Source organism: Chironomus tepperi, unplaced genomic scaffold (genome assembly GCF_022539635.2).
Source record: "Chironomus tepperi strain 1889 unplaced genomic scaffold, CSIRO-AGI_Ctep_v1 contig_309, whole genome shotgun sequence".
In the NCBI taxonomy this organism is placed as follows: Eukaryota; Metazoa; Arthropoda; class Insecta; order Diptera; family Chironomidae; genus Chironomus; species Chironomus tepperi.
Window position 1 is genome coordinate 1717329 of NW_027226431.1, and position 211943 is coordinate 1929271.

General features: G+C 31.6%; 8 protein-coding genes and 1 long non-coding RNA gene across 9 annotated transcripts; 5 read left to right on the top strand and 4 right to left on the bottom strand.

The window, feature by feature from the left end:
- Positions 1–26514: 26514 nt before the first annotated feature.
- Positions 26515–110337, bottom strand: dally (division abnormally delayed protein). Its single transcript, XM_070643154.1, has 9 exons — positions 109423–110337; positions 63120–63263; positions 48591–48714; positions 46970–47485; positions 46660–46846; positions 30798–31018; positions 29417–29627; positions 29046–29187; positions 26515–28497 (listed from the first exon to the last, which is right to left on the bottom strand). Exons 1-9 carry the CDS (start codon positions 109601–109603, stop codon positions 28328–28330), a joined length of 1896 nt encoding a protein of 631 aa, XP_070499255.1. The 5' UTR covers positions 109604–110337; the 3' UTR covers positions 26515–28327.
- Positions 109075–109596, top strand: LOC139092650 (uncharacterized). The gene is made up of 2 exons (XR_011544612.1): positions 109075–109233; positions 109435–109596. It is a non-coding gene; the product is annotated as an uncharacterized lncRNA (long non-coding RNA).
- A 955-nt stretch (positions 110338–111292) lies between the features above and the next one.
- On the bottom strand, positions 111293–112163 carry LOC139092772 (zip homologous protein 3-like). Its single transcript, XM_070643306.1, has 2 exons — positions 112030–112163; positions 111293–111974 (listed from the first exon to the last, which is right to left on the bottom strand). The coding sequence occupies exons 1-2, from the start codon at positions 112161–112163 to the stop codon at positions 111293–111295; spliced, it is 816 nt and encodes a 271-aa protein (XP_070499407.1).
- A 411-nt stretch (positions 112164–112574) lies between these two features.
- On the top strand, positions 112575–113818 carry Chmp1 (charged multivesicular body protein 1). The gene is made up of 4 exons (XM_070643065.1): positions 112575–112744; positions 112815–112867; positions 112928–113088; positions 113163–113818. Exons 1-4 carry the CDS (start codon positions 112723–112725, stop codon positions 113533–113535), a joined length of 609 nt encoding a protein of 202 aa, XP_070499166.1. The 5' UTR covers positions 112575–112722; the 3' UTR covers positions 113536–113818.
- Positions 113819–114235: 417 nt separating this feature from the next.
- On the bottom strand, positions 114236–133017 carry Baldspot (elongation of very long chain fatty acids protein baldspot). The gene is made up of 5 exons (XM_070643064.1): positions 132876–133017; positions 132064–132284; positions 131921–131983; positions 126253–126390; positions 114236–117335 (listed from the first exon to the last, which is right to left on the bottom strand). The coding sequence occupies exons 2-5, from the start codon at positions 132198–132200 to the stop codon at positions 116768–116770; spliced, it is 906 nt and encodes a 301-aa protein (XP_070499165.1). The 5' UTR covers positions 132201–132284; positions 132876–133017; the 3' UTR covers positions 114236–116767.
- A 596-nt stretch (positions 133018–133613) lies between these two features.
- Positions 133614–135101, top strand: LOC139092773 (uncharacterized). Its single transcript, XM_070643307.1, has one exon. It carries the CDS (start codon positions 133614–133616, stop codon positions 135099–135101), a length of 1488 nt encoding a protein of 495 aa, XP_070499408.1.
- Positions 135102–135451: 350 nt separating this feature from the next.
- On the bottom strand, positions 135452–136821 carry LOC139092779 (E3 ubiquitin-protein ligase trul-1-like). The gene is made up of 4 exons (XM_070643312.1): positions 136649–136821; positions 136446–136473; positions 136093–136355; positions 135452–135971 (listed from the first exon to the last, which is right to left on the bottom strand). The coding sequence occupies exons 1-4, from the start codon at positions 136728–136730 to the stop codon at positions 135685–135687; spliced, it is 660 nt and encodes a 219-aa protein (XP_070499413.1). The 5' UTR covers positions 136731–136821; the 3' UTR covers positions 135452–135684.
- A 721-nt stretch (positions 136822–137542) lies between these two features.
- On the top strand, positions 137543–138093 carry LOC139092774 (kxDL motif-containing protein CG10681). The gene is made up of 2 exons (XM_070643308.1): positions 137543–137691; positions 137754–138093. Exons 1-2 carry the CDS (start codon positions 137543–137545, stop codon positions 138091–138093), a joined length of 489 nt encoding a protein of 162 aa, XP_070499409.1.
- A 699-nt stretch (positions 138094–138792) lies between these two features.
- On the top strand, positions 138793–210306 carry fwd (phosphatidylinositol 4-kinase beta fwd). The gene is made up of 12 exons (XM_070643006.1): positions 138793–139280; positions 180431–181726; positions 203422–203533; positions 203932–204115; positions 205503–205679; positions 205748–207865; positions 207955–208073; positions 208149–208286; positions 208703–208977; positions 209085–209173; positions 209321–209485; positions 209622–210306. Exons 2-12 carry the CDS (start codon positions 180879–180881, stop codon positions 209807–209809), a joined length of 4413 nt encoding a protein of 1470 aa, XP_070499107.1. The 5' UTR covers positions 138793–139280; positions 180431–180878; the 3' UTR covers positions 209810–210306.
- The last annotated feature ends 1637 nt before the right edge of the window (positions 210307–211943 follow it).

Here is a 211943-nt window from a genome sequence, read left to right on the forward strand (position 1 = left end):
ATATAAATTATGGACTGACTTAAAACTTTTTCTTTTTCTTCTTTCGCAGCTTTTCTTAATAATATCTATCTTTATATGTTGGGTATGAGAGGGGAGACACATAGCAAATATACAAAATTCTCAAACGATGTCTTTATTAGTCAAAATAAACATATGCGAATAACGCGTGCCGATGATGAAACAAATGAATTCTAACTTTATAAATCTTAATTTATATGCAATTATGTCTGTTGAGCCGGAACATGGCTGAGATTCTTTTTGATATTCACACCACTAATCATGTCAAAATGAGGAAGGGAAATCGTCAATTGATGTGGTTGATGAGTTTGAATGGAGAGAATGAGATGAAAGAAAATTTTGTATTCAGAGTGAAACTGATCAGAAATTTTGTTTGAAGTCAAAGTGGCCGAAAAATTTGAGTTGATTTGAACTGGCCGAAAATATAGTTTTCAAATTAACTTAAGGTAATTCAAGCAACTAGCAGAAAATAAAGTTTTGAGCTCATTACACCGAAAATTTTTAACTTTTCTTGCAAACTGCCCGAAAATTTTGCATTGAATTCAACTGGTCGAAATTAAAAATTTGTAGCAAACTGACCGAAAACTTAATTTTATTAAAAACTGTGTAAAAAGTTTGATTTGAGCTAAAAATTTAGAATTGAATAAAACTGTCCGAAATTTGGGTTCAAAACAAAAATGTAAAATTTTTTGGACTTGCCGAAACTCACCGAAAGCTTCATAATTCATAGTTTCATAATAAAATGCTAGAAAATTTGGTTTAATCCGAAAAATTTAGGAATCTAAGAAATTGGCCTAAAACATATTGTCGGACTAGCCGAAAATTTTGATCTAAACTAAACTGGCCGAAAATTAAATTTCACTCAAACTGACCGAAACTTTATTTTTCATTACAATTTGTCCGAAAATTTGATTTTGAGCTGAAAAATTGGGGTTGAACCCAAAGTTCCTGTTCTCAAATTTGAACTGGCCGAAAACATGAGTATGAGCAGAATTGGTCAAATACTTGAGCTTGAATCGAATGTCATGTTCATGTAATGTTGTACATGAAACCCGATTGACTTAATTTTTCATGGCAGCCAGATGACATCCTAGTGGCAATTCTTATGGCAAATAATTTCATGTTAGATCTTCATGTTTTTGATTGAATGCTATGAATAATTTATGGAGAAATTTATTTTAAGTAAATTAAGTCAATTTTCTTCTAGAAATCAAACTACCCGAAACGATATTATCCATGCCTAACAAGCCTAAACACGAATAACTTCCATGCATCTATTTAATTTAAATAATTTTAAAGATAACAAAAATTTCAAAATAGAATTTTAATAAACATACAAAAGTGCGGTCTGACTATGCTAAATATAATTAACATCTCACACAAAATTCTACTTTTCCCGATTTGAGAAAGAAATTACATCTAAGCATTCTATTTCTGTTGCTATAAATAAAGTCAAATCGACTTCGTACTCGTATATGAAGTTGAAAGATTTTCTCAGATTTTTCATTATATTTCAGGTGTGTTGTTAAATCAAGAATGAGTATATGAGAGTGTTTACATGCTGAATGCATGTGGATTAACTAATTTTCTTACTAACGATCTGCTCTTTTCCTTTCTGTTCAAACTCGATTTCTTGTGTTGTTTGAGAAATGTGTGGAATGATGTAAACATTATTTAACGCTTTCCTCTGTAATGCGATGCTGGGATTAAAACCTTCAAACACAAGTAAAGCAGGATGAGTGAAACAGAAAAAAAAAAATTGTTTCTTGTTCTTCTTTCAGCAAAGCACCATCTGGATTCAATTGAACATGCTTGTACATTGCATTACTCATTCATTTACGGTATTTCTTCTTTTTTATTTTGTATTATTTTGTACATTTCATCGAATCAGGACTTGTAAGTAGAAAACAGAGTGCAGATAAGTAAAACAATTTGATTATTTTTACAAAATTCTTGTATTATAAAATGTTCACGTTTATATCATTGGCTGTAACAGTTAAAAAAATCAAATTACTATCTATAGAAGCAGGAGCAGAGTGGTGTTTAGGGGATCGATATTTAATAGGAATAGGAAGATTTCTTTGTAGATGGTCATGGTCGATTGTAAGTCCTTTCACAAAACACTGTAAAGATCAGATTTCGGTCAAGCGGCGGCTTGGGATACCAGAAGATTTATTAACTTTTCTAGTCATGCCTTCTGCTTATTCCCCAGGGGCTTATGGAATACTCTCTTTAGGGATTTGTAAGGCCCTCATTAACTTACACGTTGACTCAGCTTTGAAGTAAGAACTTTATGTTCTGTTTTGCGGGCATACACTAGTCTCCAGAGTTGATAGGACTTCAAAGTAGAAGCACTTCCATTTGAGTCCGGACTCACAGTCCTGCTGACTCTCCTAATCTCATAGTTTCTAGAATAACTTGGTTGCACTCAAAAAACTAGATTTTGATGTCAAAAATCAACATATGGTTCAACTTGCTGTTAGCATGCTGGTCAAACTGACTTGGGTCTCCGACTTGGGAGCCACATACTACTGCTATTCTAAGGAGATCTCGAAGTAGGTTCAAATTTTGCAGGGAAAACTTCATTTAAAATTCTAGTTGACTTCGAGCTCTAAGAACAAGAGGGCTTGTCTCTCGGTGAACAGCTATCTTTGCACATTCCCTTGGTGCATATGAAGCATAGGCAGTTGCCCAAGACGTATGCAACTATTTCGCAATAGCAGAATTGGATCATTTGCCAGAGCACCCTATTTGCGTTCGTCTTGGGCAAATGCCTATGCAGCACATACTCTTAGAGTAGATGTTAAGTAGATGCATACCAAGAAACCAGACCATTCCCCTGATTCTAAGTATACAATTCACTTGATCATCGTGTGAACAGCATTTCAACATATGCCGATGCTATTCTCGTATCAAAGAATTTATGAATCAAACCAAGCCAGCTACACCTCTGATGCAAAACATATAATAAAACAGCTAAACGAACCGGAGAAAATAAGGATGCAATCAACAGACCACACTAAGAGTGAGAGCATTTGTGAATTGTTTTGTTTTTTTTTACGTTTTTGGCTCTTTTGTTATTGATGCACTAAATTACTTTATGACTCAACCAAAATATATATAAATGTAGAAGATGGAAGTTAACGAAAATATAAATATAAATAAAAATAAAAAAGGTTTTTTTATTGTTTTTTTATTTTTAAGTTTTTCAGGAAGACATAAAGCAGACAAAGAAGTTACTCCAAAAATATCGATTAACTTTTCTTTACCAAAATATGTGATTAGTGTGTAAAATATTTGACCTTTTAGAATATTTTTTAGGATTTCCTTTGATCAATTTGTGGAGGAAATGATGAATATTTTTTTGGTGTGTGGGAGATGTGAGTTCCATTCATAAGTTTTTCAGATTTTTGAGAGCAATTTCAGATTTAGAATGGAAATCTATTTTGATTTTTGAATTGAGATTGATTGAAATTGGAACTGGACTGCTGCACTGCTTTTAGAATCGACCTAGAGTAGCTGATTTCAAAATTTTTCAGATAATGCAGGATTCTCATTAAGGCAGGAGACAGGCAGCTAGCAGGGCCTTTTGGTAAGGCAGGAGGTTGGAAATATAATAGGGTCTTTGCGATAATGGAGGAGGTTAGCAGGGAACTTGTGGTAAATCAGGAGGTTGGCAGGGTCTTTTGATAAAGCAAGAGGTTGTTAAGGTGCTTGTGGTAAGATAGGAAGCTGACTGGGTCCTTATGGCATACCAAGAGGATCACAGAACACTTGTGGTAATTCAGGAGAGTTAGGTTCTTGAAGTTAAGCATGAGATTGACAGAGTCCTTGTGGTAAGGCAAGAGGTTGACAGGGTCTTTGTGGATGGTCAGAATATTGTTATATAAGATCGATACTTGCACTTGACATCGTGTCGGATTCAAATTCGAATCCATCACTAAGTCAGAACCACTTAGGCCTGTAGATGAACGGATTAGTTAGCAATCTGGTCAGGTACCATAGGCCAAACACCTAGAATTTCAAGCTAAATTGTGATCATTTGAATAAATTAGAGTCAAATATGTTCCCTAATGTAGTCAACAATCCCTACAATGTACCAGATTCTCAATACAAACATTTCAACTTCACACAACATCACGATTCCTCTACCTGATAATAGCAACGTAATATATATAAGAAAAACGATAACAAGTCTTTCTTGTTCTTATTTCAAAAAGTCACCTTTGCATAATCCAAATGTTATTTACACTCCCTTCAGCATCCATTAAGCATTAGACTTGCAGAAACTATTGCATTATCTTCGAATAAATATCTTTCGTAAGTATTGAATATATCCAAAGATTACTAATGGAATATTTATTCTGTTTAAATTTTTGCATCATCATCTTTTGTTTGAGAACTTTAAGATCTAAGCATATTTAAGCTTACAACGACGTAAGTTGCATTACTTAATCGGATTTAAAAAACTTTGTATTCAGTAAATATATTTATTTTTTTTTGCAAATATTTATAAATAATTAATGACTTGAAGTTCCTCTTCATTGATGCTCATGTCCAATATCATTCATGCATGCATTGTGAAACACAATAAAGCAACTTTGTTCTTCATCTTCTTGAACTTTTTTATTTTTTATTTGTGTTTCTGTCCATTCATCCGATAAGTCATTTAATTTGAAGACGTATTGAAAGTATGTGATAAATTAGTGGCTGAGGTGAGAATTGATGATGAATAATGAATTGGAATTCGTAATACTATTAAAATTTAACCGAATGGAGTGTTGGGAAATTTAAATTTTAATAATTTAAATCTTATTTGTTTTTGAAAGGTCAAATTTAGTGGTTTTCAAAAATTGAAAACTTGAAACAAAATCAACAATTCTCAAAAATTCAAAATTTGAATGTTTTCAAAAATTCAAATTTCAAGGTTTTCGAAAATTCAAAATGTAAGTTTTCAAAATTTCAAAATTTCAAATTTGAAGATTTTGAAAAATTCAAAATTAACAAGTTTTCCGAAATTCAAAATTCAAAATTTATTTAACATTTTTCAAAAAATAAAAAAATTTAACAGTTTTCAAAAATTCAAAATTTAACAATTTTCAAAAATTCAAATCAACTGTTTAAAAAAATTCAAAATAAATTTTTCGAAAATTCAAATTTCGATGGTTTTCAAAAATTCAAAGTTTGCTTTGACGGTTTTTAATTTTGTTATTCTGTAACATTTTAAGTGAATGGTTCCTTAAATGATCTAATTTTTTATGGGACTTAGAAAACAAAGTTTTTATACAAAATTATGTCCATAAATAACTGCTTATACTCATGCATAATTTTCATGTGAAACTTTGTCAAGGAATGTGAAAAATTCTCCAAACATAACATTATTTTTTCCATAGAACAGATAACATAACATTTAAAAAATGCAACAAAATTGCAGAATACAATTTATTAAAAATCGTCAAAGCAACAACAAGACTCAAATGAAATTCAATAACCTAAGCAGTAAATTTTTGTTACTCTATTTTTCCTGGGAGTTCCTCAAAACATAAAAAAGCAATTTCTGACTAATGTCTTGTATTAAATTTTTATAGCACAAAGTAATTCTCAGGTTTTTCATGATTTCAAATTTCATTTTCTTATTAATGCGCTATGTGAGGAGGTTTCGCATGAAAAACGTAATGAAAATATTCTGTTCATAAAAAAACATAACGCCACTTCTATTAATGCAATCATCAGCACAAAAAAATTAAAAAAAAAATTCGATGAAAATGAGCAAAACTTGTAAATTGAATCGTCAATTAATCAATTCGGCTGTGAAGATTAAGAAGTTCTTAAATAAAATTCTTTTACTGTTTTCCTATTCCACGCCATTCGCGAAATTCAGCACAAAAAATAAGTGAATAAGAAAAGAAATCTTGAAAGTTATCGTGTTATCGATCGATGGATTTCAGCGCATTTTGGTTAATGATCTGTAACGGTGAACTTGAATTTGAATATTAACGGTTAAATATTTTTCAAAATATTTACTGTGAAGTAGTTTTTGAACATCAACGGTCAAATTATTTTCAATTTTCAATAGAAAAAATTCCACGTGTTTTTGCGTATTTAATTTAAAAATCAAAAATAATTGCATTTTTGCATGGTTTTAAGCTGCAAAACTAATCAATAAGCCAAAAACTAGATGGCACAGAGTTAATTCTTCAAATCCGAGCTCTTTACGATGTCTAGTTGCTGAGATTTTGCGCTTCAAAGTTCCACCGATCAAAGTGAATTGCTAAACTTCATTACTTTTTCAAAAATGCGCATAAAGGAACACAGAAACTAAAAGTGAGACTAAAATGTACACATAATAAATTTTTTATATTTTCTTATGCTTGGCTTTAAATGGATTCATGTAAACTTCTCATACAAAAATATCAAATTTCGATTACAATACGTTTGTATATTGCTGTTTCTGAATGTCAATTGGCACTTTCGGTTATGATTCAATGAATATTCAATTTTTTAAATGCACAATTGAACATTAATAACAATTTGTCAGATAATTTTCTTTAATTAATTTATTACCTAATGAATTATTCAGTTAATCATTTTATTGTTGATTTTTTGTATTAAAATTATGAATATGAAAATTAATTAAAAATTCTAAACTTGATTTTAGTCGTAATTTTTTTGCATGAATTCAACCGAAACTTTTAATAATATTCAGGAAAACAAAAGGCAATACCAAAAAAAATATATAATTTATTTGAATGTAAGAATAAAGAATTATCGATTGTTGTAGAGCTGATAAAAATCTCTGTTGAAGTTTTGTTGAATATAATAAGATAAATGTTATTTGAAATACATACTGTGCTGTATGTGAGCACAAAGGAATGATATTAAATTCTTTTAGAATTTTTTTGTTTCTTCTTATCGATGCTCATGCGAGGCTCGTTATTTTTGAATTATTTGAATTTAATGTCGATGATTAATATTTGAGAAAGGGGTTTGTTCGTTGGGTCTTGTGGAATTTCGGCATTACAATGTAGCTTAACAAGGTTTATGGAACTTGCAAAAATTATTCGAAAGTTTCAGTTTCTAAGGAATTTCGCGAGTTTAATGCCATATGTAGACGAATTTGCTAATGGGACATAAGACTTCTGTGATTGGGCGACTAGAAAACTGGACATTTGTGGAGAGCGTGGGTTCAATTCTCACCAGAAGCTCTTTAGATACTGAATCTATCTTGGGTTATTGATTGACAGTTATTAATATCTATCCTGTTCAGAGCGACACAATCTCTCCGAAGGGATCGGGAAGTCTATCAATAACTTTCTTGTCATTCAATTAAGATTGTGTAGTTAGTGACTAGAGTCTAATTAGTGACAAGTTATTTTCAGTTGATATCCAGTTCTAAATCTTGTCCTTAATCATAAAAAGCCTAGCTCCGGCTATGACTCCCTTAATTTACGAGTGTCATTACACTTTGTGTCAATTCCTTCTCATTTCTCTTTCGATATCTTCTTTAATCTATTCTTACAATCAAAAATCTCATCAATATACCTAGAAGGACTAGACATTCATCATTTCAAGAAATATCAAATCATATCCCAAAAGAAACTTGATTGAATTGTAAAAAATTTTTATTAGTCAAGCTCCCATAACAGTTCCACACATCAATTTTAAAAGAAATAATAATAATTATGAAGATGAATAAGATATGAAATGGAATAAGAATGATGAAAACATGCCATGGAGAGGATGCAATTATGAATATAGACCTAGCAAAATAATAGAAAAAATAAAGCCTAGTGAGAGAGTTATTTGTTGATGGAGCATCTCATAGAGAGCAATTGAAAGGTTTCGCTTTTGTTCTATCGGCTCAATTTTTATTGATTTATTGTATCGAGAACACATATACATGCTCATATGTAGTAACAACAATGCCTGTCTGTAACATAACATTCATAAGAAAATATTTCTCATTCTCACCGGAGATCATCAGGCTCTTTTATTGTACACCGAAAACATTTCACGAAAATCTTTATGAAATGAGAAAAAGAAGAACAAAAAAACATAAAAATTTTATAATGAATGAGTCAGTCCGAATATCCAATACAGAAAAATATTTAAGAATTTTGTTCTTCTCACTGTGCATTAGGAGGCGTTTGGGAATTACGTCAAGTTGCGATTTCTTCATATCCCAATAATGCACCGTTATTTATGTTTTCTCTTTTATACCTGCATCAGACTAATTTTTCTGTTTACAAAAGAGATGAATGCTCATTTGCTACATTCATGCGAATTCTTTTGTAAACGTATTTGTGCACTTATGGATGGACACCTTTGTTGTCCAGTCTGCTTAAGTGTCTAATAGTAAATCTCTTCTTTTTTTTGCAGATCGGTTTGAACAAAAACAAAATTTTTTATTGTGTAAACTTCTTCTTGTCCACATACTTGTGTGTCTTTGAGGGCATTTTTGGAAGGTCAGATTATTTTTGGGGATACTGTTTGCACTTCTGGATGAGTTGTAGACGAGATTGATTTGATGAAATTATTTTCTTGATTTTGAAGGTGATTTTTCTGCATTTTTTATTGATTTGTCTAAATTTCTATGATTATGGCCTCTATTATCACAATATTTAGGATGTAACTATCTGTTATTCATGCCTAATACTATTTAAATCACTTTAATTCACTAATTATTTTCAAAACAACACATTTTAGTTTCACAATTTGACTAAAAACCTTACAAATCCTTTGCATCTTTGTCAGAACCCTACAAAATTTTCGCATCATTGATTTTCAAATCAAAATTAAACGTTAGAAAAATCAAACTCAATTATTGTCAAATAATAGCAGAATATAGCACATAAAATGCAGACATTACAAAGTAAGCATGAAGTGAGCAATTTTTCACGGTCATCAGACATTTAAATGCCATAAAATCATATCTGATTACAATAAATAAGAATGCACCTTATGCATCGATCTAACGATAACTCTTCAACATAATTCATTCTTCGTTTCCTTCTCAGTTCCCTTCACATTTCATGAATTTTAAAGTCAAGAGAGAGAGAAGTAAAAAAGTACGAAAAACCAAAAAGGAGACTTAAAGTTAAAGTCAAAAAAAAGAAGAAGAATTTCGTTCTCAAACTGTTAATGAAAATTCCTTTTGAACTTCTTGGAAACGCATAAGATTAATACATGTTTTCATTCCTTGTGACTTCTCTTACTTTTGGCCCTTCTTCTCCATTCCTTGCCAATGCTCTCTTTGTGTGTATATTAATATATAAAAAAAAATCTTAAATTCTTAAATAATTTTTTTTTTATTTATTTATTTCTCGTTTTCTCGTTCGTGTTATTTTGGACTTTGATGTATACCTTACTTGCTGTGTGGGAATACTCAAAACATGAAAAAAAGTAAGACTAAAGAAGAAGGAAAATATGCAATTGCACTACATGCAAAAAAGTGCTTGCTATCGACTGCATGTCTGCGATATTATGTACATAAAAATTCACAAGTCGACAAATTTTAAAATCACGCAATCGGTATTTAAGTTTAGTGCTGTTGATTCGTCTGAAATGGTAGCAATTCCAATGTCTACAGCATGTGAATGAATGAAAAAAGAGAGAAGGTTTTTTGAAAAGAATAAAGTCATGATATGACTTGTTAGAACTTGTCTTACTTCGCCCGAGTGATTCAAATGATGAAGGCATTGACAGGGAGATTTACCTTATGCTGCTTAACGATCACTTATTACGGTACAAAATAATGAATTTTTTTTCAAATTCTAATCATTTTGAATTTTTGAAAGCTTAAATTTTTAAATTTATTTATTTCTCGTTTTCTCGTTCGTGTTATTATTTTGAATTTTTGAAAAACGTTGATTATGAATTTTGCAAAAACTGATGATTTTGAATTTTTGAAAACCGTTAATTTTTTAAATTTTTGAAAGCTGATAAATTTTGAAAAAAGAGAGAATTTTTGAAAACTGATAATTTTGAATTTTTGAAAACCGTTAAATTGAATTTTGAAAACTGAAACTGAATTTTTGTTTTTAAAATTTTGAAAACTGTTGATTTTGAATTTTTGAAATCCGCTAATTCGTAAATTGAACCTTTTGTCATTTGTGTCACCCGGGAGCACATATTCATCATTACAGTGTGTAGTGGGAATTTTTATTGAAATTCTATTGGATTTCGATACAATTTCATAGGAAAAAAAATTGAGAAACATTCAAAAGAAATTATGACGATTGATTCATGGCATATCCATTTAAAGTTCCTACCTTAAAATTTATTATTTTTTATTTTGTTTTCTCTTTAAATTCAATATTGGAGGTGTCAATAATTTTAATACACCCAAATTAAAAAATATATTTATAAATTTTTATGTATCTCAGCATTACTTTAAAGGCAGTTTGATTGAATAAAACGTCTTGAATAAATTACTGTCGATTATTATCGATTTTCATTGAATTTAAGTTACAACATTTTTTGAATTCTTCACGAGAATTTCAATGCAACCGGAATTTTTGAGGAGTTGGGGAAGGCATAAATTATGTTGATGAGTCAGAAGTCGAGCATTTATGTTGGTTGTAGGAAATTATTTTGGATTTAAGTTGAGTTTTGACTCACGGTTTTGGTATTTTGACGCTTTTTGGTTTGGTTTATTTGAATTTTAAATTAACTGAATTGCAGAATCATCAGGTAGGACTGCAAAATGAAGGAATTGGCCTGCAGATTGTAAAGATTAAATTGCCAACAATTGGATTGAATTGCAAATTTAAAGAATTATTGTTGAGAAAATGTCAACGGTTATTTAATATTCAAATTATCTACACAACTGCCTTTAGTTGAGTTCCCCTTTTTGTCGTTGTTAGTCCCCTTCATAGAAAACTTCAGTTTGTTTACAATCTTCAAACAATAAAGATCATAATTTAATATATTTTCGCTCAGTTATTACATATTTACATGATAATAACATGTAAGTTCCTTCATTTACAAGTTACAGCTGTGTATTTCATCAATTGTATTGCAAATTGAAAGGATTGTAATGCAATAAATTGGATTAGATTCCAGACTGATTGATTGGATAACAAATTACTGGATAGGAATGAATTAGATAGCCAATTGCTTACATTGAGCAAATAAACATTAAAATGTGTGATGTAAGATCCAGAAACAAAACAAATTTAGATAAACAACATCAATTTGAGGTTAGTTCTAGTAAATTTAAATCCCATCCTATCATCTTGAAAGTTATAAAACCACAAAAAGCTCCATTAATTCCATTTTAATCCAACTTTAATTCAATTTTCTCTAAAAATTTTTCCAAATGCCATTTGCCTTAGCCACAATAACAATAAAATATTCACCACAAAAAACTACAAAATCGCAATAAAATCTAATCTTGAAAGGTGTTATAAAAAAAAATATTTGAAAATGCAAGAAGTTTTGGCTGAGTGCAATTTTATAGCCATTATAAATTATAATTTTATTATCTGCAGTTTTAATTCACAGTTGGAAATGTGAATGAAAATTATACCTCAATATTTGCTCATTGAGGAATCGAAAAATGACTTGAGACATAATATCTTTTAACTATTTTATTGCCTTTTTGACTAATAAGGTAACGGCTATAAACTTAATTGAATTTATGTTTGCCTTATTCCATGCCTTATTCTTTCTGTGGAATTTATGACATTTTTCAATATGGTGATTTTTAGTGCAAACTTTTTAATTGATTTTCGAGGATTAAGTTTAGTTTTTTGGATTAAGATATTGGGAATCGTACCGTCGAACTGGCTAATTAGTCTATGACTTACAAAATGTCATCTGTACATCTAAATTAATCTAAAATTCAATTTAAATTTCCAAAAAACTCGTTAAAAAATTGAAAAATCTCAAATTTCACTATCGGCACTCAGCCTTTCTTATTCACTTGCTCATAATTTTCATGTATCCGTTCATTCATTAAATGCCTTTCATATCTTTTAATTTTGCACGTTTTACTGATTAAGTAATTTAATAATCGTCGATTCAATTAATTCTCTCTCGTTATTTTGTGCAAAAAAATATAAGCTGAATTAAGTTGTAACTGTAAATGGTGCGCACGCAAAGTCAACATCATGTCGATGATAATAGGAGTGAGAAGAAAAATGTAATGTGATGTACCAGATGTACGTTTAATTAGGATGAAGAGATTTAACGGTTTTATGAAAATTTTATTATCGCTTTTTAATTAAAAAAATATACTTGGAAGTCTATTCAATAGGCTACGCATTCATATTGATCTATTTATAAATACAGTAGCGAACGAAATCACAGCGTTGATTTAATAATCACAGAAGGGAAGCTATAGTGAAACTTCATTAGTGGCAACAGCAGGTGTGTTGTTAGAGGGATTATTAAAAGTAGTGTCATGGATCATAGTGTGAGAAGCACTGCTCTTTTTGTGGTCATTTTATTTACATGAACTTGATGAATCTAGGTACTAGGTACCAAAACTACAAGATGTACTCTGGCATCACAAGCAAATAACCATAGACAAGTAGTAGGCAACCATTTTTACGTGCCGTTGCACGCAGGTTGCCAACAATTCCTTTGGATAAGTGTTGGGCAACCTCTGTGTCGCGGCACACCAGTGTGACGTTAAAAATATTAAAAAAATACGATGAACCGTATGCCGTGTGCGGTTTTGGTTGCGGTTTACTATCAAGATGTGCCGTGGCACACAGGTTAACCTCAACTGATCTCTACATATCATCCCAACTTTTCCACCGCTACTGTACGAAACAACATAATAAAAATTTTAAGTTCATTATAATTCAGAATATTTCTCACAACTCCATATAATCTATTACATGAAAATTGTTTTAAATTCAGATAAAACATAAATAATATTCATAATAATAACGAAACACAATGTAATCAAATTAAATTGATAGCCATTTTCGGTAGTCGAGTGAATGAATATAAACATTTTTTTTGAGAAATGTTGCATCCAAAAATGTTGCTTTTTACGATCGATGAGACATCGAAAATGATTCATAGATCATCAATTAAGAAGAGATGAAGTATTTTTTTGGATTCTCTTTTTTATGAGAAATGAATGATGATGTTGATGCATTTTGTGAGTTCTGTCTGATGTTGTTGGAAATTTGGAGATCATTTGTATGGAATGTAGATTGGGGTCTTTTTGTGTGTATTTAGCGTGCTAGTGTCTAGGCAGCGAAAAAGCAGCAGTGGCGCAGTGGTTAGAGTGTCGGCTTACCGACCCTAAAGTCCCAGGTTCGATTCCAGGTAGGGTCTAATCGAATTCTGGTGTTGTTTTATTTCTAGTCACATACTCTAGACCCTTGTAATTTGATGAAGCCGTAACCTTCTATACCAGTGTTGGCCGAACTTTCATGTGCCACGACACAACTTGATGACAAGACACACGAATTGCGGTCTTTCATTTGACTCTGTTGTTGGAACTGTCTTCTAATTTGAACAAATTCTCTGTCCGTACGTTAAGGTGACATTCTTTTATCACTATTCTGTGGTACATGCGGTTCATGGCACTTCCAAAAAACATCAGCGACACACTAGCACAATTCGAAGTCAACTCAAGTTTTGTTCCGAGTTGAGTCGATTTTTCGATTCAAAATCTGTACACTAGTGTGCCGCAGCACACAGTTTGAACAACACTGATCCATACAATGTTGCAACCCAATCCAGATTAATGCAACGTTTTAAGATAAAAGAATCGCTAATCAAAGCAAAATCCAAAAATTCCATCAATATCCATAAACAAAATTCCATTCAATTTTTTTTTTGCCGACAATTAAATGTTGTCCAGCTGCATATGCCGCAAGTAAATTAAATTCAATTATTTATGCACATTTTTTCTGTACTCAAATTTCCAATACAGCCAGCAAATTCCAATTCAGATTCAATTACACTTCAAAGCAATAAATTTAATGATATATACAGCTGCATATAAATGCACTTTAGTCATCTATCATAAAGTGACTTTTTTTTGTTCTATCAAAGAATTTTTTTTTTATTTTCGGTCCACTTATTTTTCTACGTGGGATTTGAGTGCAGCACATAAAATATATTTTTATGTGCTATGTTGGGGAAACTCCAAAAAAAAAGTAGTAAAATAAAACGGTAGAAGATTGTAAGGCATGAAAAAAATATAAAAAAATCCTCACAAATACACACATAAATTATGATTAATTATCATTTTTATATCTTCAAAGGCGCATGAAGAATTCATCTCTCTTTTTTTGTGTGCCTTACAAGAAGAAATTCAACAATAAAAAAAAATTGTAGAGCATCGATGAGAAGCACAGAATAGCAAAATAACAATAGAATGGAATTCATGATCAATACCTGATCTGATTCATCTTTTTCTGGTTCTTTTGCTTTTTTTCTCCTTTCCTTTCCTCACTTACTTCACATTCTTTCTTCTTTTGGAGTCATTTTCCAATCGTTAAAGTCATTCTTAAGTTCTATTTTTTAAAAAATTTTAATTTTTTTTTTCATTCTTCATTGTGTCGATTGCTCTTTAATGCTATTTTTTTCGTTTATAAATACATAATATGGAATATATATTGTGTCTTCCTTCATTACTTTGTATTTATGGTGATCTGTTTTTTGTAGGAAATGTGTGGGATTGTTGCAAATTTGGTATGCTGTCTTTGTGAGATTTTTTGAGGACATCTTTTAAGTTAACTAGTATTTTGCAATGCTCAGAGCTTGTCTAAGTGAACTAAAAATACGTTAAAAATAGTCAACAACTTACACTTACATCTTGCACTTTAATTGCCGCGCATAGGGTTTTTGTCTTTAGACAGCTTTATGCACACTTCGGAATTGCTAATAGTTTGTCCTTTTCACACATCTAATACAAGAATTCGGTCTTCTACGATCTCTTTCCATCCACTCTATCTAACAATTCTAGCTAGGAAATATGTAAATCTTCAATTGATGCAGCAAACTAATAGTGGAAACTGAGTAGTGGTAGATCTTCACCGTCACCGATCTTGGTTTGATACTAGAGAAATTTTATTCAAATTAGGGTTCGAAACTTTACTACATTTAAGGTTCTAGAGAAAATAGTAGGGTTCAGTCAAGAACCGTAGATCTGCCATTTTTGATGCGTAGGCATGCAATTTTCGGATGTACTTTATAGCTTGTCCAAGATTGCAGGATCTGTGTTTTTTGTTTGCAGACCTGCAAATTTTGAACGAGCCTTGAAAAAGTACACTTACGGTAATTTAACTCCGAGTGAGATTCGAACCCATTCTCTCTCAACTGCATGTCAAGATTTCTTACCTATTGAACTACTGGGGGTTGACATGGAGCATGACACAAAACTCATTTAAATTATTTCTCTAAAGAGTGCTTAGTTTTTATCGTTGTATTGAACCAAGCCATAAATCCAACAAGATTTGCGGGAAACGAGACGGAAGAGAGCTGAAAAGTTTGAGAAAAGTCAACAGATATTATTGACAAAAATTATAAAACAGCTTCTGTTTGAATAAAAGCAATATAATGTACAGTAACTAGATGAATAAATGCTAAACTACATCGCAGTCGAGTCATTTTAGCTCTTTTCAACTTCAGTTATCTTGTATGCACAGTTGTTTCTAAATATACATCCACAATAACAACTGTTTCTACATCTAGAAACATTAAACTGTTGATGACATCCTGCAATAATCATCTGCATGCATCAGTTCAAAAAAATAAAATGACTATAATTACTTACTAAACACAAAAATGCGCTAAAGTCATTGATTTTAATCTCTCATCCTTCCTAAACACTCTAACCATATTATTACTTCTGCTGATCGAGATCTAGCGATTATCAAAATACATTTTTATTTCTTCTGTGCCTTGTCCATTGTGTGTCTTCTTAACTTTTATTATTATTATTTATTTCTTCATTGGGTAAAGTGAAATGAGAAGGAGAAGGAGTTTAGGTATTTAAGGCAGTGGTGGGCAACCTTTTATTCTTCACTGCACACCTTGGTGGTAAGCCTCGAGAGAATCTGCACACGGCATACTGTTCATGACATTTCTAAGGGAATCTAGCAGCACACTAATGTGACAAGGTAGTGTGACAAGGCTAGTGTGACTCGCTAGTGTGACACATCTGTGTGACAAGCTAGTGTGACAAGCTCTTGTGTCACACTAATGTGACAAGCTGTTGTGACAAGCTAGTGTAACAAGCTATTGTGACAAACTAGTATGACACACTAGTTTGACACATTATTGTGGCACGCTAGTGTGCCGCCCAACACAGGTTGCCAACCACTGCTTTAAGGATTCACCTCATCCAATTAAGCGTCAACAATGGTATTCAATTACCACCAAAAAATAAGAAGAACTTTTTACAATAAAGGAATTTAAAGAAAAGAAGAAGAAAAAAATTTCTAAATTGAATGATAATGGCCTTATTGTCTGTGACTTCCTAATGTCTTTTCATTCAATAAATAATAAATATGAATATACTTTTTTTAATTTCCTTTAGAATAGTTTTTATTGTAAAAAAAAGTTTAAATGCTTAAATGACCTTTGGATTTATATGATTATGGTCAATTGTTATTTCTGAGTCATTTTTTATCTCGATCAGCTTTTTATGGAAATTATTTAAATTTGAATATCGAGTTTGATAAAGTTCAAATGAGGCATAGAGTATTTTATGATTTTGTGTCGCGAGACACCTGCATTAGGATGCTAATTGGATTGATATTTTCATTAGAAATGGAAGCAAATGTTTTCGGGTTCAATTCTTGGGAATTTTTAGTCAGATAAGGACATGTATGCTGAGTGAAAAAAATATGTCAGAACTAGACATGAACTTGATTTTGACTATTTATAACGTATTTTTGTCCACTCGGGTATTGTCTATTCTAGTTATCAAAATCAGGTTGTGTCAGCAACAAAGCAACAGTGGCGTAGTGGTTAGAGTGTCGGCCTACCAACCTTAACGACCTGGGTTCGATCCCAGGGAAAGTCAAGTCGGATTCAGGTGCTTTTTCGCTGTTTCTAGTCATATAAATTCGGTTTGTGCATTTGCGGCACACAGTTTGTGGCCATGTTCATAATATTGGTACACTCTGTGTCAGAAACTGTATAACAACCTTCATTAATAGCAAATTCAATTGATATGCATCTGGAGTGCAATAAAGTCATAAATTGCATTTTAAATTCTACATATCTAGGTCACTTTTGGCATGAACAGACAAAAATACGTTGAAACTAGGCATCAACTGGACATTAACTGGTCTCAATTTATTTTTGAGGTCAAAAATCCTCTGGAAGCTTAGAACTTATTTAAATATTCATAAAACATTCAAAAAATTCATCACTTCCAAAAATTCATATCAGTCAGAACGCGCCACATTTTCTTAATAATCTCCACAAGCCGTACAAATTGTGGCAATCAAAAGGCTCATAAGCTGTTCATCTTCCATTATCTCAAAAGGATAAAAAAGCTCATAACAACAATAAACCACAAGTTTCACCATTAATAACGAAGAATAGACGAAAAGGATGCTCGTAATCAGCATAAAAAAATAGCAATAGACATGTGCTGAAACTTTCATCAACTCTTAATATCTGAAATAAATACTTATACGGATGTTTATGTGGCTGTGGGATAGGCATAAAATGAACGAGGGGGTTGTTGGTCAATGATGTCAAATGGTAAAGGTGGTATTTAGGAATGGACTTGGGAGAAGGACTGGTGGTTTTTGGGCTGATTTTTGGAAATTGTCTTAAAGTTTGAATAACAGTGATCTAAAGTTTACTTGGATTCACATTAGAGTTAGCACGTAGGTAAATTCAGTCTACAAAAGGAAAACGAGTAACAGCTTCCGTAGGTTGCCCAAGTCTATCACATTCACCCTGAAGTCTGGGTTATTTCTTGTTTTCATGAAGCTGAATGTGATTTGAATGCAACTTTAAGCTGCTTGAATTTGAAGGTTTGGTGAAATTGCACTGGTAAAACTCATACTAGCTTTAAAACGAATGTAATGCTTAGCAACGGATTTAAGGAATTGAACACTAGAGACTAGCCCCAGAAGCCTTGTTATTACCGAAAGAACTCTATTTAACAGTGCTGAAAGACCAATAAAATTCAATAAATTAATGAATCAATAAACATCATTCACTAATGACTCCTAAAAAGCCCTAAAACTAGACCAGATCGGCTGAAAAGCAATAAAAGCAAATTAATAAAACACTTTTGTGTCATATAAATTTTTTTTTAAATAATTTTTATTATTGTTTACTATTTTTTGAGGGTTTTTTTATGCAATTTTTATAACTCACATTTTTCATTTTTTTATGTATTCACAATATCCACTTTGCTTCGCTTTTTTTTTTATTGTGTATATATATTATAATATATCTCATGAACATTAATTGATTTCCGATAGATCACGAAAATATTCATGCTTATATTCCTTCATTCTACATAACATTCTTTTCATATTATTTTTATTTATTTATTTTGTTATGAATTATTATTATTACTTTTTTTTTAAATGTTGCACATTCCAACATTGTTTCCTTCGCGCTATGATTTATGGACTTTATACAGTTTAACAGATTTTATTTCATATTTTTTCACGTGTTAGACAAAAAAATTTTTACAATTATATAAAAAAAAGTTCATTTCGGATATAAGAAAAGTTGAAATCAAAATTAAGTCTTGCAGAAGTGCCTCAACTTGAGCCTCAACCACGAAAAAAAGAAAAGAATTTAAAATTCAATTAAGCTGAGGTCATGCTGGGGCATTTAATAATCTTCACAAAAGGTTAGAGTTTACATTTCATCTTTAAATCCTTGAGAAAACCACATTTTATGCTCTAATTATGTTCCATTTGTGTCTCATTAATTTTGGTCTCTTTGCTTGCCTAGCGGGATGCTCACTTTAAATTTGTTTAACTTGATTTTGATTTCAATTTTCTCTCATTTCATAATTTATTATTTATTTTTTTTTTTTTTTGTGTATTTCATCATTTTGTTTTATTAGTAAATTCAATCATCGACTTATGACTCGCTTGTTACAGTGGTGTTCTAATTGGGTGGTCGGGGTTGTTGCTTTATTAATAACTTAATATTGTGTGGTCTAGAAATTATTGGGTTTTGATGAATTTTTTCTTTTTGGATCATTTTTTAAAGATTCTTTGAGATTTTTAGTTTCAATTTATCAGAGGGAATCCATATGATAGAAGTAAGTAGCTTTCACCTTACTTTTTTAAGTAGCAACAGAAACTTGATTTTTCCGATTCAAAGTGAATCAATAGAAACTAATCATCAATCATCATTAAGGTGAAAAGTGGTTGTCAAGTTATAGATCGAATATTATAAGGTTAACGGTTCTTAGGCATGACCTAGGACAGCCTAATCCACACTTCTTATTGTTATTAGGATGCCGATGCGGTTTTAGTAGTGATTTATCACCTTTATGTACCCTGGTACAAAATACTTTGGGAAACATTGACCTAGGGTATGACTTGGGGTATGATCTAGAGTATAGACAATTGAACTGTCAATCCGCACCCCAAATAGTACAATATAGCCGCCAAGTTGGTGCATTGACGGCAAAACTGGAGATACCCTGACGGCTAGGGAAATGGGTCATTTCGGGTCAGAAATATGAAATTGGCCGCATTGTGCTATTCGGACTTATTATTAGATAATGCCTGGTATAACTTGTGTATAATCCCTAAATTGCATACAACCCTAACAGACAAGGAACATACTCTTGAGTATGCTCACAAAACTGAGCATGTTTAATAATATTGATTGATTTTACTAATGAACATGCTCATTTAGGTGAGTTTGATCATTGTCGGCTAGTGTAGACCATCCCATAGGCTATACTGCTTAAAATACGTAATATTCAATCAAAAAACCAGACCTCTCTAATCTCAACAACAATCCCTGTTACCTCAATTACAACACCTCTGCCAGCTTCCATAAATGATTCCATTTATATATTTGACTTTTTTTGTTTGTTTGAAATTTATGATGTTGGAACAAATCATTAAATCAAATAAAAATTACAATAATTGTAATAATGATACAATAATCATTGTAATAATAATAATCATCATAATATAATAATTAAAAAAATCTTTGATATTAATTTTATATTTTTCAGTATAAAATAATTTTTTAATTCTTTTCCATACTTCAATTAATTTACATATTTTTTTTTAAAAAAAAGATAATCACAATCACAGATATTTCACAAATTTTTTTTTATATTCTCCAAAAGAAAACAAATATTAAAAAAGATAATCATTATGCATATTTGTATAGTTTAAAAAAAATTATTTGACGACAAAATATGATAAAAAAAAACCTTCATGAATGCGAAGAAAAATCATAAAAAAAAACTGATAAATTACAACGAAAAATTTAAATTGCGACGCCCTCATTTCTTGACATAATCTGCTTATAGAAATTCATCAAGTTATGGTGAATAACAAAGGTATAAAGAGACAGAGTCATAAAGGCAAAAAAAAGATGGAGATGAATATTTATGGAGGTGTTTTGAAGGAATGACAGAAAATGAGTCGTTTAAGGAGAATAAAGGTGAGATTAAATGTGTTTGAATGCTAATTGAAGATGAATTTTAAACGCATTTTTAATGACGAAATTGAAAAATTAATTAACGGTTTTGTAAAATTTGAATTCAAACTACCAATTTTGTAAAATTTGAATTAAAGATTGATTTTGTAAAATTCAAATTAACGGTTTTTGTAGAATTCAAATTGAAAATTTAATAAAATTCAAATTAACGGTTTTGTAAAATTCAAATTAACCGTTTTTCAAAATTCAAATTCAATCATCCAAACCAAAATTCTCAAACTCATTTTTCTCATCCAAAATTGCTCCAAAAACTATTCACATAAGCATCCCAACCTCATTGTCATCAATTCCTTCTCAACAAAAATTCTCCGAATGTCAACAATTACCTAATGACTCAATAACTGTCACTCCCATGTAGGTAAATCTATGTATTTAGAGAAATAAAGGCATTGTAATGACTCAAATGGGCACGAAATAAAAATATATAAAGTAGATTTTACTGTTTTTATTTACTTCTTTTTTGTATTGTAAATGATGAAATTTTAATGAAAGGAAAATGATAATCCCTTCCTCTTCATTATATAGCAACGATTCCTGTTTCCTTTTGAATAATTGAACAAAAAAAATTTGCTCTCATTCTTCTTAATTTCTTCTTTTTTTCTCAAACATTCTACTACTCTATCACAAACAAATACTAAATTGGAGGAAAATGAATCGAGTAGTTTTACGGGGAGGGGGACCGGTTGGAGTTGGTTTTGTATGGTGTAGAATCTACACAGAGTTGCAAAACAGACATCTGTCACAGGCAAAAACCGTACAATTTCTTGATAATTTGTATGGTTTTTCTTACAAAACCGTACAATTTCTTAATAATTTGTATGGTTTTTCAAGAAACACCATACAATTATTAAGAAATTGTACGGTTTTTGACTGTCACAGATAATTTGTATGGTTTTATAAGAAAAGTCATACAAATTATTAAGAAATTGTATGGTTTTTGCCTGTGACAGGTGCCTGTTTTGCAACTCTGGTGTAGATCAGTGGTGGGAACCTGTGTACCAGGACACACTAAATTTTGGGAGATGCCATGAACCGTATATCATGTAGGGTTCTGATCGAGGCATACCACCAAGTGTGCCGTGAAATACCTTTCAAAGGTTGCCCACCTCTGGTGTTAATGGGTTGATATAGGTCGACCACAGAGCACACACACAGCACACGCATACTCTCCAACATAAAATTGTGTATATCTATCTATAAAATTAAAAATAGATTCATTTCCTCCCACATCCTAGCACATAATAATGTAATTTCTTTTTTTTATTAACATTTAGGTTGTGACTAAATTAAATAATAATAATAATAATTTTTATAATCATCGTCATAATTTTCTTTCATTATAATATATTATGAAAAACTATCAACTAAAATTATATTGACTCGATTTCTATTTAACTCTCTTAATTTATACATACTCATTAAAATAATTCATATTTATTTATATATTCTCTATTCTATATCATTAACTGACCAAAATGCTTCTTTCATATTTTTTTACGTTTGAAATTCTTCAATCAATCCTTATCTCACAAAATTGCTTCAAAAAACTATCTCTTCTCAAATTTCCACATATATAGAAGAAATGCTTTAATTAAAAACATATTTAACATCGTTTAGAAAGTTTTTCTTTTATTATTTTTATGTATTTTTTTTTTTGTTTAATAAACCAGAAGGCAATTTAATTTGGACGAAATTATTAAAAAATTCAATATTTAAAGGTTATGACAAGTACGACAAATTACATAAATTCATTTATGGAATTTTCCTAAACTATTAACAGAATGAATGTTTATGTGATAGATAAATATTGAGGTTAGATAAGATTTTGAGATGACTTTAATTTTTGATGGGAGAAATGATGCTGAGGTTACTGAATTCAACTAAGTTCAGTTTGCTGAATTCAACTTTACTAACTTAGCTTACTGAATTCAGCTGATCTAGCTGAGTTTCCTGAATATAGTTGAATTAATTCAGACAAATTCAGCTGATGTGATTGAATTTGCTGAATTCAATTGAATTAGCTGAATTCAACTGATTTTACTGAATTATGCTGAATTTGTTAAATTCAGTTAAACTAGATGAGCTTATTAAATTCAACTAAACTAGCTGAATTTGCTGAATTGAATTTAATTATCTGAGTTTGAAGAATTTAGCTGATTTAATTTAAATCTGCTGAATTCAGTTGAATTAACTAAATTGCTGAATTCGATTCGTTTTGCTGAATTTCGCTAATCCTGCCACATTCAGGTGGATTAGTTAAATTTAGCTGAACTAGTTAAGTTGACTGAATTCAGCTGAACTTGATGAGTTTATTAAATTTAGCTAAATTTGCTGAATTTGACTGTACTGTCAGAATATGCTTGATTTAGCTGAACTATCTTAATTTTGCTAAATTCAGCTGACTTATCCAAGTTTACTAAATTCAACTGAACTAGCTGAGATTACTGAATTCACTTGAACTGATTAAATTCAATAAGTGTAACCAATTCAACCGAATTTAATTGAACTTCCTAACCTCATCTCTCCAAGAATCTTCTCAAAATCCAATTAACATCTTTAGAATAAACTGGATAATTTAATAAAAATAATAAAATTACATAATTAGAGAATTTACTTTTTTAAGGGCTTTAATCTATTACAGATGCACACCCCATTTTATGTAGATAAAAATAAGTTTAAGGATAGTACTTATGGGATCGGATTAGGATGGACTTGATTATGTACATTAATTAAATTACTAGAACTTTTTTTTTATACATCATTTTAACACACATCCTGCATAGTAATTAGTAAGTAGTAGTAATTGCAGATATTTTTCACATATCTTATCGGAGATGAAGTAATAAAGTTATAAAAAATGACGAAAATGAGAAGATTTGAACGTCACGGAAATTATATACATTAAAAATCATGGCAAAACTTTATCGTTATCTTTAAAAGTAAAGAAAAAAAAAATTCAAAATTGCCTTTTAAATGTTGAACAAACGAGAGATGATGTTGAACTTTTTTATGTCTATATATATGAATGTATAAATGTATAAATATATATAAGTATGGATGTATATCTAATGTACGAAATGGAAAAAGTTTTTCTTCTTTTTTTGAGCATTTTTTTCTTCATATTGAGTTCATTTTTTATGATAATTACCGGAGCTTTAAATCGATTTCGCCTAAACACTCGCAGCAATAGCGTATGGGGATGGTTCATATGTTATGTAACGTATTGACATTTTGCACCAATCATCTCCTGTTCTGATGGGATGATGGCTCCCAATTGGCTGACGCAATCTCGTTGTTAGAGGTTTCTTGGAAGGAGGCTGTTGATAGAGACAGTGTAGCACTTGGTATTGGCAATTGGCAAAGGGTAACCAGCAATTAGAGTCAGTTTAAGACGTCAACTATGAGAATCCATGAATCACACCTGATCTGAATTGCCAGAGAAGTAAGTAAGGTGTAACAAAGTCTCAACTTCCAGGTGGGGGAAGGGATTACCGTCTTAAGAACGTTACATAACAACTGAACGGCCCCCAATAAGATTCCAAAGATGAAAGTCCTCCATCATCCTCACAGCAATTTTAAGATTTAAATTATTTTTTTTACTTTCTTGATGTCTGCTAATTGGATTAAATTCAATTAAATGTGAAACAGATTTTACTTCATTATGTAGTCAATTAACCAATTACCTAATTAATCAAATAATTGGATTGCTTAAAACTTTTAATATGAATAACGGATGGGGTGTGGGGAGTGGGGAGGCCATATGACTTATTCATCTTATAAACTCATAAGCGCATTTCCATTACTATTACATCTATTATTTAAATGTAGTTTATTCATCGTTGAAATCTCAAATTTTATATAAATTTATTATTAATGAATGTTATTATTTGTTGCACTATTATCATTAATATTATTATTATTATTTCTGTACAGTTTCCTACTTATACTTATGATTCTTTCGCAATTTTTTTTTCTTTTATATTATGCATGAATTAATGTCGAACGTACATAATCATCATCATCATTCATTTCTTTCATTCTTTGTTGATTTTCCATTTCATTTCATTTCTTTTTATTCTACTTTGTAGATAGACTGAAATCAGCATCGTTGCTCTATTATCATTATTATGGTGTATGGAACTATTTTAATTGAAGATTTTCCTCCCGCTAATGTCGATTGTTTGAGGTTGAAGTGACAGTTAATGTGTTGTAATTAGACTGATTATTGAGATTTTGCGTTTTTATGGAATATTCATAGAATAAGTGATAATTGAGGATTTGTGGAGGAACCTGACTGTTCCGCTAAATGGTTCTAATTGTTTATAACTCTTGAATAGACCTAGAAGTCGAGTCATTGACCAGAATTAGTAAATTGACTTTAATCAGTTATTGAGTTGACTCAGTCATCTTCGAGCTCTGCTCATACAATCATGGTTACTGAGCTAATCTTATCAAATTTTAGACTTGACACAGGCTTGTCCAGCCCGTGAGATTTGTGAGAAACACAAAGATTTCATCAAGATGTCAAATGACAGCTTTTGCTTAATCTGTGGCGCAATTGCTCAACATTTTACCAAACATATTCAATTGAATTAATACTCCTTATAGAGATTACTTATAATTTGTATTAATCACAGTCTTTAACCAATTTTCTTGAATGATGACTGGTAGAAATTGGTACAAATCATTGATTTGAATATTATTAATTACAAGGAACTTGTTCAAATGTTTACTGGGATTTTTCTTTGTGTCTTAGAATGCAATTGACGTAAATTACGAGTACCATGTCAGCCAAACCTTAATATTAAGCATTTTTTGAGCAGAAATTCTGCTTAAATTGTTGTTGAAGATACTACTTGAAATTCAATATAGTTCCAATAAAGGAATGTTGAATTGTTCTTAGAATTTATTAATATGATGTAATTGCGTCGCAAGTATCTTCGATTTTGACATGTATTGTGTGCTGTTTCTATGTTATGTAAGTTTTTAGCAATATTTCTAGGAATTTTCAATGATTCTGAATTAGAACCTTCAAATAACCCCACCCTAACCTAAGTGCCTACTCAAAATACCACAATTTCCTGTCAATTCAACATAAAAACTCAATCCACATCACCACATTAACTGCCATCACTTCTAATATAGCTCAGAAAGAAGAAAACAAGAAAAAGAAATTCAAGGCATTATGAGTAGCTGAAGAAAATCTTTGTCATAATTAGAAAAAGATTTAATTCGCATCTCTCTTAATTAAATTATTCATCACTCTTACATTAATTTATTCGAGATGAAAATTCTTCCTTCAACAACATTAAAAACTTTTTATTTTTTGCTTCTCATATTTTTTTCTCATTTTCTTCATTCTTTTTAATGTGTAGAAAATCTGACTGAGAGGAAAACTTCATCATTTAACTGCTTGTGTATGTGCTTTTCTTTTGTGTAAATTTTAACTTCCACGAGATATTTGTTTGTTTCTTCTTACATGATGAACAACATTAGAAATAAAATGTGAAAAAGAAATGAAATCATCAAAACAATTTCAACAATTCATAATGTGTAATTCATCTTTTTTTTCTTCTATATCTTAAGGCAAAATTTTGTTTTCTTAATGCTGAGTCAAGGTTGTTCAATTTCAAATGAGGAGCTTATGCTTAGTAAGCTAGCTGAATTCAGAAAAATTGAACTGACTAAGCTGAATTCAGCGATTTATCTTGATTCATCATTTTAAGCTGAATTCAGTGAATTATTGTAATTCAGCAAATCAAGCTGAATTCAGTGAACTAGCTTGATTCATCAAATTAAGCTGAATTCAGTAAATTTAAGAAGAATTAAGCAACTCAAGCTGAATTCAGTGAAGGAGCTGGATTTAGCAAATTGAGCTGAATTCAGAGAATTGACGTGATTGACAACCTGAATCTAGTAGAGTGCCTAAACTAACTGAATTAGTTGAATTCAGGTATACGAGCAAAACTAACTTAATTCAGCAAAATTAAGCTGTCTCAGTTGAATTAAGCTAAATTCACTAAATTCAGTCAAATGATCTGAACTAGTTGAGTTCATCAAAATAAAGACAAACTAACTGAATTCAGCAATATTAAGCTGTACTTGCTGAATTCAGCAATATTAAGCTGAACTAGCAGTACTCAGCAATATTAAGCTGAACTGGCTGATTCAGCAAGTCAACAACATCATCCAGTATCACTTGATTCATCTGATTTAACCATCACAAATGTTCAACATATGATCATTTAACAAAAATGAAATATATCCCACGATTTTCATGCTCATTTTTTGCAAATGTTATTTTTTTCGAAATTGACACACCTCGATTTCAACATTGTATTTTAAATCGCTCGTGGATTCTCTAATAACATTTATACACTTCCATCATTATTTATAAACAACATTCAGTACATTATTAAGATTGAAGATCTATGTATGCTGAATCTAAATGGGATTGATGTTCTGCAAGATGGACACGAAAACGAGGGAAAAAAATTTAATTTAATTTAAAAAAACTTGAATTAATGAAATTGAAGTTCTTCATACAAAATCAAATGAAAACATTTGTCAAAAGTGGAAGTAATTTTTATTTTTTTGTTTGAAGAATAATATCCTGAAGTAATGAGACAATGAGTCGTCATTACGCACGTCTTCAGATGCCCCGCGGAGTAGAAAAAGTGTAGAAAAACAAAAAAAAAATGATCTGCTTTTTCATGATTTACTTAACTTGACGGTACCTTCTTCTTTTCGTATAAATTGTAAAATTTATAAGATTTACTGACTTAAATTACTTGTAATTAGCGGTTCATGGATTTCCATTAAGCAGTAGCAATTCTCTTTATATGGTAAATTAGTATTGATTTTAATTAATCTATTGATTGTTGAGCTATTAATTATTATGGCGATTTTATAATTTTTTTTTCTTTTCATTCATGATCGTAAATTAATTTAATTATTTAATTAGTTTCGTATAAAATACATTCGAATGACTTTTTGCTTAATTTTTTGTGTGTGTGTGTCGCACCTTTAAATAAAATTTCTTCTTCCTAGTTTTTTTGTACATGAAAGTAAAAATGAACAGATTTCGTTTGATGCTGACTTGCGTATTTCAATATATAATTTTTTTTTTTCGTTAATGATAAATAATCCTCTTTTATATCTCTCTATCTTTCTCTCGTACGACTTACTTTTTCAATTTCATAAAGCATTTTGGCAGGTAATTAAGAAAGTAATCAGTTTTTAAACATTTTTCATGTTTCATCATCACTTGAGTGAAAGAAGAAATTGCTCGTTTATGATATAAAACAATAATCAGTTTACCTCCTTCATTTTCATCCTTCTTTTTTTTTGTAAAGCTCTCATAACCTTTCTCGCTGTCTTACACCCAACCATTCACTCAGTCCAAAGGAAATTTTATTTCATTTAGCAACAGCAACATCAGCAATAGAAAATAAAATAAAAAAAAGTTAAGGAGAAGAAAATTAATTCGTAAGGCTTCACTCGATCCGTTCCTTCTTTGATTTCATTTCACTTCATAATTATCTCATCAATTATCATAGTATATTTAATCTGTAGCAACGTTCAACAACATAATTTTGCGTTTTTTTAAAAATTTTCTTCTTCCATTTCACTTCTTCTTTTTTTCATTCTTTTTTTCTTAATATTTGTTAAACAAAATCACAATGAATGAGGATAAAACTAGATTTGATAACATAAACGAGATTCTCAGCCTGCTTGCACTGCTGCCGGCTGGAGTAGTCTTTGGATTTGTTGCTGGTATAGTTGCATCGTCGATGAGGACTTTTGGTGTTTGTGGATTTGGATCTTCTATATTGGGAGAAATGAAAGAAATTTATTAAGTAAAATTAAATTATGAATAGTTTGTTATTCAACATTTGGCATTTGCTAATGTCAATAATCACTGAACTCTTTTAACGGATTTTTGAAATTTGAATTTAATTTTATGTACAATTTTTTCAGCAAATTCATTTTTATGAAATTTTCAATCAATTACACAATATTTAATGTAAATTCCATATTATTAAGCTAGTTTAAAGCCTTAATTATCCATCCAGACTTGAAATAAACCCGAATTGCACTTAAAAACCACTAAAATTATTAAATTACAAAAAAATCAACTTTCACTGATTATTTCCCGCTAAAACTCAATTCAAATTTTATCAGAAATCCGTTATCGCCAAAAAGATTGTTTTAAAATAAAGAAATAACAATAATCGAGAAAATTATAATAGATTTGTGATATTAAGATGCCAAATGTGTCATTCGAGATTAAAATAATAAAATTACTAATTTATTACAAACAGATATAACGAAACAAGAAAACATTTGATGCTTAAGCGGGCATTGATACTTACGATAATCTCCAGATCCGGACATTTCTTCGTAGTCTTCATCGTCATCATATTGGTGCTGATGATATTCATCGTCATCTGCCGATCCATGCTCGGCCATGTCAGAGAACATCTTATCAGTGTCTGATCTTGACAAATGAGTCATCTAAATGTGGTAAAACGACGCAATACGAACAGTTTTTTTGTGAGAGAGAGAAAAGGAGAAGATTAGCATTAAAATTAATTGGTCCATTTGCAAAAAGCTGAATTTTTTGTTTTGTGATTGTATCGAATTCGACTATCAAGATTCATGCATGCCATCACCATCATCATATATAAATATCCATTGTAAATGTGATGTGGCAAAATGAAAAAAAAGGAACCGAAAAACTTACCTGCTTATTCACAATATTTTTCATCGTGATTAGCTGATCATTAATTTTATGAAGTCTGCTGTGGTTGTTCTCGATATCGCTTTGCAGCGTTGGCACTTCTGGATTGTACTTTTGTGAATGCATATCCATAACTTTGTGGGTATAATCGCCTAAATTATCACCAATCCAACAATTTTTATCTTGTTTTTGATAACGATCATCCTCGCAATAGCTGTGAAGGCACAAAAAATGTAAAAAATTGATAATTTGTCACTGGCACGCGTTGTGAAAGTTTCGTTTGGGATTTTAAAGGCATGAAATATTGACTCATGTGATTGTCTATCTAAGCTTTTTTGTAGTCATTAATATCCATGCATAAAAAAATATTAATAAACAATAAAAAACATCAAGTCATTCTTTCCAGCTGTTTTTTTCACAGTTTTTTTTTTATCTCATTAACAAATTTGCATTTGCATTACGTAATTCAAGACTGTCATCGGAAGTTATTAAAATTCCTGTTCTTTTGTATTCTTTAACAATATAAAATGTCTTTGATTTTTTTAATTTTCGCGAATTCTTCGTAATGACTCTTAATGTATCATCAAACGGGCATTTACATATATTTCTTTGTTTATCGAACATGTATCGAGAGTGGTGTCATTAATAATAAATAAAAAATAACAACATCCAATCTTGAATCAGCTAATGTCAATGTTTGTTTTAAAACTAGTTGCTGGTAGAGTATTAATCAGGGGAGAATAGAGCGCATTTTAAAGATTGATTTGAAAATTAAGTTAAGATTGCAACGGTATTTCAAAATTTGAAATTAAAAGATATTATATTCTTAGTTTCACACCCTTTTTAAGCAATCGTTATGCATCTTTAAATTTAATTGTGTTTAAAAACTCCAAAATTTGCTTTAATTCTTAGTTTAAAGCCTCTTTGGCTTAAAATTCATAATTCTAAACCCATTTAACCTATAAATATTATAGTTTCAAGCCCCTTTAACTTAAAATATTGTAGTTTCAAGCCACTTAAATTTGAAAATCATAGTTTCAAACCCCTTCAATCTTGAATTCATAGTTCTAAATCCCTACAATCTTAAATATTATAGTTTCAAGCCCCTTTCATATTGAAATTTATAATATTCATTATGAAAATCATAATTTCAAACCCCTGCAACTTAAAATTCATCATTTCAATCTTTTTAACCTATAAATCATACTTTCAGCCCCCTTAACATTACATTTATCACTTTCTACACATTAAACAAGACAGTCACCCACTCTACCCACCCAAAATGATTATATATCACTTCAAACTGCTCTACTAACTACCATCAATGTCCATTAACAACTTGCTTAGCTCACTTAATCCAATAACGGCAATAAAATCAACTTACCTGTTTGCAATTTGCAAAGAAAATGACTTTGATCGATCTAAAAGTGCTAAAAATTGCAGCATTTCTGTATCTGGTGGTGGTGACCATTTATTTCCATTTCCGCTATGATGACCTTGTTTTCCCTCTAACGATGGTGCTCGTTCACTGTCATCTAGTCGCTCTTGTGACGATGTCATTTTGTCAGTGTGACGTATAGATGGTTGTCCACATGATTTATGAACCTATTAATAATATAATGGAGAAATTTAGTCTCATTTTATCGCTTTAAATTAAAAAATATGTTTTAAGATGAGATAAAAATGAAAATTTTTTTCGTTTTAATAATGCCGCACTATTATTATCATCATCATCATCGTTATTGTCATATTGTGAATAATTAATACAGAAAAAAATATTTTAATACGTAGTGACAAAAACAAATAACATTGAAAAATGTGTTTAAATATATAAAGCATGAGAGCAGCAGCGGTTGACGACCGTATGGATTAATAAACAATTTTTAAAGTGAAGTGAGAGAATTTTGTTGGTAAATGGGTCGAGGATGTTAATTTATTCGTCAGTTGCTGTAGGATTTTTATGCGGTTTTATGCTTCAATTTGTAGGATTTCATGCAATTTTGAGCTTTTGACGGTTGAAGATGACTTTTTAAAATTTAACGGTCTTTTGAGATTTGAATTTGATTTAATTTCGAACTTTTTTCGAAAATAATTTCGAAAAGTCCTTGAAATTTTAAATTAATATTGATTTTTTGACCGTTAAAGATGACTTTCTAAAAAATAACGGCTTTTTGAGATTTGAATTTTAATTTCGAATTTTTCGAACATGATTTCGAAAAGTTCTTAAAGATCATTCATTCAATCCCAAATTAATTCCGACTTTTCTCATCCAACACCATGAAAAATTTCATAAAATGAAGTGAGAAAATTATTCATTAATTCCACTTAATCACAAATATTTTTTTATTGAAACGAGAAAACTGAAGAAGAGGAAGGAGAAATGAGTGGAAAATAAATTATTTACACGCAAAATAATCAAACAAGAGACAACTGAATAAAACAACATCAATAAAGACGGCTTAAATTGATAGACGGGCACAAGCAGGCAGGCAGGCAGAGGCAGTAGCAAGAGTGAACAAAAGAGATGAAAAATAAAAAAAAAAATATTAATATTTACAGTAGCACATCAAAATGTGGCATTCATTCATTCATATATCGCCATCGTATCAATTTACCAATCTATTGAAAGATTTGGACGACGACAAATAACGACTGCTGTTGATGTTGACGATGAACGGATGAACAGAGAATAAAAAAAATGTGTTTTTTTGAATTTGTGGCTTTGACGCATTTCGATCGATATCGAATGACATCGGGATTGAAATTTGCAGCTAGATTAGAACCAATAATACCACTTGTTGATGGATTTAAGGCTTAATGTTCAGTTTAAAGATGATTTTTGTCATATGTGTAGTTTATTTAGTTGAAATAGATTCAATATTTGAAATTTAAGATCCAGCTGCAAAGGAATAGTTATGCAGTATTGGCATAAGCCTAGGTTCGAGTCCTTGAATGCCAAATTCCAGAGTTTGGAGTTTGCCCAACGACAATCGACGAAATCCCGCCGAATATCATCTACCATTGACAGTAAACGGTGAACGACAACCTACCGGTGATAAGTGTCAAGGTCCGCGGACCGGCTGCCGATGGTAGAAGACGAAAAATGGCCGACCACAGCAGATTGTCAACTCTAGAGCCTAGACCAAATTGACATACATGTTAGCATCAAACTCCAAAGATCCAATAACTCAACAGCTATCAAGAAGCATCCCTAGACAAAACAACGACAATCATCATCATCATCCCATAAATTCCCAGCATCCAAAAAAGCCTTAAATCAACAGAAATAACAGAATGGGTTAATAGCAAAATTTATTCAAGAAATTTTACCCGCAATCATAAATAAATTTTAAATGCATTTTCATAGATCCTGCATATTATGTAGACGTGTGCTGAAAAATGAGTTGAAAATTGAGACTTTTTTTGTCAGCACATCAACCCGGGGATATGACAAGGAGATGGAGATGGTGAAAATGCATAAATAAATATAAATGATCTCAATGTCATGCACAATTGACAACCGAACATTTCTCTCCATATGTAAATTTATGTCTATAGATTTGTGTATAATTCGTCTATAAAACTTATATGAATATGGAATGGAATGGAAAATGGCAACAACAACAACAACACCGCAGAACTGATGGTAAATTGCCACATTAATCACTATCAAAATGTTAACTTTAAGCAATTGATTAGAAGATGTGGCGATTTGTGAAATAATTTGTAAGCTTGCTTGAAAATGCCATTATAATAAAGCCATAAAGTCATAATTGTTTCTCTCAACATTTTATCCATATAAGCTAATATTGGACATTTCCATGTTCTCTTTAACAATCCTCAAATAGCAGCAATAAAAAAAGCAAACTTTTTGTTGATTTTTTAGCCACCAAAAATAAGATTTTTTTGTTAAGCACTCATCAATTCATCCATTTATTCTACTCTATGGTCAAGTCATGCGATCATCATGATTATAATGATGAAGACAGAAAAGAACACAAATCTACAAAAATTTCAAGATTTTTTTTTTAATCTGATTATCTTTTCTTTTCTCATTATAGCTCTTTTCTCCATCTCGCTTCTTACTGGTTTGATTTTAGTCTTCTTTTTTTGCTACTTGCTGATTCTGTATTAAGCCACTCTACGGTCAACAGCAAATAGCTTTGTGTGAATTTTTTGGTTCTTATTCTTTCTCTCCACTTTTTTGTGTCTAATTTCAACGAACTTTAATTGAATCAAATTGCCTTTTTGTCTTCTTTTTTTGTGAGAAATTTCTACTTAATCAGACTTTCTTGATGATGAAGAAAAAAGTTTTGAGCTGTAATCAAATTCTTAATTCAAATTGTGTTTCTATTTGATTGGAGATGCTGGGTGTTGGTCGATTTACTCAAGGAATGTTTAGTTTCTTCTGAGACTCTGGACACTAGACATTAAGTCACTTAACCCTGAGGCACTGAACACGTTCGTTTTGCTCGGAGAATGTCCAAATTCTCCTGAGACTCAGCTGTTGAGAATACTTTAGAACTTATTGATAGCAATTGGATTAACTTGAGCTTGAAAGCAATAAGATGAAGGATGTCTAGGAAAGTTACCCTAGCAAGCATAAAGCGTTCTTTTAAGAGCAGAGCAACCTAAAAGTAACGCTTGTGAGCATGATCAGCTAGCATTTTCAAGTAGAGCAAGCTGCTGAAACCATGCTCTTTGTCTGTTAGGGATAGTGACACATTCTTTAAACTGGTGACTCAAATTGGCTCAATTAGCTTGTTTTGTAGGCTACAGAGTCAGTACAGACAGTAATGTCAATTCTCATATCACTATAAGCTATAACCAAAGCGGCACAAGGCAGTAAATCGCATTATTTGCCTTAAAAATGGATCGAAATCAATCGTTATGGTGCAACTTCGCAGATACGAATTCGTAGTTTTACCTTAGAGGACACAGTGTGCTGTTCGGGGAACAACTGAGATCATTGCTCTTCGAAACCCTCACTTGTTCAACAGTTATTAGCCACGAAACGCAAAAGACCAACTCTGAACCTCAATGCTAAATAGCCAAAACTAGATCTAATACCAGTTTATTTGACGGAAATTCCAGAAGGTCTAATCATTCAATTTTAAAAATGCGTTATAATTTCTTATCTACATCAATCTTCACACTCTGATTCATTCGAGAACTTTCCATGTCTTACCATAAAAAAATCTGACTAACTCAATAATGTAAAGTTCTTAATTTATATCACATTCAATATGATACGTCTAGACATCTCAATAAAATAACATTATAATTTCTCAGCTTAATTCTTAAAAATATTTTTGCAGCATCTTAATGTGTTGAAAAAATTCGAAATATAGTTTTTACTCTTGACATGTTAAAGTCAATATATTTAATTTAATGATATCTCAATCTCGAATCTATATTGATTATATGACGAGAAATTTTTGGTTTTTGTGTTAAGTTTATGATGATACCCATATCCATATACTCATTGGATTTTTTCACAAAGAAATCTTATTAATTTTATATTTTTCTGCTTTAATTTAATATTTGGCCATAAAAAATCGAAGTGAGTCGTTCCCTCACTCAGTCAGTTTACCAAAAAAATTAACATATCTCATTGCATTCTTTATTGTCGAATATAAAGATGGACTATCCTTCTACTCACGACGTTTGGTGATGATGGCTGTCATAGACATTTACTTAATGATGCTGTCACCGCCCCGAATCTGTCAGAACTGGTTCCAACAGAATCAATTAAAAAATGTTTTTTGCGATCATATTTGCATTTTTATTATTTGTTGTATTAGGAATGATGATGGGTTAGGTTTGGAGGTATTGAAGGTCTTTTGAAAGTTACTTGGTAGTTACTAAGTCTCTCCGATCAGACTGATTAGATGCGGTTAGATTACTGTCAATCTAATTAGTATCTAACACAATTTGAGTGTTGTGAATCATACAATCCGAATTGTTGAAGCTGACTAGAAATAGCGAAGAAGCACCTCAAATCCAACTAGATCGAAGCACAATTTGTTGTTAAGTCCAATTGGAGGAATAGAAGTTAAAACTGAAACTCTAGCTTATTGAAACCGATTCTAATTCTGCCGCAACTAATCCGGTAAATAAGCAACCTACTATTTTTCTCTAAGAAACCTTGATTGTAAGCTTCGAACGAAATCATATACGAATGTGCCGCGGCACACATGTTGTCCACCACTGTATAATCACTGTTAAGCATTAGAATCAGAATCAAACCTCTACTGTCCCACCAACCTGCAAGGTGAAGTGGAAAGGATTCTTGTCCGAGAGTGTACCCCTTGAAAATAACCTCAAAATGATATCATGACAATTAATGCACACAGCATGACAAACAAATGACAAAAATTATATGAAAATCACACATTCATTTGTGCAAAAGTCGAAAATAAAAAGATGAGATGAAAAGACGAAATAAAAATAAGAATTGATATCGGAGCAAAAACACCATGAGTAGTGGAACAAGAAGATGAATTAAAATGAATTTAAGATAGAAGATGCGCGTTGTCAATTTGCATATTGTTGCTGCTGATGATGTTTTCTTTGCAGGAGGGGGAAAATAAAATATACCGGGACGATGGCATTTTGTTTGTGCATATACATCGTATAATATCAAGAAATCTTCCAATTTATTTTTCATGAATCGCTGGGTTTTCTCTTCATCGTCCATGATTTGCCCATCAATTTAAAATCACAAATTTTTTTTTTACTGCTGGCAAATGACTTCCACTTCTTCACCATCATAATGTCCGTAGACTTTTTTGTTATTCTAATTCTTTTATTTTATACATTTTTATGAGTATCTAGACTGCTTGTATCATCTCGATTCTGTTTGGATATGCCATAAATATGGCACTTGCGCTCACTCATAAATTTGCATTTAAACAACGCGGGGCAAAAGAAAAAATTTAAATTTAATGAATTAATTAAATTAAAGCGCGTCGAACATAAAAATATATACACGAAAACTAATATAAAAGTCGTTGTTGTAAAATTCAAATTTTTTGGACAAGGGGTGTCAAAATATGCAAACATGTGTTTCACTTTCATATCTCCGTGCCCCTTATTTGGAGAAAAGTTTTTTTTTGCTTGTTTTGGAATTAATTTTTGACAAATTTATTGAAATTTGAGTTTATTTTTGGATATACAAAATACGTAAATTTGTGCAGCAGAGATTGGATCAATTTGCATTAATTAGCAGGTAATTAAAAACTGAAGTTTATTCTTGTCAAAATGCAAATTATATTTTATAGTCCAATTTTTTTTCCAGGATTTCAAGTTTTAACAAATCAAAAACAGCGGTAATGGATATTCATCTGTCGATAGTCCAAACTGAATGACAAATCACAGTTCTTCAACGCAAAAAATGATGATATTCTACCAAAAAGCATTCATCACATAAAAATGGTCTTTGGCGCTGACACCACTTAGTTTTGTATTCAAGCATAAATGAATAACATTGAGGAATCAAGCACAACAAATAACAAAAGAATTTTATACAAAGCATTTTAATTCATTGCTGTTAAGAATATTAGAATTGTTTCATGTATATTAACACCTTTTTTAGTGTTAAAAACTACAAGTTTATAGTTTGTCATTTCTTCCATCCGCAGAATAACCAGCACAAACATTTGGCATGCGACATTCTCATCCAAAACACAAAAAAAGTTCTCTGCGGGTGTGGACAATCGACAAATCGAGCAGACACTTGAATAAACAAATGAAAAAAAAAGTGAAATGAAATTGAAATTTCTCACTTTTTCGGAGCGGAAAAAAGCGCAGTCACATGTTGTGAGAATGGGATATACTTTAAATGGCAAATCACCAGTGTGTCTGGCTGAATTCACTTGGCAAAATGAACAGAAATAAAAAATTAAATTCTCATTTTTTTGCAGCAAAAAAAAACTTTAACTTTGTATTATATCATCATACACATTTGGCTGGAAAGACCGGCTGACTGTACAGTACATAGCTGGTATGGTGTGTTGAATATAAATTTTTGATAGAATTGTTTTTTTTTATGATTTTCTGATTGCAATGCACTTGAGTATACGAAAAAGAAGGAGAAAAGTTTTTAATATATATCATGTACATATGTGTGTACATCCAGCTGAGCAAAAAAAAAGTTTTTCCATCCTCTTGAACACAAGCAATTCAATGAATTTTTTATAATGAAAAAATTATTAATTTTCGAAGTGGTTTTTCCTAATTTGTGGAAAAATCTTTTGTAAAGCACAATTTATTCATAATTGTGGGGTGGCTTTCTTACTGGATATTGAAATGGTAATTTATTTTATATTTCAAAAAAAAAGTTTACATTTATATTTTTTGTACGGATTTCTAAATTTAGTACCACAATGACGTTATAACGAATTTACCAGATCTCACTGATAGAGGATGAAGAAGAAAATTTTTAATATAAACTTTTTTTTTTTGAATCTTGTGATTCATTGTCTCTACTGTTTGATATTAGCATTGAAAATTTGCATAAACTCTGCGATTCAATTAAGTTTTTTTGGAAAATGACTCAGAGATATTTTATTAAGCGAATAATTTTGCCATAAAATGAGAATTGTTTTGTTAAATATTTTTAGGATTCGTGGAATCGCACCTACTGCCGACATTTTACATTCCTTTCCATTTTCCCGAGCGACACATGTAAAGACGTCTCTTGTATAGAACTTTTTAGACTCAACTAAACCTCTTTTATTAACACGAAATTTAAACAGTGTTGATTTGGTGAGTCAAAATGGCTCGGTGGCCAAATGGCTTAGTACTTCGGGATCTAATTATTGTGATACCGACCAATAGGTCATGGGTTCGAGACTAGGAAGTAGAAACTTTTTCAATTGTCCTTTTTCGAAACATATTAGTGGAAACGATGCTAACAGTCTCTACTTGCAGGGTACAGGCAATAAGCTGACAAATGCATCCTCAAATGAGTTCTGTTCGCATTTTAATCTTTTCTGCAAAGAGCATGCATTTCATCGTAAAGAAAAGCCACCACGGTACCTAAAAGCGGTATCTTTCCCTGTTTGGGTGTAGGTCTACCCAGTGGTGTGGTCTGACGCATCCTAACTCGTTAAAAAATCATTTGCCGCGAAACGCCCGAGCACAGTTTCGAATTTCAATGATTTTAATAGCTAATGGGTTTTTTAGACATCTAAATATGCATCGCTCGGGTCTATAGAGTACTTCGACTGTTTAAATTCAAATAATACCTAGAAATTGAATCAAATGTTAGTCGTAGGTGGAATAGCTTCTAGAAAGTTGAACTAATGCTCATTAGAATTCAAACGACAATAACATATAAAGAAATTCAATAAATCAAGATTACGTTAATCCAGACCAATCCGACCATCAAACTACCAACATTTACATGATCATTTTTTTTTATTTCCATCATCATGAGTCAGTAGTCAAGTGCCATTTCTCAATTTATTATATTTACATTCATACATGTTAAAATCCAATAACAACATTTCATATTTCCATCCAAATATTGCTAGACAACAAGTTTATGTAGATGAGAAAAGAGCAAAAAAAAAATAAAAAAAGAGATCACATAATTCCAGTTCAAGCCAATAAACCAACAACGCCATCCAAGCCCACACAGATGAAAGGATTATAATCAACGAACGGCACCAGAAATGACATTAAAAAAGTTTTTATATGAATACATTTTTTTAAAAAATCATCATTTGTTAATGCTTGATGAACAACAGCAACAAACAATCATTTTCAATCCCAATTTAAAGCCACTACTTGCTTGTAAGTGTCTTGTGTTATTCTTGAGGCTATTTTCATCTCGCTTTAATTTTTTTTATAGAAAATTGCTCATAAAACAAAGCGAAAAATTGCTTCAAGGATTCACACATCTTATGGAATTTATCATACACTTCTTAATGTCTTCTTTCGTATTCACATACTTGAATACATGATGATGATGATAGTTATTTCTTAAACTTCTTTTATCTCATCTTTTTGCAAGTGTTCTTTCCTCTTTTTCTTCCACTGGATTCATTTATTTATTTTTAAGAATGCTTTATTCTTTATTCTATTGCATCTTGAGTCGTTTTCTCTGCATGCATCAAACAAACGACGACGATGTGACAAGCGAGCAAAAAAGTCAAACAGCAGTTGCGGAATTGTATTTTTTTGGTCTTATGCAGTCTTATCCAGCTCTTTTGGATTGAAATTAATTTGTAATTTGTAGTTAATGTGAGAAATTTTTAATTGGATGTCTTTTTGGAAGAATCAAATGTCATTGATGGTTTGGTTTTTAAATGCTGGAGTTGAACATTTAGCGTGTTCTTTGGGGAACCACTACGTCATCGTATCAATGGTAAGCCGCGAAGTGGCTCTAACGCAGTGTTGTTCAAACTGTGTGGCGACACATTAGTGCCGTGGCTTGTCACCAAAAGGCTGTGGCATGAACAAGTTTGAACAGCATTGCTCTAACGAGACCATGGCAGCTGATTTTGACTCAATTTTACCACGAAAGATGCAATTCGGCGCATTGTGTCACTTGAGGAAGCTTTTGGATTGAAGAATTCAGTCTTGTTATCTTCCGTCTTTTAGTTTTGGACTAGTTTTACTTTATTTTGAGTTTTCACTATACTCCTTGACAACATACTACATTTCCTAACTCTAAGCATACTCAATCGCCCTAAATAAAGTACTCATTGTATTTTAAGAACTCTATCTGAACGTATTGCACAGAATTATCCGAAAAACAATCACAATATTGTTAAAAAGTAAATTTAAAACTTAGTGCTAATATTGATTTTGTATAATATTGGATTATTTTCATTTATGCCTACGGAATTCAAGCTATAAAGTAACTTGGTAAATAAATTGTGTAATTTTTTCATCGAATTTATGTTTTTTGTCCTAAAGGAAAAAGTAATTGTATAAATTCCCATGAAATTAGCTTTAAAATTGATTTAATTTGTAGTATTAAGAGAAAATAGATCTTTAACTTTTGGTTTCTATGCGGAATTGTTGCTTAACTTACTTGGAATGTGGGAAATTATTGAAATTTTTTACTTTGTTGACATTTTGTACTAATTGAAATTTTGAACTAATTGAACTAATTTGTACTAAAACTAAATTGAGAAATTGTGTACTAAAATCAAAAATCCACAAAAATTTCAAACCTCAAAAATACGTTACTCAATAGCAACTATTTCCCATTGTTATGCATTTTTATTTGGACACAAAACCAAGCAACTTCATGATCTTCACCATATTACACTTCCACTGCCAAGTGTCTGTTATGCACTTGAATTTTAATGAACTTTTTTTTTGTGCTGTGCTTTGTACAAACTTCTCGTGTATTTTTTTGTTGTGGTCAAAAAAGAAAAAAGGATTATAAATAAATAAATATTTATCATAAAGATGAATAGCATAAAAGAATGAAAATAAATTGCATTTTCTGGTTTATATGGTGAGAATGGAGCAGCATCAGTGACAAACGACAAATATTTATCTCAAATAAAACTTTTCGTTCCTTCCTTTTTTTAAATTATGTTGTTGAAAAGTTCAACTTGATGGAAAAATGATCAATTTTAGAAGTGCTCGAAACTTTGTTTTTCTTACCTTCCGCTTTTCATTCCGTGTACATCAAACAGTAAAGGAGCAACTTTCACTTGGAAAATTGGAAAAAAATACAAGCACAGGTACGGGCAGGGAACTTTTTTACTTCTTTTAAATTTGTTATCGTTAAATCGAAATGGAAAAACGAGATGAATTTTTTATTTCATACGAAATTGAATAAGAAAAAGGAATGTTTGATGAAGCAAACAGCAAAAGCAGCGGCACAAGAATTCCTTTTTTCTTCTTCATATTCCTTTTCAAAAGTTTAAGAAATAGAAAAAAAAGTCGTATCGAATTTCTTTACGGTGACATAATGGGGCGCATTTTGCATATTTTATATAAAACTGTTGGATATGCCAAAAACCAGATATTTTATTCTTGAATGAATTACTGATAAGGTTCGATGAATCTTATTTTGTTTGACCTTTTAAAGAGTCGTAGTTGTAGACATTATGTCTCAGAACATGAATCTAAAGAACTGGATATTACTTGAGATGATGTTATCTTGTGAATTATGCTAAATGTTTGGAATTGTTATTGGTAAAATGTCGATCTTTGAGTTTAAATTGGTCAGTGATGCAATGGTCTAGTAATGATGTTATTGAATTTTGTAAACTCAAGATTAGGGACGAAGGTAATTAAAGATTAAATTTGATGTGATAACTCAAGGTCGTCAGTTCGAATCCAGTCGTTGTGAATTTTCACAAAGTTCGAGACTTCAACTGCTTAATGTACAACGTCAAGACGAAATTGGACCCCTGGAGCACATTGGATTAGGAAACTAGTCAGAAGCATGAAGTATAGCATGAAATTTGGAACGAAAGCAACTGGATTGCCTTACGAATGGAAGGCTGATCCTACAACAATAATCAATTAATTATGCATATATGTACTCAATGATTTATTGCGTCCAATGATAATGTCGACCAAAAATACAATGCAATCTCGTAAGACATGATCCAAACCAATTCATGCCACTCAAAACTATCCAAACCCACAAAATCTTGTCCAAAATCCCCACAAACCAAACCAAATTGACCCAATAAACGTGTAATGTACATCCAAAATATCCTTTTATCACGAGAACTTAAGTTCATGAAATTAATAGACAGTCAAAGCGTGTCCATAACCATACATCTTAAGCATCTTATAAAAAAAAGTGTGATAAAAAAAAAATAAGAAGGGCAATAAACAACACAGAAGAAAAGAGCAACAAAAAGGAAGAAGAATTTTCTTTATGAAAGAAAGAGATGAAAAAGTTGCAAAAAATATAAAAAAAAGTTATTTTCTTTTTATTACATATTTTTCTTTTTTTTCTCTCTTTTCACCGCACATCTCTCAAAAAAAAAAAATCTCGCGGACTATGTGTGTGGATTGCTCTGCAAAAGGGAATGAAATTAAATAAAAGAAACAAAAATCTTCATTCTTAAAAAAAAAGAAGTGAAAAAAGAATCTTTCACAAAGGAACGAGCAGAAATTGAAATTGGATTGTATTCAGCATTTAACTCAATATGTAAAAGCAGCAAGTAAGTAAGCAAGTATATAAATATATCTCTTTATATGCGGCGGAGGAGAACCGAGCAAACAACTAGAAGTGGGGGTCGTTTAGTTGTTTTGTAGCGCCCTGGGGTAAGAGGGGGACGAGGTTGAGATTTTGTTACGTGCCCATCAATTTAATGAATTTTTGGTACGGAAGGGTGTCAAAAAAGTAATTTTTTGAGTCGCATGGGCAGGCACACATGTCACATGTCACTCGACACATTGTGACTATGGTTCATGCAATTTCAAGAATTTTGGGCACACATGTCATGTCACATGTCACTCGACACATTATGACTTAGTTGTGGCTAAGGTTCATGCAATTTCAAGAAGTTTTGGCTACACATAGGTTGCCCAACACTGCACATGTCACATGTCACTCGACACATTGTGACTATGGTTCATGCAATTTCAAGAAGTTTTGGCTACACACAGGTTGCCCAACACTGCAACATGTCACATGTCACTCGACACATTGTGACTAAGTTGTGGCTAAGGTTCATGCAATTTCAAGAAGTTTTGGCTACACACAGGTTGCCCAACACTGCCACATGTCGCATGTCACATATCACTTGTCACTCGACACATTGTGGCTAAGTTGTGGCTAAGGTTCATGCAATTTCAAGAAGTTTTGGTTGCCCAATACCACGTTACGTAACAAGCGAACAGCCCCACAAACGAGAGAGCTGAGAAATTGGAAGGAAGAAGAATGGTGAAAAGAATTTAACTGATGAAATATAAAGAAAGAAAAAAAAAAAGTTATATGCACAGTGCTAGTCGAAACCTGTTTTCACTCAATGTGTGCGCTTTCGCCTGATGATGTTTAATGCCGTCGCTGTTCATGTTAGCTATAAGGTAGAAGGAGAACTGAATTCTGAGGTGGATATAAGAAGAACAAAAAATGCTCTTCGTTTTTAAATAAGAAAAGAGATTCTTGTTTTTGGGTGGCAAATGTGGCATGTCTTAAGATTGTGGTATGAGTGAGTGTCTTTATACATAGTTTTACTATACAAAAAGGAATCACATTCCATTCGCTTCTAACCATTGCATATCTCGTGGATGACCTGCAATTGTTCTTTCTTTCTCTTGCCATACATATAACATTTATAAGGTATTGTATGTATTGCATATATTTAAATAAATATTTTATGGGTGTGCAAAAACACTGAAATTCCAATTTAATACATGAAGGAGACGTATGAAGGAGGTAGAAGTCGCAATTTCACATTGCATTTTAATCTTCTTTCCTTCTCTCATGTTTATTTTATTTCTTATTTTTTTTTGCGATGTTCAGTCCATTGCACAGTCGCTTTTATTATATCAATCCGGTTTGAGATTAAGTGTATTCATTTAAGCAGGCACATACATTCACACACAATATGCAAAAAAAAGACCATCTCATGATCTGATCTGCAAAAAAAAAAGTATTTTCACATAAAGTGCCATGTGAAATAACCGTTATGCAAATTATACCGATAGATAGATTAATTGATTTTTCCTTTATTCATTCCTTTACGCTTTGCTGTTGCTGCTATTCTTTCACGTAAATTTTTTGTACGTTTTTCGAGAGAAAGTCCATTGTATATGTCTCACTATTAGAATGACACCAGACAACATCTATCGACATAATTTGCATTTAGTGTACTTGTTGTACATGCATGAATGCATAGCGAAAGAAAAGCTGATGATGGTTGAGGGATCAGTCAGGTGTGATGATTGAATGGAGAGCATTTTTGATGGGAGTTGTCAAATTGATAACGGAAATTTTAAATTCAAATTTTTTTTTGAAAATTTGAAATTTTTTTGACGGTTGAAAGTTTTATTTGAATTTTGCTAACTTTATGCTTACCCCGAGTAGACATTAGAACTAGACATAGACCAGACATCAACTAGCTGCAACGCATGTTGGTCCATTCCGGTATAACATTAAGGAATCCAATCATTACATGCAAATTCACGCTTATCTCTCCACTCAACCCAAATCATACAAGCACAACCCATGCAAAGTGTCTGAAAAAACAGCACTTTCTCCCATAAAAACATGCAAAAAAAAAGTACGAGAAACGAGAGCAATTTCAATTTGCGAACACCTTTTAACTGCATTTTAATCATGTTCTTTTATTCATTTCACTTGGTGTTTTGTGTCGTATGCTGTCAACCAATCTTAATGGCACGATGTACAAGAAGAATGAAAAAAATATACAGACGAGATAATGCCTTTTTATCTTATCCAGCCAACAGCAATTTGATGTGATAAAATTCATGTTCATGTCTCGTTTTTTTTTGTGTAAAATGCCATCATAGTACCCATCATCATCATCAAAATGATGGCAAAATGAAACAACATAATTCTCATTCTCATCTTAAATTGATTAGCAGGCACAGAAAAATATCTCAAACAAATTGCTGCTGTTGCCGCTGTTTTAAAGGAGAATTCTTAACAAAAAAAAAAAAATTCTTTCACGGCAATTTAATGCTCATGATACATGGCAATAATGATATTGACCGTATTAAATATCTCAACAACAATTCATTCATTCATTCATACATCCATTCTACCTATCTATCATATATATTTCGTTAAATTATAAAAAAAACATGTGTATTACAATGATGGTGTATATACTTATATGTGAAGGAGGCACTTTAGACATTTGGTCGCTTAGGTCTCACTCACTCATAAAAAAATCATTACACATATGGAGCAACTCTACACAGATACAAGCATATATATGAGTAAATAATGTGAGAAAAAGGCAGCGCACAGCATTAGCCATTTCGTCTCGGTCAATTTGTAAGTGCTTTTTGATTTCTTTTAATGATTCTTATTTATGATCGGTCGGGTATAGAGTGAATATTTCTCTCTCGGTATGTACATACTGTATATGAAAATTGCTGACATAGGTTATGTCCATATATCATAAATATATTTCTGTTATTAAATTATTTAATAGTCAGCAATATAAAATCAAATACACAAAAAAAAGGTCAATGATTCGTTCTGTTTTTATTGTTTGTTTTATGAATTTATCAATAAGAGGAACTCATAATTCATTCATTCGCAATCTTTTTTATTGATTCTTGAATTGATGAGCAGCATTTGAATTGAGAATTCAGAGCAGACTCTTTTATTTTTTAATTTTGACGAGAAAAATATTTGCTTTTGTGAAATACCCAAAGCATGTAAAAAGTACTTTAATTTGATTTTTTGGTGCTTGTTTTGTGAACATCTGTTGAGGGATAATGAGATCGTTTTGACTATGGTTATTATGTCATTATTAAGGTAGATTTTTTGGATGTAATTGGCGTTAAATCTTGTTTTAAAGAGCAAATATTTATGAAATTGTTTTGGAAATTTAAAGAGTTTTTGCGTCAAAAGAAGCAGAAGATTGAGAATCTTTAAAATTTGAATTATTTTACAAGAATTTATCAAATTTTTTATAGATTTTAATTTTTGACATGTATATTCGGTAAAGAAATTTTGCATCTCAAGTGCATTCAGTGAAAAAATTATTCGCATCCTAAATGCATTCAGTGAAAAAACTGATGCGAAAATATTTTTAATTCGATTTAGAGAAAATTGAAGAAAATCTGAATATTTGTTTTCGCATCTCAAGTGCATTCAGTGAAAAAACTATTTGCATCCTAAGTGCATTCAGTGAAAAAATTGATGCGAAAATATTTTTAATTTTTCTAAAAGAAAAATAAGAAAAAATCTGAATTTTAATTTTCGCATCTCAAGTGTATTCAGTGAAAAAATTTATTCGCATCCTAAGTGCGTTCAGTTCAATAATTGATGCGAAAATCTTTTTTAATTTGGGTCGAAAATGCGCAATTCCAATCCAAGATACCCAACAAAGATAATTGAATTTTTAATTCATCAATAAGTAATCTCTCCCGAAAAAAAAAATAAGAAGCAAGACAAAATTCTTTCGTAATGGAATGTAGTAGACTGAGGATAACCAATAAATAATGATGATAATAATAAACGTCGATGATGATGTAAGTAAAAGCGAGAGCGAACAAGGAGAAGATAAAATTCAAAAAAAAAGCAATAAAATATTCTCAACATGACTCACCTTTTTCTCCAAATCCGGTCCGTTGGTCATCGCATGCATAATGGCCTCTGATAGTTTTCCATCAAGATTCTTAATAACTGACTCGATGCCATCCTTATTTCTGACCAATGTCATTAAGCGTTCAATGGCTTCCGAAAAAGATGCCCAATCAGTATCTATGCCACCCATGAGTTGTGTTAGACAACCTCTGTAAAATGCGATATAGAGATAAATAAGAATATGTATTCATGTACATGAACGTAGAGAGAATGGTACAATTTATGACCATGAGTATCATTGAATTATTATATATATATGCACACACACATACCTCATAACATTGGAGCAATAACCGTAGCATGGTTTTAAATGATGATAGTTGTGTCCCTTACAGGCAGAACAATAGTTCATCTTTAATAATGCATGCTGACATTTCATACTCAATGATGATTCAATTGGTAAGTTTTCAATTTCATTCAGCACTTCAGTGCCTCGTTGAAGTGCTCTCAACAATACACTTGCTGAGCTAACACTTTGTACTAATGATCTACTTATACTGTAAGGAATATCGCCAAACGGCTGAAGAATCTCATAAGAACTTGTTAAACAATTTTTATAATCTATATGAAAGTCTCGTGATGACATATCGGCAGATGTTACTGTTGATGATATTGCTGCTGCTTCCTCCTCGCCACCACTTCCCGCTATTGATGGTACGACATTTTGTGAGTGAACAGCATGATGATATGCAAGTGGAAAAAGATTTCGAAAGAATTTGTCGATAACAGCTTCGAGTTCATCATTACCGCCGCTATCGTGGCTCAATGGCTTATGTGATGAAATGTAGCTGAAATTGAGGAAAATAAGATGAGATGAGAAAATTTTCTTTTTTTGTGGATTTTTTAATTTAAAATCAATATTTTTTCTCATTCCAGCCGAAATTTATGTTATTCTTTATGGGAACCGACAATGGTTGAGATGCTGCGTTTCACTGTCGATACGTATTACACTCAGTAATTAGTTTGTTATTTGAGATTTTGCGAATTTGGAAAAAATAATTAAGTTACACAACATTGCACAGTGTGTAATTTTAGATGAATATCATACAATTATTCATTTTTACGCAGCTTTGATGATTGTTATTATAGGAATTGTGTTGATTATCAGCTTTTTAGTAATTGCTAATGACTAATTTAATGTTTTACCTTTAATTTATGAAATAATTCAGATTTATGACTAAAAACTTTTGTAAAGGGTTTAAAACTACGAATTTTTTATTTCCAAAGGACTTTAAACTACTCACGTTAGTAAATTCAAATTAAAAAAAGTCGTTAAAATTTTTCTTTCAATTTTCATTTGCATATACTTAAATATTCAAGCTTAAGGTGTGGAAGACATATTCACATCCCTCAAAATTGATTAATTTTACATTTTCACGAACATACGGAGCATTTTTTTCTTGCCAGAAACATTTCGCGTGTGGAAACGTATACAGAAAAGATAGATAACGTATGAATATATTTTGTAATAAAAAATTATAACAAGTTGATTATGAAAATTGTGGTGATGTACATAAAATATGAAATTTTAGTATCTATAGGTAGCTACTTTATGATATACACATCTAGCTGCTGCGTGAAATATTTTTTTCATTCAATACTCACATCCTGTATGTCAAAATGAACAGTCTTCCATAATCTACAGACGTTCTCGAGGAGGAAAATATGTATTATGAATAATAATTTGGAAAGTATGCAAATATCTGTTTTATTGCAGCACAACTTTTTTTATATAGGTATAAATAAAATCATGACGTAATGCTCGTACAATTCCCATGTAGATAAAAAAAATATACATGTATGTATTTTTTATTATGATAGTAATCGACTACTGTATGTAAATTCGCATTCATGTTGAACAATTTTATGTCTTTTTGAATGAGTCTGACTTACCTTCGTATACTTTTGTACAGCTCCAATATTGGTGTACGCGAAAGTGGCGACATTCGCCTATAAACTGTCGAAAATAAAATAAGCGTTTTGTTTTCTGACTGACGTGACAAGTCCAACACATGATCTGTAAAGATTTAAGACAAAAAAAAATTAAAATAAATTATTATATTTCGCATAAAATGATTTAATGGACATGTTTTAAATAACAATGCATTATAAGCGTTTGTCATACACTTATATAGCCAGTCAATTAATTTCAATCACTTAATTGGCTCTTTGTTCTCTTATTCAATCGCATTTGTTCTTGGCTGTTTTAAATCTTTTGAGAGGAGAATTTTTTAATGTCAATTTTTACAGAGTTGGAAGGATTGGATTTTTTGGCTGCGATTCTTGGTCGAACCCTAAGATATTGAGAGCTCTAGTCTCACTAAGTCAAAGTCACGCCGACCTGGGCCGGATTTTTGATCAATTAACCGATTGTTGCTATTCGGGTCCTAATCATGATCCTGAATGTCATTAAAAGCTACAACTAGCTTTTAACCTCAATATTCTTAAGAACCATCTGCTTTTGGTACCAAAAATAAGCAAAAGTTGTCAAAAACCTTCACGACAACATTAAAATCATTAGCAAAACTGTTTTATTCCTTAATATTCCTCAGATGTTCATCATGAACACTAAATTATAACGATAACAGTGCAATAGACACCAAACAGCTGTAAATAAGAACTGTTTCCATGTCCTCGGAAGCAAATTACACTCAATAAACTAGAATCATCAAAATCCAACTGATAAAGAACTTTACCAACTCAATTGAGCTATTAAAGCAACTGAACAGCACTAAAATGCTAAACACTCCAATAAAAACATGTCTATTCACATAAAGACAAGTTGTATATACTTCGATCCCACTCAACTATGAGTTGATCATCAAAAGCAATTAAGTCACCACAACTCTGTGAAATAGTAAGTCGACAGTCTTTCCTCATACTTTACTGACATGTAAATAATTTATAAGAAATAAAGAATTCTCTCAATGAACTTTAAAAGTAGTATGGATGTGGTCACTCGTGAACGGCGGAAGCGCATTTTTGCTTGATCTGGGATTGAACCAGTGGATAGATCTGGCAGAGTTACGCTACAGTCTCTGGACGGACGGACAAAGTGTGGACAGTTGTAAACTGTTAGAAAAATGCGCTAAAAATATACATATTACATTTTAATCTTGTACGAAGGTCATTAATGTCAAGATACGGACGGAGGCAGTGGCAAATAAGAGTAGTAGCACTTAAACAAATAGCTCATTTAACTTGTTTCTTGAATAAAATGTCATTTTTCTCTTGTTATGACTATATTGTATGCATATTGCGTATATGCATGAAAAATTCCTATTCATTAAAAAACTGAAACTCTTTTTTCAACCCATTTTTACAGCCTTAACAAGATCAACTCTCTCATGACTCGCGCACTTTATGTATTTAAATAAATTAATTTTATTTATTCAGTATTTAATGATATCATTACAAAACAAATTATTTATTTTTTCCTCATATAACACAAGCCATGGCTTAAGAATGTTGCCTTTTGTGAATTGCTTCATGTTGATTTAAGAATTCAATTATTTTCACCATGAGAGATAAAATTTTATATTCCAATTCTCAGTTTGTTTTCTTTTTCAATTTCGCTTACGTTTTTTTCCCCCATACTATCTTGTATATCTCACCGCTTTTCAGCCTTTAGCAAATGAAAGCAAAATGAGTTTAAAAAAAAGGGAAAATGATTTTGCCTTTTTGTGCGTTTTTCATCCATCTTCTTAGCTCACTTCTCGGTTTGCTTGTTACTGTGTTACCATTATCGACAATGTCGTTTTTGTCGTTTTACGAGATGAGATGTTGATGATGATGCTGTTCATTAGCAATTCAGTAATGTAAAGAAGAGATTGTCATTTTGCGTGCATATCATCATAAATGAGCAGAGTACTCGCTTATAAGTGAAAATTTCTTCTTTTTTCCTTAGAAAAAACTTGCTTAATATATATGTAGATTTCAATCAAATTATTTTCTCTTTTCTGTTGTGGATGTGGATGGATGTAGGGGTATGGAAGGCATGGGAAATCTATGGTGTTGCTGATTTATGAGTTTTCTGAGTTATAATTGTCAAGGATTCTTGCCTGAACAGCATAATATGTTTGCTAGGACACAAATTCGTCGCCGTATTAACGGTAAGACGCAAAGTTACTTAGACGACATCGTGAACAGCTGATTTCGAACATATTGTCCCCTCTCAGGTTGTCAAATTAATGTAATCGAGATGTCAACTTTTGGTGAGAATTGAACTCACGTCCTCATAAAGTAGACAATGCTCTTGATTGCCGATCTATCACTTAACCACTAGACCACCGATACCTTACTCTCACATTGACAGATCAGCCTACCTATGGATCAATACCATAAATCACTCTGGGAAAAAATGAAAGTTGACGATCTTAGACTCCCCATCATACAAGTAACCATGGAACCTCTACCATCATCTATTTATATATTTTCATTTGAATTTATTTACTCAATTTGGAGCAAATTATCATCCATCTCAATTCCTTTCCCTTTCGTTTTTTAAACTCTTCTTCCTATTTTTTTTTTCGCTACTCTTGTTTACATCTTTCAACTATTTTGATTTTAAACTTCTTATTTTCATTTCTTCATGTAAATAAATGGAAGCGTTGCTCTGAGCCATTTTTTTTGCCTATCTTACATTTTTTAAGTACTTGTTCATTTATACTTTCGTTTGAGTTTTTCTTCGTGCATTATAAACTTCTTCTTTATAAATATATATATTCAGATTCAGTTAAAGAAACTTCTTGTTGTTTGTGTGAGCTTGCCAACATTCACTTTTGCTTTGATGAATGATAAATCTTTTTAGAATTTCTTTCGCTTTTAAATTTTCTCTGTCAATTCACATCATCATTCACTTTCGATACTTGAATATCGGATAAGGTAATCACATCGCTTTAATCTGGTACTGTGTGTTTTTGAATTTGATACTTCTTTTGGAAATAAAGATGCGGAAGGAAAAGTTTGTTTATTTATTTATTTTGCAAGGTGTGGGGACTTGCGGGGAAGATTGATGGATTTTTTAAGTGGTATGACATGATGTTGAATTGGAGAATTGTGTGAGTTACTCCTAAGATTCTGTTAAGTTAGCTCAATTCATCATTTTCGGTTCATTGACCATAGGTTAGATTATTTAACATAATTCAACTTATTTACCATAATTCAGCAAAATATTCAAATTTCAACTTAATCACCACAGTTCAGTGAACTATTTGCAATTCAGCTTGCTTAATACAGTTATATTAATTCATTTGAGCTCAGGTTATACAGCACATTTGAGCTTATTCTCCACATTTCTGCTTATTCACCACAATTCAGCTTATTCATCACAATTCAGTCAAGTCATCTTAATTCAGCTTATTCACTTCAATTAAGCCAGTCACCACAATTCAGCTTATTCACCTCAATTAAGCTCAGTCACCACAATTCAGCTTGTTGACAACAATTCAGCTCATTCGTCACAATTCAACCCAGTTACCATAATTCGGATCGTTTACCACAATTCAGTCTGTTTATCATAATTCAGCTCATTCACCACAATTCAGTTTATTCATCACAATTCAGCCAATTTTCCACAATTTCAACACAATTTAAGCGTTTTCAATATAAATCAATTTATTTCCAAATTCAATAAAATTCAGTTAATTCAATTAATCAAGAACTTCCACAAGGGACAATTCAAATCATGATTTTTCGCATCACATGTTCCATAATCTCAAAAATCCCAGCATAATTTCCTATCAGAAACCTGTCAAATCATCCAATATAAAAACACCTGCCTTACTCCAAGGAAACGAGATTCTCACAGACATCAACAAAAGAAGAAAGAATAAAAAAAAAAAAACAATCATGATAAGCAAATGTGAAGAAATGTCACAACATATGATATGCTAAATATTTCATATTAACGTAAATCACGAAAATCAACATATTTCACAAGGCAGTAATTGAGATGAATTTAGAGCATTTTTATTTTATCATTCATTCTCACGTGTATACATGTCACATGAAAATATTTTTTTTTTCCTTCATCCATTTGATATGTCTGAATTTTTATGAAAAAATGGGACTGTTTAGTTATGATGTGTTGCTGAGTGACACTAATGGAAGTTGCTGCAGAATAATATTCGTCCTCATAAGTGACATAAATGGAAAATGCACGGCAACGTTGTTGGTTCTGTTTGGGACATGGACGGAGTTCAGATAGAACACGTGGTGGAGTCTTAAGGAAGACGTAATGGAGTCTTAATGGATGGAGACTTGGTGGAGCTTTTAAGGAGACGTGGTGGAGCCTTAAAAGAGACATGGTAAAGTCTAAAAGAAGACCTTGTGGAGCCTTAAAGCAGACGTGATGGAGCCTTGAAGAAGACTCAAAGGAGAAGTCGTGCAGTCTTTTCCATTTATGCTGATCAGAACGGAGGTGTTGCATCTGGACAATGGTAGTGAGGAGCTTCCTAAGCTGCATGAATAAAAGCTTCGGATCAAGACACCAAATAAGTAGAAGGATGTCTATCAATTCCACACTTCAACTGACGTCACCTGTGCACGTCACCCAAAGATGATTCGCCTTTTCATAATGCATCAGTGTAAAACAGAATTTAATAATAACGCAGATAGCTTGACGTGTTTGTTACAGCAAATCATGCGATAAAAATTTTTATTGAGCGATCGCTTAACACATTTGGCTGATTTCAAGTTGTTGCAAGAAATTTTTGTGTTTAACAGTCGCAAAAATATATTTCGTTTTTTTGGTTGTTACCACTGCTCCATCTTCTCCTTATTTCGCATTTATCTGTTGCTTCTTCCATACATATTCGTATGATTAAATTAAAAAAGATGTGATGGAATTTACACGAATACATATTTTAGCTGTTTACTTTTTTTTTCGCATTTATTTCTCTTTTTGTGAAGCTTGCGGTTAAACTACAAAGGATCCGCAAGAATGTCGATTTCTTTCCTTCTGCTTCTTTTCGTTATATTTTATGGGCATTTGTATGCATATTTTTTTCTCTCCTTCTTCATTTATTATATATTTTTTTAAAACTTTATTCTTGAAGATGAAGAACAAAATGTTAAAAGTCCATCGTGGCTGCTGCTTGAAGAATTAAACGCATATTTTCCTAACAATCAATAAATAACGATCAAATTGGTTTTGGAAATTAACGGGCAAAGATATTTCAAAATTTAAAGTTTTGCAAATTCCACGTGTTTTTCCATATTTAATTTAAAAATCAATAATTAAAGCATTTAATCACTGTTTTAAGCTATAAAACCAATTGATAAGCAATCTACTCGATGGCAACGAACTAATGCTTCAAATTTGACCTCTCTACGATGTCTAATCACTGAAATATCACACCTCATCCAACCACCTAACCAGTCAATTGATCAAAATTAAATTACAAGCTCAACATCTCCAAAAACGGGTTAAAAAAATTGAAAACCAGAATGAATTTAAATTCTCCACTTCGTTATGCAGAAGAGAACGGATGGATAATGGAGAGCGAGAGCAAAAGAGACAATAAAAAATGAAGCAAATTTAAAGAACAAAATAAAGTTGTTGCTACACAAAAAAAAAAGAAAATTTAATTTTAATTATGTTTTCAATACGTGCATCATATCTTATCAGTTAATAAAGTATTTTTTAAATAACTTTTGAGATTTTTTTTTTCTTTTGCCATCAGCTTGTCTTAAATCTCACAATTTTATCTTGTTTGTAATAAAATATGAATATTCTGTTTTCATTCTGTACTTAAGATGCATTTTTTATTGGCAAATGTGGATTCTCACTCGCTGTTTTTTTATTTTTGTGTGGAGGATTCATAAAAAAAAGCAAATCTCTAAGCGACATAAAATGCTGAATGTAGAGTGAGAATAAATTGCATTGAAACATGTTCACATATTGCTAGTTAGGAACTCTATAGAGGGATTTGAGCGCATCTTAGAATGAATCTGGATGAAATTATGTTGTACAATTTTAGGATCGCACTAGATGCATACATCCCAATTACTCGGTTAATCAAACAAAAATTCAGCTCCAAGCCGATGTGACTCTAACTTGGTTTTGGATTTTAGATCGATTAGCAGACTTTTGCAATTCGGATTTGTACCATGAGTAACGTCTGTACCCAAATAGTTATTTTTCAGACTTTTGCGGTGTAGCTTTTGGAAGCGATCACTTGGATCACTTGGATCACTTGTAACTGGAACCGAGAATCCACAAACGATAGTCAATGATAGATCAGATTTTAATCAACATCCATGAATCACAATTGATCTGTACGGCCAGCAAAGTAAACAAACTTTATTAGAATTTAGAATTTAGAAAAACCCTGCTTAAAAGTTATTGACCTTTTCATACAAATCTTCACTAAAACAGGAATACTAATCTCTTGATTAGTTGCCAATTCTCCATCAGTCCAATAAAAAAATTCCAAATCAAAGCAACAGAATCAAACAAAAAATCTCCAAAGAGAATCAATCCTTAAACAAAAATTCAGACACAACATTCAGTCAGCCAATCTAAACATTTACTCAAAGGAAAGAAATCATTGCATTATTTCAACAGGAAGCAGTGCTTAAAAAAGAACTTTCATCCAAGGCGCCAAATGTGAATTTTTTTTTCTACATCTTTCCTGGATTAACGAAAAAAATAAAAAAAAAAGAAACTCTGTACATCGTTTTCTTACTCCAGCACTTCCACATTTATTCTCATCTGCTTCAGTAATGGGAGATACCATCTTATGGCACAAGTGTGAGTGTTCAAAAAAACAGCAACAAAAAAACATCTCAAGCCACCAGTGGAAGTACAAAATACATAAAGAATGAAGAAAAGAAAAGATGAAGATGCTTTTTTGCACTTAATCCTCATTTCAGTGTTATGTTTTATGTTTGTGAGCATAAATAAAGACAAAAGGTAAAGGAAGAATGTGACAAGAAACAAAAGAAATAAGAAAATGACTTTTTTGTGATATTTTTTTTATTATTATTGTTATAGTTGGAATCATTCAGAGCTCGTTCTTCATGTTAATGAGGCTCTTACTTCCATCTTATTGCCATCCACAACCTCACTCACAGCCGCTGATGATGATGGCGCCATAATCTTTGTAATCCTTAACACAGATCTTGATATATTTTCAGTTTTTATTTTGCATATATGGTTAATCTTTTTTGAGGATGATGATGATGATGATGCCTCCGACTAAGGCACAACATTGTTGAACGGAGGGAAAAATTATTATTCAAATCTAATTCTTCGTTTATTAATTTTATTATTATTGCTATTATTATTTATGCATAAAATGTTTATAACTTTGTAGTTTCTTAATAAGCATACCGCAAGGCGTGCTTCAATGTGAGTCACCTTAGCGATGATAATGCTGCTGTCGACTGAATCGTGTGTGTTCGCTCCTCTATTTAATTTTCTTCTGTTGTTTTCTTGTTATTCCTTTTCTTCACTTTTTTCGTAGTATCGCGTGAATAATGTCTTATATTATGTTTAAATATGTGAAGTCAAAACATTGATAATGATATAGATGGAAGGAATTCCTTGATTGAAAATGGGGAATTTTTTGAGATTGGGGATTTTTAAATGCCGGGATATTCTTGAATATTTATGATTTTGAGAATTTTGTAGTTCTACATTCTACTTTACATGTTCTGATGGTGTTTGAGTATCCAATAGTGAGCAGTGTATGAATCCTCGTCATATAAGGAACAGTCTATGTCAATATAACGAGATTGACGGTTCTTAGGTGAGAATTGAGCTCAGAAAACAGAATTTGAATGATCAACGAGGGTTTTGACACTATTAATGCTTACTTCGCTGGTCCTACAGATCAACTGTGATCCATGACCTTCCTTAGATACCTAAAGATGGCTTTATCGCTGGCTTCTGTCTGTCAATTACCGATAAACCCCAAACAGACAAGAATCTTGTTCACAAAATCAAGCAAGCTCAATGATATTGATTACCATCAGAACTGACTCATGAGCACACTCATATACGTCAGTATGCTCATTGTCTGTCAGGAAAAGTCATGTCTCTCGCACTTCCAACTTCACCCACATGCAACTCAATACCCCCAGACTACACTTAACTATTATGCAACCATGAAGAAGAGTCATCAAAGACTTATTGAATTAAACAGTCAAGCTGATCATAAAGTTGTCAAAAAAGCCCCACACAAGGTGCAGTAGACTACGATTGATGCGATTTGTGGGAAAACTATAGGACAGTGCAGATCATAAATTAAAGGCTATTACAAGCCAGCATATGTTAAAGAGTTTACACCTTTTTAGATGAAATTTAAAGCTCTCTGGTGCTGCATTTTAAAGCAATCTATAAGAGGTGAGGCCATAGATTTCCCCAGTACAAATTTATTTCCATCCAGCACGAAGAAACCTAAAAATTTCTTCAATTTTAAACTTTAATTAGAATTATTCAAGAAACCCTAAAGTTACAGAACGAAAATGCTCAGAGTATATCCAATTAAGAGAAGAATAGACAGCATAAAGCATTGATAATTAGAAAATATTAATCACGAAATGAACCGATTAATTGAAGAAATTTGATTATCAAATATTAACGTCACATTATATGATAAATATCATCATCAAAAGAGCATAATGTCGGCATCAGCAACAGCAACAGCATGATACAGTAATCGTAATCAATTTGATACACATAACAACCCGAAGATAAAGGCACGCATGCATGCGAATGTATTGTTATTTCTAATCTATTATGTAAAATGAATGAATTAGTATAAAATAATAAAGCCAATATCAGCATCGGAATGGATAATTGACAGAAATATAGACTTGAACCTCATTCTCGCCAAACTAGACAATGAAATTTGAGCAATTTTAAATGCTTAATTGAACAGATTAGCAAGATCATAATAAATTTTATTGGCCTCGTTATTATTAGCGTTGCTTCATATTTCACTCAATTTTAACCGCAACAATTTTTGGGTATGGAATGTGGTCTTATTGTTGGAGCCAGAAGTTATTTGTTTAACAGTATGGAAGTCGTTCACTTGTTACGTAACGCGCAAAAATGACTTTTTCACAAATCTAGCTGCTTCCTTAAAAGCGTTACGTTAGGCCGAGCGTTACGTACGGCCGAGCGTTACGTAGAGCAGAGCGTTACGTAAAGCAGAGCGTTACGTAGAGCAGAGCGTTACGTAGAGCAGAGCGTTACGTAGAGCAGAGCGTTACGTAGTGCAGAGCGTTACGTAGAGCAGAGCGTTACGTAGAGCAGAGCGTTACGTAGTGCAGAAGGTTTTTTGAATTTTAAGGTTAAAATTCCCATTCTATGATTGACATCATAAGTGAACAAACCCTATTTCCTGCGCTATTTTATATTCTTTTGAAGAAGCGTGTCAAGAAGCTTTTTTTGATAGTTTTTTTTTCTGCATGTTTATTTAATTTATTATTAAACATCTCTCGACTATATTGGAAATTAATTCAAGTGACTTTTTAATCATCAATAAATTTAAAATTGATGTGAAAATGGGAATGGCTTATTGGGCGACGACGACTGAAAGCTGGTGTCATGATATTGTCTCGTAAAATGATAAAAATAGATGGCTTATTTGAGTTAGTTTATATCTGTGAAATACATCCAGTTATGATGATGAAGTTTTTTTGGCTTCTTTCAAAATGACTAGAAAGCTGGCGTGTGTCATAAAGTTATTGACATGGACAAACCGGAGTGGACAAATTTATAGTAGTGTTGAATTTTTTGGAGGAGATTTTAATGATGTTTAGATGAGGATCCGTTTTTGGAGTAATATGGGCTTGGCTAAAAATTATGGCTGTTGCTATTTTAATTAATTTTCTTGGTGAACAAGATTGGTTTTGATGTGGCAACGTTAAGCAGCTGATTGAGATCCGTAATGTTGAGGTGATTCAGCTGAATAAACTGAATTGGATGAGTTTTGTGCAAAACTACTTAAAGCGCTGAATATTACTGAATGTGCTGAATTGAGCTGAATAGACTAAATTGAGTTGTATGTTGCTTGATAAGCTGAATTAGCTGATTTGAATACGAATACGATAAATTGAGCTGAATAAGCTGAATTGTGCCTGAATTCAGCCAGCTTTAACCACAGTCTAGGAGAAGCCATGGATCATAATTGATCTGTATTCCCACCAAAGTAAGAAGCTAATATCTTAAAAAACTAAAAAGTGCTGAATAATGCTACATAAGTTTAAAAGGTTGACTTCCTTATCCATAATTAATTCATTTTCATTGTCTTTCCACTTAAAGAATTGATAATATTCATTCTACTTCCCCGAAATATTCCCTTAAAAAACAAAACTTTCCACAAGCTTTCCGAAAACCATGTCATTAATGACTACTATTACTTCATGAATACCATCTGCTTGTTAATTACAATAGATCGACCTCCCTTTGGAAAAAGGAATGTGACTCCACAAAAAATTTTTATTATGCGTATAAAATTCAAATTCAATGTAATGTTAATTGCTCACATCTGCTCCAAATTCCAACAAACTATTCTACTGTAACATTTATATTTGAGTATTTGGAATCAAGGGATGGATAATTTAAGTCTATTTTAATGACATTTTTCAATCATTTAATGGATATTCCAAAAGGTAGTCACAAGATTAACATCCCAAGAAATAATTGAGAAATTCATCTTCATTTTTCCGATAAGAAAATGTCCAACAATAGCCATTGAGTAATAAAAAGAATAAATTTATATTCAGATTATGTCAATTTTATTATTATTGACAATAATTTTGACTTGATGCCTTAAGCATTTATGTATAAAATGAGAATTGTAGGCTTTGTTTTGCTCATTTTGACTTATTTCCAATGCCTCCTAATTTAGTCAATCTCATCTTCTATTTATTGATTTTTTTATTCTGGATATATACATGCGTCAATGTGGCATGGGATGTTTGGAACAATAAAATTTCCTTTAATCGAGATATACTAGAGGATAGATGCGGCAGAATTGATAAGAATGAAGTGTTTTTTGTGGTTTAGATCAGTGATGGGCAACCTGAGAGTCGCGGGACATTAGGAGGTAGCAAACATATTTTGGAAATGCCATGAAGCGCCTGTCATGTGTGGTTTTGGTCGATGCTTACCACTAAGGTGTCCCATGGTACAAAAACGTTGGACATCCAAACATCCCATACCATATTGACGCATAGGTTGCCTACTCCTGGACTATTGGCTCAGATTGTTGAATCAATTCCAATTGTGCTTATTATTGAGGATTAGCTTTTAGATTAAACCAAAAAAATTCGAGAATTTACATTAATCTCCTATAGAATCATCACCAGACAATCGTTGAGAATTATAGAAAATCAAAATCCATTCTTACAATCCAATATAATCTTAGTCAGCCTTCATGAATGTATTGATATTCATCCATAATGAAATCCTCTTTTCACATCAATGAATAGAAATATAAATTCGCTGAGATATCCCTTTTGTTATTTTCTAACAAATCAATTACTTTATTAAAGCATTCACATTCAGCTTTTATCCATTTTTTTTGTAGAGTGTATCAATGACTTAATCAATTGAATACTTGTTTTCATCGTTAGTAAAATTACTTTACATACAATATATTCATTATTATGGGATTTCATCTATTAATATTGATGTAGGCGTTAGATTATAGATATTTCACTTGTACTCGCATCTCATTTATGAATATGTGGTCATTGTAATATTTCATATATTATAGCAAAGTATACAAACGTCAAAGGAGATTGAGTAGTGATTACGGGATATACAATAGATTGACTTTATAAAAATATAGATAATATATATACATATATGTATGAGGATAGAGTGAAATCAATCATATTATTCATGAACTTTTAATCGAACTCAATTAAATGTAAATGAAGCGTGAATTTCGGGCAGGAGCGGTCTTCTTATTCTTTATGATATGTCTGAGACATCTTCTAAGTATGTACACATATGTGCGAGTCATTGTCAATGTCATGTGAATGAGACCGAGCTAAAGGTTATGAATGGAATATTTATTTTTTTGCACTATTTACTCAGCTAATGGGCACGTTGGGGAATTTTTGTGATCTTTGTGAGGAATAAATGAAGTTTTTGTAGTCTTTGAAGCTAGTTTTCTTTCAATTTCACTGTCTTTTGATGCTTTTCGTTCATTTTTAAGAAATTTTACTGGTTTTTGGTTCATTTTTGTTCAAGATTTGTTCATTTTGGGTGAGAGTAATTCATTTGTGGTGAATTTTATTTAATTTGTGGCGAGATTTGTTCATTTTGGTGTGATTTGTTCGGTTTTGGTGAGATTTGTTCGGGTTTTAATGAGAATTGTTCGATGTATGGTGAGATTTGTTCAATTTTGGTGAGTTTATAAAGTTTTGATAATGGGTTTTGATAAGGCAAGTTTGAATTGGGTTTTGTTGAGTTCAGTTCATTAGAGGAGAGTTTAAGTTTTGTAGCGTTAGTTAATTTTTGGTGAGTTTTAGTTTTTTGTAACCTTAGTCCATTTTTGATGAGTTTTAGTTTATTTGGTGACTTTATTTCAATTATGGTGAGTCTATGTTTTTGAAAATTTAGTTCACTTGTGGTGAGTTTCAGTTTTTTGGTGACTTTAGTTCATTTATGGTGAGATTTTAATAAGTTCAAACTTCTAAATTAATTTGTGGTGAGTTTCACTTCATTTCTGTTCATTTAAATTCACAAATTACTAATTTCGCACACTTCAAGTTCAAACATCTCAAAAGCTCCTCAATCAACACTAAAACAATCACACTCTACATCTCGGTATCAATTTTTTGCAATATCAAAAGCAAGTTTGAGAATGAAAAAAAGAAAAGAAATATAAAAAAAAATATTTCTTCATTCAATTTTCATTAATTCGTATTCATTGTTGGCTGGATTGGCGATAAAGTCCAATATAATAACATTTTTCAGGGGCGAGAAAGATGTAAAAGAAGAAGTGATGAAAGAATAGCAAGAACAGAGTGCAAAAGCGAAGATAGAAAGAGAATTGAAGAGAAGAAGTAGAAAAAAATTTGAATTTAATAAAAGAAAACGAAATCAAACTAAAGTCTTGTGGCTCTGACTACATATCTTTTCATAAACAGAAGAAGAAACAAAAAAAAAAAATTTAGAAAAAAAAGTCTTAAATCCATTGCTGTATGAATATCATGTGAAGTCATCGATAAATTTATTAAAAAAGATTTTTATAAATTGGATTTTGACTAAAGCCGTTTTGCGATGATGGCAATGCCTTTTAGACAGTGTGTCCGCATATTTATTCAATGTATGATTAACTGACTAAATCCATAGAAAATAGATACTAAGCCTCATATAAATTATCACCATAATAGAAAGAAGAAATAAAGAAAATCAAATAAAGACACAGAAAGATGAGGTCAAATGTGAACAGAAATAAGAAATGGAAATGACAAAAGCTATGACCACCCAATGGACATTTGCCGCGATGTAACCAAACATCCAATTTTTTTCATTCTTATTAAAATAAATCTTACTTAATTAAGTTTCATGGAGCAATTCTCTTCGTCTTTTTTTATATATTTTTTCGAGACTGTGACTGTGATGTGAGTAAAGTAAAGAAAGATATACAGGCGTGGGTACGTAAAATGATTTATTAAGGTGCTCTTTGCTGTTCCGTTATAGGCAAAGTCGCATATAAATTTTAAGTGCACAACATAGCATCAAATGAATTTACGATTTTACTGTGGTGATAAATTTGGAGCAATTAAAATTATTCTTGTATTTAATAATATTATTAAATTGTGCCTGGACAGAAAAATGATGAATTTTAATGGACTTGAGGTTGGATTTTTATGTCTTGGCCTAAAGTAAGAGCTCATAATTGCTGTGTAATGAGTATTGAATATTGGAGAAGGTTTAAGTGAGGATTGTGCTACACTCTCTTTTATGAATTGGTAGCTCAGTACGTAGGAGTGCAGAGGGCAGTGATGCACAATGAAGGTGTTCACCCCCTTCAGCCTCTCTTACCCACGCACTTACTCTACCTCTCCGTGGTGTATTCTGGCTATGCCAAACCATCAAAATGATACGGTACTAACGGTGAAGGTTCATTGATGTTGTAAAGCCTGACAAGTCTTCTCATGAGAGTAAGAGCACTGGGTATGTATCAAGAGGACGCGGGTTCGAATCCAACTTGGGCTATATTGAGGAGAGCCTTAATTCAAGTAAGGTCACGAAAACTTAAATATCCCACAACTTTGTATTATTCAGACTGATTCAGACAACCTTTAAATTCCTATAAAATCACCTCTAAAGTCGACATTGTAGATTGATAATTTGATACCGAAAATTCCATCAACAGCCAAGAATTTGCCTTTTTCCCAAAGAGCCGACAGCCCATAAAAATATCAAATATATCACAGACTCACCTTTATAAACTTTATAAGTTGATTCCCATAAACCTTTAAGGTTTTTAAGTTGATGCTTAATTAGTCCCTCAAATGTTTTGATAGACTTTTTCAGTACGTCAACTTCAGTTTGCGATGAACAGCAATGGCCACCACAAATATCACCTGAAACGATAGAAATAAAAAAACATGTAAATTAAATTAGTTTGCCTGCTTTTTCAATGAAATCTGATATTGTTGCGATAAAAAAGAAGTTGAACAAATTTTATTTGTTTTCTTTTTCTTGACATTGTCATTAATTATTAAGATCTGCCTAATGGCATTTTAGACGTTACTTCCATCTTTTGTTGTTGTTGTTCGCACAATCTCGAGGGAAATTTTCCTTATTCATAAATTTTACAGATTTCCATTTAGATTGAATAATATTTTTCACCTAAACGTACAATATGAGGAGCTAAAGAAGCGAATCGATGTGACATATGGTTATGATAAAAGAACAAACAACGTAAAGGAACAATAAGAACGGCAAGGTTATCGCAATAAAAAGAGCATGTGGTAGGCTTTAAAAGATTAGGTCAAACCTCCATCTATCTACTATCTAATTTACCTTTTTCCTCTTCTTATTTTCTTACGATTATTCATTCATTCGTAAAGTAGTTAAAGAAAGGCAGCAAAAACTTTATGCTGGCTAATTCTATGAATGGAATGTTTTTAGCTTTCAGCAAGAGCGTTTTTCTTGGAAATTCGTATGAGAGAAATGCTTATTTACCGAGTTGTGGGAAGCTCTGATGATTTTATTAGGTTCCGATTGGTTTGTTTGGAGAAACTTATTGTAATTTATCAATTTAACACGATTTTGTATTTTTAAAAGCACACTTTGATTGAAAATTTAATATTTTTTTGGCAAATGAATATTTTTTGTAAACAATTTGAATTTGAATGAAGTGAAGTTGGCTGCATTTTGGATTTGAATGAAGTGAAGTTGGCATTGATTTGGAAATTTTCTTAATTTGAATATTTTCAGTTAAAACTTTTGAGATTTTTCCAATATTTCTCAATTTATGTGCTTCTTCAAGCCAGTAAGAAACTTTCAAACTCACAATAAACTTCAAAACTTCAATATTAACATTTCTTCGTAGTTGTTCTTTTAAAGTTCAATCGATATGCAAACTCAAAACTTTTTCAAGCTCTTTCAAAGGACAACAAACTCAAATCAATGATTATATCATAAGGATGAATCTTCTTTAATTTATCTACACACTTTTGCCCTTCCCATGATCCAAACATATATTTATTTTTCATTCAATCCCAAGAGCCTTTTTAACCTTTTTTTAACAAAATGATCTGACACATCTCTTTTTGTGCCTTAGATTGTGACCAAAAACAATTGTTCCACAACTTTCCTTCCATTCACAGACTTTCTCTTTCATTTCTCCCAAACTTCCTATTAAGGAATGTAGAAAACAATAAAAGCATTAGTGTGAGCACACATACGAGGCTATAGATGAGACATATAAGGCAGATTAGAGATGTAAAGAACGAAAGCAGCTCAGACATGAAACATAAGAATTGTAAAAAGAACAAGAAGAGCTATTTTTTGCCTGTTTTTACGCCTCATCATAGGCCTTTTTTCACATCTCAGAGCTTCTTTTCAGCATTCCTTGTTTCCATTTTCATTCATTCAAATATGTTCGGTCTAATGGAATCATGATGATGACTGGAGAAAGAGGAGGAAGTAGCAATCTACGTGAAATAAAAAAAGTTTTTTACTTCTCTCTTTCTCTCTCATCATGGAAAAGAAAAGAAACAAGCAAAAACAGCAAAAAGGCATTTTGTCAAAAGAAAATAAGAAGAATAAGAAACGTTATATTGTTTGTATGATTTATTTTCATGTTATTATGACACATAAGCGACCCAGAAGTAAGTTTGAGATGATACAAAGACTCAACGGAAAGGAAAACTATCACAAATTTCTTATGAAAAAGATGAGAATAATGCTTAATCGTTATCGTAACAAATTTCTCACGCGCGTGTAGACATTCCGATTGTATGTAAGTATTTCAGTGCGTGCATTTGACAAGATGTAAAGTATAAAAAAAAGAATATCTTTATGTACTTAAATGTGTGAAAAGAATAAGAAAAAGATTGTAATTTTTTGGAACATCATCTTCAATTATATTTTAGTATTAAGAGAAAGATTCAAGTTATTGGATGATGTTGGTCAGGTAGGTGTGCAGTTTGTCTGTCTGACTGGATGTCTACGCAACATCTATAATATGTGGATTGTGCGAATCAAAAATTGAAGTTTTGAGTGATCAAATGGTGAAATAGGGAGTGCAGAGAGTAGCTGAATCAGAAATACTAAGTCAAAGGTTCAGGTTCGAATCCCAATCATCACAAAGAACAAATTCCATGATTCTAGTGACCATATAATTGATCAATTTATTGTTAAAGTCCAAAATTATGGATCTTGTCCTACTAATAAGCCTAGTTCATTAAGATAAGGTACCCAACATTAAGCCAAGCATGAATTCCCACCAAATCCTCTCAATTTCATCCCAAAACACATCAAAAACCATCCAAAAAAGCGAAAAATTCCCATCAATTTCCATCCAAAAGATACATGGATAATTAAATATAATTTGCAATAACCACAAGCAGTGCCACACCAATCACCAATTCATGATGCGTGCGTAAATGAACAAAAAAAAATCATCACAATAATCATTATGTCGAGAATAACAGCACAGTAGGGATAATTAATTATGAAGCAAAATATCAATGAGGCATATAACTTAATGTGACAATTATTTGCACCCCAGACAGAATCGCAGACAATTTCCAATTTTCCTTCAAACTACTCTACACATACAGGCTCATTAATGTCAGTCAAAAATCATCATAAAATGCGCTAAATCATCCGATTTATGGACACTTCATACTGGCTTCCTTCTTATTTTTTTGTGATATTTTATGTCTTCACTCCTATACGCGAGTCAGCATCACGATTGACGCTAATCGAGGAAATATTAACACCATTAATATGATTTTTAACACACAAAATTAAATTAGCACGTAATAAATATCACAACTCGTTCTCGTTATTTTTATTTTATTTGTAGCAAAAAGAATCTTTTTCCTTCTTTTACCCAAAAAATCATCATTTCGTGCTCGTTTGAGTATGGCACAAGTTTTTTCAGAAAAACAGAAAAAATACAGAAATCAGATACGATGATGATGACGATTATGAAAGAAAAATACTAGAAAAGTGCAGGGGGGAATTGGGGGGTGGATCTTTGAGAATTTGGGTGCGGGGATGGTCTTGGTGCATGTGGTTGGTCTAATGATTTTGAGACAACACTGCCAATTTAACCCTGCCTCCCATTATGCCCCAGGGCAACATTCAATCTAGACAACCCGCCCCGGGGGGTCCAGTCAATATCTCATATCTCCTCTATTTGTAAGATGATTTGAGAATTTAGATCTAAGATTTGGTCTAATGGTTTCTAGACTAACTTGCCAATTTATCCCTCATTTCTCTTTTGCCCTAGCGCAATCTTCAATCTAGACCACCCGCCCCGGGGGGTCCAGTCAATTTCTCATACCTTCTCTATTTGTAAGATGTTTTGAGAATTTGGATCTTAGATTTGGTCTAATGATTTCTAGACCAACTTGCCAGCTTACCCCTTCTACCCATTATACCCTAGATCAACCTTCAACCTTGACCACCCGCCCCGGGGGTCCACCTTATTCCTCATACCTCCTCTATTTGTAAGGTGTCTAGAGAACATAAATCAATTCTCCCCCCTAACTACATCCCCGACAAAAAGGAAGAGGAAGAAGAAAATAAAAATATGGAACTAAGTTTCATAACTTTTCGTGATTAGCAATTTATTTTTGGGGTTAAATTCATTTTCTACAGATTTGTGTCGAGCAAGCTAGACATTGGAATTATAATATAAAAGAAAGAAAAAGAGTCTGTCACAATAGAGCAGCACAGAGTGTATATTGAGAAGAAAGATTAATGAGATATTTGAGGAATTTTTGTGATGAACTTCGATGAAACTTTTTTTTATTATTTTTATTGTGATTTTAAGTTTCAGAAAAGAATTTTTGAAGCCAATTCAAGTGGAGAGAAAATTAGCACATTTATCTTGTGTATTATGACTTGTTCTGTATTGTTCTGTTAAATTTATGGGGATATATATTGAGACAATAGCAAGAATATAAAGAAGAATTGACGGGATCAAAAAACTGAAATTGGAACTGATATTTTATGCAATTTTATGACATGTGCATTCGATATTGAGTCGTAAAAAATAATAAAGTCGTTGGTATTGGTCAAGCCATTGGATTCATTGAGTCGTAAAAAATATTTATCAACAGATCTATAACTGAAGTTGTTTGAAGAAATGCCAACAGTAGGCGAATTACTAGGAAATTAAAACTTTAAATGAAGTCAATTGTGGGTTCCAGATCTGATCTGGTTACTAATCGCTTTCTCATTCCATTGAATACAGGAAGTTAATGAATATTTGTAGGACAATCTATTATTTAAAGGAGGACCTTCCTACTTATTCATATACCGGTAAAATAGAAGTTTAAAAATATATATTTTTTATAGCTGCAAGATTAGCAGTGGATTTTACAAATAATTTTTACGACTACGATCAACAAAGGGCTCCCCTTTGTCTAGGCATCCAATCAACATATTCGAAATAGTCGTAAATTTAGTCAATTGTCACAATAAAATGTCATTTCCGACTAATTTTTTATAGGGCAGTGTGAAACATGACTAAATATGTTTAAATTTGTTAAGTGATTGATGGCATTGACTAATTTTAGAATTTACAATTAGATGTGATGGAATCATAAAGTGTTTAATTTAAATGTAAGCTGACCCGAGTCTAAGAGGTCTTTAAATGATTGACTTTGTAGATGGTAAAAGATCTTGTGAATTAGTCAGTCAGAACTCATGGAAGAAAGCTGTAGATTGAGACAGATTAAGCTCAATCGGATGTAAGAAATGGATCAAAACTGATCTGTGCAACCAGCGAAGTCAGTTTGTAAGTAAGTATAGACTGACCCGCAGGGCAAACGGTGAAAATTGTCACATAATTTTGCGACAGGCTTGGTGTGACTTTAGCCTCGGGTCACATACATTCTTACTGTAACCATGTTCTTATGTGGAATTTAGCTTACAACAAAATGCTTTCCATCTGACTCTATTGTTGGTTCTGTTGTGTTAACCTGTGTTTTAAGCTGACATTTGACATCTATTCGGCTTCTAGATAGACTCACGGTGGCCATCGGGGTCAGATGTTTAGTCTTTTTTACGTCGTGTGCCCGAGTGGACAACTTAACAAATATTCTAGTAAGTAACAAGACCTACGGTTTACCATTGACATTTTCTCCGGAAAGATCCATAAAATAAGTCATTAGTCTACCATAGGTCTGCTTATTAACTGGACATTATGTCATGTTGTCCACTCGACGTGCTTTTCAGGTGAATTAACAATTTTAGAGAAAGTCTCTTAAAGTCAAATGCAGAGAAAGATTGTCAGATCTGTCATATTACTGCGAGAATGTTGGTTCGATTCCTAACCAAATTCTCGAATTTGCAATACTACTTGTAGTAATAAACCGACCCTAACTGGCAAAAGAGACCGCTTTTAGATAACGCAGAGTTATTTCTATATCATGTAAGCATGCTCTTTGCCTGTTAGGGCAACGATTCTAAACAAAATCTTGAATTTTCCATTTCCATGACCTTGTGTCTCTATTTAGCATACCATAAAAATCAACTCGTAAATTCCTAAAAAAATAAAAAACAATTCAATATCAAACTTATTCAAATTCCACTTATCTCTCATACCAAATCACAAAGAAATTATGCAATATTCCCATAAAAATCTTTTATAGCATGTAAATCTCAATTACTGCAATCATTCAAATATCACAATCGACAGAGAAATGAAAATTCCTCCACTTTAAACGATTTTTTCTTCCTCCTTCATGCTCGTTTTGTTTGATTTTGATGCTAAAATGGAATGAGTCAAGTGAAATGAAATCAGAAAATGAAAAATCATCGAAATGCTTTCTTCCTTCCTCAATTTTCTTTCTCTCTTTTTCTGATACACAACCTATTGCTATTTTTTCATATTTTTTCATCTTTTCATTTTCTTCTTGATTTGAATAATGGATGTATTTGATCTTAAAGATGGAACGGCAAGAAAAATATTGAGAAACGAGAAAAAATCGAAAAAAGAGAAATGGAGCAGACACATTTTATGTGTATAAATATGTTGGGATGGGGAGGAGGTTGTGGATGGTGAAGACAGCACAGAAATGAATTGAGGCAACAACAATAAAAATAACAATAATGTGACATGGAAAGAGAAAAGAGCTTTTTTTTCTAGGAGAAACAAAAATAAATTTTTCTAGGATGGGGATTGTTTGTAAGTGATGTCTGGGATAATTTAAAGATAGTCAATCAGTTGAAAAAAGCTCTGAGCAGAGCTCAAATTCTTCTTGTTTTTGTCATATTTTGTATAATATGTTTAGTTAACTTTACTTGACTTTACAGACATTTCGAACTTTAGTGTCTATATTCCACATTAATCTATCTAAAGGGTATACTAAGCCTTGTCAATCCGCTAAGGAAACGACGTTCTGGAGTTCCAAAAACTACATGGCGTAGAGCAATTACGAAAGAATGTCAGCTTAACGTCGTGCGGACAGAGAATTTCTACAAACTAAAAGACAGAGCCAACAACAGATTACGATGGAAAGTCATTTGATGCAATCTAAATAGGAACGCGTATTCAGGGAGAAGGTTTGGCGGAACTAATAGCACAAATTATTGGCTAGGGTTTCGTTACGTCGTCTTATTAACTATAAGATGCGAATTGTCCTGAAGGCACCGAAAATGCGATTTTAAACCTCATTGTATCGCTCAAGTATAAAGAATGTAGACAGCATGAATCTATCAAATGATACAGTCTATCAAAGCGGCTTCTCAGCCTTACTGCTGAAATTCTGCTCTACTTTCTAGTAGCCATCCGAAGCTGCAACCCACATTTCCCTTACCACAATGTCCATTAAACAAAATCTCTCAAAGACATTTACAGCTATGTATGCAACAAGATATGTAAATCTCTCAAAACCCCAAAACAGACATCAAAGCCCCAATTTGACAATCACCATCATCCCCAAAACAACCCCAAAAAATTTGAAGAACCAAAGAATAAGACATGAATGTGAGTGGAAGAATAATGAAGGCAAGAATTCAATCATTGTATAACGAATTTTTTTCTGGAGGGTAAATTTTGAGTCTCTCAGATTCAACGAGTTTTTTTGTCTCTTCAAAGACTAATGAAATTGTCATTGTATATAGCAATACATTACATTATGGATGAATATTTCATAGAGTTGCAAGCGATTGTTGACTTATTTCTTTTTTTTCTGTGTGTATTTGAAAGAATTTATAGAACAAAAAGGAATATGAAGGAGAAAAAAAAGCCATAATTTATGTGTATCGCCAGGAGGTAAGCAAGCACAGCTTATCATAAACTCAATTTTTTTGCTTTTTTCGCTTTCAACTTCTCCATGTGTACCATCTCTGACGTTTTTCGCAGCAATTTATATGTATATATGATATATCTCCCATTAAAAATCTCAAACATGCAGTACAAGTACCTCCAAGTATTTATAGAACAATGAATATGAATATGAAGAGGATCCCAAGGTTCCTTAACGTAAAAATATCTCTACAAACATGAATTTCGCTCATTTGTTTTCCTGCAAAAATTTTTCATTCTTTTTTTTCCGAATCATCTCGATTTATCTCCATCGTTTTTTGTTTCTTCTTCTTTCTTCTGCTTTATTTCCTATTACTGTGAAGTATAAGAATCAATAAATTACATAGCAAGAGAAACGAAATTCCTATGTGATTTATATGAGACTTTACTGATATGTATATTCATTCTCTATCCACTTTCTCTTACCATCATTTTCGTCTCTACGAAGGATGAAGCAGCAGCAGCAGCAGCAGCAGCTAGATCAGGGTTGCCCAATCTGCATCTCGTGACACACTAGTGTGGTTAGGGTTCCCGATGCCAAGATCTCGACTCTTCCCGAGACCTACCGAGTCTTCCCGAGACCTACCGAGTCTTCCCGAGACCTCCCGAGTCTTCCCGAGACCTTCCGAGTCTTCCCGAGACCTCCCGAGTCTTCCCGAGACCTCCCGAGTCTTCCCGAGAAATCTTTCGAGACCTCCCGAGTCTTCCCGAGTCTTCCTCGAGAACCGAGGTAGTCTTCCATCTTGATGACTGGATTCTCAGTATTTTGTCGAGAATCGTAGTCAATTTTGGCATTGAAAATGCCGGAATCTGAGGAAAGCCATTGATCACAATTGAACTGTACGACCAGCATAGTAAGTAATCATGTGTGCACCTTCAATCATGACTTTCCACCAAGGTGTACCGTATCCCAAAAAAGCTTAGACACCACTGAACTAGATGAAAGTCGAAAGCAAATAGAGTAGATTCTTTTTTTTTGCGTTGATGGATTCCATCTTAGTGATTTTCTCTTTTCCTTCCGTTTTGTTCTCATTCTTTAGAATTATTAGAGTATTATTCAATGTGAGAAGACGGAAATGTGTTTGAATAACTCGAAAATATATTTTTATGGATATTCCTTTTGCATAGAGAAATATTAGTTTGAATTAGAGAATGATTGATGATTGAATGAGAGGTTATTGATTCTAATTTGGAACTGATAGTTTGTCATGTTGTATGCATTTTCCTCTAATAACAGAATCGATGCTCTAGAAGAGTTAGGAATTGAGATACGTAAGCATGAATCAAAAGTGATCCATGAGCACTCAGTTATGGGACTTGAACCTGACTCCATTTCGGGAAATCGACTCAAGTTGACTTTCTATACAAAATCCTGAATCCCTATCCTTGCATCTCTACCATCTTAAACATTAAACCCATCAAGCATCCTCAAAATTAAAAAGATTTGTCAAAAAACTCCAAAACCACTTCTTATTACAAATACTGCATGACATAAGCAATGATAATCCCATTTCAAGAATGAAGCAAGCAAAAAAAAAATAAAATCTCCAATCACAAAATTAAGCTGCATTGGTCAATTAAGTAATAAATTCAGACAGATGTTCATCCATTTAGAAAAATTCACTAACCGTAATCTCTGTGTGAATATGCTGAATTAGCTAAAAACTTTATTTTTAAGAAGGAAGAAGTAAGAAGTATTGAACTCAAATTGAAGTAGTTCAGTGGTTGGAAGCCTTTTTTGGAGTATGGTACACTTAGATCAGTGGTGGGCAACCTTTATTTTGGGCGGAACACCTTGGTGGTAATCTTTAACTGTCCCAACACGGCATATGGCTTAATGGCATTTTAGAATATATGATGGTACACTAATGTACCGCGACTCACAGGTTGCCCATTACTATTCTTAGATACTCAATAGCCTTTGCGGAATTACTCAGCATCTTTAAGACTAGATGTCAGATACCCAGGTTGACCATCACTGACTTAGATACTCAATTACTCAGCATCTTAGAGCCACATGGAACGAAATTGTCCACCACTGAACTAGTTAGATTCCACTAACTAATTTAATTTATGCTTAATCAGCTAAGCTTTAATGAATCAGCAAAACTTTTATAATTGAGAACAAGCCCGCAGAATTAGAAATTATTCTTAATAAGCAAGAAACTTGATCCTTTCCACAACTTCTCCATAACTCATTGTAAATGATAATAAACACAGCACAAACTTCCATGAATGCAAAAAACCTCAAGTACCGATTATCCCAAGCATAAAAGAATTATCATCACTTGAACATACTTAAATTCTCAAAAAGGGTACGACCCAATAAGTTACAATCCCTCTTTTGAAACTTATTAGCTCATTAAAATTGTAATTTCTGTTTCCATTTCACATCAAAAGTTTCAATGTCTTTTTTTTGTCTCATCCTTATAAATGAATTTGCAAGGAAGCGCTTGGAGAGCAATAAGAGATGGTAGAAAAAAAATATAAAATCGATATGGGAGCAAGGAGACTTCAAGTGACGACCCAAAAAAAAAGCTCCATCAGAATTATAACTTTTTTTCTTAAAAAAAGGAGGAAATAGAAGAAAATGTGAAAAGAAGCTTGTTAAATTTCCCTTTAATACTTTTTTTTTACTCTTCAACAATTCTTTGTTCTACAATAAAAAATATACACACACAATGGCATTAGTTAAAGGATAAAAGGAGTCAGGGGTGATGAATGTTTAGATTTTTTGAAGGGCTTATTTAAAGTGCTTATTCAATGACGGATATCAGAGTTGTTGGATAGGTGAATTTTAAGAGATTCTTGGGTCCAAATGGAGCAGGCTGCGATTAGTTGACCTTATGTTTGGTTAGAAACTTGACATTTGTTTGCAACTTACAATGATATATATGGTTATAGACATAAACTCGACAAGTTGCAGCCAAAACAGGTGAAGGCTCTGTCATGAAAGGTTATTGTCGAAATCTTAATACCTAGCCACAATTAGTGTGTTGCGTATACACAAACCAGTTGTGACCCTGGGAGAACCCGGGTCGTTAAATGTTATGCCGACATCTTTAACTAGACTTACGTCACTGAACCCGGGTTTCAATCTGCTGCTAGGTCAGCAATTTTCAAGACACTATCTAACTAGACACTGGCTTAGATTAGACATAATTTAGCTTTAGTAGAAAATTTGTTAATAACGCCTTCCCAGAAGACAGATGACGTAAAAGTGGCTGAAAATTGAGTCTCAGGCCAGTGTAAATCTGTGCTAAGTCCGAATTCGGTGAAATTTGACTATTCGACAGAATCAAGTAGTTCGTTCATCGGATTTTTGGTCATGTCTACGCCATGTACATTCCGGTTCTGAATACTATCTGCCTGCTCCCACCAGGAAGTTCCACGTGCTAAAAAAACAAGAGAAATGTCCCTAAATAATCTTTACATCCCATACCCAAGCTTACAATTTTCAATCTTCACTCCTTAAATCCTTAATATTATACCAAATCCTCCCAAATTTCCCATTTGTTCACCACCCCTGCACCACAGCAGCAGCAGTTTTAGAAAGTCTCATGGTAAATAATTCTAAGAGAGGAGATAACAGCATGATGTAGATATTTTTTTCTAGAGGTTGGAGAAAGAAGCTAGCAAAATATAAAAAAATCTTCTTTTGTTTTCCTTCCATACTTTTGAGCTTATCTCTTCAGTTCTTTTTTTACAATATTTTTCCATCTTCATGTTTCCTATTCCCACTACTTCTTATTCTCACTTCCCGCATTCTCATTCTCCGCACTCCAATATTATATTCTAAGGCGCGCATTTTATTATTATTATTGCCGTACATCCGAGGATGCAGCAAAAAAAAGGAGGAAGAAAAACACATTGTCATAAAAAGGCACAGAGAATGTTTTGATAAGAGTGTTATGAACAATGTGAAATAAGAGGAAAATATGAAAATATTCCTTCATGGTTCACATCATGCTGTGGGTGTGAAAAATACTCTCATTCACAAAGCTTTTTTTTGGTATAAATAAAAGCTTCTTGCTATCAACGCTGTTTTCCATATAAAGACAAAAATAGAAATAGAAAATAATAAAATGCAAGTCAAAATAGAAATCCTAGGTACAGGAGGAGCTTACAGTGTTGTTTGTGATCTTATTAAATAGAATGTCAAGGCAGGAGGGATGGAAAAGTTATTTATTGTATGAATCCATAAAATTCAGTATTGCGTCAGCAAAATGAAATAGTTTCTATGCAGCACCAATAAAATACAGTAGCTGTTCAGACCTTAAGATCCATAGCTGCGCGTCATATTAGTTTCATGGCTATTAAATGAGGATTCACTAGATCTCCTGCTTAAACCTAAACCTACAGTTTATGGCGGGATCCGAACCACTTCTTTGATGACATTACTGTCTGGAGCCTTGAAAGGGCTCGTGGTAGACCAAAGAACTCTAGGAAGGAAGCTGTCGATAGAGACAGTATTGCCCTTGGCAATTGAAAAGCGGAAGCCGGCGATAGAATCAACTTTAAGTGACATATGAGGGAGGCGTAAGTAAATTCTTGAAAATGAGGCTATGAGCCACGTTTCCACTACATATGATTCGAAAAAGAACCGTAAAAAATTTCCCATGTCGAGTCTCGAACCAACGACCGCTAGATCAGTTGAATGGCGCAATAATTATGTACCGAAATACTAAACCATTCCGCCACCGAGACACTTCAACTCACTTTAACCAGTACCAATATAAATTAGTAATTCCAGACACAACATTTAATCAGACCACTCAATTCAGTTCCAATTCATAAATTTACAGACCATAAACCAATCATTTGACTCGATTCAAAAATCAATACGGAAAGAAATTCACATGGCATAGGCATTAATTCGATAAAATTATCGACAGTATTTTTTATTCTCATCACTCGGTCAGACGATAGCAATCGAAATGTCTTAATCGTAAATAATGGGTCATTGAAAAAGCATTAAATATGAAAGGAAAGTAATACGGTTAATAATAAAAAACATCAATTTATTGGCTCATATTTATGTAAATAAATTCATTCGGGGAATTAGTGTCAATTTGTGTTTACAAAACACACAGCGAGTCGTATTGATAAAAATTTTATCGCTCGATACCACTTGAGTTGTATTTCCATTAGACTTTATACTTACTATTAAAACTGATTTCAAAATAGCTAGTCAACACAATTTATTTAGAAGTACTCATACTGGCGTTAACAGAACATTGTTCTCAATAAAATGTGCTAAAAAGGCATAACATTATACACAAAATCACTTGCTAAAAAGGTCGATGTCAAGATTCCTTCTCTTATTATTCGTTTTCATTTTCATTCTCGAGAGGCAATCTAATTGAGCTTGTAAGCAGCAACGATAAGAATAACAAGAATAACATCATACGACGAATGAACAGTAGACACGGCATCCCTCAAACTCACTGTAATTTACATTCAAATTAAGACGCAGTCAATTGCTATGTGAGTTAAACTTATTAAAAAAGAGTTTTGTCTAAGTTTTTTGTTGTTTTTTTCTCATTTTATTAACAAGTGCAGGCAATTTTTGTAAGACGCAAGTAGGGGGTAATTAGATGATGTGGAGATGGAAGTGATTTTGTGTGGATTTAGAGGCAATTTTGAAGAAAATTTGTGAATGTTTACATTTTTTGGTGAAGAAAGTGGTGAAAATGTTGAATTTCTTTGTTGTGAGGTGGAAATGTTGAGAATGGTGAAATCTTTTGTTGACAAATTCAAAACAAAAGTCAAAGTTCACTAAAATCAATTCCCAAAAGTCAATTTCCCCCTTTTAGCAACAAACATCACATCGCAAGCAAGTGTATTAAGCAGAAAGAAGGTTTGTGTGAAAAAATAATAATAAAAATGAACAGCATCAGCAGTATGTCGGGGTTAAAGTCAATTCGTTCTTCATATATACAAAAATGTTCAAGTTCTCTCATACAAAAAAACAGCAGTAGATAACAGAGTTTAGTACCAGTCAACAGCGGGAGTATTGGTGAGAAAGAAGATATGAGAACACGCAGTAATTATCGATGAAATTGAACAGCTGTTGTCAGAGGAAGCTAAATATTTAATTATTCTGGATTCACAAGGCGCAAAAAGGTTGAAATAAAAGTTGTTGCTTAGCACAAATTACAGAAATTGCACGAAACTGGTTGATTGTTGCAGCAATAAAAAAAAACTTGTTTTTACCCATATACCTTTTAAGTTCCAACTGAATCACATTGTGCACTTAATTTACATTAAATCAGTTTTGTCCGAGAGTCGAGAGAAACATATGCAATAACCTTGGGGAGGTACTAAGGGAAATGGAACGAGAGATTGTATTGGAAAAAATAAATGTCGCCAATTTGTCTCCAACAGTAATCAAAACTTCCATCATATTGTGTACATATGTACTCAATGCTGGAAAAATTTCGGAGATATTTTTTATTTATTTTTCACGGTGAAATAAAAATTTATTTTGTGGGGAAAAAATGTTTACAAATAAATTTAATGCCTCGCTTACATATATCCCAAACGTGTTATTCACAGAATTGTGTGGAGATGGTCGGGAAAAATGTTGGATAATTTTTGTGGTGAGCTGTTTATTTAAGGCAGTTAACTCGTTTTTGAGTAAAATTTTGAGAATTTTTTTGTTGAATTTTCAAAGAATTTAATTCAAATAATTTTTGCAATTCATTGTTTGAAAGGATTAGACATCTGTTTGATAAGTGATTGATTAAAGCTTCTAATATAGATTGTGTTACTGTCTAGAATGATGATTTGATGCATAATTCATTGGATTTAGAAAAGGAAATGGAAAATTTCAAAATATTTTGATCAAAACTTGAAAAACATTCGAAATTTTGGCATTTAAATTTCAAAAATTCGTTAAAAAGAAGAAATATTTTGAACAAATTTTGAAAAACATTTGAAAGTTCAAAATTTGAATTTCAAAAATCCGTTAAAAAGAAGAAATAATTTGAACAAATTTTCGAAAATTCATTTGAAATTCAAATTTTAAATCTCAAAAATCCGTTAACCAAAACTTTTCAATGTCATTCATAAAATCCCATTCCAACTGGATCCAGATGACAAAAAATTAAACAAACAAGAACGCTTTATCTCCAAAAAAACACTCAAATTCCATCCACAACCTCTATAATATACTACACATGTTCTCAAACGGGTGAAAATGAAAAACAACCAAAAGGAACAAAAGTGCTTAAAGCAAGTCTGGATATCACGTCATCCTCGATTTAAAAGAAAAGAAAAACAGAAAAAGATATCAAAGGCAGTAAATTTTCCAAATGAACCATCCACGTTTTTTCTGTGTATTTTGACTGAATATACTTTTATGGCTCTTGTAGGTCATTTATTTTAATGATATTACCAACACCGCACTGCAAGATGAAATATAAATATTTTTATATGACACACAAGAATCACTCAACTTTTAACTCCGTAGTCGTGTCGGGTTGAGGTTGATACATTATATACATGTCTGAATAAATACACAGATTAGCACCCAACGTACGTTATAGGCTTTATATTCTCATTCTCGATTGTGGCAGTTTGAGCAATAAAAAAATGGCAATAGAACCTCGAGAAATGAATTTATTAAAATGACATGATAATCACTTTGTGAGGTAGGAACAAACAAACACAAAAAAACCAGCTTTCAATGTTCATTGACTTCTTGATTCCATTCCATCCAAAAAAAAAACTGTCATTCTTATAATAAAAAATATTTTTTTTTCATCTTCATGTGATGTGACAAGCAGGGAAAGGAATTAAGAACAAAGAAGAAAATGGAAAAAAAAGAATTTTAAACGACAAGACACTAACCAAACAATTTAAGCACGGTTGGATAAACATCGACCGATCTATTAATTAATTCCTACACACACCACAATTATAATAATGCCGGCAACCACATGAAAATGAGCAACCACACCGGGTAGAGATCAAAATTTTAAGATTTCAACATTCTTTCATGCTGTATAGCCTACAACATTATGTATTTAGATCTCTCATGCCTTCTCCTTCTATGTTGTATGTCATGCATATATATATTTATTACAGACAAATCCGTGATTGTTGTTGTTGTATTTCAAATGAAAGTCGCATGCATGTTGTAAATCGGAAGCCATAAAACTACCATTTAGCATTTTATTTTCGGGCCCTCGAGAGACAAAGAATGAAGCTAGTAAATTCATTTACATATAATTAGTGCGGCTCATATCTGTTTACGTACGGAGAAATTTCACATGCTTTCATTGTGATACAAAATTTTTTTGTTGTGTCATTTTTTGCGTTCAGCATTTTTACCGCGTTTTTTTGTTGTGGAAAAACATACATAATTACATGGAATATTTACATGGTTGTAATGGGCTACTTGGATGTATGACTAGAATAATGTTTTGGGGGCTCATCATATGTAGATCTCCGTGTGAAAGTGACAGCAAAGTGGCTTCCATTTTATGTCAAAAAATGCCTCACGTAGCCCTGATGGAGTCGTGAGGTGCTTTTTTCATTTGTTTCACTCGGGTTCGGACCAGATTGTAGCTTTGCTAGACGAATAAGATGAAAGCTTTCAAACTATACTCTACAACCTCCTAAGGTGTTACTCAGAGACACGTTGTCAAAAATTTGGCAAATTTTCAAAGTCAATGACACAATCGCTATATTCTGAGGTCAAGGTCAAAGGATTCTGAGCGACACAATACGGTGAACAGCATTTTTCACCTTAAAAATGGTCGAAATCAGCCTTAGGTGACATTAGAGCAATTCGCGGATTGCCGGAGGATTTGACTTAAGAATGCCCTAGTGAACACATAGTACTATTGGGTGATTGCCGATCACTTATTTTGTCAAAATGGCTTTAAAGTCTATGTAAATCAACATACATAACCCTAGCATGAATAGAGAATTCTCTTAAGAGTGGAGTTATCTAAGAACATGTTATAACTAAATGTACTTGAGGGAAACGGCTGCTCACTATTCTGACCTTAGGCAAGATTTGGTAAAATCCTTTTCAGGACGGCATAAGCCAAAATTATAGTTCGAATTCAACCTGAATTTTGTATTAAGTCGGGTCGACTCGCTTCGACCTGATGTGTACCTTCCGGATCCTAACCTACACCATCTACTAGAATATGCTAAACCCTTGAATATCTCGAGTTTCCAGCCATAGACCTTGCCTGAGTCACGATCAAATATAATTTCAAAGTATTTATAATTGTTCACACAAAGTGATCTAATAATTATTTCAAGTGACTTATACACCTTATTAAGTGAAATTTCAAGAAAAAAGAAACACACTTGCTAGTCATTTAACAAGAATTTTCATACGTCAATCTCCCCCACCGCACACCTTATCCCAAAGATATTCAATTTATCTTTTTTATTTTTTTGTTTATTTCGTGTATGACAGATAAAATAACACAAAAAGTAAGGAGAAAAGCTGAATATTTGTTTATTTTCAACTGAAAAAAGTGCTAACCTGAAATTCATCGGAATCAGAATATATTTTGCGAATTGAATACTTAAAAATACTGACACTAAAGGAAGTGAAAAGAAGAAATGAAAAATAATTTTGACTCGAGTGGGGAATTCGATGACAAGTAAAAGGTATAAAGAAGTCAAGTATATATGATTTAAATATTATGAGCGCAAAATAACTTCCTTAATAATTTCTAAGCTCAATTTTTATTTACTTAGTGAATTCTTAATAGCTGGATAAACATTGTCGATTTAAAATATTCAGCACTTCTTTAATATTTGAGTATTTTAATTCGCACCATATTTTTAATGACTTTTTGAGTATCAATTTCAGTTTCCGTTTATTTTTATTCAAATGTAAAGAGAACTAACTTTTTATTTCAATATAGCCAATGGACAATTTGATTCTCTTAATTTTTAATGATCCTTAAACACATTATGAGAACTTCGAGACGCCTCAATTTAATGATTATATAAATATAGAAGCTATTAATATCTATGAAACAAATATTAACTCGATTATATTGAATTTTATTCAAATTTTGAGGCATGTGGAGAGTTATGGGAATTTTTTATTGCCTTTTTGAAGACTGGATACAGTTTTTGTCAGTTCTTGGTGACTCATTTGATATAGAATCATTGATTCTATGCATTTTGTTCACAAAAATTAACATTTTGTTTTTTCGAAATTTTAAAATTGATTTTCGAAAGTGAAAAGTAAGATTTTCGAAAGTGAAAAGCTATATTGTCGAAAGTGAAAAGTTGTATTTTCGAAAATGAAAAATTATATTTTCGAAAGTGAAAAGCTTTAATTTCGAAAGTGAAAAATTGTATTTTCAAAAGTAAAAAGCTATATTTTCGAAATTAAAAAGCTATATTTTCGAAAGTGAAAAGCTATAATTTCGAATGTGAAAATTTGAATTTTCGAAAGTGAAAAGCTATATTTTAGAAAGTAGAAAGCTTAATTTTCGAAAGTACAAAACTATATTTTCGAAAGTGCAAAACTTAATTTTCGAAAGTGAAAAGCTATATTTTCGAAAGTGAAAAATCATTCATTTTCGAAAATAAATCAAAAGAAATATTAATTATAAAAGCAATATTATCCACAATCCACAAGCTTATATAATCACATCTTTAATTACAACCTATTTACCACAAAACTAGTAATCTTAAGCACAATTCAGACACCAAGCAACAAAACCCAAAGAAGCCCTCTAACATCGACAAAACTCAGTCTCAAGACAAACCGTTTATGTCATTGCCCACAGCTCAAAATATAACAAAATGAAAATGACACAAAATGACTTTGCAATTTTAAACATAGGCAGTTACCCCGGACTGATGAATTGAGTAGTAAAATTTCCAGAATGATTAAAATGTAAAAATTTCACATTACATTCTCAAATTTCATTTCAATTATGTTTTAACTCGTTGGTTAATTAATAGAATTGAACAAAAGAAGCCAAAGAAAGACTTTCTCGGATTTTCATGCTGAACGGTTTTTCCTTCTCTTTCACATTTTTTGTGACAACTCATCGTGGTATTATAGCACTTTTTTGCCAATTCTAGTGAAAAATTGTCATCCTTTTCTGTGGCCGTTCTCAAACATTTTTATTATTTTGAACTTTTCAGTCGTTTCATTCGAGGAAAAATGTTTGTGACAAAATAATGAATCAGTTTTCAGAATCAGAAGAAGTTTATAAAAATAAAATAAAAAATGTATCGAAAATCACGGAAAAAGTAAACCCGAAACACACAAGAATTGAATGATGAATCACGTGATAGCTCAGGTTTCTATTTTGGATTGTTATTGTGAATTTAAGACTGTAAGTCAACATTGGGAGTTGTTGTCATATCAGGAAGATAGCAGACCAGGACAATTTGTTAAAGAACAGACTGAGTCCTGTAGATTCTAAATTTAACTTGGGTTTTCACTTTTTAAGGTAAATTTATCCATATTTCATGAAATCCAGCTTTAGACTAGAGTCAAGTAAACGTGAGACTGAATTTGACCATTTGTGGACATCCGTATTTATGTCTTGAAAGATGGTGAAGCAATATGCCTGATCAGGTCGAAGTCAGGGGAAAACCTGATCGAGGACCGAATCAGTTCTGACGTGCAAATCCGTTTGTCACTGTATTTTGTCACAATTGGGCATATGGGAAAGATAAATGGAACCATCTAGTAACTGGTTCCTTCCGATCATTTAAACAAGACTAAATTTTTAGACAATAAACTACAATTTTAAGTAGGATTCGAACTTCTCATTATAGTATCGTTCTGAATTTTCGTCTTTATTGACACTATATGAGCCTCATCTACCCTAGCTCCAAGAGTTAATGTTAAGTAAGCTTATGGCAATAATGAATTCATAAAGATTAGGTTAAGGCTAATTCTGACGGGAAGCCATGAATCACAGTTGATCTGTACGGCTAGCTGAATCAGTAAGCAAGTAAAGCTAATTCTATTAATATCCAAACATAGGTCAATAATCAATCAAAGTTATGAAAAACCTAATGTCATCCAGCGCTAATTAAGCAGCCTATCAAGCACTTCAATAAAAATGATGAACTTCTCGGCCACAAAAGCACTCAAAGAATTAAGTTTAACAGGAAAAATATAAAAATTTAATATTCATAAAACGTACTAGCAAATCGCATTTCAATAGATTCAATTTTTACGTTCCCTTGACGTTATGTGACGTTGTCAATGCACACATAAATTGTATAAAATTTATGATTTGCGAATCAGCTATGTGACTAGCACGCGTGTACAAGAGTGTATTAGAAGCATGAAGGAAAAAATATATATATTTAATATATCAGTTATTTCACTCATGATTGATTAAATTGATTTCATAACATTCTACTTCAAACGCCACATGATCCATCTCCATCGTCTTTTGATATCGGCAGCAAAAAAAAGAAGCAGAAAAAATAATAATTTTTTTCACAAACATAAAAAAATAATTTTTTTTCCCACTGAAACGAGACGCAGTGGAAGTAAAGAAGAGAATCAAGCAAAAAAAAGATCGGGGGAGGAAGAAGAAAACCATCTGTGACAAAAAAAAATTGTTATCGAATGTGTAAATAATGATACATTCGCTCATATTCATTGTCGTGTATAGATATGTGAATAAATATGTGTATCTACATCTATTATGGTAGATTCATTGCAAATGTTTTCGATTATTATTTTTATGATGATCCACGTAGTGAAGGTAGCGAGAATGAAGAGATTGGATGAGATAGAGAGGAGGATATATTCAGGAATAATGGCTTATATTTAGTGAGGGACGTGAGGAATCAGGGAATTCTAAAGATATGGCTTAGGACGAGACACAAATTGAAAATTGATGGTCGGTATGATCTTATGCTTATTCTTAGTCTTGTTATTATCCCTAACAGCACACCATGTTCGCTAGGGCATCGCTATATTACAGACTGATAACGACTATTGCTGCATTAGTCAGCTGCATTAGTTACATTCAAGGCAGACTATACCCTAGAGCAGCGTTGAACTTGAACAAGTTGTTTGATATATCAAGATTACCATCTGTGTATTAATGCTACAGCGCGACACAGTTAAACCACATATTTTACATATTTAGAGCATCACACACCTAAACTTAAACTGCTATAACTCTTTCCATTACAGCCAAAGAGCATGCTCTCGAGAGCTGGCTCGCCTTAAATATACTAGACGAGCATGATCGTGAGCATTGCTCTCAGCTTACTCTGGTTTTGAGAGCACGCTCTTTGTCTGCTTGGGTCTTATGTATGACCTTCCTTAAGATAAAGCCTGAGGATAATCGAATATCCAATTAGAAACTAGATATAAACATAGACATTAGGTATGATGGTGAAATTAAGAATTAATCTCAAAAATCACATTCTGAGGACGAAATGTAGAGCCAGGAAAGTAACAGAAGTGACCAAAAATTCAATTTCTCACTAAGCATCATTCCTAAACAAACCCCAAAGGAATCAACTAAATCCCCAAGAGACTTTTTATCAAATAATAGTTCTATTCTACATTTATTTACACATAGTGTCCTATGTGCGGTGCTAAATTATGTCATAATAATAAATATCGATTAACAAAAATACAATATATACAATTTGGCAAAGTTTGGTATGCTGACATCACATCCATATGTCTGTACATTTCCATCTCACTCACACACTCGTTTATTTGCCATTTGTTTTAGCTCTTTTATTTTTTGGTTTTTCTTTCTCGACTGCGACAGCAAACTGCAAACCAACAATGTTGCACGATACATCGTGTCCGCGAAACACATATATGGACATACTGGCTGTGTACTTTTTTGACTTAAAATGAATTTCATTTAAAGTCCGAAAATTGCATTTTAAAATGAGACAAAAAATGCAATTAAAATCAATAGTTGTTGTCAATTTTAAGCACAGCCTGCTTGTGTGCTGTGTGTTGCTTTATTTAGGCCACTTGTGATCGACGATTAGCACTGATGCTGAACAGCAAAAATGAAGATTAATATTTATTTTGTCGATATGAACATAAATTTTGTCTTTTTGTTGCCGTGCCATATGAGCAAAACTAACTCTTGCTGTCTGTGTATTCAGCGATGCCAATTAAAGAAGTTTAGTGAGCTCACAAAATGGGCTCATAAAAATCGCGTAAAAATCAGCAATGTCGCAAATATGGGAAGGAAAAAAAAATGAAGTCGCGCTGATTATTAATATGCATACACAGTGGATGAGAAATAGAGAAATGAGAAGTCTAAAGTTTTTTATTATTTTATTCAACGATGATTTTTATATTTTTTTTTAGCTGTTGGTTTTAATAAACATATACACATTGGTAGGCACTCGCGCGGATCTCAATCCATTTAAGGCATTTTCCAGTTTCAATATGTTAATTCTATCTACTTCTCTCTCACTTTTATTTTTTATTTCTCTTATTCTGCTTTATTTTATTTCACAGAGTTTTATTTTTAAATATTTTTACTTCATCTATACGATCATCCTGCTGATGTGTGTGAAATAGTTTATGCCGAAAATAAAGGGAATGAATTCTGAATGTTTAAATAGTGTGAAAGTGAAATTATTATTTTTATGGGAATTTTTTTAAAGGTTAATTAAAATTTCTCGAATTTTAATATGAAATTTTAAGATATTGTCGCTTTAATGCTCTCATCTCAGATACTAGACATCTGTTGGACATCAAATCTACAATGAATAGTTTAATTAAAGATTTCTTACGGATTTAATTCAATAACAATGATGTTTATTCTTCAGAGATTAGAAACAGACTAAATGTTTACATAAAGGGGACTAACAACTTTAAAAGGGGAAATAAACTAATTGAAGTTGCAAATACAATTTGAATATTAAACGACGGTTAGAATATTCTCAACGACATTACTCTAAAATTGAACTTAATTCTGCAACCCAAGATAATCAATATTGTAAACTGAATTGGGTATAGGAAACATATGTTTGATATTTAACTGATTTGCCAGTTTTTAACAAATCATGAGTTTGAATCTCAATTAAACGTCTTCACTTATTACGTTATTCACTTATTATTCTGATTCTGAGCATTTAATTCTGTAACGTAATAAGTTAACAATTCCTTAGTCATCAAATATGATCAGAATCCGATTAATATATTATAATTACTTGTTATAGAGTTAAGATTTTAATTACAGTTCAGGTTACATCCTCAATGTACCACAAGGGAAATTAACAAGGCAATTAACAAGCTATAAACTAGGCATTTGTAGAGTTCGTCATAAAATTACTGAACGCTCGACTAATCCACATTCCATTCCTTTTGGGTAGGGCATGTGGAGAAGCTCAGAAGTGGAAGAAATCCAGAACAAGACCAGCATTACATGAGTAAAATTCTTAATTCGACTAGCAACTGTCACCAAGTCAGCATGACTCTATTCTCATTTTTTATTACCACCTAGCGCCATCCGGAAAAAATATCACGTAATAAAAGAACTGCTCATACCAAAATACTTAATCCATATTCCAAACGACCCCCCAAATACTTCCACAATCTACAAAAGGTTCCACTATCTTCTTCAATCAATACTAATCAAGGTGTATTATTTGACTAGAATAAATTAAGCGTAAATAAACGCCACAGCCAATAATTCCATACATCCATAAGCTAAGTCGTAAAGAACATTGTGTTCCTACAACATTCCTTGAAGTCGCACAAGCTATTATTAAATTCTAAATTTAATTTGTTGAAAAAAAAGTAATTAAAATTCTTTACAACTGATAAAGTAGACAAACTCAATAACGACTTAGTCACGACTATAACTCACAATTTGACATGCTTACTCATAACCACTTGTGAATGCAAATTGCAAAAAATTATAAATATGTTATTGATGGTCGATTGGAGTGACTCCAAAATGATACTCAACATAAGTACGTAAGTAATCTTATTAGTCACTAGTAAGCTCTTTACATTATTACCTAAAGAAAGCTCGAGCAGAAAATGAGAAATAACGTACAATTAATAACGAGCATGTACTTTACGACCAGACCCACATATATATCCATATTAATTTTTATTTCGTCGCCGGCCTCACTTCCATAAAATGTAAAAAAAAGAGATTTTATTTCAATTTTTTATTATTGCCATTTTTTTATCTCCATCTCTTGCTCACAATGTACAATTTTTAGCACATTATGCACATTAAAGTATTAATTTTTTTTTTCATATTCCTCTTCTGCATCTCTACACGCTGCTCAAATATTGTTTTAGCAAATAGTTAAAGCATATGCAAATCAATTTCATTTTCTTGCCTTAGCAAAAGGCTTATGCATCAACATTTATTATTAACATGTACAAGCACATGGCTATAGCACAAGGAAAGAGGCAGAGACGTAGCTAGGGGAGGTGGCTCCATTGGGTCCACTAAAATTAGTGGTCACTAAAATTGAAAAAAATCGTTTATTTTGTAACGTTTATTTTAATTTTGAATTTTTTGTTTGCTGCTCCTTGCTACGGCCCTGGTAAGAGGGATGGCAATCAAGTGCTCTTTTCATTGCATTTAATTTATGCTAAATACGCATATAGAATTTGCATACAACATGAATTCCTTTTTATTCTTTGATTTTTGAAATAATAATATAAAAAGTTATGGAAATATAGAGTTCACACCCTTCATATGACTTCACACATATAGCATGATGATAATTTATGCATTCATATAAGTCCCTGCATAAATCTTTAAAGTCTTTAAATAGGCAAAAACTCATATTGAACGTGTTATGCACACTGTACACCAATAATAATAATAATTTATAATGCATTTTTTTATAAACAATAGGCACACAAGCATATACATCGTGAAATTCATTATTATTATTATTATGAACAGAAAAAAGCAAATTCTTATCTTGAACTCAAATCAACTCAAAGTCTGTGTGTTTGGTTTCAATTTTCTCCCTGTTTTTTTTTGTGATGTATTGTTATGTATTTGAGATTAATATTAGAGACCGCTTCATAAAATGTAATCTCAAGTTTCGTGCTTTTTTAAATACTTCTTCTGACTTTTTTTTTCTTCTTTCTTCTTTCTCTTACTCTTTTTACTTTGAGGTTTGTCAAAATGTATGTATAACAAACGAGTATAAATTGACTTAATGGGTAGAGAGACATTTAGCGTATTTTGGTCCTATGGGAGGTGTTTGGTAATGATGTCTATAAGGTCTCTTGATGAATCTCGGTATTGACAGATTTCACAGTCCTAGATTAAGAACTAGATCCAGAATGACATTTCACGGGTAGATTCGGTCTAGGCACTTCTCAGACCAACGTTTCCCGAATAGACTCGGTATCGACACTATTCGAATGAACACTTCATGGGTAGCCTTGGTCTCGACTTGACCCGGTTAGCCTGGTCTCGGTACTTCTTGGACCGAAACTTTCCTGGTATTCTCGGTATCAGGATCGGGAACCCTTAGATTTCTAGTATCTACTGAAAAAAATATTGATCTAATGATGCAGAGTTCTGAACAGACTTCGAAGTCGACTCGGATTTTGCAAGAAAAGTCAAGTCGAATCTGATTTTGCATCAAAAAGTCAATTCGACTCTGACTCTGAAGCTAGCTAACCAATAGCCATCATTTATAAACGACCCTAATCGTCGAAGCTTTTCTTTTTGTAATTTTTAAAGATAAATTGATGTGATCAATAAATTTTATTTAATTTTGATAGAATTTTTAAAGGCAGAATTTTGGGAGATTATTGACATGAAATATAATATTTAGAAATACCAAGAAGCCATCTATGGATGATTTTATTTAGATAGGCGTGTGGTCATCTTGATCTTTCGCGAATTATCTAATATGAGGTCAAATGGGTTGGGAATTTCGTGGTTCCAGTACTTTAGACATTGTACACAATACCAAAAATTTAAAGTTCAAATCTTATTAAGATGCGGAGTGATAGAAGAACAAGAATTATGCGAGAAATCTAGACAAGCGTCAATCTTAGATCTAAATCAATCCCGAAGTTCCAGAACACCTTAAAGATTTGATCCGATGTATTGTAGCTCCAAAGCTGGGAGTACCTCGAACTCATCATATTCTTGAATTAACCTATTTTCTCCTCAAATCAAAAGCACTTGTTATGCAGCTTGAAGACACAAGTGTTGCATTTTAATGAGCTTTTCAGAAATCAGATCGAAATTCCTACACTTTTTCTTCAAGAAGCTATAAAGCCATCAATTTAACGTCCAAACTGACATCAACATGCACAACATCTCATTTCAAGCCGTTGCCCTAAATCCAGTGCAACAAAAGGCATGTATTAACTCAAATCAAGTTGTAGATTTTCTATGATGAAAAATAACATAACTCAAAAATCGCCCTCAGTCGCTCATTTTTCGTTCATTTCTTCATGTGACATCTATTTATGGCTATGGGTACTAGCCATAATAATTTATCCACATATATACTGAAATGATTAATGTGCAAATGTGATGCAAGAAAGATTATTTAGACGACCATTTGTTTGATGTATGTTATAAACACATACAATAAAGTCTAAACTAATAACAATAATAAGTAAAAGCTGAAAATAGAAACGAATTAGTGTTACGTCTCTGACTGACTAGAGATTGGAGAAAAAATTGTTGTTCTTATGCTTGCAGCAAAATCAAGAAGAAAGAACAAAACACAAAAAAGTTTGAATGTGAGAGAATGAAATGAAATATTAAAGACAAAAAAACTGTTTACTTATTCTAAGCACAATAGTTTTAATACAAACAACAACAAATGGCGATAATCAAGAAGAAAATAGAAGGAAAAACTTGCAATTATTTATGTTGAAACTCTAAACAAATCCGAAATTGTGATGTTTATCGTGTATGCACTTCAACTTACTTTGCTTTTGCTATTGCTTGTTTGCTGCTTTATTTTATGTACATGCCATGCCGACTGATAGGGGCTATGATATTTTAAAGAATTAACTTGAATTGATCCGGAATTTGATTGAGAAGATTTTGGAAATTTCAAAATTTTGAAAGAATTTGAATTTTTGAAAACCGTTAAATTATTTTTTGAATTTTTGAAAAGTGTTGAATTTTTTGAAATTTCAAAATCCGTTGTTTAATTTTTCTTCAAATTTTCTTAATCAGTGACAAAAATTTTGAATTTTTGAAATTTTTTGACAAAAAATTTGAATTTTTGAAAACCGTTATAACTTTTTGAGTTTTTTGAAACTTTGGAAAGTCGTTACATTTCTCAATACAGAATAGTCTGTCAACAACCATCAACTCTAGAACCCCTAACCACAAGCCTTACTTATTTGATCATGTGCCTGCTTTTGTAAACTTAATCAGACTCTCTAAGATTGCTGTACACGAATGTGTATACATGTATACATTTCATTAAATTTTTTTTCGTGCACTGTAACTCATCCATCGACATTTTATACACAAAAGAGAACTTCTCATATTGAATGTTTATTTGTTTGCAGACTGCCATTTACTTACTATGAAATAAACACAATAATGTGCAGCTACAGTATGAAATTAAATATATGTGTACATTAATGTTGAAAATAGAAACAAAAAAGCGGAATTTTGATAGAAAATTGAGTATTTTTTTGGTTTTGTGTTGCGGGAGTTAATTGCCCTCTATGCTGAATCCCGTCCATACATCATTTACTAAACAAATATTGAACATTTATATGTGTATTTAATTTATTTATGCATAAATAAGAAAGGGCAACATGAAATTTCATTCAGCATAAAGTACCCTTTAGCATAACAGGAAATTCAACCAAAAAAATATTGCCTTTTAAAAGCAAACTGCAGGCACAGCCAAACAGTAAAGGGTAAATAAACACAAATGTTGACTATAAAATAAACAAAGTCAAAAATATATAAAAATTGGCAAAAATATATAATTAAATGGACATCAAGGCACACAGTCATGCCAGATGTTGCTATCTAATGCGACGAGTAAACAACATTAATTTCTCAACTCCTTAATAAGAACTTTGTCAATCCACCACCGTTGTCAATAAATCGATAAAAATGGAAGTGCGAAGGATGCATACAAAATAAAAACACTCGTTGAATGACTGATGTAGAAATAGGCAAAAATTTCGTTTCGTTCTTCCTTTACATTCGCTTTCCTGCCATTGCCATTCTTTCCTTTTTATTCATTGTACTATGCACAGTATGTGAATGTAGATATACAGTAGCAACCCCAAAAAAAAAAAAAAAAATTGAAACGCCTCGAGACAGGAAGGCACGAAGGCATAGCGGTTGAATACTCTATGTTGAATGATTGTAGATGGAGATGGGAAGGAAAGGATGGAGAGAGAGATAGGAATAAAAGTTTTTCCTCTAATGAAACTGCCGAACCCTTCTCAAACAAACAACGATTGTGTGTGTTTTTTTTTTATGTACATTCTTCAGCCTTATTTCCACCAATTCAACCTCACTCTTCTAGCTTTTCGTTACGTACATGAAATAATTGAGCGATCTAATGGAGTTTTTAAGCTTTATTTTGTGTGCTTCCTCTCTGTGGGGTTATGCGACTATGAACTTTTGAAGAATGATGGCTTGATTGAGGAATTATTAGGAATTAGATGAGATTGATGATGATTTTTGAGGTTATGGTGGGTGTGAATGAAGGGTTTCTGGGGACTAAGTGATGGTAGGTTTTTGAGGATCAGAGCATCACCCTTTGTGTCATATCTGCATATGGAATTAGCCTAAGTGAACAACAATACGTTAGAAGTAGACATAAACTGAACATAACTAGGTTCAATGTACTTTTACTTGAGCATTAAACGATAACCAGCAATTAAGCTAATTTCATGCCATAACTGAATGAGTCATTAATCAGATGTTATCTGCAAAGTTAATTAACGAAGCTTCACACTACGACGAATGGTTTGTAATTGGCGTGACAGTATCATCAGGGTGCACCTCCAAGTACTCGTCTGGAGACTTTATGGTCCAGGGTAATGTTGATACTCAGGTTTTGCCAGGATATTCCTAATTTGAGTTCTACTATTTGCAATGTATGTCACATCCAATGTGGTTGATTTCATTGACACCAAATGGACCATGTGGGGTCTTTGACATAGCGAGTTGCTAACTTAGAATTTAAGTGCCTCGATTCCGATCGGTACATACATTAAAGTGTTGTCTCGACGGTAATGATGCAGTAGCAAACTCAGAACCAAGTGATATTGGTGAAATTTGACGGTTTTCGCCAATTAACTGCTTAATTGGTACTAAGTATCCTGCAACCTCGTCGTTAATTGGGGACGACTCAAATCCATAAACACACAAGTCCCTATCCTTCTATGTCCTTCAAGAATTTTTCACTAATTAATCCACAAAAAGCTCATAAAAAATTCAACAAATTTTGAACAACAAAAAACTTTAAGGCATAAGAAAATTTTCATGAAATCCTCAAAATTTCCCACACAATTTCTTCATATCTACAAAATCCATCCAACAAAAAAAACCCTTACCGCATACCCCCATAGATTATTCCAAGTGATAAAATGACTAAAGAAGAAATATAAAGGAACAAAAAAAAAATTCTCTTTCGCTTTTGACTTTTATTAACCAAAAGGAAAGGAAAAGAAAAGTAAAAAAAAAGTCGCTCAATAAATTTCTATATACACATAGCATAATGCTAGACAAGTAATTTTCTATGTTTCTGCGGTTGGAGCTTAACAAAAAAAAAATTCCTATGGTGATGGAATTTAATCATGTTTTATATGGAATGAGTGAGATCCTTTTAAATCTACCGAAAAGGACAGGAATAACGGATGAATTTGATGAATGGTGTAGATTTATGCTAGCATCGGTCTTCGGGTATGAATAGATCATTAGCATAGTTCGAGTCAACTTACTATGGATATGTACAAAAAAAAGAGAGATGAGAATAAACGCGACGATAATGATGAGAATAAATGGATGGGGCAATGGGAAGTCAATAAATCTACTCTCAACGGTCGCCTTTTTAGTGCATTGACTTTACAGGAAAAGAGGTTATTGGCCGTACTTTGTCAGCCTGTCCGTCCGTCTGTCTGTGTCCGTCCTCCGTATCTTTTTGTCTGTCCGTCCGAAAATCTGTCGTCTGTCTGTCGAGTCCGTCCGTCCGTATTGTCTATAAATTTCCGTTCCAGTCTGTCAAAAAATTTGAATGTCCGTCGTTATTTTGTCCGTCTGTCCTGTCCGTCTGTCTGTTATTCCGTCTGTCTGCTTAACTACTGTCGAAATGCCAAATTAATTGATGTACTTATCCTTACGTGGAAAATGCGCTTCCGTCGGTCACGAGTGACCACGTCTATACTAGTTTTTGCTACCCAACATCGGTAGCTTTAAGTCAATCAACTTAATAAGCATGGATGCATTATACTATGTATAATTTAAACTATATTGATGGCCCTTCCATATACATAAATGTATGCTAGGCTGTTTAACATTAATGATATAAATTTTAATGTATTTACATTCACATATATTCACTTTTCCTTTTTTAAAAAACAAACACACACACATCCTGTGTGTATTTGTGTATATTTGCAGGCACTAATAAAACAATGAGAATGAAAAGCTCGAAATGGTAGCAAAATCAGATTTGCCCCTTGTTGGATTGAAAAAACATTTCTGGTAAATTTATTCTGATAAATATTTAATAAGTTGCTCATGCTTCTGCTTTATTTCTACCTTCTCTACCTTTCCATAGCTATACTCATTATTGCTGTAAGTTATCGAGCAACAACGATAAATTTATCATAGCACATTCGAGAGTGGAGAGAAAAATGGAAATTATATTAGAGGTAAAATGCTTTTATTATGATGATTAAAGCGAATATTTTCCGGTTCGATTAGACTTTAGGTACGAAATAACTGTCAAAATTTATCAATGAATTTCCACATGCTTAAACGATCTGGTTCTTGTTGCTTGAATAAATAAGTGTTTTTTGGAATGTTTGGCTTATTTTTTGTTTTTGAGATAATGAGTGTCAATTTAGGTGATGATAGGTATGAAAGGCGTAGATATAGAAATGGTGAATCTAGGCAATGTGAGTTAGAAATTTAAGGATGTCTGTTTTTATCATGGAATATGTGATTTTAGTATTTTTAAGTGCTAGGTAGCTGCTGTGATATTGAGGTTAGAATGTTGGAATATAGTGTGAACTTGGTTCCACCACAGGGTATGTTAAGTTTGATTCAAGTGTTGTTTTACTTCCGAGAGTGAAAGGCTGTGACTGTTCGGTTAATCGTCTAGTTAGAAGCTTGATTAATAAATAAATGAACCCTTTCTACACTTTAGTTCGAACAATCGCAGCCTGTTCCACTATGGACAATTCTATGATGCGATAGGTACGTGATTCAGAAGACATAGAGCTTAGTTTAGCAGCCATTTTGAAACCACACTTAGATTAGAGGTTATGATGGAAATGCAGTTGCCATGCACATAGTGACATTGACTTTCAAAACGATCTTTTCAGGTCAGAAGTCTAAGGACCTAGTTTTGGTCAACAGATCATCGATCGCAGAGTTGTTGCTATAAGCAAACCCTACATTATATTCTAAGGACAACAAAGTATAGCATCATAGTGTGTTAACAGCAATATATCGAAAACACAAGGAATTGCCTTAATGGCATCAATATATGTTGCAGCAGTTTTCCAATCAAATTGACAACAAGCAATCACACCAATCGCGACTAAAATGCTCAAATTAACGCTAAAACTATAATAAACCTTCTAATTTGATCCTAAAAGCCACTGATTGACATGTATCAAGACACCCATATCCAAATAATAGATATAGACATCATAACTAATCCTAATGAATCCAAACTTTTACAACACAACTCTAGTGTCAGACATTAACCATAAAAACTCTTAACAAAGCCCCCAAATTGAGCATAAATTCCCACATCTATACATAAAAAAGTCGCTTAAAACTGCTGCACGTGTAAAATCAAAAGCTCCTTTATAGTCATTCATTCAATGGAATATAGGGGAGAAAAAAAAGAAACGAACAGACATGAAAGGGTGTAGATAGACGGAATGGTATGGAAAATATCTAAAAACTGTTATGGTTGGGTAGCTGAGCATGCGAAGCGGTAAAAATAAAAAAGCGCGAATTAGTAAATGTAAACAACTAATTTTGCAAAAAAATGCCTGTATTTAATTGTTTTTTGATGTTTTAGCAATGCTCTTTCGGGGAGGGCATTTAAGCTGCGTCACCAAAATTTATTCGCGCGCGCGATAAATGTTAATTACAAATTAAGGAATCCAAAATATACACGAAAAACAACCTCTGGGTGAGTAATGGTTGAAGGTAACAAAATATATTCATCGTCAACATGTCTCGAAATCATCATGCAATATTTTATACATTCTCTCATTCACTCCCTCTAACTTTTGCTGCTGTTGTTTTGTTGCCAAATACGACAAAAAAATAATAAATTTTCCTGAACGCACAAAACAATTTTTTAGCTCTGCTGAATATATTTTTCGAAAAAATAAGTCAGTGCCAGATTTTTGAGACAACCTGAGCGAATTTGCACACACAAAAAATATGTATATACAGCATGAGGTGAATATGAGTTTGAAAAAAATTTGGCAACATTGCAAATATTTTTTTACTCCGTAAATGCAAAGTTCTGAATGAATGAATTTTTTTTTCTTTCTCGTCGACTCTGACATAATTCATATTATGAATTAAAGCAGTAAAAAAAATGTTCATCTCATTTTATGAAATATTAAACCCGAGTGGCACATTGAGATATTGTAGTTAAATATTGATGTGGAGACTTGAATCTTTGAATTAAGAATCACTGTATATGGGAATTTTGATCTAGTTTCGTGGTATTTTGCATTCCTAATGCCTAACTACAATGTCTAACTATACCACTATGAACCTTGCCAAAGGACTCACTGACTGTCAGGAATAGGAATGTATTATTCTACGAAGCTAGATTGAAATTCCTATATTAAGTGATTCTTAATTCAAAGTTTCAAGTCTACACATCACAAGCCATCCCTGCACCATTGTGTCTCTGACTGCAATCTCTTATCAGTGACAATCCAAGCTTGAGACATCAACAGAGAAGCCACGGATTTTAGTTGATCTGTAAACCCAGCGAAGTAAGTTAGTTTGCCACTATTAAGAATAAAATTTCTTTGAACGAAGACTTGAGTCTTCTCGGCCAGAGCTGGCTGATTGCTTTCCTTTATGGAGAACACAACTCTTTTGTAGAGTTTACGCAGCTTTTATTTGAAGCGTTCGTTATCTGAAGTAATTAGCTCTCATTTATGCGAGTCCACGGCTTTTGTTTATATTCATATCCACATCTCTTATTCAAAATGATACTCAAAATGGTTCAAATCACCATTCAAGCAAACCCTAAGTAAACATAACCTAAGAACCTCTCCAAAAGACATTAGGTGCACATATACCTAACAAAAACTCTAATCTGAGTTCCTCTTTAAATAACTACAATCAAAAGCCATTCCTAGATCAATCCAACCACCCGATGCCTATTATAGTGCTTCAAATGAGCAATAAAATGAGATTAGTCACTCGGGTACTAAATTTATATGAAAATTGCACATATGAGATGTGTCTGTCCCACTCTCCCAATGCTGAACAAAGGAGAAATAATAAAAAAATATCTACAAGAAGAAATTCCTTATTTTTTTGTTAGAAAAGCACAAAAATGAAGAGATGAAAGATTTTATCATTGAAAGACGAAAATATCCAAAAAAATAAGTTTTTTCCACCCAAGCCCACATATGTTAACAAACAATATCCAACAAGAGAGAATGTTCAGTACATGACCCAAACAACATGCATATATGAGGAATGAGAAACAATTTTTTGTGCATGTATATTGCATTTCTTCAACACGAATTAACACACTTATTATGCTCTATTAATTTAATATGTACTCTCTCCTCATGCACTCTATATACACATGCAATGCGACAGAAAAAAATAACTTAAAGGAAAGCAAGCTACAACAACAACAAAAAAAGATGAAAGAACTTTTATTTCAAATTATTAGAAACAGAAAAGAGATTGTCAAGAGGGAATGAAAAGTTATTATGGATTCATAATTGAGAGTCATTGCATATAAAACAATAGGCATGTCGATCCCATTTTGGCAGAGCAACAAACACTGAAGCAGGCACTGAAGTGATTTTGTAGAGCAAAAAATAATGGAAAAAAATTGGAATTGTAAGTAAGATTACGAATGGCTTATAGCGTCTTTAGACTTGACTAGACATAAAGCGGACATAAACTCAGTTTGAGCTGACACTATGCCGGATGGCTCACATATTGAGAATTGCTGAATGCCACAGTGCCGAATAATCCAACATTAAGTCGACGATATGCTGAATTCGAACATAAATCCGTCCACAAACAGTCATAAAGACCAGATCATCAAATTATCATCCCATGTCCTTTCAAGCTCCCACCATTGCAGTCCAAAAGTCCTTGAATCTGTGCATTCACTTTCCATTCAGCTAATCCAGCTAAATTTAATCAACCCTTTATCAATTCCATATCATTTTAATTCAATTTTATCTTAAATGTCCCTGACATGCGTCAAATAAATCCACTGATAAAAAATAAATCAAGTATTAATTCTAAAACAGTAATCATCACAAATCATTTAATTACTGCGTATAACCATGAAGGTGATCATATATAGTAATTGCATATGTTATTTTTTTGCATCTTGGCAACATTGTAACATGTATGCTAATTTGTAGCATGACTTGATGGAGAAAAAGTTGTAACCTCATCAATATTTTGCTAGTGCTATTGCTTGCAGCATATTCTTGTGAAATGAGAGTTTAGCTTTTTTGCATATATACTGCACATTGCACGAGTTACAGTGGGAGTTGTTAGTGTGTGATGTCTAATGAATAGGAGAATGTATGGAAAGTGATCGACTCTATTTAATTGGTGTTTTTTTGGGTCAGCCAAGAACTAAAGGCCTACATTTTAGATGCCAGGGGCTGCAGTTTTAGGCTGTGTCTTATAGTTCGGGCAAAATTCCAGGCTTGCATATTTTGTTTGCCGACCGGTAATTTAGGACGAAAAATAGACTTTTTATTTGACAAGATAGGTAGAACGACCAGATTTTTTGGAAAAGGCAAGTCGAAGCCGAGCTGGCATGGATTTAGTAAGAAGTTGAATTTGATGAAATCTGGACCTTCGGCAGAGGTACGTCAATTTAGGGTACTATTTCTAGTCTGTTCTATGCTGTATGCCTTTCGGAAATCTGTACCAATTTCTAGGTTATATCCTGACTAGACAGATTTTTGTTTGACTAAGTTGTATGCCTAGTTTAAGGATTAATGTCGTCATGATGCTGTATTGCATTTGGTATTGGCAATTGGTAGATGAGAGCAGGCGATATAACAAGTTTTATCTGAGGTAGGCCATGGATCAGTTGATCTATACGGCCATAAAAGTAAGTAAATAAGTCGTCAAAATGCTGAATATTGAGCAAAGGGCACAGAAGGTTTGAAACTGAAATTTTCATGGACCTGTCTCAAAAACAGCATGCTTTTAAATCATAGACATCATTAACGTACAATCCAACCCAATATCTACACATGCTGAAAGTATTTTTATGATGAATTCGAACTGAAATTGAGGTACAATACAAAAGGGAATGAGAGAGTGAGTGAGAGACAAAAAAAATCAATGTATGAACAACTGCATGCACAAAGTCATCATATAGTCAAAATGACATATGTGAGAACATAAATTTGCTTCTAGGAATGCGCTAAAAAAATACATTTATTTCTGAATGGTTAAAAAATGCAATTTTTTTTTTTTTGTTTTATTTTATTCTCGTATTGAGAATATACTGCAATGCATCCACATGAAAATGCATTCAGAAAGGAATATCGAGAGAGGATGAGGATTTTTTTTTGTGTGTGTTGCGAAAAAAAAAGAGCGGAGGCACAAAGGAATGTGCAAAAATTCGTTCATCATCGACTGTACACAGGAATTCGTAATTGAACTTTTCATTTTTCCTTCTTTTTGTTCCTCTCATGTATTTCAACGATATTCGCTGTACTTTTTTTATTATTTTATTCTTTGCAACAAAAAAAAGTCTTTTTTAGAAAGATGTACATAATGTATGCGCGAATAAGCAATAAGCGATATTCGAACGATTGCTTTTAATGCCATAGTAACATTTTCATACCTTCCAATATATATAAATGTGTACACTTTTCGTTTCGTTCCCACACAGGGCACACGGACATAACATGAAACGGACAGTAAAGGCAAAAGAGAGCGGCAAATGAATAAAGACCAAGAAATTGTAAGAGACGAAGACGATAAGTCCAAAATAAAGAATACTCAGTTTCACAGTGCAAAAAAGAGATTTAACGAGCTGAATATTTTCATTATTATTCCTTTATTCTTATACACACCATCGAGAGTGATGATCGATAAGTCTAAAGGGAAGTCGTTGAGAATCTTAAATTTCGCTGCTGCTGCTGTTATTGCCTCTGTTACCAAATAATATGTATATATAATGAAAACACACATTGAGGAATGTAAGAACGAATAATAATAATAATAATAATAATAATAATAAAATACTGAATCGAATTTCCATTCTTCATTAACAATCTAATGGAATGCTGATGCTAATGTTGTTACTGTTTTGATTCATTTCTCGCGAGAATTCACTGTATCGCTTTCCTCTCCTTCTTGCTTGCTTGCTGTTACTTCATGAAAGTGTAAGAAGAGTAGAAAATCGCGTAAATATATATAAATTTATATATATATTTCAATTTTACTTCTTACTTCTTTTTTTTTTGCATTTTCTCGCTCCTCACATTTTATTTCGTTCTTACATTTGATCCGCTTCACATGCTCTTTCTTCTCACTCTTCAATTTGATTTCATTTTATTTTAATACTAGAAAATGCACTGCAGTAAGAATGACAAGGGAGATTTTAGATGGATTTTTGTGGAAAAAATGAATAAATGGATCATTCAACAGTGATGCAGCAGACGGGTGAATCGTACTCGCATTTATGAGATTATGTAAGATTTGTCGACCCTTCAAGGTAGTCGACCCTATAAAGTAGTCGACCCTATAAGGTAGTCGACTGTATAAATTATTCGACCCTATAAAGTAGCCGGTCCTATAAGTTAGTCGACCCTATAAATTTTACTTTAAATAGACATAAAGTCGCAGCTTTTACGGTTTATAACGGTCAAAATAAATTTGAAATTTATACTCGCTTGGACATATTTCAAACACTCAGATTTCCACAATCTGGACTAAAAGTTTCATTCTTTATGAAGAACTTCATCTTTCCCCTATGAATAATTCTCAACCACATCCCAGAAGGTTTCAAAAGAAAGGACCTACTTCAGACGTTCGACAACGATCCCACATGCGTCTCAGTCATCAAAAAGAAGAATTAAGTAACATCCCTCGAAGTATCAGACGTCATTTGCATTCCACTTGATCCCTTAAAAGGAGCCATAAATTTATATATAAATTGAATTTTCAGGCTACAATTGCTACGCTAAAAAAAAGTTCGTTTTCACAGGAACTGTCCATTAACATGCCGGTGAAAATGGTACATCTGAGTGATTTTAGACATGTATATCTAATGTATCTCAATAGGCATATTTATCTTTATTTTATTACGCAACTTTTTGCTGTATTTAGAGTGATGTTGGATCAGAATGGAATCTGGGGTATCGAGCTTTATAAAGGCTAGTGTTGTGGCATGAGACATGATTGGCAGACACTGAAATGTTGTCCATACGATTGCTAAGCTAAATATGATTTTTAAGAGTGAAATCTGAAGTTTTTCCAAAGAAAATTGTTCAAAATTCAACCAGGCTTCGTGCTGCACTCAACTCTTGAATTTCAAGTAGGATATTCATGCTAAATATTAAAATCAATACAGGATGTCGGGATAAAAAAAATGGTTGAATTCAGGCATCCTTCATAATCGTTCAATAATCGCCCATAGAATTGCTAATGAGATTAAAATTAACGATGTTGGGCAGCAAGTATTAAAGAAGGTCAACAATATTCATGGTAATGAATTTAAATTTATGGGCTGTCTCAAAGGATTAGATTTATTATGCGATATTCATCAATTAAAAGATGATTGACCCTAAAGATTAATCTTTATCATTATTAATGCCGTGTCAATGTGTAAATTGCTTGTAAATTAAGACATTTATTGGTGCAGTTTTGGAGAGATTTATGAATTATTGATTGGAACTATTTGGTTATGTCGATTTTGAAATTGTCAGCAATCAGGAACAATATTCTAAATTTATTCAAATTTACAGCAATATTCATTATAGTCCACCTTTAATTAATAAAATAAAGCGATTTATTGTACTTTACAGACAACACGACGTCCATAATACAACGTAATAGCTTTACAATAATAATTCGTTTGAAAAAATTTTATAATTTATATTCTGTGTAGGTTTTTCAATAATTAATCTGATTTCCTAGAAACCGTACAAATATTGTAATAATTCTTATTAAGCATGCTTGTTTCACACAATTTTTTCTATCGCATTAAAAAATTTACATTAAATCTGGTTTTGATGGGATTTTTCTAGGGCTTGTACGGGCTATTGTTTAGAATTCGAAGTAGTCTGGAGTTTTGCAGCATGCAGGAGGTAATATTAATTTTGCTAACTCTACTCCTTTCATCATTCCTGCTATCTGTCTATTTGCTATAAGCTCCGCCATTTACTACTCTCTTTAACACTGTTCAGTCAATATTGACGGGTTTTCATACAAATTTAAATTATTTAAGCATCTTAAATAGGTTCCCTGATTGTTTAATATAGTTCAGCTCACTATTGACCTCATACCTTATTCCACAAAGACCTAAATCTTAGACTGACACTCTTTCTCAAATTTCTAGTCACAGACCTATCTCTTTATTGGTAAGATACACAATCTTAATTTATTTAAATGCTTCTTGACATCAGACAGTATAGATTATGATTGAAATGCATAGCGAAAGATGTTTCCGAAAGAATTTAATCAAGTATCAAGTAAAGTTCAAACATCTCTAATTTATTTTAATTGATTCCATTCTATATGCTAAATTATCTGAGCTAATATTAAAGAGTGTCGAGGCCTTGCAACATTCCGAACTTCCACAATATATAAAAAATAAGTCATCAATTTTATCAAGAATTTTATCAAAAAAACATCATCAAAAATTCATTCAACTCTAAAAGTGCACCTCAAATTCCTATCAGCCCAACAAAAAAAGAACATTTCCTGCATGAACAACTACCGATAAATGCAAAATGTCAGTCAGACTGAAAATGACGAAATTACTTTTTTTTGTTATTAATAGAAAATAATTTATTTTCCTTCTTCATTTTCAGTTCTGTTTTGTGAGACTTTTTCATTTCATTAATAAAACTCAACTAAAAGCTGTCCACAATTCCAATTGAAATTAATTGATTACTTTCTGTGAAACATTAAAAGGCTGTAAAAAATTTTTTATATATAAAAGCACGCAAAAAAACGAGAATTTCTATATTATAAATACATAAAGTCATCGTAGACGAGTCGGTTGCGTTACGGACGAAGAAATGAAAAAAAAATTGAGAAGAAAATTTCCTAAGTGTGAAGAATTGAGTGACTTAATGCCAATGGACTTGAGGGCAGTACGGATTGTTACATATATAAATAAATAAGGTAAAATTTCTCATACAATTTTGTGTCTTGGCATCAGATCTACAACTGGCATGAGTTCAAACGAATATTCAACCACTTCCCGTGGCTGTCTATTGCACACATTTAATTTACCGTCTCATACATGTGTGTATACATAGAGACACATAACAGAATTATACAAATGGATATGAATGAATGATGCATAATTTTAGTGACAGTAGTAAATATAATAGTCACAGCAAATATGTATATACATATATATATGGGTGATAAGAAGAAAAACTCGACATTATGATGATGGATGAGGTGAAAAAAAGCAATTATTTTGGTGTCATTTGTGTTAATGAACCAACAGAAATGATTTCATTCCTTTAAATTCGAGCTTGTTAGAAGTATTTCAAATAATTTTTAAGGAGTTAATCAAGTTACTCAATATAATGTCTGTCTGTCCTTCGGTATAACTTTTGTGTTCATATACTATTCTTACTTTGTAAGCCTTTTTGTCCGTCAATCTGTCTGCCAAGTTATATTACCAAACTTCACATGCACAAATGTAGTCAACACGGCGACCGAGCGAGCAATTTCATTATTGTGATGCAATTTAACTAGTTTTTCTAATATTATATCTCAAAATAGTTCATAGTCAACTAACTGCAGCTTGTTTCACTCGGACAAGCTACGTTTACTTGGTTAGTGACAGCCAATTGGGTTTAACCTTCAAAAATAGACAAATCTAGTCTCAAACGGAATATCCAAATCTAGTCTTGAATATGTCGGTGGTTTTGTGCGCTTTTCTAAAATAATTTCAAAATAAAACAGTCGGATCCCTGACCAGAGCACCAGGCAAATGCTCTACTGAGCTAAACTAGTCTTACAAAAATCTTGGAGCTATTTTTTAAACATTTAAATGCAATTTTAAAACTCCACTGCACAAAGCATTACCAAATGCGCCTCCAGAATTCACAATTGACCACGGCTGTGCCAGTTTCACTTTCATCCTCCAGATTTCTTCAGACAAAAAAAGTTAAGTTACACCTCAAAATGTGTCGTCTCGGCTCTTTTTTATTTTCGATGATTTCATCATCATCATCGGCAGCATGACAGCCAACTCAGACAAGGCATGTCAAGTCGGTGAAAGATGGGAAAATAGTAACAATAAAAAAATGAGTGAGAGAGAGAGAGAGATTTTGAGACATGAAATTTCAATATTATATTGATGGGGGATTTTTAATGCTGTTCGCCTCTTACTTCTTCCTGATTAATCGAGCCGATGTAAATACACACTCACAGATATTTTTTTGTGTGATTATTTTCGTTCATGAGAGATGAGAAATATTGAAAAACAATAACGACGACGAAAAAAAGATGAGTTAAAAAAGAACCGATGTATATAAAAAAAATATTACTCGGAGCTTGCCACCCACTTAAATGCGAACACTTTGATTCTTTCATTGTTGTTGTTGTATTTTTTTAATTCTTTATATTTTATTTCTCATTCATTCTCTCCCTGGCGCATTAGCTAATGTCAGCACTTGATATGTTTATTGCTTCATTTTGTCTCTTAAGTTAATTTTACGGAACTTAATTCAATAATTTATGTCAAGCTACTTAATGAATTTTTGTACATTAATTTTCGGGAGAATCCTCTTAGCATATTTTATTGATATTGAGGAAAGTAATCTGCTTGAGAAATAATAGAAATAATGAGTACTAGGAAAAATTAGGCTAATTGTTGTATAGCCTTTAATTTGTAGGAATCTTATAAATCTTTAATTAAGCATGTTGTAGTCTAAGTTATTAGAAAATACCAAGAAAATTCTTAGATTTGAACACTTGACTTTGTGTTTGTACAATGTTTTGAGATACAGCTACTGTTATTGTATTTAGAGTCTTTAGCTACTCTTTAAGTACACAAATGATTAGCAATCGAAAGACAGCTGGGACTGTAGTCTTGTAAGTTTCAGATAAAACTCGAATTTTGTGTAAAAAATTCAATTCATCTCTATTATAAAGATTCAAGTTGACTCCAATCTCTGCTAAACAGAAAACATTCTGGAAAACCCTAACCAACGTCATCACAAGCATCTCCGAGTTACTAAGGACGTGATGTTGATATCAATTAATTGATGAGTCAATAATCTATACTATAATGGAAATCTACTAGTAGCGATGTTTACAATTGACTCGCAATTCTAATTTATTTTAACTACACTCAATACTGTTACCTAAGGTCAGGTAATTAAAATCAAAATTTTTAAAAACAATCGTAGTCAACTTGTTAGACTTAAAGGGGTTTGGTGTCATACTTGATTTTATTCGTGTATTAATTGCTTAATTTGATGTAAAAAGATGAATTTGGGAGTTTTATGAGTAATACATTATGAGCAATATTTTGAAATCAAATATGTATCCCCGAAAACCACAGCGTATTCGATACGACAGCGATAGGTCGTCGTATTAAACGCGAGATTGCCCTGATCGCACCGTGACGTCAGCATTGCTTTTTGGACCATTCCTTTTTGGACAATTCTAAATTGTCGTTGATTCTATTCAGCAGCATTTTTACCAATCATATTCTGCTTACCTAATATAGTAGTAATTCCGTAAGCATATTGCGTCATATCTACAACACTTTATATAATGATTGATAGATTTGCCTCTGGTGGGAATCGAACCCACATCTTTATGAAAGAGAAAGTATTAGATATCCAGTCTGTTGTCCCAAACACTCGGCCACAGAGACCTTACTTCTAAACTGGCAGATTCACCTACATATCACTCGATACTTTAGATTCCATTTTACTCCGACACCACAATTTAAAGTATAATTAAATCATGGCTTCTGCAATATCATGACAGTCAGCAATTTTTAAAATCCTAATTGCTCAGATTCATAATTCCCAACCAATCCCTAACATCTGTACAGTTCATTAAACCAGCTTTTTCTATAAAAATAAATCAATCGATAACATTTTGAAACATTTGATAAAGCACTCAAAACTTCACAAGAATTCCGATTTCAATCGTCTCTAATTTTGGACTAAAAAATGTCGACAATCTTTCAACAGAGCCTCATAAAATAATAATCAACAAACTTTTTTTCACGGCCTCTATAAATTTTATCTAATACACAAAACTTTCAATATCATTCATCAACAAGTATGATTACACTTTCCATTTTTCAAAAACACGTGTGAAAAATATTATTATGCAATTTAATTATTGCTAGTCAGCAAATCAATCGTGAGCTTATTTTGTGTGTTTCGAATATGTGCGAATTATTACGCCTCTGAAACGTCCCAAGTTATCTAAGAATGTTCTTTGTTTAAACGATGTGACGATGAGTGCAAATTTGCGAGAAATTGACGTTAGTTATCTTAAAGATAACAGTTGTTTGATATCTGCAGTTTCATAAGAATTGTTTGTTTATACACTTTTTTTTCCAGAGAAGCTACATCGTCTTTAGCGCCGTAATTGTTGTTTCAGACGCCATGTAGAAAATTTTTTGATTTTTTGAGGTTAGAATTTCAAAGTTTTGATGAATGATTGAGGTATTTTGAATGGATTGGAAAGATTGTTGAGGGATCTGGGGTTTTAATCGCGAGATCTAAATGTATTGAGTCTCGAAATTGAAAATCCTATATTTGAGGTTATAGGGTTTTTGGAAGTTTTTTGAGGTTAGAATTCGAAGAATGAATTACAAATCTATGAAAATGTTCAAATTTTGAGTTTAGAATTATAACTTTTGGAATTTTAGGTTAGAATTCAAACTTTGGAGTTTGAGGTTAGAATTGAAACTTTTGGAATTTGAGGTTAGAATTGAAAATGATTCTTATGGATCTAAATGCATATTAGTCATGTGAACATCTATTAACACCACAACGGCGCCATATTAGCATTTCATTCTTTACTCACCACTCATTGCAGATTTGAGGTTATAATTTCAAACTAAAAAGAAATCTCAATATTTAAGGTTAGAATCACACCCTTAATCGACAAACTAAGCCATTCTCAACATCAATAAATCTTAACAATGCGCCATAAAATGCAAATCACACTCAATACTTTTTTTGAATGGTACTTAAAACTTGCTTAATCCATATATTGTTTCATATTGGTTCCCTCTTAACTCATTCATTCGCCTCTATTGTGCAACGTTACTTCTTTTTGATGCCATTGTTTTCAATTCCATGGAAAAAGTATAATTCAAGAATGAATGTGCATATATTCCAAAAAAGATGGGAGCCGTCGTTATGAGTCAAAAAAGTAATTCACAAATATTATATGGTATTTTCGTAAGAAACCGAAGAAAATTCTCAATGTCTCGATATTGATCACGTGAAGAAGTGCAAATCTACCTGCTAAAAAATTCATACATGTATGTGTGATCTCGTCTCCTTTATCTATGCTTATAGTCTTCTTCCCCTTCACACTCCTTTATGTTTATTGTTATTGCTCATTTCTCTTTTGTCTTTCTTATTTTTTTTTCTTTTAACTGCTCCCAAATGGCAAGTGTCTCTCGACTCTGAATCGTAATGTTTTGAAATGTATCAAGTGCACTGACTGCCTTCATTTCTTAGAATCTTTTATTATTATTCGTAATCATATATTTTTAATAAGCTCATGAAAAATTTACAATGAAGTCGAAACAAAAACCCTAAAGAAAGTAAAGTGTTTGTCTATTTAATGACAAACGACGACGACGACGACGACAATATTGAAGGTAGCAAGAAGTTATGATGAAAGAAAGGAAAAGTGTCGTTGAAAAAATCGATGTAAAGTATTTTTTGATAAATATTTATATTGATAGGAGGAACTGGGCTATATTTTTGAGAGTTTGAGGTGGTTTGGTATGGATGGGAGGAATGTCTTGATGGTCAGGGGAGCCTAGTAGGTGTTAATAGCTACATCGGGAATTTTGTCTCGAAAAAATCTATCAAATTGATGATTTTTTTTCCAAATGGAAGGATTTTTGACCCCAGAATCCTCTCTTGTTTCGAGAACCGTCCCTAATGTCAATTATATCTAAAGAGATGTCCATATTTTTAAGGCTTTTAGATCTTGTTATGGATCTCCAACTCAAAATGAGCAGAGTTTTGTGAATTCTCGACCTAAATAGAGAATCGAACCTCATCACTAACTCTTGGAAGAAGCTGTTGATTGAGACAATGTTTCACTTGGTATAGGCGGTTGGTAGAATATACTCAGATATAGAACCAGCATCAGACGTCAACTAAGAGATGCAGTGGATCACAGTTCCTCAGTAAGTGAAGAAAAGTAAGGATCTGATCAAACTTAATTGCACACCCCTTTCCTACCCTTTACCCATCCAAACCACATCCCTGACATCCATAGAAATGACACAAAAAGCAAATACAGTGCCTTGTTGTTTATGTTCTATTACGAAAATGTAATCAATAAAGTTTTGGGCTTTATTGATAAGCGCCAACAACATCGATTCAAAAATTCATTCTCAAGACATAACTAAAAGTTCTCAAGGTGCGCCTACTTTGATAAAAATATTGATGACTTTTTATTTTTATAAAAGGTGGAATGAAGTCACAAGAATTTCGCAGTGCTTTTATTTTATTGCAAATATTAATTACAGCATTATGACAATTTTTAAATTGAGGTGTCAGTGCAAGCTTTGTGGTTAAAAAAATGAAATTTGAACATTGATTACTGGACAGTTTTAAGCTTGTCATTATCTCGTCAAAATAACCACTGTACAATTATTAACAGATGTGATATTAACAAGGATTAAATTATGTTAATTTTTTGGTGCTTTTGTGGATGTAATGATGGATATGAGGGGATATCCCTAACATTCAAGCTGATAAGTATGGTTCTTAAATGGAATGGCGTGAAGTTTTGCAATTTTGATGTTTAAGAAGCTGCCTAGTTGAGGTATTGATATTCTGACCATCATCCTATCCTAATTTGACCATAGAATCTCCAACAACAACAAGCTATACCTTCAATCCAACCCAAACCCACTCAACAAAAGTTTTCACAGCTTGGATTTCCGATAAATAAATTATTTTAACACATTGCCAAGCTATATTTCATTCGTGCTTATAATGTATGATGTTTAACTGATAAGCAAGTCATGTAAAAAAATGTTGATACGAGCGAGTGAGACAGGAACATCGCAAGAAAAGGTATAAAACAAAAATTAAGAATGAATTTTAGTTACAATATATTACTATGTGCACGAGAAAGGTATAAAAAATGGAAATAAATAATAATAAAAAGAAGGTTAGTACACCACAGACATACTGGATATACCACAAAAAAAAATAACAGAATATATAATACAATAATAAATATGAGATAAGAGTCAATCACAAAAGTCGTGTCAATATGAAAATAAAGAGACCAATGCCTTTTATTAGCGTGTTTTGTTGGATTGGATTAGGTTGTTAGTTCCTGCACATTGTCTGGTGGAGAAATTCTAGACTTTGATTCGTTGCTCAATTTCCAAAAAATCAATTTTTTTTGATATTTTTCGAATATTTTTTAACCGTTGATTTTTAAAAATTTTATGACCGTTAATTTTTAAAATATTTTATTTTTGAATATTTAAGAATTTTCAAATTTATTTTGACCATTATTTTTTAAAAATGAATTTTTGAAAATATTCAAATTTTTTTCAGCCGTTAAATTTTTAAATAAAATGCGCTTTTGCAAATCATAAAATTCTCATTCATAAGATACAGACGAAGATAGCAAACCCGCTAAATACAGGTGTAAGGTTCGTGATTGCTATTTTTTGAGTAAGAGTAAAAAAAAATCACTGGAACTTTAACAACGTACGAAAAGGTATGTAAATTTTTTTTATGATGGATTGTAGTGCGATAGTCTCGTACACACAATAACATGGTACTAAAATACAATTTTTTTTTTATCGCTGATAAGAGTCCGTGCTGAACATAACACACGGTTTTATACTGAACAATCTTCATAAACCATAACAAAAAAAATAAGGAATAATTTTTTTTTAACACTTACCGACTTTCTCAGACGGCTCGATTGTTATGTTGAGGAAGGACTTGAAAAATTCACCAACATGCTCTTGACAGCTGGCGAGATTTTGTGTCTCTACACTCTTTGCACTAACATAATAACTATTTTTGTGATTAATTAACATGAATAATAAATAACACCAAGTAATGCCTAATTTCATTTTCATTGTGCTATACTTTATATATTCTCACTTATAACTTAAATTCACTTCAGAGCTTTGCTTTCTATTTTTTTACTTTTTTATTAATTTCTTTTATAGCTACACGACACGTCCGTTTTAATGATGGTACACTTATAAATTATTTTAAGCGGTTTATTGGATATGTATATATATGACTGTTCCTATATATCCACAAGAATTAATTTTTTCTTTACAGCACTTCTGTCCGTCAATACCTTTTTTTATTATACTTTATTTATTTTTCATTAGTCTCGTCTTGGACGATAATTTTTTTAATTTCTTCTTATTATTAATTTTAATTTGCAATCGACATCGTTATTTGATGTAAAATTAACACATTCCTATATATCTCTTTTTCTTTCCATTTATTAATAATGTAATAAGCACTTGAACTTTTCAAGCTCGGAAAATTTTTTCTTCTCTTTGATTTTTCCTATTTTCTTATTCTTTTCTTTTTTTTTTTGCTCGAGACTCTGACGCAAAAATAATTTTTTTTTTCTTTATTTTTCTTTCTTATTTCCTCTTATCGCACATTAAATGTGTGAAAAATTAACGAAAAATTAAATAAAGAAAAATGTTTGAAACTGCACTTGTATCCATGTGATTTATTTTTTTATTGCATTTGAATTATTTACTTCTGTTATTATCATCAGTATCGGCTCAACTAACTGGATATTCACTGCATTTGATTCGAAATTTAATTCACATCTTATGCTTACGAGACTTAAAAACGAAATGCAAAAAAGATTCATAAAAAGTTATTGAAGGAATCGGTGAGAGAATCGCGGAGAGATATGAGAGAGGAATTGAATTTTTGGATAGTCGAGTGATTTGTTGATGCTCTCTCAGGTACGATTTTTGAATTATTTTAGATAATGTCTCTTTGCACCTTGTAGGATGTGTTAATGGCACTTGATTTTAGTGCTTTATATCAGGTATCAAAATTGAAATTTATAGTTATTGATTTATTTGACTTTCGCAATTACATGTTCTTAACATAATGCATTTTAATGCTTATAAGCATAAGCAATATTGGAATAATCAGATGTAAAAATACTGAAATTTCCAATATCTTTAATAAATCATTATGATTTAATCTAAAATTAACACATTACATTGTAATTAACTGATATTAATTCATATAACTTGGTATCAAGTTAGTAATAATTATAAAATCCTTTAAATTCATAAATTTGTATGCTTATTTTTAACCGAATTTTTTAAATTAGTTTTTGTGCTGGGCATCTCCATAGAACAATTGAAAATAATGTTAAGCCTTTCAATTCTTACTTTGTAAATAAACAAAAGTTCGTTAAAAATTCAAATTTTTGAATTTTTGGCAGTGAAATATTTCAAATATTTTTTGGCCGTTAGAAATTTAAAATATTTCATAACCGTTACAAATTATTTTGCATTTTTTGATAAGAATTTCAAATTTCTATTGTCCGTTAAATTTTTAAATATTTTGTGCCATTTTAATGCATTTCGAAACTCACAAAACATTCCAGTTATATCAGATAATTAATTAAAATATAATAATTTAATATTTCATTATAGTTAAATTCTAAATAATCACAATGTGATATATTAATATAATATTTAATTCACATATCACGAGATTTACAAAATCATCAATCAATGCTGCAGTTTCACATTCACAAAATATTTAAAAATCTAAATCATAAATCTCGTCATTTGACGTTGAGAATCTTTTACTTGCTTTTTAGTCTGTGTCAGTTGATTCATGTCCCGTAAAGCACTTGCAATCAATCCCTTTCTAGCATCATTAATAACATCTTTTTGGCCAGATGATCTTCGTTGTGTCCCTCTCATTTGAGAATCTCGATTAAGATTTGACAGAGTCAAATTATGACGAAGTTCTTGAGTATGAGATCCTTGATCACCTTTTTTTTGAAAAATCATTGATGTTGATGATGACAAGGAATTAGGTGTTGATGTTACCATTGTATTTCGTGGTGTATTTTCGATGTCTTGTGGAGTTTTAAGTCCTTGAGGTGATGCAGCTTGTGATCGCATTTGAAATAGATCCGGCGATATAACATTCGTTCTATAAGCTTCCTTTAATTTTTCCATTATTGCTTTTTCACGTTTAGCATTTTCCAATGCTTGCTTTCTATAATTAACTAACTGTAACATTTGCTGTTTCAACTGATAATATTTTTTACGAGATGAATAATGTCGTTCAACATAGTTCTTTACTTGTGTCTGTTGAAATTCGTGTACCTTTACTGTTGTGCTTAAAAGTTGACGATGTGAATTTGGTTCAAAATATATCTTAACTTCTTTTGGTAGATTTTCGTCAATCGGAAGGATCTTACATCTTTTATTACAAACACTAAAGAACCAAGAGCAATTAGTGATATAATTAAGCTAGATTTGGATATTCATACTTGCAGATACTCCTGTTATTCGTCAAACATCCAGCACAGAACACATGATAGCAATTTGTCACATAAAACTTGTGCTGAACATCGGCATTTGATTCAAAACATTGATTACAGCATACAAAACACGTTTTTGTCATAATTTAATTGCACCATTAGCTTTAAGCACTATTTTAACAATTTTATCGAACTTTTAATAATAATCACTTGTATTTTATAGATTTCTAGATCTTTTATTTAGTTAACGCGTGGTTTTTGTTAATTAACTCGCTCTTGAAAACTATAAAAATCGTATTTAAATTTTTTTCATGATTAATCTAGTAATCAATTGTAAACAAACTGCAGCCAACTTCAAGTCGATTTAAATTTGAATTTATTCCGTTGCAAAACTTAAAATCAAATCTCCTGTATACAACTGACTATTAGAATAACTTTTTTAAATTTATTAAAAAGTTTTCCTTAGTAGAAAATAAAATGAAAATATTAATGATTTAATTTTTTTTAAACATATAATAACCGTAACAAAAAATTCAAATTTTCGAGTTCGAATTTCGAAGAAGAAAAAAAAGAAAAACAGAATTAGTCACCGTAAATAAATTGGAAATTTTCCGTAAATTACACCACTTCTAACAAGATTAAAAGTTTTCTACATTTTTCTATCGCCTGTTCTTCAAAAAAACTACAAAACTGGGTAACGACATGTCTGTAAACGCAATGGAAAGTGAGTATTTTTGATTTGTTTTGAACGTCCTTGAATATTTTCTTTATATTCGTAATTTCTTTAATTTTAGAGCATCTGTTTAATCTAAAGTTCGCAGTAAAAGATCTCGAGAGATCAGCGAAGGTATTTTATACAAGTTTTTCAATTAATTAGCATCACAACTGGATCTTTATATTTTTTTAGAAATGCGAAAAGGAAGAGAAGCTGGAAATTGCGAAAACAAAGAAAGCCATCCAGAAAGGAAACGCAGAAGTGGCTAGAATACATGCTGAGAATGCAATTAGACAAAAAAATCAATCACTTAATTATTTAAGAATGAGTGCAAGAGTAGACGCAGTTGCGAGGTAAATGACTCATAATCCATTCGTGTATGACGTCATGAACATACAATCTGATACTAATTATTATATGTTTTCAGTCGCGTGCAAACAGCATTAACAACAAGAAAAGTCACAAACAGTATGGCTGGAGTGGTAAAGGCAATGGATGCAGCAATGAAAGGAATGAATTTAGAGAAAATTAGTGGTCTTATGGATAGATTTGAGCAGCAATTCGAGGATTTGGATGTTCAAAGTAATGTCATGGAAAATACAATGTCCTCGACTGTTACAACAAGTATTCCTCAAAATGATGTTGATGCCTTAATGCTCAAAGTTGCTGATGAAGCTGGTTTGGAGCTAAACATGGAATTGCCATCAAATCCAGCTTCAACAATTGGATCAACAGTTCAAGCATCGGCAGAACAAGACGAGCTTACCGCAAGACTTGCCAAATTACGGCAAACTGAATAAACCTGCATGCCTGTATATATTTTGATTACTTTCTCACAATGATATTTCATAAACAAAAGTTATAAAGCTACAGTTGAATACAGCTTCGATTAGAAATATCGATTAATATTGTTAACTAAATGTTTCATAAATTACGTTCTAGTGAACAAAGTTTTTGTGTTAAAAACATCCAAAAAAAGCTAAGAATTTAATTTAATATTCATATTTTTTTATTCACATTCAGTACATGATATATATTATGCTTAATAATAAAAACAGACTAGTACTTTTGTCATTATAATAACTGGATGTGTCTTAATAGTTTATTGATGTAAAGCATTATTGTGAATTGGAACTTAAATGCTGGACTCGAATGCATCTTCAAGTTTTCGGATTATTTCCTCATTTTCCTTCAATTGTCCAATAATTTTCATGAGAAACTCATAATTTGATGACCAAGCGTCTTTGAAGTCATATTTTGGATACATTTTCCTAATTTCGTTGAATGTATTCTTGTTTTTTAGGTCGCAGAAGTGACTTGAACCTTACTGGATCTTGTTTTTTAGGTCGGATACTGAATTTTCGAATTGATTTATTGATTGTAATTTCTATTTTACGTACCTAATATTAAATCTTACTGGAACAAAATCACCTGTAAAAATAAAATTTCCTTAATTGAACATCCAGATGGACATCCTCAGATAAATGAAACAAAATAATATCTTGATATTTAAAAAATAGATTTTTATTTGTGAATATTTCAATGCCATTTAATGTAAGTGATAAGCAGAAAAAAAATGCTTTGATTTCATGGGGAATGTTAAATTAATTTAGTTAATTACAGACAAAACAGCAACAAGAGATATTCCTTTATACTAACTTAAAACGACATTCTCAACTTCCTTCAATATATTCAGCTAATTTGAATATGTGATATCATCAAACTTATATTTATGGGATGTGGAGTTGTGGCTTAACATTGTTATCATTCGTGGCTGATCAATGGAACTCAAAATTAATACGATGGATTAAAATTAATCTCAAGATTTAAATTTTGATTGACTTAGATTAAATGAAATCCAAAATTCACCACAAAAGACACAATGCTTGAGCTCCATCCAACATCCATAACGTGATTATTCTTGTTTTTCCGTTACTTCTTTTATAAAATAAAAAAGCTAATGAACCAAAGCTTTTAATGTTTAAATTTTACACAACTCATTGCATTAATAAATCTCTTAATATTTGCGAATTTTTAAATTATACAATACAAATAACTCAATTACCAGCATTTACATAATACGGCATATAGTAGCATAATATATGAAACTTAATTACTTAATTTTTTATTTTCAATGTAATCAAGTCCCCAAAAATTATTCAATTTCTCGCATTTTTTAGGATGGAATCTATTTCCTTTAAACTAATTCCAAAATTACTTGAATTTACTTTTTAAAAAAAATTCTTTACTGTTTCTCTGATAAAAGTTAATTTATTTATTTATTTTTTTAATAAACCCAACTACCGCAAACTGCTTTAAATTTTCATTCAATTCACTAAAACTAACTAACTAGCATTGTTTTAATTAACGTTTTTTTTTACTTCATATCATTCACTCATTCGTTTATTTGCTTTCTCTTTCGGTCATAATTACATACATGATAGATAAATTAAGATTTTTTTGATATTTGCTGGGTGGTCAAGATGTGGAAATAATGCTATCTGCGGTTATTATTTGATGTTTAATTGATGTTTAGAATCAAAAGTTTGAAATTTTCCCAAAAATCAAGTTTTAAATTTTTCCGTTGAAGTTCAAAAATTTAAATTTTTCCGTTTAAGTTCAAAAATTTAAATTTGTCCGTTTAAGTTCAAAATTTTTTGATATTTTTGTCAAAGTTCAAAAACTTGAATTCTTCCGTTCAAGTTCAAAATTTTTTGATTTTTTTTTCGTCAAAGTTCAAAAATTTGAATTTTTTTCCGTTAAAGTTCAAAAAAATTTGAATTTTTTCCGTTAAACTTTAAAATTTTCATTAGAAACAGTAATTAACAAAATATTCTATACAACAGCAATTCTACTTTGACACACCTGAACTAATTATTTCTTCAGATTTAAGTTTTGAGCTAAAGTTGTTGTTCATTTTTATTTTGTCATCAAAATGACAAGTAAGAAGATAAATGATAAAGGGAAGTCATTCCCAGTTTTCTTTAATAAAAAAATCAGATTACTTAAAAAAGATTAAATGCCTCAACCAACTATAAAATTTGTTTTCTTATACATAATGAGGAATATTTTCATGTTTTTTACATAAAAACTATGTAAAATGAGTGCAGTGCAATTCATACAATTAATCAAGTTAGCTGTACACTCTCTTTGGTATCTTATCTCTATCGGCATTCGGATATTTTCCTTTTTTTAATGGCAGCAAATAAGCCTAAATTTAATCATTTAGCTCGTATGGCCCACACTCATTTCTCTAGTTTTAATTTATTAAGCATTTATTGAATAGTTTTTATTACTTTTTTATTGTGGTTTGTGTTGTGTCGATTATTTTGGATTCAATCATTCTAACTTGGAAGTTGTCTATCTATCTGTCAAAATGTGCTAGGTTCTTCTTATATTGAGCAAAATCTCATGATTGAAATTTTCATGAATTTAATCCTAGGATTAAAATACTGGTGTAAACACCAAATTCCTATCAAATCGACACCCCGATTCCTACATAAGCTTCCATCATTTCATTATCATTTCGTCGTCAAATAAAGCCCAAAGAAAACATATTTATAGTAACTCGAAGGAGCAACAAGAATTGAGAAAAATTAATTTTGACACAAAATTCCTAAGCGCGCAAAAAGCCTTTTTTTTATCTCTTAATAACTAGCATCAAAATTATGTATTAGGATTTTGTTTCTATGACATGAAATATTTTATTTTATAGTCACAGATGAAAGAGTTATCATAGAACATGACAGGTAATTTTTTTTTTTCTTCAAAATTGATTCTTTTTTTTTCTTACATAATTTAATTTATATATTTTGAAGATCTCATTGTACAAAAATCAGCATTAGAAAAAATCAATAGAAATGGAGAATATTCTAAAATATAAACTTAATTTAAAAAATATAAACTGATGATAATCTTGATTTGAAAATAAATTTTCTTATTTTCCGTGAAAAATGCTTCGATGAAATGATTTTCCTTCTTCCTTACTTTTATATAAAAAAGTATCTTTTTAAAAACTATTGTGTAGAGCATTTATTGAGCTTTGACTTTGTTGCTATCCAATTGTTTTGGTTGTTGTGATGTCGTTCCGGACGTTACAGGTCTTTTGCCTTTGCGTGCATTATTTGATAAGTACGTAAGATGGAAAAAGCGTGCAAATAAGATGAAATAACTGGCATACATTGCTATTGACAATTTAATGTTGGTCCATGAAATGTTACAAGCTGCATGTCCGGTTTGTTGGAGGAAATCATATGCCCAAATGTTAATTGCACATCCAACAATCATTTGTGTCAATTGAAGTGCCGTAATAACCATAGAAATAAATCTTGGTGGATTAAATTTCAATGCTTTTAATGCATAATAGGTATACATCAATGAATGAACACAGTAATTCATAACAACGAACCATCTTGCTGATGCTGTATATTCTTGATATGAGAACCATGAATACATCAATACAGTAATGTGATGGTACCAATGCAAGAAGATAAGTGGCTGTTTACGTAGTACGATAAATATCGTATCACCAAGTTCGGGCAGTTTCGACAGTACAAATACCCATGTCCAAAATCCACACACTCTGTCATGTTCAATATAGCTGCAATGAAGAAAAAAATAAAAGAACTTATTAGTTTTATTTTGCTGATGTAAACATACGCTCAAGTATTCAAATTCAATCATCGATGATTCTTCAAATTTTCTTTTTTTTAAGCCAAATTCTTCTTAACTTTCCGAATCATTTTGTCTAAATCATCTCCTATATTCGTTTACAGAATAAGAAATTATCGAATAATAAAAAGAAATGAACTTGGAACGTATGAATTAATTTAAGGTTGTGCGATTAATGCGCAATGCTGACGTAAATTGTCGATAGAGGCTAATGATCTTACATCAAGTTAGAAATTGTTCAAAGTTGTAACGGTCATTTTGATTTTGAATTTTTAAGACCGGTTCAATAAATTTAACGGCATTTTAAAATTCAAATTTTCAAAAAAAAATCGTTTTTGAACTAAAATGTTTCCAAATGTCAAGCAAATCCAATTTCCTTTCTCATTCAACCTTTCAAGATCTAAATGTCAAGCAAATCCAATTTCCTTTCTCATTCAACCTTTCAAGACATCCAGTCACTAGATTAACTAATAACCCATTCCAAAAAAATCAATGCCGCTAAATTTGCAACAGAAAATTGCCAAGAATAAGAAGTTTAAGCTTTTAGACTCTTCATCATTACTTTACGTCTTGACGTCAATTGCTATTCTTTCCTGCTTTTGTCTGTTTTTAAAAAAAACTTTTCAACACTAATTTCTTTCATACAGAATACTCGAAAAGCATTTCGGAGTTTGAAGGTCATACATTGCCATGTATTAAATGAAAAAAACATCTCGAAAATAATAAGAATAACAATAAAAAGTTAATTAGAATCACGCGTTAAGATATAGTTACAGTGAATTCGCAGAATTGTAATGATACAGCAGCATTTGATTATATGAAGTTTTTAATTAATTAGAAATTAACTGCATATTGGAATTGAAATTAAAGGTTGTAAATGGATTTGAGAATTTGAATTTGAATTGGAGTGGGATTGAGTCTGCACATGGAATTATAGTTGAGAATTTTGGGGAAATTTAGATCTAGTCCAAATTACTGATAGCTTTTGTCTGTTTTTAGAAATCAACAAATTTCTACAGATCAAAGAGCTCATTGCCATGTATTAAATGGGAAAACTGTGAAAATAATAAGCAATGTTAAGATATGTTACAGTGAAAAATTGTGATATGGGATTTGATTTAGAAACTTTTAATTAAAAGAAATTAACTGCATCCAGCTTTCGACGAATTTGATTTAAATTAAATGCGATAATGTGACCCCGTGCGCCTTCGCCAAGCAAGTAAGTATACTAGGATGAAATTTTAGAATCATTTAAATTCTAGTACAATTTTTTGAGTCTAGTTAAAATCTAGTACAAATTCAAACAAAATGATTCAAATCTAATACAAATTTATGTGATTTTTCAAACAATCTAGTACAAATTTAGTAATAATCTAGTACATCCCAGATACATTTACAATAAATCTTGTACAAATCTGATAGTTCTATAAAAAAAATCCAGTCCAAATAAACGAGATTCTAGTACAAATTAAAAGCTATTCCTTCAAATCTAGTACAGATAATTCTAAATATTCTGCTGTCCTAGCGACTTGATGATAACATTTGAATGCATGCCCGATCGACTACTAGATTACTTAAATCACATAGAAACATACTCCCAAATCTTATAAATCCACTCCCCAATAATTAAGTCAGAATTTTCGAGACAAATCTAATTCCACAAATCGCAAATAAAATAACAGGTCAGTCAATAGTAATTGAATTAATTAAAAATATGCATAAATTTTCATTTTCGTAAATAAATAACTGTCATTCTTGATGACAAAAAACAGAAATCATTGACGCAAATGACTAGTTTGCATGCTGAAAATAACAAAAACAAAAATCTGTTAATGAACAGCGATCAAATTTCAGGAATGCATCAATTATAAATTATTTGCACATTATTTTCGGGGTCAAATGGACACTTAAGACAAATGATCATCTTTTAATAATTTTTTATTGATTCTACCGGAGGTACTTAACATCAATACACAAAGAAGGCAGGCAAAACATATATTATAATTGCTGTTATTATTGACGTCAAACATGGATGTGAATATTAGCATTTTGCGGCTTTATATGTGAGAATGGTAACATATGTATGATAAGATATGATTTGCTGCTTCTTGTATATCTAAATACTTTTTAAAAGTATATCCAATAAATATTTCAATAATAAACATTGTTTGTCACGAGCCTCAAAAAAAATATTTTATGTAAATTGTTCTTATTGATTTCTTTAAGGACGAAACAATGAGAAAGCAATCAATTTTAAATTATAGCTGAATCGATACTTAATAGTTCCATAATCCATGTCAGAACATAACAATTTATTGATAGGCTTCCAATCTTGACAGCGGCAGCATGAAAAATATTAAAAACTATTTAGCGAAATTTGATTATTCAGGAGAAATTTGATTACGCTGTATGTTGTGGATTAATATAAACACGATTTTCACATCTGTTAATCAAGTTATGAGGGAAAATGTTAGTCATGCGTCAGTATTTTTGGTTAAGATATTACCAAAAGTTTAGCACATTATTTTTAGACGAAAGAGATTTATGATGTATTCATTAGTGGATATAAGAGATCTACAGATAGTCTACCCGAGTAGCATATTGTAGTCATTAGGGAAGATCACCTAATTTTATCAAAGTTTGTTCAGTTGTATTTTTGTTTATTTTGTGTACAGTTATTGGAATATTCAGCCGCTTGATCGCCATGTTGATGACATAGGGAATCTTAACGGTTACGTGACGACCTAACAGACAGTGAGTTTGCTCTCAAAAGCAGAGTTGGCTGAAAGTATGCTCGCCAACATGCTCAGCTAGTGTAATAAATTAGAGGAGTAAGCTCTTGAGAGCACGCTCTTTGAATGCTTGGAATGGTTGATTTCGATTTGATTTCGAAAAATGAAATTTGCCACGACTAAGGGTAAAGTTTCAAAAACTCTCAAAAGCTCTAGGAGCATTGCCACATAGTGTAAGAGAGTAAGGATAAGCATACTTTGAAGTTTAAGAACAAAGGCTTTTATCCTTCTTAAAATTGTGTTTGATGCCTGATTCATCTGTTAAGTGCAGCATTAAAGCTACTTCTAAAGTCTAAGCCTTGAAACACGTTTAGACAATTTGCTGTCTACTTTTGTCAGTTTCTCGGATTAACCTTAGCCATACTAAACGATATAGCAGGGAAATACACTTAGGTGCATCCTAAAAATCCTCTTAAGTGCATTTAGTATGACTAAACAGCTAATTGTGTAATTTATTATAGGATTTCAATATTGTCATTTGACATTTGGCGGATTGGACATTTTCAGGGAGGCTTTGAATCACAGTTGATCTGTACGGCCATCAAAGTAAGTAAGTAAGTGACATTTGCCGAATGGTATTTATAAAAATAATTTAATTTGTTAAAAGTCCAGAACTTAGATTAACTAGATGTAATGCGATACAATGCGTATTATAAAGAGGGAATTTCCTAAGCGATCAATCTCGACCTAAGCAGACATAGAGCACGCTTATTATGTGTTAGGTCATGTGATATGTATCTTAGTACTCTCTGACATGGTTAATATGGGTTTCTCAGAACTAGAATCATCTTTGAAATGAAATTCATATTTTTTCAGTGTAAGCAAGACTAAGATTTCGTCAGAATAGTTATAGTCAGAATGTCTATGCCTGCTAAAGTACTAAAATCACTAAAACTGACTAAAACATTCCACAATAAGGAGCTTGAAGGTCCATAAAGAGGACTCATTAGCAACTAACTTGCAAATTCATCAAAACATTCATTAAATCCGATGTCGAAAGCTATTAAGCCTTTCAAATTTATCAAAAGTAATAATAAGAACATGTCATGTTAACAAATACAAAACATTGAGTCATACCAGCAATAAAAAATAAATTAAATCAACAAGTAAGTTATAAAATACTTCCGATTACATAACAAAAAAAGTATGATAATCACTTTATAATTTTGAATTTTTAATTATTACTTAGTTCCTTTTAAAAATGGTCAATGATTTACTTCTAATGACGTCAAACAATATTTTACGACCTTCTTTATTTAAAATTGAAATTTTTTCTTGATTAATAATTTGCAAATAATGTAAATGGCAAATATTTGCTTTCCCTTTAATTGTAAATTTGTTCATTGAATCAGCAGTGTAAGCAGACGTCAGGATGAATTGATGATATAATTCATACTATCGCGAGAAACTACTTAAAAAAATATTCTTTTCTTGCGTCACTATCATTTCTGCAAAGTCATTCAAGTGAACTCAGCACTTTTTGAAGAGACAATCTTGAAAAAAATATTAATAACTTCTTATGGTCGATTGGTATTATTGCGATCAATAATCTGAATGTTAAGGGGTTGAACAAACACATACCCGAACAGAATAATGTGTTCACTAGTTCTAACAGGCAAATACTACGGGTTTTAGTGAATTGCTGCTCAAGACGGATCCACAGAAAATGAAAAACTGGTAATCCAGTTGATTGACCGTTAAGTCAAGTATTGCTACAAAGCGCTTGGGTGGAATCCACAATGAAAAAGGCGCCTTGGTGCTCCAAAAGCAACTTGGCGTAGAAAAGGAAAGCGGGAATGTCAATTAGATGCCAAAACATAATATTTTTACAAGCTTTGTGATGTGGCCAACAATGGAGTCAGATAGAAGGCCTTTTGTAATAAACTAGGCTCCAAGTCGAGGCATGGTTCAATTAAATAACAGGCAGATACCTAAAAGCGGTATCTTTGGCTGTTAGGGTAGGATACCACTACATCGCCTCAATAACTATAAGACATAAAGTAGCCTTGACGGCACAATGAAAATTGATTTTGGCAGTTAGTCGAATTGTGTCGCTCGGGATATTATTAAAGAAAACGATACGGATCTGTTAATTATTATCTTGGGAGACAATAACACGTAGTGTAGACTAAACACATCGTAAAGATTATTTTTTTTGAGAGTTGAGGTTTTGAGAAGTAAACGAATTTTGACATTGAGATTATTTTATGCAGTCAAACTATTCTCAAATTACTCACGTTCCACTTAGAAAATATCAGACTCTCCTAAGAATTTTGTTAATCGCAGGCAAGTCTGGGTTTGAGTAATTATCCCAAGCTGAATAGTGCGAAATTGGTCGGCATGGTGTCGTTAGGGTAACTTCAAATTTCACTATTGGTACGGCGACAAAGCGGGCAGGTTCTGCTGCTCGGAATTATGCAGAATTTGTTTGGAATCAGCTGCAACTTTGCGTCTTGTCATTAACACTGCAAAGTAGCGGTGCCTTATAACCTAAATTCTGCATATGAATATGGTTGCAGTAAGTAGGTAAGTAAGCAGCGGTGCCCTAGCATTGAATTGTTCGGTAAATAATTTTACAAAAGCTTTTATTCCTAATCAACTACTAATCTAGCTACATATGTAATTGATAATTGTACAAATTTCAAGCACCGCTTTGTTATAAAGTGTGTCTAATAGCATGCTGATAACTACATTATCTGTTAAATGGATCCCAGTTGACTGATGCTAGACATATCCGGTGAAAAGCTTTTCACGCTCTACTTTTCAGATTTAAACTTTTTTCCTCTTAATATTCGCAATCAAGCTCAATATATTTGTGTGTCGGTGACTGAGCCTTGGTAAGTTGAATAGCTCAGAATGAGTGGCCGACGCATGACGTCAGTTTTGAGCCTTAAACGCTTCGTAGCCTTATAAACTGTCTTGTTCGGGATAAATAGATTCAATCAGCAAAATCAATGACAATTAAAAACAATTCCCTGACTGCACACTTTCAGTTAAATCACATCCATTCATTAACTTCATCCTGACCTATGCTAACTCAGTCATTACAAAAATTCATCTTATCAATTTTACTTCAATCAAAGCTTTACTATAAACATCTGTTCCTTTGACTGTACCCCAATTAAATTTTAAAATCAAGTCACCTTTGAAGTCTTATAGCAAAAAAAAAATATTTTAAATTTTTAACATCATTGATTCCACGCTTATTCCACGCCTTAGTGATAACAGGACTGAATTACACGCGATGACATCGATCATATTCAACATTTCAACATCTGACTATAATTAAGTGTGAAGCTCGATAACAGAAAATTAATAAAAATTATTTGTAAGTACCCGATTATTAGACTTTAATGTTCATGATTATTGTCTGGGATGTATTTTGTGGTTGGATGGGGGTGACTCTAACTTTTATAACCATTATGCATACTGGATTATACCATAGAGAACAAAAAATACCCAAAATAAGCTAAAAACAATTATATTGTTGATATCCCTAAAAGTGTCATTAAGGTGTAGCCACACGTGTAAGACTGATGAGCTGTTGACCAGCACTCACACCTGCCTTAATTAGCATTATTTGTAGATTATTATCAACATTAATTAGGGTCTTTAGAAGCAAATTTTCAGGATTGATGTGTATTCAGCCCAAATCTCAAGTATAGCCTCAAAAACGACGCTAAGCACTACCGCAGGTATGCCTTTGTTCTGTAATTTAAATTTTGCAAGCACGTGCAGAATAGAAAAATGACAAAACAAAATGCTAAAGAATGCCCAGAAGTGCTCATTGAGCAAAATTTACTATCTACAATAAAACAGCTATATTGCATGTTTCTATACAATTTGTCTAAATGCAAATGAAAGTAAAGCCATACGACTGTAATTTTTATAGCATTTTAAGTACTCGACCGGTGACTTATGTCATCGGAATCGGAAAATTTATTTATAAAAGCTTTTTTTTTTTTTGATGACAGAAACAACAACAAACACAAAAAATGTTATCACTGATATGCCTCGAATAATCATTCACGAGTGATTGCGTTTAAAGTCCAAAGAAAATCATGCGATTCTTTTTATTTCGAAATTTTTGTGGCAAATCCTTAATCGCTGAAATTTTTTTTATAAAATGTTATCAATTATAACACTTCTTTCATTTTTCGCACGGTCTGAAATTCGACGCGAACCTTGAACCCAAACGAATTGCCACTATCAGCAAAATTTCAACAGAATTCCAATAAATTGCTAGTTATTAATTCAATTTATGTGACTGTCTGGTTGTCTAGATGGATGTCTGAATCATAAAATCTATATTTAGTAAAGTATGTATTCATACTTTATTTTTAGTGCCTTATGAATGGGAAATTGAGAGGAAAAGGGTCGTTAAAACTCATTTATTGATTCCATTGAGGATTATTGTTCGGTCGTTTTCAGTCTCAGATTTAATCTTTGACAAAAAAAAATAAGACACTGATATTTTTGTGTTCTAGAAATCAAATTGGGACACAAACTTCTCGAACTGTCTAACTTGTTTGTTAAGGCATAACTAAGTCACTTAAGCACTCCAAAATTGAATTCTAACTCTAATTAACTTTATTTTAAAGATTTTTCACAATTTTTCCTTTTCGTCCAAGTCTACTTTGGTGATAAAGGGGTGGAAAACTATGCACAATTTTCAAATTCGGAAAGTTCGTTATATTTTCAAAAAATAATAATTCGTTAGGAATCATATTGTCAAGTTATTTCGACACACCCATTTTTGCGCCGAAAACTGCGGTTTTCATGCTGTATGGCACCGGTGCCTGTTTTGCAACTTTGCGGAGAACCGCATTGTGCTGCTCGGTCTTGTTTTTCACTAAAAGCTAGAACATACTTTCAGCTTAATAAATCTAACAGCAAACATCTTCCTTGTGTGAATCTATCTCATTATAACTGTATAGCATTTAATTGCTAATGGGAGACATTTTAAATGTTTTTATGCAATGCATAAGTATTACCAATTAAAATTAAGTAGACAAAGTTAGAGTTGTTTACGGAAAACAACTATAGAAAGTAGATTTTAATGATTACAGCTAGTTTGAAGTATATTTTGGTATCCATTAGAATGTATAGATAGCCACTCATCTCCAAATGTTGATGACAGACACTCGAATATGTTCTATTGAGGCTAATGACTTCAATAATCCTACTGACCCCTCAACTCTTTGAAACAAATAGAAGCCATACAATCATTTATCAATATGAACCACAAGCTTTTTGCTATATTTTTGAAATAATTTTGTAATACAATAAGGATTTCTCTTCATGCCTGACTGGCTACTACTTCTCATGTTACATAATTATAGTAAAAACTTTTAATACAAACAAATGGACTTTATGTGCTGATTTGAAAGATTAAGAAATACAAATTCAGATTATTAATTGATTTTTTTCAATGACTTCCTATTTTTTTGAGCTTGCCAATGCCTAAAATTAGTGAAAGTTCACATTTAAGCCACTCACTAGTCAAATTTAATGAATGTAAAGAAAAGTAATCGTTATAAATCATAAATACAGTTGAAACTGTATAAAAGAATATAAAATTAATAAATTAGACTGTTTAGAGCACTTAAAGGTGCTTCATACCTTTAAATTCAGTTGAATGATATGATTAAAACATTTTTGATAGCTTTCTTCGGATCTTAAACAATTTATACTCATTAAATCGTCAGACAATAATGTTTATTGCATATAAACTTAATAATTACGTCTGTAACTAATTAAAAATCTTTATAGCCTCAATCATTTGAGTTGAGGAACAAGATTTCTACAGTTTTGTTTTCAATTTGAACCTTAAATGACCGCCAAAACTTTGAAGAATCAACTTTTTTATTTTAATGAATTATTGAATGTTTATTTGTCAAATTAAACTGGTTTTAAGGAGAACCAATTTGCATATATTCGAAGATGTTTATTGCATTTAGCAGACATGCTTAAATTGGCAGCAAAAAGCAACATTCTGAATGTCAACAATGAAGAATCTCGATGATAAATTAATTAAAATATTGATTAACTTACCTAGGAACACACACAGAATGGAATAGGCCATAATTTTTCAGGACATGAATAAGTTCCGGTGCTGTACGGAAAGCACCCATTATACTAAACATTGCTAACATTGTATTCCATAATGCTAGAAGTCCTCTCAATTCGAATCTGTAAATTAAGTAATAAAAGACATTAATTAAACAATATTAAATGGAATTCCAATCACATGCGTAATTCATAATATCGATAAAGTCAGCCAGCATCGAGTCACGATGTTAACACATTTACCCACATTTTTATGAACAAAAATTTAAATTTCTTTTGCTATTTCACTTCCTCACACTCATGCACGCATCGCTTATTACATAATTTAATAAAAAATTATAAGGAAAAAGCAGTTCAATGGCACATTTCATTAATAATATTATTTCACTCTCTTATTCACTCTCTCTTTCCTATTCATTCACAGATATAGTTAAGGCTTTCAAGCAAAAAATTTTTGTTGAGAAATTTTAAAAGGAAATCTTCAATTGATATCAATAAAATTTCATTTAAAATTATCTTTTTTATACTCGATATCTACAGCACCAAAAATATAAATGAAGGTGTTGGCTTGTTTAGTTAAAAAAAAAAACTTTACGTATTGTAATTTGTTGATTGTCATCAACATGTTGCTTGCGGCACGATCCAAAGAGGAAAGTTGAAGACGTAATTAAAGGGTTGGTCTGATTGATCATCGAGCGCAGTTTTTTGAAAAGTGGATTGATTGATAGATTTTTAGGCCAGGCATGGACATAGGATGGAAAATCTTTTTGCAAAATATTGACATAAAAATTTGCAATTTTTGTTTTTTTACGGTTTTTAAAGTTTTGAATTTTTAGCGATTCATAAAATTTTGAATTTCAACGGTTTTTAAAATTCTGAATTCTTAGCGAATTTTAATTTTTTTTGTCTTTTCTGAAATTTTGCATTTTTAACGTTTTAATCAAAAACAACAAATTCCAAAAGAAAATGTTTTCAAAATTTTAAATTTTTAACGAAACTTTGGAATTCGTTAAGTTTTTAAACACTTTTCTGAGGTTACAAAATTCAAAAATAATTTAACGGTTTAAAATTTTCAAAATTCTTAGTCTTCAGTAGTTTCAGTATTCCAACTCAAAACAACTGTACAATGCAAATTTAATGTTCAGCATGAATAATCTCCAAATTAATTAACTAATTCCACCCCTCTTAATTCCCAAAACCATCTATAATCCCTTTATATCCACATAAATTTCTCTTAATGTCCTGTCCAAAATGACTAAATCCACAACACATTTACTTAACATAAAATGCATGTTTAGTCAAAAAAAAAAAGCCTTTCGCTTAACATATGCATGTATGTATCGTATCGATCCATCAACAATAGCAACAGACAAATTACGAAGAAAAGAAAAAAAAAACCGGAATTAAGCGGAGAAAACATTCATTTTAGCAAAAAAAGAGTCGAAAAAAAAATTCGATAGGTATTAATTGATTATATAACATCTGACCGAGATATGACTGAATATATTAAATTCCTTGTTTAACATACAATATGCTCGTAGCACACATTTTATGCACCAACCAAAAAAAACTTGCGTTGAGGAAGGCAAAAATGAGCTTTTGTGACTGCACATCTTGCATCATGAAATTAAATTCGAAATTGGCCTTTTGTTTATGTTTTGATGACGTAAATTCTCATATGTCCCATAAGCTTATTCAACTGGTCAACAGACTAAATACTTGTTGAAAATCAGAGTTGCAAAGCAGTCACTTGTCACGGGCAAAAGCCGTACAATTTCTTGATAATTTGTATGGTTTTTCTTAGACTAAAACCGTTCAATTTCTTGATAATTTGTATGTTTTTGTAAGAATAATCATACATATTAAGGAATTGTACGGTTTTTGTCTATGTCTATGACATTTGTATGGTTTTGTAAAAAAAAACATAAATGATTAAGAAATTGTACGGTTTTTGCCTGTACCAGGTGCCTGTTCTGCAACTCTGGATGAAATAAGCAAATGACATCTTGCTTGTTTTGTTAATTCCTTTAAAATGGTACAATTCTACTTGACATGAATAATAGCTTCATTCACCTATTCATGACAATAATTAACAATTGTATTAAATTAATTAAATTAAATATTTTCACTTCTGTTTTAATGCAAATAAACTCTGGGAAAATCCGGAATTAATAAACTAAATGTAAATTAGTTCCTGGATGAAGTAAATACGCAAAAAATCAATATTTTCCTTGTTCTACTTTGCATGGAAGTCACAATTAATGAATGGTTACAGAAAAACAAGAACATTTCCGTGGATCTTGACTAAGTCAAGCCTTGTGACATTTCCGTATGCAGAAATCGAATATCGGGTATTTCCAAATTGATATTATGATAATAAGTCTTCGTCGTGCTGATTTACGTCAGCAAAAATTTGACTTCTAATCTTTATAAATTCATTCCTGAAGTCATCTTCCAAAAATTTCCGTGAATTTTACGTAAATCGATCGTTCTAACTTGTTACTCTAACAAAGTTATTTGATCAATTGCCACGCAAAGATATTCAAAATAGCATCAGATATCCACAAGTGTTTGATAGCTTAAACACATTTAATTCAGCATTTTTAGATATTTTTAGCTCAACGATAATTCTCGCATTAAGTAAGATACGAAATTTTTTATAGCAATAATCAGCTCAAAGGCATTAAAGGTTTCATCGTTAAAATTCGATATGATTCATTAACAACCATGATATCGATAAGATGCGGGAAAAATAATTTAGGAAATGATTCATTTTCGATAAGAGTAAAGTCATCACCTTGATAATAATTTCGAGTTTCTATTTCACTTTAATTCCCGCATAGACAGATAGCATGACATGGTTGTGGAATTTTTTGATTCTGAGTTGCAGAACAGGCACCTGTCATAGGCAAAAACCGTACAATTTCTTAATAATGTGTTTGATTTTTCTTACAAAACCATACAAATTATCAAGAAATTGTACGGTTTTTGCCTGTTTTGCAACTCTGCTTCTTGATGAAGCTTTTACGTGATTACGTTAACAAATTTTGTTCAAATATTTAATTAAGGTTTTCAGTAATGATTAATGTATTATCTTAAATGTAAATTTTTAGAATATATTCATTAGTGTTTTATTTCTTGTGAATTAAGCCGATTGCATGTGAAGTTAACTGAACTTGATGCGATTGTTAAACTATTGAAATCAAGGAAATCAATTAGAGAGCTTTTAAGGCTGTTTTAGTTAGATTTGAACTTTAATGGTTTTCAAAATTTTGAAATTCAAAATTTTTTTAAAGCCAATGGAATTCAAATTTTTGAAAACCGTTAAAATTCAAATTTTTGAGAACGGTTAAAATTCAAATTTTGAAAACCATTTAGATTCAAATTTTTGAAAACCGCTAAAGTTCAAAATTTTTAAAAACGTTAAAATTCAAAATTTTGAAAACCGTTAAAGTACAATATTTTTGAAAAGCATCAAAATTCTAAAGTTTGAAAACCGTTTAAATTTAAATTTTTGAAAGCCGTTAAATTTTGAATTCCATAAAATCATTAAAAACAATAAAGTTTTCAAAATCAATAGTAAGTTACTCAAAATACAATATCAACCAGTATCACGTACACACAAAATTTACATTCAAATGATTTACTCTGAACCGCATATATGCACTCTTTAACCACCACAATACAGACAATCGAAAAAACTTTATATTCCCATATCAAAAACCTTGAATTCAACAACTTTTTTTTTTCATTTTGCATTCAAATTGATTTTTCCCCCATTAATATTTGTCTTATCAACAGCTGTTATAAAATATACAAAAGGTAATGCTCATGAATGTATCTAAAAATAAATAAAATATGTTGATAGCGCCTGATGGAAAAGCTCACGAAAAAGTTGAATTTTTGGGCAGATATGAGATGAGATTATGTAAAGACTTCCTATGAAATGCTTGTTATTGCCAAAAAAAAGCGTCACTTACATAATCCACCTCAAAATAATCTCTTAAATGTAATTTCAAGTCCCACTTCTTTCACTCATACATAAACGATTTGGGGATAAATAAATGAAAACAATTCAATGGAACTGATAATGACTTGAAGCACATGGATTGTAGTTTTTTTTCATACTTTACGAAACACGTGATTTCCCCGATGTCGACCCTCTGCATTTATATGCTCATCAATTTTTATAAACTATCTGCAATTACTTTTTCTCTTGTTGCTGCATTTTTACTTTTTTTTATCGTTTTGCATTCATGATGACTGAATTAAGTCCAATGTCATCGATGGAGGGGTACGCACTAGAAAGATGTAGCTCATCGGATGTGGCTATGGATCATAATTTGATTTTTAATCTGAGGATTTATTTAATCTCAACTTTTAATCCTAGGATTTATTTAATCTGAAGGTTTGGACTATCCACTTCAGCCTTTCAAGATCACTGAGACTTTCACAAGTCAGAATTGATCAATTACAGATGCTTCCAAAAATAAGTAATGAATCATCCAGATCAAGGTCTAGATACAGCTTTTGACCCCCAATAATACACAAAACAGACAACAGTCCGAAACTATACAACATGAATGCACGTTTACGTACTCAAAATAAACATTAAAGTCCTCATTTTCATCGAGACATTGCTCGAAAAAAATTGCATATGCTTCTCATTACTTCATTCCATTCACAGGTATGCGATAAAATTTGTGGAATTTTAAATGTTTACACAAAAAAAAGTTAAGCTTGTTTTTCGTACCCAAAATCCCATAACAATAACAATCCATTAAAATTGATGCGTTTATGCATTTCGTGTAACTACCTTCAAAGTTTTCCGGGCATGTTCTCAACTTGAACAAAAAATGTGAAATATTCATATTTATTTAATAATGCATTCAGTTCATGGAATTGACGAGTGCTTGAAGCTAAAGAGTCAAATAATCGGTTAATATCTTTACAAAAGGAAAAAGTTTCAAGCGTTCGCATCATTCTCACATCATTTCTCGTCTCAAAAATTTTTGTGTTCCTCTCTTACGCGAATCATCCGATTCACAAATACACGAAAAGCATGTGGATGAACAGAAAAAAAAACTTATGAGATATTTTTAAAACATTAACAAGACGAGCCGAAAATTTCTTTACATTATAAGTATGTATGAATGATTGAATGTCAATGAAATTTTTTTGGGGGGATCTTACTGACTGTATACAAAATCGGAATTGATATTGGAATTGTTTAATAAACGCTTTACACGTTTTCATATTGGCATTTTTTGTTCCTTATTTACATTTCGTCTGTTTTTATTTCCATCCGAGATAATACATTTGCGTTATGTTTACGGTCGTCACACGACATCACGGATTTCTTATGATATTTTATCACTGTATTTTGCACTGAAACTCTCTCATGAGATGACTTTACATGAATCTTTAGGTTTTTTTTTTTTGGAAATTAAAGCAGCAATTGCGTAACTTTAAATATCTTTTTTTTTCTCTCCCCATTATTACACAGACAGGCAGGCATGACTCCGGACATGATTATTGATTTTTTTTTCTCTTCAGTGTTTTCGTCATTCACTCTTTTCGCACAATATACTATTACTTCATCCATACGTGCCTTCTTTATCGTCAAGCATGCTTTTTTTTCGTTTTTACATACCTAGGTCGATTTGCCATAAACTGTTGGCCAACAAAAATGACAAAAATATAAACGCCCGAGTACCTGAGTGTGCAAAAAAATAAATAGAGGGAAATGTCATTAGTAACAGACAGGATAATGGATAAATTGTTGCTGATTATTACCAAAATACATATGTCCAATTGTTTTGCATCCATACTCTTGTTTTTTGGTGGGTGAAATGCGCCTCAAAATCAAATATGTATGAATAATTTGGTTTTACTTCACTAATATCATATCCCCATCTCGTCATTGGATCCATTTTTTATAAACTTTTGTTTTTAATTATATTCTAATTAATTTGATTAAAATAAATTGATTGAAGCCAGCGCACACACACGAATATCTGGAAGGAATTAAAGATTTTTAGTTTACTGGATGTTTTCAATAATTTTTTTTTTTTTGTTAAGAATTGGAACCGGTTCTTTTAATGAGTTCTTGTTGCTGATTAGAAGGGAATTTAAATTCTGACCAATCTGTCTGATGGAACACGTTCTCAACTTAATAAAATTAACATATAATTTTCTATACACACGTAGAAATTAGTTAATTTTTTTATCAAATATTTTAATGATATCATCTGATTTTCTTTTATTTTTCGCCCAATCAGTGCGAGTTTCTAATTTTTTTTTCTCTCATGTGAAACTTTTTTTATGTTTGTTAATTGAGATTTCCTTCTAAATATTTCATGATTATTGTAATAATTCACTTAAAATAATACATTCGTAACTTAACACAATCATTGATTTCAATGTAAACAGTTTTTATAATAATTTATTTAACTCCAGAAAAAATTTACAACAGCCGGTTCCTTCCTTCTTATTCTTCTATATTCTCTTTTCTTTTTTTTTTGCACCGAAAAATCGATTTTCTGATTTTTTTTGGCTATACTATTTGATGTAGCTTAATTTAACAATTTCATGATATATTCACGTACATAAAACTGTAGACAATCTTCTCACAACGCCTGTATTGTTGATAAATTCACAAATTTTAAAATAACTACTTAATTAATCGAAGAAACAACCGTTTTCTCGCGATCTATCGACTGAAATGATTCAGATGGTACGAAAATTGAAATAGGCAGTGACTTAAAGTCTACAAAGTGCGCGGAACTAAAAATTTGAAATTTTAATGACCGTTATGATTTTTTTTGGGTGTTTTGAATTACAATTTTACGAATTGAGGATTTGTTGGGTTTAAATGGAAATATACCTGGATATGTCTACAATTTATTAAGGATGATGAGTATCAAATACAGCTGAGAACTCTAGTTTTGATGGTAAAATGATACAAAGAACTGAAAATGGCTAAAAACTACATTATCAATAATTTTAGATACTTTAGTCGCTGATGTTGAACTGATAAATTGTCCATGAATAGTGCATCTATAATTAATCCAGATTATCTATATCAGGAAGTCCAAAAAGGCATAATTAATCAAAATTTCTAATCCAAACTTACCACTTTTCAATTTGAAACACCTCAAAAAATTTCAAATTCAAAACGACCGTTAATTTAAACTAAATTTTAAATCCAGCAAGATTAAATTAATTACATGAGATTAAACACATATGCAACAAGGCGTACAGTTTTAATATGTGTAAGTAGTATATAATCTAAGAATAGTCTCTTGCACTCAGCATTATTTATTGTAAAATTGACCGATCAAGTCATGGAGCAAATAAAATTATCAAAAGCAACTGTCTCACAACTGACATCAAAAGGAATTAAAATACCTGAATACAATAGGGATGACGTAAAAGTAGGAATTTTCCATTTCGGTGTTGGAAATTTTCATCGTGCACATCAGGCATTAATTATGGACAGCTTGTTTGCAAAGGGATTGGGTAAGGATTATGGAATTTGTGGAATCGGTGTGCTGCCACAGGATGTAAAAATGCGTGATGTTCTAAAGGAACAAGACTATCTATACACGTGCATTGAAAAGTCATCAAATGGAGATTTTAATTATCGCATTATCGGTTCCATTATTGACTATATGTTTGTTCCTGATAATGTAAATGCTGTTATTGAACGATTGTGTACGTCAGATGCAAAAATAATAACATTAACGATCACGGAAGGTGGCTACAATATTAATCCACTGACAAATGAGTTTGACTTGTTGAATGTTCAGGATGACTTGAAAAATCCATCAAATCCAAAGACTACATTCGGTATTGTCGTTGAGGCATTAAGACGACGTAAGGAACGTAATTTGAATGGATTTACGATTTTGTCGTGTGACAATCTACAGGAAAATGGGAAAATGGCCAAAAAAGCTTTTCATAGTTACGCTACAGCTGTTGATGCTGAATTAGCTGATTGGATACTTAAAAATGTCACTTTCCCTAATTCGATGGTCGACAGAATCACTCCAGTGACTACTGATGATGATCGCAAGCATGTCCAGGAAAAACTAGGTCTAGTTGATGGATGGCCAGTAGTTTGTGAAGATTTCATCCACTGGGTCATTGAAGATCATTTTGTGGACGGAAAGAGACCACCTTTTGAGGAACATTCAGCTATTCAAATAGTTCAGGATGTTGAGCCATATGAATTGATGAAGCTGAGACTTATCAATGCTGGGCATCAAGCAATTGCTTACTTTGGATTATTACTTGACTACAAATATGTTCATGATGTCACTAGACATGAATCTATTGCCAACTTTTTGAATACCTATATGGACAAGGAAGCAACAGATACTTTAAGACCCGTACCAGGAATTGATTTAGTCAAGTATAAAGCAAAAATCGTTGAGAGATTCCAAAATCCAAATATTTTAGACACATTGATGCGACTTGCTTTTGATGGATCTGACAGAGTCTTTAAATTTGTCATTCCAGTCATTGTCGATCGAATTAAAGCAGGTCAAAGCATTTACTTAAGTACAGCAATTGTTGCAAGCTTTGCAAGATATTTAAACGGACAATCAGGAACTGGAAAGCCAATTGAAGTCATTGATCGTGCAAAAGCTAAATTGGCAGTTCTAAACGGCAAGTTGTTAAAAGATCCAACGATGATTAAGCATGAAAGTGAATTGTTTGGTGATATCGTATCAAATCCAGAATTTGTTCGTGTGTTTCAAGAAATTTACAACAAAATTGGAGATTGTGGTAGTGAGAATACTCTTAAGTGGTTGATAGATATGAAATGAATTATCTCTTGATTGTTAGTTCAATATTTTATAAGAAATAAAGGAATTGATAATTGATGAGATAAAGTAAGAATATAAACAGGTAGTTTTATGGATTGACTTTTTTGATGAATTTGCTGAGCTGGGGGTAATGATTTTCAGGTACTGTAGTCGGAAAATTCTTGGGCAACTCCCTTTACTGCAGAGCCAATTGTGATGTAAACTTGAAACGTAGGATTAAAAATTAATCTAAATCTAAGTCGTCGGATTTAAAATAAATCCAGGTTTAACTTAAAAATGTAATTCATAACATCAATCAACAGCCTTGCCAATGGCCTTAAAACGTGTGACCCCAATATAATCTAATCCAGTCTTTTTTTGATATAATTCTCTAATGATAATTCATAAAAGACTTTTTTATTTTTATAATTTTACTCCAAAATACACATTTTTAATTCTAATAGATTAATATTAATAAACGAGTGTCAAAGAAGAAAGGAGCTCACCAATTATGAATTGTTTTTGTTTCTCTTCGAAAGATGTGTTAAGTTTTTTAATGTGGCAGGCGCGAAATTAAATTCCAAACAAAAATAATTATTTAAATTTAATTCATTGGTACTTGTGGCTCTATTATAGCACTTGGATTATTTTGATTATTATCGACAATGTTATCATTATTGTTGTTTGCTGAATTTGTCACAGCTAGTCTCCGTCGACGAAAATATTCTTTTGCTCTATCAATTCTACTTCGGTTACGTTTTCTCATTGGACGAGACATTAATGTCGTTGGATTCTTCTTAGTTGTATTTAATGTAATTGAATTTCTGGTAATTTCTGATGATGGACCTGCTTGTGGTTGTTGCTGCACTGTTTCTCGAGGAATGTTAACAGCTAAAAGAAAGAGCGTTAGTTGTTGTGGATAGGAAAGAAAAAAAAATGGTAAAAAAAGAAAAGAAAGGTCAAAAATAGTGAAAGTAGATGTGATGTAAAGTAAAAAAATTGTTCATCTTACTTTTACTGTGCTTTCCTAGCTGCTTTATGTGACGTTGAAGAACTTTATGATATTGTTTCTTCTTCAACTTTAATTCATGTTCTAATTTTCGCCTCTGTCCTTCAAGATCTTTAATAACTGTGTCTTGATCTTTTTTCTGCTTTGAGATTTCTGACAATTTCTCCATTAAATCATTACTTCCAATATTATTATGTTCTGGTAAATAAATGCGATGTACCGTATTCCTTGGACAATTTTGTCTGCATTGCGGGCACGTGTGATTACTGCAAATATACATAGAATCACACGAAAAAATTTTTTTTAGACATATTGTCAGACAAAGGGCCTATTATCATATTTTCATTTGGATATACCTTTCTAGCCATCGACTTAAACATGAATCTGAAATGAGACGATGAAAGAAGAAAAATTATTAAAAATTTTGTTAAAACTGATGAAAATTGATGAATTTTTATGGATATACTGTAATTATGCACTGTATCATTAACAATGAAAACTATTTCTATGAAATATCATAATATTGAAAAAAATTATTTTAGAAATTTAATTTTTATACCATGAAAAATATGCCCACAAAAGGGTGAACTGATGGAGTCGCTGATAAGAAGTATATCAGCACAAATAGCGCACAGAAGCATTTGTTTTATCAATCTTTTACCAACAAATTTAAATTTTTTAATTTTTCTTTGATCAATTTTTCTGTAATACGAAATACTTTTAGATTTCCAGGGTGGATATCACGTCAATTGAGGAAATCTTTTGTTTTTGTACAACTTGATTGATTTATTATAATTAAGTTTGATTAAAGATGCTTTAAATAGTCAAATTTATAGAAATATTAAATTTTAATACGATATTAATATGAAACAAAAAGATTTCCCTCACTTTTTTGATTCATTGTCAATAATGATGAATTAAAATTACGATATTGCGTAATTAAAGCAATTTCTATTAATTCCAGCAAGGTAATATAAAATATACACCTCGATGTATATTATTCTTATTGGAAAAATCTTATTAGAAGACAGAAAAATCTAAAATCCAATAATTTTTTGAATTTTTTTCTTGTGTAATTTTTCCACGACTCTGACTTATTCTAGTACAATTTTCAAAATTTAATTTAACGGAAACCATCAAAAACTCATTTCTTATAAGATTTAAATGTAAATCACATCTCAAACCATTAATCCACTTGAAATATCTATATCATAGTTAACTATGTCAATGTTATCAACTCCAAGGTAACATTTGAAATTTCAATAAAATCAACTCTGCGCACAGATGTGTGAAAGTTAATTCAAATTTCAATAATACGTTAAAAAGTTTTCTATTGACATATCTACATAAAATTAGTTCTTTTACTTGCTAATAGGGCGAATTTTCATCAATAGTCATAAACAAAAACATAAAAGATTCTGCACAAATAAATAAAATCAAATATTTATCAGAAATGCAGCAGAGCACGACCAGTTTTAACACAATCAGTGGCGATTTTGAATGCTTCCAGAATTTCACTAGTTCTGAAGTGTTTGCGCATCAATTAGCTGGCCTGACAAATCCAGGAGATATTAATCAAATTATCAAGAGTCAAAAACAAATGTAGGTGGACAAATTTACAATTTTCAGTAACATCCAGTGAATAATTTAATTAATCCTTTTAGGCTTCAAAGATTTGAAAAGACTAATGAGATGCTACTTAATGTCAATGCACTAAGCCAAAATAGACTGAAAAATGTCACAGAAGACTACAAAAAGCATTCAAAATTATTAATAGACATGAAAAAGGATCTCGAATACGTTTTTAAGAAAATCAGGAACATCAAGACTAAGTTAGAGAATAAATATTCAGAAGCATTTGCAGAACAAGCAAAGAGACAAAACACACAGAACTTAGATGAACTGGATGAGGAAAAAGAGGAAAACATCACGTACGAGCAGCTCGAGTCTATCAAAAATGTCGAGGATAACGTCGACAGTGCTCTTGATGCTTTAGATTCATAAATATATTAGATATGCTTCATATTGTCATCATCTATTTGTATTGTGATGGATTGAGTCATACTTATTGAGATTTGTTCTGAATTTTTTATTTGATAAGATGTGTTCATAGTGGTGCATCGCTCACGGATTGTCACATTTGAATAATCATGAGTTATGGGTATTTGATACGGAGTGATCATAGTAGTGTAATTTACATAGAAATGTAAATTATTCTATAATCATGAGTAACGTTAGTGTTGATCAAGAATGCAGAAATCGTATAATGGACACGACTTTGGTGTAATATTAAGTTTAGTATCAACAATTCATTAGAGTAACTTTGGCTAATTGTGATACATGTATTAAGTATATTAATTAAGTTAATAAATTATTGCTTTGCTGAATAGAAAATATTTTTAAATTTTACCGCACTTTCCGCCTAGCGTCAAAATTCCTCCACCAGATGTCGTACCTCAAAAATGACATTGTGTTGGAACAAGACTTAGTAAGCTAGTTGATCTTAGACATTCGAACTGATAACATGTGTCGTGAGAATTTTTTTCAAAAAAATAAATTTTAGAAATGCAAAATAAAGGTTTTAAGGACATTTTTTGATAAAATTTAGTTAGAAAATAATAATAAAAGCTTTTTATATTGTGAAAATCTTAATTAAATCACTGCAAATCATCATTAAAGCTTGTGTTTTTATTCGTCTTGTTCAAGGAAAGAAGAAAAAAAATAAAAAAAAAATTATTATTTTTATAAATTTTTATAAAATTGAATATTATGTAGAACGAGTGAATCTTGTGATTGTCTAATGATTAAAGTACCAAAATTGTGAATTAAAAATATTGCAAATCGGTCATAATTGTGCGAAAAAAGTGAAAAATAAAAAAAAAAATATTGAGAAGAAATTTATTGGAAAAATAAAGTTAAAAGAATTGAAGAAATTTCTCTAATTGAGTGCATTAAGTGTAATTTTATAAATAAATTACGTGCCAGATTGTAAAACAAGAGAGTAGCCGCTATAAAATTTCATTTTTTTTGGATTATATTATAGTACGCTTTCATCAACATAAACCAACATAATAGTAAAAAATCTCTTTTTTTGAGCGCAACAACAACACAACACGACCACTAACACATACATAAAACGGCGTGTGTAAGGACGCAAGGAATATAAAATAATATAAGGGAAATACAACACGGTAAGTTTGACTTCATTCATATGAGGGTGCATTAATTGAATTTCGTTACTGGATGTCGATAATGAATGACTGTGTGGAAACTTTTTTTGTGATTATTATTAAAAAGCGGCAATATTGCTTTAATTGATGAGCCTGAAAGATTTCCTCATCCTCCACCAATATTACCACTACAATTATACCTCGATGCTGCTTTCACATGGACTCCTTTTTTCATGAAAATGAGGAAATTTTTTTTTTTCCATCTTCAATCGTCACACCCAAAAAAATTCGCATTAAAGGAATTGAAATTTCACAAGAATGTTGAGGTATCATTTGTATGTTGAGGCTAAGTGCTGTGCATTGTTCAATGAATTGACAAAGAGGGAATGAACATGAATTTGCAAAAAATTATACTTGTGGCTATTATAAAAAAATTAGACATTTGTAGTGAGGAACACACAAAAAAAAATCTGTGCGAAAATATGTGATTATTTCACTTTTTTCGGTATGCATTCACTTGGAAATGCTTTTCAAAAAATAAATGTAGGTCATTATGAGCTTCATTATACGGTATTTCTTTAGTTCTACATTCCAATTATTTGTATACCAACTGATAACAGAGAAAATGTAATATACAAATTTTCTATTTTCTTTGCAACTAGTGTTGTTATCTAGATGGGCTTGGAAACTGTAAAGGCTTGCCTAGCTTCATGTTAAAAATTGTGTTTTTTTGGGTTAGTGCTGTTAAACAAAAATTGTTGTGCAATAGATTCTTTTGCTGTTTGTATTTGATTGGGTTTGATTTAGTTCAATTACCTCGAATTGACAATTCTGGACTAGATATTTGATGGATGTGTCATGTAGGTCTAAATTATGACATTTAGATTGATTTTTGGACTAGATTGTTATATTTCATTTGATTTGATATTGAAGTATGTGATCTAGATTGATTATTGACTAGATTTCAATATCTAGGTTGATTTAGAGCTAGATTTTAGTATTTAGGCTGTTTTGATGCTAAATTCTAGTACTTTGACTAATTAAGTACTAGATTTTCAAAGTTAGACTGATCTGAAAGTTGATTCTAGTATTTAAACTAATCTGGTCCTGAATTCTAGTCCTTTGACTAATTAAGTACTAGATTTGGACATCTAAAATGATGTGATTTTAGATTCTAGTATTTAGATTGATTTTGTACTAGAATTTCTAGTATCTAGATTAATTTAGTACTATATTTTAATATCTAGATTGGTTTAGTATTAGATTCTAGTATCAAGGTTGATTAAGTCAAATTTAGTACTAGATTCTAGTATCTAGGTTGATTTAGTCAAATTTAGTACTAGATTCTAGTATCTAAATTGATTTAATATTAAATTACAGTCTGCTAGACTAATTAAATGCCAGATTAGACATCCTCTACACATTCCAGATCATTTTGTCACAGATTCTTAATCTTAAATCCATTCTTATGTTCAAAAACACATTCTACAGCCTTAAAACAGACATTCTCACATTCAGACACTTCATATCTCCTTGCACTTGACCTAGCCAAGCAACCAAACCAGCATCTCATGCATATAAACATTCCCCCTAAAATGCCTTATCATCAAACTAGTTCAATCTCTTTATTCATTTTTTTGTTTTCAATTTTTTCGACCCTGAATACGTTTTCTTCTCTCTGATTCCGTTAGACACGCGTCAATCACGTGGTAAAATAGTGAAAATTATGATAATGCAAGCATAAAAATTTAAATTATTCATGAAATTTATTGTATTCAATCTACATATCAATTCAGTACATCATGTTCCTTTTGATAACATTTCGACCTAAATCAATTGATTACAAAAATATAAAAGTTTAAATCATGCAGTTGTTGTGTCTCATATGTGTGACATACGGATGCTATTATAACAATGAGCTTCAGATGTGTACACATTTTTTGTTATTTATATTTTTATATTATGTGACTCACTCAACAAAATAAGTTCGCTTTTATAAGAAAAAATTGTTATTTTTTTTTTCGCTCGAAGCAGATGAGGAACACACGAAAAAATATTGCAGGCAGCAAAGAGGAAGATGAGATTAAAAAAATGAAAATTAAAAAGGTTTTCGCTGCTCCTTATTTTCAATGTTTTAAAAAATTTATTTGACAGCTCCAGATGCACCATAAAAAAAATGCAAAATGTTGATGATTGTGGCGTACGCTCAGGTCAGGGGTGTTGAGGCGACTTACGGCGCCAAACTTTAACTCATTCCGAGAACAAGTCATGATTCATCATCTGATTTTTAATACTTTTTGCTTATTTTCTCTTGCCAAGACCTTGCCTTCATCTTAAATTGTATACTTTACATTGAGAAGTCTAATGTAAAAAAATCGAAGCCAACGCAATTTAGCGTTGTATGTATTATAAAGAAACTGGTTTATTAACTTTTTCCTCACTCGTTGATGTCATATTTTGTAGTCATATTCTTGCAATATATGTGATTATTTCTTACGAGATGTTCAGATACAAGATTCATTTTATGACATCAGCGGATGTGTGAAAAAAAGTGTATTCGTGAAAAACGAAGAGAATTGAATAATTTATTGAGACTTTTTCCGCAAAAAAAAGAGATTTTCTTTTTACACCACTTCGAGCACTTCCACAATGTGATTAATGACTTGCTATAATAATGAATGATTCCTTTTTTCTCGGTCAGAAGCTCCAAAATGTGTAGAAAATGTGAGCAAATCCTTTTTTCTTTTTTGGTACTTTTGGGGTTTCACATAATTCTATTCTCACTGTTCTGATTCCATTTTTCACAACATTCTTTATCTATCCGAGTTGCCTTTTTCTTATTGAAATGTTTTTTATCTTATACGGGTATCGGAGAAGGGTCAGTCGAGTTCACAGTTCCTCTTTTTATAAATGGTTTGACCGATTTCTCATGATTGCTTTGTGTGCGACTTATCTCTCTCATATGTTATAAATGTGTTACCTTGTTTTTTTTGTACGGCCCATCTTCATGGTTCAGTTATGTTATAAATAACAAAAAAATGGAATTAAAACTCTTTATGAAATTTATATATTAAATAACAATACTATCGTAGTTCATCTACTTATTGAAAAAAATCTTTTGTTACTATTGCATAAGTTATTAAGTATTTGTACATTTGTTTTCTTGAGTTATTAACTACTCCGTATGTGCTATATTACATGAAAAATATGAAGCACTTTAAAGTATTTTATGAATTCCTCTCCGACTGTACCACTCTACCGCAAATTTTCAATTTTGTAACATCACAATGTATAGTTTGTTCAAGTGCTAATTGATGCAATGTTGTTTATGGCTATTTTTCAGGGTTGGCATGGCTACATACCTCACCCAAAAAGTTAATGTCCTCAAAATTATAATTTTTTTTTTGAGATTTGATAACCTTTGTATTGTTGATATTTTCGCGCTTTTGATTACAATATATACACTTTCATGGCAGTCTGCCTATTCTTTCAATGATGATACATGCTATTTTGTTTGAAGAGTGATTAATTTCCTTGAAATAATAAAATGATTCGGAGAAACTTGATAAATTATCTTACTGTGAATTTTTCTTGTTGTTTTTCTTAAGAAAGTGAGTTCAGTGAAAAAAATATCATGTGTTTGAATTTTAGAAAACCGTTAAATTTTGATTTTTTAGAGATTGATTAGAATTAGACTCTTTTAATCAAGTTCGAGGCTGTTTTAAGTACGATAAGCTTCTCATTGAAATGCCAGCTTACATTTCCAATGAAAATGCCTTCCAACTCTGATCATTAGTTTACTTATTCAAACTATTTCTCAAGAAACTATAACTAAATCAAAACATACTCTAAAGTCGTCTAAACTTCCTCATCGAATGTCAATGAACACATTTCAAAAATATTCATTCATCAAAGCTCAATTTATGAAGCATATTTTCAGATGGAATTTTAATTATCTGTACCAGATTTATTATTTTTACTCGTGCACAATCTGTGCCTGGAATGTTGATAAGGATTTTTAAAAATAGAACATTTGATAAGTTCATAGATTCATTATAGGGGTCTAATAGGATTTTTGACATCTTGTAAGAAAAATTGCTTTTGAACTTCCGCTGTGCTGTATATTTAAAATAGCCTTCAGCCAGTCAGTGCAATTGACTCATTTAATCGTAACGAAGGACAATGAGAACACGTTTTAATATGGATATACTTTACACACAGATTTTTGCTCGACACAAAATATAATTTTACATTAAGCTTAATTAATTAGTTTTTTTAAAGGAAACGATCGATTGAGAAAATAACCAATTAAAAAAAAGAATCTTGCAAGTACGTCAAGGGTGTGCATTAAGTGTGTTCATGTGAAATCATTGTTTCATTCAGCTGTAAATTTGCATATTATTGTTGTTATTTCGCGAGAGTTAAAAAACAGAAACAAAAAGAAGAAAAAATGTAAAAAAATAACCAGTTGGTGTTGCTTTGTGAATGGTAATGGAATTTTAAGTTTTAAATGGCTTAATGCACACACGGTTTCTGCCTTTAAACATGACTGTATGTGTACGTTGAGTATGTTTATTGCAAATTGCGAAAAAAATAATATTATTGTTGGGCTTAATGCACATAGATTATTTGTAAGCGACTACACGTCTCGCTGCGTGATACTATAAACAGACTAGGCTGATGCTTTGAAGATAATGCCAAAAAAACAGAACTTACACAAGTTTCGCATTCACGTTTTGTGATTTATTATGATTTTTGTTTACTAAAATGACGTCAGATTTTACTAAAAATAAAGACAATCCATAGAAATCAAGCAAGTGTCACCACCAACAGAGGTCCGCATGATTACTGTCTAGCAAATTTTTCCCTCGAAAACTAAAAATAAACTTTTTTAAAATGTTTAAGCATTAATTAATTGAAAAATTTATGAGATCTTGAATAGCCCATCTGAGACAGTTTTAATGAATGAACAATACGCAGTAAGCGGGCAACACAAAATTTATTTCTTAATTGACACATCAAAATAAACTTCAAAAAATGACGAAATTTCCTTAATTATTAGCTTGTGTCGAAAGTTTTTCGTCTAATTAAATTCAGTAAACAAAATATTGTATCATACATATCGTAGTATGCGAGAGAGAGGAGCGAAATTTGAAAAAAATGGCAACATCGCGTTTTCCTATATTTCTGCACAAACAAAAAAAGAAAATAACATGACACAATACATACTATGGAATAGGCAATACACAAAAAAAAGAATGTTTCCTGTTGTTTCCGCGACACATATTTCTGCATTCATCATCATCATGTGTAGCTTCTAAAGTTCATTGCTTTTCGATGTTAAAGAGTAATAACAATAATATTAATGAAACAGGTATGTGCATGAATTTGATAGATTGTATACTCTATAATTATTATTTGTTAGTGAGGAATTGTGGCATTTCTACCCTTTGTCAAGGGAAAATTTTTCTAATGAATTATTGACATTTTTTCTACATATATGAACACGTAGTTGAACATTGTATTACAATAAAAGGAGCATGTAAAGTTCAATTACAAATAATTTTTTTTTGCTGCTATTGTTATTGAGGTCACTAAGTAAAAATGTCAAATAGAATCATTAATATGGTGAATGAACTTTTTTAAAGTAATTTCCTTAGTTGGGGGATGTTCGGAAATTGCGTAACGCGTTCTATCCTCAGTTACGCTGTGTAACAAAATCATGAACCCGATCAGCACCCATGAGTTCGGCAGGGCACAATTATGACGTCGTATCAGTGTTAAGATGCGAAGTTGCCTTGCAGAACCAAGACGGATGATTCCTAAATTCAAAATTGAGGCTCTTCCAGAGGTTAGGCGCATTCTGCTGTTCAGGGATTTGCACTTCATAACAAAATAGTAAACCCGCCTCCCCCGAAGGTCTGCATAATTTCCGAGCGTTCCCTTACTGTTTTGCATAGTAATGATTAAACTTGCATTAGTCATGCCTTTAATAATAGATGAGTTTGGCCAAGACACCCAGACAGGAGTCTATCAACTACCCTTCTTCCCATTTCAAACCACGCCGCTCCCCCGAGCAAAGATAGACTACCGTTCCTCCCATTTCCAGTCACGTCGTTGTTCAGACGCAAATATAGACTCCAATCTCTGATATATACATAGACAACAATGTCTAATCTATTATATACTCAGTCACCCATAATAAAACAATTTGTCTAGATGTTTAGGTCTATAGTCTAGTCTAGAATCCTTAGTTGTACAGGTCTCCTAGCCTAGACAGCACCAAAACTAAGTCTCGATAAAATGCTACTTAAATGAGGTATAACCTTCATATCCCATATTTATGACCTACGTCTTGATTGTACCTCCAGGTCAACAACACTGACAAATTGTTCTAAGAGGCACAGCAATTATTATCATGCAACGAGCAAACGTCAATTTATGGACAAAAGGAAGAAGTTCATTCAACTAAGAATTGGGCATAATAAAGTAAAAATAATGAGAAAATACACAAAGGAAGTTTCAAATTCAAATTCTATGTATATTATGAATGTACATTTTTTTATCAACTTAATCCAACTGAATTTCCGTTAGTTATGCTAAGTTATGTCTCATAAGTTTCTCTTCATTGCATTCATTACAATGCTGCGTTTCATCCTCTTATGTCTCATTTTCAATTAATTTTCATAAAACGACATAAATCATATAGTTCCATCATCTCGAGCAAATCGTTTACATTCCATTCTCTTAATTGCATTTAATTAATCCCATCCAACAAAATAATTGAATGCAAAAAAAAACTTTTTATTTTCTATTTTGTGTCGAACAAAACGCAAATGTTTAGCGATACACAGGGGCATAGTCAGAAAGTTTTACTAGGGGAGGGTGGCCCGTGCTCCCAATGCCCCTATGCTCCCGATGCGCCAGAGCTTCGAATGCCCAGGTGCTGCCAATACCCTGTGCTCACAGTGCCCCGGTGCTCTAAATGCCTTGGTGCTCTCAATGCCTTGATGCTCTCAATAGCCCGGTGCTCCCAATGCCTTGGTGCTCCCAATAGCCCGGTGCTCCCAATGCCCCGGTACTCTCAATGTCCTGGTGCTCTCAATGCCCTGATGCTCTCAATGTCCCGGTGCTCCAAATGCCCCGGTACTCCCAATGCTCCGGTGCTCCCAATGCCCCGGTGCTCCCAATGCCCGGTGCTCCCAATGCCCAGGTGCTCAAAATGCCCCGGTGCTCAAAATTCTCCGCTGCTCAAAATGCCCTGGTGCTTAAAATACCTCGGTGCTCCCAATGGCTCAATGACCCCGTAATCTCAATGCTCCCGTGCTCCTAATGCACCCCACCCCCCTAACTACGCCCCATGACATTCATATCCAAGGAAATTCTTTTGGTTGCTTTTTAATGCGGCGGTTGTTAATGGAAATTTATTGAATGTTGTTTATTCAATTTTTTTTACTGCTTTCGCGACTAGTCGACGTCATTTCGCCAAAATTAACTAAACATATATAAAGAGAATTTTAAATTTTTTGTTTTATTGAAATGAAGAAGTACAAAGAGTTTTTTTATTAATTTTTTTTTTCTTTTTTGCTCACTCACTCGGTTGCCTTGCTTTGGCTGTTTATATTGTGGCAAGCGCTAAAGATGTAAACAAATTAATGTAAATTCTTTTAAACGTAAATCAGTCGTCTCGTTATCGAATGTTTATTTGCTAAAAAATCTGTCAAAAGACTAAACAATCTTTGTGAGGTTTCCTATTTCATATGTGAATATATGCCTACTGACATTTCTGACTGTACATTCTTTATGGATTTGTAATGTGTGTAAAAATGGGAAATTCCAATGTTTAGATTGACTTTTTTTATGTGTGATTTACTTGATGAGTTTTTAATTTGAGGGTGTTTTAGGCTCTAATGGTATGGGTAGGCATGACAGGCTGCATGACAGTTAGAAGCATATGCACAGACTATCATGCTGGAGTTGGAATACTTTAGACTGAATAAAGGACAGGAAAAATGATTGATTCGAAAAATTGCTCCAACCGAGTCTCGAACTCATGATCACAGGGTCGGTGCATTGCAATAATTATGTACCGAATTACTAAACCATTCCGCCACCGAGCCACTATGACTCAATATCTCTACCCTACCTTAAATGTGTCTAGTATCTATAATAAATCTAAATTTTAAGGTTAGACATGTCTTCAAGTTTCAAAACTTAATAACATGATAAAAATCCAGTCATGACTACTCATTGCTACTCCATTTTGAAGCACAATCCAATAATTTTCGCACAGGAGGAGTAATACAAGCTTAAAACCTTCTTAAGTAGCAATTTTCTTCAAAAATCCATCCTTAAACTTTTTTTTGCATCATTCAAAATCATTGCATGCTTTATCTAAATTTCATTTTACACAATCTTGAGCACAAAATTTTTCCCTCCCATCTACAAAAATTTATTTAATAAATTTCAATCACGAACAGTGTATATAAGTGAGAAAAATTGAAATCAATAAACAGCTTCTATTGATTCCCTCGGTTCTGCTGAAAGCAAACTTTCATCCGATTCTTTACAGTAAATAAATTCTGTGTATGTACGAACAACCAAAAAAAGTGCAAAGAGATATTGGGCATCGAGATAAAAAAAAATATAATCAAAATATGTTATGTAAATTAGGAATTCGATTTACATATTGAGATGAAAAGGAACGGGATTTCTTTTTGGCATAAAAGAGAATCTTCTTTTTTGCTATAAATAAATTTACATCTTTTTTTTTGTATTTTGAAGAACACACGCATGACCTGTGTGAGCTGTAAAAAAATTGCTTTGTATTATTTGTGTAGCTAAGTGGCTAAGGAATTTTCCTTTAAAGCTTTTGGGGGTTAATTCAGTCATTAGGTGACGAAGCAAATCGACTTCTTGACCCCACCTCCCTCTTTCTCTGATTGTATGAGGCTTGGCCTCTCCTGTTTGAGATGTAACCCTTCCTCTTCTGTTCAATGTTTGAGACTCAACCCTCCATCCCTCCTTTTTTCCATCTGCTTCTTATTTAGTTACTGGAACAATGTTCCGACTTGGAGCCTAAGTTTCTACAAAATACTTTCCATCCAGAGTTGCAAAACAGGTGCCAGTGACAGTCAAAAGTCTGACAGTCAACAGCCTGTCACAGGCACCTGTTTTGCAACTCCGCTTCCATGTGACTCTATTGCTGGCGGAATCCCAATCTCAATTCTGACATCTAACTGGTATTCCTTCATTACATCCTTTCGACCTACGACATGTTGCTCTTGAAACATCAGGACGCCTTTTTCCTTATGGATTCCAAACCAAGTGCAGTATAGCAAACATAAGTCTTTTCCGAAGCTACAACACTATTCTGATTCAAAGTGTGAGACCTGTCTCTCATTGTTTGAGACGTAACCCTACCTCCCTCATTCTCACTCTCATTGTTGGAGACTTAATCTTCCCCACTATTCCCCTCACAGTTTCATGTCGGCCATTGTCCCCGATAGCCGATGCTCAACGACCAGGGTCATAAGAGAGCGATGGGCAGTCATTTTCTATTGACGCTACCTTTCCGCTCCCCCACCTTACAGTGTTACGCAATAAATGAACTTCCCCTTACATACATTTCTCAATTCGGCATTGCTCAAAGGTTGAAAATTTCTCATTCAATAACAGAAAAATTACAGATAAGATAAGCACATTTGTTCAATTATCAATTAAACATTTCTAATTAAATTATTACGGAAAATAAAGCAGCAATTTTTTTAAATACATTTTTTAAGGCACTCCACAGTGACTCTATTACCCTCGTTCTATTTAAAATGACGGTCGGATTTTATGAGTAAGATTAAATCAATCTGTCGTGACATGTTCTACCCAGAGAGCTTTATTTCATGATTTTTCACAGTCTTGTAAGATGCATGGTAAAATGTCTTGAGGGTTGGAATTCCTTCATGGATTTTGAAGTACTTTTATGGTTCATCTTCATTTCCCCCCTTAAAGTTTGCCAATTTTCACATCAACGACCGACTTAAAATGAGACAGAGAAGAAATAAAGGCACAAGAGCAAAAAGTATTGATTAACAATAATCCTAAAAATGCTCTCATTTTTTGTGTGCCATGCCTTTACATTTTTTTTACACATTTAAATGCGTAAGTGAGAGATTTGGAAAATTATATGGAGGGAAGATTTGCTGCGTGTGGCAAAAAATACAGAACGGAAAGGAAATGGGAGCAATGTCAAATGGATAATTTTTTTGTACGTCTTACAGCCTTAACGTGAATTCATGTTGGGGTTGAAACAAAAAATTTTTACGATTACGATGACTTTAATAGTAGCGTGAAAATCTGTTAGGATTAGGGTCAAAAAGCGGCATCATCATGCTTGTTAATCGGTGAATATCAAGCATTGAAATGAACAGCTTTTTATAATGCGGGACTTTGAAGTTTTCGCGTGTCATCCATTTGAGCGATGAGCCTTTATAACCACAACTGTTTTAAATCATGCGTCTAGAACAGTTGTGGACAGTCTGTGTGTTGCGACACAGTTGTGTGACATCAAAAATTGTTTGAAAATGTCATGCATCGTATGCCTTCGATCAAGGCTTCCCACCAAGGTGTGCCATGACAAATAAAGGTTGCCCACCACTGGCCTAGAATGATAAGCATTAATTAGGAAGAAAATTTCAATTTTTATTCTGGGCGTGATAGGCAAACAACCAAAAAAAGGCAGATATAAAATCGGAATAGCATTCTAATGAATTTTTCAGATCTAAACTAGGTCACGAAATGATATCGATCGACAATTTATTCTTTTATTCCCTTCTTTCTCCCCTAAAAATTTATGTCTCTTTATGCTCTATTTTTACATATTCCAGTGACCAACAAAACTTTCTCCTACACATTATGACTTGTGTGTGTCTAGTTTTGTCTGGATGAGGGTGAAAGTGTGCCTTACTTATTTAAATAATTTAAGAATGTGAATAATATTACTGATATTTGATATTTCGGTTCCGTTTTTAAGATTCCCCTGTTTGTTTTACATTTTATTAACTCCTCATTTTCACATATTTTTAATTTTAATGGCTGGCTTCTATAAATAGACAAAAATTTAATTAAATTAAGAGTATTCTGGTATAATATTCTGTTTTAATAAATTTGATGGTAGCGGAAGTTGACATTTACATCTGATATTACCCTTAGTTTTGTTTACTAAGGGGAAAATCAACTTAAAAGTTTGTAAACAAATAAAACTTCCAACAATTTTCAGTTAAATTAACATTGTTTCCGTAAGTTATAAACTTATACAGTATCAAAACATCCGTAGATCCTGTTCCTTATACTACAGCTTAATCCATAGCATCTATAAATTGTAAAATGTTCAAATCCATATTTTTAAAAATGGAAAACCCAGAAAAATCTGATTTTGATTAAATCAGAACATTGGCAAGCATTCAACTTGCCCTTCTTTACACAGTTCAGTGGTCATCCTTGGCCTAGAGCTACATTAAGAATTTTCCTAATAATCTGCTCACAGAAATAACAACAAATCTAATAAAATAACCAAAAAATTAGCCTAAGGCACTTCCATTTCCTTAGAGTTTATTGAAAAATTCTTGTTTATCTTTAAGTTTATAAACTTATCTCCCGTACCTTCATGATATTTATTTTCTGCCATATCCCTCAAGAGCTACTCACAGTAACGAATTTCTTTCTTATTGTAAGTCCATCATTCAATCAGGATTTATGTCCTGTGAAAAAAGTTTGTTTCTTTTTCTATCATGAATGACTGGCGTTTTCCTCTTCGTGTGACCTTTCTGTTATTTACCTTACATTATTTTAGCACGAAAAGGTTTTTTTTTCCTTTTGCTTGCTCGAGATTACTTCTTGTTATTTTTTCATGAGTTCTGTGTAAATGTTATCACTGTGAAAATCTTAAACAATAACTTAATTCAAAGGATCCGTGTTAATTCTATTCTGTGTAATTTTTTTTACAATCGACTTCACTTCCAAAAAAGGTTGTCGGATTGTTTTGTGATTTTAACATCATTAGACAAATATTTGCTGACATTCAAGAATTTTGTATTTTTTATTGCGTCGCGAGATTTTTTTTATAAATGATTCAGTGATGTCTAAACTGTGTGCTGTGTTGCAGTAATGTATCACCGAATGTCGTATGTCACATTAGTTGTCCAGGGTGTGGCGTGACACAAATCAGTTTAGACAACACTAACACAAGTGTTCAATAATCTATGTTGTCTAAACTGTGTCCTTCGGTACACTATTGTGTCGCCGAATGTCACACGTCGCATGCGATTTCGTTCGTGTCTAAATACCAAAGTGTTGCGTGACACAAACAACTTCGGACAACAAGGACATGTGTGATAAAGAATCTGTGTTGTCTAAACTGTGTGGTGCGGTAAACTAGTGTGTCGCCGAATGTCGCACGTGACTTACTACCAAGGTGTTCAAATGGTGTTGTCTAAACTGTGTGTCAGTGATACACTAAGATGTGCCGTGACACAAACGTCTTAGTGTGTCGCCAAACACAAGGTTTGACATAAACAGCACTGACAGCACTGATACAAGTGATAAAGAATCTGTGCTGTAAACTAAGAATTCTTTATTGACTTAATGAGAATTAACGTGATTCACACACATGATCAGCCAGAGAATAGAATATTTTTTTTGTTTGGAATGTGCTTTGTTTACACTGAATAAATAATGCAGACATAGCTGCGGTCACAAATATGTGACGCTGAAATTCCATACATTTTTTCACTCGTTACACAGGTTTTATTTGTGTATTAGTTAATATATACTTTGCATACAATAGATTGATATAGTATCACATTGATTTTGTTTGATACCTTACAAATAGTTTTCCAAACGAACATGTGTGTGAAGCAACCTTGTAACTAAATCGTTTTTTTTTCTAAACTACTTACTGTGTCTGATACTAAGAATATACTTTCGATCTATTTTTAAACTGCTTTTGTCCATAGAAATTACTATAAAGTTCTGTTTTGTATGAAATTATTGATTACTGCTACATAAAGCATACTTGTACAGTGGTGGGCAACTTGTGGCGTGCCACGGCACACTTTGATAGTAAGCCTCGACCAAAACCTTACATGATATACGGTTCATGACATTTCCAAGCATTTTTGGAGGCACACTATAGCATGTGGTGATACATAGGTTGTCCATCACTAGTTAAGTGTGGCTAGATTAGTGTGGCGTGTCACACAAGTTGCCCACCACTAGACTAGTCGTGGCTCATGTGCCACACATATTTTGCCCTCAATACTGTGACACATAGGTTGCCCACCACAGCACTAATGTGTCGCGTCACATAGTGTGCCCACAACTGTCACTAGTATGATGTCAACTGACTATTATTATGATCGCGGCAGTGTCTTCTTTATTTTCCACGTTTCGCTTCATTGAATAATTGAATTAAATTTAAATGGAATTTTATTAGGTATATGGGCACATGTATGAATTGATGATGATGTTCCTGATGTAACGACATTGCGTAAATCTAACACGTATTTCTTGAAAATTGTCAAAAAAAGAGAGGCCCATTTGTTAAAGAAGAATACACACGAAGTAAATTTCCATTATAATGCCATCTATGTGTATGCCTGCTTATATTTGGCACAACAATGGGAAGTGAAAAGCAATGTAATATTTTGTTTGATTTTATATGATGGGAAAATATATATAAAATATTTTTGGCTGTTTTGTTATGTAAATTATCATTATCATTATAATATAAAGATTATTATACTGACTTATTGTACTTGACATTGAATTCATTACATATATTATTTTGCTGCCTCACCCGTGCTATTACATTAAACATTAGGTTAAAGACACAGAGCTTCTCTTCAACTGAAATGAGAATCAAAATAAAATTATCATAAGAAGTTTTAGTTCTCGTAATTATTATGATATTACGTTGAATGAACTTGATAATCCTTTAATGTCTGTTGGCATTGAAGGGCTAATGGGCTTATTGATATAAAAAATTTACTGAACCTGAACTGAAATAAATTCAAGGAGAAACATAAAAAAAGTTTTTGAATTTTTCAACAAGTTCATTGAAAGTTTTTTGGGAAGTAAAATTTTGATTATGTGAAGTTGTGATGTGAAAGGTGTTGGGCTTGTGTTGTGGTCTAATACAAGGATAAGAGCTATTTGCGTATTGAGTTCTTGAAACAGATACAGAATCAAGGTTTAAGTGTGCTTCACGCCATGCTCGCTAACAATCCCTGGTAGCTCATTGGTAGGAACATGTTACTGGAAATCGTAGGACGTGGATTCGAATCCCACTCGAGTTATCTTGTAGGAAAGAACCTTATAAGGATTGAGGTTCCAAACAATTGCTCTAATTCCCTGTGTTTTCATAGAGGAATCCGGAGCTTCGAATCTTATGAAGACAATTCTCTTAGTGCGAGCTCAATGCTTCTGTGGTCGTTTGGCTAATTGATAGATCCAAAATATCCAATTAACTCTTCTGTTGAGAATGCTAGTTCGATTCCTATGAAAATTTGATCATTAGGTCATTCCATAGAATGCTAAAAGACTTGACAAAATGATTAAGACATTAAGAATGACTTATTTGTCCAGTACAAGCTTAGACAGTACCACACTATGGGGCAAAATGAAAAAAAAAGGGACATTCACTTTGTTTTTGGACACAGCAATTTTCTTTTAGTATATATTTTATTTTGTCATTTGTTGCTGTTTGGTCGATTCTGGAGCTGTTTAAAGTTGAAAAGTAGTGAAAAAACAGATTTTTTCACATCCTGTTTGACTGGGAAAATATTTATTAAAAGATATTGAAAAACGGTTTTCGGTTCCTAATTGTACTATATAAGAGCTTTAATTTTTTGAAAGTTTATATATACTGGGTTTTGAAAATGTATGAAAATACCAGGAAAAAAAATTCGATCATATACCATCTAAGTACTTACTTTCTAGTTTTCAAAACCGTTAAAACCTTTACAATAAGTACTGGGGAGCAAAAGTTATTGCATTTTAAGTTTTGGACGAATTTTTTTCTCAAAACTATTATTTCTCAGATGAATTTGGAAGATATTATTTGAAAAAAGTTTTTTAATGTTTTTTAATGTATTTAGTCATTTTAGGAAGCATGTGAAATTTCAAAATTCTCCGAGTTAGAGGTACATATGCTATTTGACGACTTGACCCTTTTTTTCATCACTCAAACTGCTATAACTTTTACATGACTAAGTATTTTTCAGTTCTGTTTTCTGTTTCAAGTAGCTTATTGTAATACCTTTCCAACAATATATAATATATTGTAGAAGTAGACTTGAAAACGGACCCTGTTTGTGACTGAACCCTGAAGGTCAAAAAATGAGGAATCTCAAAACATAAAAAATCTCATTTTGTAAAACTTTTAGGGGCCTTTCAATTCTAATTGAAACATTTTTATTGACTTTTTTTGATTGATATTGAATATTTACACTTATTTTGTTTTTCGAAAAAAGTGATTATTGACTATTTTGTAAAAAACAGGCTTGGGTAGGCCACATATAAAGCACTCCAGTAGCCACTTTGATTAAGTTCTATACATGTATTATACATATTTATTAAGGTATTAGTAGTATCTAGTAATAACAGAAAACAGAATCCGAAAATATGTCTGTTAGTCATTTGAGTGGCCAAAAAAGTGTCGAGGAGGGCAACCAGCATAGGCAAAAACACAAAAATTCAAAATTTTACTTATATTTTGACAAAAAATGCAATATTTTGAATTATTATGACACTAAAATAGTTTTTATTCAAAAAACTTCAAGAATTTCATTAAATTTTTGAATTTTAACAACAACATGTATAGAACTTAATCAAAGTGGCTACTGGAGTGCTTTATATGTGGCCTGAACAAAATAGTCAATAACACTTTTTTTCGACCCAAATTTTTTAAAATTGATATATTTTGCACAAAATAAGTGTAAGTATTCAATATCAATCAGTCAATAAAAATGTTTCATATCTGAGAATTGAGAGACTACCTGAGTATTACCTATGAAAAAGCTGTCAAAAGTTTACAAAATGAGATTTTTTGTGTTTTGAGATTCTATCAGTACAAAAACATTACATTATTTAATTCTAAGTGGTAGTTTTGCAAATGACATTTTTGAAAATTTCTTTGAAAATGTGAAGTTTTCATGACCATGTCTACTTCCAACTATTAAGTATTATATATTGTTGGAAAGGTATTACAATAAGCTACTTGAAACAGAAAACAGAACTGAAAAATACTTAGTCATGTAAAAGTTATAGCAGTTTGAGTGATGAAAAAAAGGGTCAAGTCGTCAAATAGCATATGTTCTAACTCGAAGTGGTTTCAAAAATTTCTTCACAAATCATTAAAAAACTTTTTTCAAATAATATCATCCAAATTCAGAGAAATCAGTGAGAAAAAAATTCGTAAAATGCAACTTTTGCTCCCCATCTTATTGTAAAGGTAACGTTTTGAAAACTAGAAAGTTACTTTAAGATGGTATCTCCATGGGGGAAATCGACCTAAAAATGTTAGTTCCGGACGCCTGAAGCTTTTTTTCCTGGTATTTTCATACATTTTCTAGCCCTGTTAAAACCCAGTATATATGTCCAAAGTATGAAATTAAAGCTCTTATAATCAATTACCGAAAACCGTTTTTCAATATCTTTTAATTAAATATGGAATTTCCCGAGTAACAGGATGTAACAAAATCTGTTTTTTCACTACTTCAACTTTAAACAGCTCCAGAATCGACCAAACAGCACCAAATGAGCTGATTATGACATCAGAAAGACTGATTTGTCCAGCACAAGCTTAGAAAGGACCACTCAACCATACATCCGAGTTGGAACAGCCTACAATTATTCAACCATATGCTTCACTATTAATAGCCTCTAAAATTCTATTGCAGAAACCTTACTACGACTTCTATTTCCTTCAAATCATTCAATTCGATCAACTTTGTCAGAAGCAATTGCAATTTCTAGAAATGTGTTCATGCTTTTACGTCTACAAATCTCATTAAAATAATCCCCATTCAATATCAATATGTGGTTTTATACCAGAAAGATCAAAGTAATATTCATTAACAATCTGGCTACTCACACCTACATCAAATTTACCACAAAATTGAACCCCTCTCAAAATAAACCTACCCAGAATATTAACACAGATAATTGGAACTAAAAGCATCATACGGACAGTATGTCGTCAACAAAAAAGAGTGCTGGAAAACATTGAACAATAAAAAATTTTCCCTCAGAACGCCACATGTCTTCTCGTCTCCTTTCACTAACAGTAACAGTATCTCCATTCATAATGACACATGCTTCTGTATTTTTATTTTTATTTCCGCAAATTCTGTATGGAATTGATCTAAAATAAAGTTTGCAAATTTAAAAAATAATTTCACAGCATGGGAAAAATTTTCTGATAATTTTGAGAATGTTAAACATATGAAAAAAATGAAAAAGCATAAGCGCAGCATGCATGGAGAGCATCATATACATTGATTATAAGTTATTATATAATACACTTCATGTTTTTATTGAAAAAATAAAAAAAGAGTGGCCGTTGTTTACGACGAACAATAATTAAAGTTCCATTATGATTATAATTAACATGTAGTTAATATTTTTATCATGTATAGCATTTCCTACAGATTCGGAGCTTTTTTGGAAAATTATTGAATTGCTAATGGCTATCTGCATGTAGACCAGTCGTGGGCAACCTTTTTGGTAGGCCTAGATTAAAACCATACAATTCATACGGTTCATGGCTTAGATCAAAACCATACAATTCATACGGTTCATGGCCTAGATTAAAACCCTACAATTCATACAGTTCATGGCCTAGATTAAAACCGTACAATTCATAAGGTTCATGACTTAGATTAAAACCTTACAATTCATACGGTTTAAGGTCTAAGCCAAAACCATACAATTCATACGGTTCATGGCCTAGACCAAAAGCATACAATTCATACGGTTCATGGCCTGGATTACCACTGATGTAGACATACAGAGCAGTGCTTTAATTTAATATTTTTATGTAGTATATATATTTATGATAATTTTCACCCAAAAAAATGAAAGTAAAATTACAATGGAATCAAACAGCTACGCTAGACAACATCATTAAAGCTTTTACTCAACTCTTTAATATTTTTCAAAAAAAAAAATAATTTTATTAATATTTAGCCTTTAAAAATACTCTCACGAAAAATTATGCAAATAAACTCACTAAAAAAAAGTGGAATTATATGTTTATTATTTGAAAAATGGAAGTGAATGTTTTAATTTATTTTTCTTCTCACTTTTACCTTTTTTTTTGTGTCAAGAAATAAAAAGAGCCTCCGTTTGGTGCGCAATTACATTTTACTCTCGCTTACACGCTCAAGGGACGTGCTGATATTACGTTATGCAAAAATATGTAGCTTGTTTGTAGCTGCTTGTATGTAACACATGTTACTAGTTAAGACATAGTCTACATGAAGAAATGTGAAGTATTTTGACCTCAATCATTAAAAGAGTAATGGACAGACTGTGTGTTGTGACAAATTAGCAGGAACATAGCGAAAATCTAAGCGCCCCGGGGTAAATCTTGAAAAAATGCAGCTTAACACCAGAATTTTGGACAAAAATCAATTTTTGATATTTTCTGTCATTTTGGTGAAGATTTAATGAAATTGAACGTCCACATCCTGAACTGCAACACCCCGGGAAAATGTTCCTCTTACCCCACTCAAGATGAGTACACATTGGGGTGAGTAATGAAACTGAACAAGGTTGCAACCTAAAAAATATGAATTAAGTTTTGTCTTCACAAAAATGACAGAGAATACTAAAAAATGATCTGTCCAAAATCTGATATCTACTGCAATTTTTCAAGATTAACTGCCATTTTTCAAGATTTACTCAGGGGCTCCAATGACTTTTGTTATACCCCTGCTAATTTGTCACACCACACTGCAATCCGGAGCGACACAAATGAATAAGGCTCCAATTAGGAAGTTAAGAGGCACTGCTAAATCTGTTTTATCTACAAGACGTCAATTGTAGGCGCCTTTCATATTGTGTCAATAGAAATAGTGTAGCTGAGCCTTTAAAGTTCCGTGATGTAACCTTCTTCATTTGTGTCGCTCAGAACTTAAGCTTGACATACCCTCAGTACAACTCCTCATTGTTATTGTTTAATAATAAGAAAGAAAGGATCTGCATGAAAAGGCGGCAGCGTTATTGCTATTCATAATAAACTGAGGCAAAAAGATGCTCAAGTATCTTCTTAGTTATCCATAATCATCGTCATTTTCATGAGAATCGCAAAAGTAAGAAGATAGGAGCGTTTATTCATAAATGTGTAATTAATGATTGTACACATGATGCATAGATATATTTCATGAGAACGCCCACATAGATTAATTTATAGGCTTTCAGATTTTTTTTTTCTACTTTTGCCATACTCGAAAAAAACGACATTTCAATGGAATGAAATTCTCATCCTGATTAATATGCTGTAGAAAAATTGTAATAAAATACAAAAAAAGGACTAATTCAGTTGGGGAGCGGTTGTAAGAATATTTACATGAAAAAAATGTTAACAAAGTATTACATTTGTCGGAACTAAATTCTACAAGGCAATCCTCAACATTGACTACAATTCATTTAAAGTCATTAACCCAGCATATTTTATTATTATTATTTAAATTGTAAATGAAGCATTTTTGTATGTTGCAAGCTTCTTCCACTACTTATAAGCTCTATGTTGAACTCAGAGTGTGGCTGTCTCAAAACCGACCGTTAATTTTTTTTTAAAAAAAAAAATTTTTTTGTAAAAATTCAATTTTTTTTTGACCGTTACTTTTACTTTTCTTCGTAACGGACATTTTAATTCTAAAATAAGTTGAGTCCGAATTTTCGAATATCGAAAAGTTCGAATTTGAGACGGCCACACTCTGGTTGAACTATTTTGAAGGTTTAAGTAAGGTCATTCGTGTCATAAAAAAGTTCCTTTTGGTTCTTACTTCTTCGTTCATTGCCAATTTCCATTTGAAAATAAAATGTATAGAAAAAAATCCATATTATAAATGTTTGTTGCTTGCTGCAAGGTGTGTCTGGGACATTTTGATTTTTGTAGCTTTTTAATTAATAAGTATTTGGCTGCTGCTGATAGCTAAGTAAAGGACACAGTAGTTAGCAACTATTCGTGTGAAATTCACATAAACTTTTATTCATTTCCTTTGCTTTTGGAATATGGATGTACCCCTCCTCGCCACCGGTAACCTTTCCTATCCTTCTTTTTATTAAGTAATTTATTATCACCTTCGAAGGTATTTTCATAGCACGCAAAAAATTATTGCAACAAATAGATAGGTAGGAGACTATGCTGAAATGTAAAAAAAGGTGCGGTTTGGGGTTTTTTTTTTGGCGAAAATTTTCATTTTTTTTCCTCTGATTTATCATTGAGATTCATAGCGAATAATAAAATCACTTTACTGACGTAATCTGTGCTTTCGGAAATGAAGTAGTCATTTCGTATTGTGAGCAAAATAAAGGTTTGTAAATTGATGATGAGTTCGTGAAAAGTCGGTTTGAAGCTTCCTTTTCCGCTCACTTTTCCCCAAAAAATGTATTTTAATATTTTTGCGAATCTACTCGATCCGGTTTTTATATCTGCAATCATCATCATTGCGATTAAAAATAGAATAAAGGCAAATATCATGATTCCGGAAATGAAGCTTAATAAGTCAACTCATTGTGTTATGGATAACATTCACGTGCGTCCTTTTTTATCATTTGCCAGCCGCTACTTCTACTAAATGTCATCCAATGTTATCATTTTTTTTGTTCCATTAATGGAACCACTTCCTTTTACTTTTGAATAATGAAAATACATCTTTTTTTTGCCTTAGTAATGCAAATTGAAAGGATTTGCTTTGTAATTCATACTGCTTTTTTTTGACCCATTTATATTAAAGAATGAACATTTTTTTGCTACATGACAAGATTGTGAGAGGATTCTCTTATACCGGAAAATTCATCAGATGTAAACATGACACTGGATATTATAAGAAATTGATGGTGTTTACTTAAAACCATCTTCATGTATTGTATTTTTGCTTCTCTGCGCATACGTATAAAGTATATTAGACTATTCTTCTTTACAAGAAGCATGTCATGAGAAGAAAACACGTCTACATATTATAATAATCCGGCTAGAGTGGATGGAGATGTTGTTGGCTTAATGGTAATGAACATTTTGAACATATTTAGAGACTTAAGAAGTTATAATCTTTGATTTAAGATGGAATTTTAAAGGTTTTAAACATTTTTGGCGGGAAAAACTTCCATGTTTGTTTACATTCTCACTTGAAGACTTTGAATCAAGTTTTTGACTTTATTATGCATGAAATCTCTGCTTAAATGATTAGAATTAGTTAAATTTGTGTGAGCAAAGCAGAATCTTTCAAAATTGTTCCTTAAAAAGTCTTTTAAAGCAGTTAAATTTGGAAAAAATAAAATTTTATTTTGGCGGCAAAATATCAATGAACAAAAATTCCAACAATCCATACTACTTGTATGCATGCTATCTACAAAGATTGATTCATTTCCAAAAAGCATATACACAAAAGCCACAAGTGTAGTTATGAATGATGTTTTTATGATTAATAAGCTGGCAAAAAAGACTGACTGACGAGAAGAGTACATTATTGATTTTCATTGGAAACTACGCAAATTCAGTTGATTTCGTGTGCCGAACGTAAAAAATAATAAAAAAAAACTCGATTGAGAAATATTTATTAAGATAAAAATTGCCTGAAATATTTCGAATTCTCCATTTAATGATAGCCGCGTGAAGTGATGGAAGTGATGCTTGAATTTGTAAATGAGAAGCGAACGAGCTTATTGAAGATATTTTAGAAGAAAAACAAACAAAAAGGAATTAAAATAATAAAAAACTATTTAAATCAGATTTCTCTGCGAAATAACCAGATGTGGCAGCATGCAAGCACTTGAAAACGAGAGTTCTTTTTCTTCTTTTATTGAATGGAGACTCACGAGAGACATTGAGATGCCAAAAAAAAAAAGTCAAGAAATTATTTTTCCCAAGACTCTTTAAAATTACACATACATGCTGTAGAATTAAGTTCACTTTTCTAACCTTGACGGTTTATGATTTTGAAGAAAAGCATCAGCAATGTATATAATTAATTATTAATTTGAAACTTTTTTCTTCTTCTTCTTTCAATTTACTGCCAACAAAACAGCAACAATTGCAGAACAAAAAAAAACTTTCCATGATTTCGATTCACTGGAAGAACAATGGGGTTGGTGGAACGAGTTTACATGTTTTTTTTTTTTGGTGCCACACACAATTGCTCTCATCGTTATGCTTGAAATGACTTACAATGATGAGAATTCACATGAACTAAACTTTAAAAAGATGGAAGAAGATGCGTGCATCTTAATCTTATATCGATGTAGATGAATCATGGAAGGAAGCGACTAATTTTTTTTGTCGCATAATCTCACAAATTCCGTTTTTTAATTTTTCATTTTTTGAGAAACTTTCCAGTCAGCAGTGCTTAATTTAAATGCATTAAATTTGATTTATATTCGTTTCTTTTGCTCACTTTTGTTCCGTTCAAGTCTAATGGCTTCAAAAAATAAAAATTTTGTTGACGTCAGAAAGACAAAATAAAAATGTTTATGGTCGGGACAGATCTTGGGTATGTATACATGTAATTATTTTATGCTTCTCTTCACCATTCTGTTCTGTCTTTCATTCTTAATAAAAGAGACAAGGAGGATCGGTTAATTTTCCAATTTTTTATGTTGTTTAGAACAGTGTTGGGTAAGCTGTGTGACGCGGTACACCTTGGTTGTATGTCTTGACCAAAATCGCATACGACATAATGCTTATGACATTTGGTGACACACTAGTGTGGCGTAACACACAAATTGTTCACAATTGGTTTAGAACAATGTAGTTCAAACTGTGTGTCGCGACACACTTATGTTTTGCGACACAGCTGTGTTGCGACATACTTATGTGTTACGACACTCTTGTGTTGCCGACATTTTTAGAAATGCCACGATCCGTATGCCGTGTACAGCTTTGATCAAGACTTACATACCACCAAGGTGTGCCGTCATTTAAAGCAGGTTGAGCAGCACTGGCTCTAGAAGGTCAAAAAAATATGAAAATTATGAGTAATAGACTATAATCAAAATTCTCTTTAAAAAGTATACGTTTAGGTAAAGACAATTTTTGTGTATATTTTGTATGACATTCTCACATAAATATTACGTTCATGTCTATAAATGCCACAGAACTCATTCACTAAAGTATACAAAAAGAACGCAAATTGGGCATTTTATTTTTAGACATGTCCCAGTAAAAGAAGAATGAGTGATGTGAAAGAATTCATCATTCACGCTGTGACATTGAAATTCATTTAAATTTTTTGCACAAAAAGTATGAATGTATGACATAAGAATGGGGATGATAAAGCCATAAAACTGTTGCATACCATGATTGTTGTCATGACTATCAGATTACATCACTGCAATTTTTATTTTATGACGCGGTTCATTCACTATCAACCTTATTAAATCACTAGTTTTCATGGGAGATTTTTAAATTATAAATTCACATGCGCAGTCAGTGTAATATGTATGTATATACTCACTTCCTTTCCAATCCATTTCATTTCTTTCTATCATAAAGAATTTAATAAAGTGACAATGACCCTTTTTATATTCGTTCCTTTTATGGTTCGAATAACACAGTGTTGGGCAACATGTGTGACATGACACAGTGTTTTGGAATCTGTGTGACGTGACATAGTGTTGAGGAATCTGTGTGACGTGGCACAGTGTAGGGTAACATGAGTGTCGTGGCACAGTGTTAGGCATTATGTGTGAAGTGACACAGTGCTGGGCAACATGTTTGACGTGACACAGTGTTAGGTAACATGTGTGACTTGACACAGTGTCGGACAACATGTGTGGTGTGACACAGTAGTGTGATGACAACATTTTTGGAAATGCCATGAAACGTGTGCCGGTTGCGGTTTCATCACTACGAAGATGTGCACCCAAAAATAAAAGGTTGTCCACCACTGCCCTAACATACAGAAAATATGTGTGGAATATGAAAATCTTTAAATTTATAGAAAAATGTTCAATCTCATCCCCTTTTTGATGCTACTCACCGCAACATGTTGTCTGAGTTGCTCCGAAATAAAGAGGATTAACTTTCTTAAAATTACATTTTTATTTTCTAGCTGCGTGAAGGAATGTCAGTCTCAATAAATTATCCTTGAAGAAATTTCTATTATTTTTTTTGTTGTTGGAATGTATAATCCCCAACAAATTGTCATTCGGACGAAATAGGATTCCTTTTTTTAACTTTCATTTCTTCTTCTCACCCGCTTGATTAAATTATATGTCAATCAAAGTGATTTTTATAGCTTAGATATTTAGGAAAAATTACTTTCGTTTAATGAGCCATTAACGGTAGCACTGAGAGTTTGTGTTGTTATGGATATAATTTTTTATAGCATAAAAAAAACGTCAAAAAACATCCACCCATAATAGTAGTAGCTAAAAATCATTGTGTCACGATCATGGAACTAAACGAAAAGAACCAAAAAAATTATTCTTTAATCATTCATGATGAATGTCTTTTGCGTTTAACATAGTAAAGTGGTTTGAAGAAGGAGGACAAGGAGAAATGAATTAAAAAATTAATGTCATTGCTTAATGCCTTCACGGGTTAGATTGATGGAACTATGAGTATTTTTATTTTGTATGGTTTGTGATTTTTTTTTGTGTAGTTTATTGCCCGAGCAGCATTTCATCATAAAGTACTATTTTATTGTTTTTTCGGGGAGTGTCGCTGGAGTAATTTGGCGGGAAATTGCTCAAATTTGCTGGCAGGCATTATGTAAGATTGCTTATATTCTTGATGATGTTAAGTAAGTCATTTTAGTGATGGTTAACTCTTGTATTCTTTTTAGATTACTATTTTGTATACTAATTTAGTAGAGTTGTATACTATTTTAGTATACCTTCAAATTCTATATAGTATACTAATATAGTAGACTCGTATACTAATATAGTAGGCTCGTATACTATTTTAGTAGACTAGTATACTATTTAGTATACATATACTATTTTAGTAAATCCTCATATACTATTTTAGTATACTTTCACATAATATTTTAGTACATTTTTATATACTATTTTAGTATATTCTGGTATACTATTTTAGTAGTATACTATTTTAGTATATTCTCATATACTATTTTAGTAGACTCGTGTACTATTTTTAGTAGATTCTCATATACTATTTTAGTATATTTTCATATACTATTTTAGTACATCTCTATATACTATTTTAGTATATCCTCATATACTATTTTAGTACACATTCATAAATATACTAAAATATTCATGCAATTATAATATCTGCAACTTGGTTTTGTTGTTTACCTAAAAATTTTCTCGTTCATCAACAAAACATCAAATGAAAGTAAAGAAACAAAAATTAATTAAACAAGATTTTGAGGAAAGAAAGAAACAGTAATCTGTATTGTTAGCACATCTCTGAAAGATCATTTGTCTCAGTTAATCTCATTGTGATGAAAAATTCAGTAAAAAAAGTTACAAAAAGTTTCATTTGCGAAAAAAAAGAATGGAAATTCTCTTCCGTTTCTGTTTAAAGCTAGTAGCTAGCTTGTGTAATAAAATATTTTTACTCCATTAACTCTGTTTTTTATTTTAAAAATTTTAAATTTTGTTGAAAAATAAAAAATTCTTTTAATATGAAATTTCCAGAGTGAAATGCAATTAGCCTAGAAAAAAGTTTTTTCCCTCAAATAATTTACACCATTTAATATTGTATGAGATGAAAGAACACTCTTAAGAATGTGAGACTCGCGAATGCATCTTTACATTTAGATCCATCATCAAAAGCATCTTTTTCCTGTATAAACATTTAAAAAAAATTGAGTTTGTTTATCCGAATAAAGAGTTCAACTCTTCTCATCGCTATGCATGTTACTAATAGTTTGCCACTAGTTCATGTCACTCAACATACTCACATTAACATATGGTACCGCTTCCTTTTAAAATATAAATATTCTATTTCATTTTTTGAAAAAAATATTTTTTAGTGCCTTTGTGTGAAATTTGAAAAAAGAAAGAGTGTGATAACATATGAAATTAATGATTTGAAATGAAATTGTTGAAAAACAGAATATGTGACAGTGCTTTTATCGCCTGCTGTGTGTGTTCACATTTTAAGTCACTGCGAAATGACATCCAAATTAAGTTAATTAGCAGTTGACGAAAATGTGCTTCAAAATTTTAGTCTTTTTTGTTCCTTTTTGATCAAACTGAATTTTTAATGACAGAGAATGCAAGGAATGAGTGCCGTAAAAAATAAATTTAAAGAATTTCTTCTGTCGGCGTCACTAAATGGCTTGAAAATTCAATTTCACGTTCGAAAAATATCTTATTACTTAATTAATTAAATTGAAATTGAGAAAATTGCTATGTGGTCGTGCTTATTTTGCTACACGACTCATCTGCTATTGTTTGAAGAAAATTGCTTTTTTTACTACTTTCAATAATTGAAATTTAATTTAACTACCCAGGGATGCAAAGCAACATTTAATTTGAAGCAATTCACTTCCAAAATTGAACTTTTGAAATTCAAAATTGATTTTTTTGTGCAAATTTGAATGTTTTGCTCAGTTGGTTGGATAAGAAATGATATCTCAGAAACCAGACCTCGTAGAAAGCTCTAGTTTGAAGTATTAGCTCTATGCCGTCGAGTTATACCAGCATCGATTGGTCTAAAAGCGTAAAACCATCTATAAGAACTTTAATTAGTGATTTTTCATTAAATAAACAAAAGAATCACATTTTTAAAGCGTTGCCTTCAATAAATTTAAACTTTTAATAACCGTTAGAAAATTTAAATTCTAAAAAACCGTTAAATGATGAAATTCATTAAAGTTTATGAATTTATTTGAGAAGTTATTTGGAGTTTACTGGATCTTGTTTTTTAGATCTAGAAAGTAATCTGGATCCTACTGGATCATGTTTTTAGGTTAGAGAAGTGTCCTGGACCATACTGGATTTTGTTTTTTAAAACTAGAAAGTGAGCTGAATCATACTGGATCTAATTCTAAGGGTCAATTCGCATTTCTTTACAAGCTGCTTCAAAATTGCGCAAAAGTCTCTCAATAAGATCGAGTAATTCATTTCCAATATTTGCCACCACCTCTGTCAGCTTGTATTCCATTTGTATTCCATTTAAATAATTCATAACTACCCAATTTCAATATAAGTAGTTGTTTATAAACAAGTAACATGAAAATGAGAACGGATCTCATTTCACTCCTACCAAAAAACTATATTAGGTATTCAAGTGTCTACCTTATGATGTCTGTTTATTCAATCGACTACAATAGTCTACATTTCAATCAATCACCTCTCTTTTTTCTGTTATCTTTTCGATTTTCGTACCTTCCGAGAATTTCTATCAGTATGTCTTCTTCCTCTTTTATGGGAAAGAATCTCGATAAGAAGTGGAAGGATATGTACATATCCTTAAAAAATGTACATAAATATGTATTGTCATTGTTAATAGTAAAGTTCATAAAATATCCGGTATTTAAAGTCAAGTCAAATGTTATAAATCATAGACAGTCATGGTTCCATTATAGTAATGATAATCATTCAAAATGCAGTTATAATAGACTGTAAAGATTAGTTATAGACTGTAAAAGGCTACAGAAATGTAAATTTAAGTTACTGATAATATCTGACTGTTTCCGGTTATGAAGGGTAGCTTCCAGACTAGTCATCATGAATTGTTGGTTCTAAAATCATTAAACAGCCCATAAATTTTAATTACTTCTTATTCGCCATTAACAAATTTCCATGCGTTAAATTTAATTCACAAAAAAAAAGTCTTTTCAGTCTCTCTCATTTAATGCCTCCCTAAATTCGCACACTAAGGAGCACGAAAATTAATGGCACACGTTTATTTTAATGAATTTTCTCTTCTTCGTATCAGAGTTCATAAGACAAGCGAGAAAAAGAATCATGTTCGTACAGATAGATAGAGTAAAGAATGTAATAAATCTCATTAACCTTCTTCATTCAGGGCAAGCACTATCAGGCATTTTTTTTGCTATATTATAAACGCCCTGTACTTATTGAATGAATGCTATGTACATTGAATAACATTTGTGTAGAGATATGCTTAATAAAAATGCCCACAGAGATATTGTGACAATAGGAAACTAGTGTAGATGTGGTCACTCGTGACTGATGACACAGAATCAAAACATTAAGTCATAATAACAAAACTCTAAGCTAAAACACACATAATAAGCAAAAAAAAACTGCATTAAACAAGCTTAAATTAAAATGTCGCTCAACTGACGGATAGACAAGCTCAAACTGGACTGAAGACGGTAGTTGATGACCGCTGACAGACGGACTGACAGACAGAGGACAGACTGACGGACTGACAGACGGACTGACAGACAGACAGACGGACTGACAGACGGACTGACAGACGGACTGACAGACGGACTGACAGACGGACTGACAGACGGACTGACAGACGGACTGACAGACGGACTGACAGACGGACTGACAGACTGACAGACGGACTGACGGACGGACGGATAAAACGCAATCTTTTCCCTTTTGGAAAAATTCACTAAAAAAATCTAAGTAGAATAATTTCTAGCATGCTCTATCTCTCTGTTCATTGCTTTCGCTTTCTGTTGATAAATTTGTTCGGACATATAGCTCCGTAATCAATGAAATGAAAATACAGCGGACAGTTTGAATTTATTTTCATTCATTTGTTGTTTGGGTTTGGAGAGAGAGTGAGTGTAAAACAAAAGATATATTTGAGGGAAATGCACTTGACGCGTTAAACAACAAATAATAAATCAGATTGGAAGTTGGACTATCCAAAAAATAAAAAAAATGTTTGATTGTGCTTAATTCTTTGGAAGAATTTTTTGTGATGGAACCCGATAGACATATATTGAAATGCTTCAATACTGTGTCGAGGCGACAAACTGCTTTGAACCAAATGGAAGCTAGGCTAGGCCAAATAGGCTAGCAATAGGTCAACATGGTGTCGAGTCGGAAGAATACTTAGAAGCTAGTCTATTGTCAGCCACTGGGTTCAAAGTATAATGACGAGTCTGAGACTTGGTAGTATATTGACAATCACATAGTTCAAAGTAAACTGCAACCTCGACATCATGGTGACCTATTACAAGTCTTTTGACAGTCATTTGATTCAAAGTAAACTGCTTCGTCCGCATCGTGATAGTCTGTTGCTAGCTTATTGCCTGCCACTTAATTCAAAGTATTCTGCCACATTCAGGACGTGGTAGCTTATTGCTCGCCTTTTGGCTTCCATTTGACTCAAATTCTACTGCCGTGACCGCGCTGTGGGGACTTATTGCTAGCCTATAGGCAGTTATTTGATTCAAAGTATATTGTCGCATCTGTGCCATGATGGACTATAGCCAAAAGCATAAAGTCACTTGATTCAAAGTATGTTATAGCCTCTCCATCATGATGACCTATTGCTAGCATGTTGCCAGCCACTTGGTTCTAAAGTATACTATATTTATAGCCAATTCTGGAACGTGGAAGCTTATTGCTTGCTTAATGTCAAGCCACTTAATTCAATGTATACTCCCACCTCAGTACCGTGATGGCAACAATTCAAATTTGTTTCGATCGGGAGAGATCTGTGTAAATTCTATATTTACAAAAGCATTTAATCGGATGAAATATGTATGCGATAATTCCTCACATGTAGACCGAGAATTTTCTTTTTTTAAAAACATATATACATTTTTTTAGGGCTAAGTAGACAGACCGTAAACATGTGTATATATCATACATTTCACTTTTTTAAATAAAGTATAGAATTATTTATGACAAAAAGACACAGAATGGCTTCCACATGTTAAAAACATTGACAAAACATTCCATTGGATCTAAAGTTATAAGTAAGAATCATATTTATCCACATTATTCGCACATCGTGTGCTTGCATAAATATCATTTCACATCGTTAAAAAAAATCTATTTTTGTCATACACAAATGCGTGGCGTTGTAATTACGGTATTTATTAGGGAAGCAATAATATGGTGTCATGAATTTATATCGTATTAAATAGACAACATAAAATTGCAAGCACGTGAAGTTTGCAGACGTAAATTTTAACAATTGACAAATGGACACCGCAATTTTATCGATTTTATTCATTTAAAAGCAATCATGCTGTTGCTATTTATTATGCTTGTTGCTTTCATTTTTCATTTTTACTTTATTGTAAAAAATTTCATTGCATTCCAATCATCATCATTATATGGCTTGAAATACACACAACAACAAAGAAAGAAGCAAGCAAAGAGAGAAAAGTCGAGAAGCAATGTGCAAGTGAAACTAGCTAAAATACATAAAAATGCATAAAAGAATTACAAAAGTAGGTACTGGAACTTATCGAGTGGCTTTAGCGCATTTCAAATCTTCCATTCGTAGCCAACTTCGGGCTTATTTTCCAGTTAAATCTTCAATTCGTAGCCAACTTCAGGTGTATTTTTCAGTTAAATCTTCCATTCGTAGCCAACTTCAGGTATATTTTCCAGTCGAATCTTTCATTCGTAGCCAACTTCAAGTATATTTTCCAGTTAAATCTTTCATTCGTAGCCATCTTCAGTTATATTTTCAAGTCAAATCTTCCATTCGTAGCCAACTTCAGGTATATTTTTCAATTAAAACTTCCATTCGTAGCCAACTTCAAGTATATTTTCCAGTTAAATCTTTCATTCGTAGCCAACTTCAGGTATATTTTCCAGTTAAAATCTTCCATTCGTAGCCAACTTCATGTATGTTTACAAATGAAATTTGAAATTAAAATCATTAATTATCGAATTTAGGAATGATTACAAGATTTAAGACTATGTGATGCGCCAATAACTCAATTAAATTGATCCAACAAAGCTTATTTGGGATCTCTATGATGTCTGGTTGCTGAGATCTCGCGTTTCACACAGCCAGTCAGATAAAAGTGAATCTTTAAGCTGCCTTTATGTTCAAAAATGCATAAAAAAAACTTTACGCGCACGTGAAATTCTTCTTTCATATTATTTTTGTTTACAACGATTCAAATGCATTCGCATAACTCGGAGAAATTTACTTCTCTTTTTTTATTATTGTAAACATTATTCATCATACGGTACGTTAAGTTAAAATGAAATGAAAAAATGCTGTGATGAAAGTTGATTTTCATCTCTCGTCTTTACGCGCTCGCTCGCTTTGTGCATATATACATCACATTTTTTTGGGTATGCTAGCAGCATATTTACATGTAAACATATAAAGATACCTTTATATTGATTAAATTCAAGGCATAAATAAAATTCCGACACAAATCGTTATTATCATAATGGTAATCCACGCGAGTTTCATTAAAATTGAAGTACATGCCTTTAAGATACAAATAAATATTGATAAAGACGTAAATGAGGATATTAAGGAAATAAGGTTCAGTATATCAGCTAATGTAATAGAATCAATATTGCGGTTTCAAGAGAAAATTCGATTTACTAAGTTTATGTAATGTAAATGATGAGATTTGATGGGAAATCAAAATGAAGACTTCAAGGAAATTTCATTATGTGAAGCATCAATTTCGAATCTTCGGGCTTCTTTAATGTCTGTCGAGATATGGTTTTTTTGTGATATATGTCAAGATTCTTTCAAAGTTTTTCTCAGTTTTCCTCTTTGTAAATAGGTTTTGTTGATTCCATTTTGTAGTTGATTTGGAGTGACAATGTGTGGTTACTTTTCAGTTTTGAGCTTTGGAAATTAAAGGAGTTCTAATCTCATTTCGAAAAAAATTCGAAATTAATTTCGAAAACTTCGAAATTGAAATTCAAAGTTCACTTTAATTTAAAAATTTTTTTTTTGAATTTTTACTACAAATTAACGTTTAAAATTCATTCAAATTTTTCAACTGTCAAAATAAATTCAAATTCAGCCTTTCAGATATTTCTTTTATAACTGAACAATTCTTTTGTTTTTGTTAGAAAAATTTGCTAAATTTGCAATTTAAATCAGTTTCTCAAGTTCTTCAAGCACATCAGTTCATTAACCTTACCTTATTCAGCATAAATTAATTACTACAAAACCGCAAAACCACTAAAAGACATTTTCAATTACAAACTTTTACCATTCAGCTAAAAATTTTAATTTCCAAAAAACTAACAACAAAAATAATCAAGAAACTGACATTCCAAGTAAATCCCAGTCGACACTCCATGTCCGTGGCTATAAAGAGAAAAATGTTATTGCGAAATATTTAAAACCACATTTAAATAATTGAAAGAACATCTTACATTTCCTGAGCTTCGGATAAATAAAAAAGGAAGTTATCTTTTTATTTCCAGCTGTGTGGGTTCTTAAGAGAAATTTGAGAGATCATTATAAAAGCTAAGGCTCTATAAGACGAGATTAAATTTATGAATACAATTTTCTATCAAAACATCAGTCCTATGTTACATATTTTCCCCCGCAAGAGCACATATTGAAAGTTATAAAAATAACATCCATGGTTGCATAAAAAAATTTTGTTTTGTCATATTATGCTGAACACTCAAATTAATTTTTAGCGCATTTTTGATAAAAATGACTTATTGGATCACTTTGATCGGCTTGTCAGGTGGCTTGCTGGGTGGCTGGCTGGGTAAGATGCGATATCTCAGCAACTAGACATCCTAGAAAGCTCGGATTTGAAGTATTAGGTCCGTCTTATCAAGTTACTGACTTATTGCTTAGTTCGGTAGCTAGGAACTATCTCTAAATGCTTTAATTAATGATTTTTTAATTTTCCATGGAACAACCCTTTGGAAATTGTTCCCTTCGTCAAACATTTGAATATTTTTTGGTCGTTAATTTTCAAAAAAGTTTTGACCATTATTTTCCACAAAAAATTGACAGTTTTTTTACATATTTTTCAGTTCATGACCTAAAATTTTTTTTTGACAGTAAATTTGAATTCAAAAAAACAGTTAGAAAATTTGAATCACAAAAAAAAAAACGTTAAATTAAAGTTTCTAATTTAGTGATCCGGAAAGTTGACTTGAACACGAGCAACTTGATTTAAAAACATTGGTTATTCAATTACTGATCGCTGGACAAAAATGCGTCTAAGTCCCTCGATAACACAATGACTTACATAATTTTTTTGATTTTCAATGGAAGTGACAACCAAAAATTAAATCAACTGGAAAACTAATTGAAAATGATAAACAAAAAATATATATTTTCTAGGTATGAAAATAATATCCAATTTCTGCTAATTATATACTTTTTTTTGCAGGCATAAATAATTAAATTTTTGTTTATTAAATAAAATACTTTGAGGAGATTAATTATAAAATAAATGAGATAAAGCAGGATCAAGAAATGTTATTTACACAATATTGTACATGAAATAGCGAATAAGGGCTGGCTGGCTGACATTTAACCATAATTTCTGTGTACACAAACTAAAAATTCATCTCTGAGCTACTCATGCATCTCATTGTGTTGTTTGCTAACATTGCCATTTTGCAAATAGAACGAAGATACATTATGTATAACAATTTGCAGTTATTTCTGTCGTAAAACATCTGTTAAGCGATAAAAAATACACTGAAAGTTTTTTCTATATTCCGGAACAAAGACAGAAGCTTTTAATATTTGTTTTTGTGATATCTATTATTTGGATGTTGATTGAAAAAAAAAGCTTTCAAATTGATACATAGATGTATGTTCTATCTACAATTGATATAGCTTGATATTGAAATCGTCTGCAATTTATTGAAAATTTTATCTGTTGTTTATAGTAACATTCAGTAAATATTTTCATTTTGTATTGTACTATGCTCACTCTAATGTCCTCAGGATTCAATATCAATAATGTAGTGGAAGGAAATGGATTGGAAATAATGTATTAAAGAGTAACTGAATAAAGTGGGTGTTTTTAAATTAGTCTGAAAATAAAAGCGTGTAAAATACAGTTTTTCGGATATAATAGCTTTTATTTTCGGAAGTTGAAGGTTCCTAAATTCGAAAATTCGTTTTCGAAAGTGAAAATTCTAATTTCGAAAGTGAAATTTCAATTTTCGAAAGTGAAAATTCTAAATTCGAAATTGAAAATTCTATTTTCGAAAGTGAAATTTCTAATTTCGAAACTTAAAATTCTATTTTCGAAAGTGAAAATTCTAATTTCGAAATTGAAAATTCTATTCTCGAAAGTGAAAGTTCTATTTTGAAAATTCTAATTTCGAAAGTGAAATTTCTGATTTCGAAACTTAAAATTCTATATTCAAAAGTGATTTTAAAATTTAAAATTCTATTTTCGAAAGTAAAATTTTAATTTCGAAAGTGAAATATTCTAATTTTCGAAAGTGAATTTTCTCTGTTTGAATTTAAAAATTCTAATTTCGAAAATTAAAAGTTCGAAAATAAAGAATTCTCATTTTCGAAAAGGAAATCTTCCGATACGTACACACCTCAAATAGTCTGTTTTCCACCCTCATCATAAACAACTTTAAAACATTCCAGAATATTTTTTGTCTTAATTATAAAAAAAAGTTCATGAAAAAAATATTGAAATAGGAAAAATCGATAAAGACGTTAAGTTTATTCAACTTTCGAATTACGTCATGACTCATGAGAAAAAATATCAAAAATATGCCGATGTAATAATTTGATAAAATAATTATCTAAATCTAAAAATTGAATATTTTTAATGGAAAAAACACAAAAAAATAAAAAATTATTCAAAGTGCGTAGGCCTTACTTCCATTTTAATATGAGTATATCTTGATACATGCTAATGCTATCTTATCAATTATTCACACGATTTTCCTTCCATGTAGATTCATTTTTATGCTTACTGTGTAGTAAATACAGCATATGATGTATGAAAAAAAAAAATCAATTCAATACAATATAAATCGCCACATGCAACCATACAAATTAATCTCAGTACGTGTTTATTATCATAAAAATAAATGTAAATTTTTGAAAAGAAAATTGCCATAAAGCATTTATACTGACGAACATTTAATAATAACTATTATTGTACACAGTAGCTGGCAAAGTCACGAAATAATCAGTCACAACAATTTACTTAGCTTGAGATGGACGGAAAAAGCATAAGAAAAATTATAATGCGATAAACAGTTCTGCAACAGTGATGGACAACTTGTATGTCGCGACACACTCGTGTCAAGAGCACTCTAGGGTCGTGACACACAAGTGTCGTGGACACACTAGTGCCATGATCACACTTGTGTCGTGGTCACATTCGTGTCGTGGGCACACTAGTGTCGTGACACTTAATAATGCAGTGTCACACTAGTGTCGTGTCACAATAGTGCAGTGACACATTAGTGTTGCAGTCACCTTAGTGTCGCAGTCACACTAATGTCACAGTCACACTAGTGTCGCAGTCACAATAGTGTCGCAGTCACACTAGTATCGTGAGCACAATAATATAATGTCACACTAGTGTCGTGTCACGCTTGTGTACCACAAAAAATAAAAGGTTGCCCACCACTGCTCTAGTATGTCGAGGCATTAGCTATTATGCCTGAAGGGTTCAACGATCTTAATGAGAAATCAAGATGAAGATTAACATTTGCAAATAAATCAATGTGGTCTTACTTCTGTGTAAAACAAAAAAAAAAGCACACAACAATCATGTGGATGACACAATAATTTAATGCGAATACATGAAGATATAAAGTAAATGAATTAAAGATTAATGAAAATTAGTTACATGAAATGTTATGCGATGACATCGTCAACTGATGAAGATAAAGATGAGTGATATAATTTAATTAGAGATGAGTGAAAGGAAAAAGGGTAGTTGTTGTTGAACATTGAGTTATACAAGTATGATTACTTGTTATGCTTCTCTTTTTACTTTTTTATGTACTTGCAATATATTATTATGCAGTAGACTCTTTTTTTTTTGAAAAAATAACTATACATGCATTACTCTCATATAAAAGAAAGTGAAACGAGCAAGTGAATAATTAAGCTTCTGATGTCATATAGCAATAATAAATTAAAAACAGCATGGACTATGTCTCGTTTATAATACTAAATTGATTGTTTTCCATTATCCAACAAAAAAATACATTTAACGAAGCTAAATTCATTAGTGCTTTTAGTTGTTTCGCACTGTTTTGCTTAATAGATGATGCAAACAAATGAATGAATTATGTCAGGTGAAATAAATCCTAGCCATCGGTCGTTAAACTCTTTTATTTCGCTTAATTGCAACATTTCTTCTTAGTTTTATATGACAGGGTTGGTAAGCCTGTGCTAACTTTGTCGAAACTACAGTTTGGTCTTCGGGCACTCTATCTTGATAGTCAGGAGCTTATCTGTTGGAATGTGATTACTGTAATGGTCTATCAAAGGTGCATCATTGGGACTACTTCACTAAGAGGGACACAGAAAATGTATAATTTATATATGACACTTTGCCATATAGTCGAATAACCCGCGGTAGCTCAGTGGTAGGAGCATCCGCTACGACCGTAAATCGTACAACGTGGGTTCGAGTCCCACTCGAGATTCATTACACTTTGACGCTTTTTCTGTCAGATCAACAGTATCAATGAGTAGTTTTTGATTGATTTGACTCAATCAGTCGTTGCTACGCATCTAGTGCTGACTCACCGGATGTACCCCAAGAAATGTCTCTAGTATGGCTTGCCAAATCCACCATAAGTCAAAAATATGGTCAGATACATACAATTCCATGTGAATTTGCAAATACCTGCACTTAGCACAACCTTAATATCAGCAAATCTCCCAAATTTGTAGAATTCAGTTCCAATTCAGTCCCAACCATCCAATTCCACCAACCCTGTCTAAATCTTCGTCAATAAACAATAACAGCAAGTGGCAAAGAGCGAAATAGTTGCAATATATTCATCATATAGACATTATTTAATATAAAAATGCCTCTAAACTTTCTAATTAACTGCCCATTTTTGCTCATTCAGCCATTCAGCTTCACATTGAAGTTTAAAGAGATAAAAATTGATTTTTTTACAACCTTCACACTCCAAATCAAAAAAAAATCCCGCATCGTTGCAGCCTAATCGAGCTAAATTGTGTGTTTTTTTTCTTATAGACATTACATTTATTACATGATCGAATACCTGCTGATGATTAAGCCGCTTAAACAGGTTCCCATGTCTAACATCGTCAATCGATTGTAAAATTACGTACGTCTTCTTTATACAGTCATAAGTGAAAGAGATACAATAATATTATTAATAGATAAAAAAAAAATATACAGCATAGCCATCGAATCGCATAATAATATGAAAGTTTCATCAATATATCTTTCATCCATATAATATTATTACTGGCCTGCTTAAACACTTTCACATTCTTTTTATGTGTACGACTTAATGCCAATGCCCTATTGCTTACTTAATGATCTGTCTATTTAAGTTATTGAAGTAATCAGTGTCCAACATGAATATTTCTTTATTTTTTCGTTATTAAAGAGCACTGACTGATCATAACTGTATGCAAGAATAGATTTTTTTTTTGGGGTCTCATTTGTTCCAGCGTATGGTAAATATTTTTGTTAATTAAAGTATGAAGGTATTTTAAAAATACTATTTTTTGATGTTGGGGATGAGTGGAAATGATGTGAATTGGAAGGTTAAGATCCAGACACCCAATCCACCTTGTTGGCATGATGGACATCATTTGCGAGAAATTTTTGGGATTCTTACGTTAAATTCTTAGCAATTTTAAGCAATGTCCGTTTTTTCCAGAACCCGAACTCGACTCAAAGTCCATATACAAAATCCGAGTCGAGTCGACTTCCAGGAAGGTTGTTGCTTACTTCGCTGGATGTACAGATCAATTGTGATTCATGACCTCATATAGATGTCGAATACAACTCTATCATTGGTTGCCGCTGGTCAATTTCCAATTAATACACGCAAATAGCATTGCGTGTTTGCTAGGCAATCGGGATGTTGCCGTCTTACCTATAAGGCGCGAAGTTGTTCAGGCTGCACTGATTTTAAACCAATTTTATGGCAAAGATGCGGTTCGACGCATTGCGCTGCTCAGTATTGCTATAATATTCATACTATAATATCTCTATCAACAGCTACTCACCCATTCGAACATCCAATTCAGACGTCATTGACGACCAGTCCCCTTTCTTATTTCGAACCGCTTGTAGGTGGTCTAGTAAAATAATATTTAAATGTTTATTAGGCCTGCGCCTTTTTACCGCTGTAAACATTCATTATTTTGTGATGAGATCATTTTGCAATCAACTGCTGCTGCTGTTTTTTTCCGTAATACTATCCACAGTAATACACCCAACAATGGATTTAATGTATTTCAGTCAATTAAATGCCTATTTTTTGTTCGAAATATAAAAAAATCTTGCAAATTTGATGAAATTCAAGTTTACAGGCATGTTACGGTCATCAATGCGTGCGTTAATCTGATTGTACATAAACTCTGTCGTTGCATTTCACTTGATGCAATTTGTTATATGCTGTTGTGAATATTCATGTACATTCATAGACGGATAATGTTTATTAATTGGGAATTTATTTAAAATACAAAAAGGCTGACATTAAACAATTTTTTATGGCACAATAATCGTAAAAAAATTGGAAATGTAATTGGTTGAATAATTTTTAATGCTGTTGCATGTTTCATTTCACTTCATATTCCAAAAAAAGTGCTCATTTAATTTACTTAATGTTTATATGAACACTTGTGCGTTTATAGGGTTGAATTTTTATTTATTTTCCACTTCTCCCTACACTCAGTTCCTGTAAACAAAATTTTTTTAAGGAAATAACATAATTCTATGTTATTAAAAATCAAATTTAGTGATGCGTACATGAAATGTCGCGACAGTTTAACTATAAAAATGTTCTTAGTTGTGCATATGGAAATGAATTTCCTTCTTGTAAGATTATGAACTATTGACTGACATTGAACAGTTGGATACATGCATTTTTACATGCTTACACAATCAGTTTTAATTCATCAGATAGAATAAAAAATGGACTTTGAACTTCATAAATATCATGCATAAGTGTCTTATGTTATTCATCAATCAGTTAGCATAGCATTAAATTAAAAAATATGAAATAATAAAATGCTGCTGTCTTATTATGAATTATGCATTTTCTCTCGTTCTTCGTTGTGATTCTTTCTAGCCACATAATGGGTAACATTTGATGCATTGCTGCGACTATGTGTAGTAAAATCATCAATAATTCTCTTTAGACCCGATCTGTTCATTTTGAAATGTTGCTGCCACATGGTTCCAAGTGGCTGTGACATGATTCCAAGTGGGTGCAACAGTGGGTGCGACATGGTTCTAAGTGGCTGTCTCATGTTTCCATGTAGCTGCAACATGGTTCTATTTTTTTTTCAAAGTATTTTCTGATCTGTTGATCACATGAAGATGGAAATTCAAAGTGCTCCGCTACTGTTTCACATAGTTTTTCTCATTAAATCATTACCGATTGATCGACTCTATTGAAAACGAATGTATCTTTGAATGATTTCACATGTTGATAATCATGGTGCGGACATCATTTTGTGGATATGAAAAAACTGTCACATGGTTCTCCGCAATTAATTCAAAATTCTCAATGGCAGAGATTCTCAATCTCAGTTCAACATAGTTCCAAGTGACTGTAAAATGGTTTCAAGGAGTTGCAACATGGTTTCAAGTGGCTGAAACATGGTTCCAAGCTGCATGGTTTTCAAACGCTGTCACATGGTTCAAAAGTAGCTGCAACATGGTTCCAAGTACCTTCTGTATTTTAATAAAGCAGGAAGGTGCAACGGCTTCATGGGCAGGCGTAACGGACCTTCTTTCTGTTCGAAATGTTTGCAGTTTGGTCATGGTTCCATGGTTTCCAAGTTTCAGACTGCCACATCATTTGCCACATGTTTCTAAGAACAACCGAAATGGCTGGTGTCACATGATTCTTAGTATACTGTAGCCTCGTCGTCGTTAAGGCAACATTCCAATCCGTGTCACTCGGGAGACATTCCTACTCATTTCTCAGAAGTTTTGTGTACAAGATTAGCATCCAATTTCAACATTGCCGGCTGTCAAGTGCTCTCGACTTTTCTATGACATTCACTGCTTATTTCTTTTTCATGTTTGCATGCCTTACTCGAAAAAAATAAAAATCCAATGAAATTATTCCCTCTACAGACACGTTACATTGCATTTACTTTAAAACTGAGTTTATTGATCTATTTTTTTTCTATCCACTCCCTCCGTTTTTTTTTCTTCAGTTCTATTTTCTGATCTGTTGTTGATGATGATGAAGATGGAAATAGAGAGAAAAGAAATAACAATCATCTTGTCTCAAGAGTGAAGCTCATTCCGCTACTGTTTCACTTACTTTACTACTACCCTCATCAATGTTTTTCTCATTAAATCATTACAAATCGATTGATCGACTCTATTGAAAACGAATGTATCTTTGAACTGATTGATTTCACTGTGTAATGAATGAAATTATGTTGATAATCATGGTGCGGACATCTGGGAATGAAATTTTGTGGATATGAAGAAAAATTCGTTAAAATTAATATTTGAAAATTATTTTCTACTTATAAAAACTGTAAGATCTTTCCTAAGTGAAAGAACTTTCTCAGTTTTTAAGAAATTTCAAATATTTTTTGACCGTTGAAAAATGAAAATCACTTTAATTGCATTTAAATGGTTAAATTGCATAGAAGATGCAGTCTGAAATGACAATTTGAAGCTTATGTTCTTCAAAACTACTTAATTTGTCTGAATTTATTCAAAAATCAAGATTAAAATTTGCAACGGTCAAAAATTATTCAAATTTCAATTTTCAAAAATGCAAAATAATAATTCAACGGATATTTCTGAAATGTCCACATCCAGTAAACAATGTAAATCAATTCTCGTTACTAATCTCAATTTTTATTCTTCTTATTCTAATTTCAGATGATTTAAAAACAACCATCAATTGAATGGAATATCGATTGACACAAACTCAATTGATTGGAATTGATATGAAACAAGAAAAATGCTGTAATAAAACCAGCATAAGAAGTGCGAAGCTAAATGACATCAAGAGTTATAATTGAGAAAGTCAACATTATCATTTAGTTGTTTATTGTCCAGCTTCAAGAAATCCAGCAACGATATTTTCATTTTTAAAAGTTTGCTTTATTGCTTTTCTTAACAACAATAATCCTCCGTGCATCTCGTTTTCGGCTCTTTTCTTTAAATTGCGAAAGTTTTTTTCCATTTCATTCATTAATTTTGCAAAAGAGAATAGCAACGACCTCAATTCTCCTCCTAATTAAGCCATAATCAAATGGGAATTTAGCAAATGCCTTCTTTTGTGTTCGACAAAGTCATTGAGATATAAAGTCACGATAAATTGAAGATGAATTCAGTATTCTCAGCATTTAAATCAAATAAAAATAACAATTCGTCGACATTAAATGCATCAACATCAAGTGAAAATAACAGTAATAAAAAGATACAAAATTCAAATAAAAAGACGTTAAATTTAAATGAGACAAATAATTATGAAAAATTGCGACATATACGTGAAAAAATGTCTAATCTTATGATTGATGATGATGAAATAAATTTAAGAAAGCCACCAATACCGATCGCACCATTTGGTGATGATGTTTGTGATTCAATGCTGCCACCAAAGAAACCGACAACATCAACATCCACATCATCATTAAAAATGAATGGATTTGATTGTGTTGATAGTATGACATCGATGAATGGTAAATTAAATGGTAATGGTTATGCAAACAACATTGGATCGTTATCGTCGATTAAAAAACATTATAATCAAGACAATTCGGAAAATTACGCGAGTGAAAATAACTTATTGAGTAAATGTTGCAATGGTGGTGCTGCTGCAATGGGCAGCGATGTCTCAATTGCAGACGTTAATGATGCAAACAACAGTGCAAGTGCGAGTAGTTTAATTTCAGTAAAGTCGATGCCATTGAGTAACTCAAATGAGTTAGCATGCAGATCGGCATTAACTGTTTACAATAAGCAACCACAGCCGACCAATTTTAGCAATTCAAATCGTAATAGACCGCGTCTTAGCTTAAGTAGTATAAGCAACAATAGTAATAGTAATAATAATGTAGCAGTTAATTGTCAACCTGCAGTACATGGACGAAATAGCAGCAATGGATTACCGACTGGTCAGACACGAACGCGTTTGTCGACGCATCAAAGGAATCTTAGTTTAGATTTTAGGTGAGTTAATTTGCATTTAATATTTTGAATAATATTTGACCGTTAAAATTTGATTCAAATTTGACCGTTAAAATTTTGTTTCAAATTTGACCGTTGAATTTAAGTTCAAATTTGATCGTTGAATTTAAGTTCAAATTTGACCGTTAAACTCAATTTCAAATTTTTTGAATGAATTTCAAAAAAGTTTTGGCAGTTACAAAACCTAACCTTTAAATTTTTCAAAATAAATTATTGAAATGTTAAAATTGAAATTAATGTTTAAAGCTTAAGCAGTCAAAACATGAATACGAACAGTAAATCACAGGTGCCGCTTCTCAAAACGCTGAATAAGCCCATACAATCCGCAGAGAAATGTTTTTAGTCGAAAATTGAATTAAAATTCATTATAATCAAACAATTATTATTATTATGATTTATTGCTGTCAAATGTTTCATGCCTCGTAAAACTTGAAAACTGCCTATCGCACTTCAAACTGTCATAATACATAATTATAGTGGACAAACTCTCAAAAAATGATAATTTGATACGAAACTGTATAGGATGTAAAAAAAGCTATTTGCATTCCATAAATCAATTTTGACTATTTTTTCAATTGTGATCACGCCCTGCCTAACACTTGCTGTTGACTCGTAATGTGAATAATTCTCAGGGTTTCATTCTGCTTACAATGTATTTATGCTCATTAGATTCTTATATGAATTATTTTATTATTTTTTTGTGTTTGAGGATTTCCGCATTTTATTCTCGCAATTATTCGCATATATGCAATTTTTGCTTCTATTTTTGTAAATGGATATCCAAAATATAATCCAGAACCGTACTTAAATACCATCTGTCTATCAAATTCAATTGTGTACAATTCTATACAGATTCATATTTTGCCAACTTTATAACCTTGAGATTTTTATTTAGCACAGCTTATTAAAAAATTATTTTTTTTCATCTCCAAAAAGACTTTTTCATATATCATTGAAATTTTTATGATTGAAATTGAGATTGATCACATGTCGAAGCACAAGAAATCACATTACTAGCTATTTAAATATGGAATGTTAAAAGTCCTCGATCTTACCAAGCAACTTAAGCGCATTTTTGTCCAGACCATCAGTAATCAACACGAATCAAATGGCATTTTCCAATAAACTTACAAATTTTAATCAATTTTATCAAAAAACGGTTTTTAGAATTTGAATTTTTTAACGGCTGCTAAAAATTTAAATGTATTCAAAGCAATGCTTTAAAAATGTGTTTTTTTTGCTTATTTAATGAAAAATCATTGATTAAAATGCATAAAGATGCTTTTGAGCTTTCAAACCAATCGATACCGGAATAACTCGATGGCACAGAGCTAATGCTTCAAACTAGAGCTTTCTACAACGTCTGATTGTCGAGATCTCGTCACTTATTCAGCCAGTCAACAAAGTATATTATCAAGGTTCCTATTTTCGCAAATATGAGCTAAAAATTCTATTCCACCCATGAGAGATCTTGAGAATTCCGTACCGAAATTTAATTCATCTTTTTTTTTTGCGTCGTTTTTTTACCAAGAGTACGCGACTTATAAGATTTGTTGAGTGCCTTAAGTGTATTTTGACATTCTTATATAGACTTTTTTTATATTTCTCAAACTCAATTCTTTTGAAATGAAATAAAAATTGTGATTAAATTAAATTCCATAAATGGCTTCTTATTTTTCTCGTTTCTCAGCCAACCAACGCAATCACATACTTTTTATTTTTTTTACATCGAAAAGGTGATCAAACTTAGTTTGTTTCTATGCCTTCAGAATAAAACTTTTCGAATGCTATGACCGCATTAAATGAATTTGTAAAGGATTAATTAGATCGTTTAATTAGACAACTTAGTTACTTAGCTTGAAAAATCGGTTTTTCTTCTTTTTCTTATTGTTTGTCACACATTTTCCTCGTTTTTCACATCTAGTGCATCTAGATTTTACAGACAAATGTTTTAAATCACGTAGGAAATGAAATCAAATTAATCTTTAAATGATTTCGAGATTGTGACTTCATTTTTCATACCTATTAGTGTTACAGAGATGCAGTTCTGGTCTTTTCTATTGCTTTACAATGTAAATACTGCAATTTTTTTGTTTATTGACCTTCAAATTCATTTTGGCGCCAAAATTTCCCATTCTTTGAAAACAAAAACATTCAAATTTCATCACAAAACTCAAATAAAACTGTCAGTTCCGTTCCCCATCCCTGAATACATTGCACTCATTGCTATACCAGCTGAATAAATCAAAACATAAACATGGAAATTGGAAGAAAACAAACAAACTCTAAAAAAAAAGTCCCGTAAAACTGATGACACAGTGAAGGTCTTGTAACACGACATATCCATGGGTAGATCGATATATCATGCTGTGTTATGTTTACTTATTTAAATTGAAATGAGCATGAAGAAGGAGAAAACATGGAATAAGAAGAACAGATAGAAGAAAAATCATTATGAAACACACGTGTGGAACTAATCAAGCCAAAGAATTGAGGAATTTCATAAAAAGTCACATATGATTTTACACTATTCATGTTCATGTCTAGGAATATGTGCGAGAAATGATGCTCAGTTTTGGAAAATAAACATCAGTAAGAAGAATGTTCCTTCAATGAACGAACGGTCGGAATGTGGATGAAGAATGATTATGTAACATTGCGGGCATTTCCATTCATTTTTTTGGGTACACAAAAATATTTACTTTAGACACAAAAAAAAAATTGGTCCATTCCAAAATATGGTTTCCAGTTTCTGATGTAAACTAATTATTATAATTATTTTCTGTTTACACTTCTCTTTAGTGCTGGATACAAGATAACTTATGGCTATTGTTCTTATTTTCTTGTTCCCATTCTGATCATTTTACTGTGGCTTCTGTGCTTAAGCATTTTTCTTCTTTCTTTTTGCGCTCAGTTATTTATATTCTGTATAATTATGATGAAATATTATATCTACAGACATTTATGCTGATTCTCAAGCATACATAAATTATAGTATTTGTTATTCTTTAAAAGTTAACGCTCAACATCGATGGGAATGGATTTTTACATAAAACAAACATTTTGAGAATATTTTGTTAGAAAAGAGACTTAAAACTCAACTGTCATGACTGTTGTGTAACATCATAATTTCAAAGTTAAGACGACGTTCATCATTTTTCATATTTTTTTCACATCCTTTCTTGTCGCTTCGTTTCGTTTTCTGTTTTCTGTTTTTTTTTGCCCTTTATAGGAAGGATTTAGTGTTGAATACAAACGATATTTTTTCATGAATCATTCTGGTATATTAATTATATTGTTTATGAATAACAGTGTCTCGACCCAGAGTTGGTGTCTGAGGATATTAAGTCTGAGACTGGTGTGGTTGAGGATATTGAGAATTGAAATTCAAAGCAAAAGAAAATAACGGTCATTTAGGATTTAAAAAGTAACGGAAGTTCAAAATTCAAAAGTAAAGTTCAAAATTTGAATTTTGGGAATTCTGGCGGGAAAAGGAGTAAATTTTAGGAAATAAATTATTTCAAGTTTAAATACTCAAGGAGGAAACATCTAAAGGAGAAAGTTAAGGCTAAATCTAAAGGAAAATAATACTAAGGATAAGCAAAGGGTTAATATAAATAGCAAAAGATTTAAAGAGTATTTTTCAGTAAATAAGAAAAGCAAGAATCTTTAAATTGAAACAAGCAATACATTACTCAACTCTGTATTCGCGCCTGTACCCAGGATGTTAATCCATCAATTTTTGATGTTTAAAAACACTTTTTTAATGTATAAAAATTCAATGAATGTATAACAATATTCAAGCATAATCCAAAAAAGATTCAATTTTTATTTCATTTTATGAATATAAATTACCGGAAATTTATAAGTAGCATAAGAATAGAAAAAATACGTCATGATGAGACAGATGATAAGGAATATAAAGTGTACGTGTATGTATGAGAAATTGAATAAATGCCTGAGTAAATTACATCAGAATTTTTATGAAAATCTACCATCATGCATGCTTATTATGATGATTATTTTTATTCATTCATACACACATCATCATCATTTGTATGACAAACAATGAAAAATTGTCCATTTACATTTTAACTTACATCAATCGAGAACGGGGCGCACACACATTCACTTCTAGTCTATCACTTCCTAAGAATAAGCTTAAATGAACTTACATATAACAACTGGTGCTAACAGGCAATTTAACTTAATGCATGAATATTGTTATAATGAAAATTATATATTGCACAATAAGATTTTAAGGTTTCATTGACTTCATAATAGTTTTAGACAGGAAATAAGCTTTGATGTTCTATTTATGATAAATTTAAAGTATCATCGTCTTAATTGCCTCTACAAAAAAATACTTTTCCTGATTATAATGAGGGTGTTAATTAATATCGATTCAACAACAGTATGATTTATACAGTCATAAAGGTACTGTGAATTAATAATTTATTGTATTTATAACCAATATGTTTTTGTGGTATATCGGGAATATATTTTTGCGGTATGACTCATCATTTGCAATTGTATACACGATCGTCATAGTGTTTAGAGTTTGTCCTTTTACTAATTTATACCTGGGTAACCAATAACAATCCCGAGTCGTACATTGACATCGATTTGATTTATGGCTTATTGATTGTAGACCGTTCAAGGCTAGGTGTGGTTTTGGGATTTTTTTTTTGATGAATAATTAATTATTTAGATGCTGGATGTTTTGGATTGCAAGATTCGAGCGAAAGGGAACTGTTTTATAGCTCAGAGATACATATAAGCATTAAATTAGTTTGGGTTATTTTATTGCATTTGAAATTTGTGTATATCCCCCGAGTCAGGTAAATTTAATCAAATTATCATGGCTTAACACATTTTTGGTCTGAATCTTCAGATTTTTGGGAAGTTTTCATTTCCTTGAATTGATTTCCTAATACGCCTCTGTGTACATAAGCAAAGAATGTGGAGCATCAAGGAAAGTAACTTACCCTAATTCCCAAATTGGGGGGAGTTATCGAAAGATAGAACTGTCTACAGACGTTCTTTAAACGCGGAAATGGGCGTCCGTGTGCCTTAGCCAAGTTAGTACGTTAGTTCTTATGTGAAGCTGCTGCTTGCTCTGTCCCTGTAATGTCATAAAAATTGTCCAAATCATTGTCATATTGACTACAATCTGTATAATGTTTGAGAGATCGGTCTATGATGGGAATCGAAACCATGTCCTCATAATAGAGTGTCAGTCTGTTATTTAACAACTCGGCCACAGAAGCCTTACTCTCGCAATGGCTGAATCGTCATTATATGTAACTTGATAACCCAGATTCCACTCTGATGAGACATCATTTCCACATATTATATACAATTGGATTATCTTATGTCTTTCATAATTGAAATTGATAACATCAAGTGGACTTGACCAATGCTAATCGTAAAACCGAACTCATTAAACCAAAATCCTAAACTAAACATCAATACTGATCAATACCTCTAAAACTGCATGTTAGCCACCTAATTGACAAACCACAAGCATAAATCAAGACTAATGAAATGCCATTTTACTACGACTTTACCACTCGGGAATGAAACATGAACCCCGCATATATAAAAATTGTATGAAAAAATAAAATCGATAATTTGAAAATTGCAATTATATTAATAAACAATCTGATATATTTCATACATTTTTTCACTCTGTTCTCGAAAAAGTTGCACTCCACATAATAATAAAATGGGAACAAATACCTGCAAATTCATACAATATTCATTTTTCTATGTAGTAGCAGTAGTTAGACAAATGAAGAATTATAGTTACGGCATGTACTGTGTAGAAATATCTATGCAAATGTCTACTTTCATTATATTTGGCTTTTAGTTTTTTTAAGCAATTCGATTTGTAAATTTCATGAAAAAATGATGGAAGAGCTTTTCACAGCAGCAGCAACGTTTCGAATGCAAATTTTATGATATTTTGCAACAGAAAAAAAAGCTTAAAATATGCGAACCGGGGCGGCATTCAGTATTTTTTTGAGAGTTTCAACTTTTAATGAAGATTATGCAAAAATATTCATACATTACGAATGATAACTGTATGTATGGAGCTAAAATTTCTATATTCATATTTGTTTTCTGGAAAAATTTTTATGACTTTTTTTTTGTGTGCCTTAATTTTTTTTATTTACATACATGTTATGGTTACGTACTGAAGTGAGCAAATAATTTTTTTAAAATAATATTCAAATTGAGTAAACTTTTGCTTCCGAAATTTTATGACTGTTCTCTTTCTGCTCGTCTTTAAAAGCTGATTCTCTATGATTTCTATGAAATTGAAGAAAAGAGAACGGAAAACAATTCAGTATTAATGAGGTAGAAAATTAACACCTCCATAAATTTCTTCTTCTTCGTCTTCTATTTTAACTCTTAGAGTTAGATTTTGTGTAATTTGAAAAACCACAATATCAGATATTGTAAGAAATTGAGTGGTCCAGGGGTGTTAAACTAATCTGATTTCGAACAAAAGATTTAAAAATTTTGAACTTATTTTGATTTTCAAATTTAATGGATTAATTTTAAAGTTTGAATCTTAAAGTTTGGTAAAGTTCAAATTTTAAAGATTGAAAGATTTAATTCAAATTTGAATTAAGTTTCAAAACAATTTTAATTTTGAATATTTGAAAATTTCAAATTTGATGTTTAAAACTTTCAATTTAATAATTTTAATTTGAATCAAGAATTTCAAATTTGAACTTCAATTTCGAAAAATTTGATTAAAACTTGAAACAAATTTTAAAAACAAATTGAATTTTGAAAATTTAAAATTTTTAAACACATTGAATTTTGATCTTTTAAATTGAGAATTTGAGAAATTCTAAATTGTAATTTTGAAAACATTCGATTTTATGTTTTAAATCTTTTAACTTAAAGGTTTAAAAATCAAAGATGCGAAAATTTCGAATTTCAATTTCGAAAAATTTGATTCAAACTTGAATTTAATTTTGAAAATGAATAGAATTTTCAAATTTTATAATTTCTAAATTTATTTAAATTTTGAAATTTAGAATTTAAAAAAAAACCTAAAATTTTAAAAAAAATTCAAATTTCAAAAAAAAAAAAAAATTTGAATTTTAATAAAATCATAAATTTCAAATTTTACTATCCAAAATTGAAAGTTTGTCAATATAATCTTCAAATCTATCGATTGACAAATTAACAATAAAACTTGAATAAAACTTTCAAATCCCCATTTAATCCATTTACCATCTCTGCCATCTATGGTAATAAAGAAGGTAAAAGGGAAGGATTGAGTGGCATAGATTTTTATAACGCCATTAATCAAAGATACCCAACATACCTTTTTTTTCTTATTTATTGAAGCTTTTTTCCACAATAATGATAGTGATTTATGCACATTCGAATATATTTTTATAATGATTTTTTACATGGTTCAACAATGGGGAAAAATAAAATTATAATCGAGCTTATCAGCACAGTTGATTCTTTTCTCTCTCGCTGTGTTCCTGTATGGCATAACCCATAAATTACAACCTACACGTGCATTTAATAAGTACTTTTGTAAGATCTTTTAAAGCTTTAAAAAAACAATTGCATTGTAATTATTACTTGTGATGAGTATTCTCAGTCAACGATATGTGTATACACACGATGTCATGAGATATAGAGAAGTTAAATGAAAAATACTTTCAATAGATATTCTCATGTTATGCATGAAAGGAATTTTAATAGCAAAAATCTCAAGATATTCTCAAATAATTAAATTAAATGTTATAATCATTGACGTCAAGAATCATCATGATAAAATGTATGGATTGATGGAAAAAGAAGATGTAAAAAAATTCTATTTTTTTCCTCATCTAAAATTAAACTTGTTCTGTTCTTAAAGTGCATCATTAAAAATGAAAAATAGTATACAATTGATCTGTGGAATGAGTTCTGCGTGGTGCTATTTTAATTTATTATTGTGAACTCTTTAAGATTCCTCTCTCAATAGAGCAGATGAACAATAAATTGTCATGAAATTTATGAATTCACTACATTTTATTCTACTCAATTTGACTCCCACTCTAGCTGTGATTCTACTGCTTTTGATAAAAATGAATTGTCGTCTCTCTTGAGTGCATGTGAAGTATAGCCATAAATAAAAAATCTCAACTAACATGAACTTATGTATTTTTAGCACAGTTTTTTCTTTTTTTTTTTGGGATTTTATGGATTAAAAATGTTGGGAAATTGTGTAAATTTTGTCTGACTATCTGCTATGGCCTGTGGTACCTGATTTGCAACTCTGGTTCAAATCTTCTTTTGTGACTTTTTACTCGCTTTTTACATGCTTGTGTTCTCGGAACCTTACTAGTTCTAAGGTTCTAGAAGGAGTGAAGCTCACTTCTCCACAACAAAGCCTGAGGAGGACTCGAACCCCAATATAAGATTTCTGGTCGCATGCTCCTATCATTGAGTTACCGAGGGTTGTTAGGAAGCGTATGGCACAAAACATACTTAAACCTTATTTCTCTATTCATAGCACAGCTCTTATCGTTGTATTAGACCTCAACACAAATCCAATATCATTGCAGTTCCACATTCGTTTGATTAATCTAACAGAGGCGTACACTCGGTCAAGTCATTAAGATTAGCAGGAGACCATTTGATTGAATTGGGCTATGACTTAATGGTCATTGCGACATTGAAAACGGATGACATTCCTTAAATTTACAATAAATCAATAAGAACTAATCATTAGCTTATCTAGCACTGCGCCCAAACTATGTATTGCCATTCCAAGTGTAATAGCCTAATTCACAACTTCTTCCTCTTCCTTGAATTTTAGTTAATGCTTCTTAATCCGTAAAAATCGCATCTGAGACTGAAATTCATACATTCTATAGAAATATGCTCTTTAGTCCCTGCTAATCGATATCATTCCTTACTAGTTTTGTTTAGAAAGATAAAGAAAAGTTTTTATTTATTTTCCTTATATTTGAAAAAAATAATAAAATAAAAATGGAGATGCAAGAAGAATGGAATTGAAAATCCTGAGAAAAATGGAGGGATGATGATGGTCTTTTATGTGTTGTTTTCTCTCTTATCAAATACACATTTCTTCTTCTTCCACCCTCGTTCCTTTTGTCACAATTTCTCATTCTCAATGAGACAATTTGTCAAAAAAATATGCCTCGCCTTATAAAAATTATATTTTATTCCTATCTCGTTTATCATCATCAATCGCGAAAGTTTCATTTTTTTCTTGCTCTCTTACGTTTGTTCATTCATTCATTCGTTCGTTCTTCTTTTTGTATCATCATGCTTAAATTGTGCGAATACTGAGGAACGAACGTAAATGAATGCGAAAAAATTGTGCTAATAGATACAAATTTTGTTTTGCAACATTTTAAGGAACAAAATGCTCTCTTTTATCTTTCGGTATTCTTAAAACAAGACATTTGAAAAGGGCGAGATCAGCATATAGCACAATTTTACAAAATGTAAAGAATTTTCATTTAAAGATCGATAATGTAACAAAAGAAAATCGAGAAGAAGATGTGTACTGCTGACAATTTGATTTGCTCGATGATTTCAACTCGTGAGATTCAATCTGTGTAACTGATAAGGCGTAATTTGTTTGTCAGTCCTGTCAGTCTTCTTACTCGTTATTTTTTTTACTCTTTGTTGTGTTCACTTACGAAAAATAAGTGATACTTTTATTGTGGTTATGTCGGTGTGAATTATAGGAACTGATTTATTGTGTGAATATTTTAAATAATTTTGAGGAATTCAAATGGAATTTGTGAAGCGAAAAGGAATAAAATTTTTGTAATAACGGTGGGAAAAGTTTTGAATTCAAAAGAAGTTCGTCAAATTCCTATAAATTTTTAAATTTGCTATAAAATTTTAGAATATTTCTTACAAGTTTCTAGTAAAAGTTGATAATTTGAATAATTTTTTTTCAGTTAAAATTGTCAAATTTGCTATAAAAATTTCAAATGAAATTTGCTATAAAATATCAAATAACTTTTGGCAGTTAAAACTTTCAAAATTTCAAATATAATTTGATATAAAAATTTACAAATAATTTTTAACAGTTAAAATTTTCAAATTTGCTATAAAATTTCCCATAAAAGTTTCAAATTAAGTTTGCCATAAAATTTATTTTTGACAGTTAAAAAACTTTTAAATTTTCAAATTAAACTTGCTATAAGAATTTTCAAATAATTTTTGACCGTTAAAACTTAAGTTATTTTATAGCATCACTTCCTAACTTTAGATAATCAAATTATAAGCATAACAATATGACTCAGTTATGTATTTCCCGCAAAAAAAGAAAAAAACTAATCAAATTGTCCAATCGTACATATTGTGTAACATTCCGCATTTATGTCATAACATTTATATATTCACGCATACAATCAGTAGTTATAAAATCTAATCGATAAAATTTGCAAATGTCTCAATTTTTCTGTATCCCTCCTCAAAAGACATTGTGCTTACCGTCATGTTGAACATAAGCGACAACACGAGCGATCATAAATGGGAAAATTATTATGGTAACAAAATGTGTCTACTTTCTTATTTCACCATTTCCTCAAGTATGTAGATGTGTGCGGATTTCCTTTATTATTATTATTTTTTTCTGGGCCAGAAGAAAAATTTTTTTCGATAAAGACAAAAAAAGGACATTTTTAGCACAGATTCCGAAATGTTACCACATTCTTATGAATGTCTTTCATATCAATTTATATTCATGACTTAACTTCATGACGTATACACATAGTCGCTAGGCAAACACACGCAAATATATGAATGATATCAGCAGAAACAAAAAAGGATAAATTGATTGAAAAAGTTTTTGGTACTATCTTTCACATTCATATGCTCACTTATGCTGTTTTTTCATTTCTGATTCTGATTCTGCTGCCATTTCAATTTTCTTCTTTGAAGTTATTTCCAATAACAAATATTTCCTACTCCAATTTACTTTTTTTTTTTCGACATTTGTAAACAAGCAAAGCTATAAGAAAAACACAAAAAGTATGAAGGAAAAGATCAAAAATATGAAATTATTATTTAATCGAATCATATAAAAGCTTTATATAAAATAAGCATAGAAATTGGAATCAAAGTTCGTGAACCTTAAATTATCAACGTTGGAGGCAAAAGAATCATCTAGGAAACACATAAATTAAGTTCTATGGATCCTATTGACGCTGCTCATATGTTATACATGTGTAAATAAAAAAAAATCTTTATGATGTTGTAATGCTAGAAGCTTTATCTTTTCTATGCGGATGATGAAATTATGAGTATAAACATTTTTATGAAATTTGAGATCATGTAAGGCATAATTTTTGGATAGAGGAAGGAAATATTTTTGTGGGGAGAAATTAGGGGTTCTTTTGATGATGGATGAGCTTTAGATTATTGAAATTGAACATGAAGACTGAGTGCTGCAATAGGAATTTGTAAATAGAATTGAAAGGATTATTGATATGTAGAATAAATACAATATTCTAATGTAAATAGCTACCCCGAACAGCATAACGAGTTAGCTATAGCAGAGTTACGTCACAGTATCAACGACACCCGAGTGAACTATTTGACGTAACTAGAGCAAATGTCATTATTCGACCATAAGTTTAGTTATTAACTTAACATTATGTCAAGTATCCACATGGGGTAAAAAGCGAAGTTGCCTTGATTCCCGCATTTTGCCGTTCGATGTCAATTAAAACGGTTACTTAATGTGACGCAACTTACTTGTCCTTGCATGAATACATATGAATAGTTATATTCCAGACTAAAAATCTAAAATTTAAGATTAACTGGATCATGAGCAACAATTTTCTGTGTTTTCCACTAACTATCAATCAATTGCTAATGCCACTAAGACTCTATCGCTTCATTAAGCTTTATTCTAATCAAAATAAGTGCAAACCAGCATGAACTTCTCAGTAAACAAAATTTTCGATGACAATTCAATAATTTCTGGGAATTTCCCAACTCATCAATCAACAAATTCACTTGCAATTTACTTGTAAACATCAATATCAACAAGTATGAACACAAGTAACAACAAAATCTCCACGATCAATACTAAGAATCGCCAAAATACACACAAAAGCACTCAATTCTCTAACCTCAAGCACAATTCAGCAATTCCAACCTTTTAAGTAAACATTAAATTTAATGATAATAATCCACAAAATTATATTACATGCACTAAAAATAAGTTAGATAACTTGAAACACAGCACTACGTGAATATATGAAGCACATCATTAGTGTAAAGTAGATATTCGCATTTTAATGCAGTTTTTGCTCATAAACATGAACAGAAGAAGAGTAAAAAAAATTGTTTCCACTTAAAGCTATTCAATTCGCTCTCTAAATAACGCTTTATAACTTTCAAACTCAAATATTTGAAAAACGATTGCTCTTATCAAGTGGCTTGATGATTTTTGTGCTTATTCATTCATGGTGGAAATCCAAGTGGAAATTTTAAAAAACTTTTTTTCGAGTGAAAATTCAACAATAAAAAATCATTCAAATTTCACACAAATGCATTTATTGGAAATAATTGATACAGTTTTAGAAAGTATACATCTCATATCTCATGAGATCAGGTCTATTTATTCAATGATAACAATAGCGTCAGTGAGATATCTTAGCAACAGTGATGATGATGATAAAATCACACATTGATACACAATTAACATTTGATATATATCACTGTATTTGCGCACAACCGCACACAGCTGCACAATTTGAGAATTTATAAAAAAAAAACATTCAATTGTGCATTCGTAAAAAGTTAAATCAAATGCATACAATAGGCAAACTGTTGCATTAAAAAAAGAGCTTTTCAGACATTCCAGGCACGATGATGTTCAAAACAAATTTATGTTTTCTGTTCAGCCTTTTATACCTTGGGAATTTTTTTGTTTTTTTCGTGAATGGCAAATTTTTTAAAAAAGCGTAAAGTCCACAGAGTTACAGCTGTGTATGCACAAAATGTCGCAACATCGCACAACAACAAAAAAAAGTAGTCGCGGGAGAGCAAAAATCTCAAATTTCATTTCAATTTTTTTTTTGTATGCGAACCTTCGGCGTTTTTAATAACCTTATAGGAATTAGTTATGAATGAGTAATCTCGTTCACCTCGATAATGGCTGTGAGTCTATAAAGTCGAAATATGGACAGAATGAAGTCAAAAAGGTTGATTATTGGGATTAAGAGGTTTGCTTAAAATGGATATAGTATGGCAATAATATGATATGGATTGGTGTTGTCAGGGATGACGGGTAGTCATGTTTTTGGAATTAATGACATTTGGCTTGTAATTCAGCAGGCAATAATGCAGTAATTTGGTATTTTAATATAATCTACAACTTCCTTATGTCCTTGAACATTCATTTTCAATTAATTGGCATTTAAGTGAGCTTAAGGAGACTTAAGAGGGGATTCAATGCTTCATATACACTTTGTTGTCTTGTTCCTTACAGATTCTAACACTCCGCAGTCCCTGCTACCCCTGAATTGATGCATAAGCTAGAACAAACTCAATATCATCACAAATTCTATGCTACAATTCGATTATATTTTATAATACGCGAATAAGAAGCTTAGAAAATCATTAATTACAATTTATTGAACCATGCTGCTTTATTTAAAACTATACACAGCCCAGCCTAATGATACAAATGTGTGAAAGGTCGCGATAATTTAATATATAATAAAAATCAATTTGCGTGAGATCCAAAAAATACACAAAAAAATTATTCTACAATTATGCGTTGTAAGGCTTATGGCAATTAAGTTTTTAAATATATTCCACCATGTGTATCATAAAAACAAATTTTTTTACATTTGTTCGTGAATTGGTTTTCGTGTACAATCATAAATAAATATGATTCTGACGACCTTCGGTCATTTGAACTCCTCGAAAATAAACCTTTTTAATTGGAGCTTGTTATAATATTTAAATTGCGCAAAAAATATAACTCTTTTTATAGTTTGCTGCTGTTTATTTGTTTCTTTGGAATGCCAATGAAAATGAAATTTTAATTCAATAATAAAACATGATGATGAGAATAGTTTACGTGAAGTACTTTATCCAATTATATATCTTTATTCCTTATGATAGAAACTTTCAACAAGACTGGCAGTTAAAGAGTATTTTTATGATTAAATTGTCTTTCAATGAAGTCGTTATGTAGCGTAATGATCCTTTAAAAATGTGTTGATTTGGAAATTAAAATTGAATGAATGAAAAGCATGCAGGGATTGTGAGAGTTTGCGAATATTTTGGATTATTGTAAAAGTTTTCAATTTCAACACTTAGAAATGATTTAAATTTGATTTTCGAAAAACTTACAAATTTTGAACTTTAAATTGATTTTTGAATTCGAAAAATTTCAATTGAATTTCGAATTCAAAACTGTTCAAATGAGTTTAAAATTCGAAGAATTCTGACTGATCATCGAAATTTAAAGATTTTGATTGATTTTCGAATTTGAAATTGTTCAATTGGGTTCAATTGAATTTCGAATTTGAAGAATTTCGACTGATTTTTGAATTTTAAATGTTTTGATTGATTTTCGAATTCGAAAATGCTGAATTAAATTACAAATTCGAACAATTTCGACTGATTTTTGAATTCGAAATCGAAAGACGAATTTTTCAAAAAAAAGTTGAGAACAGTTCAAAACACTTAAAATTGAGATAACCTAAAGCAAATTTTCAATTAAAACTCCCATCCAATAAACAGACATCGCACATAACTCAAAATAAATTAATGAATTTTAACCCCACCGTCACTGACAAGACATACATAAGAGGCATCCAAAAAAGGTTTCACATGTGCGAAAAATAAATAAAAAAATATGTTAATGTTGGGTGATGAAACTATAAAATTCCTCGAAAAATTTCCAAATGCCAATCGTACTCAAGTTGAGCCTTTACATGATGATAAGTTTATATTAATCTAATTTTGTTTCATCGTAAACACATGCTAATTTTTCAGTTATATATAATCGTGATAGAAAATTATTTTTTTTAATGTGTTTAAAGGTCTAGGTTTTATTATTTTAGAGAACACATGTTCGTGATACGTGTTGGATTCTTGACTCTTTACTCATTGTTATTGTCGGAATAATTTAGGTCAAATTTGTGATGATTTATGTGACTAAAAAAAGGTGCTAAACACTTATTAAAGAATCACTCGAATTTTAATCTCAAATTTCAAATCACTTTTAAGTAGTCATAACTACTCTTAAAAAGGATTCCGAAACCCTTTTCATCTTTACACACTCGAGTACTTTTACATTTAAATCATTAGAATTGGATCTCGACAAAAAATATAAAATTTCGATTTTGAAGTCGGATGAATAATGACTTTTTAAAAAGGGATAATACAGAGCATAAAAGAAGTTAAATTCACCGATATCATGACTATTAAATCCCAACTAGATATGAGAAATGTATAAAAAAAAGTTTTTTTGTCACAAAAGATTTATAGTTAAAGTGTGGCAAGGTAAATGTGACATTAGAAATGGAAATAAAAAACTTTTTTATTTTCTCCATGTTTGTTCTTTTAAAAACATTTCACCTGTGTTCCTTCATCTACTCCCACCCACCATCAAAATTTGAAAATAGTTATCTCAACCCTCCACAAAATTTTAAATTGTTTTTTAAACTTGAATTTTTTTTTGTTCAACTTGAAACTTTAACCGAACCAAAGTTTTAAAACCGTAAAACCAAGTTCAGCACCAAAATTAAATAAAAGCAAGCATAGGAATAAAAAAAACTTTCTGAGGTTTATTTGAATGCTCATACAAATGAATATAATGTACATGTGAATGAAAAACCTCAATTTAAATCCAAACTTCTCAAACCGTGGCTGATATTTATCTATTTATTGCATGTAAGAGAATGTATAATTTTAAGTCGAGGTCTTTTCAACATTATTTTGCACATTTAAAAGCTTACTGAATAGACTTATTGTGCTAATTTAATACTTTGTTGATTTGAAGGTATATATTATTTGAAAGTCTCATATTTCCCACTCTACGTCACTTCTTAATCTCACATTTGTTCATATATTTCTTATTTACCAAGTTTCTTTTTCTATATGATCGATTCTATATATTTTCTATTTATGGCTCTTTTGATCATAAAAAAAATTTTATATTTTGTTCGACCTTTTTTTACTCATTTTGCACGTTGATTTGGGATGTAGAACATAATAAGAAGAAGGATGATGATGGAAACAAGTAAAGTGGTTGAAAAATGTTCAGAGTTAAAGTGCTTTTCCTGGTATTTTGTAGATATTATTAAAATAATGTAGCATATTCCTGAATAGGCTGCGATTAGTCAAGACATTTCAAGGAAAATGGTCAGTCGCTAATTAGTTGTGTTACTGCCCCGAATAATGCAAATCGATTAATGGATCAATAATCTAGCCCCAGGCTATTATACTCTGACTAAAATCGAATCCTGCACCATGCCAGAGTCACGTCAGCATGATGACTGATTTTGGATCGATTAACAGATTTGAGTTGTTCGGGTTTGTAGTCAAATTTTTATTCGGGATTTCAAATGGATGCAATAATGTTGTCTTCCAAATAGATTCTTGTATCGTCTGTCGGGTTTGTAGTTGAATTTTAAATGGGGATTCACCAATAATATTCATCATCCTTACTGCAAACGACTTGGCTAGTGTATTACTTAGTTAGCTAGTATTACCACTATCAGTGTCTTTAGACATTTTGATAGATGATGCAAACTTGATATTAGAGGATATTAGATCATAAACTCGTTAGCTCCATCTCACTGACATCATCAACTAACTTTCAAATCCCTCCCAAATTCAATCCATCAGAATGACAGACAAAATTGCCACATTAATGCATTTTAATGTGGAAAATTTCGAGATATAAACTTTGAAAATTTATCAAAAAAGAACTGTGAAGCAGAACAAAAATTTTGAAAGAGCTTCAACTGAGTTATGGTGCGGAAACGTGAGAAGGAATGAAAAGAGCATAACTTTTTCTCGAATAAAGTTTGTTTGAGGGGCAAAAAACTAGTTGATGGAAAAAAATTGAAAAATTTTCCAATGTAACTGAAACTTTTTTATTATTTCCATTGTGCAGTTCATCCCCTTGGCCATTTCCTAAGATAAATCTCAAGAATATTCTTGTCTTCATCTTATTAGACATCATTAAGGGTATTGTCATCAAAAGATTTTTGTCTGATTTGCTCAAAATCATATCATATTCCTCATATAAATGACCCAAATTTTCCCGTCATCATAAAGCATTGAAAGTGGTTCAAAAGAACTTTTTGTATGATAAACAGAGTAGTGGATGTCATTGATGATCTTTTTCTATACTGACGATGTCACATATGTTCTTGAATACACTCAATATTTGTCTGTTTTGTAAAAAAATAAGGAAAATATGACGATGATAATACACAGTACTGTTTGTGTTTTTATGATGGGAAGCAATGACAAAATAATGACGTGAGGCATCTTCAAGCTCCTTCATCTCATTTACGAAAAGAGAAAAACTCATCAAAATTCTGTCAAAAAATATGGAAGCAAAAAATGTTTAAATATAACCCAATTTTCCCTAAGTGCCTTGCTATTCAATTTCATTATATTTATTATAGACCAGTGGATGGCAACCTGTGTGCTGTGGCACATTTGGAAATGCCATGAACCGCATGTCTTGTACGGATTCGGTATAGGCTTACCACCAAGATGTGCCGTGAAAAATAAAGGTTGCCCACCACTGTAATAGACGAAAAGAACATCGTGGATCATTTATGTACGGAACAAGACGTCACAATCGTTGGACGTTGCCTGTAATAAATATTCTATTATTTAAGAAATAATCACGGAGTAAAATTTATGTTTTTTGTGCCTTTTCTTTTGCTTCATTTACGTAAAGATTTTCATTCAATTCCTTTCCTGTTTGTACACAGAATAAGTGAATTTGAGGAATAATGGAAAAATTTGTTTGCAACAACAGAAATGAGATGAAATTGCCTCAAGTGTCTTTATTTGTTTGATGATTTTGTTTTGCGCATTTCTCATCTCAACAAATTTAGCAAGTGATCTCAAATCTTTTTCTCGTTTTTGTTGATATTGAGAGAAAAAGTGTCTTTAAAGTTTTTTTTTATTTCTGTCTGTGACTTCAAATCTAGGGATTTGAGGGATTGCAGTAATTTAAAATTAAATGATGATGCAAGTTTCCTTGTGTGAATGAGTTGAGAAGTGTTTATTTATGGACTGATAAGGAGGAATTAAGTGATTAGTTTTGGTGATTTACTCAATATAAACACTTAAGTTGTGTACTTAATCGGGCAGAGGCTTAGCACTTCTAATAGAATGAGCTTCCTAGGTTAAGTGCATTAGTACTTAAATCACAAGGACAGATTTTGTAATCCAGATAACATGACGATAGCCTCACGTCAAATTATTAATCTCCTTACGGCTACTTAGTATCTTCCTTAGCTAGGGTTCAAGTATGATCATTGTTGAAGCGATGTTTCACCTTCTTTAACCGCCTGGATTTTTTTTTTGTGATTTTTACCACTCCAACAAATAATAACAAAGTGAGGTTTAGAAAAAAGGGTATTTAACTATGAAAATTATTGCTCAAATTTGAGCAACTAAATTTGAATTTCAAAAAGCCGTTAAAAATCTAAGCAAATTCAATGATTTAATTAAATTCCTTCTATCAGATTGAGTAATCAGGCTCTATCATGAAATTTGCTGTCTGGAATTCTTTCCTAAAGTCTTAATTTTAAAAATAGATCTTACAGTTCCTCTATTTCCATCCTAAACCTCTGCTTTCTAATACCTCAGTATTTATAGTACTCCAAAAATATCTTATCACTAAAATAAACAGATCTATAAATAAATCAGATGAGGTAATCCAAAAAATCTACTAATCCAGCGGTCATAATTGACAAACTTAAAATCCTCTTTCATCACATCCCATAATAACTTTCACTAAATATTCTCTAAAATACTAGAAAAACAGTGTAATAAAAACTGTGATGAGTTGAAATGATTTATACTCTACACGTGTGCCTAAACATTCTGAGTTAATGAACACATTTCCACCACCTTCAACTCGTTCCTGTGTTGAGTATAACGAAGAAAATTATAATTTTTCTCTGTTTATGATTTAAAATTCACCTAAGAGACTAAATGAACCCTTACTTATCAACTTATGTGCGACACATTCGTGAGAGGCTTTTTCCATTTTCCATTTTCATGTTAATATTAACAATTGTGGTAGTCTCTCATGTCCTCCTACTTCTTCTTTATTGTCTTGTTTTAACTTCCATGTATTTGATGCTCCGATGAGTGTAGTTCCTTGCTTCTTTATCTTTATGTATATATCTCTCTTGATTCTCATCCAAAACAATACTAAAGCATTGTACTTTTCATATTTTTCTGTTTGTATTATGTATACAGGAACATAAAGATTTATAATTCTAGTCACGTTGCACTCATCCAACGCTGACATCCATGCAGAGCAGTTGGGATCGTATAAATTTTTTGCGACTTGCGCTTTTATAGCTCTGTTCACCATTTGTGGTAAAATTCATAAACTGATTTTGTAGATACTGCTAGCTATGGCTCACGGTATTGTTTTGTTTAGGTCTGTGTGTGAAGGTTATTTACTTTTTATAGACATATATTCTTATTGGTTGCATGCATATCATTTGTATAACATACGTGAAGCTGTTTCTATAGCAAAATATAGAGCTTTAAGAATTTTATGACTTTCAATTTTTATTGAGCGCAACTTCTTCCTTTTCTTCTGGTAATTTCTTTATTGTTTTATGTTCTCGCGTCTTCATACTTTGCAATATTCATATATGCATTAAGGCATGACAAATGTAGGGCAATATCATCAAATGGAATTAGGTTCTGTGTACTTTCCTTTCATTCATCGACGTATGATTCATACACATTCAAGTATTCCTTCCTTCTCGTATTTCTTTGACTTGTTTAATCCTCGAACATGCAGTTTTTTCCTTCCTGATGTAGTCAGTGCTTAATAATTTATCAGAAACCATTCATCTATTAATATGAATCAACTAAACTTTTCTCGTCTCCTGCTTTATCATTTCAATCATGTCCATGTTTTTATGTTCTGCTATATTACTCTTTCCCCTATGTTCTCATATTTTTATTTTCCTATGATTCAAGCACTTTTTACTCTGAACTAAACTTGCTTTATTGTTTTTCATGAACAATATTTTTTTGCTCTAATCTTCTTTTATATTTTATAAACATCCACATACAGTGAGGGGAAGAAATAACAACCGAGAAATGGCTAAAAGGAAAAAAACTTTTCTTTATGTTCTCAATTTTTTTATTCTTTATGCTAAAGTTGGACAGAAGCAATAAAAAAGTTTTTTGATTTGCAATTTGTTGAAATGGTTGGATGAATTGAATAGAAATCAGAAATGGAAATGGTGTTTTGCACTCACCAAATTGCTGGATCTCCTTTATTAATTAGAAATAATGTTATGTAAAAGTTTGTGCAACTTTTTTGTGAATTTTTTTTCCTCTTAGAAAATTGCTTTGAGGTTGAGTTTTTTTGTTTACAAATATTTGTGAACAAAAAGTTGATGAACATTTGAGGATGTTTTGCAGCTTTAAGGATCTTTAATTAACTTGAGATTGTATAAATCTTAAACTTTGTTGTTTATAATCTTATTTGTGCGGAAGTTTAACTTTAATTCACTAGAAAATGCTTTGAATTATGCAGAATTATGTTTCACAATTGAATTCCAAAATTTGACTGAAATTTCACGAAAGGGGAAAATCAACCTACTTAAATTTAATAATCAAATAACCGTTAAATCTTATTAATATAAATTTGTCAATAGAAATTGTAAAAGCAAGCCAAATGGACATTCATTTCTCATCAAAACACAATAATTCACAATTAAGCATTGAAATTAAATATCAATTTTAAATTGAACAATGAATCTATTTTGTGTCAATAGTCAATTTTGCAATTTCACTATTTATTAATGATCATGGAATTTCAATATTCATTGTCATATGTGAGTCCACTTCATCGTCAAGTATATTTCATGATCAAGATGATTTGAAGGCAAATTTTCGGATAGCTTCAAATGAAAGCTTTTTTATTCAGACATTCTAATTGATTATGCATATTTTGTGATATCATCATTCGTTATTTACATATTCATTAGAAAGACAGACGATTCTCCATATGAGAAAATGTTTGACCTTTGCAATATCTTCGCGTCATTCCCAAACTTACCATAAAGAGTTTACATTGTGTATAAACGAATTCACAAGAACAAGCTATTAAGTAAATTACAGTTAGCCATGAAATTCTTCTTAATTTTCAATATAATCTACATAAAATTCAATTAAAAAATGTTATTCTCAATTTGTTGTGTTAAGAGGTATCAAACTGCATATTTAATCTAATTAATGAGCTGTGAGAAGATTTTTATTTGTGGGAGGTGGAGGAACTCCTAATTGTTTGAGAAATCAAAGCGCACCTTTGACTGTTCATCATTAACCATGATATCATGATGATAATTAAGTTAAATTAATTAGTACTAATTAATAATGTCTTCTTTCCCATTTCTATATAATTCTAGATCTATGGGTATTCTCCTTCCTCCAGTATCCCAGGTGACCAATACTCGAATCAACATGACTCAACATCATCGAAATCGTAGCTTAGATAGTGCATTGCAACGAATACCAGAGGTAAGTGAAATGTCTATGGCTAATAAAAATTAATTAATCTAAAATGAACCGCTTAATGTCAATTAAATGATTGAGTAGCGATGAGAATGTAGGAAAAAGTTTTCGATGATTTTCACTTGACTGCGATGTTATCGGTACTTTATCAAACAACAGCAGAGGAGCTACATAGTACAAAACTCATCCATATACGTCAGTCAATTTAATGATGAAAAATTTTCCTACACACATTCTACGTGCTGTCATGTTCTTCTTATTTTCACTTGTCTACTCAACCATACCAGTTGACATTACGTAGTTAAACAATTACCTGTTATGCCGTCATCAACATTAACACATATTATATTTTTGTTTCTTTATTTTTGCTTCCCGTTCATAACAAAAAATTGCAAACTTTGAAGGTCGAAGTGTCCTCACCAAATGCGGAATCAGAAAATACTCTATGTACGAATTCGATGCTGGGACAGCCGAGTGTTTGCAGTACCACAACCACATCTTCCGATGAAAATGAAAAATTATCAACAGAAGCAGTAACAGATTGTCATGAGACATCTATCGATATCAATAAAAGTACAAATGAATCAGGTAAGATAACAAAAATTTTATAGCTGCACATGAATCTTTTAGTTTATTTTTGAACAACTGTTAAATAATATATTTATAAATTGGCTGGTTGTTTAGGGGTTTTAAGCACAGTTGCCAAAATAGGAGATTTCCGGAAATCCCGCGCATTATTAGCTAATATGTGACATATTAAATTGACATTTGGTATTGCCATTTATTCAACAAAGTGCCGCTTTTATTGACTAAGATTAATTCTTTAAATAGTTAATTGAGTGGTAGTCAGCATTGACTTGAGTGATGAAGCAATGAAATATTGAATATATTCAAATTAACTTCATTTTGCAATGTTTATAAAAGATTTTAATAATAACGGCTTGTTTAAATTTGAAAAATACCTAATTGAGAGGGGCAAACTACTTTTTTATGAATTTTTAAATTTTAAATGTCCGTTGATCTTTAAAAAAAGTCTAAAAATATCAAAATATCCCTTAGCAGCACAAGAGCTTAAAAATAAAGCCTCTCAAAGCTCTTATCACCTAGCCAATTTACCTCTGACTTATAAAGCATTTAAAATATTCACAACGGAAATCCCCGGAAACAATTTCATTCTCTCACAGTCCAAAAAAATCCCCTATTCGGAAATATCGAATCGAAACAAAATTGGAATGTATCTGGTCACTTGTCTCATTGTCATTATCAGTGCCATTCAATCAGAGATTCTATTTATTTTCACTGTTTTGATTCCATTTCATGTATTTTTTTCTGTCCGCAAAAATTGACTGCAACAAATTATATTTCCTATACATGACCGATGATAATATCGAATACAATTGAGAATTATTGCTACTCATACTTGAGAGAATAGGAGAGAATTGTTTTATGATACAGTGGCTTTTATTATTATATTTTTGTTTGAAATTGCTATCACATTACGTGCAAGTCAAAAGCCCTGATTACAATGAATAGAGAGTTTATATTATTTCCCATACATGAGTCACGTCTCAAATAGACTCTTTGTGATTAATATGTTTTGAAATTGGTGACAAATATGTTGATTTAGAGACAAAAATTTGCCACAAGTGGATAATATTACAAAATATTGAAACAGTTCCGATATTACGTGATAATTTAGTGCTATGGGTGACCTAACTTGCTTACTACGTCTTAAATAAACAAAAAAATACATTTTCAATAACAATCAAAACAAGAAAACTGGAAATAAAAAGATCCAGTGATATTTATTTAAGGAGTTAGATTCTATTTATATAATTTGAAAGCCACTGCATCTACTTCCTATAAGAGTTCAATGTCAATAGATCATTAAGAAATTAAATAGATGTATTATTATTGAAATTGTGCAAAAATAAGTAAGATTTAAAATAATAATTGTGACTTCAATTGTTTACAGACACACCTCCAACCGAACAAAAAGTCAAAACAACCACGAACGACGTGTCGAGTAATAATCAAACAATAAAAAATTGCAATACTGTCACGCGGAAGCAAAATCATCAAATTTTGGCATGCAAGGATAGTGAGAGTAAGAAGCGTGAAGATTTAACGAGTCTTGGTTCTGATGATTCCGGTAAGATATATGAAATAATGCATTACAAACTATTATTAACAAAAAAACAATTAATCATTCTTATTCAGGAATTTTGTGTGGATCAGAAGAAGCAGATCAAAGATCATTAAATAACAGACGTTCACGAGAGTCATTAGATTCCGGTGAGAACGACAATTCAGAAAACGAGGAATGCATAGAGCTAGTTGAGACAACATCAATGGACGAAGATTATCGTGAACTTCAGTCAGACTTGTGTTTCTATCAACCAGCAACGACTATAAATAAGAAAAAGGACGATGAAGGACATACATCCAGTACAGCCGTTGTAGAGGATCAATTGGATGCCATTAGTGATAAGAAAATGCGATATCGTGAACTGAATATGAATAAAGTTGCCATTTTGAAGGAGAAGTATCAACAAACAATATGTGTGCCAATAGAATTTGAAGAGGAGGATAAAAGTACAGAATCGGAAGCGACAACATCGAACATTACGGTCGTCGAGAATGATATAAAGGATGAGAGCAATAATAAAGAGCAAACACTTAAAGAAAATCCAGCTGTAAAAGATCCAAAAGATCCAATGTTTAAGAACTTCTTTTTCAAGAATGCAATTTTCCGTACAGCTCAAAGTATCATTGAGAATCATGAAAAGAAGAATGCTAATAAAAATAAAGATCAATTGACAGCCCCAACAAGTTCTAATGAAACAACATCAATGACAAGTCAGTCACAACAACAACAACAACAACCATCAAAGAAAAGAGATTTTTTATTGAAATCACGTTCGAGAAATCAACAACAGCCAACAATGACGACTAGTGTAAGTGCTGAAATTGCCACAACTACATCGACATCATTACAGCCTGTCGACAAATCAAAAGGAATGAGTAAATCATCATCAACAAGCTCACTCAATACAATGAAAGTGCCAGGCATTGCATGCATGATCAGAGAATCAATTATGGAGCCACAAATCATAACCGAACGTGGGCAAAGTGGTCTATTAAGATTTTTCGAATCATCTGTCTTCAACATACATTTTGCAATTCATTATCTTTTCTATAGTAAAGAGCCAGGCGTTCTTTCATTCATTGGCAATAAAATTTTTAGCTTCCCACATGCTGAAGTTGATCTTTACATTCCGCAATTGATATTAATATACATGCAAATTGAGGAATTGGCGGAAGTCCTTGATCCATATTTAGTCTATAGATGTCGTCAATCAGCTGACTTTAGTCTTAAATGTAGTTGGCTACTTGAAGCTTATGACTTTAATATGGATGGATTAAGTTCAACAACACAAAAATTTCGACACTTGTCATTAATGCGTGAATTATATCCAAAACGTGATAAGAAGAATACACGACAAATTCCATCGGAATTAATATCACCAACGTCACCATTTAAGAAAACCCATCATCGTTCACAATCGGATGCGACTGGAATGCTGGAACAATTTAAGAAGCCAACAATTCCATCTGTTAATTTATCACTTGGTGATTTAGGCAGTGGACGTGCATTTGATAACGGTTGTGTATGTTTTGAAAGTCAACGTGGTGCCGTTAATGATTTACTTGGACAACAGACATTCTGCTCATGTGGTGCACCAAAGTTAGCATGCGAACGAGCATTTATGAAGAGTCTTATTGATATTGGAAAGACACTAACATCACTTCCAACAAAAATTGAAAAGACAAGTCGATTACGTGTCCTATTGAATTTAATAAATAAGAATCTTCCGTCACGAGTATGGCTTCCAATCTATTCCGATGTACCACATCATGTTGTGAGGATTACAGAGGATAAGACGGCCGTTCTCAACTCGAAAGATAAGACACCATACATTATTTACGTAGAGGTTGTCGAAGTTGCTGATATTTATACAAGTCCTGTAATACCTAAAATGATGCCGACATTAAGACATACGAGAAGTGACGAGCATCTTGATCAGCTTAACGAAGACGATTGTGATAATCAAGATGGTAATGTCAAAAAGGATATGTTAGCATTAGGATCATCAAAATATATGTTACCAAGAATAAGTTCCAATCTCGAAGTATTTAATGACGATGAAGTATGGTCGCAGGAGGACGATGAAATAACTGCTCAATACCTCAGAATGTCACAGCACAAAAAGTATGATCGTGATACAGTTTCACAATTTTCAATGGAATCGTGTGACTCAACGACAAGAGATATGAGTAAGTTCCAACAAAAATATAATTCTCGTACCTTTGTCAATCCAACTCAGTTCTGACATAATCCCACGCTTTATTTTGTTTTCTTCTAGATATTCCACAATTGTTTAATATTGCCGATGTGAGAAATCGTCATTGTCGAAATTTAAATGCTGAAAATACGAAACCATTCAGAAATGATCCAGACGACCCATCTGCTGCTGCTTTAAAAGTAATAATAGCTGAATATTATTTTAATTTAAGTTCAATGGCTCATGAAATTTTATATTCTTTTGCATTTATCTAGGAACCATGGCATGAAAAAGAGAGACAAATACGTGAATCATCGCCATATGGACATCTTCAAAGTTGGAAGCTTTTATCAGCTATTGTTAAGTCGGGCGATGACTTACGGCAAGAGCTTATGGCAGTACAACTTTTACAGGTTTGTTTTCTCTCTTTTTGGCATGTGAATATTTTTTTATGAGGTAATGTAGGTTGGATTGCATCATTTTGTCGCATTGAGTGTGTAAGGCTATTTGTATCTGCTAACTCAGAATCTTGAACTTAGTACTTAACGGATTTTTTGAATTCAAAATTTAACGGATTTTGAAAATTTAAAAAAAAGTTTCGTTAAAATTTTGAACTTAATGAAACGGTTCAAATTTTTAAATTTCAAAATCCGTTAAATCAAGAAAAATCTGATATCAGAGCTTTCTTTACTTGCAACCAGTCTTACACAATATTTATGTGATCCGAATGACATTATCGTATCCCAAACCTCATTAAAAATTCACAAAGGATAGAAATTATGGAATAACACAATATTTATGCTTTAAATTTTTCTCCTTTCTTACACAGATGTTCAGTCTGATTTGGAGTGAAGAAAATATTGGATTATGGGTGCAGCCATATAAGATTGTATGCTTATCAAATGACAGCGGTCTTATCGAGCCAATCTTGAATACAGTTTCGCTTCATCAAATTAAGAAGAATTCAAATAAAAGCTTACGTGAATATTTTATTGATGAATATGGTGGAGAAATGACAGATAATTTTAAAATAGCACAACGAAATTTCATGCAATCGTGCGCTGCTTACAGCCTTATCTGCTATTTACTTCAGGTTAAAGATAGGTAAGTTTATCGTCAATTTTTCTCACGATTGTGTTGAGAAATTGAATTTTTTTTTTTTTGGGGATTTCTGAAATATTAATATGTTGATTTATATCCAATTCCTTTAGGCACAATGGAAACATTTTACTTCATTCTGATGGCCACATCATACATATTGATTTTGGATTCATCTTGAGCATTTCTCCAAAGAATTTAGGTACAGCACAAGCACATAATATACTTTTTTATTTTATATCTTGTCTTTTTTTCACTTTCACTTGAGAGAACATTTAGACGAGAAGAAAAGGAATAGAATCTAATGAAATTATCTTTATTTTATTTTATGTCTTGATCTCTACTGTAGGATTTGAGCAATCTCCATTTAAGCTTACACCAGAATTTGTTGAAGTTATGGACGGACACGAATCGGAGCTGTTTGATGAATTCAGACGATTATTGATTGCTGGTCTTAAAGCAGCGAGAAAGCATCAAGATAGAATTGTTAATATTGTTGAAATTATGCGAAGTAGTAAGTATCTATTTTTGAATTTTTAACGGAATTCTGAAATTTGAAAATGTTTCGTTAAGTTTGATGAATTTACAAATTTCAAAAATACGTTAAATTTTTGGATATTTAATTAATGATTTATTTTTCTCATCTTCAGGTACACAATTACCATGCTTTAGAAATGGTTGCTCAGCTACCGTCCAAAACCTAAGAAAACGTTTCCATATGAATCACACCGAGCAGGAACTAGAACGAAAAGTCGACCAACTCATTCAAGATTCACTCAACTCATTATCCACTAAATTATATGATGGCTATCAATATCTTACCAATGGCATTCTGTGAAAAGTATAGATATGATATTAATATTTTTTTTTCTATTATTTTTTTTTTTGTATTACAATCTCTTCCATTTCAATCAATTTATTTTTCGAAAGAACGAACGTTAAAAAAAAGGAAATAATTTATTTGATATGAAAAAAAGTACAAAAAAAGTCTTTTTGTATTGTAAATTTTTTAACATGAAATCATTCGTTCATATCTCTTTTATATTAGGTATATATATTTTTTGGTGTGTATATCTTTATATTTTTTATGATTATTAAAAAAGTACAGTGTCTGGTCTCTCAAGGACATGGTAATGATTCCGTTTAAATCTCTTAATTTTTTCATAATTCAAATAAATGGGAAAATATATACATTAAATCAGGTGTAATAAACAAATCATTCGGGATTTAAATAGTAAACAACATTAAAGGTTGAAGATGCCTTAGTATAATAATGATGAAATCAAATCTTTCATGTAGGTAGCTTCCGTTCTGATAAGAAATTAAAAATCAAAATTTTGTAGTAGATTTGTGGATAGTTTTGGGTGTTGGTTGCATTAAAGTATTGATTGGATGAATGTAAAGAGGAATTTATGAACAAATAATTCTGAATTGAGTCAAATTCTCATACTGGATCACTTAATTTCAAGAGTATGGATTTTGAAAATTTAACTGAATTTTTAAATTCAAAATTTAACGAACTTTACAATTTCAAATTAAGTTTGACTGAAATTTTTCAGTGAAATTCAAATTTTGAACTCAAAAACCGCTGAATTGTTGACTAAAAAGCTTCGTTAAAATTGTTTGAATTTCAAAAGACCGTTAAATTTTTGAATTTGAAAAATCCGTTAAATTTGAATTTTTTTTAATCGAACAAGAACAAGAGATTGAAGCAATTATTATAATTTCTCTGCATATTTACACATCTGCAGACTATAATCACCCATTTAGTCATCATAAATCAACAAGTTCTTAAGTTAAACTCAAAAATTTAATATAAATGATGACTAAAAAAGAAAGTTCGTCACATTAAAACAACAACAATCATTAAACCATTCATAACGAGGAACTTAACTTTAGTGCAACCGACCCGAAAAACATAACAACCTTCATCCTCTCCCCATTAAAATTTCCTCTACTTAGTTGAAGAAATAAAAGTTTTTTATAAAGCGTTGACCAGAAAAAAAATGAATAAAAATGAACCCAACCAAGAAAAAGGACCTGATGAAAAATCCATTAAAATGATAAAAACTTACTCATCATAAATTATTTTAAAAAAAATGTTTTCCATTCATTCTTTATGCATGAAAAGAAGGATGATGGAAAAAAAATGAAAAAAATATGTTAAAAAAAAGCAAAATCAATGCAAGAATTTTTTGCGTAATTTTTAAGCAAAAGTGTTTTTTAGGATATAACGTCATTGTGAAAACAGAGAAAATTTTTTTAATGATGAAATTATATAATTAATTAAGTGTTTTTTCTCTCTCTTTCTCGCATAAAACAACCAGAAAAAAATGAATTAATTAAGAATGAGCTTTTCTAATTATTTTTTTTTTTCAATTCTTCCAAAACCATTACCGTGTTTTTTGTAATGGAAGAAAAAAATCCCCGTTTCATGTTGACATGTTGTAAATAAATTTAACATTAAATACTTGAATCCTACTTTAATCCTTTTATGTCATCTTTATATACCATTACATATATTAAAAGATATTATCTATATACTGTATTATTCAAATTAAAAAAAAAGTACATTTTTTTTCGCAATTTATAAGCAAAAAATGAATTAGATTTTTTAATATGAACGAAAAAAAACTTGAGAAGGATTATTAAAAAAAAACTCTTCGATGTTGTGATTAATTAAATATTAAAAAGGTAATAGATAATTAAATAACATTCAGTAAAGTCAGGCTCGTGGTGGGGAATTAGTTTTGTTGAAATGGATTATATTAAGCTTGATGATGATTATTGTTTGGTGCTTTTAAGGAGATGATGCTTATTGTGAAAATAGATTTCATAAACTATCCATTTACTCGCATACTATTGATTTGAAAAGTTTTGGAATTGCTTCAAAAATATTCGAAAATGAGTCGTTAAATTTTCGTAATTTTTGAAGCAATTCTTGAGTCTTTGAAATAAATTTGACAAAACTT

Coding starts and splice junctions, on each gene's coding strand:
- dally (XM_070643154.1), bottom strand. CDS start 109,603: ATGAAAATGAAATTAGGCATTACTTGGTGTTATTTATTATTCATGTTA. Junction 29,628..30,797: donor TCTTTGCAAATTGCAAACAG/GTAAGTTGATTT, acceptor GTGCCTTCACAG/CTATTGCGAGGATGATCGTT. Junction 28,498..29,045: donor GTCCGGATCTGGAGATTATC/GTAAGTATCAAT, acceptor CTCCCAATATAG/AAGATCCAAATCCACAAACA.
- LOC139092772 (XM_070643306.1), bottom strand. CDS start 112,163: ATGACAAAAACGTGTTTTGTATGCTGTAATCAATGTTTTGAATCAAAT. Junction 111,975..112,029: donor AATAACAGGAGTATCTGCAA/GTATGAATATCC, acceptor TTGGTTCTTTAG/TGTTTGTAATAAAAGATGTA.
- Chmp1 (XM_070643065.1), top strand. CDS start 112,723: ATGTCTGTAAACGCAATGGAAA. Junction 112,745..112,814: donor GTCTGTAAACGCAATGGAAA/GTGAGTATTTTT, acceptor CTTTAATTTTAG/AGCATCTGTTTAATCTAAAG. Junction 113,089..113,162: donor AGAGTAGACGCAGTTGCGAG/GTAAATGACTCA, acceptor ATATGTTTTCAG/TCGCGTGCAAACAGCATTAA.
- Baldspot (XM_070643064.1), bottom strand. CDS start 132,200: ATGGATCCAATGACGAGATGGGGATATGATATTAGTGAAGTAAAACCA. Junction 126,391..131,920: donor TTTATGGCAAATCGACCTAG/GTATGTAAAAAC, acceptor CTTAATTTACAG/ATTCGAATTGAGAGGACTTC. Junction 117,336..126,252: donor CATTCTGTGTGTGTTCCTAG/GTAAGTTAATCA, acceptor TCTTCATTGCAG/CTATATTGAACATGACAGAG.
- LOC139092773 (XM_070643307.1), top strand. CDS start 133,614: ATGGAGCAAATAAAATTATCAAAAGCAACTGTCTCACAACTGACATCA.
- LOC139092779 (XM_070643312.1), bottom strand. CDS start 136,730: ATGCTTCTGTGCGCTATTTGTGCTGATATACTTCTTATCAGCGACTCC. Junction 136,474..136,648: donor TTGTGGGCATATTTTTCATG/GTATAAAAATTA, acceptor GTCTCATTTCAG/ATTCATGTTTAAGTCGATGG. Junction 136,356..136,445: donor TTAAGTCGATGGCTAGAAAG/GTATATCCAAAT, acceptor GTATATTTGCAG/TAATCACACGTGCCCGCAAT.
- LOC139092774 (XM_070643308.1), top strand. CDS start 137,543: ATGCAGCAGAGCACGACCAGTTTTAACACAATCAGTGGCGATTTTGAA. Junction 137,692..137,753: donor ATCAAGAGTCAAAAACAAAT/GTAGGTGGACAA, acceptor TAATCCTTTTAG/GCTTCAAAGATTTGAAAAGA.
- fwd (XM_070643006.1), top strand. CDS start 180,879: ATGAATTCAGTATTCTCAGCATTTAAATCAAATAAAAATAACAATTCG. Junction 204,116..205,502: donor TAAAAGTACAAATGAATCAG/GTAAGATAACAA, acceptor AATTGTTTACAG/ACACACCTCCAACCGAACAA. Junction 209,174..209,320: donor CATTTCTCCAAAGAATTTAG/GTACAGCACAAG, acceptor TCTCTACTGTAG/GATTTGAGCAATCTCCATTT.